The sequence below is a fragment of the Triturus cristatus genome, chromosome 10 (assembly GCF_964204655.1).
Source record: "Triturus cristatus chromosome 10, aTriCri1.1, whole genome shotgun sequence".
Taxonomy (NCBI): domain Eukaryota; kingdom Metazoa; phylum Chordata; class Amphibia; order Caudata; family Salamandridae; genus Triturus; species Triturus cristatus.
The window spans coordinates 1168037169-1168251149 of record NC_140593.1 but is presented as its reverse complement, the minus strand read 5'-3'; the positions used below and the strand labels follow the sequence as shown (position 1 = coordinate 1168251149).

Sequence of the window (213981 nt, the reverse complement as noted above, 5' to 3'; positions counted from 1 at the left end):
TCCTTGCAACTTGACATATATTACGCTGAGAAGAAAATAAAAAAGAACAGGCATGACAGGTAAAGTAGAGAAAATAGAACTCAACATTTGAATCGATCTACATCACATAACCATCTTATGTAAACAGGATTCCAGTATTTAAAAATGCAGTAAAGAGATCTGACCACGTTATAAAGGTCAGAGACCCAGATAAAAGCACTCAACAGAGCTACTGCCCAGAGGGAAACATGGCAGCCAGCTAGTGAGCACGGTCGCGAGTTCCGGCGCACCGACGGATGAAAATAGACATTACTGAATGAGCCACTAATCCTTTTACAAGAGGCATTTCGTAAATGAATCTCTAAAATTAGTGGCAGCACACGCCTTTGTTTATGGCCTGCTCTTTTTTCAGCGCCACCGGTGTTGACTTCAGCACCTCTGATGCCCATTTGAACTATTTGTCGTTTCGGCTAGCGGCCGGCTACCCTCTGATACGTGCAGCCTGTCAGTTGCAAAGTTGTCGGCGGGCAGCAGCGCGTTTGGTCTTCCAGGTTGCCTGTGTTGCTGGGGCTGCAGTGGATGTGAGAGAGGCCAGTTTCAGGAGACGGGGCCTGCAGGCACATGATTACAAGAAATGAGGGGGACTGTGTGGGTGAGGCATTTAAAAGGAGTGAACAACTTAGTTTTTGCACAATTCAAACAAGTCAAAAACTCTCTGGCCCAGCGTCTACAGCGGGCTGGAAGTTCCCATAACCATATGAACCCCAAGAAAGGCAGCAGAGGACCCCTCAGAAAGAGAAAAGGTATATCATGAAAAGGGGTTGAGGAAGTAGGGAAGAAAGAAACCAGCACTGACAACAACCATCGATTTTCCGGGGGTTAACTCAGTAATTGAAGCTGGGGCATGAAAAAACAGGGCATGAAAAAACAGGTACTCTCTATGAAATATAGAGTGCGTGTGATTATTAGCCCAAGAAGTGGGAGAACTAGTAGGTCGAGGGCAAGGGAAAATTAGGAGATGTATAATCAGCAAATTAGAATATTATCTTGGAATGTATATGGCCTCAGGGTGCATAGGAGAAGGAGAAATATTTTAGAAATAAAGCTTTCTGAAAATGATATAATAATATTACAGGAGACTCATCTCTGACAAGAGGAATGGGGTGAGATTCTAAAATCAAGTAGGTGGACAGTACGGTTGATTTGCACTGATCAATCATGCAATGTAAAAGGAGTAGATATGCTATTAACCAAAATCAGCAAATGTTAAAATATTGAGCTCTGTGGTGGATAGAGTGGGCAGATGGGCAATAGTTAACGTCAAAATTGACAAGCTAGGATACACATTGGTAGGATATTACAGTCCTAATGTGGATGATCCGTCTCCCCTTAATGAACTTTGCAGGCACCTATTGGATGCTAAGTATAACATCATCATTGGGGGAGATTTAAACATTTTGATGAATCCTGCCCTGGATAAATCTTCAACAAAATGTACAGTTAACACCCCGAAAATGAGAGAGTATACAGCAGATTGTTAAGAATCTTGGCTTACTGGATATTTGGAGACTTAAAGTTGGTTCCAGGAAATAATTTACTTACCAGAATAAAAAGTATTCGCAGGCCTCTAGAATAGATTTATTTCTCGTTGACGCAAGATTGAGTAAAAACATTCTTATGGTTACGCATCGACTAGAGCATCTCTCAGACCATGCAGCAGTGAGGTTAGAAGTCTCGGTGGGAAATAAACAAACCGAGTACATGTGGACTCTAGATAGAACACTTCTGGGGAAACAAAATGTGGTAGATGCTTTATAAAAGGATGTGGCAGAGTTTTTTTTAAAATAACTGGAAAGTCTGCAGCACCTCATATTGTATGGGATACTTTTAAGGCTTATCTCCGGGGGTGAGTAACAAGCTATGCAGCATTTAGACGGAAGGAAGGGAAAAGAAAGTTGAGAGAACTTGAGGTTAAAATGGAAACAGCGCAGAAAAGTCTATCTGATGGTCACAATCCCACTTTAAAAAATGAGCTCCAGGGTAAATTGAATGAGGCTAAAGGACATTTAGGTGAATTCTTGGAGAACAGGATCCAAGAGCATTGGGATGGCAGTAAAGTGGCCCACTATAAATATGGGGAAGGATGTGGGAAACTTCTTGCATGGAAGACACAGCACCATCAGTTAAAAAATAAGATTACAGAGGTGCAGATTGGTGCTACCCAAGAACAATGTGTTGAAGCCTATAGTATTGGGAAGGCATTTAGGGACCTCTTCTGGAACATAAACACTGAAGAGACATAGGCTACCCAGAAAGAATTAGATGAATGGTTGAATCAAGATCCCCTTCCCAGGGTAGATATCAGTCAACAATAATTTCTCAACCAAGAACTCACCACCCTAGATTTAGAGAAATCAATTGCCCATTTAAAAAGAGGGAAAGCTGCACGTCCAGATGGCATCCCAAATGAGATGCACAAGGTCTTAAAGGAAATGTTGGTTCCACATCTAAATAAGTTATAACATTAATTTTAAAACCAGACAAAGTTTCCTCGAAGTGTGAGTCTTATAGACCAATATCACTGTTAAACAGCGATTACAAAATATTCACACAAATTCAGCCACAAGGTTAAATGGTGTATTAGGCGATATTATTCATGAGAACCAAAAGGGCTTTATAAAACATAGGCAACTCCGCGATTTAACACATGATTTTATCAGTGCAATCGAAATAGCTACCACAACTGGGTCTCCTCTAACTGTTATAATGATTGACGCAGCCAAAGCATTTGATCGAGTCAGCTGGCCTTATTGGTATGCATTCATTGAACCAAACAATTTAGGCAGCAACTTTCTCAAAGCCATACAATCAATATATGATGCATCAACTGTAAGGTTAGAGGGAAATGGGTCCCTTTCATCTAAGATCATGATAGGTCGGGGTACCAGGCAGGGATGCCCTTTGTCACCACTCCTTTTTAATTTGTATATAGAACCCATCGCTAGGAGAATAAGGTCAGAAAATGGATTTCCTCTTTTTTGATATCTAGATTGGGTAAAAAAAGGCGCCACTATATTCCGACGTATATGCCGACGATTTGTTAATCTATACATCACACCGGGAGGTATCATTACGACTTATAATGAGAATAACAGTGACCTTTGGGAAAATCTCTGGATATTTAGTAAATAAGAATAAAATAGAAATCATGACATGGAACGGTTTAGTGGATTCCTTACTAGAAAAGCCAGAGATTAGATATCTAGGAGTAAGAATAGTTAATGATTTGAACAACATGGATTTCACTAATTTTAATGGAATCCATTTGGAGTCCAACAGGTGATTGGAATTAAGGATGTACCTACCTTTTTCGATTCTGGGTAGAACAAACTTGGTTGAGATGATAATCCTCCCTAAATTTACTTTTATTTTCAATACTCTACCACTACACTTCAAGACTGAATGGTTTAGGAAACTGCAAGGTGACTTGAGCAGTTTTGTATGGAAAAATAAAGCTGTGCCAATGGCCTGGAAAAAACTGCATAAAAAGAAAATGGATGGTGGGCTAGCATTACTTGATTTTCAATTGTATCATTGGGCTTTTTTTCTAAAAAAATATTAGACATCTTTTAATGGATAACAGGCAAAGAATTCCCCCTTACTTAAGGGTGTTGAGAAAGAATTTCCCGGATGAAGGAAATTATTTCTTATTTAAATACGGCCACCCCAAATTCCTCAAGAAAATTAAGTTTATGGTGTTATTAGCCTGTAAATTATGGGTCCAAAATAAATCAAGCAGATCTTGGGAATACCTTATTATAGTTGTAATACCCCGTTTTGGAACTCACCGTACGCTCCCAAGTGTCTTCTGGACGCCTTAGCAATGCCTTTATTAGCAGTGGGTCTGACAAAATGGGGACAGCTTTTTGATCAAGGCTCATTGACATCATGGGATACATTAGCAGCAAGAACAAACTTTTCAATATCAAATTTCAAATACTTTCAACTAACAAGGTGGTCACATAATCAGTCACAAATCGGACTGGAAACAGAGCGGGAGGGTGAGCTAATGAGAAATCAAAGTTACGTGAAGGAGGTATCCAAATGGTATTGAATGTTCGTGGAAGAAGAGGACCGCTCCTTACAAGCGCCAGAGGAGATATGGAGGACGGACATGCCGGAGTCAAATATACAAAGTTTCTGGCAAGTATCAATGGCTACAATTTGGCAAACAGTTAGACCCGCATCATTGAGGAGGAACCATATTTTCACTCTGTACAGAGTGTATTGGTCTCCAAAGAATCTGTCTGAGATGGGTGGAAGCTAGCGAAGACAATGCCTGAAGTGCATGCTGGAAAACGCAGATGACGTCCGCCTACTGTGGCAATGTCCAGTAATCCAACTCTTTCATCATGAGGTGGGTGACTTTGTGTCCATATTGTATGGGGGCCAATATAGAGGTAAGCCTTGAACTAGTTATAATTGGGAACGTACGAAGGGACGGGGGTAACCAAGTACTGGCAAAATCTCAGGCCCACCTTTTCTATGTAATAATAATAATTGCACGCAGGGAAATTTGTACAAAATGGGTAGTTCAAAATGCACCATCACTACAGGACTGCATTTCATATGATTGCACAAAAGGGTCAGTCAAAAGAACAAAAATGTGGGACCTATTACAGGACATATAGATATAATCCAATTAGGGGGGTAATATAAAATGTAAGCACAGCTAAATGTCCTATGATTAAGACACATTTCAACTATGAAGGAGGACGGTGCGATTAAGCAGAATCCCCTTCATACATAGTCTGAACGAGATCTGTAAGATCTTAGAGACTAAGCTATCTCAAACAATCGCCTTCTGATAGATCGCCTTCAACTGCGATCAAACATAGGAGCTTGTCTTCTAGCTCGTTTATAGGCTGTATCTTGTTGGAATAGAACAATGCCTTTCATCCAAAACACCTAATCAGGTCTGACAATGGTTTTAGAGAAAGTTGGAAGATATCGGTGACAAGAAAGAACCCTGTGGCACACCACATCAAATTGCCAACATATGTGTTCTGAATAGGAGGAGCAACAGAGTCTGAAAAGGGTGGACCTGAAGAGCTCAAACCGGTCCTGATGTCAATCATGTTGAGACATTTGATGAGCACCCCATGGTCAATGGTATAACATGCAGCAGAGAAATCCACCATGATCACCCCTGACCTTTTACAGCAGTCAATTAATTACCAGGTCCTGACCTATGTTTTTGTTGTCATTTGTACATGATGTACTTTTATATTTATTAAAAGTAGCTCAGCCTCTTCCAATCATACATGAATGTATCTAAAAGTTCTACTGTGTTCTTACAAATGTAATTATTTATTAAATTCTGCAAATGATAGTTAAGTAGTCTGATCATTGATAGCGGTGATTAGTGTTGGTATAGGAAAAATGTAGCCTCTATCCTGTTCTAAAACCTTGTCAACAAGTATGTAATGTTATTTTATTTGCATAATAACCTGTCCTTCCTATATTCAATTGTGGTGAAAACATTAAGTTGTACTGCACTTGTATTAAGGTAGATGGGACATATTTAGATCATATGGAGAGTTTCATCCCCTCCTTTTTCTGGAATATCTCCTGCAAAGAAGAAATCCACCTGCATCCAATCAATGGATAGTCTATTTCCATGTATTAATTCTGTTTCCTATATTGGCATGCAAATGTGGTTGCCAAAATGTAAAACACTTCACTAAATGGAGCCTGGCTAAAACCTTTTTTGAGTGGTAAAACACTATGTTAACATTAATTACAGATGCATGCATGTTGCTGGGAAACATTAGCAATAAAATATTTTGAGGCAAATAAATATCACTTACTCAATTACCAGTGGAGGATGCAGGCATCGTGTTCTGTAAAGGATACCATGTGTGTATGCAGTGTAAAGAAGATTAATCCTGTGCCATTCTGTATGGTGAACACTTATATATGATTTTATCTCTGAAGGTTGGTCTACAACAAATTGCACAGTTTCTGAAAAATCACCTGTTCTGGTCCCTTGATGGTTGACCCTCCATTCCATGGACATCCTCAAGGGAGTAGTGTCAGGGTAATAGCAGAAGCAAAGTGGAACTTTGTAATGCATAACAATTAATGCCTACATGCCATTTAGATGAATGTAATCCTCAAAAGAGAAGCATCTTTCTGAGCATGATGTCTCCTCCCAGATAATCACCCCAGGAATTCTTGGCAATATTGATGAGGCCATTCCAAAATTTAAAGAAGGGTAACCCAAGTTTATCTCTCAAACAGTAAAACATGGCTCTTACTCTTTAAACTGTCATGCTTGTGATTAACATTCATGTCCATGAAAATTATTAAAATGATGGCCCAAATAATTCCTTGTAGGAGCCTTCAAAACTACATACTTTAAAGAAATGATGCTCACCAGGGCCTGGATTAAACACAATGTTGAATTTTCAGCAGTAATTTGTGCCCGTTGGGCACTACAGTATAGGGTTCAAAGACATTTGTGGTTCCCTCTCTAATGTGTTTGATGTTTTTGCACATCCTGCATGGTCCAATCCCCAAGTGGTGTTTCCTCATTTGCATTAGGGTGTAGCTCATTTGAAATGAGGGTTCCCTTTTCAGTGTTATTGTGCTGTAATGCAGACTTTGGCACAATGCCAAAGTAGCCCTTTTGGTTCCATTTATTAGATGAGGTACTGTCAGTTTGTCAATTGAAAGAATACCTTGATAGAAGAGCTTGGGAATTCCATGGATCCCCCGGCATCTCCTCACAGGCGAGTCTAGTCACTCACTGCACCTGTCTCTGAGAGAATCACTTCCCCCATTTGAAGGTGAAGCCTGATCTGCACCTGAAGGAAAAGCAGACTGGGGACTTCAAAAAGCCAACCTGCCTTACACTAATGGGCAGCTGATGCTACAGGTGCAAGTTCTCACCTGCACTATGAACAGACCTGCAAAAAATCACCCTTTTATCAGACCTAAACCTTCCCTTTAAATAGTAGTAAGTCACCTCTAAATTAGGCCTTACCAGCCCTTAGGCAGGTTGCATGGTGCATAAACATAGAACATCAGTATTAAAGGTTTCACATGGGCTTACAGTGAAAAAGACCCCAACCCCATTTTCCCTGTGTCATGGATAACACCGGGCTGCTCTATTACACTTAATAAAGCTAACTTTAGATTGGCACAAGCTTGAAATATACTTCAAACATTCACTTTTATAGTTAAACAAAATCCAACCTAATGCCATGTTAAATTTTGTCTATTTCAGATATAGTGACATTAGAAAGTCAATGTTTTCCTGCATAAAGCCTCTAGTAGTCTTGTCAGAGTTAAGTCCCAACTGTCACCTGGCTATCTGCTTGCCCTTGCAAGGATATTTCACAAGAACAAGGTGACCCAATTTGTGGTAGGGGACCTTGGGTGCATAGCATTTTACAGGAACAGCAGTCCCTAACAAGGAAACAATTAGTAGAGAAGATTTTTTTATATTGAAATACAATGATGTCTATATTTAGCTGTGCAACTGAACATGTTCGTTTAATGTAAGAAATTATAAGAACATCATACAAGTGGGAACATGTACAACATTAAAAATAGAAGAAATCGGGCATTAGAAGAAGTGTGGCCAAAAACAATACATTAGTTAGGCCAACAGAAAATACATTTCAGCACCCTAGCACATAATATTGAGGGAAACAAGGGTGAGTCAGAGTGGGAGACGTCGATGACGTTTCGATCCCTTTACCACAGTACTTGGATCATCTTCAGGACAAGACAATTAATGCCTGAGACAGATGCCTGTTAGAGTTTGAAAGAAGAAAAGGGGAAAGAAGGGCAGAGGGAAGGGGAGCGGGGAGTAACATGGGAATATATTATTAGAAAGAGGAAGGTCTGTTATTGCTTGTTAACAAAGTGTCTCTGAAACGTGAAAGTCAAGCTCGATGAGCTTAGCAGTATACACAAGTATTATCCAATGTTCGGCATGCATTGAAATTGGATGTGAAGCATGCTTAAAAGATGGCAAAAGCATTTCATGGATGTTTGTATATTCAGACTATTGTGGAAATGAGGCGTGAGTTGGCAAAGACATGAATTAGCATTTGGTGCGATCGAGTCTTCTGGTAATTGTGGCTTAAGATGAGAAACACATGCACATGCCCAGTATTTGATATGAGCAATGAGCAGTTAAGTATCAGATGGCGTGACTAACAAATAGTAGCTTCAAGTGAGATATAATGGTAAATTCAATTAACTTATTTACCAGGGGCCTATAGAAGGCAGTGGCAGTCAAACAGCGAAGGCCATGGCTCAAAAATGATGGAAGAAAAATCTGGATGTGGTATGGGCGAAGCGGTTGCGGTCAATAAAGAGATCCATGTTACTAGCACGACCAGTGCTCACAAGAACAAGAATTTGCGCAATAGGTCTCGCTTTTGGGAAAGTTAGAGCTATTGGTGCTGTAAATGACAAGGGGGTATATTCACAAGGATCTATCGCCGAGTTAACGTCACTTTATCACAGCCATAGTTGCGATAAACTTATCTCCCCAATCACAAGCTGGTGTTACCATCCCACAGCACAAGTTTACCTGCGATAGCAGCCGCAAAAAACATTGCCACAGATGACCCCGCAACTATCGCTAATGAGATGCAAAGTAGGTGTCCCGTGCCAAAAGCCGCGATAACACCACTCCACAACATTCACAACGACCAGCCAGAGCTGCGATAAGAACACAAAACAGGCTATAAGTGCCTTAGCAGCAGGAAAATAACACCTGCTCTGACCTGGTGGAAAGTCGGACCACCGCCTGCACCACAAAAGGGAGCACAGCCCAGAGCCACACATGAAGAACAACAGATGCACCCGGGCAACTGAACAGGCAGCCCGGAGGGCCGAAAGGGCAACAACACCCGCCGCCACCACCCCCCCCCAGGACTCCCCCTTCCCGGCACCCCCGACCAAAGACATGCCACATCAGCTACACCTAAACATGTACAAAAAAATCTGCATGATGTCCCACAATCACAACTGGTGACATGTCGTCACAAAAATGAGCATCACACATTCACTTTCGAAGCAACAAATGAAACTTTATTAAAATGAACACTGAAATGAAATGAAGACACATGGCGACTCCCTTTTGGACAATCCGTAGGTCACAGCCTGCAGGACAAAAATCATGATGAGAAGGTGTGTCCTGCGCACATCAAAGAACAGAGAGTGAGCGAAGGAGTGAAAGAGGAAGAGAGGGGGAGAGAGAGATAAGAAGAGAGGGGGAGAGAGAGAGAAGAAGAGAGGGGGAGAGGGGGAGAGAGAGAGAGAAAGAGAAGAAGAGAGGGGGAGAGAGAGAGAGGAAGAGAGGGGAAGAGAGAGAGAGAGAAGAAGAGAGGGGGAGAGATAGATAAGAAGAGAGGGGGAGAGAGAGAGAGAGAAGAAGTGAGGGGAGAGAGAGATAAGAAGAGAGGGGAGAGAGAGAGAGAGAAGAAGAGAGGGGTAGAGAGAGAAGAAGAGAGGGGTAGAGAGAGAGAAGAAGAGAGGGAGAGAGAGAGAGAGAGAGAGAGAGTGCCGCCCCTGCGCACCCAGGCCACACTGCTCGCCTGCTGCCACCGGTGTGTCTCCAACCACTTGCGGGTATATATAGCAGTTCACCAGGTCACACATCTGAGACAGACCCGTCATCTGAAACAGAGTCCAGATACATGATTTGCACAGTACACACAATTGCACAAGACAGCATCGCCCGCCCACCCATGAACACCCAAGCAGAGGCACCCCAGCCCCTCCTGCTGCCCATTGGAGCATGCCCGCCCATGCACACCCAGGCCTCACTGCTCACCTTCCTCCACCGGCGTGCAGACAGGCAGTCCCACCACATACCGCTGCAGGCCACAAGCCCGGGGCCCACGGACATGGCACCCTCCACACCATACAGCCCCGCTCCGCAGGCCACCAGGTCTCACGTTTGGTGCTGGGTCTTGATTACTCCATGGCAGAAGACATACCAGTGCACCCGGCCTCATCGCAGGCTGCACATCCACTCAGCCCAATAGGTGCCACTAACTCTGGGATCCCGGAAGCGATGCCACGTGGCGGTTGGCCCGTGCTGCCCGGTGGCTCTGGTCTGCACTGCGGTCCAGCAGGGCACACAAAACCTGAGCTGTCCGGACCGCCGGGACGGGGCATCATAGCAGGCTGCACACCCGCTCAGCAGCTTAAGGTGCCCCTACCTCAGTGCACCCTAAGTCACTGTCCCGTGGTGGGGTGCCTGTGCTGGCCGCAATGCTCCAGGTGCCACTAACCCTGTGCAACCCCAGTCAGCACCACGTGGTGGTAGGCCCGTGTCGGCCGCAAGGCCTCGGGTGCCACTAACCCTGTGCGCAACAACTCATAGGCTCTTTATGATTGAGAACCATGGAGCATCCGTCATCCAGTCACCACCGGCAGAGGGGAATGTGACGTCGTCGGCCCCTCATGTTGGCAGAGTCACATGGCCTGTGACGCCTGTGCCGGATGGTTGTGGTGTGAATGCAAACCTGCCCTCAGGGAGTGGCTGTGACATGCTGACAACTAGACCAGTGACCTGCACACCACCAGCGAGTACGCCTGCGACGGGTAGCAATGAGGGCCCCCTCTCGGAGCGTAAGCAGAGTGGTTTGGCCTGCCGTACGCCGGACCAGCGCAGGGCTTGCAACAATGGCTCGTGGGCTCTGGGCGTGGTTCAGTCCATGTCCTGACATGAAAGTAACTGATGTGTGTGTCCCTGTTGTAGTGTCCACGGCACCCAGTACACAATATGCAATGTAGCACCCTCTGACTGGCATTCCACAGGATGAGCATCATTGACACAAGGGAAATCACTGTCCCTACATTCATCCATACATTCATACATGAATGATGAAAGACTTAACACAGCAGTGCGTCACTGGATGTTTATTGCACATCCAGTGCAGTTCTGCAGCTGGAGCGGTACAGGGCAATGCCGAGCACACTACACAATATGGGCCCGTGGAGGGCCAGTTGGAGTCCATACGGGGATGACAAGTACTGCGGAAGAGGAAGGTTACAGTCCACAGTCTGGTCGCCATGTCATTAGTCATCAAACTGGTTATGACAGTCAATGTTGCTGTCCAAGGTGAGTGCATCGGAGTGTATCGGGGGTCAGTGGAAGGTCATGGGGCATTGTGCGGCACCAAGCAGAAACAGGCCAGGTGGCAGAAATGAATGCTAGTGCCTCCTGATCAAAAACCCATTCAAGTCCTCGTGCCCGGATGTGTGCTCTGCCCCACCTGTGGGTGTTGCAGTACCGTCTGAGGCACTGTGTGCCACTGACACATCAGGTGCTGGAGTGGATACATCTGCCGCACTGTGAGGCAATGGCACACCAGGGGGCGGAGATGTAGATGGTGTGGGGCCAGCAGCATTCCTCATCACCACGCCTTGTGGCAGCAATGCCATGATGAGGATCTGCAGGGCATGGTAGATCCCAGCTACATTTCACTGGTGTGCAGCGGTGGCTGCCATCCTTTCCGCCTCCATCCGCACCATGTCCTCCATGAGCCTCCGCATGTGTGCCAGCTCACGGCTGGTATCGCTGGAGCCCCTCTGAGCGGACAGGTGTTCTTCTCTCGACTTCAGGACTCCAGCGATGTCAGTCAGGGCTCGTTGGAGACCATGGAGTGGGCCTAGACACCCATGAATGGTGTCCAGTTTGGTAGCCATGAGGTCGAACCCCACCCACACCTGCTCAGCCGTCTCCCTCTGGCCCTCCAGCACACGGCGTTGGAAGGCCATGTATTGTTCCTGGGGGTCTTGGGAGACTGCCGGGGCTGTGGGTGCCTTCTGCCGGGTGGTTTGGGTGGTGGGTGGGGTCTCCTCAATGAAGCTGGGAAGCCCTGATCCTGGAGGTGAGTCGCGGATGATGTCAATGATGTCTAGGAGGGCTTGTGCGTCGATGCTGGGGTTGTCCTCCTCATCATCACTGAAGAGTGGCAGGGACTGCTCTGCAGGGGGTGTTGACGGTGGCCCTGCAACGTGAATGGGAGATGGTGTATTGCAATGTGTCCACATGTATGTAGCCGCATGGTACATGTTGACATTCTGACAGCATGGCATTGTACATTGTGACAGTCTATAGAACTGGGCGATGACCCAGAGTCATTGATGGTGTGCACTGTGCTCTGCTTGATTGTGCATGTGTGCCATCGTGGCCATCTCCACCCATCCCCCAGTACCTGGTCGAGCAGTGTCCGGTCCCCCGACTCCGGCCATAGTATCCACACAGATGACTGTCGACACCAGCTCCTCCATGTCATCCAGCACGAACTGTGGTGCTGGGCCCCCACCTCCAGTCTACATTGCTGCCTTCTGGTTGGCTGCGAGTTTCTCCTTGGTCTTTCTCTTGATGTCATTCCATCGCCTCTTGACCTCATCCATTGTCCCCTTGTGCTCTCCGACGGCATTCACCTTGTCCACGATGTCCAACCATATTCCATTATTGGTGCACAACGACACGTTGGAGGTGACGAACAGTTGTTGATGGTGTTCCATCACCTCTGTGACTATGATCCTGTTCGCCTGCGGACTGAACTTTATCTCCCCCTTCTTTTTGTCCTTGCCCTTCCCTGTCCTCAAGGTCCTGGGCTGGTCGTCCAGGGTGCTTGTGGGGTTGCGCTCTTCCTCCGCGCCTGCTCCAGCTGCATCCATGGTGCTTGGGTGTTGGTCAGTTTGTGTTTGGGTGTTTTTTCTACTTTTATGGTGATTCTTCCTGCCTGCCAGGTGTTTGTAGCTGGCCTGGCGCTGCTTATCGCTGATTTCCTCATCTCGCTTTGGCCAATCGCAGGTTTTTTGGCGTTGGGGTTTGTGTTTTTAGCTCTGTCGAGGTGGTTGTATCGCGGGCATTGGCTGCGGTTTCGGCAAACTATCGCATGGGGCCGCCTTGTGGTGAATTCCACGTTGACACAGGGTTATTTTCCCGCGATAGGCTGTGATGTGGAAAGCTGCGTTAACATTTTTTGGTGATGTTTAGCACACGTTCTTGTGAATATACCCCAAAGCTTTTTAGTTATGTGTTTGGTTTCTAAACATTTTACCTTGCTGTTCCGTAACATGAAGCACTGGCAAAGCCAGAAAGAAACAATGCCCTTTGTGCTTGTAGTTTTAGTAAAATAACTCCAGTGACAGAAAAACAAGCTGGACAGCTGTCTAGATTATTAAAATGCTGTGCTGCAGCATTCACATGTTTCTGAAGTTAATCCTATTATGCATGTTATAAAATGACAAATAAAGTTAAAAATAAAAAGCAAACAAAATGTCCGAGTGAAATTCTGGTTAAAATCAGCAAATAACGTGCCTGATTCGGCTCGAAAAGCACTGATTCCTGCATGTTATTCCGTATCCCAGCTGCAAAACCCAGGATGGTGTAGCGCAGTGCAGCAGCTAGAAATGACCTGAAATGAACCTCAGCTCTACGGAGTGATGAAATTTGGACATAGGTATTTAAATGTTTATTTGTGTCTTCTTTTATCTCATTCTACCTTCACTTAATCATTTCTCTGTATTCGTCCCAACTGTAAAGGAGCAGTTCTCCAAATTATATTTTCTATTCATATTCCGAGCAATGTAATAACATTAAAATAAAAAAAACTAACAAGTAGGGTCATTGGTGAATGTAAATGATCCATTAGAGTTGCAGGGCAAGATTCCACAACAAGGGCGTTACGTCACTCATGTCATCAACGTATACCAAACACATCTTGCTGATGTGATGGCCTTCTATTCTAGTTCTATATATGAGTACCTACATTGCATGACCTTGCAGTCTACTGTACTCGACGTGATCTAGGAAACCATTTAATTTGCTTTATAAATTCACGTAAACAGGACAATGATACATGAAACTGAAACACTTTACTTTTGCACACTGCCCTTACACAAAATGCTCTTCAGCTCAACGGTTTAATGAATCAAGGGGCATATTAACAAGCCAGGCGATAAAATTATCGCCGCTTTATCGGCAGAAAACTGCCGCTAAAACGGCGATAATGTGCTTGATAATATGCTCTATGGAATTCCAATTGAAGCCCATGTTAGATGTCCTTCACATCTAACATGGGTTTCAATAGGAATTCCACAGAGTATATTATCAAGCCCATTATCGCCGTTTTAGCGGCAGTTTTCTGCCGCTAAAGCGGCGATAATTTTATCACCTGGCTTGTTAATATGCCCCTAAGTGCGTGCAGTGCCCCTACAGCATCATGAGCTCTCGAAGTGTTGAAACAAACCCAGAAGACAAAGAAACTTATGACACAACTGAAAAATTACTACTTGATCTATACATTTATCGATATGATGCAGCACATGGCAAACGATCTCTGTCACGCCCGTTGTTGATCTCACCAAATGCTTTTAGAAGGAGAAAAAAAAGTTTACTGTTGAGTTTACAAAAATACAATCTGCTATTGTCTGCAAGAAATCCGTCTGTAACAAGGCCAATAAAAATGGTGGAATATCAAATGTTGAATTATCCTTCTCCTATATAGCGTTGTTGTCCCACTCCTTAAGAGAATAGAACGCGCTCTGGCAAAGCCGATAAGCCTCACTTGCGAGAGAGTGATTGGCTTTATCAATGTTTTCAGTCGTCTTGTACAGCAAGCAGCACGGCACTGTGATGTAACCGGAGTGACTGGCCAATGGGCTAGGTCATAGTGACCGTTTTCCTCTTGCATGACTATCTCCGCATGGAATCAGATGGTGAGAAAACAGGGTAGGCCACCTGGCACTCTCAGTTTAAGTGTAGAATATTCCACCAGCATGAGGTGGGGGTGCCCACTAGCACAGAGATAAGAGCAGGTGTTGGTATCTTTTTCCATTCAAGTGCTTTACATTTTGTGTCCTTGGGCAAATACGTCCAACATAGCTGCACGGGGGAAGGGGGAATAAAACAGCTCTAATAATTTTTCTCTCCACCCTGACCTTGATGCCAAGCAAATCCCTTCAAAGTGTGTGTTGCACTTGAATGCATTAGTTAAAAAAAAAATAACTCATTTGACCAATCATATACTAGGCCTAAGGCATGAATAAGTTATCAACTACAAAGCAAGAATTCCCAGGAACATGTACAACACAAATAACCTGAAGATGACGGTCATTTTAAAAAAGTTGCAAGACACAATGGGGCTCATCACAACAGCCGTGGTGAGGTAGCGATGGACTAAGCCGGTGTATTGTTTATAACAAATAGACATGAGATGTACTCCTACCTAGCAGCCGTGAATCAGGGAGCCCCTCTCCTGCCTCACTTCTGATAATGAAAGTAATACAACGCTGTCAACCGAGGCACCCCCTGCTTGAAAGAAGCATTGGCAATGTGCTGCACTCACAAAACCATGCAACTCACTCTGAGTTCACAAGAGCACTCCTCTCACCCAGCATTTATACAAAGTGTTTGCTCTGCAATCACCCAGGCACACCACTCACCCTGCACTGACAGACCTCTTATGCCGCACTCCTACATCTCTCACCCACCACAGGCCTTTTATATAGCACGCTATACAATCACCCTGCCCTCACCCACCTGAACACTCACCCTGCACTAACATTGCTAACCCTGCACGCCAAAGACCGCTCACCCTTAACTCAGACACTGCTCACAGACTTTTCTTCCAGCACTGACACACCTTACACCCTGCACAATTAATCTCATACTCCACAACACACTTCTCACTCTGAACTCACACACCACTCATGCTGACAATTTACCTTGCTGCATTCACCCACCTCTCACCTTGGACACACCCACACACTTCTCATGCTGATTGATCACTTTGCACTCACCTCACTCCCCTTGCACATTCACCACTCATCCGTACACCCACACCACCCACCCTGCACACTCATGCGCTGCTTGCTTACATTTGCACAAAGCTCACCCAACAGACATAGGCCGCTCACTCTGAACTGACGCACTGGGTGACCAGAAGCCACAGATCTTGGAGAGAGAGAGAGAAGTCATTGCTGTGGGTATTTGTAGTCCGCGCACAAACCTCACGGGCCACCAACCATAGTATGCCCATCACAGACCGGCCTGAGAACCAAAGCCATGGACACCGCTGCGTGCAGCAGCCAGAAGAACAACCTGGGCTGGCCCCGCCGCTACTAGGAACTCGTGACTGGAAAATCCGTCACTCACTCTCACCACCCTTTGTCGGCTGGCCCTACACCAGACTTCCACCGCCGACTGCCCCACCCTCCTCGCACCAACAGAGCGGCTGCCAGGGTGAAGGCTGCCTGCCCTGGCCCAGTACCCGTGCCCGATGCGTGCCTGTGTGTGCTCACTCCTTGCCTGTAGTGACTAGGTGAGCGCACAGACATCACAAGTTCGTCTCCTGGCCTTGCTTACAAGTAAAATACATTGGTGATTGCGATGTCCTCGCCTAAAATGATGGAATCTCGGTGTGTCAAATTAGCCTCCCATTCTTTGAAGGCCAATAAAAGTCGCACCGCTACATTTAAGGATATGGACACATCCAATCACTGATTGTGTATACAAATAACGCACACCATTGTCCTGCGAATGCTGGGGGGGGGAGAAGGGTGTTGGCTAATGAAGTAAAAAATTGAGCACGGGTCCCTAGTGGGCGCCGCGCTCATTAAAGTAATTAAAAAAACTTAGAAGAGAACGAGGAGAGGTCGCCGTCTCTCCACTCGGGCTCCTGCTTGACGGCGGCCCGGGCCTGTGGTGCCGCGCCGCAGCTCGTCAGCAGAGTGGAGAGTGTGCTCATGTACGAGTCCAGATGGGCGGGGCCTAAAGGAGACATCGAGGGTACAAACAAGCATCACTTGCAATGAAAAACAAGCGTTCAGCATAAATTGTGACGTGCGCCAATCAAAAGCATGGGTGGAGCTTCCACCCCTCTTCCGAAATCGACCTGACCACAATAGATCTTGCAGAGCGAACAGTGTATTCACTGTGACGCTAGGCGAGACCAAAAAATGAAAAATGACAGCGATGTAGGGATAAGTGAAAGGAACTAACGAGCGCTGGAGTGCAATTCTGAGGACATTGCAGGTTCTGGGGAAAACAAGCAGGAACGTACCCCTAGGGCGAGGTCATGATGACTGAAATGTGTTGTTATGATCATGGTATTGATGATTAATCCACGGTCCAGATGAGGAAACCGGTGCTCCGGGCAATGGAGCAACCGCTGCAGGAATAAGTGAGGGCCGTTAGAAAAACAAGTAGCCATCGGAATAAGAAGTGGCCCTGCGGGCACGTAGATTCTTACCTTGGTTGGTATGAGTGGCCTTCTTAGTGGGTGATAACATTCAGCCACTGTGGGAAAGGAGAATGGGGCGTGCAAGAGCTGATTTGAGGCGAGAGGGTTCTGGTTCTGGTGAAACTGATGGGCTGACGCAGCGGAGGCGTGACCAATTATTGGACACAGAAACAGGTGAAACGCTCTGGACATATAGGAACGGAATATGGGGAGAGCTGAGGTATAGATGCTTTGGAAGGAACATATCGCATTTAGAAAAGAACATGATAGATAGAAATGTATCAATTAAATGTTATAAACAATCATTCATTATTTAGAGCAGCATCAGTGAAACATTTTACTTAGAGATTTACAATCAACATGGAAATTGCAATGATTAAGGCGTGACCAATTAATGTGGACTGAACAGGTGAGGCGCTACGGCCATTATGAACGTAGTTTTGCGAGGTCTGATGTATAAATGTTTAGGGAGGAACATATCGCAGTTGAAAGAAAGAATGATAGAAAGAAATGTATCAATTGAATGTTACAAACAATCATCCATCATTTAGAGCAGAATCAATGAAACATGTTGATAGCAATATGAGCTACACGCAATTTGCAATCTTTAAATGAGCCAACTGTTGCATGAAAGCCTAGGCTTATATCACATTCATGATTCCTGTGTGAGGGTACATATTAGCAAAGGCATAGTTGCAGAAATTGTGTTTATATATATATGAATGAGAGGGGTCCAAATCTCCACCCAGTTTAGATCTGTCTATAGGCTCTTGGTGCAAAGAATCCATTAAGTTCCTCCTTATGAAGGATTTGCTTGATGTCTGCACCTTTGGGTGGTGGTTTAACCACCCTGATGACTTGCCAGCGGATGTCGTCCTCTTTGTGCCCCTTTAGAGAGAAGTGATCCATGAGCAGGGCATTTGGCACCTTGCAATGGAGACAGCTTAGATGTTGACAGATGCAAATCTTTACTTTTTGAGTATTTGGCCAATGTGAATCTTGTTACAGGGGCACAAAATAGCATAGATCACATTGGGAGTGTGACAGTTAGAAAACCGATGGCATCAAACACAAATTCCTTGCTTTCAATAGTAAACTGGCATGCAACACAATTGTCACATGTGGAATGGTCAGTTAGAGGGGAAAGGACCAAGAGATCATTGAGTGTCTGTGTTGTTTTTTTGGTGGGAGACTAGCCCTGACCATATGGTCTTTTTTTTGTTTCTGTTTTTGGGAAATGAGGTGAGAAGGTTGTTTTGCCAAGTAAAGCGATTATGAGTGTCCTTTTTTGTTATAAATGTAAGGAGGCTATCTCGTGGGCAGTACCTGGCTCTCTTGATTGATCTGTGAACTAGTTTGCATGAGTATCCTATGGACAGTAGTTTTTAAGCCAAAATGTTGGCTTCATGAAAATAGTCCTCTTTAAATAAACAGTTTCTCCAAATGCAGAGAAACTGTGAGAATGTGAGTGAATCCTGTAAGGAGTGTGGATGGTGGCTACCATAGAGTAACAACGTGTTTCTCTCTGTGGGTTTCCTGTAGAGCGGCGTTAATAGTTCTACCTTTAGGTGTCTTACCATTAGATCTAGAAAGGCAATCTCTGTTCTACAGTGTGTTAGTGTGAATCTTAGCCCATTGCTGTTACTTTTGAACCACTCTAGGAAGGTCATCAGTGACCCCTGGTCGCCATGCCAAATTAGAAATATATAATATATATATTGTTTTCAGGTGGCTATGTTGTCTAGGTGTGGGTTAATAGGATCAGTATTTTCATTATCTCAAGATCATCCATGTAGAGTATCACAAAATTTGGATCAAAAACAGCTCCCATTGATGTGCTTTTGACCTGCTGGTAAAATTGGTCATTGAAGGAGAAGAAATTACGAGTCAGGCATTGTGTTAGTAACTGGAGAATAGAGGAAGTAGGGACAGCGTGTGGAAGTGTTCTGCAGTTGAGTATACTCTCGATGACTGCCAAAGCTTCCATTTGGGGAATGTTAGTGTAAAGTGATTCTATGTCCAAGGTACAGAGAATGTCTGTTTCTGGGTCAAACGGGTGAGGTTCAACTTGGTTTATAAGATCCATGCTGTCCATGACGTAACAACAAGTTTTTGGAAAAAAGTCTTTTTTATAAAGAAGTCAACCTACCGTCCAAGGGATTCCAAAATGGAACCATATCCAGAGATTATCGGTCGTCCAGGGGAGTCTCAGTGTTCTTATGCAGTTTTGGAAGGGTGTAAATGAAAGGTGTTCTGGCTGATTAGGTGTTAAGGAACAAAAATTTATTTTGGGTTAGGTAGCCTGCGGTTTTGCCTTCCTCTATGATGTTTAGGATAATGTTTTGAATTTTGTGTGTTGGGTCTGTTGTCAGTTTTTGGTAATGGTTGGTGTTGGACAATTGTCTTAGGATCTCTGCATTATACGGGCCCCAAGAAAAAGAACAAAGCTAGGGCCCCGGGTGGGAGGAGATGTGACCTCTTCCTGACATTCCCTCCGCTGTACAAACCTCATAGGGGAATCCCTTGTCACAGGCAGATGTAACTCATACCCAGGCCTTCCTTTCCATTGTTTACATAGTCAGGATGTCACTGATACCAGTGGAGGAAAACCCACCTTTGAAATGGTTTGCTACGGAGTGTCTCATTTCCCCAGGGGTGTGCCTAAAGCTCTGCCAAGTGGAAGAAAGAGTCTGCCATATTGGATTTTGGCTGAGCAGTGAAGTGTGGGATTGTTTAGGACTAAACCCCCAGGATTTGGTACCCACAAGGTAGTGCCAGGAATAAATGTGACACTTCTGTATATGTTATCAGGTCACATCTGGACTTGTGGGAGATAGAAGAAGGACTGCACCTGTTTTTGAACCTGTTGAGAAAAACCCCAAGGGCTGGACCTGATCCCACTTATACCCAGGGCTGTGTACTCCAACAATCAGTTGACTGGCCTCCAGTTAATCTGCAGTGTCCCTAAAGCTGCAAGAAGCCCACCTTCCTGAAGAGCCCAGCTGACCAGTTACCTCTAAATCTTCAGACCTCTTTATGCCAATGTGAACAACTTTACCGCAACATGTCATTTAGACGTTCTCTTTTCCTCCCATAAAACCACACAATAGAGGGGTTAGGTGTCTCTAGATAGGCTGTTACTAGTAGGATGGGGAAGCAGCCCCACGTGTAAATCACTAAGCTGTGCCCTGCCTTCACACAAAGGACTTGACACCAGTGAATTGTTCAGGCAGCCAGGCTGGAGCCAGGGCAGGCGAAGTACTTCAAAGTTAATCCTTTAGAAACTTTTCTTACTTCAAAGAAGGCACCAGGTATAAAAATAGCATCCTTGGAGCTACTCTTTAATTCAGTTTCTGGACCTGCAGAAGGTCCCTCAGAGAACTGCCTGCTGCTGTTACCTGCTGTGTACTTCAAAAGATTGATGTGCTGCCCCTAGAAGAACTGCTTTTACTACATGAAGCCTGCCTTGAACTCTCAGAGGCTTGTACTGCTTATTGAGCCTTGTTCCACTTCTTGAACCCAGGACTACCAGAGTGACTCCAAGGACTAGTTGGCTGGCCTTCTAATCAGAGCCTGAAGGACTGAAAAGGCTCCAACCATCTTAAACCTTCACCTGGACCCAGCCTGAGTGAGTTCTAACCACCCACGTGGTGTCGATCCAGCCCTGGACGCTTGGTAATGGTGTTAAAGGTGGCAGATAGACAAAATACAAAATGTGAATAAAAATGCTCTCAGAACCAGGAGGAAATCGGGCCAACCTGCTTGCCTATCTATACAAGGTGCACTGGCAGTCAGGCTGACTCTGTGGCAGCTCCCACAGCATTCTTCTCCACAGCAGCAAATCCTGGGGTATCTGTACTCATGGATCCCTCATTGGCTACAACCTCCAGCTTTCTCCCGAGCACACTACACAATATGGGCCCGTGGAGGGCCAGTTGGAGTCCATACGGGGATGACAAGTACTGCGGAAGAGGAAGGTTACAGTCCACAGTCTGGTCGCCATGTCATTAGTCATCAAACTGGTTATGACAGTCAATGTTGCTGTCCAAGGTGAGTGCATCGGAGTGTATCGGGGGTCAGTGGAAGGTCATGGGGCATTGTGCGGCACCAAGCAGAAACAGGCCAGGTGGCAGAAATGAATGCTAGTGCCTCCTGATCAAAAACCCATTCAAGTCCTCGTGCCCGGATGTGTGCTCTGCCCCACCTGTGGGTGTTGCAGTACCGTCTGAGGCACTGTGTGCCACTGACACATCAGGTGCTGGAGTGGATACATCTGCCGCACTGTGAGGCAATGGCACACCAGGGGGCGGAGATGTAGATGGTGTGGGGCCAGCAGCATTCCTCATCACCACGCCTTGTGGCAGCAATGCCATGACGAGGATCTGCAGGGCATGGTAGATCCCAGCTACATTTCACTGGTGTGCAGCGGTGGCTGCCATCCTTTCCGCCTCCATCCGCACCATGTCCTCCATGAGCCTCCGCATGTGTGCCAGCTCACGGCTGGTATCGCTGGAGCCCCTCTGAGCGGACAGGTGTTCTTCTCTCGACTTCAGGACTCCAGCGATGTCAGTCAGGGCTCGTTGGAGACCATGGAGTGGGCCTAGACACCCATGAATGGTGTCCAGTTTGGTAGCCATGAGGTCGAACCCCACCCACACCTGCTCAGCCGTCTCCCTCTGGCCCTCCAGCACACGGCGTTGGAAGGCCATGTATTGTTCCTGGGGGTCTTGGGAGACTGCCGGGGCTGTGGGTGCCTTCTGCCGGGTGGTTTAGGTGGTGGGTGGGGTCTCCTCAATGAAGCTGGGAAGCCCTGATCCTGGAGGTGAGTCGCGGATGATGTCAATGATGTCTAGGAGGGCTTGTGCGTCGATGCTGGGGTTGTCCTCCTCATCATCACTGAAGAGTGGCAGGGACTGCTCTGCAGGGGGTGTTGACGGTGGCCCTGAAACGTGAATGGGAGATGGTGTATTGCAATGTGTCCACATGTATGTAGCCGCATGGTACATGTTGACATTCTGACAGCATGGCATTGTACATTGTGACAGTCTATAGAACTGGGCGATGACCCAGAGTCATTGATGGTGTGCACTGTGCTCTGCTTGATTGTGCATGTGTGCCATCGTGGCCATCTCCACCCATCCCCCAGTACCTGGTCGAGCAGTGTCCGGTCCCCCGACTCCGGCCATAGTATCCACACAGATGACTGTCGACACCAGCTCCTCCATGTCATCCAGCACGAACTGTGGTGCTGGGCCCCCACCTCCAGTCTGCATTGCTGCCTTCTGGTTGGCTGCGAGTTTCTCCTTGGTCTTTCTCTTGATGTCATTCCATCGCCTCTTGACCTCATCCATTGTCCCCTTGTGCTCTCCGACGGCATTCACCTTGTCCACGATGTCCAACCATATTCCATTATTGGTGCCCAACGACACGTTGGAGGTGACGAACAGTTGTTGATGGTGTTCCATCACCTCTGTGACTATGATCCTGTTCGCCTGCGGACTGAACTTTATCTCCCCCTTCTTTTTGTCCTTGCCCTTCCCTGTCCTCAAGGTCCTGGGCTGGTCGTCCAGGGTGCTTGTGGGGTTGCGCTCTTCCTCCGCGCCTGCTCCAGCTGCATCCATGGTGCTTGGGTGTTGGTCAGTTTGTGTTTGGGTGTTTTTTCTACTTTTATGGTGATTCTTCCTGCCTGCCAGGTGTTTGTAGCTGGCCTGGCGCTGCTTATCGCTGATTTCCTCATCTCGCTTTGGCCAATCGCAGGTTTTTTGGCGTTGGGGTTTGTGTTTTTAGCTCTGTCGAGGTGGTTGTATCGCGGGCATTGGCTGCGGTTTCGGCAAACTATCGCATGGGGCCGCCTTGTGGTGAATTCCACGTTGACACAGGGTTATTTTCCCGCGATAGGCTGTGATGTGGAAAGCTGCGTTAACATTTTTTGGTGATGTTTAGCACACGTTCTTGTGAATATACCCCAAAGCTTTTTAGTTATGTGTTTGGTTTCTAAACATTTTACCTTGCTGTTCCGTAACATGAAGCACTGGCAAAGCCAGAAAGAAACAATGCGCTTTGTGCTTGTAGTTTTAGTAAAATAACTCCAGTGACAGAAAAACAAGCTGGACAGCTGTCTAGATTATTAAAATGCTGTGCTGCAGCATTCATATGTTTCTGAAGTTAATCCTATTATGCATGTTATAAAATGACAAATAAAGTTAAAAATAAAAAGCAAACAAAATGTCCGAGTGAAATTCTGGTTAAAATCAGCAAATAACGTGCCTGATTCGGCTCGAAAAGCACTGATTCCTGCATGTTATTCCGTATCCCAGCTGCAAAACCCAGGATGGCGTAGCGCAGTGCAGCAGCTAGAAATGACCTGAAATAAACCTCAGCTCTACGGAGTGATGACATTTGGACATAGGTATTTAAATGTTTATTTGTGTCTTCTTTTATCTCATTCTACCTTCACTTAATCATTTCTCTGTATTCGTCCCAACTGTAAAGGAGCAGTTCTCCAAATTATATTTTCTATTCATATTCCGAGCAATGTAATAACATTAAAATAAAAAAAACTAACAAGTAGGGTCATTGGTGAATGTAAATGATCCATTAGAGTTGCAGGGCAAGATTCCTACTGTAGAGTGAGGGACAACCCCTGCTTCCTCATCAACCACAACAAGGGCGTTACGTCACTCATGTCATCAACGTATACCAAACACATCTTGCTGATGTGATGGCCTTCTATTCTAGTTCTATATATGAGTACCTACATTGCATGACCTTGCAGTCTACTGTACTCGACGTGATCTAGGAAACCATTTAATTTGCTTTATAAATTCACGTAAACAGGACAATGATACATGAAACTGAAACACTTTAACTTTTGCACACTGCCCTTACACAAAATGCTCTTTAGCTCAACGGTTTAATGAATCAAGGGGCATATTAACAAGCCAGGCGATAAAATTATCGCCGCTTTATCGGCAGAAAACTGCCGCTAAAACGGCGATAATGTGCTTGATAATATGCTCTATGGAATTCCAATTGAAGCCCATGTTAGATGTCCTTCACATCTAACATGGGTTTCAATAGGAATTCCACAGAGTATATTATCAAGCCCATTATCGCCGTTTTAGCGGCAGTTTTCTGCCGCTAAAGCGGCGATAATTTTATCACCTGGCTTGTTAATATGCCCCTAAGTGCGTGCAGTGCCCCTACAGCATCATGAGCTCTCGAAGTGTTGAAACAAACCCAGAAGACAAAGAAACTTATGACACAACTGAAAAATTACTACTTGATCTATACATTTATCGATATGATGCAGCACATGGCAAACGATCTCTGTCACGCCCGTTGTTGATCTCACCAAATGCTTTTAGAAAGAGAAAAAAACTGTTTACTGTTGAGTTTACAAAAATACAATCTGCTATTGTCTGCAAGAAATCCGTCTGTAACAAGGCCAATAAAAATGGTGGAATATTCAAATGTTGAATTATCCTTCTCCTATATAGCGTTGTTGTCCCACTCCTTAAGAGAATAGAACGCGCTCTGGCAAAGCCGATAAGCCTCACTTGCGAGAGAGTGATTGGCTTTATCAATGTTTTCAGTCGTCTTGTACAGCAAGCAGCACGGCACTGTGATGTAACCGGAGTGACTGGCCAATGGGCTAGGTCATAGTGACCGTTTTCCTCTTGCATGACTATCTCCGCATGGAATCAGATGGTGAGAAAACAGGGTAGGCCACCTGGCACTCTCAGTTTAAGTGTAGAATATTCCACCAGCATGAGGTGGGGGTGCCCACTAGCACAGAGATAAAAGCAGGTGTTGGTATCTTTTTCCATTCAAGTGCTTTACATTTTGTGTCCTTGGGCAAATACGTCCAACATAGCTGCACGGGGGAAGGGGGGAATAAAACAGCTCTAATAATTTTTCTCTCCACCCTGACCTTGATGCCAAGCAAATCCCTTCAAAGTGTGTGTTGCACTTGAATGCATTAGTTAAAAAAAAACTAACTCATTTGACCAATCAGATACTAGGCCTAAGGCATGAATAAGTTATCAACTACAAAGCAAGAATTCCCAGGAACATGTACAACACAAATAACCTGAAGATGACGGTCATTTTAAAAAAGTTGCAAGACACAATGGGGCTCATCACAACAGCCGTGGTGAGGTAGCGATGGACTAAGCCGGTGTATTGTTTATAACAAATAGACATGAGATGTACTCCTACCTAGCAGCCGTGAATCAGGGAGCCCCTCTCCTGCCTCACTTCTGATAATGAAAGTAATACAACGCTGTCAACCGAGGCACCCCCTGCTTGAAAGAAGCATTGGCAATGTGCTGCACTCACAAAACCATGCAACTCACTCTGAGTTCACAAGAGCACTCCTCTCACCCAGCATTTATACAAAGTGTTTGCTCTGCAATCACCCAGGCACACCACTCACCCTGCACTGACAGACCTCTTATGCCGCACTCCTACATCTCTCACCCACCACAGGCCTTTTATATAGCACGCTATACAATCACCCTGCCCTCACCCACCTGAACACTCACCCTGCACTAACATTGCTAACCCTGCACGCCAAAGACCGCTCACCCTTAACTCAGACACTGCTCACAGACTTTTCTTCCAGCACTGACACACCTTACACTCTACACAATTAATCTCATACTCCACAACACACTTCTCACTCTGAACTCACACACCACTCATGCTGACAATTTACCTTGCTGCATTCACCCACCTCTCACCTTGGACACACCCACACACTTCTCATGCTGATTGATCACTTTGCACTCACCTCACTCCCCTTGCACATTCACCACTCATCCGTACACCCACACCACCCACCCTGCACACTCATGCGCTGCTTGCTTACATTTGCACAAAGCTCACCCAACAGACATAGGCCGCTCACTCTGAACTGACGCACTGGGTGACCAGAAGCCACAGATCTTGGAGAGAGAGAGAGAAGTCATTGCTGTGGGTATTTGTAGTCCGCGCACAAACCTCACGGGCCACCAACCATAGTATGCCCATCACAGACCGGCCTGAGAACCAAAGCCACGGACACCGCTGCGTGCAGCAGCCAGAAGAACAACCTGGGCTGGCCCCGCCGCTACTAGGAACTCGTGACTGGAAAATCCGTCACTCACTCTCACCACCCTTTGTCGGCTGGCCCTACACCAGACTTCCACCGCCGACTGCCCCACCCTCCTCGCACCAACAGAGCGGCTGCCAGGGTGAAGGCTGCCTGCCCTGGCCCAGTACCCGTGCCCGATGCGTGCCTGTGTGTGCTCACTCCTTGCCTGTAGTGACTAGGTGAGCGCACAGACATCACAAGTTCGTCTCCTGGCCTTGCTTACAAGTAAAATACATTGGTGATTGCGATGTCCTCGCCTAAAATGATGGAATCTCGGTGTGTCAAATTAGCCTCCCATTCTTTGAAGGCCAATAAAAGTCGCACCGCTACATTTAAGGATATGGACACATCCAATCACTGATTGTGTATACAAATAACGCACACCATTGTCCTGCGAATGCTGGGGGGGGGAGAAGGGTGTTGGCTAATGAAGTAAAAAATTGAGCACGGGTCCCTAGTGGGCGCCGCGCTCATTAAAGTAATTAAAAAAACTTAGAAGAGAACGAGGAGAGGTCGCCGTCTCTCCACTCGGGCTCCTGCTTGACGGCGGCCCGGGCCTGTGGTGCCGCGCCGCAGCTCGTCAGCAGAGTGGAGAGTGTGCTCATGTACGAGTCCAGATGGGCGGGGCCTAAAGGAGACATCGAGGGTACAAACAAGCATCACTTGCAATGAAAAACAAGCGTTCAGCATAAATTGTGACGTGCGCCAATCAAAAGCATGGGTGGAGCTTCCACCCCTCTTCCGAAATCGACCTGACCACAATAGATCTTGCAGAGCGTGCAGTGTATTCACTGTGACGCTAGGCGAGACCTAAAAATGAAAAATGACAGCGATGTAGGGATAAGTGAAAGGAACTAACGAGCGCTGGAGTGCAATTCTGAGGACATTGCAGGTTCTGGGGAAAACAAGCAGGAACGTACCCCTAGGGCGAGGTCATGATGACTGAAATGTGTTGTTATGATCATGGTATTGATGATTAATCCACGGTCCAGATGAGGAAACCGGTGCTCCGGGCAATGGAGCAACCGCTGCAGGAATAAGTGAGGGCCGTTAGAAAAACAAGTAGCCATCGGAATAAGAAGTGGCCCTGCGGGCACGTAGATTCTTACCTTGGTTGGTATGAGTGGCCTTCTTAGTGGGTGATAACATTCAGCCACTGTGGGAAAGGAGAATGGGGCGTGCAAGAGCTGATTTGAGGCGAGAGGGTTCTGGTTCTGGTGAAACTGATGGGCTGACGCAGCGGAGGCGTGACCAATTATTGGACACAGAAACAGGTGAAACGCTCTGGACATATAGGAACGGAATATGGGGAGAGCTGAGGTATAGATGCTTTGGAAGGAACATATCGCATTTAGAAAAGAACATGATAGATAGAAATGTATCAATTAAATGTTATAAACAATCATTCATTATTTAGAGCAGCATCAGTGAAACATTTTACTTAGAGATTTACAATCAACATGGAAATTGCAATGATTAAGGCGTGACCAATTAATGTGGACTGAACAGGTGAGGCGCTACGGCCATTATGAACGTAGTTTTGCGAGGTCTGATGTATAAATGTTTAGGGAGGAACATATCGCAGTTGAAAGAAAGAATGATAGAAAGAAATGTATCAATTGAATGTTACAAACAATCATCCATCATTTAGAGCAGAATCAATGAAACATGTTGATAGCAATATGAGCTACACGCAATTTGCAATCTTTAAATGAGCCAACTGTTGCATGAAAGCCTAGGCTTATATCACATTCATGATTCCTGTGTGAGGGTACATATTAGCAAAGGCATAGTTGCAGAAATTGTGTTTATATATATATGAATGAGAGGGGTCCAAATCTCCACCCAGTTTAGATCTGTCTATAGGCTCTTGGTGCAAAGAATCCATTAAGTTCATCCTTATGAAGGATTTGCTTGATGTCTGCACCTCTGGGTGGTGGTTTAACCACCCTGATGACTTGCCAGCGGATGTCGTCCTCTTTGTGCCCCTTTAGAGAGAAGTGATCCATGAGCAGGGCATTTGGCACCTTGCAATGGAGACAGCTTAGATGTTGACAGATGCAAATCTTTACTTTTTGAGTATTTGGCCAATGTGAATCTTGTTACAGGGGCACAAAATAGCATAGATCACATTGGGAGTGTGACAGTTAGAAAACCGATGGCATCAAACACAAATTCCTTGCTTTCAATAGTAAACTGGCATGCAACACAATTGTCACATGTGGAATGGTCAGTTAGAGGGGAAAGGACCAAGAGATCATTGAGTGTCTTTGTTGTTTTTTTGGTGGGAGACTAGCCCTGACCATATGGTCTTTTTTTTGTTTCTGTTTTTGGGAAATGAGGTGAGAAGGTTGTTTTGCCAAGTAAAGCGATTATGAGTGTCCTTTTTTGTTATAAATGTAAGGAGGCTATCTCGTGGGCAGTACCTGGCTCTCTTGATTGATCTGTGAACTAGTTTGCATGAGTATCCTATGGACAGTAGTTTTTAAGCCAAAATGTTGGCTTCATGAAAATAGTCCTCTTTAAATAAACAGTTTCTCCAAATGCAGAGAAACTGTGAGAATGTGAGTGAATCCTGTAAGGAGTGTGGATGGTGGCTACCATAGAGTAACAACGTGTTTCTCTCTGTGGGTTTCCTGTAGAGCGGCGTTAATAGTTCTACCTTTAGGTGTCTTACCATTAGATCTAGAAAGGCAATCTCTGTTCTACAGTGTGTTAGTGTGAATCTTAGCCCATTGCTGTTACTTTTGAACCACTCTAGGAAGGTCATCAGTGACCCCTGGTCGCCATGCCAAATTAGAAATATATAATATATATATTGTTTTCAGGTGGCTATGTTGTCTAGGTGTGGGTTAATAGGATCAGTATTTTCATTATCTCAAGATCATCCATGTAGAGTATCACAAAATTTGGATCAAAAACAGCTCCCATTGATGTGCTTTTGACCTGCTGGTAAAATTGGTCATTGAAGGAGAAGAAATTACGAGTCAGGCATTGTGTTAGTAACTGGAGAATAGAGGAAGTAGGGACAGCGTGTGGAAGTGTTCTGCAGTTGAGTATACTCTCGATGACTGCCAAAGCTTCCATTTGGGGAATGTTAGTGTAAAGTGATTCTATGTCCAAGGTACAGAGAATGTCTGTTTCTGGGTCAAACGGGTGAGGTTCAACTTGGTTTATAAGATCCATGCTGTCCATGACGTAACAACAAGTTTTTGGAAAAAAGTCTTTTTTATAAAGAAGTCAACCTACCGTCCAAGGGATTCCAAAATGGAACCATATCCAGAAATTATCGGTCGTCCAGGGGAGTCTCAGTGTTCTTATGCAGTTTTGGAAGGGTGTAAATGAAAGGTGTTCTGGCTGATTAGGTGTTAAGGAACAAAAATTTATTTTGGGTTAGGTAGCCTGCGGTTTTGCCTTCCTCTATGATGTTTAGGATAATGTTTTGAATTTTGTGTGTTGGGTCTGTTGTCAGTTTTTGGTAATGGTTGGTGTTGGACAATTGTCTTAGGATCTCTGCATTATACGGGCCCCAAGAAAAAGAACAAAGCTAGGGCCCCGGGTGGGAGGAGATGTGACCTCTTCCTGACATTCCCTCCGCTGTACAAACCTCATAGGGGAATCCCTTGTCACAGGCAGATGTAACTCATACCCAGGCCTTCCTTTCCATTGTTTACATAGTCAGGATGTCACTGATACCAGTGGAGGAAAACCCACCTTTGAAATGGTTTGCTACGGAGTGTCTCATTTACCCAGGGGTGTGCCTAAAGCTCTGCCAAGTGTAAGAAAGAGTCTGCCATATTGGATTTTGGCTGAGCAGTGAAGTGTGGGATTGTTTAGGACTAAACCCCCAGGATTTGGTACCCACAAGGTAGTGCCTGGAATAAATGTGACACTTCTGTATATGTTATCAGGTCACATCTGGACTTGTGGGAGATAGAAGAAGGACTGCACCTGTTTTTGAACCTGTTGAGAAAAACCCCAAGGGCTGGACCTGATCCCACTTATACCCAGGGCTGTGTACTCCAACAATCAGTTGACTGGCCTCCAGTTAAGCTGCAGTGTCCCTAAAGCTGCAAGAAGCCCACCTTCCTGAAGAGCCCAGCTGACCAGTTACCTCTAAATCTTCAGACCTCTTTATGCCAATGTGAACAACTTTACCGCAACATGTCATTTAGACGTTCTCTTTTCCTCCCATAAAACCACACAATAGAGGGGTTAGGTGTCTCTAGATAGGCTGTTACTAGTAGGATGGGGAAGCAGCCCCACGTGTAAATCACTAAGCTGTGCCCTGCCTTCACACAAAGGACTTGACACCAGTGAATTGTTCAGGCAGCCAGGCTGGAGCCAGGGCAGGCGAAGTACTTCAAAGTTAATCCTTTAGAAACTTTTCTTACTTCAAAGAAGGCACCAGGTATAAAAATAGCATCCTTGGAGCTACTCTTTAATTCAGTTTCTGGACCTGCAGAAGGTCCCTCAGAGAACTGCCTGCTGCTGTTACCTGCTGTGTACTTCAAAAGATTGATGTGCTGCCCCTAGAAGAACTGCTTTTACTACATGAAGCCTGCCTTGAACTCTCAGAGGCTTGTACTGCTTATTGAGCCTTGTTCCACTTCTTGAACCCAGGACTACCAGAGTGACTCCAAGGACTAGTTGGCTGGCCTTCTAATCAGAGCCTGAAGGACTGAAAAGGCTCCAACCATCTTAAACCTTCACCTGGACCCAGCCTGAGTGAGTTCTAACCACCCACGTGGTGTCGATCCAGCCCTGGACGCTTGGTAATGGTGTTAAAGGTGGCAGATAGACAAAATACAAAATGTGAATAAAAATGCTCTCAGAACCAGGAGGAAATCGGGCCAACCTGCTTGCCTATCTATACAAGGTGCACTGGCAGTCAGGCTGACTCTGTGGCAGCTCCCACAGCATTCTTCTCCACAGCAGCAAATCCTGGGGTATCTGTACTCATGGATCCCTCATTGGCTACAACCTCCAGCTTTCTCCCGAGCACACTACACAATATGGGCCCGTGGAGGGCCAGTTGGAGTCCATACGGGGATGACAAGTACTGCGGAAGAGGAAGGTTACAGTCCACAGTCTGGTCGCCATGTCATTAGTCATCAAACTGGTTATGACAGTCAATGTTGCTGTCCAAGGTGAGTGCATCGGAGTGTATCGGGGGTCAGTGGAAGGTCATGGGGCATTGTGCGGCACCAAGCAGAAACAGGCCAGGTGGCAGAAATGAATGCTAGTGCCTCCTGATCAAAAACCCATTCAAGTCCTCGTGCCCGGATGTGTGCTCTGCCCCACCTGTGGGTGTTGCAGTACCGTCTGAGGCACTGTGTGCCACTGACACATCAGGTGCTGGAGTGGATACATCTGCCGCACTGTGAGGCAATGGCACACCAGGGGGCGGAGATGTAGATGGTGTGGGGCCAGCAGCATTCCTCATCACCACGCCTTGTGGCAGCAATGCCATGACGAGGATCTGCAGGGCATGGTAGATCCCAGCTACATTTCACTGGTGTGCAGCGGTGGCTGCCATCCTTTCCGCCTCCATCCGCACCATGTCCTCCATGAGCCTCCGCATGTGTGCCAGCTCACGGCTGGTATCGCTGGAGCCCCTCTGAGCGGACAGGTGTTCTTCTCTCGACTTCAGGACTCCAGCGATGTCAGTCAGGGCTCGTTGGAGACCATGGAGTGGGCCTAGACACCCATGAATGGTGTCCAGTTTGGTAGCCATGAGGTCGAACCCCACCCACACCTGCTCAGCCGTCTCCCTCTGGCCCTCCAGCACACGGCGTTGGAAGGCCATGTATTGTTCCTGGGGGTCTTGGGAGACTGCCGGGGCTGTGGGTGCCTTCTGCCGGGTGGTTTAGGTGGTGGGTGGGGTCTCCTCAATGAAGCTGGGAAGCCCTGATCCTGGAGGTGAGTCGCGGATGATGTCAATGATGTCTAGGAGGGCTTGTGCGTCGATGCTGGGGTTGTCCTCCTCATCATCACTGAAGAGTGGCAGGGACTGCTCTGCAGGGGGTGTTGACGGTGGCCCTGAAACGTGAATGGGAGATGGTGTATTGCAATGTGTCCACATGTATGTAGCCGCATGGTACATGTTGACATTCTGACAGCATGGCATTGTACATTGTGACAGTCTATAGAACTGGGCGATGACCCAGAGTCATTGATGGTGTGCACTGTGCTCTGCTTGATTGTGCATGTGTGCCATCGTGGCCATCTCCACCCATCCCCCAGTACCTGGTCGAGCAGTGTCCGGTCCCCCGACTCCGGCCATAGTATCCACACAGATGACTGTCGACACCAGCTCCTCCATGTCATCCAGCACGAACTGTGGTGCTGGGCCCCCACCTCCAGTCTGCATTGCTGCCTTCTGGTTGGCTGCGAGTTTCTCCTTGGTCTTTCTCTTGATGTCATTCCATCGCCTCTTGACCTCATCCATTGTCCCCTTGTGCTCTCCGACGGCATTCACCTTGTCCACGATGTCCAACCATATTCCATTATTGGTGCCCAACGACACGTTGGAGGTGACGAACAGTTGTTGATGGTGTTCCATCACCTCTGTGACTATGATCCTGTTCGCCTGCGGACTGAACTTTATCTCCCCCTTCTTTTTGTCCTTGCCCTTCCCTGTCCTCAAGGTCCTGGGCTGGTCGTCCAGGGTGCTTGTGGGGTTGCGCTCTTCCTCCGCGCCTGCTCCAGCTGCATCCATGGTGCTTGGGTGTTGGTCAGTTTGTGTTTGGGTGTTTTTTCTACTTTTATGGTGATTCTTCCTGCCTGCCAGGTGTTTGTAGCTGGCCTGGCGCTGCTTATCGCTGATTTCCTCATCTCGCTTTGGCCAATCGCAGGTTTTTTGGCGTTGGGGTTTGTGTTTTTAGCTCTGTCGAGGTGGTTGTATCGCGGGCATTGGCTGCGGTTTCGGCAAACTATCGCATGGGGCCGCCTTGTGGTGAATTCCACGTTGACACAGGGTTATTTTCCCGCGATAGGCTGTGATGTGGAAAGCTGCGTTAACATTTTTTGGTGATGTTTAGCACACGTTCTTGTGAATATACCCCAAAGCTTTTTAGTTATGTGTTTGGTTTCTAAACATTTGACCTTGCTGTTCCGTAACATGAAGCACTGGCAAAGCCAGAAAGAAACAATGCGCTTTGTGCTTGTAGTTTTAGTAAAATAACTCCAGTGACAGAAAAACAAGCTGGACAGCTGTCTAGATTATTAAAATGCTGTGCTGCAGCATTCATATGTTTCTGAAGTTAATCCTATTATGCATGTTATAAAATGACAAATAAAGTTAAAAATAAAAAGCAAACAAAATGTCCGAGTGAAATTCTGGTTAAAATCAGCAAATAACGTGCCTGATTCGGCTCGAAAAGCACTGATTCCTGCATGTTATTCCGTATCCCAGCTGCAAAACCCAGGATGGCGTAGCGCAGTGCAGCAGCTAGAAATGACCTGAAATAAACCTCAGCTCTACGGAGTGATGACATTTGGACATAGGTATTTAAATGTTTATTTGTGTCTTCTTTTATCTCATTCTACCTTCACTTAATCATTTCTCTGTATTCGTCCCAACTGTAAAGGAGCAGTTCTCCAAATTATATTTTCTATTCATATTCCGAGCAATGTAATAACATTAAAATAAAAAAAACTAACAAGTAGGGTCATTGGTGAATGTAAATGATCCATTAGAGTTGCAGGGCAAGATTCCTACTGTAGAGTGAGGGACAACCCCTGCTTCCTCATCAACCACAACAAGGGCGTTACGTCACTCATGTCATCAACGTATACCAAACACATCTTGCTGATGTGATGGCCTTCTATTCTAGTTCTATATATGAGTACCTACATTGCATGACCTTGCAGTCTACTGTACTCGACGTGATCTAGGAAACCATTTAATTTGCTTTATAAATTCACGTAAACAGGACAATGATACATGAAACTGAAACACTTTAACTTTTGCACACTGCCCTTACACAAAATGCTCTTTAGCTCAACGGTTTAATGAATCAAGGGGCATATTAACAAGCCAGGCGATAAAATTATCGCCGCTTTATCGGCAGAAAACTGCCGCTAAAACGGCGATAATGTGCTTGATAATATGCTCTATGGAATTCCAATTGAAGCCCATGTTAGATGTCCTTCACATCTAACATGGGTTTCAATAGGAATTCCACAGAGTATATTATCAAGCCCATTATCGCCGTTTTAGCGGCAGTTTTCTGCCGCTAAAGCGGCGATAATTTTATCACCTGGCTTGTTAATATGCCCCTAAGTGCGTGCAGTGCCCCTACAGCATCATGAGCTCTCGAAGTGTTGAAACAAACCCAGAAGACAAAGAAACTTATGACACAACTGAAAAATTACTACTTGATCTATACATTTATCGATATGATGCAGCACATGGCAAACGATCTCTGTCACGCCCGTTGTTGATCTCACCAAATGCTTTTAGAAAGAGAAAAAAACTGTTTACTGTTGAGTTTACAAAAATACAATCTGCTATTGTCTGCAAGAAATCCGTCTGTAACAAGGCCAATAAAAATGGTGGAATATTCAAATGTTGAATTATCCTTCTCCTATATAGCGTTGTTGTCCCACTCCTTAAGAGAATAGAACGCGCTCTGGCAAAGCCGATAAGCCTCACTTGCGAGAGAGTGATTGGCTTTATCAATGTTTTCAGTCGTCTTGTACAGCAAGCAGCACGGCACTGTGATGTAACCGGAGTGACTGGCCAATGGGCTAGGTCATAGTGACCGTTTTCCTCTTGCATGACTATCTCCGCATGGAATCAGATGGTGAGAAAACAGGGTAGGCCACCTGGCACTCTCAGTTTAAGTGTAGAATATTCCACCAGCATGAGGTGGGGGTGCCCACTAGCACAGAGATAAAAGCAGGTGTTGGTATCTTTTTCCATTCAAGTGCTTTACATTTTGTGTCCTTGGGCAAATACGTCCAACATAGCTGCACGGGGGAAGGGGGGAATAAAACAGCTCTAATAATTTTTCTCTCCACCCTGACCTTGATGCCAAGCAAATCCCTTCAAAGTGTGTGTTGCACTTGAATGCATTAGTTAAAAAAAAACTAACTCATTTGACCAATCAGATACTAGGCCTAAGGCATGAATAAGTTATCAACTACAAAGCAAGAATTCCCAGGAACATGTACAACACAAATAACCTGAAGATGACGGTCATTTTAAAAAAGTTGCAAGACACAATGGGGCTCATCACAACAGCCGTGGTGAGGTAGCGATGGACTAAGCCGGTGTATTGTTTATAACAAATAGACATGAGATGTACTCCTACCTAGCAGCCGTGAATCAGGGAGCCCCTCTCCTGCCTCACTTCTGATAATGAAAGTAATACAACGCTGTCAACCGAGGCACCCCCTGCTTGAAAGAAGCATTGGCAATGTGCTGCACTCACAAAACCATGCAACTCACTCTGAGTTCACAAGAGCACTCCTCTCACCCAGCATTTATACAAAGTGTTTGCTCTGCAATCACCCAGGCACACCACTCACCCTGCACTGACAGACCTCTTATGCCGCACTCCTACATCTCTCACCCACCACAGGCCTTTTATATAGCACGCTATACAATCACCCTGCCCTCACCCACCTGAACACTCACCCTGCACTAACATTGCTAACCCTGCACGCCAAAGACCGCTCACCCTTAACTCAGACACTGCTCACAGACTTTTCTTCCAGCACTGACACACCTTACACTCTACACAATTAATCTCATACTCCACAACACACTTCTCACTCTGAACTCACACACCACTCATGCTGACAATTTACCTTGCTGCATTCACCCACCTCTCACCTTGGACACACCCACACACTTCTCATGCTGATTGATCACTTTGCACTCACCTCACTCCCCTTGCACATTCACCACTCATCCGTACACCCACACCACCCACCCTGCACACTCATGCGCTGCTTGCTTACATTTGCACAAAGCTCACCCAACAGACATAGGCCGCTCACTCTGAACTGACGCACTGGGTGACCAGAAGCCACAGATCTTGGAGAGAGAGAGAGAAGTCATTGCTGTGGGTATTTGTAGTCCGCGCACAAACCTCACGGGCCACCAACCATAGTATGCCCATCACAGACCGGCCTGAGAACCAAAGCCACGGACACCGCTGCGTGCAGCAGCCAGAAGAACAACCTGGGCTGGCCCCGCCGCTACTAGGAACTCGTGACTGGAAAATCCGTCACTCACTCTCACCACCCTTTGTCGGCTGGCCCTACACCAGACTTCCACCGCCGACTGCCCCACCCTCCTCGCACCAACAGAGCGGCTGCCAGGGTGAAGGCTGCCTGCCCTGGCCCAGTACCCGTGCCCGATGCGTGCCTGTGTGTGCTCACTCCTTGCCTGTAGTGACTAGGTGAGCGCACAGACATCACAAGTTCGTCTCCTGGCCTTGCTTACAAGTAAAATACATTGGTGATTGCGATGTCCTCGCCTAAAATGATGGAATCTCGGTGTGTCAAATTAGCCTCCCATTCTTTGAAGGCCAATAAAAGTCGCACCGCTACATTTAAGGATATGGACACATCCAATCACTGATTGTGTATACAAATAACGCACACCATTGTCCTGCGAATGCTGGGGGGGGGAGAAGGGTGTTGGCTAATGAAGTAAAAAATTGAGCACGGGTCCCTAGTGGGCGCCGCGCTCATTAAAGTAATTAAAAAAACTTAGAAGAGAACGAGGAGAGGTCGCCGTCTCTCCACTCGGGCTCCTGCTTGACGGCGGCCCGGGCCTGTGGTGCCGCGCCGCAGCTCGTCAGCAGAGTGGAGAGTGTGCTCATGTACGAGTCCAGATGGGCGGGGCCTAAAGGAGACATCGAGGGTACAAACAAGCATCACTTGCAATGAAAAACAAGCGTTCAGCATAAATTGTGACGTGCGCCAATCAAAAGCATGGGTGGAGCTTCCACCCCTCTTCCGAAATCGACCTGACCACAATAGATCTTGCAGAGCGTGCAGTGTATTCACTGTGACGCTAGGCGAGACCTAAAAATGAAAAATGACAGCGATGTAGGGATAAGTGAAAGGAACTAACGAGCGCTGGAGTGCAATTCTGAGGACATTGCAGGTTCTGGGGAAAACAAGCAGGAACGTACCCCTAGGGCGAGGTCATGATGACTGAAATGTGTTGTTATGATCATGGTATTGATGATTAATCCACGGTCCAGATGAGGAAACCGGTGCTCCGGGCAATGGAGCAACCGCTGCAGGAATAAGTGAGGGCCGTTAGAAAAACAAGTAGCCATCGGAATAAGAAGTGGCCCTGCGGGCACGTAGATTCTTACCTTGGTTGGTATGAGTGGCCTTCTTAGTGGGTGATAACATTCAGCCACTGTGGGAAAGGAGAATGGGGCGTGCAAGAGCTGATTTGAGGCGAGAGGGTTCTGGTTCTGGTGAAACTGATGGGCTGACGCAGCGGAGGCGTGACCAATTATTGGACACAGAAACAGGTGAAACGCTCTGGACATATAGGAACGGAATATGGGGAGAGCTGAGGTATAGATGCTTTGGAAGGAACATATCGCATTTAGAAAAGAACATGATAGATAGAAATGTATCAATTAAATGTTATAAACAATCATTCATTATTTAGAGCAGCATCAGTGAAACATTTTACTTAGAGATTTACAATCAACATGGAAATTGCAATGATTAAGGCGTGACCAATTAATGTGGACTGAACAGGTGAGGCGCTACGGCCATTATGAACGTAGTTTTGCGAGGTCTGATGTATAAATGTTTAGGGAGGAACATATCGCAGTTGAAAGAAAGAATGATAGAAAGAAATGTATCAATTGAATGTTACAAACAATCATCCATCATTTAGAGCAGAATCAATGAAACATGTTGATAGCAATATGAGCTACACGCAATTTGCAATCTTTAAATGAGCCAACTGTTGCATGAAAGCCTAGGCTTATATCACATTCATGATTCCTGTGTGAGGGTACATATTAGCAAAGGCATAGTTGCAGAAATTGTGTTTATATATATATGAATGAGAGGGGTCCAAATCTCCACCCAGTTTAGATCTGTCTATAGGCTCTTGGTGCAAAGAATCCATTAAGTTCATCCTTATGAAGGATTTGCTTGATGTCTGCACCTCTGGGTGGTGGTTTAACCACCCTGATGACTTGCCAGCGGATGTCGTCCTCTTTGTGCCCCTTTAGAGAGAAGTGATCCATGAGCAGGGCATTTGGCACCTTGCAATGGAGACAGCTTAGATGTTGACAGATGCAAATCTTTACTTTTTGAGTATTTGGCCAATGTGAATCTTGTTACAGGGGCACAAAATAGCATAGATCACATTGGGAGTGTGACAGTTAGAAAACCGATGGCATCAAACACAAATTCCTTGCTTTCAATAGTAAACTGGCATGCAACACAATTGTCACATGTGGAATGGTCAGTTAGAGGGGAAAGGACCAAGAGATCATTGAGTGTCTTTGTTGTTTTTTTGGTGGGAGACTAGCCCTGACCATATGGTCTTTTTTTTGTTTCTGTTTTTGGGAAATGAGGTGAGAAGGTTGTTTTGCCAAGTAAAGCGATTATGAGTGTCCTTTTTTGTTATAAATGTAAGGAGGCTATCTCGTGGGCAGTACCTGGCTCTCTTGATTGATCTGTGAACTAGTTTGCATGAGTATCCTATGGACAGTAGTTTTTAAGCCAAAATGTTGGCTTCATGAAAATAGTCCTCTTTAAATAAACAGTTTCTCCAAATGCAGAGAAACTGTGAGAATGTGAGTGAATCCTGTAAGGAGTGTGGATGGTGGCTACCATAGAGTAACAACGTGTTTCTCTCTGTGGGTTTCCTGTAGAGCGGCGTTAATAGTTCTACCTTTAGGTGTCTTACCATTAGATCTAGAAAGGCAATCTCTGTTCTACAGTGTGTTAGTGTGAATCTTAGCCCATTGCTGTTACTTTTGAACCACTCTAGGAAGGTCATCAGTGACCCCTGGTCGCCATGCCAAATTAGAAATATATAATATATATATTGTTTTCAGGTGGCTATGTTGTCTAGGTGTGGGTTAATAGGATCAGTATTTTCATTATCTCAAGATCATCCATGTAGAGTATCACAAAATTTGGATCAAAAACAGCTCCCATTGATGTGCTTTTGACCTGCTGGTAAAATTGGTCATTGAAGGAGAAGAAATTACGAGTCAGGCATTGTGTTAGTAACTGGAGAATAGAGGAAGTAGGGACAGCGTGTGGAAGTGTTCTGCAGTTGAGTATACTCTCGATGACTGCCAAAGCTTCCATTTGGGGAATGTTAGTGTAAAGTGATTCTATGTCCAAGGTACAGAGAATGTCTGTTTCTGGGTCAAACGGGTGAGGTTCAACTTGGTTTATAAGATCCATGCTGTCCATGACGTAACAACAAGTTTTTGGAAAAAAGTCTTTTTTATAAAGAAGTCAACCTACCGTCCAAGGGATTCCAAAATGGAACCATATCCAGAAATTATCGGTCGTCCAGGGGAGTCTCAGTGTTCTTATGCAGTTTTGGAAGGGTGTAAATGAAAGGTGTTCTGGCTGATTAGGTGTTAAGGAACAAAAATTTATTTTGGGTTAGGTAGCCTGCGGTTTTGCCTTCCTCTATGATGTTTAGGATAATGTTTTGAATTTTGTGTGTTGGGTCTGTTGTCAGTTTTTGGTAATGGTTGGTGTTGGACAATTGTCTTAGGATCTCTGCATTATACGGGCCCCAAGAAAAAGAACAAAGCTAGGGCCCCGGGTGGGAGGAGATGTGACCTCTTCCTGACATTCCCTCCGCTGTACAAACCTCATAGGGGAATCCCTTGTCACAGGCAGATGTAACTCATACCCAGGCCTTCCTTTCCATTGTTTACATAGTCAGGATGTCACTGATACCAGTGGAGGAAAACCCACCTTTGAAATGGTTTGCTACGGAGTGTCTCATTTACCCAGGGGTGTGCCTAAAGCTCTGCCAAGTGTAAGAAAGAGTCTGCCATATTGGATTTTGGCTGAGCAGTGAAGTGTGGGATTGTTTAGGACTAAACCCCCAGGATTTGGTACCCACAAGGTAGTGCCTGGAATAAATGTGACACTTCTGTATATGTTATCAGGTCACATCTGGACTTGTGGGAGATAGAAGAAGGACTGCACCTGTTTTTGAACCTGTTGAGAAAAACCCCAAGGGCTGGACCTGATCCCACTTATACCCAGGGCTGTGTACTCCAACAATCAGTTGACTGGCCTCCAGTTAAGCTGCAGTGTCCCTAAAGCTGCAAGAAGCCCACCTTCCTGAAGAGCCCAGCTGACCAGTTACCTCTAAATCTTCAGACCTCTTTATGCCAATGTGAACAACTTTACCGCAACATGTCATTTAGACGTTCTCTTTTCCTCCCATAAAACCACACAATAGAGGGGTTAGGTGTCTCTAGATAGGCTGTTACTAGTAGGATGGGGAAGCAGCCCCACGTGTAAATCACTAAGCTGTGCCCTGCCTTCACACAAAGGACTTGACACCAGTGAATTGTTCAGGCAGCCAGGCTGGAGCCAGGGCAGGCGAAGTACTTCAAAGTTAATCCTTTAGAAACTTTTCTTACTTCAAAGAAGGCACCAGGTATAAAAATAGCATCCTTGGAGCTACTCTTTAATTCAGTTTCTGGACCTGCAGAAGGTCCCTCAGAGAACTGCCTGCTGCTGTTACCTGCTGTGTACTTCAAAAGATTGATGTGCTGCCCCTAGAAGAACTGCTTTTACTACATGAAGCCTGCCTTGAACTCTCAGAGGCTTGTACTGCTTATTGAGCCTTGTTCCACTTCTTGAACCCAGGACTACCAGAGTGACTCCAAGGACTAGTTGGCTGGCCTTCTAATCAGAGCCTGAAGGACTGAAAAGGCTCCAACCATCTTAAACCTTCACCTGGACCCAGCCTGAGTGAGTTCTAACCACCCACGTGGTGTCGATCCAGCCCTGGACGCTTGGTAATGGTGTTAAAGGTGGCAGATAGACAAAATACAAAATGTGAATAAAAATGCTCTCAGAACCAGGAGGAAATCGGGCCAACCTGCTTGCCTATCTATACAAGGTGCACTGGCAGTCAGGCTGACTCTGTGGCAGCTCCCACAGCATTCTTCTCCACAGCAGCAAATCCTGGGGTATCTGTACTCATGGATCCCTCATTGGCTACAACCTCCAGCTTTCTCCCGAGCACACTACACAATATGGGCCCGTGGAGGGCCAGTTGGAGTCCATACGGGGATGACAAGTACTGCGGAAGAGGAAGGTTACAGTCCACAGTCTGGTCGCCATGTCATTAGTCATCAAACTGGTTATGACAGTCAATGTTGCTGTCCAAGGTGAGTGCATCGGAGTGTATCGGGGGTCAGTGGAAGGTCATGGGGCATTGTGCGGCACCAAGCAGAAACAGGCCAGGTGGCAGAAATGAATGCTAGTGCCTCCTGATCAAAAACCCATTCAAGTCCTCGTGCCCGGATGTGTGCTCTGCCCCACCTGTGGGTGTTGCAGTACCGTCTGAGGCACTGTGTGCCACTGACACATCAGGTGCTGGAGTGGATACATCTGCCGCACTGTGAGGCAATGGCACACCAGGGGGCGGAGATGTAGATGGTGTGGGGCCAGCAGCATTCCTCATCACCACGCCTTGTGGCAGCAATGCCATGACGAGGATCTGCAGGGCATGGTAGATCCCAGCTACATTTCACTGGTGTGCAGCGGTGGCTGCCATCCTTTCCGCCTCCATCCGCACCATGTCCTCCATGAGCCTCCGCATGTGTGCCAGCTCACGGCTGGTATCGCTGGAGCCCCTCTGAGCGGACAGGTGTTCTTCTCTCGACTTCAGGACTCCAGCGATGTCAGTCAGGGCTCGTTGGAGACCATGGAGTGGGCCTAGACACCCATGAATGGTGTCCAGTTTGGTAGCCATGAGGTCGAACCCCACCCACACCTGCTCAGCCGTCTCCCTCTGGCCCTCCAGCACACGGCGTTGGAAGGCCATGTATTGTTCCTGGGGGTCTTGGGAGACTGCCGGGGCTGTGGGTGCCTTCTGCCGGGTGGTTTAGGTGGTGGGTGGGGTCTCCTCAATGAAGCTGGGAAGCCCTGATCCTGGAGGTGAGTCGCGGATGATGTCAATGATGTCTAGGAGGGCTTGTGCGTCGATGCTGGGGTTGTCCTCCTCATCATCACTGAAGAGTGGCAGGGACTGCTCTGCAGGGGGTGTTGACGGTGGCCCTGAAACGTGAATGGGAGATGGTGTATTGCAATGTGTCCACATGTATGTAGCCGCATGGTACATGTTGACATTCTGACAGCATGGCATTGTACATTGTGACAGTCTATAGAACTGGGCGATGACCCAGAGTCATTGATGGTGTGCACTGTGCTCTGCTTGATTGTGCATGTGTGCCATCGTGGCCATCTCCACCCATCCCCCAGTACCTGGTCGAGCAGTGTCCGGTCCCCCGACTCCGGCCATAGTATCCACACAGATGACTGTCGACACCAGCTCCTCCATGTCATCCAGCACGAACTGTGGTGCTGGGCCCCCACCTCCAGTCTGCATTGCTGCCTTCTGGTTGGCTGCGAGTTTCTCCTTGGTCTTTCTCTTGATGTCATTCCATCGCCTCTTGACCTCATCCATTGTCCCCTTGTGCTCTCCGACGGCATTCACCTTGTCCACGATGTCCAACCATATTCCATTATTGGTGCCCAACGACACGTTGGAGGTGACGAACAGTTGTTGATGGTGTTCCATCACCTCTGTGACTATGATCCTGTTCGCCTGCGGACTGAACTTTATCTCCCCCTTCTTTTTGTCCTTGCCCTTCCCTCTTCCTCCGCGCCTGCTCCAGCTGCATCCATGGTGCTTGGGTGTTGGTCAGTTTGTGTTTGGGTGTTTTTTCTACTTTTATGGTGATTCTTCCTGCCTGCCAGGTGTTTGTAGCTGGCCAGGCGCTGCTTATCGCTGATTTCCTCATCTCGCTTTGGCCAATCGCAGGTTTTTTGGCGTTGGGGTTTGTGTTTTTAGCTCTGTCGAGGTGGTTGTATCGCGGGCATTGGCTGCGGTTTCGGCAAACTATCGCATGGGGCCGCCTTGTGGTGAATTCCACGTTGACACAGGGTTATTTTCCCGCGATAGGCTGTGATGTGGAAAGCTGCGTTAACATTTTTTGGTGATGTTTAGCACACGTTCTTGTGAATATACCCCAAAGCTTTTTAGTTATGTGTTTGGTTTCTAAACATTTTACCTTGCTGTTCCGTAACATGAAGCACTGGCAAAGCCAGAAAGAAACAATGCCCTTTGTGCTTGTAGTTTTAGTAAAAGAACTCCAGTGACAGAAAAACAAGCTGGACAGCTGTCTAGATTAATAAAATGCTGTGCTGCAGCATTCACATGTTTCTGAAGTTAATCCTATTATGCATGTTATAAAATGACAAATAAAGTTAAAAATAAAAAGCAAACAAAATGTCCGAGTGAAATTCTGGTTAAAATCAGCAAATAGCGTGCCTGATTCGGCTCGAAAAGCACTGATTCCTGCATGTTATTCCGTATCCCAGCTGCAAAACCCAGGATGGTGTAGCGCAGTGCAGCAGCTAGAAATGACCTGAAATGAACCTCAGCTCTACGGAGTGATGACATTTGGACATAGGTATTTAAATGTTTATTTGTGTCTTCTTTTATCTCATTCTACCTTCACTTAATCATTTCTCTGTATTCGTCCCAACTGTAAAGGAGCAGTTCTCCAAATTATATTTTCTATTCATATTCCGAGCAATGTAATAACATTAAAATAAAAAAAACTAACAAGTAGGGTCATTGGTGAATGTAAATGATCCATTAGAGTTGCAGGGCAAGATTCCTACTGTAGAGTGAGGGACAACCCCTGCTTCCTCATCAACCACAACAAGGGCGTTACGTCACTCATGTCATCAACGTATACCAAACACATCTTGCTGATGTGATGGCCTTCTATTCTAGTTCTATATATGAGTACCTACATTGCATGACCTTGCAGTCTACTGTACTCGACGTGATCTAGGAAACCATTTAATTTGCTTTATAAATTCACGTAAACAGGACAATGATACATGAAACTGAAACACTTTAACTTTTGCACACTGCCCTTACACAAAATGCTCTTTAGCTCAACGGTTTAATGAATCAAGGGGCATATTAACAAGCCAGGCGATAAAATTATCGCCGCTTTATCGGCAGAAAACTGCCGCTAAAACGACGATAATGGGCTTGATAATATGCTCTATGGAATTCCAATTGAAGCCCATGTTAGATGTCCTTCACATCTAACATGGGTTTCAATAGGAATTCCACAGAGTATATTATCAAGCCCATTATCGCCGTTTTAGCGGCAGTTTTCTGCCGCTAAAGCGGCGATAATTTTATCACCTGGCTTGTTAATATGCCCCTAAGTGCGTGCAGTGCCCCTACAGCATCATGAGCTCTCGAAGTGTTGAAACAAACCCAGAAGACAAAGAAACTTATGACACAACTGAAAAATTACTACTTGATCTATACATTTATCGATATGATGCAGCACATGGCAAACGATCTCTGTCACGCCCGTTGTTGATCTCACCAAATGCTTTTAGAAAGAGAAAAAAACTGTTTACTGTTGAGTTTACAAAAATACAATCTGCTATTGTCTGCAAGAAATCCGTCTGTAACAAGGCCAATAAAAATGGTGGAATATTCAAATGTTGAATTATCCTTCTCCTATATAGCGTTGTTGTCCCACTCCTTAAGAGAATAGAACGCGCTCTGGCAAAGCCGATAAGCCTCACTTGCGAGAGAGTGATTGGCTTTATCAATGTTTTCAGTCGTCTTGTACAGCAAGCAGCACGGCACTATGATGTAACCGGAGTGACTGGCCAATGGGCTAGGTCATAGTGACCGTTTTCCTCTTGCATGACTATCTCCGCATGGAATCAGATGGTGAGAAAACAGGGTAGGCCACCTGGCACTCTCAGTTTAAGTGTAGAATATTCCACCAGCATGAGGTGGGGGTGCCCACTAGCACAGAGATAAAAGCAGGTGTTGGTATCTTTTTCCATTCAAGTGCTTTACATTTTGTGTCCTTGGGCAAATACGTCCAACATAGCTGCACGGGGGAAGGGGGGAATAAAACAGCTCTAATAATTTTTCTCTCCACCCTGACCTTGATGCCAAGCAAATCCCTTCAAAGTGTGTGTTGCACTTGAATGCATTAGTTAAAAAAAAACTAACTCATTTGACCAATCAGATACTAGGCCTAAGGCATGAATAAGTTATCAACTACAAAGCAAGAATTCCCAGGAACATGTACAACACAAATAACCTGAAGATGACGGTCATTTTAAAAAAGTTGCAAGACACAATGGGGCTCATCACAACAGCCGTGGTGAGGTAGCGATGGACTAAGCCGGTGTATTGTTTATAACAAATAGACATGAGATGTACTCCTACCTAGCAGCCGTGAATCAGGGAGCCCCTCTCCTGCCTCACTTCTGATAATGAAAGTAATACAACGCTGTCAACCGAGGCACCCCCTGCTTGAAAGAAGCATTGGCAATGTGCTGCACTCACAAAACCATGCAACTCACTCTGAGTTCACAAGAGCACTCCTCTCACCCAGCATTTATACAAAGTGTTTGCTCTGCAATCACCCAGGCACACCACTCACCCTGCACTGACAGACCTCTTATGCCGCACTCCTACATCTCTCACCCACCACAGGCCTTTTATATAGCACGCTATACAATCACCCTGCCCTCACCCACCTGAACACTCACCCTGCACTAACATTGCTAACCCTGCACGCCAAAGACCGCTCACCCTTAACTCAGACACTGCTCACAGACTTTTCTTCCAGCACTGACACACCTTACACTCTGCACAATTAATCTCATACTCCACAACACACTTCTCACTCTGAACTCACACACCACTCATGCTGACAATTTACCTTGCTGCATTCACCCACCTCTCACCTTGGACACACCCACACACTTCTCATGCTGATTGATCACTTTGCACTCACCTCACTCCCCTTGCACATTCACCACTCATCCGTACACCCACACCACCCACCCTGCACACTCATGCGCTGCTTGCTTACATTTGCACAAAGCTCACCCAACAGACATAGGCCGCTCACTCTGAACTGACGCACTGGGTGACCAGAAGCCACAGATCTTGGAGAGAGAGAGAGAAGTCATTGCTGTGGGTATTTGTAGTCCGCGCACAAACCTCACGGGCCACCAACCATAGTATGCCCATCACAGACCGGCCTGAGAACCAAAGCCACGGACACCGCTGCGTGCAGCAGCCAGAAGAACAACCTGGGCTGGCCCCGCCGCTACTAGGAACTCGTGACTGGAAAATCCGTCACTCACTCTCACCACCCTTTGTCGGCTGGCCCTACACCAGACTTCCACCGCCGACTGCCCCACCCTCCTCGCACCAACAGAGCGGCTGCCAGGGTGAAGGCTGCCTGCCCTGGCCCAGTACCCGTGCCCGATGCGTGCCTGTGTGTGCTCACTCCTTGCCTGTAGTGACTAGGTGAGCGCACAGACATCACAAGTTCGTCTCCTGGCCTTGCTTACAAGTAAAATACATTGGTGATTGCGATGTCCTCGCCTAAAATGATGGAATCTCGGTGTGTCAAATTAGCCTCCCATTCTTTGAAGGCCAATAAAAGTCGCACCGCTACATTTAAGGATATGGACACATCCAATCACTGATTGTGTATACAAATAACGCACACCATTGTCCTGCGAATGCTGGGGGGGGGAGAAGGGTGTTGGCTAATGAAGTAAAAAATTGAGCACGGGTCCCTAGTGGGCGCCGCGCTCATTAAAGTAATTAAAAAAACTTAGAAGAGAACGAGGAGAGGTCGCCGTCTCTCCACTCGGGCTCCTGCTTGACGGCGGCCCGGGCCTGTGGTGCCGCGCCGCAGCTCGTCAGCAGAGTGGAGAGTGTGCTCATGTACGAGTCCAGATGGGCGGGGCCTAAAGGAGACATCGAGGGTACAAACAAGCATCACTTGCAATGAAAAATAAGCGTTCAGCATAAATTGTGACGTGCGCCAATCAAAAGCATGGGTGGAGCTTCCACCCCTCTTCCGAAATCGACCTGACCACAATAGATCTTGCAGAGCGAGCAGTGTATTCACTGTGACGCTAGGCGAGACCTAAAAATGAAAAATGACAGCGATGTAGGGATAAGTGAAAGGAACTAACGAGCGCTGGAGTGCAATTCTGAGGACATTGCAGGTTCTGGGGAAAACAAGCAGGAACGTACCCCTAGGGCGAGGTCATGATGACTGAAATGTGTTGTTATGATCATGGTATTGATGATTAATCCACGGTCCAGATGAGGAAACCGGTGCTCCGGGCAATGGAGCAACCGCTGCAGGAATAAGTGAGGGCCGTTAGAAAAACAAGTAGCCATCGGAATAAGAAGTGGCCCTGCGGGCACGTAGATTCTTACCTTGGTTGGTATGAGTGGCCTTCTTAGTGGGTGATAACATTCAGCCACTGTGGGAAAGGAGAATGGGGCGTGCAAGAGCTGATTTGAGGCGAGAGGGTTCTGGTTCTGGTGAAACTGATGGGCTGACGCAGCGGAGGCGTGACCAATTATTGGACACAGAAACAGGTGAAACGCTCTGGACATATAGGAACGGAATATGGGGAGAGCTGAGGTATAGATGCTTTGGAAGGAACATATCGCATTTAGAAAAGAACATGATAGATAGAAATGTATCAATTAAATGTTATAAACAATCATTCATTATTTAGAGCAGCATCAGTGAAACATTTTACTTAGAGATTTACAATCAACATGGAAATTGCAATGATTAAGGCGTGACCAATTAATGTGGACTGAACAGGTGAGGCGCTACGGCCATTATGAACGTAGTTTTGCGAGGTCTGATGTATAAATGTTTAGGGAGGAACATATCGCAGTTGAAAGAAAGAATGATAGAAAGAAATGTATCAATTGAATGTTACAAACAATCATCCATCATTTAGAGCAGAATCAATGAAACATGTTGATAGCAATATGAGCTACACGCAATTTGCAATCTTTAAATGAGCCAACTGTTGCATGAAAGCCTAGGCTTATATCACATTCATGATTCCTGTGTGAGGGTACATATTAGCAAAGGCATAGTTGCAGAAATTGTGTTTATATATATATGAATGAGAGGGGTCCAAATCTCCACCCAGTTTAGATCTGTCTATAGGCTCTTGGTGCAAAGAATCCATTAAGTTCATCCTTATGAAGGATTTGCTTGATGTCTGCACCTCTGGGTGGTGGTTTAACCACCCTGATGACTTGCCAGCGGATGTCGTCCTCTTTGTGCCCCTTTAGAGAGAAGTGATCCATGAGCAGGGCATTTGGCACCTTGCAATGGAGACAGCTTAGATGTTGACAGATGCAAATCTTTACTTTTTGAGTATTTGGCCAATGTGAATCTTGTTACAGGGGCACAAAATAGCATAGATCACATTGGGAGTGTGACAGTTAGAAAACCGATGGCATCAAACACAAATTCCTTGCTTTCAATAGTAAACTGGCATGCAACACAATTGTCACATGTGGAATGGTCAGTTAGAGGGGAAAGGACCAAGAGATCATTGAGTGTCTGTGTTGTTTTTTTGGTGGGAGACTAGCCCTGACCATATGGTCTTTTTTTTGTTTCTGTTTTTGGGAAATGAGGTGAGAAGGTTGTTTTGCCAAGTAAAGCGATTATGAGTGTCCTTTTTTGTTATAAATGTAAGGAGGCTATCTCGGGGGCAGTACCTGGCTCTCTTGATTGATCTGTGAACTAGTTTGCATGAGTATCCTATGGACAGTAGTTTTTAAGCCAAAATGTTGGCTTCATGAAAATAGTCCTCTTTAAATCAACAGTTTCTCCAAATGCAGAGAAACTGTGAGAATGTGAGTGAATCCTGTAAGGAGTGTGGATGGTGGCTACCATAGAGTAACAACGTGTTTCTCTCTGTGGGTTTCCTGTAGAGCGGCGTTAATAGTTCTACCTTTAGGTGTCTTACCATTAGATCTAGAAAGGCAATCTCTGTTCTACAGTGTGTTAGTGTGAATCTTAGCCCATTGCTGTTACTTTTGAACCACTCTAGGAAGGTCATCAGTGACCCCTGGTCGCCATGCCAAATTAGAAATATATAATATATATATTGTTTTCAGGTGGCTATGTTGTCTAGGTGTGGGTTAATAGGATCAGTATTTTCATTATCTCAAGATCATCCATGTAGAGTATCACAAAATTTGGATCAAAAACAGCTCCCATTGATGTGCTTTTGACCTGCTGGTAAAATTGGTCATTGAAGGAGAAGAAATTACGAGTCAGGCATTGTGTTAGTAACTGGAGAATAGAGGAAGTAGGGACAGCGTGTGGAAGTGTTCTGCAGTTGAGTATACTCTCGATGACTGCCAAAGCTTCCATTTGGGGAATGTTAGTGTAAAGTGATTCTATGTCCAAGGTACAGAGAATGTCTGTTTCTGGGTCAAACGGGTGAGGTTCAACTTGGTTTATAAGATCCATGCTGTCCATGACGTAACAACAAGTTTTTGGAAAAAAGTCTTTTTTATAAAGAAGTCAACCTACCGTCCAAGGGATTCCAAAATGGAACCATATCCAGAGATTATCGGTCGTCCAGGGGAGTCTCAGTGTTCTTATGCAGTTTTGGAAGGGTGTAAATGAAAGGTGTTCTGGCTGATTAGGTGTTAAGGAACAAAAATTTATTTTGGGTTAGGTAGCCTGCGGTTTTGCCTTCCTCTATGATGTTTAGGATAATGTTTTGAATTTTGTGTGTTGGGTCTGTTGTCAGTTTTTGGTAATGGTTGGTGTTGGACAATTGTCTTAGGATCTCTGCATTATACGGGCCCCAAGAAAAAGAACAAAGCTAGGGCCCCGGGTGGGAGGAGATGTGACCTCTTCCTGACATTCCCTCCGCTGTACAAACCTCATAGGGGAATCCCTTGTCACAGGCAGATGTAACTCATACCCAGGCCTTCCTTTCCATTGTTTACATAGTCAGGATGTCACTGATACCAGTGGAGGAAAACCCACCTTTGAAATGGTTTGCTACGGAGTGTCTCATTTCCCCAGGGGTGTGCCTAAAGCTCTGCCAAGTGGAAGAAAGAGTCTGCCATATTGGATTTTGGCTGAGCAGTGAAGTGTGGGATTGTTTAGGACTAAACCCCCAGGATTTGGTACCCACAAGGTAGTGCCAGGAATAAATGTGACACTTCTGTATATGTTATCAGGTCACATCTGGACTTGTGGGAGATAGAAGAAGGACTGCACCTGTTTTTGAACCTGTTGAGAAAAACCCCAAGGGCTGGACCTGATCCCACTTATACCCAGGGCTGTGTACTCCAACAATCAGTTGACTGGCCTCCAGTTAAGCTGCAGTGTCCCTAAAGCTGCAAGAAGCCCACCTTCCTGAAGAGCCCAGCTGACCAGTTACCTCTAAATCTTCAGACCTCTTTATGCCAATGTGAACAACTTTACCGCAACATGTCATTTAGACGTTCTCTTTTCCTCCCATAAAACCACACAATAGAGGGGTTAGGTGTCTCTAGATAGGCTGTTACTAGTAGGATGGGGAAGCAGCCCCACGTGTAAATCACTAAGCTGTGCCCTGCCTTCACACAAAGGACTTGACACCAGTGAATTGTTCAGGCAGCCAGGCTGGAGCCAGGGCAGGCGAAGTACTTCAAAGTTAATCCTTTAGAAACTTTTCTTACTTCAAAGAAGGCACCAGGTATAAAAATAGCATCCTTGGAGCTACTCTTTAATTCAGTTTCTGGACCTGCAGAAGGTCCCTCAGAGAACTGCCTGCTGCTGTTACCTGCTGTGTACTTCAAAAGATTGATGTGCTGCCCCTAGAAGAACTGCTTTTACTACATGAAGCCTGCCTTGAACTCTCAGAGGCTTGTACTGCTTATTGAGCCTTGTTCCACTTCTTGAACCCAGGACTACCAGAGTGACTCCAAGGACTAGTTGGCTGGCCTTCTAATCAGAGCCTGAAGGACTGAAAAGGCTCCAACCATCTTAAACCTTCACCTGGACCCAGCCTGACTGAGTTCTAACCACCCACGTGGTGTCGATCCAGCCCTGGACGCTTGGTAATGGTGTTAAAGGTGGCAGATAGACAAAATACAAAATGTGAATAAAAATGCTCTCAGAACCAGGAGGAAATCGGGCCAACCTGCTTGCCTATCTATACAAGGTGCACTGGCAGTCAGGCTGACTCTGTGGCAGCTCCCGCTGCATTCTTCTCCACAGCAGCAAATCCCGGGGTATCTGTACTCATGGATCCCTCATTGGCTACAACCTCCAGCTTTCTCCCACTGGAGATTTTTGACTTCCAAAAAAGAGGCTAAGTCCGAATGTGGAATTCTTTACCACAACTTCACTTCTTGTGTCCGACTCAAACTTCATTATGTACGGCCAAATTTGCTACTTTGACGTGGTCTCGCATGACTAGATGTCTGTGGTTTTACCTTAAACTTAAAGAAATCCTTACACCATTTCTACTGATTGCATTTGTGTTGTTTTGGCATAAAAAAAGTGTTAAAATATACTCTATTTTTCTCAATTGGTGTGGGATGTTTCTTTTGTTGTGTTTTTACTTTGTTACTGTTTGTATGCTGCATAAATACCTTACACATTGCCTCTAAGTTAAGCCCGACTGCTTTTGTTCCAAGCTACCAACCAATAACACCATTTCTCACAAATGTCATCCCCAAAATGCTATCAGAGTCTCATACCAAAAATAACAGAACAAAAAAGGCTCCTGTTTCCCAGTGAAATCTCTTTCTTCAGTATATATCGAGATGGTCCCATAGGAAATTAGAGCATTATGGCCTTCATGGTGGAAAATGATAAAACTTTATAAAACGTTGATGATAAATGATCTTGTATGGACAAATGAGTCACAGAAGACAAACAAAAAGTTAGTGATTTGAAAGATGCTTTCGCTAAAATATAACATCTTCAACCTGAAGTGTCTAATTTATAAGTTCATGCTGAAGACTTAGAAAATATAAATGTGAGAAACAATCTAAATATTTATGGTCTTCAGGAGAGTTATAAGGGTAGCAATCCAATTTCATTTCTACAATCCAACATCCAAAAACTTTTGAATGTGCCAAATGCTATTAATTAAAAAACATTAAAATGCTTAAAGTTTGCATCCGAAAACCTCTGCAAAGCCTAGGGGTATGATAATACTAGTTTTTTGTTAAAAGTATTAAATGAAACCAGACTAAAAATCAATTGACGTGGTCTGTTCAAAGTTTTCTGTGTGCAAGATATGCCTAAAAAGATTGATGCCTGAAGAAAACAGTTTTTAGACATGAGATCAACCTTTTGCTCATTAAATGCTGTGTTTGTCTTAATACATCCATATCGCTACAAAGTAATTTTTAAGAATCAATCAGTTACATACGAAGATGTAGCCAAATTGAAGAAAGTCAACAGATTTTAAAGGAGAACAGATGAAAATGCATAGAGATTAATGGTTGATATTTTTCCTTACTTTTCAACACCTATGATTATTCCACTGATTACAATATTTTAACCTTTGTTTTTCTTTTATACAGGTTTCTATTCCTTGATTTGCCTTGCCTTTTCATAACATGTTCTTCTTTTTTAGTTCTATCTCATTATCTTCTTTAATTATTTTCCTTTCTTCCTTTCTTTATTCATATGTACTAGCTTTATCTGTCGTTCTTTAATCTGTGTGCAGGCTTGTCTCCACTGCCATTTAATTCCAAGTTAACAATTATTAGTTATTTCACGGAATTTTCATGAGTTAAGAATCCCCATTAAAAGACAGATACTTCCTGCTCATTTAGTCCATTTAACAGCTGATATTGCACTGTTACAAACAATTCATATTTCTGAAAAAATGGTGGGCTGCACAATTGTTTACCTCTGCTCAATATTTACAGATCCACTAATGCAGATAATTTGTTCTGGAATGACAGCAAAAAAATCTGAATATAATGGAGAGTATTTTATGTTAGGAAGAGATTGCAATCAGATAATTCATTTTTCATAGAAGACAAAGACAAAATATTTCTTAAACAAAATACTGAAACACTTCTATTCAGTAAAATCACAAACGGCATGGGCACATATCTGGTGGTTGATTAGTCCTGAAAGATTATATATTCTATTCACCTGTTCACCATTCACATACACAACAATGCTCAACTTGGTACCATTATTATTCATGATCATGCTTCAGAAAACATAAATATTGATTTACATAGTTCACAATTGAGAGATACTTTCTTCATTTCTGCTTTCCAAGATTTTGTTAATGAGTTTTTTCCAAATAAACAACTGCATCTTTGGTTTGAGTTGTATGGGATGCCTTTCAACCAACAGCAAGAGCATGTTTTTATAAAGTATGTTGCAACTAAGGAAAAGGAAAGTAAGATGATTCTAAATAAATTCTTACAACTTGAACAATTATTTTACACATCAACTTCTAAAAAGTGTTTGTAGATACTATCAAAATAAGTCTTGTAAATTATTACAAAATTATTTGAAAAAACTGAAAAGAAAGAGGCAAGATATATTTTATATTCAATGTTAATGTCCCTCCAGTATATAGGAACAAATACATTTCAACCATATTTGAAGAATGTTCCAAAGATCTATTTATTCCAGATTTAATTTCATTTACAACTTTTTTCATTGCTAACTAACTCTATTACCAATTTTTCAACTTTGAGATGGATTCTCCCCATTAGAAAGTGGTATTTCTGAGGAGGAAATTATCAAGGCTGTATCTTTATTATAAAGGGTAAAGTCTCACCGTTCGCTCAACTAGCGGAGGAGATGGGGTTACCAGCTGGTCAGTTCCTCCGTCACCGCTCGCTAATCGCGACGCTGACGAACCGGTGGGGTGCTCTTCAGGAGGAGCCGGCACAACACCTCATGATGCAGTACCTCCATGTCATGGGACGGAGCAGTCACATGATTCGTTGGTTCACGGCCTCCCTGCGCACGCAGGTGGTGACGGACCTGTCTCCTTTGCGGGGTAAATGGGAAGCGGATCTGGATCGCCCCATGACCGACAAGGAGTGGAGGGATACGCTACGGGGACCCACGCGGGTTCCCAGGAACTTGCAGTTTCGCCAAATTCAGTATTTTATACTGCACAGGGCATATCTCACTCCCGACTCCATCAACCGCTATTTCCACCGTGCGGACGCTGAATGCCCACGCTGCAAGGCTCTAGATGCTGGACTGGTGCACATGTTATGGAGCTGTCCAGCGATAGACTCATATTGGCGGACGGTACATGGAGCGTTAAGTACTTGTGCCGGCCCGCTGGCGCAGCGGGAATGGCCGGCCTGTTTGTTACACTTGTTTCGTAGAACTCCCCCCACGAAGGTTGCCTGTCGCTTCCTCGACCTGGGTCTGATCGTGGCGAAGCGGTTAATCACTAAGCGCTGGAAGGCGGCTGAGCCCCCCCGTGCGCAGGCGTGGCGGAGTTCCCTGCTGGTGTGGGCGGGGGCGGAGGGTACAGCTCTCTTGCGGGAAGAAACATTGGGCCTCAGACGCACACCCATAGCGAATCAGTGGGACGTACACTTACAGGCCCTGATGCAGCTGGATGGGGATGCCCTGGGACTCTGTGGGGCACGTACTGTGGAGACACTCCCTGAGGAGGAGGGGAACGGAGGCGAGACTGGGGGACCTACTTTGGGGACTGGTGGGGAGGTCCTCGCTGAGCCGGGCAGATGTGCGGACAATGACAATTGCCTTTAATGGAACTGTATGTAACAAGAGGTGGGGGCCGGGTGGGGAAGGGTGGACTGGGGGAGGTATCTTGGGGGTCACGTGGTCGAAGACCGAACCTGCTGCTGCTGTTATGCTGGGCTTCTGTTGTTTAGCCTGTTTCCTTTTGTTGTTCTATGAGTCTGTTTAAATGTGGGCTGTGGTCCTGACACCTATCAGTTTAACTTGCTCCACACATGGGGGTGGCGATTGATCTTGTGGCTCACCGCATTCACAATTGGCGGGGACTCCTCCGAGTAACTGACTCATTGCCTGTGAGATGTTCCATTTATGATGTATGCTATGTCTATATTAACGAAATGCCAATAAACAGATTTCATAATAAAGAGGAAAGTCTCCTGGCCCAGATGTTTTATCTGTGGTGTTTTATTCTCAACTCTTTAATATTTTATTGCTCAAATTGCTTGAATTCGTTTTATATTTCCACTCTTCCAAATTCACCTGTGACTCCTTTCAAGATGCACTGATGTTAGATTTTAAATGTTATTTCCGTAATGCACAGAATCGAAATGCTCCCTTTGCTATGATCAAACTCTATTCCGTGTTAAGTTAGCATCCATGGCGCCATCTTTATTGGTGCCATCTTGTTCTGTAACTAAGATCAAGCTTTTGTCTCATGTTGCTTGCCTCAGCAGAAAGCTGCTGGGATGCATTTGCATCTCCAAAGTTTGGTCTCACTGAAGCATGAGAAAGTTGCTTGTTAATGCATACCTTTCCCTGTGATAGAGGGTACTCCCACTATTTCATCTGCAAGCACAGACTGTATGACCTCACCAGAGAGATAGTGTGTGCCCAGTCTCAGACTCTTAGCTCATCCTTCTGTGCCTCCCTTTTGTTCAGTGTTTGCCCAAGCTGTATTTTTCCATAATGGTACGGTCTTTGTGGGCTCTGCAACATACATAATGTAACTTTATGCTTAGAGTCAGTCCCTTGACAGCCATCCCATAGGGCTGGTCAGACTGGACTCCACTGCAGTGTATTTACGAATAACCTAGTTAGTTTGTGTTCTCTACTGTGCCATCAACTCTTCGGGGCTTATTTACAAGCCCCTTGCGCCACTTTTGCGTCACTTTTCCCACATTAAAAGTGACACAAAAGTGGCGCAAGGGGCTTGTAAATCTGCCCCTTCATTTCTTGGGAGGCTAGAGGAGGTCATGAGTGACCCAGGTGACCCTAGTTGGGTCACTTCTTTCAATTATATGTCTCATTCCTAAAGTAAAAGTTACAGGGCAATACATTTGGTTAATATTGATTATGCCATTTTTGCATTTGCTTTTTAGCATTGTGTCCTAAATCATTTTTACCGAAACCAGCAGGTACTGAACAAATCTGGCATTTTGTTTAAAAAAATCTTTATCTATCTCAGAGTTTTAATGGAATTCCACTTAAATCCTTGTTTTGGGAACATGGTTTCCTCACACTATTAAAGAGACAATAAAAATAAATGTACAATAAATATTTCAGAAATTTCAAACCTTTATTTTGAAATGGATTACCTTATTTTTCTCATTCTGTGGACATTTGGATTCCATTGATGTCAATTATTTCATATGTTCTTTCCATGATCCCATTAGTTATTCCAGTTACATTTTTTTTAGTTGATTATATTCTTATCCTTGGTATAGCTATTTCCAAATTAAAAATACCAAACAAGAAGATGGTGTGAACTTTCCAACCTTTCAAATATATTATGGATTTTTTTTCTCTTAAACACTTATCACACTGGGTGTCAGGAAATGTTAATCCCAGTAGATCTTTATGAGATTAGATGAAACAATTGTTTCTTTTTCCTTTTTCATTTAAGAAATGTCTCTTATTTACTATACCTCCATAATATTTATTGTTACCATTTTATATCCATTCTTGTACGATCCTTGAACCTTATATTAATCATAATGAAATGAATATAAATTCTTTATTTGCCTCTTCTATATGGAATAATTGTAATTTTGCAATCAGAAATAAAAAAATTTTTTAATTGATGGAGCAATGAGGGTATAAAATGGATGCATCAAAAAGGTTTATCTGAAAGGTGGAGGCAGTCTGTAAATGGAATTGTCTGAAAAGTGTAGACAAATTGCGAGTTGATAAATTCTATATACTCAATAGAGCTTAAAGGACTGCTGCTGCTTAGCTTTAAAGAGAGACTTATGTTCTCCAATCCGAAATTACCTCAATAATGTATGTTAGATGTCTAAACATGTATATGATTCCTCTATTGAAGTCACCAACTGCCTTGATTCTGTAATTAACTTTCTGCCTTATCTAGTTGCAATACTTGTTTTAACTGGCTTAACTGGCTTTCAAGTGTATTTCATATTTTCCTTTACGTTCTCCCTCTTTCTTTTTTCCCTATATTATTCCCATTAATGAGACTTATACACATTTTTTTCATGTAGTACAAATTCACAAATAACATCTCTTGTAAGTTGTATATGCAATGTAATTATAATATATTCAGCAGATTATTACAATAACGATACAATCTGTAAGCCTTTTCTGAACATAATAAATATTTTCTGCACTCTAAGTTTAATAAAGTTTCATCAACTTAAAAATGGTGCCAGTGAGCCATATTTGCAATACATCTCCACACATCCTTTAAAAATTTGAGGTCCTGATAACAAAGCCAGGGACACATTTATACAACTAAAGGAATTGTATCCCTAGACAAGTGTAGACAGCTAATGTGCACATAAAGTGAGGAAGGGACTTCGACTAACTGCAGCAGGATCCTAGCACCTGGATACCCTCATGAATGATTAGCTGTGCTCCACAAATCCTGACTTATTGATAAGATAACACAAGAGAGGGTTGGCAACTTGTGATTGGGACCCAATTCAGTGTCTTGGCAACCTGTGACAGGGTCCTAATTCATTGTCATGCACAAAACAGTATTTCAGCTAAGAAATAAAATAATGTTTTTTTTAAAAGCAGATAGAAAAAATAAAATCAATTTAATAAGAATGGCTCTCCTTTGAAGGAAATGGAGTATAAGGGATTAAATAGTATTGCAACATCAAAACTATCCCATAAAAACACTAGAAACAGATAATCCCATGTTATCATTTGGGAGGCAGCAGACATAGAGGTAGGTGCACTTTGCATTTGGATCAAAATGGCCTCTAGCTGGGGATATGATGATTATTTTGAACTGCCATAGGTTTGACCTTGAGATTTAAATCCCACTGAAAGAAACTATTGCCCTAAGTGTCAGGAAAGAGGTGTTGATGATTGTCACAATCTGTAGATGGTATTTATATATTTGTATATTAGTCAAATAATTTCAATCATTGTGGCCACCAGTAGGCAGTTACAGTTTGGACCTTTTTCCATAGCAAAATACATTTTTGTTTTGCTAATAACTTTGGTGCTGTTTGACAAATCTTCACAAAATTATCAAAACTAGTTTGCTACTCACTTCAGCTGCTGTCTGGAACCTTTCAGTGTGATTCATCAAGTGAGGGTCGAGAAAAGGGGGGAGGGTAAAACAAGCTTTTTCAAAGCAATTTCCCATAGGGATGAACAAAATGACACCAAATTTGGCAGAAAGCTTTATCTTGGTCCAGAAAGATCTGTTTTTGTAATTTGGTATAAATCTGTACAATAGTTTTGGAAATAAGATTTATGTATATCTAGAGTTGTGCATCCTCACGCCACCAGCAATGCTGTGATTGGCTGGCCGCAACCTGAGAGGAAAGCTGCGGTCTTCATTTTGTGGTTCGGGACACGGTTCCTGAAGAACCCCTTATGGGCAACAAATAGACCAAAATGGTTTTTTGCATGGACGAGGATCTGTGGATGCACTGCGGTGCTCAGCATGGCCCCTCATGTGAATCCGCCCAGGATCCATGGATCCAGCGGATAATAAAAAAATTACACAGATCCACTTATACACTCTCTTATACTCCCACACAACTACTCACACACCTACTCATACAGACATGCATACATACACCTACTCACACAACCACTCATAAACCCTCCCACATACCCATACAGTCACTCACATATCTAGAAAACAAAATATCGTTCCCAAGCAAAACACTAATAGAAACACTAATAGAAATTCATAGATAAAATCAATGCAATAAAATGTCCATATCCAAGGTGTTCTCAAGTGAGAATTTTTATTCTTTTAATTTTCTTGTCTTCTTTTTAATCTTTATCAAAGATATACAGTTGATTTCACAGCAATTGAGTTGGTATAAATGACATCACCAAATGGAAAATTAAAAGAAGAAAAATTCTCACTTGAGAACACCTTGGATATGGACATTTTATTGTATTGATTTTATCTATGAATTTCTATTAGTGTTTTGCTCGGGAACGATATTTTGTTTTCTGTTTACCCTCTGTGCCCTTGGTCACATAGGTTGTTTTGGGACATGGGTGGACGTTCCTCTTTGTTCCCTAGAGCATGTTTTGAATTTGTCCTTTACTACAAAATATTGGCTCTGCGCAAGGGGTAACCTAGCCACACTTCGGAGTTTATCACTCACATATCTACTCACAGACCCAGAGAACCATTCACAGACCTATACTGACAGCAACATACCCACCCATATAGCCAATTGCACACCCACTCACAGACACTCACACACCCACTCATACATCCATAGACATAGATGTACAGTCACACAGCCACTCACAATATATGTGTTACAAATATTATTACTCTTTAGTAGTACACAAACTATACTTATTTGAGCATTGTAGTATCTTAGTTTATATCTTGAACACTCGGAAACGTTTAGAAAACACTCACACTGACTAAATCATGTCATCAGTAATATAATTTCAGATACCATCAGTGATCTCATCAGTGATGTCACTGACTATGTCTTGAGCAATGTAGTTAGGAGGTCTTAAACAGTGCATTGTGGGGGTGTACATTATAGTTAGCTCAGGTAACTATAACTGCTGAATTTCACTGCCAGAGTGAAGTGTGAGCCTAAATATAATGTCCTTTGTTTTTTTCTGTGGATTTCCACATTTTTTAAAATTCTATTTACCTACTATAATGTCTCTGTAATCTTAGTTTTTTTCAGGAAATTTCTAAAGTTTTTTAAATTCTATTTCTTGCTATAACGTCTCTGTAAACTTAGTTTTTTCAATTAATTTCCAAGGTTTTTTAAATTCTAAATCCTACCTGTAATTTGTAACCTTTAACCTTTGAAAATGAGTGTGTAAGTGAGTGCAATAGTGCCTCAGTGGGTGTATGACTGAGTGTGTGAGTTTCTCAATGGGTGTGTGACTGGGTGTTTATATGTGGGTCTGTCTGAGTGGGTCTGGGACTACCTGCTTAAGTGTCTCACTGGGTGGGTGAGTGGGTGCATCACTGTCTGAGTGAGACTCTGACTATTTGAGTAGATGTCTAAGTGGGTGCATAAGTGTCTGAGTGGGTCAGTGACTGGGTGCATGAATACTTGAGTGGATTTGACACCTGAGAAAGATCTATAACATGCCGAATGAAGCTTGCAGTAGGAGACAGGGTCTGCGCTAATAGGCATCACCCGTGTTTGAAGGACTATTTCTGTACTTGGTTCAGTAGGTTGTGTCAGTACTTGCCTAAATCTATCAAAGAATGTAGGAATGCACCTTTGTCAGTGCCATGAGATGTTTAAGTAAATGTGCTGGTATGCAACTGCCTGCTATAGTACCTATATGACTGCCTAAATTTGTATATAAGTGGCTGCACAAATACTTCAGTGCCTGTGTTAGACAATAGAGAGAACATATATGCCAATTGTTTTAGGGATGGCAGTCTCTGTGTAGTACTTGGCATAGAGGCCTGTGTAGTACTTGGCATAGAGGCCTGCAAGTGCACAAGTAACTTACGCAACTCAAAAGGACATCTCTCAATCTCTTAAGCACAAAACATCATCCATTATTGCATACCTAAAGCATATCCTAGAAGTGTCTTATGTGCACTAAAATGTGGGTTTGATACTTGAGAAAGACCTATAAGATGTCAAGTGAAGCTTGGAGTAAGAATACACAGACAGGGTCTGCACTAGTAGCCATCACCAATGATTTACACACTATTTCTCTGCATGGTTCAGAAGGTTGTGTCAATACTTTTCTACATATGTAAGTAAAATATACAGTACACCTGTATGAGTGCCATAAGATGATTAAGTAGAGGTGCGGGTATGTGACTGTGTGTTTTACTAGCTCTATGGTTGTCTAAATGTATATTTAAGTGGTTGCACAAGTACTTCAGTGCCTCTGTAAGGGAATAGAGAGCTAGGAACGTGTGCATGCAACTTTGAGTTTGCTGTAGGCATAAGTAGTTTACAGTAGGTGACTGAATGTATATGTGCATCTGTAGCTGTCTGATTAGGTTTCAGAGGTGGTCTATGCATTTTTATTTATTTATATCAGTTGCTTTAGGGGTGCATACTCTATGTAGTACTTCGCATGGGGGCCTACAAATGCTCAAGTAATTTATTAAACTCAAAAGGACATCTGTCAATCTTTTAAGCACAAAACAGCATCCTTCATGGCATACATACAGTGTATGTTAGAAGTGTGCTATGTGCACTAAAACGTGGGGTTGACACTTCCGAAACACCTACAAGATGCCAAGTGATGCTTGCAGTGACTGTGCACAGACAGGGTCTGCACTAGAAGCCATCCCGGATTTTTAAATACTATTTATCTGCATGGTTCAGAAGATTGTGTCAGTACTTGCCTACATATCTAAGAGAGAGTATAGAAGTGCACTTCTATCAGTGCCATGAGATGTTTAAGTAAATGTGTGGTATGTAACTGCCTGCTAGAATACCTCTATGGCTGTCTAAATGTGTATGTAAATGGCTGCAGAAATACTTCAGGGCCTGTTTTAGGCAATACAGAGTTACACAGTTGTGACTTCAACAGCCTTTGAGTCTGCTGCATGTATTAATAGTTTCTTGTGAATGACTGGATCTATTCTAGCTTCTTTAGTTGTCTCAACAGCTGAAACAGAGGCTTTATGTTTTTCTGAACATGTATGTCAGTTGCTTTAGGGATGCCAAACTCTATAAAGTGCTAAGTAACTTAGAGAACTGGGTAGAACATCTCCCATCTTTTCAGCACAAATCAGCATGCTTTATAGCGCACGTATAGAATCTCTCACATGTGACTTACGCATACTGAAACTTGGATGTAAGACTTGACAAACAGCTTTTACATGGCAAATCAAGCTACAAAAGAAGGTGCACACACCAGACCAAGTATCCATGTTTGAAAGAGTATTTGTCTACATTATTGAGTCTGTACTTGCACCATATCTGAGAAATTGTAGGAGTTACCTGTAAAAGTACCATGAGATGTTGAAGTAAATGTGCCGGAATGTGGCTGTCTATTTTAGTATCTCTATGACTCTCTATATATCTATGTAAGTGGCTATAAACAAACACCTCAGTGCCTGTGTTATGGAAAAGAGAGTAATTTGGATGTGACTACAACTATGTTTGAAACTGCTGCATGCTCAAGTAGTTTCTGGGTAAGTGACCAAATGTATATGTGCTTCTGTAGCTGTCTGACAAAGCACTGTAACAAAACTACAACACTCAAAATTCAAAGACAAAACACTCAGAACAACAAATCCTATATACATGTAAATATTTCCACATTTTCTAATGCCTTGCTAGCTAAAAGAACTCTTAATCTACAGTTATTTGTTACTACCAATTATACCATATAGTAACCAGCCAATGTACAACATAGCAATTCAAAGCAACAGATTTTGAAACAACTTTTTAAATACCTAGTCTGTAAATCAGAAAAACTATCATCCTTCTCATATACTTTCTTTCTTTCTTTCTTTCTTTCTTTCTTTCTTTCTTTCTTTCTTTCTTTCTTTCTTTCTTTCTTTCTTTCTTTATTTCGGCCTATTAGGCCATAAGAGATACAATAAAATAATGTAATTCAGCATAAAAACATCCACTTGTATTAAGACCATTCCATAAAAATCGTAAAAATTCATTTGCATGGGGGTTCTAATCACGGGAGGGAATTACAGTTCATATCATCAATATTCAGTCTTTTAGTAATTTTCTGCTTATCTGCCACATGGCCATTATGAATTTGGCAACTGCAAAAACTATATGGGGAAGGGTACTTGTTTTCAATATTCTGTACGAGTACAAGTGGCTCCTTATACCCAGGTTTCTGCATAGTGGCACTAGCCAATATTTCCTTGGTCTATTGTAAGCTGGGCAGAAGAACAGTACATGGATTTCCTCCTCATCATGATTACTACACCCTGGACAGATTTTATCATCCCTCTTTGTCCATTTGCAGGTAAAAGTTTTAATAGGCAAAGTGCCTAACCTCCATTGAGTGAACAATTTTCTTGCTAAAATGGGGAAAATAATGTCCATAAAACCTTCAAAATGATAGTAATTTTTGGAATCCAGGAATCGATCAGTTAGAATACCATTGTTGGATGCAGAGACCAGAGAAGCTAGACTTTTCTCCTTGTATATCTCCACAAGTCTTTTTCGAGGGACCCTTTGGCAGCCTTGTTCAGGAAGCTCCCATAGCTCAGGGAGTCTCAACCGATACAGTTCTTTCTTTATAAAGGCCAACCATGGGATTCTATCACGCTGGTTCAAGTTCATAACATGGATGAGCTCTTGCCTATAGTGTACAAGCTTGCCAGTGGACCAGAGCCTGTGCCAAAATCTTAATGGCATTAGTTCCAAATCCTCTCCTATAGAGGAAAGACCCATATCCAATCTTAAGAGGAACAGGGGTGTGCCACGAGGAAGGGCCAGGAGACGTCTGAGGAAATTATTTTCTACAGTGACAAGTTCTGCCCCTGCTTTATACCCCCATAGCTCACCACCATAAGATGCGGCCGCTTTAGCTTGGGTTTTGTACACTTCTACTGCCGGACTGATAGGTTTAAAAGTAGAAGTGTTTACAACCTTCAGAATTGCCCCAGACAATTGGGACAACTTAAGCCGACATCTTGCTATTTTGAGTTCCCAAGATAGGTTCTCATGTAGGGTTACCCCCAAGTACTGGAAAGTTTTTACCCTCTCCAGTCTTACTGAACTCAGTGATGGGTTAGGTCTGGTTTTGGGTGAGGGGTTAAATATCATGAACTTGGTCTTCTCTGTATTGATCTCTAGACCATATTGTCTACAGAAAAGACCAAATCCATCTAGAATCCGTTGAATCCCCATTGGGGGATTTTGAGAGCAGGAGGGTATCGGCCGGTACCCTCCTGCCCGCCAAAAAGGGAGCGTCATTGTCCCCAACATTGTCAAGATGAGATATGACACTGTTAACATAGAGGCAAAACAGGGTTGGCGCCAAAACGCAACCCTGTCTTACCCCTCTAAGGACTGGAAACCTAGATGACAGCGCTCCATCCCTCCCACACCTAACCTGAGCAAAGTTGTTGTCATGAAGCCTAATTATGGCGTGTAATAGATGGGTAGGAACACCCAGCTCCTTTAGGACCTCCCATAATTTCTTGCGGGGGACCAGGTCAAAGGCTGACCTCAGGTCCACGAACACCATGTACAGCCTCCCCCCCTCGATCATCACAGTTTTCCAGTAGAGGAGAACGAGGCGGAAAATCTGATCCATGGTGGACGTGTTTTTCCTGAAGCCAGCCTGGAGGGGGCTAAGGATTTCATTTTCCTCCATCCAGTCTAAAAGGTGGTCCAGGAGGAGGCGAGAGAATAGTTTTTGGGGAACATCTATGAGGCTGATCGACCTGTAGTTGGCTGGGAGAAGAGGAGAGCCCTTTTTAAAAATAGGTACTATCCCCGCCCCCAGCCAAGTACAGGGGATCTCCATACCTCCCGCGATGGAATTAAAAAGAATGAGGAGGTAAGGGCCCCAGATCTCTGAGTGATGTTGAAAGAGGTCACCGGGCAATCTATCGAGTCCCGGGGCCTTCCCCATCGCCAGACCCTCTATTGCACTGACCACCTCGCCGAGGGTAAATTCCAATCCAGCTACAGGATTGGATAAAGCATCGGAAGCCACATCATTAGCAAATTCAGAGGTTTCTTGGTACAATTTGCCAAAGTGGGCCTCCCAAACAAAAGCTGCAATGTTTGGCTCCACTGCAGCTTTAGGTTCTCCTGTGCCAGTATTTACCAAAGACCAAAATCTTCTCGAATCCCTCGCTTCTAATGCTAGGGAGAGGTCCTGCCATCTATTCCAATCCCATTTTGATCTTGCTAATGCCATGGCTTTCCTGCATTTCCGCCTGAGCTCAATGACCTTGCCCTTGTCAGAACCTACTTTTATTGTGTTTATTAGATCTGTCTTGATCTTTTTACAGGAGGAGTTGTACCAGGTTGGGGTTCGAGTCTTTTTCTTCCGTGGCGGTACCACTGGGTAGAAAACTTCACCTAAGGCTCCGACTAGGTCTTCGTGGATTTGGGCTAGCTTCTCGTTAAATTCTAAGGGTCTGGGCTGGTTAATTAATACATCCAATTCTTTTAGCTTAGGGAGTGCTAACTGATAAATTTTGCTTATACTCTCTTCTGAATTTACCAATTTCTCCCATTTTACCCTGCGTCTGTTGGAACTAAGAACCAAATTCCCTAGGTCCTCACTGGGCTCGGCGGGGAGTGATCCAACAGCACATGCGGGGTGCACCATATCCAGTAGGAGTGCGTTGTGGTCACTGTCCGTTCTTACAATTACTCTAAAATCCTGGACCTTGGACCACAGACCAATGTCTACAAAAATGTAGTCCAGCCGCGATTCATGATCCTTCTTATTGAAGGTACATAATGAGGGAATGTCAGAAGGAGTGCGTCCATTACAGGCCCTTAGCGCAACGTTTAGTGTTAGGGACATAATTTGTACTGCGAGAGGGGACCAAGATTTGGGGTGGGGGGATTGACATGGCGGAACAGCCCAAAAGTCGTCTTCAGCAGTAAGGGCACCTTCCTTTAGACCTTCCAGGGGTTCGAAGTGACAATTAAAATCACCGCCCATCACTATCTTACAATCGTTTGGAAGTTGGCCCAGAAAAGACGAGTGATCATCTAGTGTGGGTTATTCCATAGCCGCACTGACTGGGCGAGAGTACAGATTAATGATAAACAGATTTAAAGCATTGGGCCACTTGAGTAGAACACACTGTATGTCCTGCGAGAGCGTAAGTACATTCTCCGCATTACACCCAATGTGACTAGCTACCCAAACCGCCAAACCACCTGAAGGCCTCCCTTTACCAGTCCAACTGGCTTTAATTTCAAAAACTGCATATCCTACTCTACACAGCGGTTCCCTGGCCCAGGTCTCTTGAAAAAGGCAGATGTCACTGTTGCCTACTAGGGATTCCCAGTCATTTGTATATAATTTATTGGCAATACCCGCCACATTCCAAGAGAACCTTCAGGATTTCAACTGGAGGTTTTAATCCCAATCCCCCAGTTTTCTCAGGTGCGATGTCCAGTGATGAGACTAAGGGCCCTTGCAGTGATATTTCCAAAATGGATGGGGCAGTAGATGTTAAATTGGGACCAGGCGGGACTATCGATGTTAAGTTGTGACAGGTGGACTCTGAGGTAAATTGATTACTTGGCCCCGGGAGCTAATAAGAGTTAAGCTGTCCCGACGGGGTGCATCAAATTCTCGGGTGATAGTATCTATATCACCTCTCACGGTCCCCTGTCCTACAGGTTTACTAGTGATACCTTGGGTATGCCGTGAGGATGCACCCTTATATAGTCAATCAACCTGGTCAAGACAACTATACCTATTAGGGTGTATATAGTTGCCGTGAGCAGTGATAACATTACGGGTGGGCCTGTATCTAGACCCATCAACAGCAGATCCCACCCTTGTCCAGCCATCGTCCCTCATCGTAGTCAAGTCACGTGCGTTGGGGTAAAAATATGACAGATGGACCAATTCGATGGATGTGGCTCCTACACTCCCAAGCCAATTACAAATATAAGGCGCAACCTGCGGACTTTAAAGCTTACAATTATACAATCCCCCACACTTTTCTTGACGGTGTACCCGACCCATGGAACCCTTCTAACCATAAGAATTTCTCCTCTTAGATTAGGTGGTAGAGGCCTTTGGATGTTTAACCAGCTAGTAACCTTATTACGTAGGGAATCATAGCATTCCACCACGTTGCCGGAGAGCTCTGGTACCCCCTTCAAAATCACAGTATAGGCTGCCGCCTCTGGGGGCAGGTTAACTGTTTTTCGCCAGTTATGAGGGCTAACTGACCGGGATGGGCAGTTAGCTGTGTCATTTGCTGGTCTCTCCTGGCCTGGTGTAGAGGCCGGAGCAGACGGCTTCGACCTCCTGGCAGTTGGTGCCGGAGGCAGTTGCCTAGGGAGAGGTACAGGGGCAAGTTGTGGCAAGGGGACTATAGTGGTGTTTTCCCGGGAGGTAGCTGTTGGTAAAATAGGAGCCACAGTGATTGAATCAGTTGAGGTGTGAGGAGTCCCAGCATTTGTCCCATGGGCTCCGTGTGTACTTGCTCTTGGCCCTAGCTGATCACCACCCCCACTACCTAATCTTTCTATAGCTAGAAGTCTGGCCTTTATGGAGTCTAATTTAAGGGAGAGAGGATCCAGCAGGCTTTTGAGGATACCAGTAAATGAGCGGATAATGTGCTCTGAGATGTTGGGGGCAGCACCACCAAAAATAAATGGGCCGGTGTGCATGGGTATGGAGGTGGGGGGGGGGGCACACCATTTCCGTGCCGTTCCCCGTGGTGGATGTTACGGGGGTATCCGGGCTATCTACAGTAACATTCATTATGGGATCAACTTTAGCCCTTTTGGCGCCTTTGGACTTCCTAGATCTCTTCCTTTTCGGGGAAGCGTCTTCTCTATGTCCCATACATTCCACTGGTGTGGCACCGTCCCCCAGAGCCCTAGATGGCACTAACTCAGCAATGGGGGGGGGTTCCACCTCAACAATAATACGTACTGAGTCTCTGTCCCTATGAGAATTAGATGGTGACCTTATTTGGTGTAGGACCGACTCTATGGTTTGATCAATGCTGTCCATGAGCGATAAGTGCGTGGCATCAAGTAGTAGCGATGATCCAACAGTGGACGGTGTCCCTGATGAAGCCAGATGCGAGTTTTCCAAACCCTCCGCAATTTGCTTTCCCAACACAGGGAGTCTCTTATTGACCACTGTATTAACCTTAACCATAAAATTGTCCAAAGTACCTGAAACCATGGAAACAGTCTTAATTCTAGTTTCTCTAGTGGCCATTTTATTGAATCCAAGCTTCTTGACAACCAAGCGGAACTGTAGAGGCAACCTTGAAGGTAGGGCGTTTAGGAAAGTGGCCCAATCTGACCCAGCCTCCAACGGCCTCCAACGGCCTTTGCCCGGGCTTGGTCCTGCGCGCGTGGCTGATGGATTAAATAGGAGATGTGAGCGGGAAGAGGGTGTGTAGCAGGCCAGATGCATCAGTGTTCCTCGCACTGGCCTGTGGTCCTCGCAGTCCCTATGCCCTCCGGAACTCCTTCGGCGTTTCCCTCAGCGATAAAATAAATAGGAGATGTGGGTGGGAAGAGGGCGTGTAGCAGGCCAGATGCGTCAGGAGCTCCTCGCACTGGCCTGTGGTCCTCGCAGTCTCTATATCCTCTGGAACTCCTTCAGTGCTTGCCTCAGCAGTAAAATAATCCTTCCTTTGCCCCCCCCCCAAGTTTCTCAGGCTGCGTGGGTGCGTGGGTGTCAACGCACCGTGCTGCCCCCTCTCGGCACCGGTGGCGCCCCCAGCACGGCTTTGTTACCCCGGTTCCCCCTCAGCTGGCAGGTCTGGTGTGTGGGGAGGAGTTTGTCTGCCTGACTCAGTGTGCACAGAAGTCCGATTTTACAAAGAGGGGGTCTGTAGGTCGGGCTAGGGAGCAGGGAGCAGCGCATAGGCCACAACACAGCCGGGGACTCACTTGATACCGTCCCCGGGGCTCAATCCCTCACAGGCCAACAGGGCACCCGGAGCACCGCTGACAATTCCACAAGTCCAGCAAAACCACTCTCGGGGGCCGGCGACACCACAAGCCATTCCCCAGTGGCCATACTCATAAAGCGTTTTGCTCACCTGTTATTACACATACAAAGCCACTCACAAAACCACTCATACAGTACCTCATTTAGTATGATACTCATAGCATTCTCACATACACATATACCTTTTCAATAATGTTTATCTCCAAATTAAATGAAACTCACATACCTAAAAATTGAGGGTCAGATCTACAAGAAACTAACGCAGCGTGGTGCCGCAAGTCATTTTACTGCGCTGAGTTAGTTTCGAAGCACAGGGATGCGACATATTTACAACAATATGTTGCATCTCTGCACTTCCCTCTGCGCTGGCTCACAAACTGCTGCCATGCGCCAGCGCAGGCACCCTTGCATCATGGTGCATGGATGCCTGCGTCATGGGGAGATAGTTTTTGTACAGGAAGGGGCACCTTCCTGCACAAAAACAATCAATTGAGGTGATTTCCTCTTCCAATGTGTGCTGTAGAATGCAGCACGCATTGAAAGAGGAAAAAAATGAGGAGAAATGAAAAAAATTCTCCTCGTTGCACCTCACTACACCACCCCTAGGGTGGCGTAGCATTCTGATGCATTTCCAGATTTACAATTTCTCGTAAATCTGGAAATGCATCAGTGGACATGGGTGTTGCGTGGGAACACCCACAGCAACACCCATGTCACACCCCTAACACGCAAAGTGTTGCATGAACAAAGGCGATATTTACAAGCACAGGTTAAGTCACGCAGGGTGACTTTATCTGTTCCTGTAAATAACACTTAGCAGGCTGCGCCATCAGTGCGTCACGCAACGTGATGCACTGGTGGCGCGATGGGCTTGTAAATATGCCCATGAGTTTGCTGATCAAATGTTATTTTTTGCATTATCAGATAGATACAATATTGTCAGGAAATGTAAAAAATTAATCATAAGAATGTCACACCACTCACACTCAAAGCAACCATTAATGGCAGCATTTTCAACTTTGCATACTCTGAGAGTGCCAAAGGCAGCAAATAAAAACATATCTTTCATTTTTTATTTTGTAACTCCATTCCTGAATGGTTAGTATTTGTTAACCCTTTCATGCACTTTTATAAAGAAGCCCAATAGGGTTAGGTGATTTGCACACTTCTGACAATGGGCTATTCTTGGGCTATATTTGGGTGATATTTGTGCTTCATTTGAGCTCTTTTTTCTTTGGTGGTCATCTTCGTCTTTATTATGAAGCTCCCTAATGTCCACATTTACTTCAGTATCATCAGTAGAAAATGTTTTCAATTTTCCATTTAAATTTCCATCAAGATGGTGGTCAGATGTACCACACGTTTGGCATAAATTCTGAATGTAGCACTCTAGCTGTTCACCAGAACACTGCAGTAAACTGCTGATCAACAGGGAGTTAACTTTCAGTCTGCTGCTGGTTTTGAAAGTGCATGTTTCAGTCTACATGTAAGAACGTTTTAATAAACTAGAAGAGGAAGATATTTGGGAACGCACTTCAAATGTGTCCTCATTTTTAGGTCTTGCCTACGCAGCGCGCATGCGCTGCTTAGGAGAGAGACCTAATGCCATCGGCACAGCTTTGGGGGCAAAGACGTGCACGGGTTGCATTGCTTCCAATGGCAACACGTGCACATCTGGCGATTTCCTTGCGGGAGCGTGGGGCGCCATATGGTGGCGCCATATGGTCGCACGCTCCCGCAAGGGAATCGCGCAGGCCCCCTCCTCCTGCTGCCGATCGAGGTGCGCGCTTGTTCTCAATGCACAGCGCCTGCCCTCGCGCAGGGTCTGTGGTAAGCTGTCCTCTTCTGTTTCTTTGCATTAGCCAGCAGACCCACACAAACCCATTCCCCTTTGTTGACCATAATGTGACTCATTACTTTTGTCATCTAATAATTATCGGTATGAGCGCCCGGAGCCCGAGCTAACTGCGTCCCCCACTTATAACTGGTACTAGAAGGTAAAACAGATTTGTCATTTACGATCTGACTGCTAAGCCACGCTTTGTGCTCCATTATTGTGATTAACTCCTGCATAAGATATGCTTGCCTAATTGTTATTTGTGATACTGCACTGGGCACCAGGACTGCCAGCTTTCCTGGAAGCTTGTTCTATACTGTCGCCAGCGTCCATTTTGCAGAAATGATGCTGCCACTGACCAGACCTTTAGAAACAGTTCAACTCGGACTCCTGACAACAAACCGCCGCTGTGGCATTGCCAGCTGACCTTAAGAAGCCAAAAAAAAACTCCACAGCAAGAGACTGCTATGCCAGCTGATCCCGTTCGTACAGTTGCGTGAGAGTGGCTTTGTTGCCCTACTGACTTTGAAACTCGGTTCTTGGGTAGAAAGGGGACATGGCAGGAGGTCAATGCCCCGATCAAAGAATCCAACAGTTGAGAAAATAAAACCATTGAAAAGGTAACAAAACAGCAAGACAGCGGTCCTCCCTAAATAGTGATATTAACAAACAGATGCAGCGTCGTGTCAAACAAAGAAAGCACTGAAAATCCCAAATTAAGGCTTTTGGGCTGATTTTGGCTGGAAGTAGCAGCGTTCGTTGACATACCTAAATTAATCAACAAAACGTAACACAACATAACTCATTGGAGAAAAAAATGGCACACTGCAGAAAAAATACTCAAAACAGTATGCAAGAAAACATCCACAGTACAACACAGCAAAAATTAGACAAGTGAAAGTAAAACTGTGATCCAAATATCTGCAATCCTTTTCCTTATGGACACCTCTGTCTAAACATGAGGCGTTATTAAGATATGCCCTCATGTGCATATAACACCATCATTATCTATAGCAAAAACTTATAGAAAGCTAGAAATAACAAAGACTCTCACTTGCCATAAACTCTATGCTCACGAGTTGCCAGTTTTAGGAGGCAGGTAGATACAGCATTGAAATGTTTCATGTTTAGAAGTAGTGCAAACAGACACAGAAATGCAGCGGATGGTACTGGGTACAGACCAGCAAGAGACCAAGGGCCAGATTAAGAGTTTGACGAAGGATTAACCTCCATCAGAATGGTAAAGAATAATACCTCCTCTATCCCGAGGGACCTCAACATGCCACATTTAGGCTTGTGTACTGACCCTCCAGACAATGGTAGCTCCTGTCAATGCAGGAAAAGTTTGACGGACAATACCACCAGCCATAAGGCCAAGTGGGAGTTTGTTTTTGAAGAATAAAACAAAAATGGGCGCAAGTCTCTGGACGTTTTCTGAAAGGGTAAGGGGGATCATTTTGTTTTTCACCTGTCCTTTAGTACCTTGATATTCTTTCATCTGATGGCCCCTACTCTGTCAGCCCATTGGAGAGAGTATTCTGTCAATGAACTCAATGGGGACTCTATGAATGGAATAGTTATGGTCCTCCCAACTCTAGATGAGGTGAGCGGACAGACAGTTTGTTATTTGCAACAGAATACTCTGTATGCTAACCTATAAATCAGGCCATGCAGGATTCCATGTTTCTGTAAACATTCCCACCTGTTTTTATGCAGTGTTTTACACAAGCAGTTTAGCAGCTTTTAACAGCTGACTTCTCCATTTAAAAACAAAACTTGTAATTCCCATGGACCCAGTAACTTTGGTGACTGGCCTCATCAGAATTAATGGAAGCAGCAACCTGTCACTTATGGGGTTATGCTATGAGTTCACAAATATTCCTACAGATGTTATATACCATGCCCTCTAATCTCTTAGTGAAGCTGATTATAAGAAGGCAACCACAGTACTGATGCAGGGAAGTGGGTACATATATTTCTATTTACATTTTCACAGAGCGATACATTAAATATTCTGTATGTATAGAGATATGTGCTTGTATCTAAGCCCCTTATTTCACTTAGCCAAAGTTTACATTATTTTCATTATTCATATATTTTTGCGTATATCTAATATTTTCACATGTATGTAAACCGATATAAAAAATAACATAAACATTGCAAAGTGAAATGAAGAACAACAAACAAAAACATACCTCTCTATACAACAAGCATTGGCATAGCCAATAGGTCTCGCCTTTGGGACCTTATAAGTGTTTAGCCATGCAACAGTTCATGCTGTTGTATCAATGATATTGTGCTGCATAACTAAATACTTATAAGGTCCCAAAGGCGAGACCTATTGGCTATGCCAATGCTTGTTTTTTCTATAGCACGAACCATAATTTCTATGACAGAATGAAGCCCCTCAGTTTGTTCTTTTTAAAATTAAATGTTGTAAGTTTTTCCAGTCTGATTCAATCAAGATGGCTTCAGGTGTGCAATACTTTTGTCATAAGTAAGACTGTTAGTGCTCGCTATTTTTATTTTAAACGCTCTGAGAGGTCTGCAGTAGAAGACACGGGAATCAACTGACAGGCTGATCCTGTTGGAAGTACATGTTTCACTGAGAATGTCAGACTTCATTCTAATATGGCTGAGAAACATAGTTTCAATTTCCAGAAAATATGCTTTCATTTTAGCTTCTGAAGCACCTTCAATACCCTCTATAGGAAAAGCATGAGAAAACATTTTTCTCTCAAACATGATAGATGTACTCTCAGCAGAAGGCTTTTAGACAGGGTAAAATCACCTTAGAACAAACACAATTTCTAAAACTAGTATGCTGCAGTCAACAAATGATTTCTCCTTTTTATGACACTCAAAATCTGCCATTCACTGCAGTGCATTTCAATGGGATGCTATCATGTATATTGATCCCAAAATGGCTGTCAGCGCTTTCTGGTTAAAGTTCTGACAACCAATCAGATTTCACCATGAGATCTGTGCTTAGGCTCCACCAAGATATCCTTATTTTCTTTCACTTAAATTTCCCAACAACTACTTCTCAACAACTACTGAACTGACTCACACCAAATAATTGAAATAGTGGTCTGTGAACCAACATCTACTTTGCTGCCAAATCTGGTGTAATCTGGTGTAATTCCGTCCAGTGGTTCAGGCTGTAGTCTTGTTCAAATCTCCTAAAGGAATTAACATAGAAAATCATATTTTTTTCGACACACCTTTTTCTCTGTCCCTGATTGATGGATAACCCTGAAACTTTCCATGCATTATTACACTTTTTGGGGAATATTTCATTAAGATCCGTCAAAGGACATCAAACATATAGGCAAGTCAATTAATGTCTTTCTATAGAAACATATATATATATATATGAGTGAGTGTATAAATATGTAGACCTTTGTTTGCAGCCACATGTAACATCTTTTCCATCATACATAAAAGATACTACAGATTTCCTGATCAAGATCAATGAAGTAGTTTGGCGTCCTAATTACTGGCTTGTGGTTATGGACATTGAGTAAAATACACAAGCATCAATCATGTGGATGGTGTTGTTGGAAATGATCGAATTGTGTCTGCTGAACAACTTTTTTCTATTCACTCAGGAGAATTACTACCAACTAAGGGGGCATGCTTCTCCCCCAGCTATGCATGCTTGCATGTTGACTGGTGGGAGAGGTGTGTCCTCATGGCCTCGCACAGAGAATGGTACAAGCACATTGTGCATTATTGGCGGTACATTGATGATATCTGTCTGGTTTGGGATGATCTAGAGAGGCAGCTATTGAATTTGTGAGAGCCATCAATACTAATGATCTCAATCTTAAATGTACTGTCACTGTTGATGATTCCAGTGTAGAGTTTCTTGATGTCTCAGTATACATTAGTGATGAGAAAATACAAACTAGGCTTCATCGCAAGTCTACCACAGGAAACTCTATTCTACACACCGACAGTTCTCACCCATGCCACCTCATCAAAAGCATACCTTACAGCGAGTTTGTGCGCATGCCCCGAATTTGTAGTTTGGATGCTGTCTCCAAAGAATGTCAGCAGGAAGCATTTTGTCGGTTTTTGGATCGAGGATATAAAAAGTCTCACTTGAACAAAGCCCTGACAAAAGCAAATGAATATCTAGAGAAGCATTACTGCGGCTTAAGCAGACTAGGACTATCAATATAGATGAGGCGCCTAATGATGAGAAGCCTACTATTCGACTGCTTACCACATTTAGTCAGCAAGAACAGAAAATCCGTAGGATTATCTATTCAGAATGGCCGATTATACTCACAGACATCACTCTGGGTTCAATCTTACCCACGTTGCCCTCAATCACATTTAGGAGGGCACCTTCGATGAGGGATGCCTTAGTTAAGCCTATGCCTGAAGTTACACTAAAAGGTTCCTGGCTCAGAAAAATAGGTTTCTATAAATGTAATTCATGTCGTGCCCGCACCTTCGCGACTAATGCAACCCACTATGTGACAGCTTTTAGTGAGAAAGCTGTTGAAATCAGGGAACATCTCACCTGTAGAACAGAATTTGCTATTTACAAACTCAGGTGCATGTGTGGTCTGGAGTACATAGGAAGTACAAAACTTCCCGTGCACAAACGTATTTTACAGCATATGCGGCCCATAGTAAATTCTGACTCGAACTATCCAGTCGCCAGGCAGTTTAAGCTAATCCATCAAAACAAATTAAAAGACCTACAATACACTATATTAGGGGCAGTACCAATCCCCGGATGAGGAGAGAACTGGGAAAAACTGTTTCGGCAACTTGAATCACATTTTATTCTAGCCCTCGATACCCGAATGCCGAATGGACTAAACATGAGTGAAGATTGAAATAATTTCCTCTAGTTGGGTGACATGTCTGTGGGGTCATTGATTCTGTCCACCGTTTCCTCCAATCTGCAGTACATTGACGTCCTCTGAATCCTTTCTATGGACTGCGGTTGTGAGAGCTACATGTATCCTTAGAATTTTTAGATAATCAAATGATTCCACAGCCGACCAATGTTGCGCCCATCAGTGTCATAGTCCCATAAACATGTAGATCCTGTGCCAATCAACTCCGAGACCTGCTGTGTTTAGATCTCACTGGAAAACCAGAAACGAAAAATGAAGAAGAATGGAGGTGGCACCAGGTATGAAGTCACAATTTAGTGAGAACGAGTTGGTTCAAAGTAATATTTTATTCTTCTTTGTATGCAATATAAAAGCAACAGCCAACGCGTTTCGTTCCTTTTTAACGGAACTTCATCAGGGCTGCAATCAACACAAAACAACGTATAAATAACGACATAAATACAGACAAAAACATTTTATAAAAAAAGACAATATAAACCAATCACATTCATGGCACTAAAACTTAGATCACAAACATATATATGAAAAAACAATTAATACACCATGTCAAACAACACATATAGACACTACTGATCACTATCACAGGCGATATATTCCTTTGTAATACATATTTATATACAAACTTAAGAACAACCAATTTATACAAATTAATGCTATTTACAATCATATGAATCAATTACCTCATTTGGGGAAAACGAAAAAGGAAAAAAGAAAGAAAGGAAATAGGTGAGGGGAAAGATAGGACAAATCAATAAAAAATATGATACCATATATGATTGAAATGAATATTGGACATACTCCAGGTGATACAATAAGATCATGATATTTCCAATGTGAATAGGTAATACAAATAAAATCAAGACATTTTCAATGTGAGCAAATGAATAAGTAAATGAGATCTCACCAGAGAGTAGCCAAAATAGTTCGTTTACGAATAATTTCTCTGTAAGTGTCCAAGATAAGGGTCATCAAAGTATGATATGGTCTATCTACAAATGAGCGAATAACACCCGTTATGGTCCCAATATATTATAGTTTCAGTACAAAGAATAGTTTCCCCAATCTAAGCAACTAAGGGGGCAGCTCATTGAAAGTGAATGCACACCTGCTAATGTGACATGAGCAGACAGTGGACACCCCAAAAAAACATAGGGACTTATGTAGCCAAAAGGACCCGCCCATCCCAACATAAGAGCTTTTCCTGTATCCGTACGTAACCAATGTCCCAGATAATATGTTTGAATATGTTAAACATGTGAACAGCACCATCGCTCCATACCCAATCAAAGAACACATCTCATGTCTTGCTCATCATCAATTGATATAGACTCATACTAATAACCACAAATGGGATTCAGCATTCTGATACTAGGGCTATTTTCTAATATAACAATAACTTCTTTTTTTGGGGGAACGGATTACAAAACTATCTGTGAAGGGCCATTATTTATCTAAGAACCAGTGTTTCAACAATAATATCGACTTTTAGTAAAAAAGAGGGTACAGGATTAGCTCATTGTTAACGAAACGGATCTCAGAGGGAACGCAAGTTGTAGGTAAGCTACATAAGAACCTAGTGTACGATGAAACTTTCTAAATACATAACAGAACGGCACTTGGATAAATAATTGGACATCGACCTAATACATGCCAACATCTACGAACTGTCATACAAAGACATGCATAACCCACCAAGGTATTCACTTACATAGTAGCAGCGTTACGATTGACGCCTCTCGATACGAGATTCCAAGCCCACAGTCCGGAAAGGAAGCAACCGAACCCATTTTAAGAGCAGCTTTTAAAGAGTGTATCTTGCTAGGACGCACGGATTGATGCTTAGCGTCAGAAAGAGAAAAGGTTTGTTAATCACAACAGTACGCTCAGCGCCATCTTTGAATGTGCAAAACCTCGTAATATGCACATCTTTATTTAGATCATAGTTCCTAAATAAAGCACCAAATGTTTGCTTTATTTAACAAACCATACTTATTTTACCAAACGCCCATAGGGATAATATCATGGCACTATCAAAGGGCTGACTGGTTCACGAAGGTATAAAGATTATAACACCAATATCAAAAGTTCGATAAAAATGAGCAAAAAAATAAGTAAAAATGCGAATATACATGCAAGACAACAAATGTATCAATTTGTTTTTTCAATAGCGCACCGACCATCTTGTGCACGGGCACAAAGTACTTCCCATACCGAAACGAGCGTTGCTCACAATAACAGAGAGCTAAAATCAATAAAATAGGCGCCATTTTGGAATGGTCAAAAATCTTGGTGGGCGCATGTAAATAAACCATATATCTTAAAACAGACAACAGCAAATAATTGATGTCTGGTGATATAAAGCAATATATGAAATAAAAATATGGTTTCAAAGGATATCTCCCAATCATTATGTCCCCGGGCTACATAAAAATAAAAAGTGATCAATAAGTCAGGAATGTTTATCATACTTTCTTACTTTTTGGTAAAAAAAGGAAGAAGACATATTTTTTCGAACTCCCAAAAGGCTACAGAAAGGGGGGGGGGGAATAGTTAAGCTACTATTGAATTTGTAAGTTGCACAGCCCTATTTTGCACTTTTTCTCACACTATGCACTTTTCAGATTGCTATTTGATAGTACAGACTATTTATGTACTGTTTTACCATAGGCATATGGCATGGCTTGGGAAGAAAAGTTTCTTTTGGCAGCTACTAGTATTGATCACTATGTGGATAATATTAGACTATATTTGCACTTGCACTTTATATCTTGATGAATTATCTGTATATAATTTTCATTACTCCACACCAGTTTATCCATGGTATCAGTTATTTACAATTTATTTACTGAATATGGGGGATCTTTGATACTTTGTACTGCCCCTTCTATTAAGTTTTGCGCTAGCCGAATTGCCACATATAATATTCTTATTTTTTAGCATTTTGCCTATTTGTACAGATATTAATTCAGTATAGTTCGACAGTATGAGATGTCAATATGTTTATTAGTGACTGTTTTATCATCAGTTTTTGTCGTATTTATAGAATGCACTGGCATGTTTTTGAACAGACCTATGCATTGTGGATTTTAAGTATTTAACTAAAATACTGCAGCATTGTCTGTTTTTAGTATCTGTATTTTAAGTACACTGAGCTTTTGGGTCTTCTCCTATTTATTTAGACAAACTGATATTTATGTTTTCAATCATATCGACCTTACTGAATACTTGTTTGGTCTGTCTTTGCTATTCACTAACCTGGTGTGGCTATCTTTATAGTCAATTGTGCACATTTGTTTTTTTTTAAGAGTTCTCCGGAAACGAAGCGTATCATGTGATCAAGCTCGCTGTGTCGAGTGAAACGCGTCATGGCAGGCAATATGCCTATGTAAACCTGTGGTTAACTTTGGATTAAATTACACTGCTTTTCCACGACATTACGTCTGAAATCTTCTTTGAGTTTGGCTGAGGTCTGTGCCTGCTGGGTCTGCCGAGGATTGGCAGACAGGAATCTTTGTGTGAATATATATATTCCAGTAGGTAGTTATAGTTAGGACCTAGGTTCCATAGGAAAAGCATTCTTTGATTTGCTAATAACTTTGGCGTCGTTTGACGAATCTTCCTGAAATGCTCCCCCAAAAAAGTCTATCCAGGTCAGCTCCTATCCTGAATGAGTGGGTGTGATTTGTCAAGCGGGGGCTGAAAAAAAAGGGGGGTCCCAAAACTCGTTTTCTCTATGTTAATTTCCATAGGAAATATTGTGACAAGCTACAGCCCAAACTGCTGAACGGAATTACCCCAAATTTGGCAAAAAGGTAGAGATTGGTTCAGAAAGCGACCTTTTTTTTAAATGGTGTAAATCCGTTCAGTAGTTTTTGAGAAATTCAAAAAATAAGAGTAAAAAAATCAATTTCCCATAGGAAACTTTGGCAAGGCTACAGCCAAAACTAATGAACGGAATTACTCCAAGTTTGGCAGAAAGGTAGTGCTTGGATCAGAAAGCAACCTTTTCAAAAATGGTGTAAATCCGTTCAGTAGTTGCTGAGAAATTAGAAAAATAAAAGTTTTGATATCTGGGCAGTGCCTAAGTCGTGTGTGCGAGCATCACTGTGATTGGCTGCTAGTAGTCCAAACCAGGAAGTGTTGGCAGCCATCTTGGGGCTCGGTAGAAGCAAGTCACCCGAAAATGGAGAAACAAAGCTATAAATCAAGAGAAGGGGGCAGGGTGTAAAAACCCTGACCCCCTAGGCCTGCTCAGGGAGTCCCAGAAGGACCCGCAGGGCCCAAGAAATCATTTAAAAAAAAATAAAACATCGCCAAAAATTTGCGCTGGGGTTGCGGGTTCTCGCATTTCATCTTAATGTGGCCCTTCGGTGGGCTAGGTTCCGGGGGTATTTCTTAAAAAAAATTAGCAGGGGTTGCGGGGGTGCGCTGGGGTCCGCACAGCCCCAGGGCGTCACTTATGTTGGGAGGGGGGTTGCGTGGCCCCCCTTCTGGAGCCTTCTATGTGCTTGTAACTTTGGCGTTGTTTGATTAATCTTTATGAAATTATCCAAAAAGTTTCTCATTTTTTGATTAGCTCTTATATTGAAAGTTTGGGGGTGAATGGTGTAGGAGGGGCTGAGAAAGAAGGGGGTCCCAAAGCGTATTTTCTCCATGTAGTTTCGATAGGAAACTTTACAGAAGACTTTAGGTGAAAGTGGTGAACAGAATTACGTCATATTTGGCAGGGAGAAAGGTGATGGTCCAGAAAGTACGCTTTTGTTTAAATGGTGTAAATCTGTTCAGTAGTTTATGAGAAATATCAAATTTTACAGATATCAATATTTCAGAATTCTGACATGTGATTGGCTGAGGGGTTACAAGCACGAGCGTGCGGCTCATTGGCTGTGAACTGTTGAAACCAGGAATTGTTGGCAGCCATTTTGTGATTTACTCCGTCAGCTCACATGTCTCCATGTAGAAGCCATCGGGTCCACAGTTTTACCTCTGCGAGGCAACACTGGCATCTGTGTGAGATATGCCTTTCACGCTGGCTCTCCTTATATCACTAGTTCGCGGCTATGGCTTTAGTAGCCCGTTCGTAGGCTCCCACCTCTCTACGTTAGCAAGCTAGTACGCTGCTGTGGGGCGCAGGTGTCCCTTTGCGAGACTGGATGTGAACTGTTGATAAGTCCCGCTATATGAGCATAGAAAAGCCATTTTGTGATTGAGTCTGTCAGCTCGCATCTGTCCGAGGCAACTCTGAAAACAAACCGGAGGTCTGTCTGTGCGAGATACCCCTTTCACACTGCTTTTTTTCCACATCAGCAGGTAACACACCCTGTTCCTATATCACCAGCATACCCCCAACAACCTTATTGGGCCTGCAAGTCTCCCTTTGTGAACCACCGGTGGGCTCACAGCTGTTCCGGTGGGACTTCTCAGGGCTGCAGTTGTATCTGTCAAGCCAAGACTGGAAATATACAGCAGGTCTCACTCTGCGAGATACCGCCTTTACGCTCCCTCTGCCCAACATGACCACTTCGCAGCTATGCTTTTAGAAGCCACAGTGTCGGCTCGCAGTTCTCTACCTTTGCGAGCTAGGCCACTGCTGTGCCTCTTCTTCTTCGAGCTACTACGCTGCTGTTCCTTTGGGAGCGGACGGCCCGTAGTTCTCCCTCTGCGAGTCGAGCCCAGGGGCTGCAGCTGTTTCTCTGCAAGCCTGGGTGCGAACTGTTTATAAGTCACACTGTATGAACATTGAAAAGCCATTTTGTGATTGAGTCCGTCAGCTCGCATCTGTACGAGGCAATTCTGAGAACATACCGTAGGTCTACTGTCTGTGAGAGCTATTCCTTTCACGCTGCTTCTCCCCACATCAGCAGGTAACGCACTCTCTTCCCACATCACCAGCATACCCTCAACAACCTTCTTGGGCCAGCAATTCTCCCTCTGTGAAGCAGCTCCTTGTCCGCCATCCCCGTTCACCCCCCACAAAGAAATGTGATAGGAACGTTTTTAAATCTTGAGCCTAACAAATCGGCTGGTGTTGTAGTTTATTAGAAAAGATGCTTGTGAGGTTGGACAAATAAGAATCTTAGTCATGTATGGATTTACATATAAAATATTTTATTAAAACAAAACAACAACAAATAAAACTGTGTGTAAAACTTTTTATTAAAACAAAACACCAACAATTAAAACTATGTACAGTGATGGTGTGTCATCCTTCAATAATTTGTAAATCACAGCCTGCAAGACAAAAAGAAAGATAAGATGGTGCAACATGCATCCAGCAAAGGAGAGAGAAAAAAAGGGAAAGAGAGGAAGAGTAAGATACAAGGCAGATAGAAAGAGAAAAACAGTGTGAGAAAGGAAGATAGAGAAAGAAAGAGTAAGACAGAGAAAGAGTGAGAGAGATACAAGGAACAGAGATACAAGGAAGAGAGAAAGAATGTGAGAGAAGAGAGAGAAAGAGTGAGAGAGAGGAAGAGAGAGAGTAAGGGAGAACGAGTGAAACAGTGTGAGAGAGGAAGAGACAGAGAAAGAGTGCGAGAGAGGAAGAGGGGGAGAGAAAGAGTGAGAGAGAGGAAGGGAGAGAAAGAGAAAGTGTGAGAAAGAAAGAAAGAGTGAGATACAAGGAAGAGGGAAAGAGAGAAACAGTATGAGAGAGGCAAAGAGAGAGAAACAGTGTGAGAGAGGGGAAACGAGAGAGAGAGAGAGAGAGAGCAAGTGAGAGAAAGAAAGAATGAGAGAGAGAGGAAGAGACAGAGGGGCATATCATCAACAAAGTGGCAAAGAGAGGCATTAGCCGTCTTGGCTTAACTCCTCTCTTCACCACTTCAGAAACGCTAGGCTGCACCATATTACCAAGGATATGGTGCAGGCTAGTGTTTCCCCTTGTGATGGCAATAAGTTTTACAAGTTACCGCCAGCGCAGGTGCCTGCGAGGAGGGAAGGTTTGTTTATGTAGAAGAAGGAGTTTCTTCCTGCACATAAACAAACCTTAAATGCCATTTTGTAACTTACATGTGTGCTGCTTCATGCAGTACACATGTAAGTTAGAAATTGGCATTTTTAAAAAGAGGTTTGTTTATGTATAGGAAGGAACACTTTCCCGTACATAAAGACACCTTTGGATTTAGGTTTTTCCATGTGTGCTGCATAAGGCAGCACACATGGAAAAAGCAAAAACAAGGAGAAATGAAACATTTCTTCTCGTTTCGCCACCTTAAGACCAGGATTTTTCTGGTCTTAAGTTTTGGCAAGCTTGGTAATAGGTGGCAGCGTCTAAGTGAATGGGTGTTGTGGTGTAGGCCGCAACACCCACTGCACGCCCCTTTCAGGATAGGTTTATTGTGAAAGGGGCCCTATTACCAAGGCAGCGCTAAGGCAATTAACGTGATAATAGAGCGATGCACATATTGCCGAGTTATTGGCAGAAAAATGCAGATAAGGCGGCAATAAGGGGCTTGATAATATGCCCCAGAGAGAGAGAGAAAGTGTGAGAGAGAGAAAGGAAGAGATGGAGAGTGAGTGTTGACACTGGAGAAAATCTTCGCAGCTCACCTTTGTGCCATCAGTGTGTGTCCAACGAGGTGCCGAGTCATAGTGTACCCTCAAGTTTAGTGATCTGAAAGATTGTATAGAATTAGTAATTGTAGAGTACATACAATTGCACACGCGTAATTCTCTGTGTCGTGTGTGCGTATGCAGGCTGCTGCACCCCATCCACTCCCACAGCAAGAAGGTGTCTGTGCGCTCTGTTGCGCTCAGGGTGCTGTACCCCATCCACTCCCACTACCCAGAGGTGACTTCCCGTTCCTGTGCACCCAAACTGTTGTACCCCATCCACTCCCAGTGCCCAGAGGTGTTTACCCGCTCTTTTGCAGCCAGGCTCTTGCACACTATCCACTCCCAGCGCCTAGAGGTGACTGCTTGCTGCTGCGGAAAGAAGCCTCTCTGCTCACCTTCCGCCACCGGCGTGTGCATAGGAGGGTCCACCAAGTGCCAAAGCAACCTTCTCAGGTGTTGAGGATGGCCATGCATCATCGCAGGTTCAACAGGCGTTCAGCTCTGGTGGTGTTGAGGGGGGGCACCAATTCGTGAAACACAGCCTGTTAGATAAAAAGGAAGATAAGATTGTGCGTCATGCCTCCATCAAAGGATAAGGAAGAGTGAGAGTGACAGCTCACCTTTCTGTCACCGATGTGTCTCCAAGCACGTGCAGTGACATAGTGCACCCTTAAGGTCCACATCTGAAAGATAGTAGAGAATTAGTAATTGTAGGAAAGTCCAGTATGCAGGAATGAAAAGACAGAACACGTCTTTTAAGCAGCAAGTAAAAAGCAAGAATGAGTGAACCCACGTTAACTTCTACGTCCCAACCTTCTCACATTTAAAACATAACATTCCCAAAGCGACGCGAGGCAGCCACATGCTGTGAGAGGAATGTCACCCTCGTGTCTGGATGCTTCGATGTTCATAACACACCTTACCTCGTTATAAAAAAAGAGAGAAAGGAAAGGTTGTCAAAACTTGATGGTAAATTTAAGGGCACAAAGTATGAAAAAATATATAGTCAACTAGTATCTACAGATGTGGGAGCGACGGATAGTTGACCGACTCTAAAAACTGTCCTACTATTGACATTTTTTAATCAAAATGCCATAAGACAGGGTAAAGCCAAGGTATATATGACTGTGTACGCCTAAATCGCTGTGACGCGTTTTTGTATCCAAGCTGCTGCACCCCATCCACTCCCACCGCCCAGAGGTATCTGCCCGCAGCTGCGCACCCAGGCCTCACTGCTAACCTTTTCATGGACAGGGCACCCTCCACATCATGCAGCCCCAGTCTGCAAGCCAGAAGTTTCACAATTGGTGCTGAGTCTTGATATCGGCGTGGCAGAGGACATACTCGTGCACCCATCATCATCGCAGGTTGCTCACCCGCTCAGTGCTTGCAGTACCACTAACTCAGTGACTAGTTAGGGCACGCACATGGTGGTACGCCCCCCTGGTGCATGACTCAGGCCTACACTGCGGTCAAGCAGGGCATACAATAGATGAGGTGTACGGACCACCGGGATGGGTCATCACCGCAGGCTCTACACCTGCTCAGCACTTACAATGCCCTTCCCTCAGTGGACCGACTTTCACCGTTTTGTGGCTGTGTGCCTGTGCCGGCACAAGTGCATCCGCTGCGAGCAACTCTACAATGGCGTCGAGCACGTGCTCTTGGTATTTTGTATTGGCAGGGTCACGTGTCCTGTGATGCCTGTGCTGTATGGGTGTGGTGTGGGTGTATAGCAGCCGTGAGGGAGTGGCTGTGGAGTGCTGAGAACTAGACCTGTGAGCAGCAGATCACTATATGGAAATCTGGGCCATGTAGTGTCGTTGTCCTTTTTTGTAAGCGTAAGCGGAGTGGGCTGGCGTGCTATATGCCAGTGCTGCGTGAGACTGTGAAGAATGACTGCGGAGCTATGGGTGTGGCTCTGTCTTGAGGTATATGAGGAATTAACTGATGCGGGTGTCCATGTTTTAGTGCTGCCGTCACCTGGGTCGTAAGCGCAAATGTGTCATTCTGTGAGTGAAGTCTCACAACATGGCCTACATAGAAGGTATGGGGAATCACTGACCCTACATTCATCCATAGTTCCACACATGAATGATGGTGGACATGACGCATTTCTGTGGATATGAATGTTTATTGCACATTCACTGCCGTGTTGTAGCTGTAGCAATACAGGGCCATGGAAAGTTCAGCTTGCAGTGTTTAGGACATGTAGGGCAGCCAATTAGAGCGAAGCTCGTGTTCGGAGTAAGGCTGCCCCAACATATGTACTTATGTGGTCTGTTGGCTAGACTGCCGACTTTGGTGGTGGAAACCAGCGTTCGAGCCTTGGGGTCGCGTACACATCGTGTGATTATAGGCAAATCCCTTATTCTCTGCATGCTACAATGTGTAATGTAAATACGGTGCTCATGTAAAGCGCTCCAATACCTTCGGGTGGAGTTTGCGCTATATAAATATGCAACAAAAAAAGAAAAAAACTCTGACAATCCCCACGCACTTATAAATGGACTATACACTCTCCTTGCAGTACTCTAATGATCCATTCTCTACGTACGTACTTGTACAATGAGCGAGACAAAGTTACATAAGCAAAATTTTCCCCACCGCTAGAGGTAACATGGTTGCATACGCTGTCTACAGCACAACGTAATGTGGTAGGGTCCATGGGCAGCATCTTGCATACATAATGAACACACGGACACAGATAGATAGTTGAACTGGGTACGGGCACGTGCGCTCGACTCCTTTTATTACCATGATCACATGTCCAGTGACGTGTGTGCTGGGTGCATGTGGGGTGAGTGTAAGTCAGTGCTCTGGGAATGGTTGGTGGTGGTAACAAGTAGGAAAGTAATTATTGGATCATACACAGAGATTTATTCATAAAGGGTCTATGACTTGTTCTGCAGTAAGGTAGGGGCACTACATGTGAAATAATACACAAAAGGACGGCAGATTTGAAATCATACACAAAACATTCTATCATAAAGGGTCTATGAGTTGTGGTGCACTGAGGTAGGGGCATCATAAGCAATGAGCTTGTGCGGAGCCAGCGATGATACTTGGTCCGGGCAGGCCGCACTGGGAGCAATGTCTTTTGCGTACTGGACTGCGCCATCTGCAATCCCGACTCGAACAATAGATGAAACCTCTATGGAATAAATTGTCAAAACATGTAGGTTTCAGGGACATTATAGTTCAGATTGTGAGCTGTGCTGTCTGCAGTGTAGAGTGTCATTCAGTGTTCGTTTGGACTTTACAAGATGAATTTGGTTATTGCAGTAAAGCTATAACTGATATAAAACAAGTTCTTGAAGCAAGGATACTAAAAGGATATTGTGTAGGTTTTGAGGGACGTAATACTTAGTTGTGTACTGCACTTATCATTAATGAATGAAGAGTCAATTTAATTGTGAGCTCTGATGACAGCAGTGTAGGCAGGAGGCAGCGTTCAGCAAGAGCCCACAGGCATGTGGTGTTGAGTACAGGTGCACAGGCATTGGCAATTCAGTGTGTGTGCAGCCAGCGATGATAATTGGTGCACTGAGTTAGTGGCCCATGAAGGAACCAGCTTGTGTGGAGCCTGCGATGATGCATGGTCCCAGCAGGCCGCACTGGTAGCAATGTCTTTTGTCTAATGAATTCTGTCTTATTAAGGCCACGTGGCATTGATTTGTGGTGCACTGAGTTAGTGGTACCTCTGGTGCTCAGCGTGTACGCAGCCTGCGATCATGTGTGGTGCGGGCGGGTTACAGTGAGAGCAATGTGTCTTGCATACTAGACTGCGTCATCTGCAATCGGCACTGCATCTGAATTGTGAGCCCTGCTGTGCGCACTGTAGATGGAAGGCCGTAGTCGGTACAGACATAAGTCTCTGGTTCTGTGCCGCTGGGTTCGCAGGGGGCCTGTGTCGAGGAGGCCTGCGTTCATGGCAGCAGCCACATGGCAGGGTAAGGCTCGCCGTTCTAGCAGACGCGTTGGCCTTCCCACAAGTGAACCACGCCCAGAGACCCAGCTTATTTATTCATACTCCTATGCTGGAATGGCGTAAGTTGGACCAGCGCACTCCGCTTCCGCTTCGCGGGGGTGCAACACAGCTACATAACCAAGATCTTCACCACTGATTGAGGTAACATGGTTGCGTCCACTGTGCACAACACTACAAGTATCAGTAGTATATGTCCAAATGGAGAGGTTTGTGCTTTGCATAGTGAGGTCTGTCCAGCACATCACCGCTACACTTGGTATTGTGTGCATATTATTGATGGGTGACTTGCGTCCTTCACACATACTTGGTTCTCACCTCTCCCAACATTCAGCTATTGTGTGGCTGAGGGGCCATGGCATTTTGAGAAGGTCCATTGTCCTGTTCTGCACTGCCTCGGTGGTAGTCGGAGGAGTGTGGTTAGGGGGAGGTCCTGGGGTTGGTGGCGGTGGGTGTTGTCGCATTCTTGGGTGTCGGAGCTGCATGATCAGCAGCTCTATGACATGTTGGTCTTTACATGTGGCTATGGGTTGTGCTCCAATTCACACTGTAGATAGTCGTTCTCCTTTACACCAGTTAAGGGCTGATGTTAAATTCTTACTGCTGACTCGGCTTATCGCCTGATTTTTGGATCGCATCGCAGATTTGGCTTGTCGTTAAAAATATGGGGAAGTGGTGTTTTCGTGTTTTTTTTTGCACTAGAACGCCTACTCTGTATATCATTAACGTTAGTTGTGGCTCTCATTTGTGGCGATTTTTTTGACAGAAGGTATCGATGGAAAAGTGGTGAGATTTGCAGATTTCACCAGGTTGAGAATGGGATAATTTAAAAACACAGTAAAAAAGCTAGGTTTAATGAACATTATAAATAGAATTTAGCATTTAAAAAAACATTGAAATTCACTGAAAAATCCACAGGTTTCAGGGACGTAATAGTTAGAAATTAGCATTTAAAAAACCTTAGAAATTCACTGAAAAAACCATAGGTTTCAGGGACGTTATAGTTAGTTGGACATTTCACTGATACAAAACCATAGAAATTCCCCTGTTATAGTTAGTTGAGCTAACTATAACTCGCGCCCCCGCAATGCACTGCTGATGACGTCACATATTACATCATTCATGAAATGGTCAGTGACATCACTGATTACATCACTGATTACATCATCCGGTGAATGTGTATTTCTGTAAATTTTAAGTATGTTTTATATATATGGTGCGTGACTCACTGTGATTAAATGTGTCTTACTGAATGCATGGGAGGGCGCAGTTTATAATTGCGCAGCCCAGGCGGCCCTCTCGCAGCCCCGTGGACCACCACCCGCCAGGGCTTGTTTTTGAATGTGTGGGGGGCCTCCAAGGCCCCCATAAGCCCAGGGGACTGCCACCCCCGGGGCTTTTCTAAAATATTCGCGGGGGCACACAGTCCCCCCGCAGCCCCAGGGCCTGCCACACCCCGGGGCTTGTTTTTAAAAAAAAATACACCTGTGTGGGGGGGCTCGAGCCCCCCCCCACATGCCTCGGGGACCGCCACCTCCCCGGGGCACGAAAATGCAAATGCAGGGGTCTGTTACGGACCCCCGAGCCCCACCACCTCCCCTGGGCTTTGTAATTGAAGGGAGGGGGGGCGCGCGGCCCTCCTACTGGAGCCTCTGATGGCCCTGGGGACCGCCACCCCCCAGGGCTGGCTCCTGCAGTGTTCCAGGGTGCTCACCCCAGAAAACTGCTGTTTGCAAAGACAGGGTGGAAGCCGTGCGGCTCCCGCCCTGTCTTTGCAAACTCCGCTTTGGTTCATTGTAGCGAGAGCAGGGAAACCTGTTCTCGCTACAATGATGCAAAGCAGATTGCTTTTCCACATGGGGAGCTGCATGTCAGCAGGTCCCTGTGTGGAAAAGCAATGCCAGCTCCTGTAGGCGGCGGGGAGCCGGCGGGACCGTGGGGGAATTGGGGCTCCCCCCACGGTCCCCAACGAGGTGGCCAGGCCCCGGGGGATGGGGTACCCAAAGCCAGAAGTAGCCTGGGAGGGGGGCCACGCTGCCCCCTCCCCAATAAAATAAAAAGAAAAAAGAAAAGGCAGGCCGGCCCTGGGGGTTGTGTGGTCCCCGGGGCCATAATTGGCCTGAGGAGGGGGGCCACATAGCCCCCCTCCCCCCCCAAAAAAGGATGGCCAGGCCCCGGGGAACGGGGTCCCCTGGGCCAATACTGGCTTAGGGATGGGGGCCATGCGGCCCCATTAAAAAAGGACAGCCCTGGGGAATTGGGTCCCTGGGGCCAAAATTGGCCTGAGGAGGGGGGCCAAGCGCCCCCTCTCCAAATATAAATAAATAAAAAAAATGTTGGCCATGCCCAGGGAGCTGGAGTCCCCGGAGCTGAAAATGGCCTTGGGAGGGGGGCCAAGGGGCCCCCTTCTGTTTTAGATAAAAAAAAATAGGGGTCAGGCCCTGGGGGATGGGGTCCCCAGGGCTCAAAAATAGGAAAGGAAGGAGGGCCACACAGCCCCCTTCTATAAACGCGCCCTGTGGCGCGTTTTAAGTTAGGGAATTAATTCCCCTTCAATCCTGAGGGTCCCTGGGGACCAACTAGCCCACCAGTTACCTCCAGTAAGCTCCACAGGGTTGCGTTGCAGAGAGGTGGTTCGAGGCCATGCCCCTTTTTACACCTCTGTAACACAGCTCTGTGGCATTTACTGGAGGTACCTGGTGGGCTAGTTGGCCCCCAGGGACCCTCAGGACTCAGGGGGACTTAATCCCCCTACTTAAAATGCACCACAGGGCGCGTTTGCACACTTGCAATATCAGGCCCCGCCCCCTCCCTGCACCACTGAATCCAGATTCTGCTGCAACCACAGCACCGAGACCGCCCTCCTATCTGCCACGGATGTCATCTGCACTCATCCTACTGGACTTCTCAACAGCCTTCGACTCGTCTCCTACCACACACTAGCCACCAGACTCCTTAACACTGGCATTCGGGGAACTGCCATTGACTGGATCCACTTCTTCCTCCCCAGCCAAACTCAAAGAATCAGATTTTAGCCCTTCCTAATCAAACCCACAGAGATCAGAAGTGGAGTACCCAAAGGTTCCTCACTCAGCCCCAAGTTCTTCAACATCTACATGGCCCCGCTTGCAACCATCGTCAGAAAACACAGACTCAGCATAATATCCTACGCAGAAGCACCCAGCTCATTCTCTCCCTCACCAAGGAACCCGACATCACCAGACACAGCTTCCAGGAAGGAATGAAGGACATTGCATCCTGGATGAGCAGCAGCTGTCTGAAGCTCAACTCAGAGAAGACAGAAGTCCTCAACCTTGGATCTACCTCCTCCATGTGGGACAACCCTTGGTGGCCACGTGCCCTCGGCAACTCTCCCACACCCACAGACCATGCCCACATCCTTTGCATCATACTCGACTCCTCCCTTGCCATGAAACGACAGATCAATGCTGTATCTTCCATGTGCTTCAACACCCTCTGCATACTCTGCATGACCTTCAAGTGGATCCCCCCTGAAGCCAGGAAGATTGTCACCCATGCACTCATAACCAGCAGACTCAACTATGTAACCACCCTCTATGCCGTAATTAACAAATCTCTACTTCCCAAACTCCAGACCGCCCAGAACACCACAGCCAGACTCGTCCTCAGCATCCCACAAAAAGACCACATCACCCAGCACTTACGAGACCTCCATTGGCTCCCCGTTGAAAAGAGAGTGACGATCAAGCTGCTTACTCATATCTATAAATCCCTCCTCAACACTGGACCCCAATATCTCAACAAAGGAGTCTCTTTCCACACCCCCAAGAGAAACCTCTGCTCCGCCGACCTCACCCTGGCCGAAATCCCTCTTATCTGAAGAGCCAGAACAGGAGGAAGATCCTTTTCCTACATCACGGCCAAGACCTTGAGCGAACTCCCCCTCAGCATCAGACCAAACCCCACACTGCAAGCATTCAGGAAGAGCCTCAAGCCCTGGCTGTTCAGATTACTCGGAGCCTCCCGATATCCCCCCAGCACCTTGAGACCCTCACAGGTGAGTAGTGCGCTTCACAAATTCCTGATTGATTGATTGATTGCTAGCAGAATGCAAGGGAGGAGTTGGGCTAAGCCTCACTTACACAAATAGATTATGTCCTGTCCACACACAAAGGCTGCATACCCCTGTTGTGACTCTGGAGCCAGGGCAGGAAGGGAGGCCCTCTGTGCACTTAAAAAGCATGTCTTTTGAAGTCTCCCCCTCTTCAAAGGCACCAATGAGTATAAGTACTGGACCTTAGCCACCACCAAGACAGTACACTTCCTGTGGATACTCTGCCAGGAACAAGGACTGCTGTGCTGCTGGAGGACTGCCACTCTGCTGGACAGCTGCTTTGCTGGACTACTGCTATGCTGTGCTGATCTGCAGGCCTACTGCCCACCTGCCTGACTGAGAAAGACTGGACCTCTATTACTTGACCCCAGAAGCCAGATTGACTCCAAGGGCTAGTTGGCTGGCCTCCTGATCTGAAGCCTCAGGGACAGTACAAGCTTCCAGTCCCTGCACCTGGACTCTGCCATCTTGAAGTCTACCCTGCCAAGTGGTGCCACTGCAATCCTGGACCATTGAAAGTGGGCTTAAGTTCTTCACCAGTGGAACTGATGCATCATCTCTGCTGAGCTACATATCCCTGAGCAGAACTGATGCATCTCCTCTGCTGAGTAGCCCATCCCCAAGCAGAACTGATGCATTGTCGCTGCTGCATGGATTGGACCCATTGCAAAGATTTGCATCGCTGCTGCGTTGCACATCCTAGGACCAATGCATTGCCTTCAGAACTACTGCTACATGATACTTTTTCCGATGGCAGCCTAGCCGATTACGCTGAAACTATGCGTTGTAGCTTTCACTTTTATCGGAATCGAATTATCACCTCAGCTGCGCGTCACATCCTCGACACTCGACTTCGCATCACAAGCCCTGTTGACAGGATCCTTATTGCCGATACAACAGGACCTCGTGCCCCAGCTCCACCAAAACTCGGAACCGATGCATTGCTTCTGCTTCTGCTGCATGAAGCATTTTATGCGTGGATCCATGTAATGCTCAACAACCAGGATTTAGGATACTGTGTTCAGTGGGCCTAAATGTGTCTCTGTAGCCAGGCCACACTCTATCGCGGCCAGCCTGAACTTGTGACTTTGTCCCAGTCCGGCACGACCAGATATCACTAGTTGGTGGTTTGTGCTTTTTGGTGCTCCTCATTATTTATAAAGACGGGTTGAGAAGAAAATGTTTTTGATAAAACAAGTGTATGATGAGGGTACCACCTGGGACTATCCTGCTGTATAAGACAAGCTGGGTTTAGGGGAGGTGGAATAAGGAATATATGGTGTGTAAAAATAATACGGAACAACAACCTAAAACAAGTTGACTCCATAGAACTCAAATGGATTGATTACCTAAAAAAGAACTTTTAGTTTCAAGTTTATGAAGTTGACAACTATCGAATGAATGAAAATAGGCACATTTCTGGATACCGTCATAAACATGTGGAATGCGGAAGTGAATGATGGCCTACCACAGGATGTTTTGGGATATAGCGCTTACTCCAACAAAATGTGATGAATAGAAAGTACAGGATTTCTTTAAGAAAATATCATCATGGTCTGCAACAAGAAAATGTGATAGCTATGTAAATTCCATCCAGCTAAACTGACATATATGCTAGGGGATTACCTTTGAAGCATAACAGTTATAATCTGGGATATTTCACAGTAGAAAAGTGATTACTCTGCATAATGTTTGCATGTCAAGGTTAGTGCCAAGTCTTCAGCAGAACCTCTCCCGGGCATCTTTTCCTCACCTATGTGATACGTTGTCTTGTAAGGACATTAATAACCAGTTTATATCTCAGCAGGGAACTGTTCAGTGTTAAAATTCAGTCAGAGCTAACAATATGGAATAATATTTACATTTTGTGCATCCTAGTGTGCAGTAGAAGCGGGAATTTAGAGGAATTTTGCAACAAAGAGCTTATTGAGATGTATGATATATAGAAATTCTCTCTCCAAACCATATTTGGGAGAACCCTTCATTCATTCCCCCTGCTCCTAGATCTAGTTATAGGTACCTGAATTTATGATAGAAGCCTTAACCAAATAGGCTTGAAGATATGTCGCTCAGATTGGTTAGGAGTCAAAAGCGTTCGGGGGTCTGCTAGAAAATAGTTTCCTGGATTTTCAGACCACAGGCCATTCTATCTGTTAGGATTACCATGACATCAAGACAGCTCATGGGGGAAAAATTGTGCAACAGGCCAACATGTCTGCATAATTCACATGGGACTAATGTCTTGACTTTTGTGAGAGCTTTTCACCAACAAGTGATTCCGGATTGTACAACGGATACAGATAATCCAGAGATTATGGTACCAAGTGGTCCCACAGAAGATATTTTAATTAATTACTCCATGAGCTGAAGCTTCAGTTGCGTAGTTTACAGGTACACTAAAATAATAAAAGTTTGCCTCAAAACTTCTCTCTGCCAAAACAATCCTTGTAATAAATTTGCAGAGCTGTCTTCTAGTCCATCGACCTGTGAGTGTGGTGTCATGCACTAAGACACATTTAGACAATCAAAAATAGGTTGTAAAAAAAGCAGCTTGCGCAGAGGCACAGCACAAATACTTAGCGCACATTTACTCATGCCTTGTTTGCATGTGTTAGCAGACTAAAGAAAGATCACTTAAGTTTGCCAATCTATGTCCTAACTGTATTATCCTTAATAATTTAGAGCAACCGAATAAACAACTGAAACCTTTAGCGCAAGAAAAATTATTTAGAGACACTGACTGAAGAGCTGTTATAATTTGTTCAAGATATGAATGGCACAGTAACAATGCTTTAACAAACTACAGCTACAAGAGGCCAATTTTAATGGACCTGGAATATAAGGACATGAGATGGGGCTCTTCAAACATTTTAAATGATCAAAACCTCTGAAATTGAACAGTTATAGGTATCTCCAGTAACTATAACTTGTACCCTAAAGTAACTATAACTCACACCCTCGCCATGCACTGCTAATTACTTCACATATTTCACCACTCATGACAATTTCTATGACATTATTGATAACATCACTGCAACATCTAAAATGACATCATTAAGGACAACACTGTGCATGGCCGGGGCACAAGTTAGAGTTAATTGAGATAACTATAATTAGTAAATGTCTGTGGATTTATATATATATATATACCAAAGTGAGGTATAGTGTGCACAGAGTCCAGTGAAACCCTAAAGGTAGACAGAGGTAAAAGTAGATAGCACCTCCCTCTCTATTTGTAGTAGTGTGGTCGAACAGTAAGGCTGTATCAGAGGGTAGTGTTAAGCATTTGTTGTACACACTCAATCAGCAAATGATATCACACACTCAAAGACTGAACTTCGGACCAATAGTATTTGTATAAAAATATTCTTTTAGGTATTGTATTTTCTCAAACCAAGCAAGCCTGGCACAGGTAAGCAATACATACTTTACAGTAGTAATGCAGTTTGTCAACAGTTTTCAATTGCAATTGAATATGCACTTTGATTTGATTACAGTTGAGTTATTGTTAATGCAATGCTTTTGATATACTTTACATATACTTTGTATAGGCTCTTTAGTAGAATGTCGAGTAGATTACTTTACAGATTACTTTTCTTACACAGTGCAGTCTAGACCTCCTCTTGCCTTCCAAGAATGAAGAGTCGATGACGCAGTACAGAATGCAAGCAAAACTGGTTTAGTCACAAAGTACACTGCAGTGGAGTCCAGTCTGACCAGCCTCCTATTTTGGCTGACGAGGGACTGACTCTAACAAGCATAGAGTTACATTATGTAGGTTGCGGAGCCCACAAAGACACGCCTTTTATGGAAAAGTACTGGTAGCTGTCAGCAGCCTGGTACAAGCTATCTTCTATCCAAGGTCGTCTGGCATATCCTCCTTCTAGACAGGTGGGAGAAGGCCTCTATGTAACCGAAAAGGCATGCGGTAATGAGCAAGTTTCAGCATTGAAGAAACAAAACTTACCAAGGACCATTTTTTGTAAATGAGCAAGTAACAGTTTCGACAAATAATACAAAATGACGTCTCCGAGAGCTAAAATGGTGGCACAGACAGAAACCTAACTAATGCATCATTTGTATTTGCTGATCACGTCTACACACAATGTGCAGGTATAATGTATTAGCCATATAAATGCTAACATAATTTTGGGTAAAACACGAATAAGATGACAATGTTACATTTCAATTCAATCAGACCCTCCTTTTAGCATTTTATGCTAATGCAGATAACCTTTATTCTTGCTATCGGGTAGGGTCTTTACAATTCTAGTACTGTAAAGGGAAATACAGTTATACAAACGATGATATATTGAGTACGAGTATGTATATGAATATAGCTTGCACAAAAAGAAACATGACACTAAGCAGTTGTAGTACGAGTAACATCAGGAACTAAACCTGCAAGAGAAGTAGTTGAACCAAAAACTCATTCCCCCAGCTGCATAATGGTATCAAGCTCCTTTTGAAGCATTATAGTTGCATTCGTGTCAAGGATAGAAATTCTTTTAGTAGTAAGATAAGTTGTACAATATGAGCAACATAAAGGAAGACACCATATCAGAATACAGCAGCAGACCAAAAGGACAATGAAATATATGATCTTTTCTAAAATCCAACCCCAACCACCGAAAAAAGATCAGCTCCAATTTCCACTCTCCATCCCTTTAACATTTTCCAAAATATCTAAAATGTGCTGCGTGATATTCTTTTCCATATTCGTAATACCGAGCACACACTGTTCTCCTAATATTGCGCATGCACCACCATTCTAGGCCAAAATAAAATCGACTGCATACTTCGTTTGTTCAGAGTATATGAGCATACTTTCCAACTGAGTGGTGATGTCTGTTAAAGCTGCCACTGTAGAATTGAATAACATTTGCATCTTACACCCAAAATATTCTCTAGCTCATTCACCCCTGGCCATGATGGTACCACCAAATGAAATAATGGAGGAAAGGATGTATCCAAAGGGGATACCATCACTCTAATTATTAACTTCCAAATCGGTAAAGCCTTCCTTGGTCAATGTACTTTTTACCCATCTTATATTCGGTCTACTATGCCTGCAAGGTACCCCAAGAGGTAGCACCATTCCCAGAGCCACATCCTCTGTACCATTGTACATATCAGTATATGTACCATTTGATAAAAAAATTAAACCTCGATGTGCATAGAGACGGCCTTGATAATGTAATGGAGCATATCTAGTATTCATTCCCTTCATACTGGGATCATCCTTTCTTCCTAAACGCATTACATTCTTGTACACTACTTCTCCTGGACAATTGAGATACAAATAAGCGTCAGTACTATTTATTACAGGGCAATACGCCAAATAAATACCTGCCTCTTGAGTGACAGTCAGATCTTGGTAATGCCAGCCTGTCAAGTTGATATTTCTTTTACTAAGGTCAAATTTCAGGCATGCATCCAGGGTACCCTGTTCCCCTTGGTTTTCTGTGGTATAAGCAAGGTCCAGGATATCCCAGGCTGAATTCCCCTTCTAACTCTATAAATTTGGGAGGACAAACATATGTGTAATTCACTAATGACAAGGGGTAAGCAGTCTATACACTTGTAACAGAATCAGTAGGATAACAAGCTGTGTTGTCCCCAAAGAATGTTTGAAAAACATTGCTATGCATTGTTCTTTTTCCCCGACCCGAGGAAACAGCATGATATAAAACACATGATGAAGTAACTTTAGAGCACTCCAATATCCAGAACAGCGCCCCTCCCACCAATAGGAACACAATGTAACTACAACCCAAAATATTTTCCTGGGCAACCATTCTAAACCAACCTGCCCGGGATGCAGGGCAATAAGAAACTGTTCATCTTCTGCAAGAGGTCGACCAAACAGATCATTTTTTTTGGTTTACAAATCAAATGACCAGAGAAAAATATGATGGAGACAATGATGGAAAGGACGCAAAAAACAAAAAGAATAACACATTAAAAAAAAATAATCAGGGTCCGTTACAAGCCTCCCTGGCAGGCTTCTATTGTCCATTCCTCCCTGGTGCTATTGAGCATGCCGCGGTGGAGCCACACTGTTGTAGCCTGTCTGCAAATGTTCAATGTTCTCAGGATAGGGAACTCTTCCTCCTTGGCAAATACCCTCAGCTTATCCTGTCCTGCGTCACAAGCAGTGCACCGAGTCTTCCACTCCCTAATCTAATGGGAAAATGCAGAAACAAGGGGCATTAACAATAATCTTATCCAATAAAGTCCATCCCTAACTACACCCACGTCTCTTTTGGTGCACCACACTTCCGTCAAGGAAGCAAATTGTACCTTTCTACTCAAGGTACTGTCTAATCTCAGAGAAGATATTGAAATTCAGGGGGCGCCAAGGACTGAGACTCAGATTCCTGGGGATCAGATGAAGTAGAGACTTGAGCACCCCTAATTTCTGGGGGACCAACGCATTCAAAACAGCATCATTTTACTCCTCTGTCTGTGTCCAAACTAGTTGGGTTTTGGAGAACCGAAGAAATCTTGTCACTTTCTCTGACGTTCCGTCTCCAATGCCATCATGCACCCAGGCATCATAGGCAAGGGGTAGCAGCACTCGTCTGCAGTGTGAAGCTTGGATCCAATGCTTCCGACCTTCCACTCTTACCGCTGTTCTTGTTGGGATGAGGACCAGATAGGGTCCCTTCCATCTAGGCTCCAAGCTGTCTCATCTCTGGAAGCTTTTGGTCAAAACATAATCTCCAGGCTGAATGGTGAGCCCAGGCCCCTCAGGTGCTGGAGGTAACACCTTGTGTATCTGTTGGTTAATAGAACACAAACCTTTAGTGAGTTCATTCAAATAGTCCACTAATAAAGGATACTCTATCTCAGAAAACTTATTCAGTCTAGGGACACCCCACATATTTGCTGGATGACCAAAGATCACCTCATAGGGTGATAATCCTGTTCTAGCATGAGCTGTCATTCTGGTGGACAATAGGGCAACCCAGTACTTTCCTTAATTTTTGCCAATTTTAGTTTGAGAGTACTTAATGTTCAAACCATCACAGACCAGTTGGATCACCTTTGAGTTGAAGTTACTTCCGTTTTCACTCCAAAACAAGCTGGGCAAGCCGCAGCATGGGAAAAACTCTTTAATAGGAGCCTTTGCATTGTGGGGTAAGCCTCATTCTATTTGCTAAATGCACAAACTACAACTAACACATATTTCAAATTATTAACTCGCTGTAATTATATGTAATCCATCTGGAGTACCTCAAAAGGGAAAGAAGGGGGACCCTTCCCAGGATTGTGTTTCAAACAGATTATACAATGCTTTACTTGATGAACAGCAACTTTTGAAATATTTTCATTTTGCCATACTGGTTCTAGCAATTTGCAGATGCCTTTTGTGCTAATATGAGCTGGACCATGTGCCATACTAACTACAGGAAATACAAATGCATCTGGTAGCATACATCTCTGTTTCTCGGATTTGTCAGTCCAGCATCCTTCATCATCCTGATGCCCTGTACTCTCCTTTACTGTTGCCTCACTCTGTATCTCTGTAACACTCTCCAGTGAATTCTCAAACATACCAACATCTGGTACCCATCTAGCAGGACCTGCCACAAACATTTTCGTCGTTCTTGATCTAGATGTCTCTTTCGCTATCTGATCTGCAAAGGCAAATCCCCTCCTCACATCATCAGTAATTGGCCTATGAGCACTACATTTGACTATTGCCAATTGTTTCAGAAGAGTCAAAGCTGTCAGAAGCCTCCCTATCAATGGACCATGTTGTATTTTAGTCCTATGTGAAGTCAATAATCCTCTCTCTGCCCACAGGAGTCCAAAGTTATGGGCCACCCTGAAATCATACTGACTGTCAGTATAAATATTGATTGCCTGTCCTTCACTTAATTTGGATGCTCGCAAAAGAGCTATCAGCTCCGCAGCTTGCGCTGATTGATGAGGAATACGTGACATCTCAACTAGAGTGTGCAGTGTGGTAATAGCATACGCCGCCGTAGTTGTGCCATCTGACAATTTGAAACAAGAGCCATCGACATATAGTTCCCCTTGAGGGTCAGCTAGGGGAACATCAGTCAGGTCTACCCACCCTTTCGTCTCCTCCTCTGTCCAGTACAAACAATCATGGACATCCTTATCCTCTGCTTCCGAAGGGAGGGGCAGTAACATAGCTGGATTCAATGTGGTTCAATAAACATCAGAGGTGGTGAGAGGTTTTACCCCGAAATGCATTGGGTTACTTTTTTAATAAAGTCATGACATGTGGAACCAACCATCGCTCCTGTGCTTGTGGAAACACTTTTACAAAAATATCGGATCAGATAAAATGAATTGAAGTAATGTACAAAAGAAGGTGAAAAATAATATGGAGTAAAACAGGATAAACAGAAAAATAAGGCATTTGAATTTGATTCATTGGATTCGTTCAGTCAAATGGTTGTGCAGCTTGATTGGAATCTAATGTGATTCCTTCATGTTTGGATTCAATGTGGCACATCTTTTGATAGTAATATGAGGTGCAAACAATGTTAATTCATACCCAGTCAGACAAGCACTGGTAAGGTGCTGCGTATTTGTTTTATTCAAAAGTACATCCAGAGCATGAGGTACCATTACTGTGAGATCATAATTAAGAACGAGCCCCGTTGTTTGCCGGATAGAGTCCGCCGCAGCTACGGCAGCTCTAAAACAACTGAGGAGGGCTCTGGCGACAGGGTCAAGCATTGCAGACAAATAAGCACACTGCCTCTGCTTACCTCCAAAGGCTTGTATTAACACAGAGAGTGCACATCCTGCCTCTTCGTGTACATACAGCACAAATCAGGCATACCAAGCACAGATGCAGAGCACAGTGCAACTTTTAAATGTTCAAAAGCATTCTGACATTCATGCGTCCAAGTCAAGGGTTCATGCACATCTTTAGTTATCAGGCAAAGCAGAGGCTGTGTTATTAAAGAATAAGCAGGTATCCAGTGCCGACAATATGAGGGGATGCCTATGAAAGCACGTATGTCCCTTTGAGTTACAGGGACAGGCATCTTGACAATGGCATCAACTCGCTCAGGTGTTAGCCTCCGACCCTCCTTTGACAGTAGGTGACCTCAATAGGTGACCTGGTGTTGACAATTTTGAAATTTGGAAAGGGACACTTTATGTATTGTTTTTGCCAAAGGCTTTAACAATTTTACTGTGGTGTCCCTACAACCCTCTTTGGTGTCGGAGGCTATCAAAATGTCATCAACATACTGCAGTAATACATTACCTGCGGGAAGAGAGAGAGAATCCAATTGATTTTTCAAAGCTTGACTATAAATACTACGGTTTTCAGTATACTCCCAAGGAACTCTACAGAATTGAAAGCTTCTACCAGCTAGAGCAAAGACAAATAAATACTGGCTGTTAGGATGCACAGGAACTTTAAAAAAGGAATTTTTCTAATCAATAACAGAAAAGAATTTAGCTATGGAAGGAATCATTGTTAAAAGGACGGTAATACCTGGTACCACCGGGAACTGCGTAGCAACTATTTAATTAATTTCCCGGAGATCAATCACAAAGCGATAAATATCAGGATACATATCAGGGGAATCCACAGGTGCCTTTTTAAGAATCGGGAGAATGGGGCTATTGAACACATTCACTACTGTCTCCTCTACCATCCCCTGATTTGATCAGATTCTGTGTAATCTGCATCAAAGCATGTTCCCCAGCCTGTGATATTTTGTATTGGGGAATTCGAGGACAGCACGTCCTTAAATTCACCAGGATGTAGTGTATCTTTCACCAAACACAGTTTTGCACTAACCACATTAGGTCCAAAGGTCAGATAAACACAATCCGGGAAACAAGAAATGGTGGCATGTAACTTCTTCAACAAATCCAATCCTAATACATATTCCCCACAGTTTGCTGTCAACAAAAATGGGGTGTGCACACTAAAAGGACCAACAGTGAAAGCAAGAGGTTGGCATATAGGGCACACAACTGGTATGCCTGAAAAACCTACAGAGACATTATTACGGCCAGACAGGGCTGGCCTGGGGACCAGTGAATGAGAAACAGAGCTATTCATTGAACCTGTATCCACCAAAAATGTCTGTGTCGAATCATGCAAATCTGCCGTGACATAAGGACCACACTGATCTACAGGAATTTGGACTGGTCCCTCACCCTGTCCCTTGCTGTCCTAGCTATAGGACATCCTTGTAACTTCAATCATATAATAATCGTCATGATAGAACTGCCTTTCCTGGGGGTCATCAAAATAATTCTGATCTGCACGACCCCCTCAAGATCCACCAACCCGATTCTCATCCCGATCAGCCTGTCCAGGACACCTTCCACCTGGACCCCGCCCTCTAGGTACTGCAAGTCTTTGTGACAGTTCCATACACTTGCTTCACCAATGCACCTCCATTTCACAATATGTACACTGATTCAGCCCCAAGAGCGCACCACCCCTACCAGCACCTCTTGACCTCTGAGTGGCCAGTGCCTCGACCCCTTCCAGACCCCCTTGCAACCTGTTATAGGAACACCTTTGTCTTCAGAGCCTTACTCTTTTCCTCCACTTTATCTTTTTCCTCATTTTCTCGATGCTCATAATATTCAGCCATACTCAATATCACTAAAGGGGAGGAAGTAGTCCAAGTACTCTCAGAAGCTTGCAGTCAAGCCACGATTTTAGGAAGCAAATTCGCAATAAACAAATGAACACCGCCTTCGACTGACAAATCCTGGCCACTGAAATCTAGTAACACTCCTTCAAAGCGAGTAAAAAAAATTTACACACTCCTCTTTCTTCTGACGACATGCCGTTATCTTGTCCCAATCCACCCTTCTAGGTGGGATCAGAGAATCCATATAGGTAATAATGCGGTTTGGCAAGGCCAAAATTTCAGCTTTGGGCTTTTCACCAGCCTTTCTCTCCTTATCCCATGCCCTAATCTCATTCCAAATGCAAAAACAACAGTTGATGGACAGAATGCAGAACAATGTCATACATTCATCCCAGTACACTGGGGTGGCATGGTGAGCAAAAGAATGATGGATTTAACCCAGATCTCTTGACGGGGGGTGAAGGTTTGGATTTGTTCTGCATTCCGTCCATCAATTGTGTGTATTTTGCTTTCTCGCCCTAAGTGCCCCAGGTATGCTCAGACGTGAGTCCTGGGCTCACTGTGCCACTGGAATCAAGCTATCCTGGCTGAAGAGGGGTGAAACCCCGAAACCGGTCCAAGGATTCTTGTTTCCGGTCCAGGGAGGACCTGGCTTGGCAGTTCGGGCTGGCCTGTTCACATGAGGCACAGGGTCAAGACTGATTTGCATATAACCATGTCTAAACTGGGGTGGCATGGTGAGCAAAAGAATGATGGATTTAACCCAGATCTCTTGACTGGGGGTGAATGTTTTGATTTGTTCTGCATTCCGTCCATCAATTGTGTGTCTTTTGCTAATCTCATTCCAAGTACCACCCAGCTCCACTGCATAATCCTGCGTATGCACCTGTCGCCAAATGTCCACTGGCACCAAAAGTCCCAAAAACATCTCAATGTCTGCTAAAGTCATAACTGATGAAGAGGCAGCCTCTGTTAATTCTTTATAATATGCGGTAGCATTTTTCCTAGGGTCCGGTAACTGACTTTTTAGAGCAAGCACCTCACTTCTCTTCCATGCGGTATAGACCCATTGTTCCTGAAAATGAGCCTCTACCCGCTGCTGAACTACATCTCCATTCTGGTTATGCCGTTCTGGGATCTCAGGGTAAAAAACAAGGCGCACCTCTCTCATTGGAAATTGGGACATGGTAGTCAGAATTTGGTAACATAATCTTGTCCGATAACCAAGAAGTATCCCAACATTATTGAAAACTTCTGCAGGGGCCATATCAGCTGAATAAACACGTTCTCGAATATGATAAATATTTGAGGAGCTGTACCACCAATACATTGTTCCCACAACCCGATCATTGTAGCCGACGTATACTGAAGGGCATGCTGCTGCACAAATGGTTGGAAATCTTTCATCACGCTCCATATATTCTCCACAGTCTAAATCGGACTCCGAGCCCTTTGTGCTGCCTGATTGGTCACCATCTTTTTCTCCTCCTCACCCACATCGGATCTAATCAATACTCGTTCTAGTCGCTCCCATGCTGCCACCCAATTCCCCGTGTCTGATCCACTTACCAGCGTCCCAACACTACACAACACTGGGGAGGAAATGCTCGGGGAAGACACAAGAGACAGAGACTTAGGTGACAAGGTTAACAATGGCTGAGTTGTAGGTGTAAGAGAAGGGGAAGAAACATAAACAGGAACAGCAGACACTGCGGGGGTGCCTGCAGTCACCACACTTGCAGGTTGCAGTACTGGAGGAGAGACAGATATGGCTGGAGCCAAAGCTGTTAAATTCGCGGAAAGACCAGTAGGGGTAGTGGGGCAACGGAGGACTGAGACAATGGAACAACGGGGTATATTCTCTGTGGAGCATAGGGAAGTTGGGGATGGGTGTCCAGCAGATCCTCCACAAAAGTATCCTCATCCTCATGAACAACAGAGGACTTATTACATTGTAATTAAAACTTCCTATCTGCACACTCAATACCCTTTTCAGTTTGCTCCTTATCATAAGCTACCGCTTTTTGAACCACTGTTTGCATTGCCTTCTTCCTAGACTCCTTTCAGTCTGTATACGCCGCTGCTTAGCTTCCTTCTGCCATTCCTGCAAGGTATCAAACATCGACTGATCCTCTCCCTCACCAACGACCCCGACACCGCCAGAGCCAACCTACACGAAGGGATGAAAGAGGTAGCCGAATGGATGAAGAACAGCCGCCTGAAACTGAACTCGGACAAGACCGAAGTCCTCATCCTGGGTTCCTCACCCTCCGCCTGGGACGACTCCTGGTGGCCGCCCGCCCTAGGCAACGCACCCAAACCAATAGACCATGCTCGCAACCTGGGCTTCATCCTGGACTCCTCCCTCTCCATGACCAGACAAGTCAACGCCGTCTCCTCGGCGTGCTTCAACATCCTGCGCATGCTACGTAAGATCTTCCGGTGGATCCCCACCGAGACCAGGAAAACGGTCACCCAGGCCCTCGTCACCAGCCGTCTGGACTACGGCAATTCCCTCTACGCCGGAACCACTGCCAAACTCCAGAAGAGACTCCAGCGGATCCAGAACGCCTCAGCACGTCTCATCCTGGACATCCCCCGCCGCAACCTCATCTCCGGACACCTGAGAGACCTGCACTGGCTCCCGGTAAACAAGAGAATCACCTTCCGTCTCCTCACCCACGCACACAAAGCCCTACACAACCAAGGCCCAGGATACCTCAACAGCCGCCTCAACTTCTACGCTCCCAAACGCCAGCTTCGATCGACCAGCCACGCCCTCACCGCCGTCCCCCGCCTCCGAAGAGCCACCACAGGAGGAAGGTCCTTCTCCTACCTCGCCGCCAAGACCTGGAACTCCCTCCCGACCCACCTCCGCCTTACCCAGGACCACCTCGCCTTCAGGAAACCGCTCAAGACCTGGCTGTTCGAGCAGTAGCGGACCCCCTCCCCTAGCGCCTTGAGACCCTCCGGGTGAGTAGTGCGCTATACAAATGCTTTGATTGATTGATTGATTGACTGTCTACTTCTCCTAGCAAACAATTTATCCTGTAAATAATTCAGTTTTTGTTCATCAAAGGTACCTTCCAGTGTCCACTGAAGCTCAGTATTGTCCCTCGTATACTTGTGCCACAATGTACGAAACATAATAGGGCCAATACAGTGCTTCACATACATCTCAAAACTCGGAGTGCCTTCTGGAGGTGCAGGCTGCCTTTCCTCCAGCCGATGTTAAGTAGAACAACAGCGACACCCCAAACACCACACTTCACTCCAACAAGGCATACTAGCATCAGACACTCTCACTTATTTACTCAAACAACACACGGCAAGTGCCGTTGCGCGGAAGGCTTCTTGGGAGTTCCAATCAGGGCAGGCACTTCCGGTAGTGGTCAGCGCGCTAGTTTTCCGTGCCCCACCACTACTTAGTTCAATGCTTAAGCGGACACGCAATGGACGCGCGCAGGGGGCGCGCCGCCGTCGTGCCGAAGGCGCGCCAAAGACAAGCCCGTCTGCACCCGTCCGCGGCTGTCAGGGGCTAGGGGCGACCCACTATGCCCATTTTACCTCTTACTCAGCAACCGAGCGGAGACACTTACACGCTAACTGGCCTATTAATTCCCACACAAAGGCTTATCTGCATACTATAGGGATTCTCAATCCCAGAAACTTTCTCCCTGAACTCTCTGCGCTACCGTCCGAGCAGAGTCCTCCTGCCAAATCTAAAGAAACACCTGAACCTATTACTCCTCTGCCCCAGGAAAAAAGGACCCTGGTATTTAGCTATTCAAACACCCGCTCACTGACTAAACACCAACTAGAAATATTCCAGCTACTCGACTCCGATAAACCTGACATACTTCTCATGTCAGAAACATGGCTCACCACCGAATCCGTACCCGACATCCTGGTAGCAGTGCCCGTGGGTTATTATATACTTCAGGCCAACAGACCATCAGGGAAACCTGGAGGCGGGGTTGCAGCAATCATCCATCACATACTCAGATTTACCACTATGGAAGTCACTGGCATACATTCAGTTGACAGCCTCATTTTAAAATTTGATTCTCCTCACTCTCTTTTTATCTGCGCTCTCTTCTACAGACCCCCCCCACCACATGCCTTCTTTTTCTCAACTGTTGAAATGATCTCCCAACTCGTAATCAATAATGCGAAAATTATCGTGATAGGAGACTTTAATTACTGGCCCACCAACGTAAAGGTGAGCACCAGCTCATTAGAATTTACCGACCTCCTGTCTGGGCTAAACTGCACCCAGCATGTACACGGTGCCACCCACATCAAGGGACACATCTTGGACCAAGTATGGACCTCCAACTTGGAAATTACACTACCCCTAATCTCCCCATGCCCTTGGTCAGATCATCACATTATCAATGTTTCCATGGACTGCACCCCCTTATAAAATCTTCTCTCCTGGGCAACCATCTGGCTAGAAACTGGAACTCCACACTTAGAAACCTTTCATAGAAAAACAATCAATGTTATCCTACGGAGGAAAATAGTGTTATCAATTAACAGGTAAGTACTTTGTTGTGGGAGTTGCTATTCTGGGGTTAGACTCGAGAGTCCCCCAGGGTCAAGTATGCACTCTTGTTACACCCTCAGCGGCACTATGGCGGCCAGGTGCAGAGTGCAAAGGCCCATTGTTATCCAAAGGGGGAAAGGGGGCCTCCATTTGGTGGTTGCTTACGGGCAGGCCACTGGGTTGTGGGAGAAAAGCTCCTGGATTTAAGCTCAGGGCAAATGGGGGTTTGAGCCAGCACAAAAGGTGCACTCTCAGCGGCACTGGGGCGGCCGGGTTCAGAGTGCTGTTTTGGCATTGGGAGCCCTGTAGCTTTCAATGGGGAGTATCCGGTTTGCAAACACACAGTAGACTCGGGACGAAGGTCTTCTGGGTGCAACCACCACTTGGAGAGGTAAGTTGGGATGCTGGGGGTTGGTTAGGCACCATCAGTTGGGCCACACAAGGCCGTGGGGCGTCAGGTGCAGGGGTGCCTTTTAGGGTCAGATCTTCTTACCAGCTCCTGGTCGCGGCTGGGGGGGCCTTCCGGTTTCAAGCTGCAGGCGTCGGCTGGAGGCTTGAGGCAGGTCAGGGATCACTTGGGAGACCTCCTCTTGGTAATGGGCCACTCGAACTCGAGTGTGGGCATCAGGTCTAGAGTTGTGCAGACTCGCAAATTTTGGCGGCCCTGGAATCTGTTGGTGAACAAATCCGGTGTTCACAGGAGACAGAGTTTTTTCTTTTGAAGGCATTGCAGGTCCTCGGGGTTCTTGAGGCTGCCGGCTGCAGGACACACTGAAGTTTTGCTTCTGCAGGTTTGAGGTGGGGACAGGCTGGTAGGGCTGGGGCCGAGTCAGTGTGCGTCCTCCTCTTGTTAGCTTCGGCACGGCTGTTCGGTCCTCCTTCTTCTTTTCTTCTTCTGGTTTCTTGTCTGAGGAAGCAAGGTTTGGGGTGCCCCCTAGATACTAGATTTAGGGGCGTTACAGGTAAGTAACTGTTGGGACCAATGGGTCCCTTCCTTGGGGAGGGTACACCCCGTATTATGCCACCCTCCAGTGGGAGGGGGGTATATGCCTCACTCTGGTTGGCTGGGTCTCCCCATCTGCAAGGTGGCGGGAACTAAGAGTTGTGCTTCACCTCGCCTCCCCCGCATGAGGGGTGGAGTTGGCAGAGGAGGGCACACCTCTCTTCCTCATTTGTTTTTCCTGCAGGTTCTCCCGTCCAAAGTGGGGGTCAGAACCAGTGGGGACCAGTTGCTGAAAGTAGCAAGTGGCCCGGGGAAGCTCGCAAAGACGGCAACCCTTTGAAGCTTTTCTCTTCGTGGACCTTGCCCATCCTGGGGAAGGAGGCTTGGCAACTCGTCCCAGGATGTGCATTGTTTCAGGCCCCCAAGAGCAGCAGGCTATCGACCCAGGGGTCCAGAAACATATCTGGTTGTGGCAGCTGAAAGCAGCTACTCAGCCTGGACACTAGGGGTAGGTCGTTTTTCAGGGGGCATCTCTAAGATGTCCTCTGTGTGCATTTTTCATTAAATCCCACACTGGCATCAGTGTGGGTTTAATGTGCTTAGAAGTTTGATATCAAACTTTTCTGTTTTCAGTGTAACCATTATGGTGCTGTGGAGCTCGTAATGACAAACTCCCAGCACCTTATACTCTTAAAGGCAGCACTGCTCTTACAATGTCTAAGAATGGACTTAGACACTGTAGGGGTACAGGGCTCATGCACCTGTAACCTCACCACTGTGATAGTGCACACAGCTGGAGGGGTGACTGATCTATGCCAGGGCAGTGGGTTGGAGGTATGGCACACAGGCTTGTGTGCCATGCTGACTCTTCACTTTGTTCTGCACCAAGACACACAGCCTGCAAAGGCAGTGTATGAGTGTAAAAGTACAAAGCCTCTAAGGGTGACACAATAAGTGCTGCAGCCCTTAGAGGTCTTCCTTGGTCACAGTGCCCTGGGTACCTGTGGTACCATTTACCAGGGGCTGACCTGTGGCCAGAGATGCCAATTGGGTTTTGTTTTCAATGCAGTTTTAGGGAAAGAACATAGGCCCTGTTTACCTGATTGGCAGGAGCCCAGATCACACACAGTCAAAGCACATCAGCAGTTAGGCAAAAAGTGGGGGCAACCAGGCACAAAAAGGGCACTTTCTCACATTAACTTTGGTACAAAAGCTCCACAATAATAGTTTAGGACAACTCATCTACTTTATGAAAAGTTTTGGGATGGTCCGTCAAGTGAGGGCCAAAACAAAAGGGGATCCCAAAATTCATTTATGCATGCAATTACCCATAGGAAAACTGAACATCACTACAGCCAAATTGTCTGAATGGAATTACACCAAATTTGTCCAAAAGCTAGATCTTTTCTCAGAAAGCGTGTGAATTGCTGAAAATCTGTTCAACCTTTTGAGAGAAATTACATTTCAAAATGTATAGATATCTAGCAACCAAGTACTACCAAGGGACTACCACAGGAGTATAGAGAAAGTACAGAGGCACTACAGATGGAAATAATGGCACATGAAGCCTTCTGATTGGCTGCTCTAGCGAGACTGAGCACATGATTGACTGGTCGCAACATGAAGTCCCGGTGTACTGAAAATTTAATTTAAATGACATATAAGGGGGTGAGGATAGGGGTATATGAGATGGACTCGCGATCCTCTCATGGTACTCACGCGGTCCCCTCCCAGGAAATTTTGCAGCAGTACTGAAAAATTACAGCGAGTTTGCCGCAAGATCGCAGTAGTACCAAATAAACAAACAAAAAAATGGATGAATGTAGTGTTTTTTTTTCTTTTTTTATGCAGATTTATATAGCGCGAACTCGACCCGAAGGTATTGGAGCGCTTTACATGAGCACCGGTTACGTTACACAAGGACACATTCAGGCACGGGGAGATTAAGTGATTTGCCCAGGACAGAACCCCGAGGCTCGAATCTTGGTTTCCAGCACCAAAGTCGGCAATCTAGCCGGCGGACCACATCCTCTCTTGAGTGTTGCATGACTGTGTGGTGTTAGTCAGCAATGGGCGTTGGACCACCTGCGGAAGTTGGACTAGGGGCCTCACCGCAGTCCAGCACCTGTGCCCAAGCACAGAATGTGCACATCTGAAGGTCATCCACTGTGGGGGCCACTAGGGTTGAGTGAAGTGTTTGGCTGCAGACCATGCCCAGTGCCCAACCCCTGCACTCCATTGCTTAGTGGGTGTTGGGATAGTTAGGTATGGTAATAAAATCTTAATAAACAGTAAAAAAAAAAAAAAGGTTCTCCGGTAAGGTAATGACTATGCCCAATGTAGGATAGTCTTGACACAATTAGCACATGTTATGTAATGTTAGAGGCTTGAACAACGCACATAAAGCTGAAAATGTCCTGGAGCACTTGAACAGACATTGATCCAAATTGGTGTCAGCACAGTTACTTCTCTTCGTATGATTTACATTCAGGAGGAGTGGTGATAATGATAGGTAGTAAATTAAATTTTAAACACATCCAGATGATGAGTGACACTCAAGCCTGGTACTCAATCATTCAGGGCCCGATTCACAGAACTAACTTAAGACAAAATCCTAAACTAACTACCATTTTGGTATTCACAGAAGGCACTTACTCATTTCGGTATTCACGGAAGTTAGGAGTCCTAACTTTAGTTCTCAGTTTAGGAGTAGTAAAGTTAGGACTCCTATCTTTACTACTCCTAAACTGAGAAAAATCCTAATTTTAAGACTTTCGGTATTCACAGAAGGCATTTAGGAGTCCTAAAGTTAGGAGTCCTAACTTTACTACTACTAATCTGAGAAAAATCCTAATTTTAAGACTTTTGGTATTCACAGAAGGCATTTAGGAGTCCTAATGTTAGGACTCCTAACTTCTGTGAATACCGAAATGAGTAAGTGCCTTCTGTGAATACCAAAATGGTAGTAAGTTTAAGATTTTGTCTTAAGTTAGTTCTGTGAATCGGGTCCTCAGGGAATATTTTGTGACATGTACTTATCATTCATTAATGCTTACCAATTAAGTTTATGTATATATTAACTGGAAAAAAAATCTGTCAAAAAATGTCAATTAACACATGCCATTTTAAACAAAAAAATCAACAGAAATTCACTAATTGTGGTTATCTCAATTATTTATTTATTTATTTATTTGTATTTATTCATAAAGTTTTACATAGCACGAACTTGACCCAAGAGGTTATCAGAGCGCTTAATTAACTATAACTTGTGCCTTAAAGTAACTATAACGTGCCCCGGCCATGCACAGTGTTGTCATTAATGATGTAAATTCTGATGTTGCAACGATGTTATCAGTAATGTCATAGAACATGTCATGAGTGGTGAAATATGTGAAGTAATTAGCAGTGCATGGCGAGGGTGTGAGTTATAGTTAATTCAGGGCACAAGTTATAGCTACTGCAGATAGCTATAACTGGTCAATTGTTTAGGTTTTGTTAATTTAAAATGGTATGTTTTAACTGACATTTTGAAGAGCCCCATCTCATCACCTTATATTCCGAGTCCATCAAAATTGTCCTCTCGTAAGTGTAGTTGGTTAAAGCATTGCTGCCTGTGTCATACATATCTTGAAAAATGATAACAGACCTTCAGTCAGTTTCTCTAAATCATTTTTCTTGCGCTATAGAATTCAGTTGTTTGTTCAGTTGCTCTAAATTATTGAGGATAATACAGTTAGGACATACATTAGCAAAGTCGCTTGTTTGTTCAGTTGCTCTAAATTATTAAGGATAATACAGTTAGGACATACATTAGCAAAGTCGCTTGGTCTTTCTTTAGTGTGCTAACACATGCAAAAAAGGCACTAGTAAATGTTCACCAACAATTTGTGTTGTGTCTCTGTGCAACCTGCCTTTCTCTGCACCCTATTTTTAATTGCCTAAGTGCGTCTTGCTGCGTGACACCACATTCACATTTCTATGAACTAAAATATAGCTCTGCTTGGATTGTTTTGCAAAGGTACATTTTGAAGTCACCTTTTATTATTTCAGGGTAACTGTAAACTTAGCAAATGAGGCTTCAGCTTCTTCTTTGGGACCAGTGCACAACTTGGTACCATAGTTGCTGGATTATCTGTATCCTTTGCACAATCCTGAATCACTTGTTGCTGAAAAGCTCTAAAAAAAGTCGAGACATTAGGCCCATGTGAATTATGCAGATCCACCAACATGTTGAAACTGTGGCACAATTTTGCCCCCATGAACTGTCTTGATCTCGCGTCAATCCTTAGGCCCTTTGTTCTTAAAATCCAGAAACATTTATCTATCAGACCCCCTGAATTGAGGCTTCTGCCTCCTCCTAGCCAATCTTAGTGACATATCTTCAAGCCTGTTTGGTTACGGCTTCTATTATGAATCCAGGTACCTATGCCTGCATAGATCTAGGAGCAGGGGAATGAATGAAGAGTTCTCTCAAATATGGTTTGGAGATAAAATGTATATATATCATACATCTCATTGAGCTCCTTGTTGCCAAATTCTTCCATATTACTGCTTCTGCTGCACACTAGCATGCACAAAATGTAAATAATATTCCATATTTTTACCTTTGACTGCATTTTACCACTGAACAGTCCCCTGCTGAGACATAAACTGGTTATTAATGCCCTTACAAGAAAACTTATCACATAGGTGGAGGAACAGATGCCCCGGAGAGGTGATGATGAAGACCTGGCACTAACCTTGACATTTAAAAACATAGCAGAGCAATGACATTTATACTGTAAAATATCCCAGATGATAACCTTTGTGCTTCAAAGGTAATCTCCTCAACTACATGTAAAATTAGCTGGATAGAATTTACATAGCCACCACTGATCATTTTCTTGTTGAAGACCACACTGATATTTTTTAAAGAAATCCTGTACTTTCTATTTATCACACTTTGTTGGAGTAAGTGCTATGTCCCAAAACCTCATGCAGTAGGCCGTCATTCACTTCAACGTTCCACACGTTTATGAGGGTATCCAGAAAGTTGCCTATTTTCATACACTCTATAGTAGTCAACTTGCATATACTTGAAAGTAAAGCTCCTTTTTAGGTAATCAATCCATTTGAGTTCTATGAAGTTGATTTTTGCCAGCTCCCCTAAACCAAGCTTATCTTGCAAAACAGAGAAGTTCAATGTGGTATCCTCATCATTAGTTTTATCAAAAGTATTTTCTTCTCAAACCATCTTTATAAATAATGAGGATGGCAAAAAAGAACAAACCATCAATCAGGGATATCTGATTGTCCCGCACTAGAACAAAGTCACAAGTTCAGGCTGACCACGATAGAGTGCAGCCTGGCTACAGAGACCCATTTAGGCCCGCTGAACAAAGTAAAATAAATTCCTATTACGGAACAATGCATGGATCCAAGTTGATGCATCACACAGCAGAAGCAGAACCAATGTGTTGGTTCTCAGTTTTGGTGAGACTTCGGTGCGGGATCCCATTGTGGCATCGTCAAGGATCCTGTTGACGGGTCTTGTAATGCGAATTTGGGTGTCGAGGATGCGAGGCGCAGCAGTGGTGATAAGTCAATTCTGATAAGCGTGGAAGCTATGATGCAGAGTTTTGACATAATTGACAAGGCTGCAATCAACGATTGATGCGAGGAGCTTTCACCGGGAAAATCATCACATGGCGGCGGTTCTGAAGGCAATGCTTTGCTCATTAAATGACAAAGGCAGCAACAATGCAAATGGTTTGTGATGGGTCCCACCCATGCAGCAGCGGCAATGCATACGTTCTGCTCGGAGATGTGCTACTCAGCCAAGAAAATGCATTAGTTCTACTCAGGGATGCGTAGCTCAGCAGAGAAGATGTATCAGTTCCACTGGCAAGCACCACAAGACCACTTCCAAGGGTCCAAGACCAAGATTCCAAGATGGCAGAGTCGAGGTCCAGGGATTGGAAGCCTTTTATGCCCCTGAGTCTTCAGATCAGGAGGCTAGGCAACTATCCCTTGGAGTCACTCTGGGTTTTGGGGTGAAGTGATGCAGGCCCAGTCCTGCTTACCCAGTCAGGAGGACAGTAGGCCTGTCGATCAGCACAGCAGGAGTCCAGCAAAACAGCAGTCCAGCAGAGTGGCAATCATTCAGCAGGACAGTAGTCCTTCTTCCTAGCAGAGTATCCACAGGACTAAAAGTTTACTGTCTTGGTGGTGGATGAGGTTAAGCACTTATACTCATTGGTGCCTTTGAAGTGGGGGATACTTCAAAAGACATGTATTTGAAGTGCAAAGAGGTCCTCCCTTCCTGTCTTGGCTCCAGAGTCACTACAGGGGGGTATGCAGCCCTTTGTGTGTGGACAGGACATAACCTATTCAGGTGTAAGTAAGACTCTGCCCAGCTTCCTCGCATCCTGCCAGAGATGCCCCATTGAGACACACCTAAGCTCCCACTAGGTGTGGCTGTTGAGGAGGAATACACAAAGTCCAAAAGCCAACTACACCCAGTCATGTAGCTACAGGCACCAAACAGCCAAAGGAAAAAAATGCCAACTTTCTAAGTGTCATTTTTAGAATTGCAATTTAAAATCAACCGACAGCGTCTCAATATATCTTTCCTTAACCTACGGAATGATTGGAATATCAGTAGCTCAACACAGGCTTAAGACTTTGCTGAGACGACATCAGTGGTGTGATTATACACTATTTCCTGAAACATGTGTAACATGAATAGGAAATGCAGCATATCTCTAGTGATGCATATGTCACCTTGTTAGTTTAATTTCTCAGATGCCCGAAAGTCCCTTTCTTCATTACATGGTCCAGCTGCCTAAAGGATGTACACTCAATGTAAGCTGTAGGTTAGCCTACTCAGTACCAATATGAGAGTCTATCAGTAATGGACCTGTCTGTTTTGAGGAAGAGGTTACCAAGGAGTTAGCTTTTCATAAGATAAAAGACAGATTGCAAGAACCATAGTGTTAGGACAACTAACGTGTACCATGGATACCATTGGATTGTGGTGGATGGAAGGTGCTATGAGATCTCTGTGTGTCTCTTCACACATGTGAGTGGAGGTACAATACAAACAACAGGCATTGACAAATTATATTTAATTTAATTTTTAATTTCTTCATCAAATACTCTTTATTTTGGCATTTAGTCATGAATGACAAGTAAATACATAGCTAAAACATAGTGTAGTACAAAATGTAGCTTTGTCACAGGCAAATAGGCAAAATAGAACAGTCTATTTACTGCACATCCACTAAAACAATAAAAATTGTACATATTAAGAATAATAAAATTAATTCCTCTGCTGGTGTATCATTTTATACCATAAAAAGAGTATCATCTCGTTAAGCAATGATGAATCAATATTCAATAAGAATTTTCTTTTTATTATTGTACATATTAATCAATGATTGTGTACTAAAAATATACAGTGTATAAAAAGCAATTCACAACCCCTCCTCAATCATACTCTAAGAAAGATACATGTCATATCATTGTGTATTATTCACTATTTTTACCATTAGAGTAAAAAAATCCTCTATTATTAAACATATTGGGTTCCACTAAGTATAGCCTGTTTATTTTCAGAGTAGTGAACACAAAAACTAAAATATCAGTTTGCATATTATCTTTTGATGGTGTAAATTTACTTCTAATGTACCATATAGCAAATAAATATTTTGATACTGCAAATGCTGTAGCTTGTCTAGTGTCAGTTTTTTAAATTCTAAATGCCTCATTATGCTGAAAGGTCCCAAAGTTCCTGCACATGGGAACTATCCGTTTCTTCTAGCCTTGCTATAGAGAGGAGAGAAGAAAAGAACATGGACTTCTGTTTCACTAATTACACCACATGATGGGTAGGCCTGCTCTTCCATAGTTCCAGGGTTGCCCACTTGATGGTATATGAGCACAGAGGAAGAGTACAAAGTCTAAATTGAACATACAACTTCCTAGTTAAGGTGGGTTAAAATGTATCCATGAATCCTTCAAATTTGTAGGAATCCTTATACATTAAAAATCTGTCAACAACCCAATGTGGAGCTGGCCCAAAACATGTTTAATTTAAAGGTTTTGTGGCGCTTTTTATTAATTCAGCTTTGAAAGTGTGTAAACAGGCCCTGCTGGGATTGTCCTGGCCATCTCTCCCCATGTTTTTCAGAGTAACTCCGACAAAACTGGCCCAAGGTAATTCGCCAGCACCAGGTATCTCTTACAGGCCTTGTCTGCATTAAATCAGTTCAGGGGTAACCTTAACTCTCCTGCAATAGAGGAATGACCTGTGGACAATCCCCTCTAAAATTGATTGAACCCCCAGATCAAGACAAGTGGTGAACTAACTGGGAGGTTCAACAATTGCCACAAAAAGAGATTCTCAGACAGAACAAGGTTTTTCGCTGGCTTATGACTCCAGAGTGCTAACCCATACAATACAGCCACCAGCACTTAATGTAGATAGATCTTAATGGTTGGGTTGATGGGCTTAAAAAAAGACCACCAGTATGATGCTCTAATCTGAGTCTTTGCTTAGAGATGCGTGTTGTCCAATCCATCTGCTCACAAAGGGTAATACCAAGAAAGTTGTTTACCTGCTGTAATGGGGTCCCATTTAAAGTGAGGTATCACCGTGTTGATTTGCAGGAATTAAAACCATAAATTTAATTTGGCTCAAATTAATTTCAAGTCCCCTTAGTGCACAGAAATTACTAAATTTGTTGAGAACTTTTTGTATACCCATGGGTTGTTTGAAAGGAGGAGAGTATAAGAGCTGGTACTTTCATTGAGATTAAACTAGGGCCCTCATTAAACAGGGAGAAGAGTGTGGCCACCTCCCCAAGCCTACTACATCGCCCCTGTGGAAAATCCTGTTTGTGAAGACTTTCTATAATGGAAAGACGGGAAGGTGTTGCCGCCATGTCAGACAACACCTACCACAAAATTCTCGTGGGGACAAGGTCAAAAGCTGACTGTAAGTCTTCAAAAAACATTTGGAGTCTACCCCTCCAATACTATAGTTTTGCAGTAGAGAAGCTGCAACCTAAACACCTGATTAATCATTAAGGTATTTTGGAAGAAGCCTGCTTGCAAGGAGCTTCAAATCAATTCTTGCAGTCTTTCTAAAATGACTCTAGAAAATATTTTTTGCATAGTATCTATTAAAATGATAGGTCGATAGTTTGTGGGGAGCAGAGGTGAGCCTTTTTTGAAAATAGGGATGATTTTCCCCCCCGCCCCCGAATGTGCTATGTGCATCTCTTCCATAATGGCATTAAATAATAGCGTACGGTAGGGGTCCCATACCTAACATTCTGACAAGAATAAATCACCAGGTATTTTATCAATATCTGGTGCTTTGTTGGGGGCAGTCTTTTTTAAGCTCATAATTACCTCATCAATCATAACTGTTGTATACCAACTTCTAGAGCATACCACCTTTGTACTTATCTTGTTATTAGCATTGTGTGTGACCAAAAAAACAGGATCCCCACATAAGCTTGAAAAATACTTGTTCCAGGCATCTACTACTGAGTTTTTTCATATAGTCATGATGCCTACTGAATTCCATGTTGAGACCAGATTTCAAATTGCAGTGTGGTCTTTACTCCTTGTGGGGCTAAGTATGTCTTCCCATCTACCTTGGGTCTTTCCCTCTTGGCATTGTTGACTGACTTTATATAAGCCACTCGCACAACTTGGGTTAGGCTTTTATCCTATTAATTTATTGCATTAAGTAGTGACAATTTAGCGTGTCTACACTGTATTTAAACGAAGAGGTAGTGATCTTTCTAACTCCCAGATTTTTAGCCTCATAGAAGATATTCTTTAGTTCACTATAAAGATGAGCATGGACCTCACCAATCCTCTGTGGAGTGGCTACATTGCCTTGCAGAGATACTAGATTATTCACAACTCCTAGGCTTTTCTCAACTACCTGATAGATCAGCCTTAGTTATTCTGCGGTCTATCACACTCCATTTGATTATATGCTTATTGATTGGAAAATAATGTCTACCATAACAAGCATCATGCCGGGTAGCCGTTACACTGCAAACTGTGAGGGTGAAATCAAGTGCTAGGGCATTATGGTCACCATCATGTCTTAAAGCAATGGACATATCAGCAACATAGGACCAAAGTCTGACATCAACTAAAATGTAATCTCTATCAATCTGGAACTCCTGGTCCAATTGAAGGTATGCATACCATTCCTGTCTGATGGTGTTCTCCCATTACAGGCTCACACAGATTGATTAAGGCTAAATGTGTAGATTTGTAGGGCCAATGGGGACCATTTTTTAATAGGGGGTATAGACAAATCTTAAACTACCCAAGAGTTATTCTCGATTAATATGGTGTCCTCAAAATGTACGTCAAGGGGCGTAAATTGGCAATTAAAATCACCACCTGCTACCTTGCATGATGCCCCAGTAGCGAGGCCATGTGTGTTTTAAGAATCTCCACTAGTGGAGATTCCTGCCCAAAGCCCACAGATCGTGAATAAACATTTTACACAAAAAAGTGAACTGGGATGGAAATAAGAGATGTTTTCAAAGAATATCGTCGGATGCTATCTCAACTGTCATTACTGGGCAACCAAGATGCGCTCCAATCTGTGTAATCAAGCCACCTGATGGTCTGCCCCTACCCCCAATATTGCTTTTTTACTAAATGAGGCAAACCCAACTCACTGTGCCTCCTTTGTCTGCCAAGTTTCCTGAAATAGACAAACGTCAAACAGGTCAATAAACGCTCCCCAGTCCGAACAATCAAGTTTAGTGCCTAGACCAGTGACATTCCATGGCAACAATCTTACCACTAAGTTAGCCTGCTCAACATTTCAGGTCATCTTTATTCCAGCTTGCCCTTCTTGGCTGGGAGCACTGGCAATACTCTCCCCACCACAACTATCGGAACACACTCTACCAATTTTTACTATTTCTACTGAGTGAGTTTGGTCCACAAAATGACCCATCCCACATGAGGCATCTGCTGGCATGCAGGAATAATAGTGGAGTCAGCTCAATCTATGATAGGCACTCAATGGGCTCTCAACTGACTCAGTATACTTGACCTTTGGGGCCTTGTCTTTAGCTTGTTCATGTTTCATAGGTGTCTATTCCTACTACCCATACAATAGGGTCCATCACCTTATGGGCCCTCCTTTTCCCTCCCTCAAGACATAGTGTTGTGAAATCCCTCTTTGCTGATGAGTCAGTCAACACCCTCATGTACATCAAATCTATTTACAACAGGGATGTTATCATTTCAATTTTTATTATCAAAGTGCATAGTTAATTAAAATCATCACACTAGCAAAAATATATAAAAGAGCAGTAAAATTTTGTTTTCATGAAAGAGTTAATGAAAAGTGCAATCTTGATATTGAATGTAGATAAAAATACAAAGTGACTTTTATAACTGTACATTCAAAGGGATGTATTAAAAAAAATTCTTAGACGTAGTTATCCAGAGGACTTCAAAGTGTCAGAGCATGTTTCAGGAGTATGTTTTTTGCAGTGCATGTTTCAAGGATATTTCTTGTGGGTCCTGTTATTGATACTTGCTGGGCCGATCTACAGTGTCATTGGTGGTTACTTTTATTTACAACCTCTGGCCCAGGTCTGTCAGACATCATGGTTTACTCCTATATGTAACAGTTTTAGTATGCAGCAAAGGATCTGTGCTCCTTGCCGATACTGCATGTGGCCTGTATTTCATCCATGTGGGTGTTTTGTTCTAGCTTCGAAAATTCCCAGCAAATTTTAACATCCTGATGCTAAGCACTGTGTTTACTGGGTTGAGTGATGCAATGATGGCTTGCCTGCAAGAGCTGACAGCTGCCTGATTGAAGCTGCCCACAACATCCTTCTGCGCTCCGGTAGCATTGCCAGTCAAAAGCAAAGGCATTAATGCTTTGCCAGGCATGGGTAAACTTTGCCAGCTTCTCTTTATCTTCTTGCATGGAGAAAAGTATGGCAAACCTCTTGAGAATCCTTTTAAATTGGGCAGATGATGGCCTTCCTTGCCACAATTCAAAGGCCTGCAGCAACTGCAGGGTATCCCTGAGACTAAGATAACAAATTGATTTTAATTTTGGCTGATTGATTTCAAGCCAGACAAAGACAGCTAATGTATTATCCTCCACCATTTTAAATCTGTGGCACATTTTTAGGAAGCAGCACTTTGTGGCAATCGATTGTTTTGTCAGGCCTATCCCTAAAGTGTAGTTGAGCCAGAGATGTATAACTTAGGGAGCCTGTGTACAAATATATAGGATTTAGCACTTAGCAGGTCCTGCAGCCTTGCCACCTTTGTTCCTATTATTATTTTACACCCATATAAGATAGATGGAAGGCCAGAATAGGACCTTGAAAAGATTTCAACAGGGTGTTGCAACTGAATGTTAGGGAGGCAGCTTTGGATTTCATTAAATCAATGTGTGCAGTAAAGGTGCCTCTTCTGTCAAAAAGTATTCCAGGGTATTTATATTTTGATTTAACTGATAGTCTGACACCTTCAATCAGCCACGCTCTGGGTGTTTTCATTTTCTTACTAAATTTCTCCATCATAATTTTTTTATAATTAATTTATAGTTTGTGCTACTTGATGAAACTTGAAAGTGCATCTAAAATATGTTGTAGACCTAAGGGGGTCATGCTCATCAAGAGTAAATAGTCTTATATTGCGTATCTGTGAGGCAAAGGCTTCCAATGTTTTGTGGATGGGCATTTACACAATCTTGTTGATATGCTTGACAGGTAGCTGTTACAAAGTAAGGGGGCAAGCACATTCCCTTATTTCAGTGAAGTGGTTTAGATTTTTTGGGAGAGTTTAGACCCATCACCCAATTTAACAAGCAACCAAGTTTCAGTGTACGGAGGCTGGATAGCTATCAGAGGTATCCTGGGGAGATCATTCTCCCTGGGTAAATTTCAGGGGACACTATCGAAGGCTGCCTTCGATTAAATAAGCATGTAAAGTTGATTTTGAGACAAAGGATTTCTAAAACAGACGGTCAGGGAGGCAATGTTTGACGTGCTTTCCTGGCCGGAGAAAAATCCTGCTTGATTCCATTTAATGAGTGCCAGATTATCCACCTATTCTTGCAGGTGTTCAGGCGGTAATTTTCTGGGTCACTTTTTCACCCACTTTAAAAAACCTAAACTATAAAACAGGACATAATGTTACTTGATACATTGGAAAGGGTACTTATGATAAACAATGGATAAAAATTGGAAAAAATATCTGGTCCAATAGGTAAAATGAGATGTAGGCATCCGAAGTATACAGGTAGGCAGTCAGCAAAGGATATGAACTGCCAATCAACACAAAATATCTCAATTATAATCCTAGTTAAATTAGATTATGAAAAACACCTGAGGCCTTGTGAGAAAAATATGGCCCACTTTATTAACCAATGAAGAAGGTGAAAAATTACAGCTTGCAAACTGAGGATTTTTTAATTAATCGGTATGAAGCATAACTACTAACACATCCTCCTCTACATTCAAACAATTTGTGTTTTTGTTCTACGAGGCTGTGCTGACTTTCTGACCACAAGATTCTTTGTAGCCATCTCTGGTTTTAAAAAGATGATGTAAATCTTTGGAGCAAAAATGCAAAATAGAACACCAGCACCAGAAGACAAGATAGTAAAAATCTCAGTTGCTACCAGGTATTTTCCTTTTGTGCTGAGATAGGCTGGAATAAAAGAGAGCCAGACACTCAAAAACACCAGCATGCTGAAGGTGATAAACTTAGCTTCATTGAAGGTGTCTGGCAAATTCCGTGCTAAAAATGCAATCCCAAAACTCACACATGCCAAAAATCCTGTAAAGGCCAACATGCAATAGAACATTTGTATTGAGCCCTCATTGCATTCAGCTTCAATCTTCCAATTGTTAACACTGTTGTTAAGTTCCGGGAAAGAGGGCCATGTCCACTGCCAGACAACACCAAGGCTCAGCTCTATGAAGGTGGCAGTTAGCACAATAGATAAAGAAGTCCTGTTGCCAATCCATCTCTTCAAGTTGCTATTGGGCTTGGTGGCCCTAAAGGCAATGACCACTGTTACTGTTTTAGCCATTACACAGGAAACAGCAGTTGAGAAGGTTATACCAAATATCACCTGACGGACCATGCAGGTCACTCTGCTGGGCAGACCGATGAAAATCAAAGAACAGAGGAAGCACAGCATGAGGGACACAAGGAGAATATAGCTGAGATGGAGGTTGTTGGCCCGTACCACTGGAGTGTGTCGATATCTTATGAGTATACACAAGATACCAGTAGCATTGACAAAGAGATAGATTGAGATAAAAGCCAGGATTAACCCCAGGGGCTCCTTGTATGACAAAAAGTCAATCTTCTTCAGAACACATCTGTCTTTTTCATTGGTTGACCAGTGATCAGTTGGGCACATCATGCAGTCCAAGGAATCTAAAAATGATAGCAGATTGAATAATTTATACAAACAAGTCAATGGTGAAGTATGATATCCGACTGGTAAATAACTTCACACACATATCCATTGATTTAAAGAGACCACTGTATGACACTTTACTGTAATACCATCTAGAAGGAAAGCTACAGATTTAGGAATAATTCCCAGCCATTAATATTATAGGGTAACTGTAATACTGAATGGATCAAATGTTTGAACAATCTTTATATTGGGTGCACCACCATTCAGTGAAACAGAGACTTCTCTCAAAAGATATGCTGCTGATTTGTCAGTGGGGGATTACAATTATTTATATGAATGATAAATATTCAATGAGGATATTTCTTGTGAATGAAGAATTCCTAATTTTTCACTGAGAGCATTATTTTGCTGATTTGCAGGATTAGGTCCATTTACCTCACTAATGAGATGATCTGGATCCCGCTGCAGATTAGATACACGTTACATAGGGAATCATGTGAATGTGCAATATATTCTTATAATGTGTAGGATTTTTGACCGAATAGCCATCATTATCCTGATTAGAAGTCTCTCTTTCAGTAAAGTGGAAGCATTATTCTGTGAATATTTAAGAATTTATCAAAACTGTTGGTAAGCACCAGGAACATATTGTGCCAGAATCAGTCAGGGGAAACTTAATGCCCAATTAGGACAGTTTCATACAGGAAAGGTAGACTAGTGTGATGAAGCAGATAAGCACTGCCATCTTAGAACTGCAGATACATCCATCTCCTTGCCAGAGTCCCAGAGAGCTTTCTCTAACAATTTGCCGCTTACATGCAGCATGATGTCAGGAGAGCAGTTGGATTAGTGGTCCAGGGAGAGGGTCAAGATTTCTCATTCCCAATATAGTAAGGGTAATGCTCTTGGTGATATTGTATTGGTTTGCAAAGGACATCATCAGGGATACATCTCAGGTCTTCCTTTAGATTGTCAAAATAACAACCAATTTTCCTCAAGTCTTTAGTGACCAACAAACATAAGAGAAACCTTTTTAAATATTATTAAACTGCAGGTTTTTGTATCACTCTACGATGCCACCCTGCAGTCACTTTGGTATGGTAGCGATAGAAGAGAGTTAAAGGTCAATTCAAATTCTGAGTCTGTGTAATCTCTTTGACCAGTGCTTCATTTGAGCCAGTTGTTTCTGGTGCTCGGCACCAGCACTTTATTGCCAACACTAGCTCTTATAACAGCCTGCCTCATGGTAGCTCTGTTTATCAGATTTTGTGAGGATCACAAGAACAGTTTAATAATTAAATAGACATTAAAATCATGAATATCTGCTGATAAAAGCTATTATAGCTTTAGTGGCATTTGCTAGTCAATTTTAATGTGCATTTAAAGTCTGAATTGTCACACTTGTATGCATGTGATGGTTAGTTGTGATTGTTCTGTCATTGACACTAAGGGTAGGCTAAATGGATGGTGCAAACGGATGTATGTCGTTACAACGCACACTTTTACAACGCATGCACGTACAATGCATTTTTTACAACGCAACATCCACTACAACGCATTCCATTACATAGCATGACACTACAACGCATTTTTAAAAGCTACCTTTACAACGCATTCCATTACATCGCATACTACCTTTACAACGCATACCATTACAACGCATAATATTAAATTGCATTTAAGGTAAGTATTGGATAGTATAGGGGTAAAAATTACTATTCTAACTCCAGGGGGTGCAACAGTAGGGTAAGTGTTGGATAGTATAGGGGTAAAAATTACTATTCTAACTCCAGGGGGTGCAACAGTAGGGTAAGTGTTGGATAGTATAGGGGTAAAAATTACTATTCTAACTCCAGGGGGTGCAACAGTAGGGTAAGTGTTGGATAGTATAGGGGTAAAAATTACTATTCTAAATCCAGGGGGTGCAACAGTAGGGTAAGTGTTGGATAGTGTAGTGTAATATTATGCGTTGTAATGGTATGCATTGTAAAGGTAGTACGCGATGTAATGGAATGCGTTGTAAAGGTAGTTTTTAAAAATGCGTTGTAGTGTCATGCTATGTAATGGAATGCGTTGTAGTGGATGTTGCGTTGTAAAAAATGCGTTGTAAGTGTAGTGCGTTGTAACAGTTGCGTTGTAAAGGTTGTTCCCCGGTGCAAACTGAAGTAGCTTTCTGACAAGGGCCCTGGAACTTATGTTTTTACAAATTAGGTGCTGCCTTGGACCGGACTTTGAATTATCTTTGTTGAAACTCATTGAGATCCAGCCGGAATAAAGAGGGATTACTGAGTCTGCAATTTGTCAAAAAGTGTAGGTATTCCAATGAAGATGAATTTGCAGTATGGAAAGTTTGTCATTACCAACACTTCGATTGCCTTTTCTGTGTGCTCACTTTGAAGGAGCAGAGGATAGCATGCCATATATAACTTTGAGAATGCACAGACTTATTAGCGCATAGATCTGAATTTCAAAGCTGAAAGTTTTACTGGATTCTTACTTTCTGAGATATCTTTGAGTTCATCCCAGACATGCAGGTAATTTGGAAAATAAAGGGTTTTGGAATAGTACAGATTTATTTATCAAACATTTGGTAAATCTCTCAACACATAAGAATGAGAATATCAAGGCACAGGTTTGAAAATACAATGTATGTAATAGCCCGATGAAAATTTTATGCATCTTACACATGGAAAATACTAGCGATATAATCCATACATCTAGGAATGATTCAGTCAATAATGAATGGGTCCATTGTTTTAGGACATGTTGGCTACTCTTACTTGCACCTTTTGTGTTTTAAGAACAAATAAACAGATCTAAGGTATTTTAAGTCTATGAGACTTCACGACATATGAGATGGCATGGCTTGCTTGCCCTCATATGACAGTTCCAGTTCACCTACTCATTGTATTTTTGTATTTGTATGTATTTATTTTTGTAGGTATATAATCAATGAAAACCATTACACAAAAGTACATTCCTTAATTTACATAATTATTGATCTGGTCATGAATACCTGTTAAGTCTTCAAAAAAGGTCATATATACTTAAATGTGAACTGTTTGCATTTGTACAGGTCGTGCAACTCCATGGCTCACTTAATTGCTGTTTTCCTTTGTTACTAATATAGTTCCATTATTTTAAAGTACAAGAGCTTTGTGCGAAAAAAACGTTGCCTAATATTGTCCAAAAAAAATAAAATCTTACAATTCCATATTAAAATATGATATAAAAACTAGTTGGAGTAATCCTTTAAAATGTGAGGAGCTATTATACTGAAATACATTTCAGTTAATTTTTCTACCTTCTTGTTGCCCGGGAGTTTTTGGTGCGATGGCTTTATTCTTTTTTCAATGCCCATTCCAATGCTTAATTTAAGTTGATGGATCTTCAGTTTTATTGCCCCGGGAGGTTATAGTTCTTCTTTTGTACTTACATAGACCCTGAGTTAAGATGCTGATGCTTTGTGCAAATTTATTATTTTAATTTAATCGAAAATTAATCTAATGGTTTTGGTTACCATTAGTGATTTGTTTATTAAAGTACAGGTGACAAATTGATTGTTCTGTTGCATTTGTGTTTAATATTGCAAATTTTACTCCCCGACACATAAGCGGTATAGAGGTGCCGCCCAGCCAAAACGTAACCGCTTGCCTCCATGTGAGTATTTCTAGCTCTCTAAAAACTTCTTTCAGTATTTGTTTCCTTTCTTTCAGATACCTCGGGAAAATGCAAAAAATGTGAACTATACTTTCGTCCCAAGGGGGGCATTCCTTATTCAATGTCTGATTCTTCCAGGATGGCCTTAGATCTTTTGTCACCCATTTTCCAAAGTGGTACTGGATGAACTGATGTTTTATTTTTAAAGAAAAGTGTGCTGCAAGGTATTCCTGGGGCTGTAGTTTTTAGTAGAAATTAATCACTGTCCAGGAATGTCCTCTGAGTGCAAGGTTGGTCTTATCTGTTAAATATGAGAGGTGCTTATTTGTGGCTTTTATTACCTTGTAAAAGGCCTGTTTGTATGTTTCCAAATACTTGCACTCTAGGCTTCTTGTAATCCCAGTTTCTATATAGCCTGTTTTAAATGTAGCCTCTTTATTTGCTCCTCTCTTTCCTGCCAGCACATGTAGTTGTGCATAGTCTCCAACATAGCTTTATAAAGGCTCCTTTGCATTGGTATTTTGATTCAACAATCCCAATTCTAAGCACACCTGTGCTGGGGATGCTGTTTTCGTTATACTGAACACTGATTTGTAAACTCTTGTTTGGATTTTATTTAAAATGCCTTTTTTACGTCCTTTCAGCGTTTCCATTCCATAGGTCACTGTTGGCATTAACTGAGAGCTCATCACCGTCAAAAGATGTCTGAATGATGGACAGCATAGTTTCATAATTAGAATTTTGAAGCCGTAGTTCAAACATGGCGCGTTTCGCCTGCATCGCCTCTATATGTTGTTTGCCTTTCATTTGATACTTCACATTAAATCCTAAATATTTGTAAAACTTGACTTCCTCGACTTTTTTCCCTTCCAAGAACCACAAATGCTTCTTTTTTATGGGTCTATCAGGCGAACCACTTTGGTTTTCAACAAGTTTAATTCTAACCCATGGATGTCCATGTAAGTTTTTAAGGCATCCATACTTCGCTGAAGTCCAATTGGATTTTGGCTTAATAAGAGAATATCGTCTGCATACTGTAAATATTCTATTTCTTCTTGAGCCGGTAGAGGCGGATGAGAGTTGATTTTCTGTACGGCTTGTGCAAGGAGTCCTAGATATATGATGAATAGGCATGGAACAAGTACCCACCCCTGTTTTAATCCTTTTTTTGTGAATACTTTATTTGTTACACTCTTGCCGTCTCCTATTTTGACCTGGGCCCAGGTTCCTGTGTATAACTCTTTAATTGCATTCAATAGGCTACTTGGTATGCCCCATGTGGCCATTTCTTTCCACAAACCCTCCCGTGGTACACGATCAAAGGCAGACTTAAGGTCTAAAAAGCAGGCGAAGAGCTGCGTTTTCTTATTTTTGGCCTTTTCAGCTAATAATTTCAGGGATCTTAGGTTTGTTAGAGTCCCCATGCCAGCCCTAAACCCTGTTTGTGGCTGGGGTGAAAGGTTGATGTCTGCTAGCCAGATTTTAAGATGCTGAAGTAAACAGGTTACATAAAGCTTCACCTCCATGTCAATTAATGCTATAAGTCTATAGCTTGTTGGTACAGACGTGTTTCCAATTTTTGTTATTCATTCTCAAACCCTCCTTTTGAACTTGCAGTTTGTGTTTGTCATCCAAAAGTTCTTACAATTAGACATCTTTCCAAAATGTTACTGGGATGTGGTAAAAAAAAGTATATTTGAGAAGGACTGGTAGTTTTCTAGGATTTATGTGTCCACTATTGATTAGTAGGCAACTACAATATCTTTACAGATAGATCATTTGATCAGGTTTGTAATATCAGCTGTGACAGTCAACTGCAGTTGCATGCCCTGTGATGCCAGACATGGCTCATGTGGCAGATTAGGCGGTTTGGTTTTCTGAGGCAGTCTAGTAGCATTCTCCACTTTCATGAGTTTGAAGATGTAAGAACAGTGCTTACATCTGGTAAATGTATATTCATTTTTTTTTTCAAAGATGTAAACTAGTTGTCAGTTCACACATTGTGGAAATGGATCAGATTTGCTAGGTGAGGAATAGTTGTGTCACCATGGCCGGAAAGGTTTCAGTCCTGGAATTCCTTTTTTAGAAAGTGCATCACAGATATGTAATTTCTCATGCAGAACAGAACGAATTTGTTTGTGTTCTGGTGTTGCTGTCGTTAAATGTGATGCTAGAGGGTTGTGTGATATTAGCATGAACCTCGGTGCTGATCATTGCTATTCTACCTATGTATAGACTGTGGACATATTAGCAAAAAGTGTGAGAGCCACGCCACGACATTTTGAAAACACAGGGATGCGCTGTCTCCACAAGACTACGGTGCACCCCTGTGTTTCCCCTAGCACAGGCACAAAAAAAGCTGCCCTGTGCCAGTGCAGACACTGTGCCGCCATGCTACAAGGGGGCCTGCGTTGCAGGGAAGATTGTTTATGTGCAGGAAGGGACACCTTCCTGCACATTACCAATCAATAAAGTCAATTTACTCTTTCTATGTGTGCTGCAGAATTCAGCACACAATGAAAGACATTAGTGATTTCTCTTTGTATCGCCATTTAGTACCTAATATTCCATGGCATTCATTTTTGGCAGTGCCATGAACACTGGGGCATATTTACAAGAAAGTGGCGAAGTGTGTCATTAAGCCAAGAAGGATAACAACACGCTTTGTCACTTCAAAAACTCAGCGCTGCACCATATGTACTAGAAAATGGTGCAACCCTGTGTTTTCGCCGGAGCTGGTGCAAAATTAAGCTTCCTAGCACCAACGCAGGCACCCTTGCGCCTGTGTTGAGGGTAAGATTGTTTGTGTACAGGAAGGTCCCCCTTCCTGGACATGAACAATCTTTAAATGCTGTTTTGCAACTTCTATGTGTGCTGCTAAATAGTGCACACATAGAAGGTGCAAAACAGCATTTTTTTAAAAAGGGGGACCTTCCAGCATATAAACATTGATTGGCGTTTTGCTGTTTCTATGTGTGCTGCTCAAGCTCGTTTCGCCTCTTTAAGACCAGGTTTTCCCTGCTCTTAATTTTGGCGATGCCTCCTATTTACACTGCTCTTGTAAATAGGGGGCAGCATCAAAATCAATGGGTGTTGCGGTGGAATGCCCACCACAACATCCATTGCCCGCCCCTTTCACGCTAATTGTAGCATGAAAAGGGGCCTTATTTACAAAGCAGAGTAGGCAAAGCTCCTATCGCCATCAAAATGTCACTAAAAGTGACTATGCACCCATGGGTGTGGCCCCGCTAAGTGGCTTAGCACCACCTTGCAAATATGGAAAATGGCGCTACGCCACTGGAGCATCAAAACAAAGAGACGCTCCGGTGGCAAAGGGGGGTTTGTACATATGCTCCTTTCTCTACAAGACGTCCATCACATTGGAAAACCAACCTAAAAACCATGTCAGCATCAATGTCATATAGTCCCCTGTAAGGCAAAGATAGTACCTGCACAGGTAGTGCTGAGTGAATGAACCAATTATTCAAATATGGATACTGTTTATATCAGTTTAAATCTTCCTGTAACACTGAACATGTTTACAAACTTTCATGGGTCTGGACGCCATAGGGTTCAGAGTTGACCATGCACATTTTCTAGCTACGCAAGGGTTTTTGAGTGACTAAAAGGATTAGTGTTATGTGCATGAATAGTGTCTTGTCCTCTGTGCAGTTTTGGTATTCTTTGTGGGAAAGATCCTACTACCTGCTATTTAACCCCTTCCATGCGGCGCGAATTCCGCCGCGGTGCTGACCGTTTCTTGCGCGGGCGGGTTCATGACGGAACGGTTCCGTCATGGGCACAGCTCAACCGACGCTCATGACGGAACCGTTCCGTCATGAGCACCGAAGGGGTTAGTTATGGTTGATAGTAGCAAGTTTCAGTCATGTGATTTAGCTACATTGACTTCCATTTGGGAAACACACAGACATGATTTCTTCTTATATTTTGCTGTGCTGCTGCTATTTTGCATTCCAAGCTCGTTGCACTTCAGGCTGCCCGACATCTTGTGTCTTATTTTGAAGATGTATGGCGCTATCCGTGGGCATATTCACCCGTTTGTAACATACATTTCATTATTCCCTATTTTCCCCTCCTTTTCCTTGCCCGCACTTCCAGAAACAGATTAATGGGCTAGACATGGTAAATATTTACCCCGCTCAAGGTGCATCATTCATAGTACCTTGACCTTCTCATGATATTTTATACATATCCACAAGGAGGGATATTCATTTTTTCTGCATATCTTAAAATGCATTTCTCTTGTACAGCTGAACGTACCTGTTTGGTTAGTAATGCTCCCGTCAGGGCAGAGCACACAGGAAAAACAGCACTTGGGGCGTCCTGTGATGGCAGACATCCTGTATCCTGCAGAACAACTTTCACTGCAGGCTGAGAGAGGCACCTGTGGCAAAGAAACATATTGTAGTATTAGGGGATCCCTGGTATCACCATGCCTTGCTTGGGACCTTGCAGAGGCAATTTGGCAATTGGTCAAACTTGATGCAAACATCACACCATTAAACTAGTTGACCTATTTAATTTTAAGATCAACACAGGCCATTAAATATATGAGATTTGTATTTGAAGTAATTCGATGTAAATACATATAGAAGTATTTGTGTTGCTATCTTGACCATCTCACTTGATAGCTTTAATTCCATTATTTGAGCACCCCTGTTTTAGGGCAGTCATGTAAATTTAGGACCCATTGTGCAAATGGAAACCGTTATTGCTGCAGCAGTAAATCTAAGCAATCTGTAGGAGTAATTTAACACCCTTGATGGATACCTGAAATATTGTCAGATGATAAAGGAAAATTGTGCAATGGAAATGACCGGTATACCTTTTTTCCCCCTAAAGTATAAAACCATTGGGTTATCATTTTTTTTGGAACAGAAATGTTATAATTCCCTGACTTTACTAGGTTTGTACTATGGATTTTCAAGAACCTTGTGTGGTCTCTCCCCCTATCTTTCTCTGCCTCCCTCCCATCCACTTCCGCCCCTTGGAATGTTCCTACAGTTGAGTCAGAGGCTGCCTTGTAATGTTGACAAGAGCAGCCTGACTGGCAGTGTTCATTGGTCGCTGTGCCTTGAGCGCGAAGTGATAGAGGTTCCAGAGTGGAGGCCATAATAAAGCGTTACTGAATCTTCACTTACCTGTCCCAGGCGTCTTTGTAACAAGAAACATGCCATCAAACCGAAAATCTTGTAATTTTTCTAGAAAACTAGTCTTGCTTTAGATTCTTGGGTGTACACAGACGATTCGTATTGTGTCGGGCCTAGGTGACCTTTGACTTATGGCCTATCACTACAACCTCTGATATCTAAGTTCAGATTTTGCATATTGTACATTTTATCACCTTTCCTTTTTTTAGTAAGTTTAATACTTTTGGATATTCGCAAAGTCTAAATTTAACTAACTACTAAAAAAACAGTAGAAACTTCAGCACTGTACATAGCCATACACTGGAACTGCAACACTCTCTCATAGAAAATAAAGGCAGGTCCAGTTGCATTTGTTGGCAATGTCTATTGCTGGACTCATTGCAAAATATAAGGCCCTGAGTTTACACTTTTGAGAAACTTTAGTAGCTTTTGGTATTCACAAACTCTCAGTGTACGTTACTACTGGAAAAATAAATTGTATTACGTCCAGCACTATACATGGCCAACTACTGGTACCGCCACACCGTCCCATAGAAAATAAAGGAGAATGCAGTACCAGTGGCTGGCGATGTGTAGTGCTGGACTTACTAGAAAACTGTCAGTTACTACAACATTTACTCAAAAGTGTAAACATACTCAAAAGTGCAGTTCGTGAACCAGGCCTTATATTTGCACAGAAAATGCATAGCATATACTTCTAAAGTATAGTGATTCTTGTACAAGTATAAGGAAAAAATGATGGACGGAATGCTGAACAATGCAAACATTCATCCCCAGTCACACAGATGGTGGTTATTCCATTGTTATTTTGCTCACCACGCCACCCCAGTTTGGACCCAGCCCTATGCAAAAATCAGTCTTGACCCTGTTCTTCATGGGAACAGTCCAGCCCAAACTGCCAACCAACTCAGTCTCGGTCCAGGAGGGGATTCAAGATGATTGGAGCATGTTCTGTCCTTGACAATGTGTTCAGGAGGGCAGCCAACTAGCCCTTGGATTTGGGAATTGGTTCAGAGCTCTGCGACATAATTCAAAAGAGACCCCGGTTCCCAGCATCCTAGATAGAATCTCCAAAAGCAATGGTTGTAATATTATGACAGAGAAATGCTGATCCATAGGAAAAATGGCGCATGAACCTCTTTGAGCAGTGAATTTTAAGAGAAAGGCATTTAGTAGTAGTATTTTTTTGGCACTATTTTTTATTTCACAATTCATAACTCCAATTCTACTTATAAGATTTTTGTCATTTAACTTATTGAAATAGTCTCTTTTTTTCTAAATGGGGGCAAACCAGCAAGTTGAGGGTGAGGAGCGATTTGACGGTGATCACTGCCCCTGAAGGTCTGAAATACCCTCTGCTTTCTTTGTCTTGCAGACTAAAAGGAATACAAATGATTTGTTTAAAAGAAGAACTGTTAATATAGTGTGTGAACATGTCAGAGTGTTAGAGGCTCTGTTGAGTGAATTTAAGGGATTCAAGCGTGTGATATATGTAAAAGAAGCTGTAGTTTCCATTAAGTACAAATTGTGACGTGCGCCCTTGAGTGTCCTGAAAGAGGTTAGTCAGAATCTGGTCATCATTTTCAAGCAGGTGTGTGGCTAAATCAATAGAGTCTTCTATTTAGCTCTCTCCAATAGTTGTTACTTGCAAACAGACCAACAGGTATCATCTATGCATTGATCTAACCAGGTAGATACAATCTATTTTGGCAGATAGGAAACCTCTCTTGAGAAATCGCTGTAGGCTAGCACATTTTGTATGTAATATTTAAAGTGCTTAGAAATAACCAAGTATTCTGGAATAGCTTCCTGGTGTATGGTGGAAATCAGTCGGGAGCCTGGGAAGAGACTGGATGCTATGTTGGGTGTGCTGGAAACAAGAAGATATAGAATAAGGAAGTATAAGTGCATTTAAATAAGTTTGAGTTTGAGTTATGTTATGTTATGTTATATTTAATTTATACAGCGCACAGCTACTCGAAAGTGTCCCGGCGCTAGCTTCGGAAAAAAAGAGAGAAGAAGTGCACACCAAAACCAGATTAAAAAAGCAGTGTTTTTAGTTTTTTCTTAAACAAAAGAGGATCCTGAGTAGCCCGAAGAGCCAACGACAATAAATTCCAGGCAAGGCCAGCTTTACACACGAAGGAGTTCCCCGCAAGTCTTTGACGATTAAACCTGGGGGTCTGAACCAGCAGCTGAGCAGACGAACACAACTGTCTTCCTGGTGTGTAAAAGGCAAACCTCTTCTGCAGATAGATGGGTCACCAGGCCATAAAGGGCCCGATGGGCAATGGATAACATTTGTATTTCAGAAGGGCTTCGACTGGGAGACAGTGCAAGGAGCGCAGGTGAGTGCGAACACTAAGCCTTGATCGCAGGCCCAGAAGAAGCCTGACCGCCAAGTTTTGAACAACCTGCAGTTTCTTAACTAAAAAACAAGGACTGCCAACCAGGAGGGCGTTCACATAGTCCAAACGGGATAAAATGAGGGCGCGGACCACAGTTTCCTTGGCACTACCCGGCAACAGAGGAAGAAACTTCCTCAAGGTTCTAAGAGTGCCATAGCAGGTGCCCGCCAGCTTCTTCACCTGTGTCGAAAAATGCAGGTTTCCTCGAACCATATGCCAAGGTTTTTTATGGCGCTTTTACTTGTAGTTGGTCGAGGAAAATCCGATGGCCAGAGCCTATCTCTAAACTCAGATGAAAAAGAGCCATAAAAAAGTACTTTGGACTTTCCTTCATTGCATTTCAGCTGAGCATTCGCCAGCCAGTGAAATACTGAAGATAGGCAAAGCTGCGCAGCTACAACCGAGTCATCTTCCCTGGTCCAAGAAAATAAGAGCTGAGGGTCATCAGCATAAGCCATCACTTTAGCCCCCAATGACTCCGCAAGATAGACCAGCGGAATCACACCCGTAGTCACCTGCAGAGGCGCAGAGGCACATGGAGGAAGCCAGACCTGTTGCGACCGACCCTCCAAGAAAGACTTGATCCACTGCAGAGCTGAGCCAGAAATGCCTATTTCTGAAAGACGGTCAAGGAGCAGAGAATGGAGCACGGTGTCGAAAGCAGCCAAGAGATCTAACATCACCAAGGCTGCCTTCCCACCGGCATCCAAACACTCCCGGATCGCCTCCATCACCTCAAGCAGTGCTGCCTCCGTGCTATATGAGGCACGGAAGCCTGATTGGGCCGGGTGAAGCAAACCTGACACCTCGACATAGTTGGTAAGTTGAGACGCAATCACGCTCTCACAGACTTTAGACAAACTTGGCAGAAGCGAGATAGGGCGGTAATTCTCTTGTGGCAGAGAGTCAAGAGATGGCTTCTTAAGAAAGGGAATAATCAGCACCTGCTTCCATGAAAGAGGAATATGCGCCTCATGAAGTGATTTATTGATTATATAGTTCACTTCTAAGTTGATAGTATCTGCCACATCAGACAGAAGTCTAGCCACACAAGGGTCTTTAGGTGATCCCGACTTTAGTGCCTTGAGAATCTTAAAAGAGCTAGGAATATCAATTGGTCTAAACGCAGAGAAAGAGGGGGCCGATTTTTCCCTTGGCCTCGCCAGCACGGCACCACTAAGCTTCCTAGGGGAAGTCGAAAACGTCTCTTGAATGCTGATTATTTTATCCCTAAAAAAATTAGCCGGGGTATTACACCAGGTCTCCGAGATAGAGCGCTAGGGGTCAAGAAATTCTGAACAATAGCAAAAGTTTATTTTGGATTATTGTTGGCCCTCTCAATGCGGACAGAATAGTACTAGCCCTTGGCCTCTCCAATGGCCATATAATACAGTTTTTGTTTAGATCTAAGGGCGCGTTTAGCAATGGAACAATAACCACTGGATCGCCAAGCTCTCTCCAATAGTTTGCACGCATGTTTTAGAATCCTCAACTTGGGGGTAAACCAAGGCTTAGAGGGAGACTCTCTCCTCATCCTTAGTTAACAAGGTGCAGAAAGAGTCTGAACCAAACTTGAGATCCAGTCAGCAAACTGGGACACATTTTCCTCAAGGTCCCCCCGGAGGGCAGGCCGGGAGGCTGCCAAGGAGCTGCTAAGCCGTCCCGGGTCCATTTTCCTAGTGGCTGGAGGACGATGGTAGTTGACTGGTCGTAAAGGATGTTTACTATCCCAAGAGAAAAATATGGGAAAATGATCTGACCAAACAACTGGCCTTGGCCTCACCACTAAGACAGGAAAATTGGAACAAATGATATCCAAAGTGTGCCCGCCCAGCTGGGCGGGGTGCATGACCCATTCTGACAGGATAGCCAAGTGAAGGGAATCCAAAAACGCTGCGGAATCAATCGTCTCCGCTTGATCAAGGTGGAGATTAATGTCACCAAGAAACGCATACTTCGAAAAACGCAGAGCTCGCTCTGCCAGTGCCTTCCCACAAGTATCAAAAACCTGGCTGACCCAGCTGGTCGATAAAACAAGGACCCCCCCAAAATAAATTGGGCAGACAGTTGCAGGCGAAAATCCAAGGCCTCACAGTCTCCCCAGTGGATAGATGTTTCACTGAGAAGAGACAAACAATCCCTATACACAATGGCCATACCACCACCTCTGCCCACGGGGTGGTCCACCTGATGGACTTTAAAGCCGGCAGGTGTAACCAGGGCCATGATGGTGATAGAGATCAGGGTATCTAAAATATGCCCACTACCACGGATAGAGTAATCTCACAGTTACACGCACATACATTCATCATACGCTAGGGCCCTTTCACTAACATACGCTCAAATACTCTACCAGCAATAAACCTGTGGAAAGAAAACACCTAAACACCCTGCATCGATATCAGGTCGATCAGATCTGGTTTTGTGACTGTCCTAATTAATAACATAATCTACACAACATATACAATAATGATCAAAAATATAAACCCAATAATTGACAAGAAAGAAAATTCAACACCATGTTTAAAATTATATTGCTTTATCTAAAATTAGTCAAAGTAAATCAATCAGAATAAATCATTTCTCATAGTTACCTATTCTAACTAAGTGTCAGAACGGGTCAGGACAAGTCTCTCGGTAAAGTCTCTCAAGACGAAGTCCTCAGCATCGATCCTCAGCAACGCAAATTCACGCGGCAAAGGTAAAATGGCAAGTGGCAAAGCCCTCCCTAGGCTAACAATTTTTATAGTAAAAATTACAATGGAAACACACAAAGTTTGCAAAATACACTGAATCACTGAGCAGAGCGAGAAGGAAGAAATGTAACATTGCTACATCTGAAAATCTCCGCTCAGGAAAAGTCACAAGACGGAACCACGGAACAGGAACCAAGATACTATTAAAGTATCCGATTTGTTTAACTTCCCTCGGCAGCCGAACCACAGTTCATTGTTCATTTCTAAAACTTCTTTGTCTCCCAAGGCTACCCATGATGTTCCATTTCTTTTTGGAGATCCTCCAAAACTGCTGCGTCCTCATGGAAATTTTCATTCAAGGACCATGGTCAGTCAACTTCAGGACCATTTCCAGCAGGGGTCTCCCTCATCACGTCTTTCACATATTCACTCGAGGCCAGGCTCACAAAATCAGCCATCATGGACTAGGCCTCCATAGGCCACAATAGACCATCTCAATTAAAAGAAATAAAAACAACGTTACTACAGCATAATGATTAAACAGTGTTAACCCCACTAATACCCTTATGTGTATGCATTTATCTAGCTCTCGCGACATAAAAAAGCATTAATTCAGACAGCGTTTTGTGCTCAAAATAAACAGCACACAGCAACGTTTAAACATGAAAACTTGCACGTTATTTTTTAGAAAACAGAAACAGCACACGCATGCTAACCCTCGTGTAACTTTCTCTTATGTTAAGACAAACGGATTGATTAATAAAATCACACTTGCACAAGACAAACAATTAATTTGTTATTTATTAATAATTAATAAAACGCATAGACATACTAGAGCTTCAAAAGCCCCTGAATTTTCTAAATGAAAACTCTGCTCCAGCAATCCCCCCTTTGGTGATTTTATCACCAAATAAACCCCCCCAAAAAATTAGTGAAAATTTAGTCCCATTTGAGGAGAAATCAGAAATGTCTTTTCCCCTTACACAACATTAAACACCAGTCACTCTTTCATCATCCTTTTTTGTCTCCAAATAAACACTCTCCCTCAATTCTTCTAATTCAATTTCTTGAGGTTCTCTTTTCAACTTCTTATTTTTCTTTTCCTTATTCAATTTCTTTTTCCCTCCCCTGTTTTTACAACACACACACACCAATCTTATTATTAATAAAGCCACAATTATACAAGACAAGGGAAACAATATTCTACCTATAATAGTACTACCTATTTTTGCAATAAAATCCTTAACAGCTATCATCTTATTAGCTATTTTAGTCCACAAATTCCCAGCTTCAAGTGGTACTAATTCTTCATGCAAATCAGTAATATTTCTGATATAGACCTTCAGGTCTTTACTTTCGTCAGGAATGTAAGTGCAACAATGTTGAACTTTCAATATTCCACAGACTCCACCCTCCTTGGCCAATAGAATATCAAGGGCAAGTCGATTTTGCATAGACATGGCACGTACGGCACTTAATTCCGTATTTACCAAAAGATCTCCAACATCAAAATCCTCAGTACTCGACTCTTCTCCAATGTCAGTCAAGAGTACTTTCAGAATTTCACCAGTATCTTCCTCAACCACTTCTCTCAAGACCACTTCCGGATTATCTCGAGTCACTGTTTCTTCTTTTCCTCCTTCAGACAGTGCCACATAAGACCATTCCGGTGATCTGTACTTTTGGTTGGGTCTTCTTACTCTTTTTATTTCCACTGGTTCATTTGACTCCTTTGATTCTTCTCCTTCAGCTTTTGAACTTTGACTCGAAACTTCATTCACTTGTTCAGCTTTCGATGAATTTGCTCTTATTACTCTGTATCTCAGCCTCTTAACTCTGTTGTTAGGCCAACGGTCTCCTCTTAACACCTTTTTCGGCTTTATTTCCTTATTACTCCTTTCTCCAATCCAAGTTCTCTTTCTCAGAACTCGACCCTCTGTTTGTTCATCCTCATCATCTGTTTCAAGTGCCTCTTGTTTCCGTTTTCCAGCAGCTTTCTTTTTCTCCACAGATTTTTTCACCACTGTTTGAGACTTCCCTACTCCTGTCCCTCCTCGGGTCTCCGACACGCAATCCTCTTGCTGTCTACTTGTCCCTTCACCTAGCTTCTCATGAATGTTCCCTACACCTCCTCGGGGGTCTTCCGCAATCTGTCCCTCTCTATCTTCTTCTGACCCTACTTCTTCAAGTATAATCTCAAGTGGTTCTTCAATCTCCTCCTCTTCTGATTCAGGAGTAGTCTCTGTGTGATTTCTTTTTTCTTTTCTTTTTCCTTCACTGCTGTTTGAAACTTCAGGCTCTCTTACAGAATCCGATTTTCTCTCTGATACTCGCAGTGATTCTCTTGAAGCTCTTTCTGCTTCTTTTCTCACTGATTCTGTATCTTCAGTATCTTCACCATCACTGGAATCTGACTCTTCAAAATACTCTTTACCAGTCCCTTCTTTTGGGTTTGGAACTCTCAGAGTATGACTTGCATGTACTCCAGCACACTTTACTGCAGTCGTCGTAGTCAGAATAACTTGTCTCGGCCTTCCCCACCTTGGAATCAAGCAAATTCTTCTTCTGTGCACCTTAATCCTCACCCAGTCTCCTGGACTCAGATCATGGGCTTGCTTCTTCTCAAGTGTGGTAGCTTCTTCTCCAACCTGGTGAAACACAGAATGAACTGCGTCAGCCAGGCCTTTACAGTAATCCAAAATCATGTCATCAGTTATTGTCACCAACTTATTGACAGGCACGAATGCATGGCGCATAGCACGTCCCATGATTATCTCGTGCGGGCTCAAACCTGTAGTTCTATCTGGAGTAGATCTCATTGTCATCAGAACTAGAGGCAAAACATCTGGCCATTTCATGCCAGTGGCTAAGCACATCTTTCCAATCCTATTCTTGATCATGCCATTAATCTGCTCAACCACACCAGAAGCCTCTGGTCGGTATGCACAATGTAGCTTCTGCTGTATTTTCAATGCTTCACAAATCAAACCCATGAGCTCATTTTGAAAGTGTCTACCTCTATCAGACTCAACTGTTACTGGAAACCCGTACCTAGGAATCAACTCCCTCAACAGTAACTTTGCCACTGTTAATCCATCATTTCTTCTAGTCGGGTAAGCTTCCACCCACCTTGAAAACAAACAGACTACCACTAGAACATACCTCAGTCTGTTCACTTGGGGCATTTCAATGAAATCAATCTGCATTCTTGTAAAAGGACCTCCTTCTCTGCCTATTGTTCCCAGACTCACCACTGTCTTTTTCCCAGTGTTAAATTGTTGACAAACTAAACACCTTTGACAGATGCTCTCTGCAATAGTCCTGAACTTTGCATTGTACCAGGTTTGTTTAAACGACCTAACCATCGCGTCTCTCCCCAAATGTCCCTGGCCATGATACATCCTTGCCATTGACGACAAGATTGAGTTGGGCATCACTGGTCTGCCATCTCTGTAAACCCAAACATGGTCTGTTTCTCTTGGAGCACATCCTGCCTTAATCCAATCTTGTTTCTCTTCCTCTCCTGCCTCATCTTGTAACTGTTTCACTTCATCCCAGGTCTTTAGGACATTAGTAAACATCACAGAAAGAAAAGACATTTCCCCTTCTCTGTCCCTATTAATGGACTGATTTGTCTTGGCACAGTACTGCGCAACATCATTGGCGTACCTGTTTCCAATAGTTATGAAATCTTCCCCCTGACCATGGGCAGCACACTTTACAACTGCTAGCTCCTTAGGCAGCTGTATCGCCTCAAGCAATTTACCAATCATTTCAGCATTCTTTATTGGAGTTCCACTCGATGTCAAGAAACCTCTTTGTAGCCAAAGTTGACCAAAATCATGCACCACTCCAAATCCATACTGACTATCAGTCAACACAGTTGTCCTCAAATCTTTCCCAATCTCACAAGCTTTTGTCAATGCTATTAATTCAGCAACTTGCGCAGATTTCACTCCTTTCAATGGTGATGCTTCCATGACCTCTGAAACTTTGCACACCGCATATGCTGCACATAGCACACCATCATCATTCCTCAAACATGATCCATCCACAAACAACACATGGTCATTCTCAGGTAAGGGAACATCCCTTATGTCTGGTCTCGGTTTCGTACAGTACTCAAGCACATCCAAACAGTCATGATCATCTTCCATTTTTATACCCACATTTTCAATATCCGGCAAAAGTGTCGCTGGATTCACATTCACACATCTCTCAAGAGTCACATTTGATGCTCCCAGAATCACCTTTTCATACTTAGTCAACCGACTATGTGACATGTACTGAGTTCTGCTTCTTGTCAAAAGAATTGCCACATTGTGAGGTACGAATACCCTTACAGGATATCCCATTATAATTCCCTCACTCTGTTCCAGACTTCTGCATGTTGCAGCCACAGATTTTAGACAACCTGGTAAACCCACAGCTACAGGGTCAAGTGTCGATGAGAAGTACGCAATAGGCCTTCTCAATTGTCCATGTTTCTGGATTAACACTGAAAGTGCACATCCATTTCTCTCACTGCAGTACAGCTCAAATTCTTTTTCATAGTCAGGCATACCCAAAGCTGGAGCCTCACACATTTTACTTTTAAGCTCTTCAAATGCTGCCAATTGTTCTGCATCCAGATCCAATGGATCTGTCATTTCACTTTTTGTCAGTTTAATCAGTGGATTTGCTATCAGCGAAAAATTAATTATCCACTGACGACAATATCCCACCATACCCAGGAACATTCTCACTTCTCTCTGGGTCTTTGGAGCTTTCCTTTCTCTGATTATTCTGATCCTGTCAGTAGTCACTTTTCTCAGACCTTTTTCAATATTATGTCCAAGATAATGTACCTCTTTCTTGCAAAATTGCAATTTGGCTGGAGATACCTTTAACCCTCCATCTGCCAGATGATTCAGTAAAGCTATGGTATCCACTTCACAAGCTTCACGTGTCTTTGATGCCACCAATAGGTCATCAATATATTGTACTAGCACTGAACTCTCAGGCATGATCAGACTTTCCAACGATTTTTTCAATAACTGATTGAATATCGAAGGACTCTCCGTATACCCCTGTGGGATACGACACCATGCTAAAATACGCTGGCCAAACCTAAATGCAAAAATCGGCTGACTGTCATGATGCAATGGAATTGAAAAGAACGCATGACACAAATCAATCACTGTATACCACTCAGCATCATGTGGAATTTGATACAGAATCACTGATGGATTTGGCACAATAGGACAACATGCCACCACAATTTGATTAACTTTTCTCAGATCTTGCACGATCCTAAATTTGCCATTGGGCTTTTTCAGTCCCATTATCGGTGAATTACACGGACTACTCAGTAGTTCTCTTAGAACTCCTTGCTGAATCATTTTCTCAATTATAGGAGTTATCCCTTCAATTATTTCTGGTGTCATTTTGTACTGAGGAATGTTAGGATATGTAATTCCCTCTTTCACCGCAATTTTCACTGGATCTACATTATTCATCAATCCCACATCCTCTCCTGTAAAATCCCAAACTGCTCTTTTCACTGTGTCTCTCAGCTCATGAGGCAAATCCTCCGGATTAAACACAGCAAATGCACCAATTAACTCACTTTCTCTATTTTCTAGAGTCATTCGGTAGAAAACATCATCATCTGGTGTCTCAAAAGCTATTCCATCTGGTGTACAAAAAATTGTGCAGTTCATCTTACACAATAGGTCCCTACCTAACAGGTTCACTGGACTCGTGTCACAGACAATAAATCTGTGCATGTCTGAAAATTTCCCTATCTGTACTCTTACTGGTTCAGTAAGACGTGTTCTGATTTGTGTATTGGCTACACCAACTACTTGGATTGCTTCATCCGAGAGAGGAAGATTTCTAACATCTGTTGACCTGACAGTTGATCTTGTCGCACCTGTGTCTACCAAAAAAGTAACACTCTCCTCATTTATTGTCCCATCCACAAATGGTCCTGCCTGGTCTATTTCTAGAGTTGCACCAAGTATGCACTCTTCCTCCTCTCTTCGGCACCGTCAATAATCACCCTCAGACTCACTCCCTTCACTCTTTAACAAGTACTGCTGTACTTTGTTAGAACGTCTTGGTTTGTTTACCTGCTCATCATTGTAGAATCCTGAATCCTGATTATACTTTTGTAACCCTCTATTCTGCGGCAAGGGCGGTTTTGGCTCTTGACTCTGCTGTCTCACAACTTTCTGTTGTTGCTGTTGATTATTTCCTTCATTCTGGTTCTGCACCTGTTGATTTAAAGGTTTACTCTCATTACTCCCTAATGGTGGATTAGGACATTCAGATCTCCAATGTCCCAGTTGGCCACAGTTGTGACAAGGAAACTTTTTCTTCGCTTCCTCAAGACTTCCTTTTCCTTTTCCTGCATATCTAGGTCTATTTCCTGCATTATTTCCTGGATTATTCGCCTGTTCCACTAACTGTGCTTCCTGTCTTTCTGCAACTTTCACTTGTGCCCACATTGCTTTCTCTTTCAGCTTTCTTTGTTTTGCTTCAATTTCATCACTGAAGTATTTTGCATGTCTCAGGATCTCATTTACTTTTTTACTCTGCCAATCCACTGTGTGCTCACTAATTCTCTCACCAATTTCAGGTCTAAGACCATATACAAATCTGTATACAAAGTGACTCAAATCTTTGTCACCCAGGTGTTCATCTCCACTGAATTGTTTAAAAGCCAGTATCAGCCTCTCGTAAAAAGCATGAACTGATTCTTTTGCTTCCTGTTGTGTTCGATCTATCTTAACCCAGTCTGTCTCTTTTGGAGGAACTTTACTCTTCAGGTATACCATCACCTGATCATATTTTCTCATTACTTCTGGATCTGGTGCCCCTGTTCTTGAATCTCTTGGATATTCCTCAGTAGGCCAACTCACAACTATTTTACACTCAGTCCACAAGTCTGCTGGAACAATTATATCAAACAGACTATTCAGGTCAACCCACAGCACTTTTGACAATTTCACAAACCTATCTACCTGCCTATACCACTCGACGGGCTTTTCTCTCAATCGAGGGAAATCATTCGTAAATGATAAAATATCCTGTCTGGTCCATGGAACATGTACATATCCTCCTCCAGGTATTTCTCTCATAGGATAATTATCCACTGGTTTCTCCTTTTCTCTCACTGGAAATGCTGAATAAGTTGTTCTATCTTCAGATTCCTCTCTTTTCTTATACCACCTATCCTTCCACTTTTCAACATCACCCCATCTTCGCAATAATGCCACCATTTCCTTAATCTGTCCTGTTCTACCAGTAGCATTCAAATTTTCAATATCCTTCTCTGTAAAATCCATCCTTTAAGTTTTCTGTAAAGCCTTCACTTTATCAATGTCAACTCCCTGCTCATTTGCTATTGTTCTCAGTCTGTCATGTGTATGTCTTGCTCTCCAGGTAATACTTTTACACATAAACAACAACTCACCATCATGATGACTCTTCAGGATTTCTGTTGGAACTGTTCCTGTCACAAGCTCTTCTAATTCTATACGTAACCTAGCCACATCAATAACTTGTGAATCTTTATCCTTTTTCTGAAGAACCTTCATCCAATCATTCAAATCATCAACTGTTATTTCAGCAGTTTTTCTCACTGGAACCACTCTTTTCTGCGGTTCTAAAATTGGCATCCCTAAACAACTAGGTTCACTAGCATCCAATAGTTCACTACATGTGTCATGTCTCGTTTGTCTCAGGTCACTTCTTTCTGCTCTTTTATCTGAATCTCCTGAAGAACCAACTGAATTTGTCAGATTATTCCCAACATATGGAATCACCAGTCCATTCTCACCTGTTCTCTGTTTGTCAAACACAGGCATAACCGGACCTATTGTTACAGGCACCGTAACAGCTTCCAGATTCTTCGTTAACTCCCTAATTTTCTCAGTCAGTTCTGTTGTCGTTTTTGCTAATTTTCTGGCATTTTCCTCACTACTTCGATTCTCTCTCTCCCTGAAAGAACTACTACTCCTTAATTCAGGTGTCACTTTTTCTTTTTCAATAATACAGACTGTGTCTCTTATCGGAGAAACAACTGGTGTACTCTCATCTGGTTCTGGTCTATATGGAGGTGGTCTCTTGTAAATCATGTCATTTAAGACCTCATCATCATACTCATTAACTCCAACTGCTCCTTCTTCAATTGTTCTCATAGGATATAATCCCTCTGACATATTAACATCTCGCCATCTTTTCATCCGATCATGATGTGTTTCACGATCATGTCTCCTCCCAAACATATTCCTGTAATACCCTCCAGATCTTTGCTTTTCTCGCTCATGAACTTCCTCTTCCCATTCCACTAAAGCCTTGGTCTTGGCTTCGGGTCCAGATGTACCATCTTTTCCCGTAAATTTCTCAACACGGCCAAATTAAATGAACCATGTTCTGGAAATGCTAAAACACCATCTTCTTTAGTATACCTAACCCAATTCTGCAACCATATACAGGTATGTAATCCATATTTCGCAACCATGAAGGATGCAGGTGTTTTCGCTGGAGGTAGCAACTCACCCTCTCTCGTTTTAACCTCTTTATCCTTGCTAAACCACTTTTTAACTTTCCCAAAGAACGTTCTTTTCTTTTTCTCCTCTTGGTAATACATTTTAGTGCTTACCAAAACTCTCTACTCTCTCCGTATTATAAATATACAATACGAGCTTTTCAACCAATAGCAGCGCGACTCACACTAACGCACCAATCCTGGAGCGTCTACGTCACTAAACAGCTCTTCCAATCCTTGCGCGGCTCACACTAACGCACCAATCCTAGCGCGAACCCTATTCTGATTCAGTATCCAATCAGAGCGCGGACTTTCTGACGTCAACAGTCGCTGCAGTTTGTCTCTGTCTTCTGTCACTCGTCTACCCCTCCTTTACAAAATCTCTCAGTAGACTTCGTGTCAAGATTTCTACAAAATCTATTAGTTACAACATAAAAACATCTCCATTGTCTGCTTCGCTAACCACAGAATAGTAAAAGAGAGTCTTCATAAGAAACCTTTCATTGACACAGTAGCACTTCTTCTACTCTGCCCTACTAACATACATTCATTAACTGTTTCCTCTAGGACTTGTCCAAAGAGTCTTACAATCAACTAAATGTACAAACATTCACGCACATTCATACGAAGTAAATATAATACACGCACACAGAATCCTGCTTCCCGAGAACAGCGCACAATCTGCTCCACTACAGAATTATAACATACATTAACTAAGCAACTTCGCCCAGTTCCTCAAACAAGCTCAGAGAATACCTATTACTCCTCCCGCAATAAGCTTTAACGGAAATCCTTTACGGATCCCTGGGACTTAAAACCAGATTTTCACAGATAACCTTCACTACGATACACACTCCTTATATACCAGAAATATCTAATAGTAACATACGACGATGTCACTGATTCCGAACCCAGACAATGTGAACGCGCAACTTCAATTGTCACACGTTATTCCTTACAATCCCGTCTTTCTCGAGAGCAGCATATACCTTCCTCTGCCCTACTACGGAACTGCTACCACAGCTTCCAAGTTCCAGAAGCACTACATATAACTCAACATGATGACTTCAACATATAGTATTAGTACATATACCAATATCGACAAAATAAAATCAATAATCAATAAGCTAATGTACAAGCAATCTTATCAGATCAAGACAACCATCAAAACCATCCTCTCTCTGCTACCAGGAAATTGATAGAGATCAGGGTATCTAAAATATGCCCACTACCACGGATAGAGTAATCTCACAGTTACACGCACATACATTCATCATACGCTAGGGCCCATTTCACTAACATACGCTCAAATACTCTACCAGCAATAAACCTGTGGAAAGAAAACACCTAAACACCCTGCATCGATATCAGGTCGATCAGATCTGGTTTTGTGACTGTCCTAATTAATAACATAATCTACACAACATATACAATAATGATCAAAAATATAAACCCAATAATTGACAAGAAAGAAAATACAACACCATGTTTAAAATTATATTGCTTTATCTAAAATTAGTCAAAGTAAATCAATCAGAATAAATCATTTCTCATAGTTACCTATTCTAACTAAGTGTCAGAACGGGTCAGGACAAGTCTCTCGGTAAAGTCTCTCAAGACGAAGTCCTCAGCATCGATCCTCAGCAACGCAAATTCACGCGGCAAAGGTAAAATGGCAAGTGGCAAAGCCCTCCCTAGGCTAACAATTTTTATAGTAAAAATTACAATGGAAACACACATAAAGTTTGCAAAATACACTGAATCACTGAGCAGAGCGAGAAGGAAGAAATGTAACATTGCTACATCTGAAAATCTCCGCTCAGGAAAAGTCACAAGACGGAACCACGGAACAGGAACCAAGATACTATTAAAGTATCCGATTTGTTTAACTTCCCTCGGCAGCCGAACCACAGTTCATTGTTCATTTCTAAAACTTCTTTGTCTCCCAAGGCTACCCATGATGTTCCATTTCTTTTTGGAGATCCTCCAAAACTGCTGCGTCCTCATGGAAATTTTCATTCAAGGACCATGGTCAGTCAACTTCAGGACCATTTCCAGCAGGGGTCTCCCTCGTCACGTCTTTCACATATTCACTCGAGGCCAGGCTCACAAAATCAGCCATCATGGACTAGGCCTCCATAGGCCACAGTAGACCATCTCAATTAAAAGAAATAAAAACAACGTTACTACAGCATAATGATTAAACAGTGTTAACCCCACTAATACCCTTATGTGTATGCATTTATCTAGCTCTCGCGACATAAAAAAGCATTAATTCAGACAGCGTTTTGTGCTCAAAATAAACAGCACACAGCAATGTTTAAACATGAAAACTTGCACGTTATTTTTTAGAAAACAGAAACAGCACACGCATGCTAACCCTCGTGTAACTTTCTCTTATGTTAAGACAAACGGATTGATTAATAAAAACACACTTGCACAAGACAAACAATTAATTTGTTATTTATTAATAATTAATAAAACGCATAGACATACTAGAGCTTCAAAAGCCCCTGAATTTTCTAAATGAAAACTCTGCTCCAGCAATGGGATTAGAGAAGGCATCAAGCCAGGTCTCGGTAATGAACAGAAGGTCTCAATCATTGTCAATAATCAAATCAGCCACATCCACATAATGCTTTTTTAGAGATCTAGCATTAATGAGGCAAGCACTGATGCCCCCAGGCTTAACTAACTCAACTGGCCTAACACTCAGTGGGTGCTCTGGTGTAAATAAGAACCCACAGTCTCCACAGAAGTAGTTCCGTGACGTCCCTACCCACTTGCCACTATGTGACGGGCAAGGAATATGTCTAAGAGATTTCAATAGCTCACTGGAAAACTGAATGACATTAGTACCCCCAGAAACGAATCCGTCAGAATGGCTCGCCCTGAGCGCTGACTTAGCACTGACGGGCTTGCCTTAGGCGCGTCCGAGCAGACGCAATTCAAGTAGGGTATGGCTAAAGCCGGCTTGCAGCGTGCAACAACGCGGGTCCCATCCAAAATGGCCGCTATCCTTCTAGACCTCCCACTAAACAAGCAGCAAGGTGTGAAGTAAAAATACTCTATTTGTTAGTGAAAGTAAAGTATCATGCGAGTGAAACCATTTCAGCAATTTTGTTAATTTAAAAAATAGAAAAGATTCGGAGATACAGCAATTCCAAAGTTAAAACACACTCCCCCAAATTCCCTCTGCTAAACAAACAAGAACATTTCTTTTTTCAATGAGAGTAAAGCGCAGAGCACAAATTAACCTTTTTCCAAGCGCCGCACGACCGGACTAACCCAATTAAAAAGGGTTTGCCTAAAGCCGGCGTGCAGCGTGCAGCGTGCAGCGTGCAGCGACAGGGATGCTGACCGCGAACACCGTGAGTCCCGTCCAAAATGGCCTCTATCCCTCTAAACCTCCCACTAAACAAGCAGCGAGGCGTGAAGTAAAAATACTCTATTTGTTAGCGAAAGTAAAGTATCACGCAAGTGAAACCATTTCAGCAATTTTGTTAATTTTAAAAAAAGAAATGATTCGGAGATACAGTAATTCCAAAGTTAAAACACATTCCCCCCAATTCCCGCTGCTAAACAAACAAGAAAATTGCTTTTTTCAATGAGAGTAATGCGCAGAGCACAAATTAACCTTTGAGTATTTTTGAGTGTTTCATATGCAGGCATGGTTTCAGATGGTATCAGATCAAAATGGGTGGTTAATTCAATTGTGGATACAGGACATGAGTCGAAAATCAGTGGATGTCCCATCTACCGTATTAAGTGCACATAGACAAATATACATACTAAGTAGGGTGAAAGGGATATTGGGGCACATTCATCAAGCTTTTCACCAGTCACAAACAGACTGATTCGCAGAATTGGCCCGGTTGAGAACGGAAAAAGGCCTTTTCTGATGCACGTTTCTTGTGGACTCCCTTACCTGTCCTCTGGTTTTTGGCTGCTGTGGCGAAATATTCACGACCCCCGCTTCGCGGGCGCCGTTCACCGGACTCTGTGGTTGCTGTAAAGACACGCTGCAGGACTGCGAGGCTCAGCAGGCTCTGCTGTCCACACCTGTTGCCTCTTCCCCAGCGGACATGCCCCCTCCTGGCTATAAAAGCCTAAGAACTCACTCGCTCCACGGTTGCCGTTTCTTGTGGACTCCCTTACCTGTCCTCTGGTTTTTGGCTGCTGTGGCGAAATATTCACGACCCCCGCTTCGCGGGCGCCATTCACCGGACTCTGTGGTTGCTGTAAATACACGCTGCGGGACTGCGAGGCTCAGCAGGCTCTGCTGTCCACACCTGTTGCCTCTTCCCCAGCAGACACGCCCCCTCCTGGCTATAAAAGCCTAAGAATTCACTCGCTCCACGGGTGCCGTTTCTTGTGGACTCCCTTACCTGTCCTCTGGTTTTTGGCTGCTGTGGCGAAATATTCACGACCCCCGCTTCGTGGGCGCCATTCACCGGACTCTGTGGTTGCTGTAAAGTCACGCTGCGGGACTGCGAGGCTCAGCAGGCTCTGCTGTCCACACCTGTTGCCTCTTCCCCAGCGGACACGCCCCCTCTTGGGAGGTCCATTTAATTCGAACACTTTCCCGCAACGCGGGACGCGTGCGGGTGGTCGCCGGGCTACGCCCGGGCAAAGGGCGGGCCGTCTGAGGCCGTCCGAGGGCTGCCGAGGCTGGGCTGGGCCCACCCTCTTGGTTCGTTTATCTTGGTATTGCTTTTTGATATTGTTACTTGACTGACATCTTCTTTTCTGGTAATATTGCTTATTGTTATTATGTCTTTACGCTCAGGGAAAGAGAGACTAGTACAAGTCCAGACTTCGTCAGGGGTGGTAACTGGCCCTCTTGATGCTTTTTTAATTAAAGCGACGGGCATTTTAGAAAAAGAAATTGCCTTTTTAGAAAAACGTCTATCCCTAGACCTCATAACGGGCAAGCGCTCTTCTTTGGGTCAAATTGCCACAGCGATCTCCCCTAACAAAGCGAGTGTTTTAGTCCCCAATACAAGCCAACATCAAGATTCCAATGTAGCGCCGGTAGGTCTATGCTATAATAAAGATGAACCCATGGTAATTATAACAGGTGATGACTTGGCTTCGAGTGGTTCTATTTCTAGTGGGGAGGAAGTTGCTCTACATACTGGTAGCCCAGCTCAACCTCAAATTTCTAAGGGGGTCTTCCAAACTGTTAAACGTCGCAAAAGGAAAAGAGCGAACAGAGCTCAAAAGGGAGGTATATCTAAGATCCCTAAATCTAATACTACAGCATCGAATACATTGTCTGATCCCACATCTCATTCTCCAATACCTGTATTAATTGATATTAGTCCACTTTGTTTGTCAGCTACAGGTAATGAGAAAGACTTATTAAATAGAATGGAAGTATTAGTTAAATCACTTATGTTACCCCTACTTGAGCGAACTAGGGTGATGAGTGCAAAAATGGACTCGTTGGAGGAATTAGCTATTGCTAATAATGATATGCTGAATAAATTAATAAATAATCAAAATTTGTCTAAATCGTCAACTATAACCCCTAAAAATTCCGGGATGGGTGTAAGCACTACATCGGTAACCCATATTCCTCCGGAACATCCTAATTTACAACCATCGATAAGCTTAAATACTAAGGATGGCAATATTGGCAAGGATTCCAAGGGAAGTGTAAAGGTAAATTCAAAGTCTAATCATAATGCTCTAATGGTGAGGAGCCAAGAGAATCCCTCTGCTGAGCCCGTTAAGAAGGATCTCAAACAGAATGCCCATTGTATTGACCTTCCTCCCGAGGCAACCCCTTACACAATAATTTTGACGGGAGTATCGGTCCTTAAAAATGAAAATTCTGAAACTTTTAGGGAGCTTAAAAATAAAGTAGTTTTTTGGTTGAACAAAAATAGACCTCTTCCATCGACCTCTGCTACGGAAATCCTTAATGTCAGAAGAGTAAAATGGGTGGGGCACTGCCCTAAGGACTTAGAGGGGGATTGCATTATAGTTATAGTTAACTCATGGGTGGTGGATTTTATACGTAGGGAACCTAGATTTGGTAGAATGGGTGATGTGCAATCTTTGGACCTTAACTATTTCTATCCCAAAAGAAATAGGGGTCCTCCTACTATACCTATGTCTAATTATCATAGTAAATCTAGGGGTAGACTCCTAAATGGATTGGTACCCTATACCCCTTATCCCATCCCCCAATTGTATAACCGCTTCAAACCACTCTCTGACTTAGAGTGTATTGATTGACTTCCTCCTAATTATGGTGGGGCCAGTCTACAAGATAATAATGGTAGCATTAGTGAGGGTCCGAACAATACTGACCCAGTAGCAGATGGTGCTGTCAGTTGTAGCTCACAAGATAATAATGCTAGAGTTAGTGAGGGTCCTAACAATACTGACCCAGTAGCAGATGGTGCTGTCAGTTGTAGTTTATGTGATCTGGTTCCAGTAGTCTGTGGCAGGAGTAAAGGGGAAAAAAAGACAAGACTTGTGGGATTGGTACGGATAGATCATACTGTCAGTTGTCTGCTAGCAGAAAGGGGCGAGCGGGGACTAGTAAAGGGGGGTATGAACCATGCAAAATTAACTTTTCAGGACACTGGGTTGAAAATCGCATCTTGGAATATTGCTGGTCTTAAGGGAAAGTTAGGATCGGAGGATTGGACAGTTTTTATCGATAGGTTTGATATTTAAATTTTTCAAGAAAGTTGGGCACCTGCTCCGTTATTTCGGACAGGTTACCTAAACTTTTTTAAACTGGCATTACAGGGGAAAAAGGCAGAGCCTCTGGGGGCTTAGTCATATGGATTAAACAAACTAATAATTATAGGATAGTGGAAGTTCCAGTTATGAACCCGGATATTCTGGGAATAAAACTAAGTACGGCGGACCACAAGAGCTTATTCATTATAAACATTTATGCCCGTGGTCTACCTGGGGGGAGGTGTCCTGCAATTATTGATGAGTTGGACTCATACCTTGAAGTAATTGGGAGGGATAACCCCATATTACTAGCAGGGGATCTGAATTGTAAATTTGAACCCCTGTCGTGTGAATGTCAGGACATACGGGAGGAGGAAGATGCAGCCTGGAATGTTCCAGCCCTGGCCCTAAATTCCATCAAAAAGACAACTGAGGTGGCTTTACACTGGCTTGGCCTGTGTTTGGAATGGGGGTTAAGAGCGGTTAATGGTCACTCCCTCTCCGACAAAAATGGCCAACATACATTTGATAATGGGGCCAGCACTAGCAGAATTGACTATATTTTGATAAAAATGGAGTATTGGTCTTTGCTGGAAGATATGGAAGTTGTTCTCCGGCCAGAGAGTGACCACAATCCTTTAGCTTTAAGTTTGAAATATTTGGCGGGTCAAGGTGGGACAGATGCAGCGAGGTGTTATACTGCTGAGACACTTCTTACTAATGATAGACGTAGGGTCCATTGGTCGAGGGTCTTGGTGGACCCCGACTTGCTGCAAAAGTTATCCCTGGAAGTATCTTCCTCCTGGGGTGTACTTCAGGATCTGCCCATCGCTATAGGTACATTACTCCAGATTAGTAACACACATGACCAGCTATTTGAAAAACTAAAAGGCCTACTCTCTCAACCTGCAAATTTTAAGAAAAGTGCAGCTGTGGGATCCCGTCAGAAATGGTATAATAAACACTGTAGGGAGGCGCACAGCGATTTGATTAAAGCCATTAAATTGAGAGATAGCCCTGATATTAAAAAGGCCCGTTTGCGATATAAAAAGGTTTTGTGGGAGGCGAAGCGAGAGTGGGATGAGTCCCATTGGCGGGACCTCTATGAGGCCTGTCTATCTTCCAATCAGATTAAATTCTGGGAGGTGGTGAATTGGGGCAGAAACCCAGACTCGCAAATCCCAGAAAATCATGTCCCCACTGATGCCTGGGTGGATTTTTATTCTTCGCTGTTCAAAGGAACAGTGAATGTATTTGAGTATGTGGTGGAAACTTCGACACAATTGCATGCTCCACTATCCCAATCTCCAATGTTTCTGAATAAGGATACAGAATTGGCATTGGGTTTGATACACTCAGGGAAAGCACCAGGTATGGATTGTATCCCGGCAGATCTTTTTAAATCCGACCAGCGGATCTGGGTCCCTTATATTACGAAAATCGCTAACGCTATTGCTAGTGGGGCTAGGATTCCTGATTCATGGAAAGGGGCGGAAATCCTCCCAATTTTTAAAAAAGGGGATCGTTCTGCCCCGGAGAACTATCGCCCGATTAGCCTTATAGACGCCCTACAGAAAGTTGTAGCAAGGATGATCCTTGCAAAAATTCAGATTTGGATGGAGAGTGAGAGTATCCTATCCCCAATGCAAGCGGGTTTCAGATCTTGTATTAGCACTATTGACCAAGTATTTAGATTTATCCTGGAAAGTAGTGCTACTGGGTGGAGGAACTATATATGCTGCTTTTGTGGACCTTAAGTCCGCTTTTGACCTTGTGCCCAGGGCAAAGTTATGGGCTGTGCTAGGAGATATAGGGATGCCGCAGGACCTTCTCGATTTAGTGATAAGACGACATATGGGCAACTTTGCTAGGGTTAGGTGGGGGAGACAGGGTCAGGTGACGGATAGCTTTCCTGTAACTCAAGGAGTTCGTCAGGGTGTGTTTTGGCACCCACTTTATTTTTATTATTTATTAATCAAGTGGTTCGATTTTTTTTTTCTGAAACCCCCACTGATGCACCAACCTTGGGTGGTACTAAGTTCCCCTTGCTCATCTTTGCAGATGATACGCTAATCCTCTCTAAGACTCGCAAGGGTCTTCAGACTGCGATTAATAGATTTGAGGATTTTTGTAAATTAAATGATCTGCAGGTTAATGTGAGCAAAACTAAATTTATGGTACTAACTAAAACTCGACCATTAAAAAGTCATGTTAGTATGAATGGGGTTGAGCTTGAACAGGTGGATGTCATGACCTATCTTGAGGTGATTTTGGATTCTCATCTGCGTTGGCAGCCACAGGTGGATGCTCTTTGCTTAAAATTTGCTCGACTTACGGGTACCCTAATCCAGGAGCAGCGTAAATCGCTGACTAAAAGGGTCATGCCAGCCCTAAAAATATATAATGCAAGGATTAGTTCCGCCATATTGTATGGTGCTGATCTCTGGGGATATAAGGATCTAACTCCTCTGGATAGAATACAAAATAAATTCCTACGCAATTTGGTTAGGTTACCCCAATCCACACCTATCAAACCCTTATTGCTGGATATGGGTTGTAAAACAGTTAAGGAACAAGCACGGTACCGGTTGATAGCATTATGGAGACGTATTTGGACTACGCCAGAACTTACCATATTTGCTAAAGAAATTCAAGATTTAAGATCCATTTCGGGTTATGCAAAAATACCCTGCTTTAGAGAAGTAAGGACAATTTTGGATAATATGGGACTTAGCTTATAGTGGTCCGACCCGGACACTAATGCCTTTCCTTCTACCAAAGACTTCAAAATGCTATATTGGGCAACTGTCAAACAGCAATTAGTTTTGCAATCGGACTTGCCTACATTAACGGGTCAGTTCCTAGTACATAAACTGGATCCCCATACAGAGGATTACTGGGATGTAATTACGAAGAGTCTTGATAGAAAATTATATCATCAGTTTAGAGTGGGGTCATTACCACTGAGATCTTTTTCTAAAAAGTGGCAAGGCCAATTAATTGAACACTGTCCATGGTGTAAGGAAAATAGGGAAAGTGTTGGTCATTTTTTCTTTGCCTGTCCTGCCTATTTGGTGCCAAGGTGTAAATGGCTAAAGCCTATATGCAAACGCCTGAATTCCAGGCGCTGTGCAGATGCATTATGGGAATTAAGATTTAATACTGCAGAGGTTATTATTATTGGTGTGGCGAAATTCTTAGGGTGGGCTTGGATCATTAGAGACAGACAGGTCTAAATGTTTCTTGACTATTTTAAACTATATGTATATAAACTTAAAGTTGTAAATACGTCTTGAATTGAGGTTTAATAATCTTTTATGAAATGTTTTAAAGATTACAAACAGATGGTTTTAACTGCTTAAACACTTTTTTATGAACTATGGTGTATGTATTACATTTTCTTTTATAGACTGTCTTTTATGATGCAATGTCGAAATAAAGACGTATGAACTGAACTGAACTGATGCATGTACCTTTTTCCATTCACAAATTAGGGAATCGCAATTTATTGCGATTCCCTAAATTGCAAATTAATTTATGGAATCGCAATTTGCAATTCCCTAAAGGCGATGCATGTAGGCTTTCCTAAATGCGAACTGTGCATTTAGGAAATGCTAATTACCATCGACTTCAAGTCGATGTAGTGTGTGCTTCACATGTGCACACTTACCTGTTTTGGGGGTTGCCTCAGGGGGGTCTTAGGCCCCCGGGCACCCTTGGATTTACATTCGCAATTTGTGAATACCAATTTGGAAATCACAATTTGCGAATGTATTGCCATTTATTCCTTTGGGCCTGTAGGCCCATAGGAATGAATGGAGTCACATTAGCTAATAGCAATTCTTAATTTCAGAATCGCTATTAGCTAATGTTAAGGAATCACAAATTTTATAGTAATTCCTACATGCAGAGGCATTTGCGATTACAATGAGTAATTCCTTAAAAATCGCTATTTTGTAATCGCAAATTTTTATGTTGATGCATATGCCCCACTATCTTGTATTTTTCTTTTGGAACAGCTAAAAAATTGAATACATTTCAAAAATCCAAAGGTTGTTGCACACAATAAATCTCATCTAAAAGAGGGGCTTGTATTATCTAATTTAATGCTGTTCATTGCATTTTTCCCTTCAGAGCTGTGTCTATAAGGACCATCTTTCACAATTAACAGAACCACGTATGCACACATTCACTGAAATATGTGAACATTTTTTATTTAAACTATGTACAAAATGTCTAAGTGGCTGCAACCCATAAAGCAAAAGATCATATTCTTTAAACTAATATATTTGCAAAGGCTGTTGTATCATGAGGGATGCTATCTTCCCAGACAGTCTTGCATGGATGGCTCATTGATATAGCTGCTCAGTGAAGGTATCACAAAGTCTTCTCACCTGAGTGTGCTTTCCACCCCATAAAATAGCACTGTTGTTAATGACCAGTTTTAATCCTGAAGGGGCTCTGCCATTGTAGGTTCCCACTTTTACAAAGCTGCTGCTGTCTCTGGATGTCATGTGCCAGTATAACACATCAAATAATGGTGGGGAGTCTCCCTGTGAATCAAACAGCTTTTCACTGTCAGCAGAGGCCTTCACTTGAACATTCTTCACATAGTGCAGCATCTGTATACAAAATATGAGAGAGAAATGGATAAAGAAGAATGTGACTTGGTTTGCATTGAGTCCTTAATGATACAGTTGAGGCACTGAAATAAATAATACTTCAGATGTAATGCTAGAACCAGTGAAAGTGCCAATACCTGGGTTCTCTCACCTGCCATGGTTGAAAACCTTTAGGGTCTGCACAAGAACTATTGACGAAAGGACCGTCTTGATGTTTGCAATAAAGAAGATCATGCAGTGCCTGAGCCAAGGCATAGGTGGCTTTGTGTGCATAGTAGGGAAACATGAAATAATCCACCTCAAACACAGAAGTATCAAGCTGTTGTAGCCTTTCTGTCCCAGTGCACAGCCCTTTCACGCCTGTCATGTTCCCAACATATGTTTCTTCTAATGTTTCTGCCCATTTGCAACTGAAGACCTGCTCCCAGAATGACTTTAGGAATATATCCTCAGAGTCCTTCTGTGGGTCAATGCTGTAGAGGAATTCTTTGAACCCATGGATTTCTCCTCTCTGCAGTGTCAGGCCCAGTGTGCCATTCAATTTTTCCCACAGGCCCCTCTGGGAAAACACTGGTGAAGGAATCCAGCTTGTCACCCCAATCCATATTTTTGTAGGTGTCCTTTGATGAGATATTTCATTTAGAAATGGGGCCATATGCACTGCAAAGGCGTAACAGACTATAACTTTGGCTGTGGATGAATGTATGATTTCAACAACATGGGATAGGGAGGCCCTGTCTCCTTGTGTGGGAAGGGTTTCAAAAATGTCAACGCAGATCCCATTCCTTACTGCTGCTTCCTTAAGCATCTGGCTGCCTTGAAGGCCAAGGTCATTATTGGAGGCAAGAATTCCAATCCATGTCCAGCCAAAGTGGAGAAGCAAATGAACAATAGCTTCTACCTGAAAGGCATTATTTGTCACTGTCCTTAGAAAGGATGGGAACTGGGCTTTGTCACTCAGGATGGGGAGTCCAGCACCGTAGCTAATCTGTTGAAAGGAAAGCACATTTACAGTGATAGTGAACAATACTTTAATACTGATTATAGAAGCGATAGAAACAAACATTTCCATTTTCAAATATGTACCCCTATGTTTGTTTTTAAATATCTGTTTGTAGTTCACATAAAATTTGTGCATAAATACAGATAGCAATACACATCCAAATGTTGTGCCATCTGGCATCTGCATGACATTTTGAATGTCTTTTTACCAATAGCAGCTTATGACATTTAAACATGACTGGCAGATATTGGTGTCTCAAACTATACCCTATAAGTGACCAACGACAGCAAGCCAGACTACTTTGAAGAGAACATCAGAGATTACCTCTGTGGTTACTAATAAAAGTCCTAAAAGGTGATGTATACATTCTTTGGCTCAAACGTTCACAGCAGTCAAGCAGAAGGAGCAATCATAGTATTCTCTGTATGGATTTATGAAGGAAGAAATTCGAGAAAATTGGTTGAAATGTCAATTTTACTATACATTGTTTAAATTGATTTTTAGCTAATATGCATTTGGATATGCAGACAATTCTGAAAGGGTACTTCTGAATTATTCTGCTACGACACGATGTAACAAAGACTCTGACTCTCATCAGATTGGAGTCCTTTAAAAGCAAAGCTATCCTAAGGTTAAACCTGTCCTACAGGCACGGACAGCTGAGCTACCAGTCGGGCTGGAGAAATAATCCAGATTTAGACAGCAGATTTTTCTTATTGGTTACACCAATCTTAAAGATTTAGGGACCGGTTACGTTCTTAGCGGTCCCATCACCAGCCCGCAACAGCAACAGTCTGGAGAACGCTGACAAGCCGGCGGCATCCCGACCACCGCTTTCGACATGACCGATGGGCTGGCAGTGGGACTACAGTGGTTCCAATGTGGCGCCATGCCTCTGTTCATAGTGAGAGTCTGAAGCAAACGCCACCATAGTGCAGCACCACTTGCATGTCGGGTGCACTGTGCACCATGCACCTTGTCGTACATGGCACACAGTGCACGCACAACAGTGTAAACAGAGAGGGGCACAACATGTGTTCCGAGACACAGTCCCCAATGGGCAAAATCACCCTGGGTCCCTGTTTGAGGACCTTTCTCTGCCTTTCCGCCAGCCTTTTCATGGTGGGGTTCCCGCCATGAAAAGGTTGGCAGAAAAGCAGGTTGTGGTCAGTATGGTGGTGCCGGAATCAACACTGCCTCCATGGCACGCCACTTTCCCCACCGCCACGGATCCTAGATCCTGGCGGTGGCAGAAGTCATGTGGCAGTCTGACTGCCATGCTCATAATCGGGCAGTCTGACTGCTGAGGAGGCGGTGGTCAGACCTCCACCGATGGTACGGCAGTCTTCAGGCCACTGTACTCGTAATCAGCCGCTTTTGTCGCAGACAGCAGGAGGTTATAAAAGGCTATTGAGCTAGCTCATAAAACATCATGAGTAGTTTATAACTGTTTTAGTATGTGTTCCTGGTAAGGAACCCATGATCAGGATTTTTCTGTGTGTAACTTTCAAGGGCACTTTGTTCGAAATTTCTCTGAGGTACATTCAATACGTCAACTAGCCATTGTATTTGTTGCACTCCGTAAATGCAATGTCATTTCCCTGTTTTATGTACACATCATTCATTAATTCTCAGCTAAGTAGGCATTTCTAGATGTATCTTTCTTGATGTATCATGTATATTCAAATAATAATTAGCTGCTCATCATGTGACTTTATCAATCCAGCTCCATTATGCCGTTTCGCACCATGTTGTGTGTGTGGCTTCTTTGCTTAAAATCATATAAAATGTCCTACTTTTAGGACGTGTGCCAGACTTTTCTGGGCTTTTTTTGGAGGCAAACTCTATGTGGGTCCTCTTGCTGAACCATACTTTGCTTCTGGCTGTTTAATTGCTTTAGACACTAGCCTAATGTTGTTTCTCCTGCAATATTTGATTTTCATTTATTATGATTGCTAATTGTTCCTTGATTTGGCTAACAACTTTTTGCTTTCTGTAATGATCTTAATTTTGAATAACCCTTTATGGTTTTGACTTTGAATTTTAACTCATGAAGGTTTTGTTGATGGTGTTGGGCTTAGGCTTAGGAAGATTCAGGAAGCCTCATTCCAATGGATCAATACTTTGGTAAGTTTAATTAAAAGTGTTGATCCAGCATGACCTGGAATTAACTCTACATGTATTCTTTGCAAGCCTACTTCACCCTGACCTCCTGAACGCTCTTTTGCCTTTAGCACCCCTACACAGTTCTGCTAATTAACCTTTGTTCTGACCTGGACAATCATGTCTTTCATAACAAGACCAACTTCAAGACCTAACAGTTCCTGTCTAACATTTTGAATCCCCTCTTGTTCCAGAGCTAGTAATCTAATGCAGCCGAAATTGCTCTACAATGCTAGCCCTTTCCAACACTTTCTATGCCTGTACTAGGCTCCATTAGTAGCTCTCTAATCATGGTCTACCATACATTTCTAGTAGTGAGACACAGAACAACTTGACCAATGCATATCAGTCCACACCAGCATGATATCCTTGCGAATTTTATGATGGAATTCACTAATGGGTCTTTTAGTTCATCTCAATCTTGGCCTCCAGCAACTAGTGCTATGGCTGCAGTACGCTGTTTCAACAGCTCCACCATGAAATCTCAATCATGGATATAGAGCACCAGCTGTTCCTGTACTGGCACCCACTTATGGATCTCACACAAAATACCTCCCAGTACGATTGTAGTAATAAATATTAAGCCCAAACATATTGTGGTATACAAATGCCGACACCACAGTATCGATACACATAGTATCAACAACCCTATGCTTATGATTAAAATGACCAAAATCTCAAAACCAAAATATTGTTACACTTAAATATCTAAACATTAAAAATAATGAAACCCAAAATATAGGCTTAAAAAATGATATATTTTAAAATATTAAATGTATTCAAATAAAATTAGTTTTGAACTTTTGAATTTAGCAAATATATTAATAAAGTATATGAATATAAAACTGAAATATAATAGTAATGTAATTAATATAAACTTGTGTATAAATAAATGTGACAATAAATATAATCAAATATACAAAACACACACGCAATAATCAAAACAAATCTGTATTTATCAAAAAATAAAGTACCAAACTTAAAAAATAAAAATAAAACTAAATGAACAAGTGTATTAAAAAAAAAATAACATTTAGTTAGTGGGGAAACATCATTGTCAGTGCGGAATAATTTGTGCGATAGAAACAAAATTCTATCTTTGCATTTTTATTTCAAGAAATTATCTCCCCACAAATGAACCTTAAGACAAAACACATCCCTAAATTGTGTTAACTTGTTGCTACCACTATCCTCTACCCATCCCTGAGCGCTTAACTCATTACTGCTTCTATTCTCTACCCATCCCTGAATCCTAAACACAATTTACTACCTTTATTCTCTACCCATACCAATATTAGATTCCAATTCTATTGCTATAAAACTAATTATTAAAAAGGTGAAGCACTCATCCCTGCGCCCTAAAAAGTAATCAGTAAACTGGTGCAAAATATAAAGCTGCTCCCTAAAAATAAATCAGTAACTTAGTGCAATACCCTTCCCAGCACTCTAAAAATTAATCAGTAAACCGGTGCAATACACATTCCAAAGCCCTAAAAAAGAATTAGTAGCCTGGTAGAATACCCACACCAGCGTCCTAAAAACTAATCAGTAACGCAGTGAAACACCCATTCCTGTGCCTTAAAAACTAATCATCAAACTTGTACAATAATCATACCGATGTCCTTAAAACTAATTATTATCCCAATGCAATACCGATCCCTGCTCTCTAAAATCGAATTGGCAAACATGTGAAATATCGAACCCTACGCCCTAAGATTTCATCAGTAACTCATTGCAAACTCTACACTGCCACACAGAAACGAATCAATAACCCGGTGCAGCACCAAGCTCTGTGCCCAAAAAACTGATGAGTAGCCTTGTGCAACATCCAACAAAATATTAATTATTAAAGCAATGCAACACCCATAACTAAACATCTGTGAAACCTAAAAAATAAAACGATACATACTAAATTTTTAACAATTTGAAATGTAAATATGAATTTTTTAATTATGCACTTTCATACACTACACAATAAGACTCACTCAAACCCAAGAACCGAACAAAATAAATAACAGAAATCACACATAAAAATTCAATGAAACATAGATTAAATTAGGAATACAAAACCAAAATGTAAAAATGTATATATAATTGAGGATTTAATACATCATACAATATATCCCTATAAAAAACAAAACCCAAACTATAAATAGTGTATTTACATGCTTTAATTTTAAAAATATTAGAAAAAAATAAACCTTCACAATTTAATAAAATACAATGTAATAAATTCCCCCGAAACCACCAAAATAAGTAGCAATCAAACAAATAAAAGCAATAAATAATTCAAAATTATTAATTCAACAAAAATAGTAGCTACTTTCAAAAACAGTTTTTAAAAAAATAAATAAAGTAATCGCTCAAAACCTTTAGAAAAATCCTAAATCAGACAAATAAATAACAAAGTACATTTTCCTGTCCAAAAAAATAATGAAAAAGTAAATATAACATTTATATATACCATACCGCTGACAAGATGTATGATCTTTGTGAAGTCCTAGGGCCTGATTACAAGTTTGCCAGTGGGCTGCCACCCAAGCACCAAACCACCAAAACCGTACTGAGACTGCCCACCAGATTCTGACTAGAATCTAGGTTGGTCAGTCTTGCTTTGGCAGTCACACAGCAGTGCCAAGCTAAGGCTCATAGGTGAGTCTTAGCAAGGCATTGCTTTGGGACTGCCAATGCGTGCTCATGTACAGCATGGACTTGTAGTCCATGCTGTGCAGGAACTGGGGGTGCATGCAGACAGGAGGGCATAACATGTGCCCCATGCATCCCCTGGTCCTGAGGCAACAGGGGCCCGATAGCACCACCTTAGTTTCCTCACCACCACACTTTTCATAGCGAGTTTATCGCCATAAAAACCTTGGTGGTAAGAAAACTCGTAATATGCTTGGCGACTGCACCACATCATATAGCGAGACTTATACAGCTGCAAAAACACAAGGAATTATGGAATCCAGGCAGTAGCAGTAGTCCCATGGCCGTATGACTGCCTAACATGGAATACGATGGTCCGACAGGTTTGGCTGTCCATCGGACCACCAAAGTCATAATTAGGCCCTTAGTTTTAAATCACAGATAATGTTTCTTTCATTGCTGCCATTGTTGTGAAGGGGATGGCAGACCTTGTTCAATGATCATACTCCCCTGATTACTATATTGTTTTGTAAATCTTCCCTTGATCCTACTTTTTTAAAGAATTAGATCAAATGATCACAGTGCTGTTCTGGGCTAAAGGGCCACATTGAGGATTCTGCATAACACTGCAGCTCCCAGTTGAAGTGGGAGACCTTAGCCTTCCAAAGTTAAAATAATTACTTGAAAGCTTCCACACAGAGTAGGTGTAATAATCTCTGAGACATCTCACGATCTACAAATGTGATCAATTATTAATTTCCCTGATATATTTTGGTTCGGCACTACTCATAAAAATACTCTGCTCCAACATCATCATCCCATTTCTCCTAGCTTCATTTTTTTTGTTTTATGAATCCAAAATAATTCCACATTTTCACACATATCTCTATTCCCCATCATACAATAGATGAATCTGAGATAAATACATTAGGAGTCTGGCTACAAACTTTTGAGAAACAGTAGAATTAGTTGATTTAATCTGTCACACATAATTTCAACTTTAACCATGGGGGTAATATTCCTCCACTTTTTAAATATTTACAGTCTCCCAATATGTGAATACATGCAATTCAACTTTTTGTGCACCATCCTAGAGTAATCTGCAATAAAGACCTAAGCTGAGCTACATTAGTTAACACCTCTAAGCGTATACTTAGGCAAGGACCCTCAAATGGAGACAGGAAAGCTCTGTAAATTAAGAACTGGACCCCAGTCTCTAAACCCTCAATTATATATCAGGATAACTGTAAGAAACAGGGTTATTACTTGAGGAGGAGTGAGATCCCAGCTCAAATGATAACTGCAGTCCTTATCAGGGTGAACCACAATAGTCCCTAAGTAAACCTGTGCTTAACCCTCAGGTAGCTTGGCACGAAAGCAGTCAGGCTCATCTAAGGGGCAGTGTCCTCAACCAGTGATAAAGTGCAAACACAACATAAGAGAAATCCCAAACGTATTTTGAAAAATAGAGTATGTTTTAACAAATAAAATGACAGCAAAATGACAAAATCTAATCAGTAGGATTGGAGTTATGAGTTTTTAACGCATTAGGAAAAGTATCACCAAAATACCCAAATCGTCAACTGTGGTTATCTGGTCACACCAGACTGAGACAAAGTCACAATGTCAGGCTGAATTAGATAGAGTGCAGGCCAAATACAGGACCAGGTTTGTGCCACTGGAAGTTGTGCAATCTGACTTTGAGGCAAGGACTGTCTGGTATGACTCTGCTTGGAGCTACATAGCTCGGCTTCTGGTCCAGTGAACTGACCACTGGAGTCACTTCTGTGGTACTGGTTTCAAAGCAAGCAGGTTCAGCATTCCTTCAGGATTCTCAGACAACAGGGCAGTCCTTCTTTTGATCTTCCTAGGTCCAGGACTGTTTTGATTGTAGATTCTAGGTATGCCATATATATGCCCAGGACCAACCTGTGGGTGGAAGACACATTCTTTTCCAACTATAAAACTGGTTCTCGTCAGTTCTTCCATTTTTCTTCGGTTTGGTGCTATCCTGGCTAGTGAAACAAAGTGCAGACAGATCCAGTTGTGAGCTGCATCTGCCACTGACAGGGTAGGTCTCGTCTGAAGTCAGTAAAGGCTGTGTACACCCCCAGCCCACTCTTTGAAATACAATCAAGACAGAGACACAGATCCTCCCCAGCTATCCTGTCAGGAAGATCCATACCTCCCACACGAAGGTCCTTTGTACTCTATCTTGCAGCAATACATATCACAACACAGTAGAGCCATTAACAGTCAAGTGACTCTGGCAGAAAGGCACCCTTGGCGTAGGTAGGAAAATGCCAACTTTCGAAATATTAATCTAAAATCTAACTTGACCATTACTTATTTCTTTCAAGCTAGTGCCAAATTGAAGCTTTGCATTATAAGGACTTATAAAGTAACCCAGTGCTTTTCTATGGGAGAGCTGAATAAATGCTAAAGTCAAATATATCTGGCAGGATATGTGAAACTCTGAATATATATGCCCTACTTTTTAAATACCATGCAACATTTTGAGACTTTTAAGTATTAAAAAGGAAGGCCTATGTCTGGCAACTGTTTACTTTAGCAAGTGGAAGGGCAGATTAAACCTGCACACACAAGCTGCCTGGGCAGCTCTGTAGACATGTTTTACGGTGCTATTTTAGTGGGTGGCACAATGGGTGCAATGACCCACTTGTAGGAAAAAATTCACAGGCCCGGGTACATGTAGTATCAGTTACTGAGGACTTATAAGTAAATTAAATGTGGCAATTATGTGTATGTTAATTTTACCATGTTTAAAAGGAAGAACACACACACTTTACCACCACTGGTTAGCAGGTATAAAGTGCACAGAGTCCAAGGCCAGCAAAAATCTAGTAGTGAAGGCAAATAATCTTGGGGAAAACCATGCAAAAGATGGTCAGTTCAGACAATAAGACATTATAAAGACTATAAAAAGTGTGGCAATGTTTATGTGAGTAGGAGAGCGGAAGGAAGGTAAGCATTGAGGGAGCAGGACAACGATTCTAATAATAAGACTTTAGCGAAAAAATCTGGCAGACTAAGCAGCACTGAGTGAAACACAACAGGGTTGTACATGAAAGGTCACTAACGTACCTGAGGGATCCGGCTGACTCCAAGTATTCTGGCCATAGGCAGAGCTCCAACTGTCAAACCATCTCCAAGGAAGCCGACCAGCTTGGGGCTCCTATGATAGCTAAAGTTGGGAATCGTCTCTTTCCCTCCTGAGAGTTGCTGCAAGGTGCCCCCAATAGCAACCATTTCAGAGGAACATGAGTCATAAATCTGAATACCCAAGGTGGTATTAGGTAGGAGATCAGGACTTCTATTGATCTGACTAATGGCTAACACCATGGCAAGGACACATTGGTAGAATTCTGTATAAATCCTGGAAACAGAGAATTATGGTTCATGAAGACAATTATGGATTCTGTTTTCACACAATTATCAGCATTGACTACCACTCCTTGAATAGAAAAAAACAATTAACATTGTTAAACACCTCAAGCAGTCATGGTTAGCAGTGCAACAAAATTAAATTTGTACTTGTATTTACAGTTCAGAATGATGCCAATGAGTGATAGAGTGCCTTTGAGGTAAGTGGGAGTAGTTAAGAGGCAGTACAAAAACAAGAGCACTGTAGTAGGAGTGCAGTAATCAAACATTTTATCAGTTATTTTGCTCATCATCTAGGACATTATGCTTGTTTGATCAAACATCCCATCTGGGTCCGATATGAGGTTAATAGGATCAGATAAATATTGACTTGCAGCGAGAACATTTTTACCATATGAGATATGCTCTACTTTTGAAGAAGGCTGCATTTATCATTTGCATTCTTCAGTTCTTGTTTGGAGAAAGGTAGAGCAGGATCTCTGCATCTGTAAAGAGACTTTAAATGTTATTTCAATTAAAACTTGTTTTAGAAGCTAATGTCTGATGCTCAACTAACTGCATCTCCAAGGCATTATCAGAAGGTGGAGGCTAGTTACCCGACAGCTAGGTAAACAGTGAATTTCTACTTATATTTATAACCCTGCAGGCTAAATAGCAGAGATTATGCATGCAAATACGTAGCAAATTTCATTATTTACCTTGCTGCTGACTAGATAGCGGTGAACAGGTACTATTTGTCTGGCAGCATTGCAAACAGCAAAGAAAATTCACTCCTAACCTGGATGCCGACTAGGTCGCAGAGATCATGGACAATCTGGTGAAGAAATCTTAAAATGTATGCTGGCACTGATTAAATCGATACCAAAGGGGATGTTGGATGGAGCGTTTGAGCAAATCAAACACTCACCCCCAGTCAAAAGATCTGGGTTTAATCCATCATCATTCTTTAGCTCACTCCACCACCCCAGTTCAGACATGGCCATATGCAAATCAGTCTGACCCTGTGCCTCATGGGAACAGTCCAGCCCGAACTGCCAAGACATGCCTTCCCTGGACCGGATACAAGCATCCTGGGACCGGTTTCGGGTTCATAACCCTCATCAGCCAGGCTATCTTGAATCCAGTGGCAGAGATTAAATAGCAGATATCCTGAACTAGTAAGCCTGTTGGTAGATAATGACTGACGTTTCACTGTAGATGAGGTGCACTTGATGACTACAGTAGTAGTAAGTAGGGGGAGGAAGGATGTTGTGGACATTTTAGGAGACTGCCACAGGGATGGTGGTTACAGTGCTGTGGCATGATGTTCATAAATGGCAGCCTTGGGCTTTTCATTCCTTATTTAGTCTCTGCTCTTCCTCTGCAGACTTCCTCCTGCATCTGCTTTCACAAGCATCTGGACATCCATGTACTTCGTCATGAAGTCTCAATCTATTTATGACAGCTTTTTGCTTCTGTTCCTCCTGCAATCCTAAACAGTCAGTCCCCATGATTTCCTCAGTGTTTGTTCACTGTGATGCTTCTGTAATTTTGGACTCTTTCTGGCTACTTACCATTAGGGGTGGGCGGAATTTGCAAAATTCACTTTCGCAAATTATCGCGAAAAGGTTAAAAATCTCCCGCCCGTTCGTGGTATTTTCTGCGTGGTCGCGGCTCGCCAACTTACCCATGCGGTTGCTTGCGGGCGCGGCCATCTTGTTTTCACATGTCTCGCGGTGCATGATCGCGAGAAGAAAGACGTGATCGCGCGACGAATGACATTACTGCGGGCGCGAACTGTCGCGAGACAGCGCAAATGGCTACCAACAATCCAACATCTCGTGGAGAACGCGACCTGATCGGGAAAACTTGTTGGCGAACGCGCCGATTCAGGTGAGGCGATCGCGCGCATGCGAGAATGTGTTATTTTACAGCGCGAGCAAGCAAAACATTTCCGGTAAAATGCGGATTGCGGAAATTTTGACATTTTCGTGCTCTCCGTGGAACGCGAAAATGTCAAATTATCGCAATTTCCGCGAGTGGAACGGAATTTTAGCCCAGGCCTACTTACCATCTGAGGTTGTCCCAGGCAGTCTATGCATATGATACATTTTTTTGAAAGAACAGGCCATCTCTGATCCATTTCAGATTTTTGATTGTTCCAGATCGTAACTGCTTACCTACCTATACCTGGACTCCCAGTCTTTGCGATGAGGGCAAGTGGGTAATGTAGGATATGACTATCACTGCAGGGATATTGATGGCCAAAAAACCTGATTCAGCCTTTCATTCTTTCCAGATTGTTCAATTGAGCTTGCTATTAACACAGGTAATGTAAACAATCTGGTACCAGCTAGTTGGCTTGTCACTGTCACTGTCACTATGCCAGGATCACTAATCCGGACCACCAAATGGAGCCACATACTTTTGGTGGCATATTGCCACAAGGCATAGCTTCCAGTGAGCAACCATGTTTATCAGGGAGACACAAACATGCAACAAAAAAAAACATGCAGACAGATACACAAATAAATGTGTACACATATAGAACAGTGAGGTTCAGAAGTGGATCTCATCTCTGAATTTTGCCTTTGCTCTTCACAGCTCCTGGGCTGATCATGCTCACAATTCACCCACTTTCTCTTTGACTCCTGTCAGCTGACACTGAGGTGACGTGCCTCCGACTCCTCCTCTGGCTACTGCTAGCACTCTTACTTTCTGGCCAATTGTACACACACAGTGTGACTGATAGAATGCAGACTACATCTTGTAAGAATTCCTTGTGACTTTCCTAGATTGAGAGCGGATACGTTGTAGTTTACAAGAGTGAGTGTTTCTGTATTAGCAAAGCACCCTGCCCTTGGCTTGGCTGCCTACCACTCTAAGGGTCTTGAGATGAGCAGTGCTATCCTCTTTACTGTGCATACAACCTCTGCATAATACACTGATCTAGGCTTCCTTTTGGAGAGCTACTTCAAGGGTGCCCGTCAGCTACTAGTAGCCCACAAGATACTCATTGGAGACCCATGGCATAGAATGTGGTCCTAAGTGGACCCCCATGGCGGCATAAACCTCACACTGTTGTGTATCATTGTACTCTATATTCACAAGTATAAGATTTATTTTTCCTCTTTTTCTACATATTTACCATTTTCATTTGATCCCATTTCGAGAAAAAAAAGAATTTATAATATTCACTGTACAGATGGAATTGCTATATAGGAGATGTTGAAATATGTTTACAGTGTCCGCCTGTTGAGAGCTGGGTCCCATGCTGAAAAGATCATTACAAACATTTTGGGAAGCATGGTGTGGCAGGGCGTTAAAGCCATGTTATATATGGCTTATCTATATATATAGCACCCTAATGTCCATGGATATGAGGAGAAGGTGGATGAGTGATAAGAACAAAACATTTACTGAGAAGAAAATCGGAATTGCATGTGAATTCTGTACAAGGAATTGAGATCTACTAGAGCAATAACAAATACATCCACAAAGGTAGAATAGAGATGAAGGGAATAGTAATTGGCATTGTGGGAAGTAAAAATATGTGCATCAACCAAAAACAATATGAAAAGGGGGAGAAGAACATGCAGTCTATTAACTGTTGACTGCAAGACTAAAAAGAAAAATAAGAAAATACCAGTGCTTAGTTTGAATCAGTGATTATTTTTGGGGCTCATCATTCAATTTTCCTCAAAAGACGTTAATCCAGGGCGAGAAAACCAGAAAGAAAAGAAAGAAAAAAGAATTAGAGAAGGATGGAAAACAGTGACAAAGGGAGAAAGCAGGGCTGAAATAGTACCCAAGAGTGTAATGAAGTCAGGGAATATCTGGTGATGGATTAAAGAGGCATGAGGTGGAATTGTTACAACTCAGCCTTGGCACCCTGGCCTTTGACATCGCCAGTTGTGGGCTTCTGAACAAAACTTTGAAAACCGGGTACATAAATGGAGGAATACCATACATATTGATGTGAAGAGATATTAGAAGACAAAAAATATATTATGATGGCTATTTTACACTTAGTTTTTTGACGAAAAACCTTGCTGTTTCATTCAGCAGCTTGTTAAGGCGACACCAGTGCAAAGGAGGCATAATTACTTTTGACAATGTCTGGAAGCAGGAGGCTCTGTGAACAAGAAGTTGGTCGAAGGGGTAACAGTCTCCAAGTGAACTGCAGCCAAAATCCCAATTGCCACATCTCCATCCTTGTAATAGCTTTCAATGGTTGGTGTAGAAAGCCCACAGCATGATGGACCGCCTGCGGTGCAGGCGTGGATGCAATTTCCCACATGCATGTCAGTATAATAACATGTGTCAGGAACATCTTATAGGATGAAAATGTTGAGACTCAATTATGCTTTTCCATGATCAGTAGTTTTTCAGAAGTCTGTAGCTGACACTGGGCCTAAAACAAAAAGCAACAGTCAATAATTGATAAAGAAACATTATTTTAAATGTCAATAAATGTTCTTTCTTATCATTATTAATCATGGGAGTAATTTTACTAATGCAGGAATAATCAGAGTAGTTAGAGTAATTCAGTATCACTGTTTAGTGCAGAATTACTGATTATTATGCCTGCCTGTGTAATTATGAGTAATTTGGGGTGATAATTAACATAGTGATAACAAATTTAACAATCACGTAGGGCTGCTCGCGATGGTGTTCATGTTGTTGTACATTTAGCTCTATTTTCTTAGCACAAGATGCATCCTCACCTTCATTATTGACATGTGGGTGTATTTTGTGTTAAAGAAACCAGTGTTAAATGTCAGAAGTAAGTTGGGGGAACACCTTACTCCAAGAGCACATTTAGCGAGCATGAGTCGCTTCTTGTGCTGCTATTCTGCTTTGCTGTATTTAGTGCTATTTCTTAGTGCAAAATGTATCATCCAGTCCATTTTGGAAGCGATGGGGCAGAGAATGACTCTTCTCGTCTAATTGCACATGCAGAATTACTCTTCTAGACTACTTCTGCATGCAGAATTACTCTTCTAGTCTAATTTCACATGCAGAATTACTCTTCTAGTCTAATTGTGCATGCAGAATTACTCTTCTAGCCTAATTCTGCATGCAGAATTACTCTTCTAGTCTAATTCCGCATGCAGAATTACTCTTCTATTCTCATTCCACATGCAGAATTACTCTTCTATTCTAATTCCGCATGCAGAATTAATCTTCTAGTCTAATTCCGCATGCAGAATTACTTTTCTAGTCTAATTCCGCATGCAGAATTACTCGTCTTGTCTTATTCCGCATGCAGAATTATTCTTCTATTCTAATTCCACATGCAGAATTACTGTTCTAGTCTAATTATGCATGCAGAATTACTCTTCTAGTCTAATTCCGCATGCAGAATTAATCTTCTAGTCTAATTCCACGGAATGTAGACGATTTTTTAGGTATTTCTGCATGATTGCATTACACTGAATTGAGCGAGTTGTACCCAGCCCTAATCAGTCGACTGCTTTCCATAATCTTGATTTGATAAGCATTGTGGGGGTCTTACTTCATATAGTAATAGCGAGACCTTGTAAATGTTATCAATACGATGGCATGGTAAGCTGAGGAAGTTGGATTTGAAAGATAGTTCACAGTTATAAGCTTTAACTAGTTGAGGATTATTCTGTCTGTTTGAATGGATATTGTGTTTTTGTTAGACCCGGCCCTCGTAACATAGCTAGACCTGACCCCTGCACCTCACACCAGCCCCCCAAACCCACGGCCTAGCTGAGCCTTCCCACCAGAACTCGCACGCACCCAACCCGGACTTCCCCGTCCGTGGCCTTCTGCCCTTCGGCCACACCGGGCCCGCGTGCCCACTTCATGCAACAAGATGGCCGCCCGGCCCCAGCACGACCCTGGCCTAGAGGCGCCACTCCGGCTGGAGGACATCACGCTTCCCTTGGGATGAGAGAGGGAGGAGCAGTTTCTATCACACCTCTGCGCTTCCCTGGGACGGTGGGTTTCGATCGACCTGCCGGCCTCCCTGAGGGCTGGCTCCACGCCTGCTGGGTGTCTGGGACTCCTCCCGACCCGGCCCTGAACGGATCAAAAGACAATGGCAGGAAACCCCCAACAAGCGACCCCCAGGTGACAAGACCCCTGCCTGCACAGGCTCCGGACATCAAAGAGGGGCCGCTCTATAACAAGGGGTGCTCTGGGACTGTCCGGCAGATTCGCCTTGGAACACCTGAGCCCTGCTGAGTGACTTGCGGCTCCCTGAAGATCGTAAGACCTCCGAACTTGTGCTTGAGCCCTGCTGAGTGACTCGCAGCTCCCTGAAGATCGTAAGATCTCCGAACTTGTGCTTGAGCCCTGCTGAGTGACTCGCGGCTCCCTGAAGATCGTAAGACCTCCGAACTTGTGCTTGAGCCTTGCTGAGTGACTCGCGGCTCCTCGAAGATCGTAAGACCACCGAACTTGTAACCGAGCCCTGCTGAGTGACTCGCGGCTCCCACAGACTCTCTTGGTCCCGCCGGACCCCACGACGACGAACGTATCCCCCAGCTCGAGGATTGTGAGGTGTGCGACGGGTACGCGCCAGCATTTGATCCATATCCCCAAAGACTGTCCCGCTACCTCCTCCTCCTCCCCTCCAAGACTTTGAGAGCCCACGCTCTGCTTGTATATATTTGCCGTTATGTTATGTTATGTTACATACATTTGTAATGCGCACTGCTGCCCCAGCAAAGGGGCGTCCAGGCGCACGGCAGGTAAAAATGCAACACCACAAGCAACACAACAGAAAAGAGGAAAGAGAATTTATTAAAACAAAAAGGTTTTTAAGGCCTTGCGAAAAGCTAAAAGATCATCCAGCAGGCGCAACTCTACGGGAAGGGAGTTCCAGAGCTCGGCTGCTCTGACCCGGAAAGAACGGCCACCAGCCCGACACAACCTGTATCGAGGAATCACAGTGAGTGCCTGACCCAAGGATCTCAGGGGCCGAGTAGGCACATACCAGGACAAAAGATCCGCAAGAATAGAAGGGCCTACCCCCCTCAGAATCTTGAACGCCATGCACAGCACTTTAAACTGAATTCTGGCCCGGATAGGCAGCCAGTGCAGTGATCTCAATGTGCTGGAGGCAGAGCAAGAACGGGGTAGGCCAACAATAGCTCTCGCTGCAGAGTTCTGAACACGTTGGAGGCGGGTGACCTCAGCCACATTGGACCCTACCAGAAGAGAGCTGGCATAATCCAGGCGAGATAACACTGTCGCCTGGACAATCAGCTGCCTGGTGCGATGGTCAAAGAACTTCAAAACAGGGCGAAGCGACCGTAAAATACCAAAGCAACAGGCCGCGATTTTCTTCGTGTGGCCAACGTAGCTGAGGGAGGGGTCCATCCATACTCCTAAGTTCTTTAATTCCGTAACCGGAAGGGGGGCCGGCCCCAGCTCCACAGGCCACCACCTGTCCCCCCATAGCTCCGATCCCTTCCCTACGATCATGATCTCTGTTTTCTTGGCGTTGAGCTGGAGACAGTTGTTCCTCATCCAGCTCGCCACCGCCCTAAGTCCACTCTGAAACCTGGGGGCATCCCGGTCGGCATCGCCGCTGATCGTAACCGCTAGCTGAGTGTCGTCAGCATATGAGACCATAGTCATGCCCCATTGCTTGACGACCTCAGCCAGCGGTCTCACGTAGAGATTAAACAGCGTGGGGCTCAGCGAGGATCCTTGCGGCACCCCCTGCTTCAAAGGATGGAATTGGGACTGGAACGGTGGAACGGCAACGCTAAAGAAACGATCGTCTAGGAAAGACCGGAACCACTGGAGGGCAGGTCCACCCAGCCCAATCTCCTCCAGGCGATGCAACAGGATAGGATGCGAAACAGTATTAAACGCGGCGCTCAAGTCCAATAAGACGAGCGCTGCTGTCTGTCCCGCATCCATCACCGTGCGAAGATGTTCAGCCATGGAGAGGAGGGCGGTCTCCGTGCTGTGTCCAGCACGGAACCCATTCTGGGTGGGATCCAAGATGTTAGCATGGATAAGGTGGGCAGAAAGAACTTTGTTGACATGGGCCTCCAACACTTTAGTCGGCCACGGAAGTAAGGAGATGGGCCTATAGTTTTCAGGTTTCTCTGGATCCAGGGACGGCTTCTTCAGGATGGGAGAGACCACTGCCCGCTTCCAGCTAGCGGGTACCGTGCTTGACTCCAAGGAGATGTTAATCAGGGAGTGAACCACGGCCCGTCCCACAAACGACGGCTCTCTAAAAAGAGTCGCAGTAAGGGGATCAGCGGGGGACCCTGATTTGACCTGCAGAGCCAGGAGGTCAAACCCCTCTGATGTCAGCGGGGGCAGCACGTGCAAAGTGGTACCACCATAGATGTTGATCGGAGGCTCTGCCGGAGGCCCTAAACAGGGGAACGTCCGATAAATGTTTTCGACCTTTTCCAGGAAAAATCGAGCAAGAGCCTCACAGTGAGAGGTGGAACCAGTCGTCGTGCTGCAGGCACGCTTTGCCAAAAGGTCCTTCATCACTTTAAAGATGGTTTTAGAGGGGTTGGAGCTGTTGCCAAATTCAGTAGCATAGTAAGCTGCCCGAGCTTGGCAGACAGCCCGATGGTAAGCTTTGACGGAGGCGAGATAAAAAGCTTTCTTCCCGCTATCGTACGCCTTCCGCCAAGCCCTCTCTGCTCGCCTACACCCAGCCTTGAGAGTACGTAAGGCACCATCGTACCACGGACTGGAGTCCCTGGAGCTGACTTTACAAGCGGCAATAGGGATAAGGGCGTCAAGCGCCTTGGAGATCCAGGAGCAGAACTTCTCGTAACCTGAATCAACCAGCATCGCAGGTTCTAAAGGCTCCTCGGCGAGGACACGATGTAGGTCCTCCAGCCGTAATTTACTCCATTGCCGCCTTGTAACCAGCTTTGCCGGGGGGACAATAACCATTCCTGGCAAAGGGGTACAGATGGTGACCAAAGAGTGGTCCGTCCAGCCAAGAGGTGTAACGGCGGAGACAACCGCGTCTGCCAAATTAGTGAAAAAAGGATCCAGAGTGTGGCCGCCTGAATGGGTAGACTGACGAACCATTTGCACCAGTTGAAGGGCCTCCAGGTCGGCCAGAGTACCGCTAACCGAGGGGGAGGTGAGGTTCTCAAGATGTAAGTTGAGGTCACCCAAAATCGAGAAATTAGAACAACCTACCACCAAGGAACTAACCACGTCGGGGAAGGCCGCTCTAAACGCCACATCACTCCCAGGGGGGCGATAAACCACCATCCCCGAGAGTGTAAAATGTGGGGTGACCAAGATCTTAAACACCGCACTTTCACATCCCGGAATGGTCAGACCAGACCAGCTGCCAGTGAGGCCAGGTCGCAAGGCCAGCGCAATACCCCCTCCCCTAGTATATCGGTTAAGGGTGAAAACCGAAAAATCAGAGGGAAATGCCAGGTTGATAATGGCCACATCGTCATCCTTCAACCACGTCTCGGTGATGGCTACGATGTCCGGAGCCTCTTCCTGTATCAGGTCAAACACGGCCTGATAATGCAGCACCAGAGACCTGGCATTCAGGCTGAAGATGCGAAGGGAATGCTTGGCACGGATCTTACTGGGGGCAACCGTAGAATATTCATGTGCGCTCAGGGTAGGGGAATCTAAAGACCACCTACCACACGCACAATGAAAGGGGCCTACTAGCGGGTGTATAGGGGGAAGAGTACAACTCACAATTGAACGACCAATACCCCGCAAAGTGTCGCCAGAATACACCAGCATGATAGCGAGAGCCGAACCCGAGACCACTTCTTAAGAACCCCGCTGCGCCCTGCGCGCCCTTAGCGCGGACGGGCGCAGACGGGCAGGACTCAGGCACGACTCCGGCTAAGCGACGGCGTCCCACTGCGCGTACCCGCTGCGCGGGAAAGGACGACTTTAAATAGGCGTTCCTTTGAGCCGAGCGAGCGTCAATACGCTCCAAGATGGCGCCCGCAAACAGATCTTAGAGCCCAAAGCAAGATGGCGCCTAAAGCAACAGCCCCGGACCACCCACGGAACCCGGACCCGCCAAGTGACGGTGATTCAAACAGATTATATGCGGTAAGAGGGAGGGGGGGATCTTTACCCAGGTCCTGCTGAGACGAAGTGACAATAAAAGCCCAAAAAACTATAAAACGACAGTTAAAATACAGGGCGAGCAGAGCGCTCGTAACAGCGTGCTAAGGTAGAGGCAGTACCTGACCAGAGTCCAGATACCGAGTCCGCCTTAAATAGGCGTTCCTTTGAGCCGAGCAAGCGTCAATACGCTCCAAGATGGCGCCCGCAAACAGATCTTAGAGCCCAAAGCAAGATGGCGCCTAAAGCAACAGCCCCGGACCACCCACGGAACCCGGACCCGCCAAGTGACGGTGATTCAAACAGATTATATGCGGTAAGAGGGAGGGGGGGATCTTTACCCAGGTCCTGCTGAGACGAAGTGACAATAAAAGCCAAAAAAACTATAAAACGACAGTTAAAATACAGGGCGAGCAGAGCGCTCGTAACAGCGTGCTAAGGTAGAGGCAGTACCTGACCAGAGTCCAGATACCGAGTCCGCCTTAAATAGGCGTTCCTTTGAGCCGAGCGAGCGTCAATACGCTCCAAGATGGCGCCCGCAAACAGATCTTAGAGCCCAAAGCAAGATGGCGCCTAAAGCAACAGCCCCGGACCACCCACGGAACCCGGACCCGCCAAGTGACGGTGATTCAAACAGATTATATGCGGTAAGAGGGAGGGGGGGATCTTTACCCAGGTCCTGCTGAGACGAAGTGACAATAAAAGCCAAAAAAACTATAAAACGACAGTTAAAATACAGGGCGAGCAGAGCGCTCGTAACAGCGTGCTAAGGTAGAGGCAGTACCTGACCGTGCTGATCATAAAGATCCTACCATTCCAATCTGATAAAGATTTGCTCATAAGAACTCCTCGTGTGGTGTCTCTCTGCCGTGTGGTGCCGAGTGTGCGATCCTAGATACGAGGTTCCTCCCCTGAGGAGTCTCCCGCCAGTGCCCGGCTACAATACCTCGAGGGTGGGTCTCAGGGCAGTCAGGGCCCCCTCCGGGCCCCTCTGAGGTCGCCTTCTAACAGTTTTCTGTACAATTACATCTGAAGCTGGGTCACTGACAGTGACGAATCACTGCTGGGATTGATGGATGGATGTGAAACACACAATTCCAATGAAAACTCAAACCGGAACATTTGACATGTATTATGGTGAGGTGGAAATAAAAGAAAGTCATCAAAGGTAAAGTAGAGTCAGTAGAACCAACACTAAAATCCGTCCACACCATAACACCATCTTCCTCAAATAGGATTCCAGCATTTAAAAATGCAGAAGAGTGATCAGTAGGGGTGGGCGGAATTTGCATAGTCGCGCTACGCAAAGATCCGCGAAACCTTAGAAAATCTCCACGAGCACGCAGAGTTCTGCAAAAATGCGGAATTGCTTGTTCCGCCCCTTTGCGATGTTTTTTTCCTGTTCACGAATGCTGTTTGCGTGCTTGGGGGGAAAAATCTTGCGAACACGCATTTTGAAAGCGCGAACAAGCAAAAAATTCTGCGAAGCCGCGGATCGCAAATTTTTGGCAATTCCGCGTTCTCCGCGGAACGCAAAATTACCCAAACTCCGCAAATTCCGCGAGCAGAATGGAATTTACTCCCCAGGCCTAGTGATCATTCCATGAGGTGAAAGTCAGAGACAGAGGTCAAAGCACTCAGCAGAATCACTGCCTCAGGAGTAGAAACACATAGTCAAACAATCCATCACTCTCAAAGCACACACAGGAGCCTGGTCTTCCAGATGAGTTATAGGTAGTTCTTGTTGGAATAGGACAAGGCCTTTCATCAGGAACAGCTCAAAATATCCCACAATGTTCAAACATATCAGTGCCAGGGGCGAGCCCTGTGGCACACCCCACCAAATGAAGGTGGAAAAATCTGAAAACTCAGAGTCCTGAAGACTCAGACCATTCTAACACTATATTCCTGATGCCAGTCTTGCAGTGTTGATGAGCACCAAAGGTCAATGCTTTAAAATTGAGCTGAGATATCTAGCAGGATCACCACCACAGTGTTGCAGCAGTCAATGAGGACCTGAGCATAACCTACATTTTTTTTGTCACTTGCCCATGATATCCTGTTATACTTCTTAAAGTAGCTCAGTCTCTTCAAATAATACTAGCATGTATCTAAAAAGTTACAGTGTGCCCATAAACTGTAATTAGTTATTAAATGCTGTGAATTGTAGTCATGTATTCCAATCACTGACAATGATGATTATATTTAGTGTTGTAAAACTGTAGCATTTTCTTAATAATAATAATCTTGACAACACTTATGGAGTGTCATTTCCGTTGTATTATTAGAACACTGGAATGTTGAGCACTTTATTGAAGACAATGAAGTACCTTCAGGTTTATAAATGCTGGTGTTGGACCGGGCCTTTTCTGCAAGATCACCCCCTAACTGTTTGCCTTCCTGCTCGCAATTCTAACCTCATTTTTGTTGGCTTTAGGACTCTGGGCACTGCTAACCTGTGCCAGAGTGCATCTGCTCTCTCCTTAAAATATATTCTAAAGAAACAAGGGGACCCAAGTAAGGTCTGCCAGTGACCGTGGGAATTAAGCTATTTTTAAGAACAGTGGTCCCTAGAGAAACAACAGTAAAAAGGGGGGAAATGAATATAGACCCAGTCAGTGCTATATTTGTATAACTTGTCCAGCTGGACAGAGGTCAGATATTTAATATTTTAAATTCGAATAGGAACAATACAGACAAGACAATTTGTAAGTGGGACACAAGCCTGCATCCAACTAAACCAAGAGGGACAAACAATGAAGAACACAAAAGGCTCAGGCAAAGCTGTAGGTTTGTTAAACATAGAATTTTCAATATAACAAACAAATTGCAAGAGAACACCTTTACACATTAAATGACAATTTAGAGCAGTGTATAAGGTGTATTGGGTGTCGACGGCCTTTCGATCCACATATACAATAAATGGATCATCATCAGGACATTTAGAATAAGCATGCCTGTGTGCAATTGCTTGCAATAAATGTTGGCAACTCCCGCAAGGATAGTGACAAATATAGAACTGAGAGCACGAATGGTGAACAGCCAAACCAAGAAAAAGGTTTTTCCCGCATCTCAGAAGCCGTCATTTACTGTCTGCTACCCAGGAACAACCTATCACAGCACAATCTAGCACAACCCTATGTCTGGAATTAAGAGCATGCAGCTCCCTCCCCATTGGGATACTCAAGCCATCGAGCCTTCCCCTTCCCATCACTGGATGGCTCTCACTAATACCGCGCCATTACCTTTGATGCTCTAAGCGGTCTGGTTCCCCTACACCTCTGATTGTATTTTTCTTGCCCTTGCAAGCCTAATTCCTTCCTCTGCATGCTTGTTTTTGACCCCTCTGCATTAAAGTTTGAACTCATGCGATGTGTTTATTACTAAAATCGTAAACACATAAGTGACAAGCGTTTGCTTGCATGTTTCTCATTATTGCATATAAACAGACTCATGTTATAAATGATTGCTGTCCTTATATTTTCCAAGGAGTATCCAACGTTAGGGTGTTACTCCATGCCTGCTATGAGGAAGTGAAGCAGGTGATGAGTAGAATTTAACTTCCCTGATCACCATACAGGCTTTCTATATTGTACTAGGTTAACACGTATAAGGCACTTTCTACCCCTCAAAGGGCACTGAAATACATTAGCTGAGGGATGGTGTGATTCACCTTTGGATGGAAGGGTCACGCTAGGACAGAAAACAGTTCTCTGCACAATATGAAAGTGGCCCCCATTAGTGAATTAGGTAGCTCAAAAAGTGGCTGATGATTGCAATTTGGGGCAGTTTTAAGCTTGTAAAGACATGTTGTATAGGTGTTTTGCAAGGTATGGGAAACTGAATGTATGGATTTAAGTGACGTCAACAGTAACAAAAAGAAAAAAAAGAAAACTGACCAGTAGACCATAAAACAGGCCCAAAAACAACCCAGAAGCCGACCCACACGCTGACCTGTTTGAGCAGCTTTTCGGGCACTACCTGATGGCCCTACAGGGTAGTACAACCCTGTCCCACTGCAGGACTACAATTACATAATGTAGACAGTGTCAGTAATCCACTGCAGGACTGAAGTAATATAAATGGCACAGTGCCAGTACTGCACTGCAGGACAAGAGTGATATAAATGACACGGTGCCAGCACTCCACTGCAGGACTAGAGTGATATAAATGCCACAGTGTCAGTACTCCACTGCAGGACTGGAGTGACATAAATGTGAAAGTGACAGTACTCCACTGCAGGACTAGAGTGATATAAATGCCACAGTGCCAGTACTCCACTGCAGGACTAGAGTTATATAAATGTGACAGTGACAGTCCTCCACTGCAGGACTGAAGTGATTGCCTTGCTCTGCCTTTCAGATAATACAGAATCTCCCACACAGTGGCTCAAACACGGCAAAGCAAAACGTAAAATGGCAACAACACCTAGAAAAGGATTTTATTTTACGAAATGCAGAGACTCTCGTTTTAGAATAAGGCTTGGGGTTTATTTATGCAATGCTCTCTGACAGAAAGGCTTTCCCAGATTCCAAAATGAATCACATTCGAATACACAGAAATATATATATAGATATGTTATTTCGAGTTGGAAATTGGTATTGAAACCATGAATGAAACAAATTCCCTTCATCTTATTCAAACTCTATGGTTTTTAAAATATATTAAAAATGTATTTAACGTAATTTATTTGGCTCAATTTGCACATGAGGTCGATTGATTACTAATGTTGACTCAAATACGTGGTTTATGTTGACAATCCAATAAGGAAGAAATGTTGTGTTGTTTAGGTATTTAAACCACAATATACTAGTGAAGTTGTTTGAAAATGAACAAAAATCGCCTTGGTACATGGATGGTATATATTAACAACTACCTTTTACCTTGGAAATACGTGCAATGTGAAATTGTGACTCTAGATGTCTGTTTTGTTGACTGGTTTTAAACATAAAATTATTGCACTGTCACTTTAACACGATCAGCAAAAAAAGTTTGAAAAAATGGTGTAAATATGGTCAGCTGACTTCCTTGCGTGTCATGTGATCAAGGCTCTCTGGAGCCGAAATACATAAGGGCTGTTCTTACCTGGGGTGAATAAATCTGATTTTATGCATCATAGTTGCGGTCCGTGCTCCATTTTTTCCGAACTGAAGAGCCAGCAGCAGTGGAGTGCTTGAGATATTTTAAACCGTTTTTTGTCTTCTCCGGTTGTACATGGACCCCCCCTCGACTATGGGCAGGCAGCACGCAAAGACGACGCCGTCTGGTAACAATTTCTACAATCCAGGAGGATTTTACGGTGTGCAGCCCCCCAGCAACGTAGACGCAAATACCTATCAGGAAGCAGAGCAGCACAAACTCGAGTCGGAGGACGCGAGGTGGACTGACGGCAACCCAAGGTAGGATCGACAAAAATGTAACACGCTGGGTAGAGGGGTGTGTAAAGGACTGAAGAACGATGTTTGCTAAAAGGATTTACAAAAGCAACAAAACCCTTCTTCGGTCAAAAAACTATAAGACAAAATAATCCCCAAGTAATATCGACCGACGCGCTGAGAGACCGCGAGGCAGCTGTGGTAGAAATGTTCAACAACATGAACATACCTAAAACCAACTACATAGCCCAGAATGCAACAGCAGGGGCGAAAAACATAAGTCTCCGAGATAAATACAAATGTTTAGAAAAACTGATGAAAAGCGAGCAGAGTAAGTGGTGAGAGGGCAGATCCCTCCAGCGATATCTTGATGTCGGGAGGATCCCACGTGGCTTACGCATATTGATTGCACCTAGCTATGAAACACCGGACCCACGAATGATGAAAGAGTGGGCCGAGACAAATCTGGATTCATCAAAGAGACTGGTAATTCTTTTGGTGAAATATGCGGAGTCAGATCGACTAAAACTGCAGGAACAAATAGAAGCCCTGAATGATGAAATTGGCGCAATGGGCCAAAGTGATGATAAGAAACTAAGAGGTGAAATGATGCAACGCTTATAAAAGGAAGAGGATAAAATAAGGGAACGTAAAACGAGTGCGGGCGCATCTTCACATTTGAAGATATGAAGGTATCTAAGTATAGCGCAACCTCCAAAACTCCAGCAAGAGTGAATAGAGGGAACAAACAAGCGGAATCTTCAAACTCCGAATTGAGATCAGTTATTGATAGTGAAACGGTGTGTGACATTAGAGAAAAAAGAGTTCCAATTGAGATTTCACTAGAAGAGGAACTGGATTTTTTAGTGGAAGAACGGAAACAAATGTTGCGACCAAAACGGCTACAAGGCAAAACAACACTTCCAAGCGTCGAGAAAGGAGACGGACAAAACAAAGGCGAACCAATCAGGCGATACCAAACACGCCGATGGAATCGCAAGTAAACAACAAGCAGATCAATGTCAGTAACTTCACGGTGACAAACCTATCAACCATAACCCTTAATAGAGCTGAGTTACATCTGCTCTCTCTTGGACTGTCATTTTGTCCAAAAAGTTTGTTTAATTATGCCGCGACGCGCAGGAAATTAAATTAAAAAAAATACCATCTCCTTAAAGACACAACAAATAAAGTAAATAATGATGAAGTAGAAAACTTTTCTCCTATCACGTGTTCCCCCTCTGTGTTTGGTTTAACCAAGGACGACATGCCGCTTCTCAGAGACCTCCAGACATTGGCACAAACAACTGGTACTCTAGAGGATCTCAATCAGAGTCAAGCTACAGGGACTAACATCGATGTCTCCATTCAAAGTAAAAGGTTTAAACCTCGCTCATCATTTGTTCCAATTATGCCGAGGGACTCTATTGATCTTTTTCATGAACAAGTCATCACAGGACTTAAACATTTGAATCATAAAATCAATAAAACCGAAAACACCAAACAGGAGATTGAATACCATCAACTGATGAAACAATTGTCAAACAATAAAGACATAATTATAAGGAATGCAGACCAAGGCGGTAATTTAGTCATTTGGGCAAAGGATGACTACATCAAAGAGGCCTTAGAACAATTGACTGACCGTCAATGCTATCGTAGAAGTGACCAAGCAACTTTGAAAGCAACATACGATAACTACTACAGCAAACTTATGGCTTGGAAAAGTTTGGGTTTGATCAATAAAGATGAATATCTTTTTTGAGAAACAACACACCTACGACTCCAGTGATATACTTTATTCCCAAACTGCATAAAAATCCGGTCAAACCTCCTGGCCGCCCTATTATTTCCGCCAACAACAGCTTAACTGAAAATGCATCCCAATATATAGATCATTTTCTTCAAGAATTTGTCCAATCTTTACCATCATACTTAAGGGACTTTTTGGTAAAAATATATGATTTCAAATGGCAACCTGACTTTTTATTGACAACAATGGACATTACAGCTCTTTATATGAGCATTAGCCATCAAGATGGTTTGAGGGCAGTAAAACACTATCTCAGAAAAAGGCCAGCCTTGCAAGAACAACATAGCAAAATGCTGACTGATATGACTGATTTCTGCCTTCACAATAACATCTTTTTATTTCAGAACATTCTTTACCAACAGCTGCGGGGAGTAGCTATGGGGGCCAGTTTCTCCCGCAGCTCTGCCTGCCTCCACATGGGCTGGTGGGAGGAACTGGCCCTGCATAGAAAATTTGAAAACACCTTAAAGAACAATGTGAAATGTTGGTGGCGCTATATTGATGATTTGTTTTTAATATGGCAGGCTTCTGAAATAGAGGCTAAAATGTTTATTGAAAAGCTTAATCAAAATGAAATTAACTTGCAGTTTACTACAAACATCAGCACAGACAAGGTCATTTTCCTGGATGTGGAAGTATATATAGAGAGGGGTAAAGTTGAGACAAAAATACACAGGAAACTCACAGCAGTAAATTCAGTATTGCATGCAACAAGTCTACATCCAAAACACCTTATTCAAAGTATTCCAGACGGCAAAATGAATCCGCTTAAAAGAATCTGTAGCACTGACAGAGAGCTGCAGGTAGTTCAACAAATTAGTCGATCAAGGTTCCTCGAAAGGGGATACACCAAACAGTGTATTGATGCCGACATAACCAAAAGTGAGTTAACAGACAGGGACACTCTTTTAAAATTGGATGTAGTAGGGGATCAGATAGGTAGAACAGCAGAGGCCCCTAACCAACTAAAAAAATCGGCAGATGAAGAATTTAGGATGATAGTGGGATACAGTAAACAGAACAAAGACATCATCCAAAAAAACTGTCCGTTAGTGAAAAGCGACCCTGTTTTAGGTCACTTACTAACTAAGAAGCTCTCGATCACTAACAAAAGAGCACCAAATATGAAGGATAGGTTGGTTCAAAATAATCCAGTAGACCGGTTAAAAGGCAACTGGCTAGCCCAAAGGAAAGGTTTTTACAAATGCAGGACCTGTAAGGCCTGCCAGTATGGTATCAACACCACAACATACAGAACAGCCTTTAGCATGCATGAACAGGTAATTACCAAAGCTCTGTCATGTAGAACTGAATTTGTTGTATATGTCCTCGATGCCCCTATGGGCTTCGGTACGTGGGAGGTACCAAGCTGCAGGGGCACAAGAGGATATTGCAACACATCAGAGCAATAAACAATCACGATCCTGTGTACCCAGTCGCCCGCCATTTTAAGGAGCACCATCAGTCAGACCCCAAACATTTGAAATACTATATAATTGACAGTGTACCTTTCAATAGATGAGGAGGTGACAGGGAGAGAACCCTACGTAAATTAGAAACTCGTTACATCTTGGAACTTGACTCCAAGAGCCCTGTGGGTTTGAACATAACTGAAGATTTATATACTTGTCTCTAATGCTGATTAGATTGTACGATACAAGAGGCTCACATTTCAACGGGGACAAAAATAAGAATTGTTGTTTTTCTAAAATGTTATAAAGTAGAATAAGAAATAGAAAAATATAAACAAGCAGCAAGATATAGACTCAAGATCTTTAGAAGTCGGAACAAGATAAAGGATTTTATCTTGGATTTTTAATACTACCATTTTTTTAGTTTATAAGGTCATTTTTGAAGGGGTTTCTTTTTTCCCCAAACATGGTATCATGGTTTGCACTAGCACTTTAATACACAAATCTTATTTATTTTTTTAACAACAAATTTTTATTTGTCATTTGCACATTATATGCAGGGCTCTGTACCCCAGAGGCCTCTGCAGCATCCAGTTATAAAGCAATGACACAGCAAAGGACATTTTCAATTTTTAAGAAAGGGAACCACAAAGAAAAAACAATGCAAACCCATTCTTTGATCTAAAGTGGAATCTCGGATCGCCACCCTCCCCCTGCCCCCCCCACCAAGTTGCGCTCTGCCCACTGAGAACCGCTCACCCGCCCACACCCATAGTCCACTGAGAGGAACAGAAATGACGGCCTACTCGCTCTAATAGGGCAATGTGAAATTGTAACTCTAGATGTCTGTTTTGTTTTTATATATATATATATATATCATGGCTCCAACTGCACCTCCAACCCAGCGCACTCAGTAGACGGGTGCTATAAAACGCGAAGGTGCAATCGCGTTTAAAATGCGCGCTCACTTCCAATCACTTTCAAGAACTTGGAATAGCACTCAACGGGACACTCCTGCAGGAATTCAATCATTTATTGCATTTGCGAGCTTCAGAAAACATGACGCGTTTCGGCGATGCCTTAGTCAAATGTTTTACAAAAATCGCGCCAGAAAACGGCATATTTCAAGAGGCAGAACAGAAGTCACATGATGTTATTTTACATGGTCATCGAAATGGGACAACAGAAAGGGGCGATCGTCTTTAAAAAGAAAAAGAAAAAGAAAGACTAGACGGGGCGGCGGGAAACGAAGGACCAAAAGCCCCTACCAGAGCTACACGCAACAGGAGAGGGAGGAAATGGAATTAGACAATCTCACCATTATTAATTTGACACCGAGAACCCTCACACCTGTGGAACAGCAAGTCCTGAAGCTAGGTCTAACTTTTTGCCCCACAAACCAATTGGAGTACACACAGACACGAATTGATCTTTTTAAGTTAACAAGAAAGTTCAAGCTTCACAAATATTTTAAAATGAAGCCCAGTGTTCTGAAATCCAAAAAACCCTCTAGCCAACTTGAGGTGATTGACACTTTGACAGGTGAAGACCTAGCCGCTCTTGAAATCATGGAATCATTACGGACGGACAATCGGGATGAAGATCAAGGTGACAACGTCGGGGATAATGACCCCATACAAAGATCCACAAGGCTGGGCTTCAACCAAGTGAGAGACGCTAGCACCTTTAAACCTACTTCACAATTCTTACCTCAATTGCCAGTGGATGCGATTGATGTATTCTCGGAGGCCGTCAATAAAGATCTTTTGACCCTTCGTGGAAAACTTCGCAATTTGGGCATCAAACAAAATATAAGTATGGAACAACGTATGGCGATTGATACATTGGGAAATGACCACACGGTAATTTGTAAACCATCAGACAAAGGGGGGAACGTGGTCCTCCAAACAAGGGCGAATTATGAGATGGAGGCCATTAGACAACTGTCAGATGCTGAGAACTACCAGAAAATTTCCAAGGATATATACCTGGATAGCATCAGGAGGTACCATGATATGATTAAGATATGGCTTGACAAGTCTATGCTCAGTATGGAAGAGTACCTGTTCCTCCGCTGTTTGAATCCGGTGGTTCCCACATTTTACCATATTCCCAAAGTTCACAAAGACATTCATCACCCCCCGGGTCGACCTATTGTTTCCTCCCAAGGGGGATTAACTGAACATCTGTCTATTTTTGTTGACTCCTTTATCTTTCCGCTAGTAAAAACCTTACCGGCGTACATCAAGGATTCACAAGATTTTCTGAAGCGTATTGAGCTACGACAATGGAATCCTGACTTTAAACTCATTGTGCTAGATATCACTAGCCTGTACACCAGGATAAGACACGAACATGGCCTAGAAGCCATAGCCTATTTTCTGAAGAAAAAACCTCTGAAATTTACGGAACACAATGCCATGATCCTTCAATTTACTGAGTTCTGCCTTAAAAACAATATTTTTGTTTTCGGTGATGACTTTTACCATCAAAGGTCCGGTACCGCGATGGGCACCTGTTTCGCCCCCAGCTACGCGAATTTATTCGTGGGCTGGTGGGAGGAGCAGGTGTCCAGAGCACCGGGACCGATTGAGTACAACAGGGTGGTCAGTTGGTATAGGTACATAGATGACCTTTTTATTATTTGGGACGGCTCCTTCGAGTCAGCTACTACCTTTATCAGTAATCTGAACAAGAACACTATCAATTTGGAATTCAGTGGTGAAGTCAGTGCTGAAACCGTCAACTTCCTTGACTTACAGATCAGGGTAGTAGATAACCAACTATCTGTATCACTGTACCGCAAACCCACAGCCGGGAATTCAATCCTGCATGCTACAAGTAATCATCTTCCTGGGCTAGTAAGGAGTATCCCTTATGGAGAATTCTTACGGCTCAAACGGAATAGCACCAGGGTTGATGATTTTGAAAAGGCAGCCAAAGATAGCATCAGTAGATTTGTAACCAGAGGGTATAGCAAAGCATTCCTTGAAAATACTCTGAAGCGAGTAAGGAATATACCAAGGGCCACTCTATTCAAAGATGACCAACAAATGAATACACAGGACAAAAAAAAGAGAAACAAGCAAAGGAGAATGGATGAATGTGATACCAATAAATTCAGAATGGTGACCACCTTTTCAAATGGTGCCAATCAATTGAAGCAAATTTTAAGAAAGAACTGGCACATTTTGAAAACGGATCATGTGATCGGCCCAGATATTCCTCCTGTCCCCCTAATAACATTTAGAAAAGCTAGATCTTTAAGGGACAGTTTGGTTCAAAGCCATCTATCTACCAGCCCCAAGGTGATGGGAACCCTAAGGGACCTTAGAGGTTTCTTTCCATGCGGCAAATGTAAAGCCTGTGTAGGCAGCAGAAGGACATTGACCTATCAGGCTATTGGCCTCAAGAACCCCCGACCCATTAAGAAGTTCATAACATGTAACACAAACTACGTAGTTTATTGTCTGGAATGTCCGTGTGGCCTACGGTATGTGGGCAGCACGATTCATTGTGTCAAGATTCGCATCCTGGAGCATATGCGAGCGATAGCTAAGAATGATATCACCTATTCTGTCGCTAGACATTATTTTGACAAACATAATAGTAATAGGGAGCTATTACGCTATTATGGTCTGGACCAGGTCCCCACAAGCATCAGGGGAGGAGATAGAATTAAACAACTACGTAGACTGGAATCACGTTACATTATAGATCTGGGTACTAAGAATCCCGTGGGTATGAATGTGGGCGAGGAATTATCGGTTCATCTTGGTGACTAAACAATAACAGGATAGAGTAACATGCCCCGTGATGGAGATCAGGCATTTAGGATTCTGTGAGATGTATTTATATCAGTGGTTCTGTTTCTGTGTGAGGACTGATAACATATCTTCTTTTTTGTATGTATAAAATGATTGTGATAGAGGCTTCTTTGTATCAGGGGTCACAGTGCTTGTAAGACAGTGTCAACGCAGGGGCTTAGGCCGATACACGGCGTTATGTCAGAAACCCCTTTTTTTTTTTATATGTATTAGGCAATTGATTTACAGTTGCAAGGTGTTCCTCTGTAATGGAGGAATATTTCCTCTACGTATTTCACTGTTGATCTTGCAATGCAGACGGCCGATATACGGCTCAATTATGGTCAGGTTCGTGGGACTTCATGTGCCGATATACGGCGTAATAACTGTAAAGTAAATGTACATATTTATGTAAATAATTGCTTTTTCTGAGATGCAGACCAATATTGGGGACCTATTTATGGTTTAACGTTTAACGTTTAACGATTTGTAAATTGTATTCACACATTTTAACTATTGTTTCTCCCAATATGGCGGCTGATTTTTAAAGACGATCGCCCCTTTCTGTTGTCCCATTTCGATGACCATGTAAAATAACATCATGTGACTTCTGTTCTGCCTCTTGAAATATGCCGTTTTCTGGCGCGATTTTTGTAAAACATTTGACTAAGGCATCGCCGAAACGCGTCATGTTTTCTGAAGCTCGCAAATGCAATAAATGATTGAATTCCTGCAGGAGTGTCCCGTTGAGTGCTATTCCAAGTTCTTGAAAGTGATTGGAAGTGAGCGCGCATATATATATATATATATATATATTCACTGAAAAAACCATAGGTTTCAGGGGTGTTATAGTTAGCTGGACTTTTCACTTGACAAAACCATTGAAATTCCCCCATTATAGTTAGTTCAGCTAACTATAACTCACGCTCCCGCAATGCACTGCTGATGACGTCACATATTACATCACTCATGACATGGTCAGTGACATCACTCATGACATCACTGATGACATCTCAAATGACATCACTGATGACATCATCCAGTGAATGTGTGTTTTTCTGAAAATTAAATATGTTTTACATATGTATATCTCAAGGTCGATGGAAGAATAAATGGGTATATAAGTGTCTAAATGGATGATTTGTTTTTGAAAAATTGATTGTGTAACTGACTGATTAAGTGTATCATAGTGAATACATGGCTTAGTGAGTAATGTTTAAATATGTAAATATCTGTATCAGTCTCTCACTTTGTGTATAAGTGGCTGCATGGGTTGGTGAGTAGCTACATGGGTGTCTATATAGGTTATTAGTTGCTTTTTTGAGTATCAGTCTGAGTGTCTGCATGGTTCGGTGGGGGGTATTACGTAGTGCATAGGTGCATGAATGAGTGACTCACTCTTTGTATGTGTTGAAGACAGCATGTGTGCAGGACTGTATGGGTGGATGAGTGTGTGTATGAATGTGTGGGTGTGTTAGTGAGTGAATGACTGTCTCAGTAGTGTCTTTATGAGTAACTACATATGTTTTAAACTAGTATATGTGACTATTGGTGTATATAAGTGAGTATATGTGAGAGTGAGAGATTGAAAGAGTTCCTGTATGAATAAGTATGTGTTTCTATAAGTGATTGTTTAAAAGACTATAACTTTTATAACACCCCTGAAACCTATGGTTTTTTCAGTGAATTTCTGAGGTTTTTTAAATGCTAATTCCTAACTATAACGTGCCTGAAACCTATGGTTTTTTTCTGTGAATTTCAAAGGTTTTTTAAATGCTAATTTCTAACTATGCCTACAGAGATAGGACATGTGAAGAAAGAAGAAAAAATGCACAGAAAGAAAAAAAAGAAGTGCAGAAAGAAGCAACAGAAGTCCTCAAAGACGAAGAAAAGAGCAGGAAGAAGGATAACGTGCAGAAAGAACAAAAAGAAGAGCATAAAGAAGCCTTTTTGCAAAATCATCCTGTACCCTCAACTTTTTCAGACGGATACTGGTGGTAACTGAGTCTGACTAACCAGTCCTAGAGCCAGTGCTATGTTAAAAGACACTTTGAATACAGTGAAAACACCTACATACACTAGGGAACATTATGCGTTGGGGTCCCCCTGTGATTAGCATGACCTCCTCTGTAAGCCCCTAGTACATAATAGGGCAGGGGGATTAAAACTACCTCTTAAAACAGGCCACAGGGCGTTTTTGCACACGTTAACTCAGGCCCCGTCCCCTCCCTTCACCACCGTGTAAACACGCCCTGTGTCCATTTTTAGTTGGGAGATTAAGTTCATTTGAATCCTGAGGTTCCCTAGGGTCCAACTAGCCCACTAGGTACCTTCAGTAAGTGCCACAGAGCTGCGTTGCAGAGAGGTGTAAAAAGTGGCACGGCCTGGACCACCTCTCTGCAATGCAGCTCAGTGGCGCTTACTGGAAGCACTTGGTGGGCTAGTTAGCCCCCAGGGGCCCTCAGTATGGAAGGAAAATTATATCCCCAATTTAAAACGTGTCATAGTGCGTGTTTGCACATATTACACGTCACATATTACATCACTCATGACATGGTCAGTGACATCACTCATGACATCACTGATGACATCTCAAATGACATCACTGATGACATCATCCAGTGAATGTGTGTTTTTCTGAAAATTAAATATGTTTTATATATGTATATCTCAAGGTCGATGGAAGAATAAATGGGTATATAAGTGTCTAAATGGATGATTTGTTTTTGAAAAATTGATTGTGTAACTGACTGATTAAGTGTGTCATAGTGAATACATGGCTTAGTGAGTAATGCTTAAATATGTAAATATCTGTATCAGTCTCTCACTTTGTGTATAAGTGGCTGCATGGGTTGGTGAGTAGCTACATGGGTGTCTATATAGGTTATTAGTTGCTTTTTTGAGTATCAGTCTGAGTGTCTGCATGGTTCGGTGGGGGGTATTACGTAGTGCATAGGTGCATGAATGAGTGACTCACTCTTTGTATGTGTTGAAGACAGCATGTGTGCAGGACTGTATGGGTGGATGAGTGTGTTTATGGGTGTGTTAGTGAGTGAATGACTGTCTCAATAGTGTCTTTATGAGTAACTACATATGTTTTAAACTAGTATATGTGACTATTGGTGTATATAAGTGAGTATATGTGAGAGTGAGAGATTGAAAGAGTTCCTGTATGAATAAGTATGTGTTTCTATAAGTGATTGTTTAAAATACTAAGTATGTGTAAGTTTCCGTAGAAGTAAGTGTGGTGGTGTGTGTATAACTGTATATGCAAATAAATGTATGTTTGATTCTTTATTAGCATGAGTGTCTATGTGTATGAGTAACTCTATGGATGAGTGGCATTGTGTAACAGGATGTATAGGTGTATGAGTACTTATGATGAGTGAATACATGTATGAGTGACTGTATAGGACTGTTGGTGAATGAGTGGATGTGTATGTGGATCTTAGAATTACTGAAGAGGTTGTTGTAACTGGTATTGGTATGTCCATTGTTTTGAAAAGTTTAGTCTCTATTTTTGAATGTGTGTATCAAAGGTTATATTAGGGTGAGAGGAGGTCTGCCACTCTATCACAAGGATGATGTCATCAGTGATGTCATTTGAGATGTCATCAGTGATGTCATGAGTGATGTCACTGACCATGTCATGAGTGATGTAATATGTGATGTCATTAGCAGTGCATTGCGGGCGCGCGAGTTATAGTTAGCTGATGTTGGAAACGGCCCTTTTTGCAGGGTTATCCCCAAACTTTTTGCTTCTTCCTCCTTCATTTTTTCTGACCCGTGGTTGTTGGCAATAAGACTCTGGGCACTTTACCACTGCTGATCAGTGCTAAAGTGCATATGCTCTCTGTATAAATTGTGATATTGATTGGTTATCCATGATTGGTATATTTGTTTCACCTGTTAGCCCCTAGTAAAGTGCACTGCGTGTGCCAGGGCTGGTGATTCAAATGCTACTAGTGGGCTGCAGCACTGATTGTGCCACCCACAGGAGTAGCGCTAAAATGATGTCTTAGGCCTGCTTGCAGTGCCTATGTGCAGTCCAGGACTGCCATGTCGACCTGGCCAGTGCACCCACTGACCAGGCCTTATCCTTCCCTTTCTGTACATGTCAGGCATCCCTATGGTGGCCCTAGGTACCCCCCTGGGCTGGGTGCAGTGTATCTGAAAGGTAGGGCATGTACTGAGGTGTGTAACATGCCCTGGTAGTGAATTACAGCCATTTTCGTTTTTCACTGCTGAGAGGCTATCTTGCCCATAGGATAGAATGGGGAAGGCTGTTTACATGCCTATCTTCCCATAAGGGCAAGATAGAAAATCCAAGTTTGGTATCTTTGTGTTCAGAATTTAATCATACATCTTTTTAGCAAGATGGTTTTTAAATTCACTGTGTGAGAATAGCACTTTTTAGAAAGTAGCTATTCTCCTGTTTAACCTTCCTGTGTGCCTGTGTGCTGGTTGGCTGACTGGTGTCAGGTGATGTGCTAGGTGGCTCCAGGAGCCTGGATGAGTCAGCAGCAGGGTGAATAGGGAGATCTGCTTTAGATGGGTGGGAGGAGTAGTCCCTGGGTCTGAATAGGGCTGCCCCTGACAAACACAAAGCTGGCTCCACCCCCTGCTGGCCAGGCTGAGGACTCTGCCTCTGCTGGCACAAAGAAGGCTCCACCTCCTGCTGAGCGTCTAACGACCCTGCCCCTCACTCTGAAAGGAACCAGGTGCTCCAGAGCAGAGCACACCCAGGAACCGGTTTGAGCAGGGGAATCCCCCCACTGGAACAAAGAGAGACAAAGGCTTGGAGGGGTATAAGAAGAGGACCCCAGACACCTAAAACTTTAGATCACTTTGGAACTAAGAAGAAACCTCTGCCAAGGAGATAGCTGGAAGAAACTGAAGAGGAGAAGACTGCCTGCTTGCTGTTTTGCTTTGCTGCCAAGGAGAGGGGAAGGACTTTGCTGTGTCCCCTTCTTTTGATTCTGATCTCCAAGGGCCTGAGAAGAGCTGGCTCCCTGTTAAGAAGTCCCAGGAACAAAAGGACTTCACCACCAGCTCCCCTGGAACTCTGCTGAGAGAGTTCTGACCTGCCTTGGAGTGCTTGCCCAGTCTTGGGGCTTCAGGAGGTCGTTTTTGCTGTGTTGAGGGAGCTGGGAAACAGAAGCGCGAACAAGAGTGACTGGTACCCAACGCATCATCCGATTGCGTGTCGCAAGACGAGAGTGCGTGGAAAATTTCATCGCGGCACCATCGCAACACGCAGGGTCTCCGCATCGCCGAGTGCGTCGAGCATCGTCCCGAAGCGTGAAGCTTCCTGCCATTGCGAGGGTTGTCGCAGAACCAGTTTGCGGGCCGCACCACTGCCGGTGTGTGAAAAGTCTCCAATCGCTGCGTGCGTCGACGCAGAGTCCCGTTCCGTGGCGCATCGAGAGTTGCGGCGCCGGAAGGCAACGCTGCGCCACGCATCGCACCACATCGAAGAGTGTCGCATCGAACCTGTGCGTGAAGCTTCCCCCTAAGAAACCTACGCAACGAAGGCCAAAGGTATCGCATCCTCCCCCTACAGATCGGAGCCGGCGCATCCACCTCTGCTGCGTGAAGCAGGGCTGCTGCAAAGCCTCCCCAGGATCTCAGGAGCATCGCATCGCCTTTGCCATCTTCCTTGTTATAGCTTTTGGGAACCTTATCGCAACTACAGGTACTGTTGGGCACGAAAGTGTCGCATTTTGTGCATTGAGAGTCGCATTGTGCAGGACACTGACTTTGACATCCTGGAGTACTTTCTGCAAACTCTTGAACTATCCTTAAAGTAACCTTTTTGAATTATATGTTGGTTTGTCTGTAGTATTTGGTCTTGTGAAGTTTTTAGTAAAGATACATTATTTTTCTAAAACTGGTGTGGAGTAAATCTGTGGTGTTTTCACTGTGTTACTGTGAGTGTTGGTACAAATACTTTACACATTGCCTTTGATAGCCTAGACTGCTCAGGCCAAGCTACCTAGAGGGTGAGCAGGGGTTATCTTAACAGTGTATCCCCCTTTCCCTGACTAGAAGCAAGGGTCCCTACTTGGACAGTGGAACCTACCCTGCCAACTAGAGACCCCCAGATCTAACATTGGTGGTCAGCGGTGAGGATTGAACTTGTATTTGTACTTGACCCACAGTAATTGGTGTACATCACTAGGAGAGCAGACCATTATACAACCACATACTGTTTTTTTCATTATTTTTGAGTAACTCTTCAAGAGCATCATGTCTCAGGTGACAACAAGTAAGAGGGCAGAATTGGAGTTTTCCATTGCGGATTTATATTCATACAAACTTGAGGAGCTCAAGCAATTCTGCAAAGACCTTGGTTGCCCTGTGAAAAGCGGATCTAGAAAGGATGTGCTACAAAGATTCTTGAAGGCCTGTTGGGAGGCCCAAGAGGAAGATGATGCAGATGAAGAGAATGGTTTTATTCCCCAAGATCTGCCCGTGGTCGGAGCAGTCTCAAGGGCTGGCAGCTCCCATTCCAGTAGGGGGCTCACTCCAGAGGAGTTGGAGGAGAATCAAAGGGTGAGAAACCATGAATTGGAAATAATGAAAATGAAAATGAAGCAATTGGAAGTAGAAAAGGCGGCGGAGGAGAGCAAGAATGCCCGTGCCTTGGAAGAGAAGAAATTGCTTCTGGCTCATGAGTTGAGGATGAGGGAGCTTGATTTGGAGCTTGAGAGGCTTGAGGCCATGAGTGCCTCAGCTGAAGAAGAAAAATGGGTAGCTCAAGAAGTGAGCTTTGCTGAGTTGGAGGTGGAGTCCAGCTCAGATGGTGGCAGCAAGATTGTAGTTTCTAGTGCTGAGAGAAAGGTACAAACACCCAGAGATGTGGTACCTAACTTGAAGGAGGGGGTTGACGTACACCAGGGGGTTCAGGTTTATGATATAGTTCCAGTGGGGTGCAGTGTCCCTGAAGTAGATTGGGGAACTGGCACAGGGGACCATATTCCTAGTGGTGGGAGGGACACTCTACTGACCCTAGATGAGAGGTACAGGGAGAGGGGTTCCCCCATGGTAGAAACCTTGGTGTGTGAGTGTGAAGACCGCCCAGAAGAGTGTGAGTTGTGTGACAGAGACAGTCAGGTACTGTCTTGCCAATCTCAGGAGAGTGGTGTGGGGTACTTGTGTGAGGCACTGGAGGGTGAGGCAAAAGGTAGCTTGGTTAACAACTGTGGGGGGCTGTGTGATTCATTTGTTGGAGAGCATATTTTAAGTCCCTGTTTTCCAGAGCTATGCCAACACCCGGTGGAGTGTGAGTTCTCTGGTTCCAGAGAGCTTACGTTGGAGGCAGACCTTTGGTTGGATGCCAAAAGGTCTGGAGAGGCATTGGGGAGTGATCCCAAAAGGAGTGGACCAGATATCTTCCAGAACTGTGAGGTGGAAGAGGTTCAGTGTAGCCCGGTTAGGTCCCAGTGTAGTGGGAGGGGTGTAGGGGCTCACGTCCTGTCTCAGTGGAGAAGGGGTGAGTGTGGGACTGTGGGTCCCAAGGTGCCCGAAACCCCGTCTCAGGGCCTGGCGGGTTCCTTAAGGGAACACCAGGTTTGGGGCCTAGACAGTGCTAGTAGGCCATTTGAGGAGGATCTCCTAGTGTCAGGAGAACCTGGAGCCTCTGTAAACAGAGCTCCAGTGGTTCTGGTGTCTGGCGGTACCGCTCCAGTTGGGAGGGTGCAGAAGTCCAGACTGAGGGGTGAGAGGGGGATGAGTTCCCCAGTGGGAGAACCAGTGGGTCAGGGACCAGCCAGAAGGGCTGAGTCCCCTAGGAGTGACCATGGTGACATCACTTCTGTCCTGGGGGATCTTTGCGCACTGTCAGGTGGACAGGGGCCGGGAGATCTGCGCCAGGCAGACTGTCACGAGACACATGAGTCATGTGTCACCCTCGGGGAGATACTGTGTGAGTCTCCAGAAGTCCTGGCATGCCAGGTAGGTGTACAACCGCAGGGTTTAGTCCCTGGGTTGGGAGGCCAGGTTCAGGATCTGCCTGACCTGGGGGGAAGGACATCTGTAAGCTGTGTCCTGACCGGTTTGGCTTCCAGGGGTACCACTCCAGTGGGGAGGGTGCATCACTCTGGAAGGGGGTGCAGAGGGAGAGAGTCCTCGCCTCTGACCCCGGTGCAACCTGAGGGTTTAGACCCTAGGTTGGGAGACCAGTTGCTGGAGAGAGGTCCTGAACTGGAGGGAGGGACATCTGTAAGCAGTGTCTCTACCAGTTTGTCTTTGAGGTGTACCGCTCTGAGTAGGAGGGTGCAGAACTCTGGAAGGGGGTGCAGAGGGAGGGAGTCCTCGCCTCTGACCCCGGTTCACCTGAAGGGTGTAGACCCTAGGTTGGAGGGCCAGGTCTGGGGTGTCCCCCCTGACCTGGGATCCCAGTTGCAGGATAGAACCCCTGAACTGGTGGGTGAATGGTGCAGGACACCTGCCACAGGTGCCCTGACTATTCTAGAAGGGGGTACCGCTCCAGGTGGGAGGGTACAGAGCCCCAAGGAAGAGGAGGACTGGGTATGGAAAAGCCTACCCCAGCCTCCTGTCCAGCCACCGGATACAGGCCCGGGGCTGGTCGGTCAGTGCCAGGTTGTCAGACCCGACCTGACAGGAAAGGAAGTGGACAAAGGTTGCCAAGCACCTGGGGCTACTGCCCCCCACCTTCTGACGCCACAGGGGTTTGAGGGCCCTGAGAGGCATAAGTCCTGGGTCTCATCCCTGACCACTGTCAGTGGTCACTGTGGCTTGCTGTCTGTCTGTTGGGACACATCTGTGAGCAAGTTAAGGCTAGGTGCTGCACAGGTGGTGTCCACAGGTGAAGAGAAGGGTTCCACATGGGTTGGCTTGGTGGACCCTGAGAGTATGGATGGAGAGATCCAACCGGGTTCAGGAAGGCGTAGAACAGGAATAGTACCCTGCTGTTTGGGCCAGTTTCCGTGTTCTATCGCCCTAAGCAGGGAATCCCATCGAGGTATCGCTTGGTCTACCCTGGCTTTAGGCTGGAAGGGGGTTGTGTTGGAAACGGCCCTTTTTGCAGGGTTATCCCCAAACTTTTTGCTTCTTCCTCCTTCATTTTTTCTGACCCGTGGTTGTTGGCAATAAGACTCTGGGCACTTTACCACTGCTGATCAGTGCTAAAGTGCATATGCTCTCTGTATAAATTGTGATATTGATTGGTTATCCATGATTGGTATATTTGTTTCACCTGTTAGCCCCTAGTAAAGTGCACTGCGTGTGCCAGGGCTGGTGATTCAAATGCTACTAGTGGGCTGCAGCACTGATTGTGCCACCCACAGGAGTAGCGCTAAAATGATGTCTTAGGCCTGCTTGCAGTGCCTATGTGCAGTCCAGGACTGCCATGTCGACCTGGCCAGTGCACCCACTGACCAGGCCTTATCCTTCCCTTTCTGTACATGTCAGGCATCCCTATGGTGGCCCTAGGTACCCCCCTGGGCTGGGTGCAGTGTATCTGAAAGGTAGGGCATGTACTGAGGTGTGTAACATGCCCTGGTAGTGAATTACAGCCATTTTCGTTTTTCACTGCTGAGAGGCTATCTTGCCCATAGGATAGAATGGGGAAGGCTGTTTACATGCCTATCTTCCCATAAGGGCAAGATAGAAAATCCAAGTTTGGTATCTTTGTGTTCAGAATTTAATCATACATCTTTTTAGCAAGATGGTTTTTAAATTCACTGTGTGAGAATAGCACTTTTTAGAAAGTAGCTATTCTCCTGTTTAACCTTCCTGTGTGCCTGTGTGCTGGTTGGCTGACTGGTGTCAGGTGATGTGCTAGGTGGCTCCAGGAGCCTGGATGAGTCAGCAGCAGGGTGAATAGGGAGATCTGCTTTAGATGGGTGGGAGGAGTAGTCCCTGGGTCTGAATAGGGCTGCCCCTGACAAACACAAAGCTGGCTCCACCCCCTGCTGGCCAGGCTGAGGACTCTGCCTCTGCTGGCACAAAGAAGGCTCCACCTCCTGCTGAGCGTCTAACGACCCTGCCCCTCACTCTGAAAGGAACCAGGTGCTCCAGAGCAGAGCACACCCAGGAACCGGTTTGAGCAGGGGAATCCCCCCACTGGAACAAAGAGAGACAAAGGCTTGGAGGGGTATAAGAAGAGGACCCCAGACACCTAAAACTTTAGATCACTTTGGAACTAAGAAGAAACCTCTGCCAAGGAGAAAGCTGGAAGAAACTGAAGAGGAGAAGACTGCCTGCTTGCTGTTTTGCTTTGCTGCCAAGGAGAGGGGAAGGACTTTGCTGTGTCCCCTTCTTTTGATTCTGATCTCCAAGGGCCTGAGAAGAGCTGGCTCCCTGTTAAGAAGTCCCAGGAACAAAAGGACTTCACCACCAGCTCCCCTGGAACTCTGCTGAGAGAGTTCTGACCTGCCTTGGAGTGCTTGCCCAGTCTTGGGGCTTCAGGAGGTCGTTTTTGCTGTGTTGAGGGAGCTGGGAAACAGAAGCGCGAACAAGAGTGACTGGTACCCAACGCATCATCCGATTGCGTGTCGCAAGACGAGAGTGCGTGGAAAATTTCATCGCGGCACCATCGCAACACGCAGGGTCTCCGCATCGCCGAGTGCGTCGAGCATCGTCCCGAAGCGTGAAGCTTCCTGCCATTGCGAGGGTTGTCGCAGAACCAGTTTGCGGGCCGCACCACTGCCGGTGCGTGAAAAGTCTCCAATCGCTGCGTGCGTCGACGCAGAGTCCCGTTCCGTGGCGCATCGAGAGTTGCGGCGCCGGAAGGCAACGCTGCGCCACGCATCGCACCACATCGAAGAGTGTCGCATCGAACCTGTGCGTGAAGCTTCCCCCTAAGAAACCTACGCAACGAAGGCCAAAGGTATCGCATCCTCCCCCTACAGATCGGAGCCGGCGCATCCACCTCTGCTGCGTGAAGCAGGGCTGCTGCAAAGCCTCCCCAGGATCTCAGGAGCATCGCATCGCCTTTGCCATCTTCCTTGTTATAGCTTTTGGGAACCTTATCGCAACTACAGGTACTGTTGGGCACGAAAGTGTCGCATTTTGTGCATTGAGAGTCGCATTGTGCAGGACACTGACTTTGACATCCTGGAGTACTTTCTGCAAACTCTTGAACTATCCTTAAAGTAACCTTTTTGAATTATATGTTGGTTTGTCTGTAGTATTTGGTCTTGTGAAGTTTTTAGTAAAGATACATTATTTTTCTAAAACTGGTGTGGAGTAAATCTGTGGTGTTTTCACTGTGTTACTGTGAGTGTTGGTACAAATACTTTACACATTGCCTTTGATAGCCTAGACTGCTCAGGCCAAGCTACCTAGAGGGTGAGCAGGGGTTATCTTAACAGTGTATCCCCCTTTCCCTGACTAGAAGCAAGGGTCCCTACTTGGACAGTGGAACCTACCCTGCCAACTAGAGACCCCCAGATCTAACAGCTGAACTAACTATAATGGGGGAATTTCAATGGTTTTGTACAAGTGAAAAGTCCAGCTAACTATAACACCCCTGAAACCTATGGTTTTTTCAGTGAATTTCTGAGGTTTTTTAAATGCTAATTCCTAACTATAACGTGCCTGAAACCTATGGTTTTTTCTGTGAATTTCAAAGGTTTTTTAAATGCTAATTTCTAACTATGCCTACAGAGATAGGACATGTGAAGAAAGAAGAAAAAATGCACAGAAAGAAAAAAAAGAAGTGCAGAAAGAAGCAACAGAAGTCCTCAAAGACGAAGAAAAGAGCAGGAAGAAGGATAACGTGCAGAAAGAACAAAAAGAAGAGCAGAAAGAAGCCTTTTTGCAAAATCATCCTGTACCCTCAACTTTTTCAGACGGATACTGGTGGTAACTGAGTCTGATTAACCAGTCCTAAAGCCAGTGCTATGTTAAAAGACACTTAGAATACAGTGAAAACACCTACATACACTAGGGAAAATTATGCGTTGGGGTCCCCCTGTGATTAGCATGACCTCCTCTGTAAGCCCCTAGTATATAATAGGGCAGGGGGATTAAAACTACCTCTTAAAACAGGCCACAGGGCGTTTTTGCACACGTTAACTCAGGCCCCTTCCCCTCCCTTCACCACTGTGTAAACACGCCCTGTGTCCGTTTTTAGTTGGGAGATTAAGTTCATTTGAATCCTGAGGGTCCCTAGGGTCCAACTAGCCCACTAGGTACCTCCAGTAAGTGCCACAGAGCTGCGTTGCAGAGAGGTGTAAAAAGTGGCACGGCCTGGACCACCTCTCTGCAATGCAGCTCAGTGGCGCTTACTGGAAGCACTTGGTGGGCTAGTTAGCCCCCAGGGGCCCTCAGTATGGAAGGAAAATTATATCCCCAATTTAAAACGTGCCATAGTGCGTGTTTGCACACGTCACCTCAGGCCCCGTCCCCTCCCTTCACCACTGTGTAAACACGTCCTGTGGCTGTTCTAAGTTGAGAGATTAAGTCCCCTTGAATCCTAAGGGTCCCTAGGGTCAAACTAGACCACTAGGTACCTCCAGTAAGCGCCACAGAGCTGCGTTGCAGAGAGGTGTAAAAAGGGGCTTGGCCTCAGAACACCTGTCTGCAGCGCAGCTCCCTGGTGCATACTGGAGATGCCTGTTGGGCTAGTTGGCTCTCAGGGACCCTCAGTATTGAAGAGGAATTAATTCCCCAACTTACAACGCGTTTGCAGAGTGCTGCAAGGAGGGGCCGTGGCCTCCGGCACGATGCCAGTCTTTAATTTATTTTAATTTTTTAAGAAGGGGGGCTGTGTGGTTCCCCTTCTTATTCTAATTTATTGGCCCTGATGACCCCATCCCCAGGGCCTGTCTCCTAATTATATTTTTTTGACCCCAATCCCCAGGGCTGGCCACTGTTTTTTATTATTTTTAAAAAATATATATTTATAGACACAGCTAGGACATGCTGGACAAACCGTACGTACCTATCACCATGACGATTTGCGTGATATTCATTAAAAGGCGACTATGCATACAATGAATCCACGTGGAATGTATTTACACCACTAGTGAAGCTCTGACATGTCTGATGCCCTACCGTGCCTAATCCCGGTAGACACCCTTGTCGTTTATTTATACAAACATGGGTAGCTATTGACGGGCAAGTTTAATACACATGCACACCAAGCCATTCAAAGGGGATTCGACAAAAATTCGACCAAAACTATGCAAGAAACCCCCCTAACGGTTAATAAAACACACATCCACTGCCGGATGTGTAATACTTTTTATTTTACTCTCTGGAAAGGGGACGAACATCACTTGAGAGTCACAGCGCGCTCCTGGCAGAGCCCAATGCTGTGTTACACCCACCATTGCCTGATGAGTGCCACACACCTCTGTGTTGTATTCCACTAGCTAGTGCATATGCTATGACACTCTCTAGCCCATGTGCACTGTAACACCACCCCGTGAATATGTCATGCCGCACTTGTCTTCGCACGGGTTATATTGCCCCATCTAATGTGCCTTCCTCGATGCCTATGTTATAACGCACAGTGCTATGCCATGCATATTACAATCTGGGATCCATATCTTTGTCACAGTGCATATGCAATGTTACACTCCCCAGCACATATTTTATATTACAACTTTAGAGACTAGTTAGGTTACACAACACTGCCCTGTGCATATTACACTCCAAGGCGCATATCGCATAGCACGCGCTAGTGCCTGTGCTATCTCGCGCTCTCCAATGAATCTGTCATTGCGCACAATGTACTGCATATTATATTTCACGCCCGGTTCATCTTATATCACACTTTTTGGTGCATAGTTTATACCATACACTATATCTAGTTTTCATTTTCAATCGTGCTCTCAGGACTATGTTCTATATAACACTGTGTTCACCTACCCTTTTCACGGGCATTACATTTTGCGATAGGGGGTGGAGGTTCAGGGGGTGTTTCTGCCAAGTGAGCACAGAGTCACAGTCACAAACGTCCTCTTCTTCCTGAATAAAAGTGTGATTATGCTGCATACTTGTTCATATTTTAAGTAGTTCGCACAGACACACGTTTTAAAAACAATAAAGTTCCTAATACCCGCCTTCTCTGAACAGTTAGCTTGCTGCCCCATCCCCCTCCTCCCTATCCTCTGTTGTGTGAATCCATGGACTAGCCTCCTCCCTCCTGCCATGCATGGTCTGATGTGCTGCCACTGCCCTCAATTTAGTATGATGTACCAGTCCACTCCTCCTGCCCTCCATTGCCCAATTCTATGCCCCATAATTGACCTCCTGCTTAAACTCTGTGCTTAGCTTGCTGCCCCTATTCTCCTTCCCCCTGCCCTCCGATGTCTTTGTGTATGCCCCTGCTCCATCCTTTTTGCCCACCATGTTCCATGGACCTGCCACTCCTATCTACTCTGAGTGTTCTGTTGAGCTGCCACTCCCCTCCCACCTGCCTAGCATTGTCAGATGACTGTAACCTGTCCCTGCCACCTCCACCCTGCCTGTCCACATGCCATGCCCCTATCCTCTTCCTCCTGTCCTACATGGTCCATTGTACTGCCACACCCTTCTGCCCTCCCTGGTCTGTTGTGTTGCAACTGCTCCTCCTGCCTGCCTCGTGCGGTCTGTTGTGAGGCCCCTTCCCCTGAACTTTCTTGTCTGTGCACAGGTCCTGACCCTCCCTTCTATCCTCCATCCTCCATCGTCCTTTGTGCATGCCCCTGCACCCTCCCACTTGCCATGCATGGTCTTCTGTGCTGCCATGGCCCCTCCCACTTCCCTGTGTGGTCAGTTAGCTGCCCCTGAAGCCCTCCCACCTTCCCTCCATGGTCTGTGTGTATGCCATCACAGTCTCACTGTTGCTCTTCGTGGTGTGTCTTGCTTCTATTGCCCATCCTGCCTGACCTCCATGGCTATCTCGCTGCTCCTGCCCTTCCCCCTTGCCCCCAGCCCTCTGTTTACATGTGCAGACCCCTACTCCCTCCCTCCTGGCTTGTCTGTTCCATTGTAATGCCCCTGATCCATCCCTCCTGCCCTTTATGGTTTGTTATGCTGCAGCTTTCTCTCCTGTCTGTCCATTATGGTCCTGCCTCTTGCCCCTCTGTTCTCTGTTGTCCATGTGCATGGTCCTGTCCCCTCCCTCTTGCTTTCTATGGATTGTTGTGCTACACTCCCGCCCGCATGCCCTGTGTGGTGTATTGTGCTGCTGCAAACCCTGATGCCTGCCCTGCAGGGTCAGTTTGGTGCACCTCTCCATGTCCCTCCTGTCCTCTGTTATCCAAGTCCATGTCCCTACCCCATTTCCTTCCATGATCCTATGTACCATACTTGCGAACATTTTGAACTTGGTAAGAGGGAGATTTTGAAAAAAAACTGGGGTATTGATTTTCCCCTTTGAGTTACATTGAAAAAGAGGAGATTGTAGACAGGAGACAGATAAAATAAAGCCCATTTGAGCCTAAAAACATTGGACGTTTCCTGGCTGAATCGGGTCTGTTGGCATGTATGGTTGTACTACCATTGCCTCTTCCTTCTGCCCTCAGTGGTCTATTACATTGCCACAGCCTCTCTTGCAAGTCCTGTATTGTTGGTTTGTTGCCCCTGCCCCCCTTTCCACTGCCCTCCATAGTCTGTTGTGCTGCCACGGCCCTTCCTGCCTGCTCAGTGTGGTTAAATTGTTGCCTTTGCACCCTCCTACCTGCCTTCAATTTTCAGAGTCCGTGCCCCTGGCCTCTGCCTCTCAACAGTATCCTAATGAACAACTAGATTGCTAACATTCTATATTTATTACAAAAGTGTGGAACGCCTGACGTCATCTTGATGTAATCAAAACTGTAATACCTAGAGCATTTCCTTTAGAAATTACATATATGAGAGGGTCTTATTGGCATCAAAATTATGGTTAGTGCTCTAAAAGACTAAAATAAGGACATATTTTCTGAGTTTTCAAATAACAAGAAAGCACTTTTAAATTATTTGTTACCTTTATGTTTTTTTATCAAGTTGACCACTTGATTAAATGTTGCCCTTAGGGGAGAGGATGTGGTGTTACTTCCAGAACTGCAGACTTTGCAACTGGGGAACCAGGTTGGAGTTTCTGCTTCAGCTCGACATTCTGTGATTCTGGTCAAATCACTTAGTCTCCCCATGTCTACAACCAAAATGAATTTGTTCTTGTGTGATGTAACCAATGCTCATGTAAAGCACACCAATACCTGACAAGTCTGCACTATATAACACTGCAAAAACACAAAATAATAGGTGTTTTGCCCACTTCTGTCATTGGGCTATATTTGGGCTACATCTGGGTGATTTTGGGCTACATTTGGGCTCTTTTGTCTCCGGTGGCCATCTTGGGAGATTTATTTGTTATGAAGTTTCCTAATTTCCTCATGTACTGCAGTCTCCTCAGTAGGAAATGCTTTCATTTTTTTACTTTGATTCCATCATGAAGGTATTCAGATATGTCACACATTTGCCATAAATTCTGAATGTTAGCACTCTAGTTGCTCATTAGATCACTGTAGTAAAACTACTGTTCACCATGGAAGTCTGCTCCTGGTATTAAAAGTGCATGTTTCAGTCTGCATGTCAGAATTTTTTAATGAAATAGAAGGGGATTTGAGAAGTCACTCAAAATGTGCCCTCATTTTCTTTCTTCAGCATTAATCATAATTTCTATGGCAAAATGAACCCCCTCATTGTGTTCCTTTTTAAATTAAATGTTTTAAGTGTTACCAGTTTATTCCAATCAAGATGGCTTCAGGTGTGCCATACTTTTGTCATAACGAAGACAGTAAGCGCTCTAGTTGTTTTTAAGAACACTCTGGGACATTCTGTCATTGGGCTATACTTGGGCTACATCTGGGTGATATTTGGGCTACATTTGGGCTCTTTTGTCTCTGGTGGCCATCTTGGCAGACTTATTTGTTATGAAGTTTCCTAATTTCCTCATTTACTGCAGTCTCCTCAGTAGGAAATACTTTCAGTTTTTTACTTTGATTCCAAAGGCATTCAGATGTGTCACACATTTGCCATAAATTCAGAATGTTAGCACTCTTTTTGCTCATTAGATCACTGTAGTAAAGCTACTGCTCACCAGGGAAAACTGCTGCTGGTATTGAAAGTGCATGTTTCAGTCTGCATGTCAGAATTTTTTAATGAAATAGAAGAGGATTTGAGAAGTCACTCAAAATGTGCCCTAATTTTTCTTTCTGCAGCACTAATCACACTTTTTATGGAAAAATGAACCCCCTCATTTTGTTCCTTTTTAAATTAAATGTTTTAAGAGTTACCACTTTAATCCAAGCAATATGGCTTCAGGTGTGCCATACGTTTATCATAAGTAGGACTGTTAGCGCTCTAGTTGTTCTTTTGAACACTCTGGGAAGCTGCAGTAGAACACAAAGGAATCAACTGACAGTCTCTGCCCTTGTTGGATGTACATGTTTTACTGAGAATGTCAGACTTCATTCTCACATTACTGAGAAAGATAATGTGAATTTACAGAAAATAAGCTCTCATTTTAGCTTATAGATCACCTTCCAAACCACTGTGGGAAAAGCATGAGAAAATATTTTTCTCTCAATCATGATATCCCAGCAGAAGGCTTTTTCACATGGTGAAATCCCCTTAGAACATACCACAATTCCTAAAATGAGTATGGTACCATCAACAAATGATTTATAATGTAACTAAAGTCTTAAAACCTTCTATTAACTGCAATGCTTTTTAATGAGGTGCTATCATGTATATTGGTCCCAAGATGGCTGCCAACACTTCTTGGATGAAGTGCTGACAGCCAATCAGATCTCAGGATGAGATGTGTGGTTAGGCTCCGCCCACATATATATATGATTTTACTTTTGATTTTCTCAGGAACTACTGAACAGATTGACACCAGACATGCAAAAGGCACATCCCTGACCTGAGGACTACCTCTCTGCCAAATTTCAAGTAATTCTGTTCAGCCGTTCGGGCTGTACCTTGGACTAAAGGTCCCTATGGAAAATTGCATGGGGAAAACGCGTTTTGGGACCCCCCTTTTTTCTCAGCCCCTGCTTGACAAATCCCCCCGAGACTTTCAGGGTAGGAGCGGAGCGGAGCGCCCCATCTATTTTGAAAATTTTGCAAGGATTCGTCAACCGGCGCCAAAGTTATTCCAAATAGAATGTTGCGGATTTCCTATGGAAACACGGTCCTAACTATAACTATCTACTGGCGACCGCCAGTAGATAATATTTAAATTTATATATATATATTTACCACCAGGGCGCCCCATTGTTTCATCCATCGGCAGCGTGTGCGAACATATTTCCAAATATGTAGATCATTTTCTAAGGGAGTATGTGATAAAATTGCCCAACTATTTAAGAGATACCAAAGATTTTCTATGCAAAATCGACAACTTGGTTTGGAATTCAAATTTTTTATTCATTGTATTAGATGTTCACTCGCTATATACAATAATTGATCATCAGCAGGGATTGGAAGCGTGTGAGCACTTTCTCAAACAAAGACCCTTGAAATACCGAGAACATAGTAGGATGATCATTGAGATGATAGCATTTTGTTTAACTAACAACATATTTTCATTCAATGGCGCCCTCTATAGACAGACCACAGGTACTGCTATGGGTTCCTGCTTTGCTCCCAGTTTTTCGAACCTCTTCATGGGGTACTGGGAGCAAGAGATCTTTGACAGTAACACCTTGTCTAAGGACCTCCAAAAAGTCGTCATGTGGCTTCGCTACATTGACGACTTATTCATCATCTGGCGGGGTACCAAAAATGATGCCGAAGATTTCATTGAGAAATTGAACACAAACAAATACAACATCTTACTCACTGGCAACATCAGTGCAGACAGGACTGACTACCTTGATGTAAGTCTAGAGATTAAAAAAGGTAAGGTCTGCACTTCCCTGTTCTGCAAAGCTACGGCAGGAAACAGCATCCTACATGCCCTCAGTAGTCATCCAGAGGTACTAAAATGGAGTATTCCTTATGGAGAACTGCTGAGGGCAAAAAGGAACTGTAACAACAGTGAGTCATATGCGAGTGAAAAAGACAACATCATCACCAGATTCCAGACCAGAGGTTATCCCAATTGGGTGCTGAAAAGAGCAACGGAGAGAGCAGAGAAAGTAGAAGAACTGACACTCTTTGTGACAAAGTAGACCAAACACACAATGAGAACGATAACACTCGCATTATCCTTACTTTTAACTCTGAATCACAAAAGGTGAAACGCATTCTTACAAAAAATTGGAACATCTTGAAAAGCGACAATGTGGTAGGCAACAGCATAACCGAGAGACCATCTATTACGTACAAACGTAATAAAAATATACGTGACTTGGTAGTTAGGAACGACATTACTAACTACAAAACCAACACCACTGGCCACGGCCTCACTGGCTTCTATCCTTGTGGCCACTGTAAGGCTTGTAGACACAGTAAATACAGGGGTTCTCTTAGCTACAATGGCATAAACAAAAAAATTACTCAATTTTTGACATGTGGCACTAATTACGTCATCTATGCTATTGAATGTACGTGCAAGCTTTGGTACATTGGGAGCACTATCTGCTCAGCCAAGCAGCGGATCCTTGAACATGTCAGAGCTATCACCAATCACGACCAAAAATACCCGGTAGTGCGACATTTTGACGAAAAACATGCATCAAATGTTGCTGATCTAAGTTTTTTGATTTTGGAACATGTGCCTAAAAGCCCGAGAGGTGGAGATAGGGTCCTCAATCTCCGAAAACGTGAATCCCGCTATATAATAGATTTTCAAACTAAGAGCCCAGGAGGTCTAAACATCGATGAGGAATTAGCAATCCACCTCAGAGTAGGGTCATAAGTGGGTAATTTTGGAGATAATGATTGTTCCAGAGCTGTTGTTATGGAGTATATACAATTTAGAGGATGAATATGTAATGTTTGTAATCTATTCCACTTTGTTCATTCTGTACAAGAATCATGCATTTTAGTACATCTGCATATGTTACTGTAATGGTATACATTAATTTCAGATGTAATAATTGATAGAACTTATTGGTTTTAATCAATTTTTGTCTTTCTCTCTTTTCTCTGTCTCCCTTTCTCTCTCTTGTTCTTCCTGTGTTTTTACAGATGAAATGGAAGGGGTCCGTTAGATACACATTCTTCAATATGGACATATCTAAGTATTGCCCCTATTCCTTGTTCGATCATCTTAAGGTTGATTTATTTAATGTGTACATTTTTGGCAAATCTTTTGGATCATAATAACAGAAGTTCACGGTCAGGGGTAGGATTGGACATACACAGAATCAATGTGACATAGGATCTTTTAAATGGTGTCTTATGCTTCTTATTTTGTTTGAAATATGTCAGGGGCAAATATAGTTTGATTACCAATCTTTGAAGGGCAGTGGCCCATCTATATAGAGACTGTGAGATTATCATAATGCTCACCATGGGTGCATGCTGCAAAAATATATAGACTCATACTATATCATACGATATGAGCTTATGGTGAGAGATAAGATTGGGCACACACCTAACTAATGGGACATGTCGTGTTGTAATGGTGTCCTTTACTTATTGTTGATTCATGTCATGTATAATGGTTTCCATCGAGGGGCAGTGGCCCATTGTATACAAACAACAGAGATTATCATACTCTTCACATGTGCGTGGTGTGCTAATATACATATTCATGTTTTAGCACATCCGTATTAAGCCTTATCGCTTTAATAGGGATCTAACACATGGTTACTAATTTGGTCAAAATCAAAGTTACATGCACATTTGCATTATGTATTTTAGCTTCTTAGCATTTTCCTTCAGTCTCATTACAATTGAAAGTCAACTTAAGCAACTAGATAATAACATGGAAACCGTGGGCATTGTCAACCTTCAGAGTATATCATAACTATGTTCCACTTGAGACAATTTTGTATTATGTATTATGGATTATTATTGCGCACTTACACTTTAACAATACAAATTATGTTGATTTACATCTGTTGATTTGAATGCAATACCTGTTTAATGCGGTGTGACAATTACGAATACATTCATATGTAGAGTAATAGGAATGTATACATATATGCACCATTTCCAAATGGATGCCATAGTTGCATTAGCAATCTGTGTCCTATGTTTATGTTTATGCCGCACAGTAGATCGTGAAACTCTCTTAAGGTCTGTAATTGTCTTGCACCACTACACGTGACCAAGGCTGTCGCCGAAACGCGTTTTGTAGAGTAAAGTTTTGGAAAACTTCTCCCTGTGTGCTGCCTCCTTTCTGAGAGTGTATTGACAATATTTGGTTTCAAGATGATATATATATATATATATATATATGTGTGAATAAACAAACTGCCCTGTAGCATTTGAAAGGCACTCGACAGTGCCCTGCTCTCCAGCTTCATCACGCAGCATTCCTCTCTGCTCCGCTTTTCATTCATCTCTGCCGACGCGTTTCAAGGCCTGACGGCCCCTTCTTCCTGGGCAATTAAACATCACACCTGAGGCTTTCATGACTATTTCCGGCATTTTATTTATTTCCATGGCCCACCAGGGGGCAAATGCTGAGTGCTTTGTCCCCGGTGATTTATGGGGCATGGAGTCCGTGAATGAAAGCAATTATTTGCTTTAAGTAAGTTCATGCGTGTGTTTGAAAATTAAAAATGTCTATTAAGTCCTTAAGGAAGTTATATACACTGAAGATTTCAAATGATTACTTTGGATGTGCACTCTGACTCATTTACACATCACAAAGAAAACATTTCAAATTACCACAGCCACTGGAACCATGCATCACAATGACAATAATCAAAACTTAACACTTCACCTGGTGCAAATCTTAGCCCACTCCTGACCGGCGGATTTAACAGCCGGGGAAATGAGCCTCAGCAACTACTGAAGTAGACGCGTCCATCCCCATTCGTATTCCAAAATCCCGCTTTCTAAGTCAACAACCCTCAGCTGTATAATCTCAAAACACACACTAGAAGGTTCAAGTCTCCCCCTCAGCCCAAGGAAACTTACAGGAACTGTCCAGCTTCCAGGCAAGCATTCCATGGAAGGAAGGAGTTCCCACGTTCCCTCTACATTCTTCCATGTTCCAGCCTATATCTTGACGAAGCTCATGAAAGCCTTCCAGGATACATTAAACAATCTCTCAGAAAACAATCATTGAACGTGATTAACCCAAACAGCTTGCAAGTGTGTCTGTGCATGCCGAAAAAAGCTCAAACCAGGCAGAGTCAGAATTCAGGATGACATGAGGCCATGTCAAAGCCAATAATAAGAACTTAATAGTTCTTCCCAGTGTACCACACAGTGTACATTTGTGCACCACCGCCTATAACATCACATACTTCATCTCTCAATGTACAACACAGTGCACATTTCAGCACCACTGCTTATAGCATCATATACTTCATCTCTCAATGTACGACACAATTCGCATTTGTGCACCACTGCTCATAACACTGCACTTTGAGACCAAAAAGTACATTCCACACCTCTCTCTCTCTCTCATGCTTTCGAATGCACATCCCACACATTCTGTTCTTAGAAAGGCTGTCCTACTCCGTGAAAGCTCCCACTGAAAGACTGCAAGATTACAAGAAAGAAACCTTTAAGAGAAACAAGGCATATGCAGGACATTGTACATTCAGGCTAGGATAAAATAACACACCAAGTTCAATTAAAATTATGATAGTCAAAGGTTATCACAGGATGCCAGACCACAAGAGTGCCTCTAGCACTACATTCCACCCCATGACCTTTGACTATTATAACATACATCTATCAAAAAACTGAACTTCTGAACTGAAAGCACAAAAACAATTGAAGCACACATCAGAACAGTGACATTATAAACTCATGTGCTTAACTGAATGCACAAAAATGATTGAAACACACACTAAAAAAGTAAAATCATAAAAGCACGTAACAATCATTTTCAAACGCTAATGCATATCTAAATAATTAGCAAGAATAAATGTATGATGGATACACAAAATAAATGCACAAATAGAATAAAGCATATGAACTCATTAATTCTCCTAATGCCACAAATGCCTAATTCTGGAACTTCTACAATTGAAGCAACCACACTTATATATTTTGTGCTTAAAAAAATAAAGGCAACATCATCATCTTCAAAATGATAAACATCTTCTTTGATTTTAATTTCACAACATTTTTTGTTGTTCTTTTTCCAAAACTGCATTTCCAGAACAAATAATGTCCATCTATGTGAAAGACACACAGCCTTCTTGCATTTAAAATTATAACTGTGAACATTTTACTTTATGTTTACGCAATCAGTCCATTACTGGCTTAGTCAGTTTGTCTGGTTTGTTCAGCCAAAGGATGTCAGCTTGCATCGTCCTGTGATCCCTCCAGCATTGGGGGGGTCCCACACCCTCACGGACCCCCTCAGACAAAGGCATCCACACTCAGGACAGGGACAGCAAAAAATTATTTACAAAAAGTGCATGCTTTCCTTTTTCTGTTTTGTGTCTGATGGCAAAATATTGTCATTTCTGTCTGCACGGTTCTCTGCTGGCTCTGGGGAATTATCTGAGAATGCTACCCACCACACTAGGGCCTCTGAATTCTTGGTATTGGAGTGAAACTCTCCTTTTCCCTGCTCAGTAAGATGGGCAGAGGCAGTCTCCTTCCTGACTATTTCTCCACACACTGCTGAATATGTGCTCTCTTGATCATTTGGCATGAGCCCAAGGCAATTCATCTGCTCTATCTGCTCTGGTAATTTTCCTGTCTTCAGCTGGCCCCTCATCTTCTGTGGGACTGGTCTGCGCTCTGCATACTGACACATAGGAATCACAGTTCTAAGTCAGTCTAGGGAGCTATGTATCCCTTCATTCTCAGCCCACCTGTTAGTATGGTCTCTCTCTCCTAGGTGCTCACACTTAGAGTCATGCACACCAAATCAGAATTGTGTGTCACCACCTCTGTCTCCAAGATTTTAGCCTTTTCATCTGAAAAGGAAATAAAGGTTCTGTCTAGTAAATGCATAGGACCATGAGCAAATACAGTAGCTGCGTTTTGCAGTAAAATGTGCCACTGGGGAATCCTGTGTCTCGGGCACCTCAAACACCACCCAGGACTTTCTGTTGGAACCTGCACCAACTGTTCATGCAAAACTGTAGTTTCTGTCTGTATGTACCACTTGATCACATTTGCTTCTTGCCATTGCATTTGGGAAAATGTAAAAGCCACAATCACATTATGCCTTATTGTTATCTGCCCAGTGTCTGTCAGCGTGCAAAAGCACAAACACATCTGTATCTGTCCTGTATCTGTCACAGCACAAAAACACACAGATAATTGTGTCTGCATAGTGTCTGTCAGGACACAACTCAAAATCAAGAGTGTCTGTCCTCCATCTATCAGAGCACAAGTCAAATTCAGCTGTGTTTGCCCTATATCTATCACAGTGCAAGCAAAACATTCTCCAGCATTTGAAAATGTTTCAGCACACAAGTCTAAAAGCATACTCTTCTTTCCTTGTTTTTCACACATACTCAAAGTAGCACACTGCCTCTGAACTGTCACACATAACTCACTGTCTCCTTTCTGTATTGATCACACATTTAAAACACATTGCACAATCTCCTTTGCAGATTCAAAAGCACATTGCTGCATTTCCGTTTTCAGAATAGCGTCTCTCCATGTAAAGCAAGGTTTGTCATTCACTGACATGTCTGATTTATAACTGCAACCAACCATCGCTAGTTCTAACAGGCTGGTTTGTTTATCTTCCTGCACGTTTATATTTTCATCCGTTCAACGTTACTTAGGAAGCTCAAAATTCAACCAAGAAAACATTCATTTCTGGCTGAGGAAAATCCTCAAAAGAATTAATTAAAACCTCCAGTGAAACCTGCAGATTAACTGGCAGCATCTCTACATTCACATTTTTCACGAATGAATTACTCTGGCTATCTGAACAGCCTGGCAAAATAAACAGCTTCGGAGCTTGGTACATGTTCAACTCTTTTTTCAAAGATTTGTTTTCAAACTGAGCATCAGCTAACTCTCTTTTCAGCTCATTATTTTCTTTTTCCAATTGTTCACATGTTTTATACATAATAATCAATGCATTCAAAATGACTCCACTATTTCTGTCTGAAATACCAAGTTGTTTTCCCTCGCTAAAAGAAAAAGCATATACACATTTAAATATCTGTATTTGCCTCTCATCTGTTAAACCTGCATTAGAGGCAATCTCCTACTCAGATACCTCAGTTGGCATCTGGGACTCTGCAATTGAAAACGTGGGCATTGATTTTAGAGAGCATCTTCCCCTTTTAAAATTGCACTTTTTTGAATCCTCAAGTGACTACAAATGTCTTGCTCCGCCTTTCAGATAATACAGAATCTCCCACAAGGTGGCTCAAATATGACGAAGCAAAATGTAAAACGACGACAACACCTGGTAAAGGGTTTTATTTTACAAAACGCAAAGACTCTCTGTTTATAATAAGGCTTGGGGTTTATTTATGCAATGCTCTCTAACAGAAAGGCTTTCCCAGATGCCAAAATGAATCACTTTCAAATACACATAGAGATATATATATATATTTATATGCATGCAATAATAACACACCTGGTAAATGCAACAGTTAACTGCATGAATAATACTAATGGATAAACAAGCAGCAAATAATATATGAAAAAACTCAAGCAAATATACTGAACGTCCTGCAGAAAGATGTATACACTGAATACTTCAAATGATTACTTTGGATGTGCACTCTGACTCATTTACACATCACAAAGAAAACACCTCAAATGATCAAAGCCACTGGCCACACATCACAATGGCAATAATCAAAAGTCAACACCTGGTGCAAACACTGCATCTTAGCCCACTCCTGACCAGGGGATTTACCAGCCGGGGATAAGAGCCTCAGTAACTAGGGTTCCGCTGTACCGAAGTAGACGCGTCCGTCCCCATTCGGATTCCAAAATCCCAGTTTCTAAGTCAACAACCCTCAGCTTTATAATCTCAAAACACACACTAGAAGGTTCAAGAGTCTTCCCTTCAGCCCAAGGAAACTTACTGGAACTGGCCAGCTTCCAGGCAAGCATTCCATGGCAGGAAGGAGTTCCCATGTTCCCTCTACATTCTCACATGTTCTAGCCTTTATCTTGACAAAGCTCATGAAAGCCTTACAAGGCACATTAAACAATCTCTCACAAAACAATCCTTTAATGTGATTAACCCAAACAACTTGCAAGTATGTCTGTGCACGCAGAGAAAAACTCATGACAGGCACAGTCAGAATTCAGGATGACATGAGGCCATGTCAAAGCCAGTAGTAAGAACTTAATAATTCTTCCCAGTGTACAACACAGTGCA

At 43.7% G+C, this 213981-nt stretch overlaps 1 protein-coding gene across 1 annotated transcript; it reads right to left on the bottom strand.

The window, feature by feature from the left end:
* Window positions 1–18026: 18026 nt before the first annotated feature.
* LOC146796868 (vomeronasal type-2 receptor 26-like) lies at window positions 18027–169458 on the bottom strand. Its single transcript, XM_085631405.1, has 8 exons — window positions 169262–169458; window positions 164876–165167; window positions 156110–156946; window positions 155731–155958; window positions 130105–130228; window positions 121294–122177; window positions 65241–66041; window positions 18027–18203 (listed from the first exon to the last, which is right to left on the bottom strand). Exons 1-8 carry the CDS (start codon window positions 169456–169458, stop codon window positions 18027–18029), a joined length of 3540 nt encoding a protein of 1179 aa, XP_085487531.1.
* Window positions 169459–213981: the final 44523 nt, after the last annotated feature.

Excerpts from the sequence above, each read along its gene's own strand:
- LOC146796868 (XM_085631405.1), bottom strand. The coding sequence starts at position 169,458 with ATGCATGTGGGAAATTGCATCCACGCCTGCACCGCAGGCGGTCCATCA. Across the intron at positions 122,178-130,104 it reads GAGCATTACTAACCAAACAG|ATTCCTTGGACTGCATGATG; the intron begins GTACGTTCAGCT and ends TATCATTTTTAG. Across the intron at positions 18,204-65,240 it reads AATTTACCCTCGGCGAGGTG|GTGCCAAATGCCCTGCTCAT; the intron begins GTCAGTGCAATA and ends CTCCATTGCAAG.